Source organism: Stegodyphus dumicola, chromosome X2 (genome assembly GCF_044657685.1).
Source record: "Stegodyphus dumicola isolate Sdum_Otavi_A_Nest chromosome X2, ASM4465768v1".
Taxonomy (NCBI): Eukaryota; Metazoa; Arthropoda; class Arachnida; order Araneae; family Eresidae; genus Stegodyphus; species Stegodyphus dumicola.
Window position 1 is genome coordinate 51,253,223 of NC_140781.1, and position 239,986 is coordinate 51,493,208.

Sequence of the window (239,986 nt, forward strand, 5' to 3'; positions counted from 1 at the left end):
ATTTGCGTTGCCTTATTCAAATAACCTAACGTAAAATAAAAACTAAATTAAAAAAATGGTCGGTAATAAGTAAGGTTTTTAGGAAGTAATTGTAATCAAAGTACTTATTTGTAGTACTTAGTTTTATATTATTATTTATTACGTAATTGCCTTTGTTTGTCTGTGGTGGATAAGATCACTTAATACTTATAGTTCAATTTGGATTCAAATCCCCCCTCCTATGAGCGGGTTGGCTACGTGGGAGTGTTTGTGATTTTCTCCATTTGTAATATGAATAAGAAACAGTTTCTGTCGAAGTCCTTTGCGAAAGCATGGCTTTCTTCACGCAGATAGCCCTAGTATGCTTTGTCATTATTAATTAATAAAATAAATCCATATGTAATGTAAATATGAACTGATTTCTCTTCAGCATTTTCCACTAAGGCATCTTCTCTTAGGCAGTGTAGCGTGTTTTGCTTTTAATTAACCAACCGAACCAGATCAGAAACTTGTTTAGTTAATCAGAATCGAAAAATCAGTGCGCATGTTTTGCATAATTTTCACTCATAACACTTAATAAATGAACCAAATTTATTTAACGTATCAAATGATAAATCATTGCAATGAACCGAAAAGAATAGCGTCTTGAAATAAATTGGTTTTAAGTTTTCACGTATGCTATCTACGCGTAATTTAATATCGCAAGAAACGGAAGCCATATATAAAGTCCGGTAATCAAAAATTGTAACTAAACGCTTTATAGAAGAATTTACCTCGGTTCGAATCCCAGAGAATCAAATTTGGGTGCGTAGATATTTTCGTGTTTTCCTCCATATGTAACGCAAGTACGAGCTTGTTTCCTTTAGAAATTTCTCTACAGATGCATTTTTCTCTTTAGATAGATAGCCCTCATATTCTTTGTCGTATTGAACTAAAGAAACAAACACATTACCTATCAGCAAAAATGCAACATAATGAATATTTGGTTACATAATTATGCAAATGGCAAGGAATACGCAGCTGAACGATTCATGTAAATGACCTGTAATGCAAATTTTGTCACATAATAAGTTAGCCTGATAACAGAGAAGAAAATATCCGATAAGCCAACAGTTAGTACTATCTGTCGCCGTGAGAAACCCGCTTTTAAACCTGTTTTTCTTTTCTGGAGACACACATGTAGTTAAAGAAATGCCTGGCCAAAGATGCCGAAACACATTTTATGTTCGTCAAACATTTTCATAAAGGATTTTGTTTTAAGCTTGCGAACTGTTAATTAGTCTTTCCGTCGCATCGCACCTGAAACACATCTACACGAGTCCATTTTGTAAAAGAAGATTGTGTAAAAATGCATTAGAAAAGAAGGAATGAGAAGCGTGCCAGGGGTAAAAGAATACCTAGGTGGAATACCGAACGTCAGTACCTATGGAGAAACGTCTTTGAAGGCATGCGGGGCGATTACCCAATTCACGACATTCTACAGAATGTGCAGGAAGCTTTGAATGCTCCAAAATCAGAAAGAATAATTTTCAGGTGATTAGATACTTTCACTAATTTAAAGACGCTTTCACTAATGCCATCCTTTACAAAGACTCCCACTGAAGCAAGGGCCTCCAATGGAAACGGCTGCAGATTGCAATGGTATTGGGACAAATCCACTTGGCCGACTGAATGGCACAGGGTACAGGGTACAGCGATGAATATCGCTTTTGTTTGCTCAATGACAGTCGTCGGCTAAGGGTCTGAAGGAGGCATGGAGACAAGTCCAGTATTTCTGCCACTTTGAAAGCCACACTGCTCTACAACATGGCATCACAGTTTGATGCGCCATTACCATGAACAGCCAGTTAGTATTAGAGGCACACTGAAGGCACGACAATACACAGGTAACATGCTGTCTTCTGCTCTAGCAGCACAGAAGTTTATGGGATCCTTCATAAGATCGCGTCAAGGGTGTTCAAGGTGTTCAAGCCCCCTGTGGAAAAACCCCACAAATGATTTCTGTATCGCCGTTAGAGGGCGCTTCTCTTCTGAGAAAGAATGTTAGTTAGTTCAGTTTGCGACGTAGTAAGTATTGAACCATCAATGCAATGCAGGTTGCTTTGTAAATAAAATGATTATTTTTGTAGATTGCTGAAGTATTGGCTTCAATTAGAATTAAGTATGATCAGCTGTCTTAAGGAAGTCAGTATAACACGAATATAATGTTTTTTCTTATATTTTTGTCATAAGGCCGGGAAAAGGCCGAATACGCTGGTTGTGCTTCGAATAAAGAATACAGTAATAAGTGTTACTAACTTTGGAAGTATGTGCTGCTATCTTTGGATACTTTGTTCCAAGTAAGATAAATATGAAGATGATTCAAGGTAAGATTCAAGATAATATTCTCCTTTATGTTAAGAAATGAATCTTATACTGCAAATTACTTCCGTTTTGATTGAACTGATGATTGAACAAGTTGCAAATGACTTCTAACTCCTCTTCTTTACGTAATTAAAATCAGAAGAACAATTTAGTTAATGAAGATATCAAGTTAATTTGAAAGCATTGTTAAAAGTGATTTCGAAATGGAAATCGCAAAGGCTAAAAGAGCTACGCTTAGATCTCTTACAACAAGAGTAATTTCTAAAATCGAAGCTTGAATTTTAGAAACTGAAACAGAAGAAGAAGAGTTGTAAGAACTTTCAGAACAGATAAATTTGAAATTTAAACAGTTAAAAGAAATAGGTTCTTAAATTCAAAGTCAAATTACGGATGTTAAAGAAATAGAAAACGAAATTATTAAATGTGATGAGTATCATGAAAAATTGATTAATTGCTCATGTAAGTTGAAAGCTACTATCACTAAATGTAAACCAAGCACACAAAGAACACAACAACCTATTAGCTTGTTAAAATTAGAATAACAATTTGTTAAACTACCGTCGTTAACAATACGAAGAATCGATGAAGATCCTGCCGATTGGCAAAGATTCTGGGATCAGTTTGAATCCCTGTTGGACAAAAAACTGTTGGTCATTAATTCTCATTTAAATAAGCTGTTAAATCTAACGCCTGTTAGGAAATCGACAAACGTCTCTCTCCTTAGAGAATTGTTAAATACTTGTCAAACAGAAGTTCGCAATTTAGAAGCCTTAGGGGTAAATTCAGAAACTTACGGTTCTCTATTATGTCCCATATTGATTAAATTAATGCCGCAAGATATTGTTCTAGAGATCACTAAATATGAGGAATAGACGAAGATTTGAAGGTCTCGAAAATAATTAATATTCTAAAAATAGAAGTTGAAAGCAGAGAAAAAATTATTTTTGACACGCAACAAATATTCAAATGAACACGAAACGAAATTTCAAACACCATTAGGAAAAACTAGTGATCCGAGTGCAAAGCTTCAAAACCGAAACACTTTCGTGAAAGGAATTCATAAAAGTACACCATCAGCAATAGCATTCAATATGACGCAGTCTACATGTGTTTTCTGTTCTGCGCCACATGATTCATTTAAAGGCAAAATGTCACCACAAAATAAAATAGAAATTTTAAGGAATACCAAACGTTGTTTCAAATGTTTCAAAATGTATCACATCGGCAAAAAATGTCGTTCTAATAAACTTTCTTGTTTCAACTGCAAAAACGAAAGTCATCATAGTTCCATTTGTCTGGGTAATAACCGAAATAATAATACTGCAACAATGAATCAAACGAATAATATTGAGAACAAATGTAAAGAATTATTGAATTTAAATTGTAATGCTAAAGATACTCAAGAGTTAAATAATTCTAATTTTGAAACTGCCAGTTCAATTTCACAGTGTAATGCAAGTGTGACATGTTTAAAAAATGTTTATTTACAAACATGCGCAGTTATTGCAAATTCAGAATTTAATTCTAAAGTAACTAGGCTTCTACTCGATAATGGAAGTCAAAGAAGTTTCTGCACTGAACATTTAGCGAATGCGCTCAAGTTAAAACCTACTCGCTATGAATTACTTTCTGTTTATTCCTTCGGTATGAAATGCGCTTCAGAAAAGAAATATCCAATCGTCCAATTAGAAATCAAAGCTAGACATAATACGCAGTACTCAACTAAAATCGAAACTCTCGTTATTCCAAGCACTACTGGTGCCATAATTTCACCTCCGGATAAGCAAGTGTCAGACTTCATGACTAGGCATAAACTACCGCTCGCTGATTCATGCTGCGGAGATATGTATTTGGATGTTGAAATCCTAATAGGATCCGATATATTTTGGAAATTTATCTTAGATGAAAAAATCACAATTAATAAACATTTCGGTGCATTAAAAACTGTCTTTGGGTGGGTAATTCTAGGTTCGAAATTTGGTAAAGCGGAAGCTTGTTAACGTTATGAACAATGAGATAATGAATGACCTAAGAGTATTTTGGGAATTAGACTCAATTGGTATTTCAAAAGAAAACGTAGCCTTTCCTGTTAAAGATAAACAAATAATTGATCAATTTGAAAATTCTTTACACTTTGATAAGGGAAAATATCAAACGAAATTGCTTTAGAAATCTAACCCTGATGAATTAAATAATAATTTTCATATTGCAAAGAATCGTTTTGAGATTTTGAGAGAGAAATTGGATAGGGATGTCGAAATGCGTAAGGAATACACAAAAATAATACAAGATCAACTCGATGACGGAATTGTTGAAGTATATCAAAATAAAGATTTCGAATCAGGTTATTTTATGCCTCACAGAGCAGTAATAAGACCAGATAAAGAAATTTCTCGTGTTAGAATTGTTTTCGATGCGTCATGTAAAGGAAAAAATTCTAAAGTCTTAAATGATTTGTTACAGGTTGGACATAATTTAAATCCTAACGTATTAGATGTTATTCTTAAATTTCGGAACACGATATCAATTTTCCTGCTGATATAGAAAAGGCATTTCTAATGATAAGTATTGCCGAGGAAGATCGCAAATATTTAAAATTTCTTTGGTTTCAGAATGGCAACAGTGAATCGTTCAAAATTATGAACATGACACGTTTACCATTTGGTATTAGTACCAGTCCATTCATTCTAGCAGCCACAATAAAGCACCATATTAAAAATACATCACTAAAAATCCTGAAAGTTATGAAATGTTAAATTCATCTTTATATGTCGATGATTTGTATTATGGAACGAGTACAGTAGAAAAGGCCTACCAATTGTCATTTGATGCAGTTACGATTTTAAAGCACGCGAGTATGAATCTACGTAAATTTAATTCCAATTCTAAGGAGTCAAAAGACACGTGGTTAAAAAACGGATTATCAATGAATGATTCCTTTGCGCAAGCTAAAATTTTAGGTCTTGATTGGGATACAGAAAATGATACTATTAAACTAGATTTAAAATCTTTAGAATTATCTTCAACTAGCTGTGTATTATATACTAAAAGAACAGTATTACAAGTTACTGTTAAAATTTATGATCCAACTGGATTTATATCACAATTCGTAATCAGAATTAAAATCCTACTACAACAGCTATAGGTAAAGGGTCTTGAGTGGGGCGAACAGCTTCCAAATGATATTGAAACTGAATTTAAGAAATGACTTGCGGAAATAATCCATTTACAAGAAATATCGATAGATGGAAAATACTTTCGAGATTTTGATAAGCAAAATAGCGACATTTCACTACACATATTTTGCGATGCAAGTAATAACGTATATGGATGTGTAGCATTTTTCAGATATACAAATAAGTTTGGTGAAATCAAAACGAGTTTCATTTTATCAAGGACCAGAGTAGCTCCTCTTAAAAGCTTAACATTGCCCCGATTGGAGTTGATAGGAGCAGTGACGGCAGCTAGACCTTGCAAAATATCTAACTAAATTATTTAATCAGATTTGTAAACAGATATATTTATGGACAGATTCGCAAATCGTATTACACTGGATCAAAGGATTTTCTAGCAACTGGAAACCTTTTGTTTCTAATAGGGTTTCAGAAATTCAAGCCTTGACAAATCGCAATAACTGGAAACATTGTAGTGGTAAGAAGAATCCTGCTAATTTATTAACCAGAGGTTTTAGTGTAAATTCTCTGAAGACTTGTTCACTTTGGTGGTTTGGACCAGAATGGTTACAAAACCAACATATAAACTGGTCAGTTCAACCGACATCTGCCGTGGGTAATGATGAACAACTAGAACGCCGTAGTAAGATATCTGTTTATGACATTGTTGTGAAAAGAGATGATCAACTATTGGATATAACAAAATTCAGAAATGTGATGAAATATCTCGGAATTGTGGCATGGATTAAACATTTCGTTGCTAAGACAAGAAAACTGTCTGCTAATAGTGTAACATTAAGTGCTTCTGAAATTCAAGCCGCTGAAATATTTTGTGTTCGTAAAGCCCAGATGGATTTCTTCACACCTGAAATTAAGGCTCTTCAATCTAACAAGTCAATTGCTCCAAGCTTCTAATATATTCAGCTTGGCACGTTTCTTGATGAAAATAAAATTCTTCGAATTAAGGGAAGAGTAGAAGAAACCAATATACAGTTGACGAGAAGCATCCAGTTCTTCTTCCTAAAGATTCCAAATTTAATGAATTAATTGTAAAAAGTGAACATAATAACGTTCTGCATGCAGGAGTTGCAGCAACTTTAGCCAATTTACGACAGAAATTTTGGATTCCTAAAGCCCGCCAGCTGGTAAAGAAAGTCTTAGGAAACTGTTTAATTTGTCGGAAATACGCAGTAAAACCAGCGAAACAAATGACAGCTCAGTTACCTAAAGATCGAATTGTGGAAACTCCACCTTTATACACAGGCGTGGATTTCACAGGTCCAGTTTACATCAAGTCTGGAAACGACATTTGGAAATCATACATCGTATTGTTTACGTGCGCTGTTACCCGAGCCTTACATCTGGAGCTCATTTCCAATATGTCTGCAAATAAATTCATTTTGGCTCTCAGACGTTTCATTTCGAGAAAAGGAAACTGTCGCACCTTTTATTCAGATAACGCGAAAACTTTCAAATATGCTGTCAAAGATTTACAGTATTTTTACAGCATAATTAGAGGTGCAGACTTTCAAAATTTTCTAGCAAATGAAGACTTGACTTGGAAATTTTACGTCGAGCTTGCTCCATGGTGGGGAGCTTTTTATGAACGCCTTATGAAAACCGTAAAGGAACCGTAGAAAAAGATATTAGGCAGAGCTCAACTGAATTTTGAAGAATTTATGACTGTGTTAACAGAGTTCGAAAATATTGTGAACAGACGTCCTTTGATCTATGTTTACAACGATTTACATGAACCTGAACCGCTCTCGCCGGCTGATTTTCCATTGATCCGACATAAAGATGAATATCCATACAACTTTGCTGAGATCATGAATAGCTCTCCAACAAGAGAATGTCTAATAAAACGAAAAGAATATCAGACAACACTTATAAAACCGTTGTGGAAAAAATGGAAAATTCAGTATCTTTTTCATTTAATAAATGCTCACTTCTTCGGTACACCAGAAGCCAAGAAAAATCTTAAAATTGGTGATGTAGTTTTACTTGAAGGAACAGCTAAATCTAGGTTCCTCTGGGATTTAGGTCGAGTAATTCAAGTTTTTAAAGGAAGTGATGGTCTTGTACTATCATGTATGGTAAAAACTAAAAAAGGGGACTTTAAGAGACCTGTGCAATTGATATATCCCCTTGAACTATCTGACTGAAAATGAACTAATTTCGTAACTTTTAATTTTATTTTTTATCTTTCATGTTCACTGACATTAATTTTAGATAATTAGTTTAATTATTACTAATAATTTACTATTTGTAATTCGAATTAATATTTACTTATAGAGTAACATTAGTGATAATTTTTGCAAAAATTATCAGGTGGCGAGTGTGGAAAACCCCAGAAATGATTTCTGTATCGCCGTTGGAGGCCGCTGCTCTTCTGAGAAAGAATGGTAGTTCAGTTTGCGACGTAGTAAATATTGAACTATCGATGCAATGCAGGTTGCTTTGTAAATAAAATGATTGTTTTTGTAGATTGCTGAAGTATTGGCTTCAATTAGAATTAAGTATGATCAGCTTTCTTAAAGAAGTCAGTATAACACAAATATAATGTTTTTTTTTACGCCCGCAGCACCGCAAATATCAAAGTGCTAGCAAAAGTTCAACAGGAATTATGGAAGATACTCTTAAACGAATTCTGAAGGGAGTTTTTCCTGGCAATGATGTAGAAGGTATCCTGGATCCTCATTCAGCCTACAATCTTTCCACAAACACCATTAATGATGTACCCTTTACAGCACATGAAATACAAGTAGTACTAATAACCCTCTCGACCAATAAAACCCCAGATCCTGATTCTATAGGCTATGGAATGGTCAGAGCGCTGCACACAGCAAGACCGAGCTTCCTGCCCATCTACTACAACAAGCTGATGAGCCTCGAATACTTTCCTAGGGCTTTCAAAACGGGGCATGTCATTCTTTTTTCAAAGGAAGGGAAAGATCGTAACGATCCAGCGTCCTTTAGGCCAATATCTACCGACGTTGGGAAAACTCTATGAAAAATTAATCATTCAGTGACTTAAATATCATTTGGCAAGTACCAGTAGCCTTTCAGATAAGCAATTTGGTTTCAGAGAGCACTGCTCCACTACTCATGTGCTTGATCGGATTCGCAAAGCGATCACGGAAGCCCAAAACAATAAGCTCCAAGCAGCGGTGTTGATCCTGGACCTGCAGAGTGCGTTTGATTCCCTGTGGTGGCCGGCAATGCTGAAGGCACTCCATAAAGCAGCAATCCCAATAATATTCTACAAATTTTCAAGAGCTACTTGAGCGACCGCACTTTGATAGCCGCACACAACAGAGGAATCCTCTACAAAAAACAAGTACGAGGCTGTCCGCAGGTATCATGTGCAGGTCCAGATCTCTGGAACATCACTTTTAATTCAATTTTACAAGCTGCCTGGCGTCTACACACTGAGGTGATAGCCTTCGCCGACGATGCCACCTTCGTAGTTTGTGGTAAGTCTGGGAACATCCTTCAAAACAACTGCAACAAGACAATCTCCCTTTTCGCCAATCTCTATGCAGAGAAAAAACTAAAAATCTCAGAAGCAAAGTCGAAATATATTGTGTTCCATAAGCTGGGGCAAACTTTAGTTAGAAACCCGTGCATTGCAATGGCAGGCAGAACGATCAAGAGGGTAAATGAGTTGAAACTTCTCGGAATGGTTTTGGATGAAAACTTTCCTGGGTCCCACACCTCAAACAGCAACGACAAAAAGCCCATCACATAGCTAATGGCCTGCGGAAAATGCAGGGTGCAAACTGGGGTTTACGCCCTCATATTTTAAAGATATTATACCAAACAGTTGTGAAAAAAATATTAACATATGGGGCGGCAGTCTGGGCCGTTCCAATGACCACCAGGAAGGAGCGGATCCTCTACAGCGCGAAGAGGCCTTTTGCACTAGCAATAGCAAGAGCCTATCGCACAACTTCGACTGTGTCTGCCTTGGTGCTGGCAGGACTCACTCCACTTCAATTAAGGGCATCCAGGAAGCAGTTGTTTCAACAGTCTCACAGCTTAGGGCAAGCATCACACATCGAGATGTAGCCTATGGCCCTCTAAACTATGAAACCAAAAGCTCAACTGCTGTGAATTTTCCTCACATCTTATTCACTCTTTCATAGTGCTAAATCTTCCCTCTCAGACAGTATATTAGAGAACAATTATCTCTTTCTTCATAGCAGATGAAAGAAAATGTTCTTGAAAATTGGAAAAAATAGCTTGTAAGGTATTTCTCCCTCCTTCCTAGAGTGCCTTCGTGGTGTATTGGTTCTGCACGCTCAGCCGGTATTCCAGAGGTCCGTGGTTCGATTTCCGGCGAAGGCGTTTACTAATATTTCATCTCTCCGGCCTTCAAAAAAAAATCCTAATGACTCTACAGTGGCGCCCGAACTAAAAGGGTGTTGGATGATGATTCTCCACACCCAGGATTTGGCGATTGGGTCTCCTAAAAACCCCAGTCGCCCTTTAAAAGGGGGAGTATATAAATAAGGTATTTTTCCCACATTCTTGGCGAGCCTTCGAAATCCGCGGTTTGATTCCCGGCGAAGGCGTTGCTAATTTTTCATTACTCCTGCTTCCAAACATACCTAATGTCTCTACAAGCTTAAAAATGAATATAACTATATAGTTTTAAGGCATATGAAAAAGAAAGGTTAATAAATAAGACCGTTAAGAATCAACAGGCAAAAAAATCTAATTTTTCAGAAAACTATTTTTTCATTGTAGAAATGAAAGAAGTGATAGATGTTTTGATTTCGCAAATAAAAGAAATAAAGAAATAAGAAGATTTCGCAAATAAAAGAAATAACAAATAAAGAAGATATGCAAAGTAAACCAGATATTTACCGATCTTCGGTTTCTAATTTATGAAAAATTAATGTCTTTGGATTTAAGTAAAATTAAAGTAGCAGCTTATAACTTAGCACATAAATTCTAATTGATATCAATGTTGCAGAAATTTCATCAGAAATGTCTAAATTAAAATCAGACTATTCCAATAATTCGGAACACCAAAACAAGAACAAATTTATGTCCTTCAAAGAAAGAAAATTTACGTGTCTGATTTACTTCAACCGAATTCAAATATGGAAGTTGCATTAAGAATACTTTTAGCGTTGCCAGTAACTGTTGCTAGTATAGAACGGAACTTTATAGTAATGAAAAATTATCAAATATCTTTATCTGGCCAAGAAAACAACATTATTTCTATAGGACATGAGTCAAGTAATCAAGTAAATTTTGAAAAAAGTTACGGATTGTTTTAATCGTTAAAATGCAGAAAAATAATGCCTGAAACTTAATGTAATATTTTATATTAATTTTATTACTGTTTGTGCTGTTTCAGTACTTTTTATCTGAAAAGGTATTTTGAAAGTTTTTTTTTAATTTTAAAAACTATAAATCATTTTTCTGAACATATAAAGCTTGAATTAAAAATATTACAACAGCTGTGATTTAAAATAATTAATTGTGTGCAGTAAAAAATAAATTCATAAGACATGAATTCCCTCTAATAGGAGCACTCATGTTTCCAGATGATTGTGGTCATCTCTAGATGCGATTATTGTAGAAACGTATGTCTAATACCGATGATTATTTACGTGTTTAGACATACTGGTCACGTTCAGATTAGTTGTCTAAGGGAGGTGGTCGCCACAAAGGGGTTTGCTGTAGTTAATTTGACTGCGTATAGGGGCGCGCATTTACCTCTTTGCCTCAGGTGAGAAAATATTTAGACACGTTTATTTTCGTATATAAAAAAACGTATAAAAAATCGTAAATTGAAGTAAATAAGCAACAGATATCGCGCAATATTTTTTTCTTCATAGTTTGTTTATGCACTTTCGCTTTCGTTATATTTCCCGCTTCAAAAGCCAACTTTTCTTGAATGCGTCATTACGAAGTTCATACGTTAAAGTTCTTGCTGTGTAATTAGCGGCAGAGTCCTTGCGATATACAAGAAAGTAAAGATCACCTATTTAATATATTAAACTTTCTCTTTTCTTCTACTGATCTTTTCACTGATTTGGGCATTACCTGTTAAGGACTCCTAGAATGCAAAGCCAAGCTGGATAGGATCCAAGCTGCGTATTTTTAGATGACCCCAGTTGCTCTTGATTATTTTTCTTTCCCATCACGTCTGCTGTGTTGATTTGAAAGAGGCAAAGTTCCTTCTTACCTCCCCCCCACAATGCTACCGCGAGGAGAGCGTTGTCCGATCGAACTTTTGCGGTTGGACATAACGAAGTGAAGCCGGTTTGAGAAGAGCCTGAAGCCTGGAAGGAGGGGAAGGGAAACATGTATAAAAAGGCTCATGAAAAAGGATTCTGAGCGTTTTCCTCTTATCGCGTTTTAGACATGACACCTTTCATCGTTGCTCTTGTTTGCGCAATTACCTTCGTATCGCGGACAGCGGGGCAGAGTAAGTTCATTGAATTCTTCTCTTGTTATATGATAAATGTCTTAATTTAACTTCTAATTCAACTCATTCTTCTGCTTCTTGCTATGAATTATTTCTACACAAATAACCTGTTTTCTGGATCAATGAGGACTCTTTAAATAAAATTAATAGAATCTGAGAAAACAACGGAATTAACATATTAATTAAAAAGAGCTTTCAATACTTAATGGCTGCAAGTCTTGTCTTTTTCAGCTACAAACTTCTGTTCTTACTACTTCGTAAGTCAGTTTCATTTTCTTCGATTCCTATCAGTTTTCTTCTGGTGTCTGAAACTAAATCCTAGTCTGAAAAATTAGTTACTGTTGTCATCTATATAGTTATCAAAAGTGCGCATTGTTGATTACATACTAATATATGCTCTATTTTATATCTAGGTTGAAAACACTTATTTAGGTTGTACGTTGAAATTTAGAAAGTAAAAATTACTTAACATTACTTCTAATTAAGAATTTATTTATTTATCTTGTAAAATACTGTTAAAATCTATTAACTTAAAATCGGTTTATTTATTTATAAAATTTTATTAAATTAATTTAATTTTAAGTAAAGAAAACTAACTACATGTTTAATTTCTTCTCAGTGCTAATGCTTAGTTTATTATGATTTCGTAAGTTTACCCATCAAACATTACCATTTATACTTAATTATTTTATTTTTTCCTTTCCACGATTTGTTGTGTTTAAACTTAATTTATAATAACAGAGGTTTCTGTTCCAGTCTGTTTGTTTAATTTCAAATTTATACTGATTTTGGAAGGTCAGTATTAGGATGGAATTTTATAAAGAACAAAATTTTAAATTTGACAGAATAGATTACTCATTAGATCTAAAACGATTTAATGAAATGCGCGCTTTTTTTAACAGTTAATGTCTTCCTTTAATTAAACTGAAATATATATAACATATGTGTGTATGTGTGTATATGAAACATTTTAACAAAACTTTGGTGAACTTGTAGATTAATGAAGTAATACAAACAAAAGAATTTGTCTGAATACAATTAGTTTAAAAATTTAAAAAAATAAAATATCAAAAAAAAACTTGAAAGGTTTCAGATTTTAAATTACGTCCAAAGGGTCGTTTTTTAACGTTTTGTATGTTACATTTATTTGTTAAATATCATGTTCTTTGCACTTAAACCATAAAATTCAGTTCAACAGAAATGTCGCAAAATAATTTTGAAATATCATATCTTTAGAATGTCCGACACACAGTTCCGCGTGCTCGAGAAAAGGTGCCCTTTCCCCCTCGTAGTGTGATGCCATTGCTCGCTTTTAAATCGTTGAGTTTGTTAATCAAAAATTCTTTAAAGTTTTACAAAATAGGAAATCGATAATAAAACAAATTCCAAATTTCAAATTTGGGCTTCCAGATGCCCATATTCGCTGTAAGATTACGTCATTCAAAATTGGATGGCTCTAGGTACCGTTGTTGTATCACAATGCGAGAAACATACACACATTTATGCACATTCTTCATTATTTAATTTCTTCAAATATAATACAGGACGATAGTATTTGGTGGCAACGATTTGAAAAGTGATACGCCTTTTATAGAGTTCCGACGCAAAATCGCAAAACGAAAGCAATAGTCCTTCAGGGACAAAGCCTCTTTGGACTAACAAGGCACCTTATTATAATACTATTTTATTTAAAATTCTTCACGCATAGAATAAATCTTCTCTTTTTCTCACTGTTTTTTAAAACAATAATTTAACATTTTCTGTAAATATTTAATTGCCAAACAATTAAAGCTTTCCTGTGAAGATTTTTACTTGAAATGCTTGCAGAAATTCGACTAGGTAATTAAAAAGGCGTATTAAATATAAAAAAGTTGTTTAAAAGCATTTCATAAATTGCTCAACAATGTAAATCATAAAATTTTTATAACATGGGATTTATTTATCTTTATAGTTCAGGCCTATGATAATATATAAGATTAGGTATACTGGCAGACTGATTCTGGAAAAAACTTATATCTATTAGATTATCTTGCTGGATATCTATTAGACTCACTTATAAGTATCGTATTCAAAGCTATAAAATGATAAATGTTATTTTTTTTCTAGACTGTGGTGTAACTCGCTATGGTAATGCATCAGAAAGAATTGTCGGAGGCCGATTAGCATCTAGAGGCGAATTTCCATGGCAGGTAATTATATTTACAAGTTTATGCACAATAATTTGATTATTGTCAATTTTATAAATATTTATGCAAAGTGATATAATAAATAGAAATAAAATATCATTGAAAAATATGTAAGCACAATATTTTATAATAGCATTTTCAGTCAAAATAGGTATTTCATGAATGCAAAACAAACAGGAAAGCTTAAGATATTTTCTTTTCTAGCCTTGCAAAATAATGTAAGATTTTAAGGTATTTTTCTAATTTTATTCTCTTACTTAAAATTGATTTTTCACATTCACTCACTATTCACATATATTCATTTTTTGATTTTTTTTTCAATCATCCCTATAAAATGAATACTTTGGAAATAATACGATATTTGAATGAATTCAGAATAAAATTCAGATCTGAACTTATCGAAAGTAAGTCATGATGTGACTGTAAAATAAACACCTCTAAAACTGAAATAACAGGATGTGAAACAACGTACTACTTAGATAAATATTCATAAAAAATGATAAAATTAAGATAACAATGACAGTACTCCTGCTGTGAGGCAACTATTGAACTGTACAATTAATTTGCATCTGCTAAAGGTCAAAACTTAGGTGTTCTCCATAAAACAAACATTTTCTTTCTTCACTCAACTGCGGATTATAGTGATGGAAATCGGTTTCGTATGTCAGATTCTTAGATTTTCCCTAAAAACCTTCAAGTGGTTTGGCTTTACCTTCGTAATTTATAGCACAGAGGTTGTACAAATTTCTGGATGTCAAATTATTATAAAGTATGTTATTGTTACTCCTTAATACACATCAGATAATTTAGGTAATGGTTTTTCAGTGCAAGATGTTTCAACACAATAAGTAAGATGTTCTAATTATTTCACCTATGGTGCTTTTTTTGTATATGAAGGTATGTGAAGACAAAAGATTTATCAAAATTATGTAAATTTTACATACATTACTTTAGTTTCAAAGTAACTACACAAAGTTATACAAAACATTCTGGAGTCATATTTCAGGAATATTGAAGAATTTAATGTTTCTGTCTGGAACTCTATTGAAGATCATGTGAAATAATTACGTTGTAAGGTGTTTTCTCCCTCTTTTCTGCATGCCTTCGTGGTGTAACGGTTAGCACACTCGGCACGTATTCGAGAGATCCAGGCTCGATTCCCGACGAGGGCATTGCACATTTCTTCAGCTTCTTGATATTTAAAATAACCTAATGACTCTGCAAAGTTCTTGATTTTTTCCATATTTTTATTAAAATAATTTGTTTTTGAAACTGCAGTTTTTATAAAGGATTGTACATCTCTCGAAAATTCTCATTTTCTTCCCTTTATATCTGATTTTGACAAGGAAGAAAGGTAAATATTTATGCGCTAACAGAGAAAATGCTTTTATACAGATGCAAAAACTGGGTATAGAGAAATTGTAGAGTATTTCTCATCGTATCATGAAATCATGCACGAGGTAACTAACTAAGGCTCTAAAATCTAGCACGAGGAACAAAAGCAAAACAAAAAGTTGATCAGGAGGACAAAATTAGTTCTTTGGATAAAAAATAAATTGAAGGCATCACCAAAATTACAAATTAGATGTTTGTAACAAAGAAAATAACAACATTTATCACGATTAGAAAAGCGTATACAGCACTAGCACACACGCAGAGCAGAAAATTTACAGGGAAAAAATGTACACCCGTAAACAAATCATACGTTGTTAGACAACAGATATTGTAAGACATTATCTGTATAGCAAAATAAGGTTAAGAATTATTACCCCTCAGCATTAAATATACGTTACATTGTTGTCTGGTTAGAAGCTTTTCCAGAGAACCCAAGATAAAAAAAAATTGCATGGAAAGACATTTGGGTAGTTAGTGAGAGGTCATTTTTTAACGATGTGTGGTTTTGGATTCATTACCCTAGCTCTATAAGGATGCACGGGTCATACAGTCAGATTGCAGAGACTATGAAGTTTTTATAGTGTCTATTCAGATGTGAAATATTTGAAAACGTGAAAAATTTGAAACGTTTAAAAGCAGGAAATGTAAAAAAATCAAATATTTCCTTGTCAATAATAAAAATAGGGATTTTCCATTGCTTGCTGGATGTGCTATTCACCACACCGTAAAGGCGTACATGAGAGAAATACCTTAATTCTTTCTGCGATACTTCGCTGTTATTCTGTGGTTTTGCTGCTTCAGCGGATCGGAGATCATTATTCTTATCGAAGCGTGTCCGGCGAAAACATCGCGGAGAAAACAACGCAAGGAGAAAACGTCGCGGTACAAAACATCGTGGGAGAAAATAAAGCGGCTGAAAAACTTCGCAGTTTGAAAACATCGTCGAAACTATCGTGGTAAAAAATATAATGCCTACTAATCATCGTATGACGATAACATCGCAGGCATGCGTTTTTTAGGCTTTAATAATTGTAAAATGTAATAATTTAATAATTTTTTAATAATTGTAAAAACTCGCGTAATGATTTGTTACCGCAAGATTGAAATAAGGATAATTTTTACTTTCATAATTTTTTATTAGTTAATAAATATTTGCTAAAAATGTAAAACGGAAACTTAAGCATAGAAAATTACTGCAACTTATAGCATTTAATAGAATTTTAAATTGACATCATTAACCAACAAAAGTCATTAATAAATTCTTTTTTTTATAAAGTTTTACTGCTAATTTTTCATGAAAAGTATAACCTAAAAAAGAATCAAAAAAAGAACGATAAGTAACTGCATGACCTTATCTATAAAAAAATTGCTACGTTAATTATCACTACTATCACAGCTGTACCTAATGAAAACTTAACCACCAATATACATCTGTGAGTTAATTTTATCTGTGAAATGCTTCCTATTTAGATTTAACTGATCTAAAATAATCAGCATATAGAAATTTCATGAGGACATCTGCTTATCTATAGAGCATTTAAAAATACACTTTTAATTAAAATATTCTCTTTTCAGCTGTCTTTGGAACTCAACCACCCCCAGAAGGGCACCATTCCTCATTTTTGCGGTGGGGTGCTCATCGATAAACAGTGGATTTTAACTGCCGCGCATTGCGTTGTAAAGTAAGTAAATTAAAATACATGTATCAAAAAATAGTCCTTGTTATGCAAGGGTTAAGAAATTTTACATTTTTTTGAGGTCATTACTATAATTGTAATTATTTAGTTGAAGGATGTCAAAAAAGATATTAAGTGTTCTGACAGTTGAAATAAGAATTGTTTTGTAGTATTCCGAATTAAGATATCAAAATTCTTGTCTCCAAAACCATTATATAGTATTTTCCTTTACTAAAATAGTATCAAAAAGCGTATTGATCAACACCCAGTGTCATTACTGGCCTTTGGGTTCATTAACCTTACGTCAGAGACTTTGATTTTCAATTTTTCTACCTAAGGGCTCTAAGTATTTTTTAGTTTCATTCTCTGTTAAAAGATATGATATGTTAATTCATTTGTGGGAAGTTTTTGACTTAATTCATTGTTCAGAAATAGTTCTAAAATGCTATTTTTTATTTACTGAAGCTGTAACCTGAGTAGCACTAAATCTGTTAAAGCCTTCGTCAACATATCGTTGTGTTTTATGTTGCAAAAACACTGATATGACTGGCAGGCATCTCCCTGTCTCTTCGCCTTCTGCTTATTTCATATATACTTATTCTTATTATAAAAGCCTCTCCAGTTCTTAGGAAATTTTATTTTTATATTGGACGTAAGCCGCCTCGTACTTGAAAATGCATGTAATATTAAAGAAAAAAAAAACCCTATGTATTAAAGCACTAAAAATGCACAAAATTTAAGAATTTAGGGAATATCTAAAAATAGTGAGTGTTCTTGTTAATAACACCTCTAAGAAATTTTCTTTGAGCTAGTCGGTTGCATATAAGCATGTTCATACGTCTTGCAATTCGAAATACTGATTAAAATTAATTTAAATATAAATTGCAAATATTTTTATAAATATACAATAGTTAAAACAAATTACTGGAAAAGAAAAGTGTAGAGGCAAAATTAATATAATTTTAAGGAATGACTTTTGCTATCATGATTGTATATGATCTATTTTATTTACGTAATATATCAAATGTTTACTATTCCGGATGATTTGTGTACTAAATTTAAAACAGATGTTATTTTAGACCTTAATTTTTGCAACAAACTATATCCATTATTATTTCATTTTATTTGTTTTTAAGTGTTTTTATGAATATAGTTCATAAACATAGTTCAAAGATTATTTCACTTGGGTTCGAAAATGAATTTTTTGTGTGAGCGCAAATATTTTCCGTTTCTTAATTTTTGAAAATGTATAAAGCACGTATCACTGACATATAAACTATAAATTTTTAGTTATTTTAGAAAACACGCAAGTCAGCCAGTTTTTTATTTGGCATTGTGGTATTTCACAAGCAGTCGAACAATTTGATAGCGTAAACCTTCTGTTACGCAATCTTACAAAGCTCTTGATGGATTATCCATCTTAACATACACAGTAGTAACATACAGCACAACAGTTTTCCCCAATACGAAGTTCAAGGACGATCATTTAACCTTTCTCCCCTCTATAAACTTCAGTTTTACCTTCTCTTCCCTCTAACCTTCACCTCACAGCTTCTATTCAGATGCTGCTTTTTTTGCAAGAGCAGCAGGTTTCATCCTGTTACACTAACGACGTAGGTGAAGGTCAAATGTTGTATTCGAATGAAATAGTAAGGGGAGTTAGCTATTCAAATTTTTTGCGGGAACGGAAGAACAGGAAGTGAAATTACCTACGATGCGTAGAAGAGTAGCTGAGCGAATCTGAAAAACGCTTCTTGAGAGTTGTTCAGATAACTAATGATGGAGTTCGGTAATGAAAAGGGTCTTGCCATTGATTGTCACGACTAAGATCTTGTATGGAAACAGAAACACATTTAGAAATTATTCTGCGACTGTTGCTCGATTAACATTACGAAATTATATCATCCTCTTTACTTTTCTTTTTCACTTCCCTTTTGCTTACTTTGCTTCTTTACCTGTTCTTTGCAAGTATTCTTTTATCTTTTATAAAGGGCAAAAGACATTCTGTTTCAATTAGCTTGCCACTTATTTGATAAATATAATATATATTAGGAAAAGGATAAGTGGCGTAGCTAGACGGAGGCGGTCTGCTCGAGCCGTATTTTTTGCGTGAAACAATTTTTATAGGGGTTAGTTAACCATTTCATGCACGCTACCTTTTAAAGTTGGAATTTCGACAAAAGAAAGGTAGGCAGTCTAATCAGGCCTGGAAGAGTAGGCAGGTAAAATTTTGTGAAGATAGCACTTATCGTTTTAATTGTGTGGGTGTTCCCGAAGCAGACACAGTGAATGAACAGAGCTTCGAAAAGAGTGCTGAAACGAGCATTGCTGAAAAGCGCGTAAAAGAGTCAGAGATTTTGCCTACGATTAAAAAAACACTAGATTCTAAATACCGCAGCCATATTAAGCATTACCCAGGGTGTGCTACGGGAAGGCCTGCTACTCTACACACCGATAAAAAAGCTTCTCTTGGTTATATGATGATTACATGCGTATAAATTAAAAGAAAAAGTAACTTGGGTATATGATAGTTACATTATACGCCTATAAATCCTTTTTTATTCAATTTTTATGTACGTACAGAAGGAAATGTGTAGGTGTGCCCAGATCGGGCACACTGTGTCGCAAAGGGTTAAGTGAATCGTCGAGGCAGGTGAAGAATAATTAGATTCTAAATTGCCATGTGGAGTTAAATTGAGAAGGAAAAAAAGTGTTTTTACTCTAGATCAGGGTTTTTTAAACTGTGGGTCACGGCCCCTAGGGTCGCGGTACCTGCAGCAGGGGGTCGCCAAAACTTTTAGCAGTTTGGATATTTCTTTAACTTATTATAATAATTTTGCAATTATCAAATATTTTTACACTACATATCTGAAAATAGATAAAGATAAGACAATACAGACAAAGAAAAAACGACTCATTCTTTTTATAATATATACTTTCATTTCCCTTGCTTTACACGTGACATTGCTTCATTTCGTCTTTTACATATTTAAAATTTTCACATTGTTCTATGTCTTAAAATTAGAAATTAAAGTTAATGACCTAAAAATGCAATAGTATATTACAGTAACAAGTGAAAATATTGACAGTTTCGCTCACACGTGTGTCGGATTTGCGCAATACTTATGGGGGTCCCACAAAGTTTTTGTAAATATTATGATGTCCTGGGGTTGCGAAAAAAATCTCAGTGATAAAAAGTTTAAGAAATCCTGCTCTAGATAAAGTATTCAAAGAAAGCACCACGTTATTTCAACGGCTACACACTTTTGTTATATCTTTATTTCCGTCCAAACTTTTAAATGAAAATTACGAATATCAGCTAAATTAAAATTACGTGACTTTCATAAGGAAGAATTCGTCGCGAAGAAAGAAGTACTTCAGATTTTAATTTCTGTTACTTCTAGAGAAATCGAAGCAGGAAAGTGGAAGGGCAGTGCTTTTGAACTTTCGCAGTTTATTCTAAAATGAAATCTCCAGAACAAAATCTCAAATGTATTTCTAGTGTAAATTTTTCTCTCAACTGCTATAGATGTTGCCAGTCGTGAGAAGCATTTTCTAAATAAAAATCATTTTAAGTAGTTAAGAACTACAGGTGTATATTTTTCATTTAAGAAATCTTTCTGTACTCTCTAGATCAGCGATTCTCAACTAGTGGTACGCAAAAGAAAAATAGGTCGTACGCAAAGAAACAAAGTATTTTTAAATATTAAATTCAAAAGTTAAATACCCAACATCATGTTTAAGCTTTTTCTTTCTCTAACACTCGTAAATTTATGCTATCTGAGCTTTGTTCAAGGTCTATAGCCGCTCATAGACTGTAAAGACGTTACGATTTTTTGGATGCCGGAGAGATGAAACATTAGCAATCGCCTTCGCCGGGAATCGAACCATGGACCTCTGAAATACCGGCCCAGCGTGCAGAACCACTACACCACGAAGGCATGCTAAGAAAGCGAGATAAATACCTTATAAGACTTTAGCAAAATAATCCGTTTTTATTTTCACAAACATTTTTTAGTCAAAAACATAACAAAATTTATCATAAATGATGTTTCTAAAAAGAAGCCTAGAGAAGGATGTTGTATTTAATAGGTAATAAAAATTAGTTCTTATAAAAAGATAATAGTATATCATTAACTCAAGAGTTGATCCATTCATTAGCTTGTCTCTCAGGGTTGTCCTGATGTCTGCACTTTATATCGCCATCATTTCTGGGCTCATATTGCTCTGTTTTCAATTAGATTCATTTTTACGTCGATTTTCTGTCTCTAAAAGCAGGTATTTTGTCTTATTGTTTTGTATTTTTTACTTTTCTACGCGACTTGAGAAATTGTTATTTGTTTTTGAAGACTGTGCGTTTAAATATTTGTGAAAAAATAATAAAACAAACTTAGTTTTTCAAAATGGAAAAATGGCTAGGATTGACTAAGCGGAAAAGTGATGATTCACAGGTGATGGATACAGGACAATCTACTAGCACAACGATTACTGAAAAGAAAAAAAACAAAATGTTTATAGAAAATATAATGAAACTTATTTTATCATTTGGGTTTTACTTCGAATAAAGATGAAATGGATCCAATGTGTTGTTTGCGGTGAACTATTATCCAATTAAAGTCGTCGTTTCTTAAAAGATATCTTGAATCTAAGCATGCCGGTTTAAAGGATAAATCTGAAGAATATTTTAAGAGGAAATCAGCACAGCTGAAAAACGGTAAACAAGTAATGAAAGGTAAGCTTAGTTACCTAATGAGCCTAAAAATTACCAAGACTGGGCAGGCTCACACTATTGGAGAAAACCTTATATTACCAGCAGCTTAACATATCGTTTTAACATTATTCAGCGAAACGAAAACGTGGCCAATGAACTTGATAATATTCCGTTATCAAGTTCTTGATAATATGAACTCCGTTATCCGTTATCAAATGATCAAATGAACTTGATAATATGAACTCCGTTATCAAATGATACAGTAATTCGACGAATTCATGAAATGTCAAATTCCATAAAAGAGAATCTTATTCAAAAAATAAAACGCAGTGAGTATTTCCGCATTGCAATTAGATAAAAGTACTGACGTAACGACTACATTTAGAAAGTTTTCTAACAGAAAATAATTTTAAAATAAAAGAAGAATTAGCATCCGAAATTAAAAATAATTGTTTTTTCATTGATAAATAGTTTCAACATGTATTTTTCCGAGGATTATGAAAAAGAAAATTAGAAATCTATTTTATTCAAATAGATCTAAAATTTTATCTTGTGAAAAAAATGAGAAAAAAAAAAAAAAAAAAAAAAAAGAACAAGTGATAGCAATTTCATGTGATCGAACTCTTACTAAAGATTTCAGAAATAACACAATTGTTAACTTTTGGCTGAAGCGAAAAAAATAATTTAAAGGCATTTCAAATAAAGCTATTAAATTTTTATTGCCATTTTGCACAACCTATTTGTGTGATCAAGGTTTTTCGTCCATGTTATAATTGAAAAATAAATGCAGAACGAAATTAAAATTGGATCCTAATTTACGGTTAAAACTAAGTGAAATAAGACCAGACATAAAGAAACTGATCTGTCTTAAACAGGCAAAAATTTAGCACAAAATTTTAAAACTGATGTCTTATATTCAACTTAAATTTTCATAATTAAAATAGTAACCAATTTTTATTCTCATTTTTTGTGTGCGTACAAACAGCCAATAGGTTGTGCAAATAGCAAAATGTATATTTGTCTTAATATTTGTATTGAGAAATTGAAAAATAATCATTGTAAAGTGTAGTGGTGGTACTAAAGTTTTTGAATTTTTGTTTAGATGGTACGCGTTAGTTAAAAGGTTGAGAATATCTAGACTCTAGGTAACAGCAATTAGAGCAATCCAATAGAAGTCTACAGTGTCATCGACAGTTTTGCGAACAAAAAAAAAAAAAAAAAAAAAAAAAAAAAAATAATAACAACATAAATTTAAAAGTTGGAATTCAAGGATTTTCTTCAAAATTGAATGTAGAGTTTTAATTTATTTCCCCACATTAATTTATTTCGCGGATTAAGTTCACGAAGCAAAGAAGCCTAAAAATTGTTTTATTTGTTTATTTCCCCACATGTCGTTTTAACGTTTTTTTAAAAGTTAGTTATTTGTATATCAAGAAAAGCGGCAAATTCAGGGACTGTCATTAGGCGGCAAACTCAGGGATCATCTCGGGCGTCAAAAGTTTACTACGCCACTGAATTAGATACAGGGAAATTATGACCTCATAAAAGAAACACGGGGCTATGAAAATATATACCCGAGAAAGACCTTTAATAGTATTCAAATTCATAACAAGAAAATGCTACAGAATGTTGATTGCAACAAAAGAAAAGATACCTTTCTACCCCTCCTTTTTAAAAATTTGTTCCTTTTATTTTGTTTATTTTTTTAAATAAATTTTTATAGTAGAAAAGGCAAAGTTGTTTAATTTACTCTGAAAGAACTTTAACACGGATTCCTACTGCTGATTGAAAAAAATCGTAACTATAGGAAATTTAATTTCCGTGGGAGGTTCTTACCAATTTCCTCAATATCCTGAAGAATGCTCCTCTTGCCTTTTCCTCAGATTCAGCAGGCTTTAATGGATGATTATATTTTTTAAAGGGCTGAATATTTTTTGTACCTTTTACGCATGCAAGCTTAAACTGAAGGATCATGTAAAGGTGTTTTTCTGTATTTCCTACAGTACTTTCGTTTCATAGTGAAGACCGACGTTGTTTTAACTTTCATTTAATTACGGTAAAGCACTCGAGGACTATCTGCCTAAGAGGAGGATGCCTTCGTGGAAGACTTTCTATGGGAAACTGGCTGGTATAGACGTTACGCATGAGAAAAACCACAAAATCCTGGATAGATATCCTGGATGGATATCCAGCCAGCCCTTTCGTCGGGATTCGAACCCCGGACCAAACTACTGTTGTTTTAACTTATCGCGCTTTTCCGGTATTGTCGCTTTTTAAAGTTTAGGATGAAAGCACCATGGTAAAGATTTGAGCTGAAAACGTTTTGGGTTTTCTTTCACTGCACAACGCATTATCATTGGATCAATTCATTTCTGTGTGCGGCATTCATTTCTGTAATAACAAAGATCTTTCTCAGACACCTTGTATAATTCAAACATTAACTCTGGTATTTTGTAAAAAGCATTTTCCATGACAGACAGGAAAAAAGGCTTTAATTCATTTTAAATTTTTACTAAAACTGTATTTACGTATTAACAACTACATGATTTAAGTTATTTTTGATAGCAACATTAGATTCTCTCTCTCTTTTTTAAGCATTCAAATTTTTTGTCATATTCTTTATTCTTTCAATTTTTCATGAAAACTTCCTGTTGTTGGAAGAAAAAGTAATGCAATCAAACATAAAGAAAACATTTTATAAACAGTTATTATCACTTTCAAACAAAATTTTAACAACAAACTTCAAACAAATAAATGATTAGTAAAACAAATAAGCTTCAAACAAATTTTTGATAAAACTGTGTGTATGTATTTACAATTATATGATTGAAATTATTTTTGGTACCAGCATTAGATTTTGTCTCCTTTTCGAGCATTCAAATAGTTTTTGTTATACTGTATATTCATTCAGTTTTTCATGGAAAGTTCCTGTTGTTGGAAGACAAAGTAATGCAACCAAATGTAAAGAAAATATTTTATTAACAGTTATTATCACTTTCAAGAAGATTTATTTGTTGTAGATAAAAATCAGCAACGATCAGTGGAGTTTCGTTAATCCAATCATGACATCAATTAATGATGCATTTCATATTAAGCCTTATTTAAGTTGAAAGTAACCGTTCATATCATAATATTAGGTTATGGGCTTTCTAATTAGTTTACTAATTAGTATTAACTGTAATTTAAATTAAGAATGATTTATACAGAACTAATTATAATACCTTCATTTAATTAAAATAATTAGAAATATTACTGAGGGATAAAAATATGAGTTTTAAAACGAAGTATGATTAGATTATCATTTTAAAATTAAACTTAATTTTCCAACTACACTGAGATGCCCTTCTCTTTAAGCTAAAAAAAAGTTGTTTTAATTTCTTTGTTATAAGCTCTAAGAGCATAAAACTTCTGGTGTATTCAAGATTTTCTTAACATAAATCGTAGATTCTACTTTATGTATTTCTACTTTATTCTATATTACCCTTTTATGGCTATATTTAGTAACCATTTAGTTTTCATTTATAATAAACAATTTTATGAATAAATAAATTAAAATTCTTCAGACACTATATGTGAAATAAGCTTAAACGTTAATTCTTAAAAGATTGTTAAATGCATACAGATGAAAGTTGAATACAGGCGTCGTCCACTTTGCGATCAGCTCTTTCATTTATTCCCATAACTCTTTAATTTGCTGCATAATGCGCACTTTCAACCTGTTTTGTCATGTTTTTTGTACGTATTAGTTGGGTTTTCTCTTTATTCGGCAATATTGTGCACAAAAAAATTATTTTTCAGCGGTGACGCTCATTTGGAGTTATATATAGTGCTTTATTTGCATTTTGTGGTTCTCCCACCAATGGTCTTGTGGGTAAGATCGCTGATCACTGGTAATTCGACAAGGATTCGTATCATGGAAGCAGACTGGTTGCATGGGAGTTTTCGTGATTTTCTTCATAGATGAGGTAAAACGTAAGATGAATCTCCATGTGAACGAATCACCTTTTCTTAGAAAATCGTTCACTAAAGCATCTCTCCTGTTAGACAGATATCCTCGCATGCTTTGCCTCATTTAACGACAGATACGTTTTTGCTGTCATGGCCAAAATCTATTTGCAGGTTATAAAAAACTGGTTCACGTTTTGATGATTTTTAGTTTTCCACGGTGTTTAGCAAGGCCAGTAGATAAGCAAGTTTAGATCTCTTCCTAACGCTGACGTCGTTTTCTTACAGAAGTGGGAGGAAACGATGACACAGTGGGAGTAGTCGATTTTGTGCAGATAAGGAGCCAGTGAAGTCACAGAGCAAATCTTGTATAGTATTTTGGTGTTTAGTTCGTAACACTTCAAGTGACTGTCACTGAAATAAATACTTTAAACGACAACTCAAAAATATAACCTTTGTGAGAAAAACAATTTAACCCTTTGCGGCACAGTGTGTCCGGTCTGGACACAGAAAAATTGAGTGAAAAAGGATTTATAGGTTACTATAGGTTACTCTGAACCTTCTTTATTTATAGTAGATGGCAGTTCAAAACAAACCAGTCCATATATTTTGCCATGTTTAATTTTTTAAGACCCTCATTTTTCAAAGAAATCTTCCAGATTTTTTTAGGGTATAAAAGGAATTGTTTGAAAAGAAATTTCTATGGTATGTTTTTGGCTGTATGCTAATCTCCTTATTCTATATTAGTTTTAAATTTTTACCTTGAAATCTTGCCTAAAATCAAACGGCGAACCCTAGGTGTGCCTAGATCGGGCTCACCGATAATCTAGGACAACTGAGAGTCTGTATTCTTTATTTCTCCGCATCTCATCGGTCAGTTCATTGACAACAATGCTCGTTTCAGCAACCTTTTGAAGCTGTATTCAATGAGTGTGCCACTTTGGGCATACCCACAGAATTAAAACGATACGGGCTATCTTCACAAAATTTTACTTGTGTACTCCTCTAGGCCTAATTAGCTGCGTCCTTTTTTTTTTTTTTTTTTTTTTCTGATCAAAACTCCGACTTTAAAAGGTAGCGTGCCGGAAATGGTTAAAAGATTGGTAGAAGAAGAGTGAACTTTAAGTCATGCATAAGGCTAAAGTGATTACTGTGAAATCAGGATTCTTTTTTTTTTTTTTTTTTGTTTTCCTATCGATGAGACCAGGACTAACGTTATAGTTGGTAATCGTAGACTTTCATCCATCTTTAAGGTATTAAGACACAAAACTAGTACTGCTGTGTTTTTGCGGTTGTCCTTCTGCAGTTTATCTTTTCTTTCGCCATGATTATCAGTTGAATGTATAATAAATTAAATGTGAATCAATACAAATTGACGTTCTATGTGATCCAGAAAGCATAGTTTTCTTCCCTACGAACATCTCTTTTTGGTTTCTTAATACTAGCCAACACAATTATTAACAGTTTAATTGAAAACAAAATAGAATGGGTACAATTACTATTAGTGTTCGAAAGCCAAATGAAAAATTCATGGGCATTCTTTTTACTAATATTTCTAGAACGCTTTGATTGAAAAGTCTTATTCTTCAGAATTTTTTACGGTTATGAAAGGTATCCTATTCCACGCCCCTATTGCTGTTGATAAATCTAACCACTATCAGTTGAGTACTTTTCCGCTGTTTCTTTAGTGTCTACAGATTTGGCAACTTGAAGTTTTCACATGTTCAAATTCAAGAAGAGGCAAGTTTTCACATGCCTCTTCTTGAGTTATTCCATACGTAACATTACAACTAAATATTTTTTAGTGAAGCAATAAAGCATCTTTCTGACTTAAATATCAGTTATTATAAATAAGGAAGTAGAATACAAGGAATTTCTCTGGATTGAACTGCAATTAATTATTCATAAGGGGAAAAGTATAATATCAAAAACAGTTAAAAAAGCTAAACTTCAATATTTCGCAATAAAATATCTGTGTTTCTGAATTTAAATTTAAAAAAGGAAAACTGAATTGCACGAGAACAGATCAGTTCACATTAAATCTCTTTGTAAATACCAGATTCACTTTTTGTTTATATGAAATTATGCAACAGGCGAAATGAATACTTCTTTGTATTCAGAAAGTAAAATACGAGATGATCGAAATTTATTGTTTTACTAACACTATATTACATGCATAAGCCAGCTTGGTCGGTATTCTGAAAATTATTTATTTGGGACGGCAACTTGAAATCTATGTCAATATGGGAATCACTCTTAGTTAGTCATAATTAAAAACGAAAATACAAAAATTAAGTTCATTTGCAAGGTCTGTGTTAAAACTACTTTCTAGCTATTTCTGTTTAATAACTAAGCAACATTCATCACCGTGTGTTTAGTTACAGTTTTGACATTGCTTCATCAGATTAACTGAAACTTTAAATAAATCCATGAAAGTAAAAAAAAATAACTAAAATTTATCAGACCATGATTTTGGGCTTATAAGGTAATATATTAAGGAAATTACAATTTCATCTTAGTTACAAAATGAAGTGTCTAAAGCAAAGTAACGCTTAAAATCCTGAAGAGAAACACTTCTTTTGTACCTCTAAATTAAAACTTCTCGAATTTACGTAAATTCACTTACCCGTAAGGGTGTTTCTTAAACTCAGCCATAGCCTAATAACCCACTCTAGTGCATTTTTGTGGCGTGGCAGTAGAATTTAAGAGCTAGTTTATCTATAAGAGCAGCATACGGCATAATTTCGTGTTCTTCACCACTTTTTCTATGAAGTAATTAAATTTGCTTCAGTCTGGCATGAGCAAATAATATGAAAGGATGAAAAGGAGTGAGAAGGAAAAAGTCAAAGTTTTAACGAATTGAAAATACAATAAAATTTCTATGTACAAGGTGGAAAATGCAAAGAATTTCAAAAATATCTGAAAATTTTGAACACTTCCAAGGTGATATTGATACAATGTGTTTAGCTTTTAACTGAGATAAAAATTAAGATTTTTGCTAAGGCTGGTATTTTGTAAATTTAAGTCATTTTGTAAATTCACTTTTGAAATAATAAATGATTTTACAAATGCGCTCCCAATTTTGAACTTTCTCCGTTAGATATTTAGAGCATTAATTAAAGCCCTTTCTTTTCTGTTGTAATTAATAGTTTTGCTGTAGTGGTATTTGTATATGTTTTTGATTAGCCTTTTACAGCACATCAGTTCTAAATATCTTTTAATTTGCAACAGTCCCATGTTTGTATTGCCTCATCCTACATATTGGAAGGCTCGAGTTGGAGAACACAACCTGAAAGAATGGGAAGACAGTGAAAAAAAAATTGCCATAAGTCAAATTTTTTATTACCCTTGGTATCATGGTTATGACAATGACATTGCCTTGATGAAATTGGCCGAACCTGTACCGGAAAATTCTCACATAAAACCTATTTGTCTGCCAAAGGAAACTGACACTTTTCTTGGACAACAATTCAATTGCCTTGCGTCAGGTTGGGGCAAGGTCGACTTTTGTAAGTATTAATTAAATGAACTATTTTTATTACATGCATTAAATTTTGATTGCAGAATGTTGAAATAAGAAAATGTTTATTTGATATCTACTATATATTGTTTTATTTACTTTGGCATGCCCTTGTCGGTATACTGTAAGGTTTTTTTTTTTTTTTTTTTTAATTTTTTCATTCAGTCTTTTTGAAGGTTCTGTAGCTACGGTATGAATTAATACATATAATTATAACTACTAATAGTATGCAAATTATGTATTTAAAATGAATAAACCAATAGATTCACCCATTTGAAGTAATTAATTATCATTTCATCATTTGAAGTAATTTCAAATACAGCTTCAAATACAAGATGCTTTAAATAGAGCGAATCTATCGATTCCCTCCATTTCCAAAAAAATTTCTTTCGATGCTAAAGCACTTCCACCCTTGGCGAATCAGGTTAAAGTTGTCTTTTAGTAGAAATCTGCTTTCTATTGTGTAATAACATTCAATGCATCTGTTTTAATGTCATCGTTCCAATCGAAAACATCGTCACTTAGCGGACCTTTGAAATAAATGCGGGAAAAAAAGAAAGAAGACTAGGAATTTGTTGTATTTACGGGGTTCCACATGTTATGCTTCTCGAAGTTGGCAACATTACTATTACTTACTACTATTAAAGTTGGCAACATTACTATACAGTAAGATGATTACTCTGTATTTTCGAGCAGTGAGGTAATAGTACGTTAGATTAACAAGACGTTTTCTTTAACAACATTAAACTATTCAAAAGTACCTCAATATCATTTTACATCCTAGAGGAGAAGAAAGTAACCCGAATTTGGTCTTCTTTGGATGCCTTTAATAAAAAAAAAATGCTATGGATATATATATATGTACTATGCGTTTTGTAGTGAATTCTAAGTGCCATGAATAGGGTCTCATTAAAATGACCTGCAGCTCCAAGTATAATATTTTTCACCGACCGGTATTTTCAGCCCCAGAGTTTCGCTTTCCTTGTTTCTGAAAGGAAAAAAGAGATTATAAAAAGCTGCAAGATGATTTTGAGGTTTCCTAAAATACAGGATGAATCTTGTGGGCTTCTGTCGGTTATCAGGCTCTGCGGCAAATGACTTAACAGTTCCACGAAACGCCTTCCTGAATATGTTACAGATCATACGCGCGATCACCACGCCATTAAATGCAGATATTATTTGTATCATCCCATGTATATGAAAGTTTAAACAAAACTTAAACGTAGGAACATTTTAGAGTATGATAACTATATTCGGAAAATAGTTTTTTTTTTTTGAAAATTAAATTAAACTCTGGATTTTTAACAAACATTATTTGAATATGCATAAAAAATGTATAAAATAATTAGACAATATTATTGTATGGGTACAATTATAAATAAAATATCTCGAATAAAATAAAATAATACTTATTAATTTCTATTATTAAACCATAAATCTGAGTTAAAATAACAGGTCGAATGACAATTATTGGAGGTACTAAGGTAACAAAAATCAGCCTAATATTCATAAATTTGCAGCCTAATTTCGAAGATTTAAATATGGAACCTTCTTCATTTTACTCTTCTGCAGCTGAAGAAGCAGGTTCTGCATTTCAATCATCGGCACAAATCCTGCCAGTTTATGTATAATTCTTGTTGACTTAGCACATCCAATAATTATGCTTATCTATGTTTATCAGAGCGCGCAATATTTATGTCTTTGCAAAACTGTGTTGCGACTCCAAAGCGCTTGTCGGCTGAGATTTAATAAATTATGTATCAGAACCAATGTAATGAAATTCTAAGTACTTTGGGACTTAAGAGCAAAATTAGGAACATAAAATTAGAAATATCTAATATGAACATAAAATTAGAAATTAGCCGAAATTATTAACATTGGGAAAAAGTTTTATTTAAATGATCTTAACTTTATAATTATTTCCTTTCAGATATTAAATTATTCTAAGTACAGGCAAGCAAAATCCACTGAAGTTAAAGCGTAGCTCACTTTTAAGTACAACTTTTTTTGTATTGCATAACACCATTGTTTTGGTTTTTGTGCTTCGGTGCTCTAGCTTTTTGGCTCTCAAAAAAAAAAAAAAAAAAAAAAAAAAAAAAAAAAAAAAAGTAAAAAAAAAGTTTATTTGCTTGTCCCATGGCTAACATATTGGTAAAGATTAATATAAACAGTTTTAAAGTAATTATAAAAAATATAGTGGTTAGACTACAATACCACTAAAACTATATGTCTAGATTTATTTTTGATGATACTGTAGATAACAGTTCTTATCTTTCAGTCAAGAGTTCGAAATAGGAAACTGTGGGATGCTATTTTGTTCGATAGGATTCAGCTTTTGTACTGCATAAACTACGTTCTAAGTTGTCCCACATATTGGCATATGCGCCGCTGCTTGTTGGCGAATCTCAGATGGAAGAAAACTTCTGTATTTTCTGGCACATGTGTCGATGTCTTCACTTTTTCGTCCACGTTTTTCATGTTCACGCAGTGCTATCAATCCTCTCGCTACAGAAATTCGAAAATCTTTCAGTCGTCTTTCACCTTCACACCTTATACAGAAAAAAAGATGTATGAATCTGTAGTTGTCACCTCAACAAATTACCAAAATTGCCACCAACGTTGGAAAAATAGCTTAACAGACATTACACAAGTGATATTGATATTGTATTGCACAAAAAGCACGGTTATGCACTGCACAAATGGTATCACACCAAGAAAATGCCAATATTAATGCAACGCTGCATTTTGTACTGAAGCTTCCGCTACGCGCCAAAAGATGCCGTCTTGTGCAGGTGGTTGCGCAATAGGAAATTTACTGTTACTATTAGTAAAGCACAATCAGACTTCAGAAAAATTAAGTCTGCAGTTACAGAAAGCTCCAGTTTAGGCCCTATTCTCTACCTATTCTATGAGATTGACTTTCCTAAACCAGAAAATAAAACAAAATGAGCTGTTATGCCGATGATACTGCACTGGCAGTTAAACCAGCAAACGCAAATCATGCCATTAAAAAACTTCAAGAATTAAAGCCAAGCATTGAATATTGGTGCACGAAATGGAGAACTATCGATGCCCAGAAATCTAAGCTTTTAATAATTCGTAAAAAGCATATGAACACATTACTAAAGAAAAACTTGGTTCTCTTTGATGAAATCAAGCCAAAAATTTTGGTCTTTATTTCAAGGGAAAACTAAATAATTTGAATGATCATATTGAAAATATTAAGAATTACGTTTATATCTTGCTCACCTTTTAAGAGACCGTCCTAAGCTCAACCATCCGTCCTAAGCTCAACGTATGCACTCCTGCAATTGTATATATTGTATGTAGTTATATTTTGTCTCTACTTCAAACTCTTATTTCCATTTTGTGTATCCTTTAGTAATTGTTTTATGACTTTCATTTTGTACTCCTTTCAATTATAACCCTATTCCCTGTTCTCCTGTTTTCTAGCCTTCACTAATTTTTCTCTTTTGAGAATTTCAATTGAAGTAGTAATTACGTGAAGCGCCTTTATGGTACAACTTTAATTAAGCCGAACACTTCGCAAATTTTGTGATATTCGTGGCATCAGGTGAAAGAATGAATGAAGAAAACGACCTGTTTCGTTTATTCAAAATTCTGCAGAATTTTGAATAGGTTGTTTCAGTGTTAGACCACCGGGAGCGAAAGGGTTAAGGTTGGTGGGTAATCATAATTTTTTGCTCAAATAATAAATATTAGATATTAATACATTAAAAGAAGCACGCGCATTTTTCAGTATAGCTTCCAGCTAATCAGTCTGCTCCAATCTAATCATGAACATTATCAATTGCTTTTGATAGCTTTTTTGACTTTGACTACCACTTCTGGTAGTCAAAGTCAAAAAAGCTATGTAAAGATTTTTTTGACTTTGACTACCACTTCTGATAGATATACAAATAATTGCTTGAAATTGAGTATAGCAGCACAGTGATATATAAAACGGATCTCTTTGAGTTGAGGCTTGTTAAATAATAGACTGTTAGAGTGGCTTAAAAGCATTCATTCTTGAAAAATGTTCCTACTCGGATTAGGACCTTTCGTATTTTTCAAAGCTAAACATTCCCCCCCCCGCCCTTCCCAAATTTGAGTGTTGATTTGAATAAAACAATAAGGTGGACTTTATTAAAACTACAGAAAGATGGAATATCAACAAATGTGTCAAGGTATGAGACTAAGTATTGTTCTCCCTCCCTTGCAGTATTACTGATCATCTTTCTCAACGAAATATATTATCTCTTGTTTTTAAATGCATGGAAAATCTTTATCTTTACGATGAAATCTATGCTTGTGACAGGCGCCTTTTGGGTGCAAACTTCATGTTAGAAGTGGCATAACTTTGTATTGAAATTCATAAATAAATTGCATAAAGATAAAATATTTTCGAGAAGTTTTACGTTTTGAAAAGTTTTATGTAAAAGAAGTGAAACTATTTAGTTCAACAAATTGTGGTCTTCAAAGAAGAATTTTATCTTTGAAAAATAAAATCTTAATAAAGGAAGGCAGTTCAAAGTTAACTTACTATAAACAGTGAAGTAGATTTTACTGCAGATATTTTATCAGCAATTTGAGAATGCGTAGCTCGTTTGTTTTCTTTGACTAACACATTTTGGAAGCCTGTGACAGGTTTCAGTCTATTTATAATCCTTCTAGACATGATACTGTTCTAGAATTTAGTACTGTGTAAGAGAAAAAATTGGTAAAAATTTCACTAGTGAAGTTTATATCCATACCACTGCCAGTTTTGGAATTCATTAAAATACGAATTTCTGCGACTGAATAAGAGATCTGTGAAGGTATTCCTTATTTCTATACCCCTCCCCCACCAATAGGAAGCTAGAATTTCAGCAGTGACTGCCAAAAACCTAGTACAGATTCAAACTTGATGAAGAAAATCGGATTCGACTATCGAGATTTTGCCAAGATTTAATCAACTCTTTGATAATAAATATGCGTAGGTTTCATACTAATAACAGATGTTAGAAGCATGATATTTGTTAATGACCATTGCAGTATATTAGTAATTATTTTCCGATAAAATTAAAATTGAATTAAATATTATAAAAAGATTAATCTGTGCTGTATATCTGTTTCAATATAGAAACGTTATTTCAAAATGAGTAACACATAAACTTTTCTTAGGTGTTAATAAAATATTTTTACTTTCTATGGTAAATTTTACAAAATTTAGGATTATGTTAATTTTTTTTCCTGATTTACCAAACAACCTTTATTTGGGAAATAGAAGACTATAAATTTTAAAAGGCTTTAAAAGGCTAAAATTTTAAACGCCATATTTAAGAAAGAGTTGCTGTTAAACAGCAGCGATATTTTTGCATCATCTTTTCATTTTCTAAACTTGACTTTAAATCCAATGTTTTGAGACTAATCAGCTGGAAAACATAGTGATTTACATTCATGTCCATAAATTAAGGATAATGCAAAATCACCCAAAGGAAGAGTTAGAAGCAAAACAAATTTGACTTATTTGTAAAGCTTATTTATTAAACAAAAGGTAAAGAGCAAAAAAAGATGCTATATGTTTGATATTATTAAAAAACTTAGCGATTTTTTCTCCCTGGAGCAAATTACAAAAAAAAAACCCTATTTACAAAAAAACAATATTACATGGTTGGTATGATTGTTAATACATTGTATGTCTCCCAGACGATGCAATACAGTCCGTACAACGCCTAGGCATGCTGAGTATCAAATTACCGATCTGATCTTGGGGATATTACACCTCTCAAAAAGCAATGCTCTCCGAAGATCCGGTAGACATGTAGGAGGAGGTTGAAGGGCTGCAACTCGTCGGCCAAGCATGTCCCACACGTGTTCTACTGAATTCAAATTCGGTGAGAATGCTGGCCAGTCCATACGGGTGATATCCTCCAATTGAAGGCATTCACTTACGATGTTTGCACGGTGAGGACGGGCGTTGTCATCCGCAAACACAAATTGTGCTCCCATGGCACCCCGAAACAAACGTACATGTTTTTCCAGAATGACGTCCCGATAGATTTGGCTTGTCATGGTTCCAATTTGAGCATGCAGGTCAGTTTTGGAACCTAGAATAATTCCACCCCAAACGAGCACTCCTGCACCACCGTAACGGTGTCATTCAATGATGTTTTCTTGGTGGTAACGGGTCCCTGGAGCTCTCCATATGAAAGTCCGGCGAGAATCATACTGCAAGCTAAACCTGGACTCGTCGGTAAACATCACACAAGCCTAATGTTGCGGTGTCCACAATGCATGCTCTCTACTCCAGGCTAACCACAGGCGACAGTGAGTTGCAGTAAGTAGAACGCATCTGACAGGTCTACGAGCATATAGACCAATCTGCCCTAAGCGTCTGTACACGGTCTACCTTGAAATTGTCGTACCAGTGGTTGAAGAGAGCTGACGAGACAGGTCTGAGGCTGTGCTCCGCCTGTTTCTTTTGGCAGTAACTGCCAAATACCGGTCCTCATTCCGCGTTGTAACTCTGGGGCGACCTGTGCTGTAACGTCAACTCACGTTAGCATCATCTTGGAATCGTTGCCAAAATCTGGAGATGACACTCTGGGCAATTCCAAGTTCGTCTGATACTTACAGTTGGCTACGCCCACATTCCAGTCGGCCGATAATTCTACCACGTAAAAAATCATCCAAATGCGTCCTTTGGATCATAACTATTCGGTTATTACACTGAAATGCTTATAAAGCGCCTGCGAACAATTTTACTTCTTTGCCTGTATTCCTTACGTATCACTCTCTTACACTCTCTTCATTGTGACGTACCATCGGTGTCATCTGGTTACTTTCTGAAATTTGCATATGATTCTTGAAGATGTGTGTAGTGATTTTACAGGTGATATATTTATTTTAGAGTTCGATTTCCGCGTGACTCCGAATTATCCTTAATTTATGGATATGAGTGTATTATTAACCCAAAGGAGCGTTAGCTGAAATGGGCTATTTATTTCCTTTTGGCGTTTTGCATTGATTCACTGTAAAAGGCGAATCACTTTTGAATTTGTTGTAACCAAATATTATCGCCCTCTTTTATATTTAAAGAAATTAAATAAAGAATCTACATAAATGTATGTATGTTTCTCGCATTGTGATAAAACAACGGTACCTAGAGCCATCAAATTTTGAATAACCCATGTCTCCACCCATATATGGGCATCTGGAAGCCCAAATTTGGAATTTGGAATATGTTTTACTGTCTATTTCATATTTTGTGAAGCATTTATGTGTTTTTGATTAAGAAACTCAAAGATTTCAAAGCGAGCAATGCTAACACTGTACAGGAGAAAATGTTTTTAAATCTCCAGCGCGCGAGACTGTGTATCGGAAATTCTAAAGATATGTTCTTTTAAATATTTTGCGATATTGCTGTTGGATTACATTTTATATGGTTTAAGGGCGAAGAACATGATATTTAATAAATAAAGGTAACACACAAAACGTTAAAAAAATGTCCCTTTGGGTGTAATGTAAAATCTAAAAGCTTTCAGATTTTTAAAATTATTTGTTAAATAATGTTTTCATACAATTTTTTTAACATTTTTTAAATTAAATAACTGTTAAGTATATTTGTGTCCATACCCTTTAACGGAGAACGATTCGGAAAGAAGCACAAGGTGAAAATTACATTGTAAGATTTTTAATCTTAAATTAAGGCCTACGCAAAGAGTTGACAAGATACATCGGCACTTTATTGGAGCTTATACAGTGAAAAGCAATTCAGACAAGTTAGCTTATAAGATATTTCTCCCGCCTTCTTAGCATGCCTTCGTGGTGTAGTGGTCAGCACGCTCGACGCGTATTCGAGAGGTTGGACGAACCACGGAACTCGTCTTTTTTGGAAGCAAGATACATGAAAAATGAGCAATGTCCCTGCGAGGGCATTGCTCATTATTCATCTCTCTGGCTTCCAAAAAATTTCTAATGTCTCTACAGTGGCGCCCGAACTAAAAGGTAGTGAATGATGAATTTTCAACACCAGGATTTGCCGATTGGGTCCCCTTATCCCCAGCCACCCTTTAAAAGGTGAGAGTATAATGTATTTCTCCCGCCTTCTTAGCGTGCCTTTGTGGTGTGGTGGTCTGCACGCTCGGCGCTTATTTAGGGGTCAGTGGTTCGATTCTCGGCGAGGGCACTGCTCATTTTTCAAGTCCCCTGCTTCCAAAAAATCCTAATGTGTCTACAAATGCAAGTGCAGAGAATTAAACAATCGGAATTGCTCTTATAATCCATATTTATGAGCAGCTTGATGGACTGATATTTTTTGGTAAGCATAAAGTAAATGAATTTGAAGACCACCACAAAACCAGAAAGATTTAAAAAAGATTAACAAGAGAAAAGAAAGTCTGAAAGGTTTCGGATTTTAAATTACGTCCAAAAGGGCGGTTTTTTTTTAACATTTTCTGTGTTACCTTTATTTATTAAATATCATGTTCTTCACACTTAAACCATGAAATTTAGTTCAAGAGCAATATCGTAAAATAATTTTTAATTGAGCATATCTAGAATTTCCGATACACAGTCTCACGCGCTGGAGATAATTTTTTTTCCTGTACAACGTTGCCATTGCTCGCATTGAAATCTTTGAGTTTGTTAATCAAAAATTCGTTAAAGTTTTACAAAATATGAGATTGATAATAAAACAAATTCCAAATTTCAAATTTGGGCTTTCAGATGCCCATATTTGCTGTAAGATTACGTCATTCAAAATTCGATGGCTCTAGGTACCGTTGTTTTATCACAATGCGAGAAGCATACTTACATTTATGCAGATTCTTCATTATTTAATTTCTTCAAATGTAATAGAGGGCGATAATATTTGGTGGCAACAGTTTGAAAAGTGAAATGGACATTCAGAGTTATTCGACCCAAAATCGCAAAATGAAAACAATAGTCCGTCAGAGACAAGGCCCGTTTAGACTTTAAAAAAAAAAAAAAAAAAAAAAAAAAAAAAAAAAAACCTCATCGCCTGGTCTACAACATTTACTTTTAAAAAATACAATGATTTTATGAGGTTTGATACTAGTATGTATTAGACTAAACAGGTGTAAGCAAAAGTTTTATTTTTTTATTGTTTAAAGATTCGGAACTATTCTTCAACAATGCCTTTGAGCGATAAAAAAAATGTTATATTTATTTCATTTGTAAAAGCAATTATTTCTTTATGAAGATATTTAGCATTATATCATCATGATGGTGCATTGTATTCAGTGAAATGTATTCTTCTGCTTTATCATACTTTTAACTTTTTTTCTTTTCATTCCCCATAGCATCTAAAGCTTCCGACGATCTTCGTGCTGTTGGCCTTCAGATTTTTGACAATAGTAAATGCATTGAATACACCAACAAATTTAGAATTCCAATCCAACCTTGGCATTTGTGCGCCGGCACTCTTGAAGGAGGTAAAGGAACGTGTCAGGTAAGAAACAAATAAAGAAAATTGTAAATTTTATTCTTAGGGTTTTTTTTTTCTAATAACCTTTATTTAAATATTGTATCAAGTAACAAGACCCTGATCTCACGAGTGAAAATGACAAAAAACGCCATTAAGCTCATGAAACGAAAAGTAAGATTATCAGTAAATACTAATTCACTTTTTTAAATGCTGAAGTGACACCCTTCCCCCTTCTTCTGAGAAGAGAGTTTACAGGATTGTTTTGTTGACATTATTTGTCTGTCGTAAATAGTTAGATTAGGGCCTTCTGTTAGCAGGGTTCAAAGGGTCATAGTTAATTGAGAATACGGAGTGTATAATTAGTGCTTGCAATCAGACTTTTAAAATCAAGTTGTAGAGTCATTAGGATTTTTTGAGAAGCAGACAAGATGAAAAATATGCAATCGCCTTCGCCGGGAATCTAACCACGGACCTCAGAAATACCGGTCCAGTGTGCAAACCTCTACACCACGAAGGCTCGCCAAGAAGGAGAGAGAAATACTTTATAAAGTAATAAGCAGTAAATGTAGAAACTTACATACTACAAAATTTTATTTCTTTGAGAATTAGTTGTTAGTATTGTCTATTCCTCTCCGTCGTTCTTTGCACTTGGAAGAAATGGTAATATGCCTAGAGCTATGATATTTATTCCTATTGTGAGTTTATATACAGAAAACTGGTGATTTTCATTAACAAGGGGTAAGTAATTTAATAAAAATAAACAGTTCCAATAAGAAACCTTGTATGATAATTTTATACTTAAAATTTCCTTGTATTGTTTAATATATCAGTCCCGACCGCAGAAGAACTTAGTTTTGAGACCACTTCGTTACTTACGCCATCTTTATGAGTAAGTATGTGGATAATATGATGGTGAGCATGTAGCAAGTTGATAATTTGAGCTTATGTAAATATTTAGGTACAAATTTTCAGGTAGATATGGATAATGGAATATCTTATTGGGCATATAAAGGTGAGGCTTCACATTTTGAATATGAAATAGATAAGGCTAGATAGAATTTCTAAATAACTGCAAACATTTTCATGCAATTGCAACATTGCATGTATTTTGGTTTTAATGAGACCATGTACGATTACAACTTAATTTGGTAGAGTAACTTTTAATTTTAGATTAGCTTGAAGAAACTTATTTGTTGATAAGCAAAATTCGTAATATACTTTTAACATAATAAAAGCGGTAGGAGAAGGCATACTTGAAGTAATTAAGATGATGAAATTTTCTGCAGGTGGAACAGCTTACCTGTTTATGTTGAATACCATGGAAACTCTTCAAGATCTCAGATATCAGAAATCAGAATATTTTTTACTGCTGACATGCCGACCTTTGAAGACGGACAAAAGCTTAAAAAACACAGAAAAGCAAGGGGGGGGGTTCTTTAGAATTGTAATATGCGCTGTTATTTAAGATAAATTTCTGGTTAGCCATGTTGGACCTTTGGTCTGTTGCTAGTCAAAATTTTATATATTGCATATATATACAGTCGAACTTCTCTCATTAGCGGTCATTTACGGGACCAAAGTTGTAAACGTTACCTGGGAGTGTCCGCTAAAGGGGAGTGCAATGTCTGAAAACGAATTTGTTTTGCGCTTAAGATCCTTAAAATGTTTTTAATTAGAATTCATTAACATAAGTAGTATTACATATAATTAATTAAATATGAATGAATGAATTTGAAAATGTATAATTAAAATGGATTGGATTATTCAATTATGGCAAAGCATACGAGGGATATCTGCCTGAAGGGAAGAATGCCTTCGTGGAGGACTTTATAAGGGAAACGGGGTCGTATGCACGTTACACACGGGGAAAACCACGAAAACGCCCATGCAGCCAGCCCGTTCGCGGGATTCGAACCTCAGACCGAACTACCAGTGTTCAGCGCTAGTGGGCCGTATAATTAAAAGAAAACTGCGCAAATGAAATAAGAAATAACTTACTTTTTAACTTTAAAAAGGGAATTTAGTAAAACAGGTGCATGCAGTTATAGAAATCATTAAATATTAATTTGTATAAACAGCTTTTCATGCTTTTATTTTAAACTTTCTTTTTCTTTTTCTCTGCCATATTCTTTTTGAGATGAATTTTCAAATTCTTCATATTGACTCCAGAGTCCCCATGATTCAAGAAAGAAGTTTTAATTGCATCAATGTATTTCAGTGTATCTTTTATTAGCATGTTACTTAAGTTGCCAGTTTCTGTTTCTATGTTTTCATGTCTGTCTTCATCTGTGTTAATGAAATATCTTTTATTTTTTACCTTGATTTTTTATTTATCTCTTTATTTTTTATTCTTCTGGACATAAATGTTCATCAGTTACGTTGTACTCTGCAACATTAATTCCGCCATTAAAACTTCAAGTAAGGATGAAACCTTTACAAAGTAATTTGGTTAAATTCTGCCTTCTGTAAATAGTTTTGCACGCAGCTGAAGCTGGTGCCTTTAGCAGCTTTTAATATCAAGCGAGATATAGATTTCGCTAATTCCTGGTTATCCAGGCAGGATAAGTTTGATAAAGTTTTGCATGATTTTAAATTATTTTTCTATCAAAAGATTGGCCCATCTAAGCAGTGTTTGGTGGTCGAAAATTATTTCTAAGTTTTACTTTTAAACCTTTAAAATCTCTTGACAAGGTAAAGACTATCGTCTTAACCCAGTCATGATATTAAGTGATAGCAACGTTATTTATTAATTAAAGAGTAAACCTGTTTTGTACGTTTGATGTTCCTGAATTAAATAAACCATTTCGCCATGATTTCTAATACCATCCTGGTTGGTTTTGTTTTTTCATTGCATTTTAGTTTGCTAGAATTTATAAACTTAAAACATTTTAACTTCCTTGTCCTTCCATATGACAACGTGTGTTTTAAAAGCATCGATCATACTGTACACTCAACAACTTCAACGAGTCTTTTAAAGCCTCTAATTTATTTTACATTTTTTTAAAAGCATTATTTGGTTTGATGATAGTAAAAAAAGGGAGACTGGTTTCATTCTGTTTGTATTTTTATTCATTCTGTCACTAGCTTAGAAGACCCTGGATTGACTTACCACAAATTGATTTAAATGACCCGTTATGCTTTAATACTTAATTTTTCGAACTAGCAATTCGAAACTGAAGTCCGTATTTTTTTCATTATTCACCATTTTGTTGTAGCAAAAGTACATAAGTATAGAAACATTGCTAGCGAGTGTAGAAAAATCTGAAAAAGCCATTTGAATCATTATGCTATGCACCTTCATCAGTTTCGATATTTCTGCATTTTTCGTTGCTGTTGCAGATCCAGGTTCCTCCCTCCACCTTTTCATTTGCTTCCCCCCCCCAAATTCTCTGGTGTGTGCCTTTCCCACTAATTTTTTTTTTTTTTTTTTTTTTTTTTTTTTTTTATGAAACATCGATAACCTATTTTTTTCTCTTTTAACATTAAATTTTGCGTTTAGGTACCATGACAAACAATCAGCCACACTCTAAATCAGACTACCTAGACATTCGGTTATCCTCGGTTACTTAGGTTAAGAATTCAGTTAAAGCGAAAAAATGTATGTTTCGTGTTGATTGATGCTAGATTTTTATGTCTTATCGCGACTTCGGAAAAAAAGAAGTTTATTTTATTTGGTTTATTTAATTACGGCAAAGCACACTAGGGCTATCTGCCTAAGGGGGAGGGATGCCTTCGTGGAGGACTTTCTAAGGGAAACTGGCTCGTATACACGTTACACATGGGGAAAACCACGAAAACGCCCACGCAGCCAGTCCGTTCGCGGGATTCGAACCTCGGACCGAACTACCAGTGTTCAGCGACTTTACCGCTCGGCCGCTGGTGGAATTGTGAAAAATCGGTAGAAGAAAGCGAAAGCTTCGCGTCGGTGGGAGAATTTCTTTTCACATCTTTCCCCACTATTCATGAAACCTCAGATAATAGATGGGAATTCACTTCCGCCTACGACATTTGTTTTCAGATTCGTGTGTTTGAAGGTTTGAACCTTTACTGTCTCAAATTCTATGCTTAATTTTGAGAACAAAGAGCTTTTCTAAAAGAGACTCTTCTTTTATTCATTTGTCAAAAAAATAACCGATCACTAACAAAATTCTTCAGTCAACAAGTTTCCTTGCTTCGCTGTCAAGCGTGTCAATTATCGGAGTTGAAATACATTGATGTCCTATTTTAAGGATCCAGGGATTCAGGAAAGACCCTTTAAATGCGAAGCCTCCGTTAAACAAGAGTGGTCGCTAAAGAAGTTTCGACTGTATATAATTATTCTAAATTATGAAAACTAGTATGTGTACATAGCGTTAAAGGTAATGGATTTTGAACTCAAGTGCTGTCTTTTTTTAATCAGGGTGATTCTGGAGGACCACTCGCCTGTCAAACACAGGACAGAGGTTGGGTGTTAGCTGGCTTGACGAGCTTTGGCTCCGGGTGCGCCAAAAGAGGATTCCCAGATGTCTATACGAGAGTATCTCATTTTCTGGCGTGGATAAAGCAAATGAGAGGCTACTAAAATGAAGAAAGCGTCAATAGCCTTTTCTGCTGATGCTTCTATATTTGGTTTGCGGCCTGGTACTTGGCTTTCATGGAAACACAAACATAAATGCAGCTGGCTTCTGCATTCCGGACTATAAAACCATGGACTTACGCATCATCACTATTCTATTTATTTTGTATTTATTGACGATGATTATGCAGCTGAATAGCTTCGCGAAGCTATTAGAAGTGATATTTTATACTGTGAATGTTTTATCACCGTTTTGGTGCATTTTTGCGCGGATCGTTATAACCTGGAACGTTATAACCTGTTTTTTTACCAAATGTATCCCATAGATGAGCTTTTAATAAAATAATACTCAATTCAGTGTCATGTATCAGTATTTTACTCTTAACTGGCCATATATAAGAATACTTAACTTCATATATTTTCGTTACCTTGATTATTAAAGGTTTGGAAATTGAACCTTCCATTTCAAGTCAAAGAACTAAAACTTTATCATTTATTAATTTGTCATAGAAATTAATACAAAGAACTGATTTATCTCTCACTTTTCCGATGACCTGAGCAAAAATTATGTGCAGGGAACTCGATCAGCAGACAACATTCGATTAAAATAAGGCGCGGTAAAATGCTTCATGTAACCTGTTTTACCCTACTTCAGATATTTGTTTAGGTCAAATATCTGCATTCATTGAACTTTTACATTTTGACCTCCGTAATGCATATAACCTATTTCAAATACACCCAAAAGACTCATCAAATTATCTATCTCTGCCTTTTATAAATTACTTTTTCATTAAGTTATACCGGTGAACGTGTGCTTGTTTCTTTCAGAGCTTTATTTTAAAGAAGAGTATTTTTTTTTAGTCTGTATATGTGGTTTCGTTTTTAAACCTGGTCACGTAGAGTGTTTAGCCTTAACTAGATGATTATCCCCTTAGGTTAAATTGAGAGTTTTCTTCAGTTAGGAAATGGTGCCCTTGACATCATCCTGATAAACGAAATCTTGACATGAAATTTGTTGGAAAGGTTCGAGAGTACGTGTAGGAACTTAGATATTGGAGAGGTTAATGACCGGATGTCGTAACAAAAACAAACTTCCAACCTAACACTTCGAGTTGAAAACAGGTTTTTTTTTTCCTCTTTAGTTTTATTAATTCCGGAAATAGTGGAAGTGGTCTTTTAATCTGAACGGCTTGGGGCTTCAGTTGGAAGTTTTAAAAAGGTCACTGATTAAAGAGAGTAACATAAAAATAAAATTTTCTTTCTTCTTTTAAAGGAGCATCGTGTTCTTGAATTTGGTTCTTGAACTCATTGTATATTATATATACCATTCAATCAACATGGAACGGGTGGTGCTCGTAACGGTTTCGTAAACAAATCAAGGTTTTCATTTGTTAGCGTTTCTCACATGCCATCTAATGAAAGCATGTCAAAAACGGAGTGTTCGATTTTCAGAGCTGAGACTTGCGAGCACTGAAGGTTGAAATGTCATGAAGTGATGAAGTGGTGAAATGGAGTTCAATGTTGAGGTAGAAGAAATGGCATGAAAAGTAAAGCTCGAGGTCAACAATATAACCTGAAGCTGGTTTTTTAAATATTTTAATTCCCTTACTAATCTTGATCTTGTAAGTTTTCCGGTTTCTTAAATAAGTTTTGTCTAGAAAAGTCAAACACGGGGGAAAAATATATGTTTCACAATCATAAAATACAAAGCAACAGACCATTAAATTTACGGCTGTTGGAGGCAACGTGAGCTAACCAGCATTTGGGAGAACGTGTTAATAAATGAAAAGAGGGCATTTTTAGGCTTAAATTAATAATTTTTCTGATTAAAAAATTTCCTCACTCTTATTGTAGAGTAAATCATCTAATTAGAAGAAATTAGATTTCATTTAACCAAAAATTATGTCTTAACAAAAATACTGGACTTTTTCCCTTTTGCATTACTGGAGCTTATAGGTAAGTGTGATGCTAATTATCTGAATAATTTAACAAATTTGAAAATTTTCGTAACTTATTTCTATCTCTGTATTATCTGATAAATGAATTTTCATATGCCAGATTTCAAAGTGTTGTCTTAATATTTTAAGAAAACAAACAGCAGATATTTTCGTAAATGACTAGAGGTGTTATTTCTGTAACAGAATAATGCGTCGTTTCAGAAAAAAAATATGTGGCATCATTTTTGACGTAAACTATATATCAGGGGTGGCCAAAGTGCGGCTCGCGAGCCTGATATGGCACCCGCAGGCAATTTGTGCGGCTCGTGCATATAAAATATATGTATGAAATATGGTAAACTAAAACTATTCAGTGTCCAAAAAGAAGTAATTAAATAGTTTAGACTCTTTCTACAAAGTTATCAGAGATTTCGTTCTATTTAAAACCTCTTCCACTACTTCTATAATGATGTAAATATGAACTTGTGGCTTTTAGAAAGTCTAGATGCGGCTCTCGAACATTCCTGAATTCAACCGTGCGGCTCTTACTGACATGAAGTTTGGCCAACGCTGCTATATATCATATATGACCGATTTAATTGTTATTAAATACGTTAGAGAAAGTTAACTTATAAGACAATAAGGTCCCATAAATATATAGTAAAGAAATTTGAAGTTATGAATTAAATTTAGAACGATGGGCCAAAATAGCCTTATCGCGAAAGAGCCTTGAGGATTTTATTTTCGTTTTAGTTCGAAACGGAAATATTTTTTGACCATCATTTCCATATTAATCTTCGTTTTCCATCCCCTCATATAAATGTTTAGCAGAATGAGTATATGACCGTGACAATGATAGGGTTCACATTAGCATATTTTTGCATTTGATCATTGTTAAAGACCAATTTCTAGTAGCAGCTTCATTCCCTCTTCTTTTTTTTCTTTTGTTAACTTGTCGTACTATACTTTATTAGTTATGCTGAGAGTTCTATTAACAGGGTCTTAGAAAAAAATGCAATATACTGTAATACAAAGGGGCCAGAAAGCCATAGTTCATAGTGGCAAGTCTTTTAGAATGAAACATATCCATGAAAAATGGAAATAGCCGTTGGGTTTGCCGATTTAACATTGCAATAGAAGTATTCTCGTAAATACAGATGAGAAAGTCATGGACCAGAAAAGTCGTGTATGCACAAGAGGTGAAGCAAAAATTGAAGTGCAGAAGCATAAAGTTTGAGTTGTTTTAGAAAACGTCAGGAAGAATTAATAGTCATTTCGACGACATACGTGTAATACGTGCAAAAATAAAAATGATGGAAACGCGTAGAAGGAGGTCAAAGGCTTCTATACAAAAATGCAAAATAAAACTAAAACCAAAATATTTGTGCAATATTGTTTTTGTGTATAAGCATATCCCATAAGATAAACTGCGGTAAAAAAAGTCTTATGCCGTTGAAAGCACTGATTTGACATTATCTTATTTACAAACTATGTTGCAACTGAAGTGAGCGGATATTTCGCAATCGAGCTCATTTGGGAATAAAATTAGTGAATCCTTCCGTCTAAGGCTCAGCTGAGAATAATTAACTCTCTTTTGGAAACGGGCTGAATTTGCACTAAGATTAAATTTAGGCATATTTGCAAAATATAATTAATGATGCATGTTTTCGGTAAATTATTTTGCAGATGCCGAAAAACAAACTCTTGCAAATGAAATCAGTAGTGATCCTAATATTTATTTAAATGCAAATCATAAATATATTAATTAAATTAAGTTTTATTCATTGTGTGAACAAAAAAAAAAAAAAAGACTTTTTGAAATTTTGAAAATTATGCAGATAGCTTTCAGTTACTGAGGTATTTCTCCCGCCTTCGTAGCATGCCTTTGTGATGTAATAGTCAGCACTCCCGGCGCGTATTCGATAGATTCGAGTTCCGGCGAGGGCATTGCTCATTTCTTATCTCTTCTGCTTCGAAATAACCTAATGTCTCTACAAGTTTATCACGAAAGAAAGTTTGTTACGAAAGATATTATTGTTATGTTCTATGGACCATTTAACTACTGCGATAATGCTGCGGATATGAAGCTTTTCGAAGATGAGGAATAAGCAGGAGTTTAAAAAATATATTTATCAAAAAGTTCGCTCGCTTGTTTTGACTTTTAATTAATATCATATATTTTCTAGTTTTTGCGGCATAGTTTTTGCAAAAGCCTGGCCCTGTGAGCGTTCCAACGTGTATAAAAAAATTTAAGCGAAACAATTTAGACTGCGTTATTTCTTATCTTAGTGTGTAGTATAGTCATTGCCATCAAAGGGATACAAGAAATACAGAACAATTTTCAACTAGAATTGTGTAGTAAGTAAAGATGTGAATATTACGTATTTCGGAAGTTTTAATCGTGCCTTTTGTTCTGTTTATTGGCAAATGATTGAACTGTAATGCCTGTTGAAAAAGAAATCGTGGAAAGAAAAAAATAGATATGATATTAGAACAAAAGAACGGAAACTAAAGGCTTGCAACACCTATTAACGAAAATGGGAAGCTTACATTCCAAAATTAAAATGCTTGAGTCCTAGGATAAATGAGGATTAAAATTGAAACCATTAACTAAACTAAAAAGACTTTTACAGAAAGTCTGAAGAACGCTGGAAACTTTTCCCAGAATAATCAGAAAATATGATTCTATGACTAACATTTCTGTGCAACAGAGAATTTATGAGTCCCCCCCCGAGCTTTATGTTCTCTAATGCGAAATTTTAAAGTCCCCCTAATTTGATGACACGTAATAAAGTCACAGTTGCAAGAATCACTGTTTGGAATGGGTTTTGTCCTTTAATTTCCATCACAGATTTGTAAGATATTTTCTCTTTTCTTACCGCGTGCACGTAGAAGCACGCCTAGCTAGTTAATCCTGAGTTCGAATCCCGGCGAGGGCATAGCGCTTTTTTCATGTTTCCTGATTCGACGAACTCTGATGTCTCTATATTTTTTCTGATTAATTTTTGTTCAACTTGTATTTTAATCCATTATAGAGATTTGCAGAGCATTTTACGAAGATGTAACTAATCTTTATTAGGTAACATTTGTTAATTTAGCTGCTGATATTTAACAGCTAAATACTTGTATGTAATTTATCTTTAAACATACGAACGGCATATTTTTATAAATATATGAATGAAGTTCATCTGAGTGGTTTAATGCACGTTAACGTTTTTCACTTCGAAACTGAAATTTATTTTTTCCTGCTCGGATTTTCATCGATATCAAATTTTAAGAAAATTATGAAATCGAATGCGATTAGCAAAAAACATAAAATAAAAATAAAAATTTGAAATAGTGAATTAAGGGCTACATTAATGTATTTTACATCAGAATCATGGACAACTATTTTAATAATCCGAATTATGTACTATAAATTATATCTTATTTGTCAATTGAGTCCTTTTAAAGTAGCCTTTTCAGCTCAGAGAGACGTCTCGATTTTTCATATTTCAGGATTGGTAGATATGCTATATTAAGTTCATAATAAAGTTAAACATATACTTGAATTACTATTTATAATTATATTTTTATTTCTTAGATAAAGAATCTAAAGTCGCAACCAGTGGTAGGGAAGCCGGATCATCAATTAGAAAGGCCAGACCAAAAAATAAATAAATCTAATGATCAAGAGCAAAAGCTGAATCATCAAAGACAGCAGTCGAAATCTGAAGCAGAGAAGTCGAAAGCCCACCTAGAAGCATCGGACATTCAAGTAGAAGAGCTTGGTTACCAAGCAGAAAATTCGGATTTACGCGTAGAAGAAATATCCGATTCCCAGGGGCAGAAACTGGAATCTCAAATTAAAAAGTCGGATTTCCAAATAGAGAAGTCAGATTCTCAGGTAGAAATATCGAATCACCAAACGGAAGAGTGGACTGGAAAAACAATTTTTCAGCATTTTGGTTTCGATACGTATTTTCAGCACTTTAGTTTCAACACATTTTTTCAGCATTTTATTTTCATGTCTCTCACTCCAACAGATTTTCAAGTAGATAAACCGTACCTTCAATTTGAAAAGAGAATTGAAGGCAGAAATATAGAGCAATTTATTTTCATGTCCTTAATTCCAACACTTTTAAAAATTTATGGCTCTCTTGTTATCTTTTGTGGGATTATCTCTTATTTTCGTTATCTCACTGTGTCATCATGTGCGGCTATATATGTTACCATTTATGATATTGTCTTTGTGGTATCAACTATTGGATTTTACAAATTCGTCATTTATTTTGTCTCCATCTATCCATCTACAGCATTTCTTATTGTTCTTTTGAGTATTCTTTACTATCATCTTTGGTACACTGTACTGCCACCTTTAGTACTTCCTATCTGATATTCTTGAGGAACCGAGTCTTTGTAGAACATAAGGCAATCATATCGTATGCATAGTTTTTTAATCCTTCATGTCCCTTGTTTATATAACCCATTTCCTTTTGTACTATATGAATATTTAATTATTTCATAGAATTCACTTTTTGCAAGAGAAAAAGATTTATTAATTGTGTTCAGAACGTCTCTTCTTAGCTTTTATAACTTGTGACGATAATGTGGAGCTTATCTACTGAACTGTAGGAAGAACTGAGAGACTCCATATGTCTTCTACATATAGAAGTGTACAGAGGATGTCTTAAAAACTAGGAATTATACATTATTGAGATCTTAAATATTTGATATTGTATATTTCTGTATTAAAGCTTATGTACATTTATGTATGAAAACTAATTAAAAAGTAGAAAATAAAGGAATTTATAAAAAAAGCAACGATTTATTTTATTATTTTGTCTTTAAATTATTTATTGGAATTATGAAAATGAATGATAAAATTTGGTATATATCTTTACAACGCATGCATAAAATTTATGCAAGAGCAAAAGATAACCCAGTTACAAACGTTTAGCTATGAAAATTATAGCAAAATTTCAATAAGTTCTAAGCCTAATATACAATAATAACATTTTTTCCAACAATTAATTTTTCTTTCTTTTTCTACGCATTTACTTCAGCTTAGAACCAATTTTTCTATTCGTTAGAATAAAAAGGCTTTATGACACTGTTTAGAGAAATGTTCATCCTTCAAATCTTTGCCTTTGATTCTCAGTGCACATTTTTCATACTTTCATGGATACTAGCTGGTGTTATTTTTCCGCTGGTGAAAAATTCGATAATATTTAGTCATTTGTATCTCTAGAATATTCAGATTCAATAAAAACTATCACAGTGCATCGCAAAAATTAAGCATCGTGACAAGTGCTTTAAAAATGAAAGATGGCGCAATACCTACAGAACATTTAACTCTTCTGCAGTGTTGCACTTAGCCTTCGAAATTATTGTTCTTGTCGTGTCTATGATAACGGTCTGTTCAAATATTGCCATCGGCAAAGAGGACAGGCCTGGCAATCTGCAAAATGTTATCATCGTAGAGTTCGGTCTTTTAAACAATACCCCCAATTTTTAACAATTCAGCTAGGGATGGTTGGAAAATCAAAACGGTATGCAGTTTTCAATTCTGTGTCCGGGCAGTTATCACAGTTTATGTAGGCTTTGATACCCTCTCTGTCAATTTTCAGTCCTATGTGATGGCCAGTTCTAACCTTGACTACGGTTTTAGTTATAAGTCGATCTCCATTGGTGTTATGGAGCCGGTGCTTTATTGGAATTTAATGTTCCTTCAGTTTGTATTTGGCCATGGCATTTGCATCCGAGAGATTATTAAACACCTTTTTATAAATTATCCTAAATTTTTAAGGCCATGGAAAGTTTTAAGGACCATGAAATTTTTAAGGCCCATGAAAATTATCAAATCTTTGGGACCAGCTAACAGATATTTTTACAGCGTACTTAAACTGAAGTTAAACTTCAAATGTGACCATCAATAAATTCATTATTTAGAATGATTATATGTGTCTGTTCCATGAAAGTTCTTAAACATCCTTTATTTATTTTATGTGCAATTATTTGCATTATGATTATGTTTATATGCTGTATATTACAGAGAAAAATATAAGGGGGTAGATCAAAGAAACCATAAAAGGAGACGATGCGAAAAAAAGTTTGGAAATCCCTACTTCAGACTCTCACTCAATATTTTAACTCATTTTATTTGCATTTTATGGTGGAGTAGATGAACAGTGCAGGAGAAATTGAACATAAAAAATGATAAGTTAATTAAAATAAATCTTTCGTCTGTAACAAAAGAAAAATAATTTTTTTTGACTCAGCGAACTGTAAACAAATATTTCCTAACAAGGCAATTAAAAGTTTTTCAAATGCGTTTCTGTCGGTCTTTACGTCTGAGAAAGAATGTCAAAAAAATGGTGTGCTTACATGCGTGATGGGGTTTTATACTTTAGTTTCGGTGGAACTAACTGAACATTTTTTCTGAGGTATTTGAATCGCTAATTGAAATAAACCTTAGTCCTGACAGCCCATTCAAAAAGCGCTTTTCACCTCGTCAAATAGCATTAATCCAAATAAAAAATTATAATTATGTTCGTGCAAACACAAGAAATTTATTGAAATAATCTTTATTTTCATGAAGACTGCATCACATTAAACACGCTGAAGGAGACATGAATGGTATGGATCCATGTTTACTCAGTGAAAATTGAATTTTATTAGCTAGTTAAGATATTTGACGACATTTGACACCCACATTTTAAAAATTACAACAAATAAATCTGTTATTCGGGCTATTTAGCGGAATACTACTTAAATTGATAAAAATACATAATCAAAGTACAATTTTTGGTTTTTTTCTTACATTTTGGGTTAAAAATTTGTTACATTTCAGAATTACTAAATAGGTCCTCACAAAAAGATTTATCAATATTTTACTTTTATTTTTATCGTTTATACTTATTAAGAGGTTATATGGACTAATATCTAAGTGACAAAGTAAAATGTCCATTAAATATACCTGTCTCAGTACATGCACTAGCTATTTCTCGAGAAAATTTTCTCTCTTTATTTAAAAAAATGTGTCTGAAACTTTTAGATACGTACATAAATCTTAACCCTTAGTCCATTTAATTTACAATATTTTGTAGAATATTTGTGAAACGTTTCATAAAATTACTATAGTAATATTTTAAGTTAAAGCTTTTTCTTTAAGAGAAAAGTTTAAAAAAATCATGTTTTTCAAAAAATAGGTTTGATGAAATACACACACAGATAAACAGAAGGAAAAGAAAATCTTGCAAGAATGAAAATTGAATTCCAAAACTAATCTTGTTCCCAAGCACTTAATAGCAAATATAAAGGTTCAAAATCATCTTTACAAAATTATTCAGTTTATCATTTTAAAGTTATTTAAAGTAGTATGTGTACCATGTGGGGTTACAATCTTTTATCTAACATCTAAATGTGTAGGAACTTCGTGAACACTTAAGCGAATAATCGCTTTAGTTCATGAACAGAGACGAAAACTCAAGAAGGGTCAATTACCCTTTATTTCTCAAAATAAAAACTTAATAGATGGCTCCTTCTCATAGGGTACAGCAAGGCCTCCATTTGGGCTAGAACTCAAAGTAATAAGAAATGAAACTTAACTAAAGCTTAACGAAAAAGATATAAACGAAGCTATCAAGATTTCTAAGTAGTTAGCCCCTAAATATCAACTAAGCTGGCAAAAATATCAAGGGCTTGAAATACGACCGAGGGCTTAGAGACCGATAGCTTAGAGAGAGTGTAGCCAAAAAGGCGAACGCGCGCTAATCAGAAATTCTTGCTCTCTAATGAACTTCGACTTAAATACCGCTCTTACACATTTGCATTAAATGCGATTCTAAAAACACATTCTGGTAGGTAATTGTAAGCTGAAATTAGGAGGGACAAGAAAGTGGCTTTAACTAAAGCTAACTGTTAAAAACTTAGGATAAACCTTGCAACCATTAGGCATTACCTTCCGGGTTCTTAAACAGAAACTTTCTGTTCACGTCGTAGAGCAAGAACAGCCATAATTCTGCTTCTGACGACCGGAAAGAGAACAGAAATAGTTTTGGGAAGATTTAACGCATGAGCTTTAAAATATAGCAATAAAATGTTTTTGAAAAATTTCATCAAACTTGACGATTAGAACGTTGTTGGATACCTTATTGTCTTTCATCACTTTACTTATTTCAGTATTAATATGCCATCTATTTGCATTAATGTAGAAAATTTCCGAGTCCAAAAACTTTAATAATAATCAGAAAAGAATGAAAATGTGCTTAGTATAGTATATATTTTTCTTTTCTCGTTCATGAAGTTGCATCTGCAGTTAGGCAAAATCTGAATGCACTATATTTTAATTTAGTATTGTAAACATAATGCACAGAATTCTCTTGGAAATATCGTCAGCATTTAGACAATCTTTAACAAATGTGAAACCTAGTAAAAATCTAACAAGCGAAGCGAATGTTTCCTTAATGTTTTTATTGTTGCAGTCACTCTTTGAAATACTTTTCTGCATTATTTTGTTCCTTCAAAGAAAGAGTTAAAAGAAAGTGTTTGTGTCAAAACAACAGTTATAAAATTTCTTTCTATAAATGTTACTATAGAATTCTTGTGTTTCATTGAACATTACTGTTATTTAACTCATATTTTCATATTTTTCCTATCTAAGCAGTTTTCAGTAAAAAATGTCCAAAGGAAAGAAAATACATTGTAGGGATTTATATTTATTTTTATTAATAATTTAAATTTTAGTTCAGACTTCCCTATAAGCCTTCATTCCCTTAATTGTCAGTGCCAGAATAGTTAAATTTTGGTAGCACGCGTGAAAGAATGCAAATTCTACTTTGAGGAGAAAAGTTTAAATACCGAGTGTTTAGAAGGAGAGTTAGAAAATTGGGCTCTAGTTGCCGTCTCCGCCGTAGGTACGTTTGCTGATTGCTGGTTCAAATGGCTTAATTGCATTTATCTGCTGCCGCTGGTTTTAGAAGGGGGTTTAAGTTTAGGATTTCGCTGAGCCCTGTAGTCTAGTTATATCGTTTGTTAATATCTTCAAATTTTTAGTTTCTATTCTCTGACTTTCAGTTACCGCCCAAGTAGAGGCGAAGTTTGTTAGCGTCAAGCAGACGCATTGTAAATTTTAAAGAGTTAATAAAGGGTTTGAACCCTTCTTCTGTGTAGTTTCTTGCTACTCCTGTATCCAGATAGAAGTTAACCCCCTGGACACTACAACATATATATGCGTACATGAAAATAAAGTTTCTTTTATTGCTGTACGTCGACTCGGATGACCACTGTTAGTACTTTCGAACTAGATTTAGTAATTTTTTATGGATTTTCAGTGTTCTGGTACGTTTATTATCAGATCTAGTACTTTCTTCGAGTAATAACAATGTAAATAACACTAGGGTTTCAAACACATTATACTTCTAATTTTTATTTCAGCTTAAGAGCAGTTGAAAATTGTATTAAAGAAGGCAAATCGGTTTAACTACACTGCAAAATTCCTCAAGTAAGACATTTCAAAAGCATTGGTAAATGTAAATTTAAGTTATTGCTTTCCGCTTAATATCACTTTCATCTTCTAATTTCATGAATTCTAAGTTGAAAATATGTGTCCATTAGAGAGAATAAAGTTCTAAAATGAGTTTAGAGGAGTGTGAAGTTCGAGGAAAAGACATTAAGACACTTCAAGGCGAATATTGTCCATATATGCCGAGACCTTACCTCGTTTCCAAACAAATAAATTTCTGAGACGCTTAGCAATGCTTAATACTAAAATGATATGACTTGTTTTGAAGTATAGGGCCACCAGCATTTTATTTACTAGATTTTTACATAAGAAAATAACTATAAAAAAACTTGAGAGGGAAGGGCATACATCGAAGACTATGTGCACTGAAAAATAAGTGAAGAATTCATGAATTTTCAGAATGAAAGTTTTTAAATGAAATATGCTGGAACAAAAGTTTTCTAATTTAACAAATAATTCTTAATTTAACAAGTACTTTCTTAATTTAACAAAGCTGTACTGTGCTTATCTCAATTATCAACAGCAACTGAAAAATTATTTCCATCTCTAACAATGAATAAGGATAAAGTAAGAAACGAATTACAAAATCCCTTGAAAAACGACTCCTTATGACAAAGAAAAAATTTAAACATTCATTTGTAAGAAATTTTACGAATTCTTGAGACTATTTTTTGTCATTGGAAAAAGAAAAAAAAAAAAAAAAAAAAAAGAACCCTCCTTCACGAAAATCATATTTTTGCAAACCGCGTTTAATTCTACCAATTCCTTCAATTTTAAAAATATTTACAGACTTATGAGACACTTTCTAGATAACAAAACCTGTCAAAGTAATGATAAATAATTCTAATCTTTGTTTCGTAAGTAACAATATTTGTAATTAGTATATTAAATGAATCAAATATGTATATATTAACCGCATATTAAATAATTGAATTTTTTTAAAATGGCCGTGCGCTTTATTTAATATCCATTAACAGCCGGAAGTGGTGGTCATTACGGAAGCACCTAATAAGTAGGTCACCACTGTTGCCTCCTATGAAAGGACGGACAATTACAACAGCAGCTTCTCCGGGATTCGAATCCGGGCCTTTTGCTGTGGTAGTCAGGGTCACCTAACCACTATACCGGCTGGGCGGTAAATAGTTAAAATACCCAAAAGTAAACAGAAAAATTAAAGAATTAAAGTATAAGCTTCACAGCTAACTAGAATAAGGTGAGGTTTTGGCATTGATTTTTTCATATTTGTCATACGTATGTTAGTTTAACAGTTTTCGGTTGAGTTTACCTATTAAATCGGTAAGATAGTGATATCGTAAAATGGGTTAAAGAGAGCGAAAAAGAAATAGAAGGTTTAAGCACTTTTTTGCATTATGGATCTAGTACCTTTTTCTTGAATATTTTTGCTGGGTGGTCAATAACAGTTACTTTCGACATATTTACTAACTATACTTTTGGGAATGGTTTGCTTTTAATTATAAAAATCTTGCATAACCGAAGTAAAGTGTTTGACCACACAGATATGCCAAAATGTTGAAAATTTTTTTTTTCGAACAATGCGGTTGTTTATCTTCACTTTTGTTTGCCTACTTGTTGTTGTTGTGATTTAGATTAGTTGTATGTTGGTCTAGATTTTCTTCAACTTCATTTTCTTTACTGATAAAAGTTATTGATGATCCTGCTATTTCTTTCGCATAATCTGTTCATAATTTCATTTATTGTTCGTCTTCATTTTTTGTTTTTTTTTTCTTTCCTACTTTCTTTTTTGCTATAGACCGATATAAGAACTTCAAACTTTACTTCTTCATTTGTTGTAAAATCGTTAACCAATTCACCTTGCTCAAATTAAAAAAAAACACGTGAATGTAAAATTTAAAACTTATTGAAAAAGCAATCATATTTTGACCTAGGTGTTTGATAAAACTCTATCGATTTCGAGGGCGATCAGGCACAGGTAAGTCTTCTTCTGCTCAGGCAAAACTGTTTTTTGTTCCTGAGGAAGACTTACCTGTATCTGAGCCCTATCGAATTAAACAGAATTTTATTCAAAGCTTGCTCCAAAATAAGAGTTGCTTTTTTGCTTAATTTTAAATACATCTTGTTGTTTTAATTTTTAATCCTCTTTTTCTGCTTTCATTTTCTTTCTTGAAATCCTGACTTATGTTGATAGCTTATGTTCTAGAATTCTGATAAAGGAATAAAATAAATCATGGAATAAATGAAAAAGCGTGTACGTTATTCAGAACCGTGCCTAGATAATTTTTCACTTGAGGTAAAGAGGTAAATACGCTCCCTATATGCAACCAAGTTATCAATAACGAGTCCTTTCTGGTGACCATCCTCCTCAGATGAGCCCATGTGAAAGTGACCACTACTTCTTGGAAGGTAAATAAACATCGGCTGAACATCATCTTTATAAAGTTACCTTATAAAGTTTCTGAAGTAAGTTCTAAAGTGACATCTCTAGAAATGACCGCAGTCATATGGAAACATGGGCGATTATTTCAGAGTGGATCCATTGAATATGAATATATTTTATATTACACAAAGGTAATTATTTTAAATTATAGCTATTATAATAATTTTCATTTGCAGCTTTATATGCAAAATAAAATATTTTATCATTTTAAAAATAAAAAAAAATATTAGAAATACTGGTTTTGATAAACGACATCGAAATGATACAAATAGTATTATAATTAACATAAAATATTTTTCTTAACCCATTTATGCCTACTGTTCCATTTTTGAAACATCCCTCACATAAAAGTTATTTTTAGCCCACGGGTTTAAGGTCGCACACATGGTTTGATTTGTGATGTCAGCCAGTTTGTAAGGGCATATGGCTTTGCTTAGAACACAAGAGTTTGTCACTCCAGCATATATTTGGCTGCTGTGATGTTGTGAAATTTTGGTCTTCATTTTTGTCAAGGTTTTTGTAGAATCATCTACAAACAGATAACTATAACTCTGTTGCATTATACTTTAAAATTGTAAAAAAAAATGTGTTATTATTCAATTAGTTACTCTTTATTACTGCAAAAAGAAAATAGAAAAGCTATTAGTTTTGAATTAGTTATAGTCTTGAAATTTCCAGTGTTCCATTTTTGGAACACTAGGCAAAACCACTACCACAAGAACGCATATATTTTCTCTTCATATTTTTTTAGTTGAAATGATTTTCCAAGACACAAGATGTCCGAAATAGACTTACATGAGTTAACTGATCTTTTAGAGACGTGTGACAACATAGAAGCAAGTGCCATAATCATAGAACCACCTGAAAATGCTACAGCATCTGTTTCTGATGAGGACTCCGGTGAGGAAGATGGGGGAACAATAAATAATCTGCCTGGTTCTTTGCTGCACGCACCTGCTTATCTTGTTCGGGATGGTTCTTTTGATGCTGACTCTGACCCAGATGATCCTTCATATTTCCCTAAATTTGATTCTCCTGCAGATGGGGTTCCATCGACTTCTTCTACTTTGCAACAATCACTTCTAACAAAGAAGAAAAAGCTAGAAAAAGTTGTACGAAAATGGGAAAAAGCAGATCTAAATGTCCAACCCATATCGGGAAGAATTACTCAGTTACCAGTTACCAAAGTAAGAACTTCTTCAGAACATTTTGAACTTTTCCTAAATGACGATGTCATGGAACTCATTGTAACATACTCAAATTTATATGCTTCAACTAAGGGTGTAAACCTAAGCTTGACAAACTCTCAATTGAAATGTTTCCTGTTGCTTCGAACCCTATCAAGGTAAAAATCTGGCAAACAAATATGAGGAGTATGGTGTTGGTGCTTCTGTTGTCTTACGGTTTACGGATGCACTAATAGAGGAGCACCCTGGGCAATATCATTTTGTTTTTGATAATTTTTTCACAAGTATTGCCCTGCTTGATAAACTTGGTTCAATGGGTCATCAGGCAACAGGCACGGTTAGAAAAGGTCGTATTGATAAACCACCATTGCAATCGGATGTTGCCCTAAAGAAAATGGAAAGAGGCTCATTCGGTTATCGAGTTGATGGCAAAGGCAATATTGTCTGTAGATGGCATGACAACAGATGACATGACATGGATTTACATCATCTGGTGCTGGTGTAAATCCACTGTATCATCTTGTAAATCGTTATTCACAAGAACAAAAACAGAAAATCCAAGTTCAGCAGCCAAACGTGATAAAAGTATATAACCAATTTATGGGAGGTGTGAATAGAGCAGACAAAAACATTGACAAATATAGAGCATCAATTCGTGGAAAGAAATGGTATTCAAGTCCATTGTTGTTCTGTTTCGAAATGGCCTTACAAAATGCTTGGCAATTACACAAAACTTATGATGCAAAACCAATGGATCTTTTAGAATTCCGTCATCGTGTAGCATGCCATTATCTTGAGACTCATGGTCATCCTGCAGAACCTGGCAGGAAAGGAAAACATCTCAGAAGCGAAACATTGATTCACGCTATGATGGCATAAATCATAGGATCGTAAAGCAAGGAAAGCAAACTCGCTGTGCTCAATGTCATAATAACACCACTTTTCGATGTGGAAAATGTAATGTGGCTTTACATGTTAAGTGTTCTTCCAATTACTGAATAATGGGAATAACCACATTTTTAGAGGAAACCCACGATTTTATACATTGTAACATTATAGCAATGGTTTTGCCTAGTGCTCCATTTTTGGAACACCATATAACTTGTAAACTAATTAAAATAAAAAAATTTCTTCTCCAAATCATTGTTTATTATATTTTTTTACCTAACATATAGAAATTTCATGCAAAAATTCCAATTTTTTAACCTTCGGCATAAATGGGTTAACTTCAAGCCATTTTTCTCTGCATTTTTAAGAACAAAATTAGCAACATTTTTTTCTAAATCTACTTCATTACTTGATTTATGTCCCATAGAGAGAATAAATATGTTTGAAAAATAGTTATGGCCCAAATAATGTGATCTTTCATTAATAAAACGCCTCGTTTATTTTTCATTCATATATCGTTTATTTTTCATATTATATATATTTTCATCTCATATATTGATTTTTCTAATATTATTTTGGTCACCTGCAAGGTTAAAACATCTACCACTTATTTCTTATACAACTGTTTGACAGAAGGAAATGCAACGCACTGGAAGAGTGAGTAGAATGTGACGCAAATTGGCAGACCTGTAGAGAATGCATATGTAAATGACTTTAATTTAAAAAAGATTATGCAATACAGCCATGGGTTATATAGTGTTATCAGTAGGAAGCAGGACAATATCTTGCGGCGATACCTTCCTTCGATGTACAGATGAAATCAGCGTTTCGATAGTGTCCTGACTGATGGATGACTATGCGCGTTCAATCGTCGTTTACAGTTAATCCTTTGACACATGAAGATCAAAAAACAACGGCTACTCACGTCTCACATATGCTGGATCGGTGTGAGATCTGGAGATTTCTATGGCCAAGAAAGCATCTAGGTACCTTGCGTTGCCTGCTGATAATTGCGGTTGCAATGAGCCGTATAATACAGAAAAAGCATCATTTTGAAACCGCTGGATGTAGGGAAGCAACCGATTACAGGCATAAGTGAGGCAGCACATTCATAATTGGTCGTAAGGGTGTAAAGATCTGCTTCAGTTTTGATGGAGATTTCCCACAGAACGATCCGCAGGTCTTCCACTCCTCTTTCTCTACCACCAAACCACACGAGAGGATTTTTGGTTCGCGGTATATTTTGAGGAGTGCCCTCATACCCCACAGACAACTTCTCAGTGATTTGAGCCCAAGTCCAGCAATGCAGCAGACAGGAGCACTAATCGATCAGGGCAGCATAAACCAGCTAAAGCATATCATTCAAGTATCGTCGTGCAGTTATTGTTCCTCTGATGTGAACTGGCTTTCCTCAAAGATGGCATTCCAAACAACAATGACGCGTCGTCGAGTAGTATAGCGTTAAAAGTCACGGAAAAACTAGGAATGTCGCCACGTCACTGCCAGACTCTTACTTGGCGACTGTCATTGGGCAAACAGAAGCGAGACTCGTCACTGTACCCTACCTTGTGTCATTTATCGTCCAGGTGATTCTGCCTCGATACAATTGCAATTTGCAGTTGTTGGCGTATGTGGCTTTGCTTCTGTGGGATTGTTCGAAAAGGTGGTATGACGCTTTCGACCTCTTCGACTGATGGAAAATCAATCATCTGAAAACTGCTCTTGTTGATACTGGAGCATTTAAAGCTCCCTGTATATCCTGCAGCATACTGACATTCGAAATCTGCTTAACAGCTACCGCATACGTTTTTTCATGAGTGCTGACGTCCGCCCAAATGTACCCTGGCATGTTTCCTGTTCCCTTCTTCAATCCATCTTCTCCAAATCCTTTGCACAATATACTCAGGTAGATCAGCTGCGATGCCGCAGTTTTATATGCGATGTGGTGGAAGGGCCAACTAGTTATTCATAGGCATAAAACGAAACTAAATTCGGTATCGTATGCCAAGTATTTCTTCAACTACACAGGCCTTTTGAAACGAAAAACGGATTTCCCATGGCGATTGAGAGTACCAACTGTTGTCTTAATCTGATGTTATCATTTGATATTTTATATCAGTGGTGGTCAAAGTGTGGCTTGCGAGCCTGATACGGCTCTCGCAGGCAATTTGTGTGGCTCGTGCATATAAAATACATGTATGAAATATGGTAAACTAAAACTATTCAGTGTCCAAAAAGAAGTAATTAATTAGTTTAGACTCTTTTTACAAAGTTATCAGGGATTTCTTTCTATTTAAAACCTCCTCCACTACTTCTATAATGATGTTATGAACTTGTGGCTTTTAGAAAATCTAGATGCGGCTCACGAACGTTCCTGAATTCAAACTTGCGGCTCTTTCTGAAATGAAGTTTGGCCAACCCTATTTTATATATTCAGTGCAATATATATTCAATGTTAATATATAATACATATTTATTAAATGTTAAACAATAATAACAAAGTGAAAATAAAAAGAAAGGTATATTGACTTAATATGTCTCCTTAATTAGTTCTTGATTTGATTTGGTTAGTTGAAGGAAACGTACGTAAGAGCGATCTGCCTAAGCAAGGAAGCCTATAGTTAGAAGTTAAGAGTTTCTAAATGGAACTATTTCATATTTACGTTACATGTGAATTAATTTTATTTATTAGACTATGGCAAAGCACACTAGGGATCTGCCTGAGGGAACGGATGTTTTCGTGGAGGAATCTTTAAGCGAAACTGTTTCGTATTCGTATTACAAATGAAGAAACCACGAGAACTCCTATATAGCCAATCGGCTCGCAAGATTTCAATTTAAGTCGAACTGCTAGTATCCAGGGATATTGTTCAGTTGGCCGCTGGCAAATAAATAAGTACAATTACCTAATAAATAATAGTTGACGAAGAAGTTACAATTTTATTTCGTAACTTCTCTTATTTATTACTGGTTTTTTTAATTTAAGTTTTATTTTAATAAGAATTGTTAATAAACCAAAATATTTATTTTACGGTATAATTATGGTTTCAAAATAATATTTATTTAAAAGTGCCGTCATTACTTATACTCTCCGGTATCAGGAATACTTTTTTCGCTTTTCGCTATCACTGGTATTGGAAGAAATCAGTGTTGTTTCAGCCTTTCATATCTGTTTTCACAGAATTAGCAGGAATGGTTTGTTTTAATTCTTCCACAGCAAAATTTAGAATTTTTATTTCTTTGATATTAGACAATTTTTTTTTGTCGCACTAATTTTCTACTGTGGCTCTTTTTGAGCAAAAGAAAATCTAGAAAACAAGAATCACGCGTTATCTGATCTCTTTACTCTCCAGTCATCACAGAAAATAAAGATGAGACGATTATTCGCTTAAACATTTTTTAAATCTCCTGATGCAGTTCTAATGAGTTTAAATACAATAGATCTTGATGAAATAAACTCTAAGCGTCACGCCATTCCAAGTTCAATTTGTGAACTTTAGGAAGCAGGCTGAAGGAAAATTGTCCTAGTTTCAGCTTAGGCTTTCTTATAGTGAAAACTGAACGCAAAGCTAGAAATAAACAGAAGCACCGAAATGGTGCTTCTGTTTATTGGTGCTTCTGTTGGTAACTTTAATATTAGAAAACAAGGTATACAGTTCTGTAAAACAAGAGAACTTCTATGAATAAATTAAATTCCTTAATTCTGCTTTGAAAGTTTATTGAGTTATTTATAATATAAACTTTTCCTTGATCTTTTTAATTAACGAAAACCATGCAATAAAAATATGCATTATAGAAAACAGTTTTCAGGAATGCAAATAAAGAAATTTTACTTAGTATATTGAGACCATGCCATGTCATGTATACTGAGACGTGCTATCTTGACCAAGAAAATTACTAAAGTACAGAAAATCAGTCATTTGGCTACACAGCATTGACAATAAATGCAATATCGAGAATGTAATGCTTTTCTGTTACCGCAAATAGCATTAATAAAGTTGTTTTTGTTGCTTTATGCTAAGGGTGCTTCGTAATGCGTTTTAAAGTTGAATGGTGTAAATGAACAACTTGACTAAGTTGGTGCCCTTTCTAGTAATTCACTTGAGGCAACTGCCTTACTCTTATTCTGGTTTTACTGTTGGCAAACAAGCATGCATTATTTTTTAATAAATCAAACATTATCGAGAGAAAAAAAATTTAAAATTATATTTAATGAGTAATTTTACTTATATAATTGAAATTAAGGGTTTCATCTTACAATCGAAAAAATATAGTTAGTCATATCCTGGCAAATGTAATAAAAGTATACTTTTAAACCTCGTATTGTGGACTGTATTTAAAATTCTTTATGAGTCTATATAAGATTGAAATGGATTATTGAATAATGTTAAAATACATAAGGGATGTTTCTCCGGATAGTACTGCCGTCTGGGAAGATTTTCTAAAGGAATGTTAGCCATATGTATGCTACACGTGAAATAAACCCTCATGCAGCCATCCATTTCAATCACTTAGAAAATTGAAATATATCTTTTTTTTTTGTATGTTTTTGTTGATCTGTTGTCTTGAATTTATTGAAATCATACAAAGAAAAAATATGAATTATAGAATTCAACTTGCATTCAGGCAAAAAAGTAAAAAAATGTTAATTCATGCTATAGAGACATTAGGTATTTTTTTGGAAGATGAAAAATGAGCAACGTCTTCGTCGGGAATCGAACCACAGACCTCTGGAATACGCGCCCATCGTGCAGACCACCACACTACGAAGGCATGCCAAGAAGGCTGGAGAAGTACCTTATGTACTCGCCCTTTTAAAAGGCGACAGGGGGTTTAGGGAATCCAATCGCCAAATCCTGGGTGTAGAGAGCCATCATCCACCACCCTTTTAGTTCGGGCGCCACTGTACATAAAGGCTCAAATCGGAATAGTTTCAATTATAAAAGCCTGCGCGTTGCCTTCTGAAAGTGAAGGATTAGTCATGGAAGTCAATGGTTGAACGAAGGATGGATTTTAGTCTATGGACATGTGAGTTATTTTCTGTAGCATAATTTTCTTGTTTTATTGATTTTATTTTGTTCATTTGAATGCATTTTTATGAGATAATTACGTTTCATAAAGCAAGCAAAGGTACCATGTTTTCATCTTTAATTTTTTTCCGTTATCAGCCAAACGGAAAGAAAATTTTGAAAAGATGCGTACTCAGTTTTCGTCCAAATATATTGGACTTGCTACTTCAAGTTTTGGAAACTGTTTCCTCAGACATGCCAAAGTTTTTTTTTTTTTTTTTTTTTTTTTTTTTTTAGTGAACAGAATTTTGGCGTATTACATTTTGCATCTTACTGGGCGAAATTTGGATAAGCTATGATTTTCAGTACTGTTTACAAAACAGTACTGAAAACGGACGACATGCTAACGACGGACATAAAAGAAATTCACAGCTTTTAAACCAGCTTGTATTCGATTTAAAGCAGGATTTCTTAAACTGTGGGTCGCGACTTGAAGCAGGGGGTCGTCAAGCATTTTAGCAGTTTTGATATTTGACTTTATTTTTTAAATAATTTTACATTTGCCAAATATTTTTACGCTGTGTATCTGAAAATAGATAAAAATAAGGCAATAGAGACAAAGAAAAAAACGAAAACCTTTCGACGCATTCTTTTTATAATATAAACGCTCATTTTCCTTGCTTTGCAGGTGACGCTATCATTTCGTCTGTTATTTATTTAAAATTTTTACATTATTCTATGTCTTAAAATTAGAAATTAAAGTTAATGAATACTATTGCAGTTTTGGGTCCACTAGACCACCGGTGGAGCCACTCAACAAATAGACAGAAATAGATTACTCTAAACTTATTAAGAACATAGCAATGATCATATAAAGAAAGTAGAAGAAGATTGTAAAACAAGTAAGACGAGAATACATGATGTGCATTCAAAATTCTCTAAAAATCAAAGAAACAAAAATAAACAGTCAGTAAATAATAAGGAGTCCGATGACAAATTAAAAATTATTGAAGGTGACTCAGAAAAACCCTGCAAGCTACTCCGCGTAAAAAATTAGAATTATCTAATTATCTACAACTGAGAAGCAGAATAAAGATTTTGTTGACATAGGTAATAATAAAACATAAAGTGCTATTAGAGCTGAGGAAAATTTTGGAAATTCAGAGAATAAATAACATAAAAAGTGTAATTAAGAATTAGTTGTTTAGTGCTGGAAATAAAAATTGTCGACTATATATTCTAGAGAGAGAGTTAAGTACAAAGCAAAACATAAACTCATTGTTACTAAGACGATAAAACATGCTCACGTAAGCAAACTATGAAAAACAGTAATTGTAGAAAAGGCCATAAAAACTGTATATCCCATTCTATAGTTGAATTTTTGTTAATAGATGCAGTCACTCAGAAAGCATATCAAGAACGTTTGCAGAAGGAAGGATAAACAGAAAATTATCAATCAAAACGTTGAAGCGAAATTATGCGGTAAGATCTAGTTTTCTTAGCTATCATAAAATGTGATTATTCTACCTAAGTATGATCCTTGCAAATTTTCGCACAGGCGTGAAGATGAACACAACCAGAGAAGATTGTAAAATACCCTTTTATTGAAAACAAAATATTTAGTAGATGGCACTGACTTGTGTGCTTACAAAATACCGACCACTTGCGGTGAGAACTTAAAAGATAATGTAGCCCTAAATTTAAAGGTAAATAGTAGCGCGAGACTTACATAATTTAATTTGAGCTAACAGGTTGACTCAGAAACATACACAGATAGGATAATAACTTGGCGGCAAGAATGCGTAGCCAAATTAAGGTTAACAGCTGGTAGAATCTAATAACGTACGGTCGCAATAGCAAAACTCCATTCTCTCTATTCTTTTCACTCCAATAGTTTAAATACTCTCGTTCACCCTAACTCATTTACATCCTGGCGAGGAAATGCAAATAAAAGAATTTAGGAAAAGCTCGCAATATAAAATAACTATTAGTAAAAATAAATAGAACCCTATAATGCAATGTGTCCGATAACACTCAATACATGTAATTTTAATGAGAAATTTTGTGCAGATTACGGAGTTAGCATTGTCAAAATACAGGATTTTTTATACAGATTATAGATCTAGCAGCCTAAAACATCAGCTTTCCTAAATCATCCAAGCTTGATGATTTAGGAAATCATATATCAAGATAAACATGACTAATTACAATGAATTTTAAAGTAACTAAGCAACCTAGATCTTGTCCTATGCTTAAATGTTACTATAACTGTTATAAGAATATTTTAGTAATGGTTTTATAACTGTTTAAATGTAAACGGGTGAGTATTTTATCAGGGATTAGTTTCACGATGGATAAATATTTAGTATTAATGCACAAATACGCAAAATTTTAAATAAATCTTTACATGCGAGCAACTAATCAAATTTAAATGTAAAAATATATATGTTTTCCATACAGCAAGCTTGCATATAAATTTTGGATGTGAATATATGTGACAACTATTGCATTATTTCTCGTTATTAAACATTAATGGAAGATGATATGTTGATTATTTCAGAAACTGTTTGAAATGTAGGTTGACTGTATAGGATCACTCCAAATTAAATTTAGGGGAAAAAGGAAATGTGGCAACATAATCCAGGGGTCTCTAGTAAGTATCTAACAGGGAATCGAAAGATGTAACGATAGGAGGGAAAGGGATAATCAGCCTCTGCGCGGATAAGAGAGGATGTAGTTTCGATTTGGTAGCGTAAAGAATGAAAATTAAGCACGCATGGCCTGGCAGTATTGATGGCAAAAGTAATTTCTCCCATCACACGTAAATTAAATATTTGGAGTAGCAATTTATATTAGGATATTCAATGCATTCTGAATTTTTCCCAGAAGTGCTTATTCTTGTGGAAGTCCATTACGTCCATTACCACTGAGTCTGGTAAGTCATTTTTTTCAGTTTCCTAATCAAGTCAGAGCAAAAGAAAGACCACGATAGAGTTTTATGATTTATAAAATAGTTTGATATTGCAGTAATTTCCAGGCTGGGGAGTGTTATCTTACCGAATGGCGTTTTTCTCTAGTATATGTTAGTTCAGAAGATTTTATTTCTTGAAATGTAAAGTATTTCACTAACCGAATGAAGCGCAAATTTTGTGTAATACTTAACTACTTAGTCGATGGAAATTAGGAATCAAAATAGAGCAAAAACAAAATTGTAAATAAACTGCTATTTCTCCCATTTATTTTATGAAAAACGAAATTCAGCATAATTTTCAAAAATGTTTATTTACACTTTAAGTATACATACATATAAAAACACATGGGAATGCCAAATATAGTGACAACAATGACAGAAAAGCAATTATTAAATTTCATACAAAGTATAAATAATGAAAAAGGGAACAGCAGTTCCAGTAGAGAAAGTTAAGCATTTATGGGTGGCAGTATTGCCAATGTCCCCCAAATATGAGAAATTATTCGGCATTGATGTTCTTCTTAAAAATGAAATAAAAAACAATAAATCAGGTAAAGAAATTATCAAAGCTCAGAAAAAAAAATTCTGAGTTATGCAAAGTAAATGTGTGTAACTAAAGCTAGCATACTTATACTAAACATTAAACAGCGAAAGTAAAAATTCACAAATTGAAAAAATTAAGTTTATGTACATGCTAAATGCAAGAAGAATGTAAATATAAAACTAATTAAAGAAATGCGTAATTTAAGCAGTTTATACACTAGTTAAGCAATTCAAATCAGCAAATATACAAATATTTATAAAAACAAATGCGTAAATATACAAATGCAAAATCAATAAATTTACAGGTAAATTCAAACAATATAAGAAGTAAACGAACGAACACACGACTTATAAACTTTTTTTACGATTCTGTATCCAGGTACAACATATGATAGGTTTAAACGACACTTTCTTTCCGAAGATTTGAAGGTTCGCAGATAAAGATTGCAAGGATTGTGTTGCATCATTGTCTGGTATCTTCTCCACATTCTAAACGCTCATAAAAACTATTTTCTAAATTGTCATTCCCATACACATAATTGTTGCTTAAATTGTTCCATAGTCAAACATTGTTGAAAAATGTATATATTTGGAGTTCTTTCTTAATGAATGTCTGGATTATTATGAGTGATTATTATGAATGTGATTCCGGGATGATTATTTTGAAGATGTACCGAATTTTCAGAGTAATTATTTTGTAAATTTACCAGATTTCTGGAGTGATTGTTTTATAAATATATTTTGTAAAAACCTTTCTACTGAGAAGCCAAAACGTGTTTAAGAGGTTCTTAACATGAACTATGAACTCATTATTGTAATTCATATTTTGTAAATAATTCTATAAAAGAATTACACAAATGTGATCCCTATAATATACAACTTGCGTAAAAAGCAATTACGCAACTTTATATTGTGCAAATACAAAAACAATTATTTGGTAACAAAGTGAATAAATTACATAATTAATTACATGAAGGTACTAGATAATACAACTTCACAATATAACGTATACAGAATAAATAGACGAAATTTTCTGAATGGTTATAGTAATTATGCTAATTATTATAACTTACAAAACTGCAAAATTATGTAAATAACTGTACCTTTTTTTAAAGCAAAAACATAAATCCTATTATATTATTAGATTTTTGTAAAGGTATGACTAAGTTTATATTTTGAGGAAAAAGAAGATTCATTAAGTAAAATTAATGTTGTACCACAGCACTGAAAGTTCTGCATAATTATTATATTAAACTAATATGGTTCTTGCTTTAAGATAAATATAAAATCTTTCAATAATACAACTAATAATGCTAACCGATTTCTATTCAGGCCAAATCTGTTTATGCCATACAAATGCTTTAGTTGCGTTAAATGAAGTGATTAATGCATGTAGGAAGAATTAAGGGCATTCTTTACTAGTGCTTTAGTAGTGCAAGAATTAACATAGCATAAAAGTTACGAATTTGAAGATCGTGATCTCTATTCAGACAAGGAATCAGTTTAATATCGAGTGTTTCTTGCTCCTAAATTCGTCTTTTCTTTCTTCTAAAATAAAATATATCCATGTAAAACACTCTAGACATTTTTCTGTTACGTTTGCTAATGAGCACACAAAATGTTAATTAAAATGATTTCGAAAGAAATTAACTATAATACTTTCATTATTGAGTTGTTTTTATGAGACTGAACTGAAATCGCATCGAATGATTTTTAAGTGTTTGCTTTTTGAAAGTGATTAAAATGACAGTAATAAAAAAGTTATTGCATTGTCGAAAAATGTATATATTCGGAGTTCTTTCTTAATGACTGTCTGGATTATTATGGGTGATTATTATGAATGTGATTCCGGGATGATTATTTTGCAAAAAAAACCGAATTTCCAGAGCGATTATTTCGTAAATTTACCAGATTTCTGGAGTGATTGTTTTGTAAATATATTTGTGTTGATATGACTTTTATCAGAAATAAACGAATCAGAATGAGGAAGTATTTATGCATTATAATTTATGAAAGATGCGTTTTCCAACTAAACGCAAGTAAAAACAAAAATTATTATTATATTTATAGACAAAGAGATTGAATGAAAGCAGTACTACAAACGACATTGCTGAAAAATACATTTTTGGGGACTTTTTACAAATATGTCGCATACCGATAATGTATGCTGTAATAAGGATATTTACAAAATAAAAAAGTAAACTAAGCGTATGCAAGAGAAACAAAACAAATATGCAAATATAAAAGTTATTACAAATAAGTAAATTAAAATTTGGTTTGCAGCTCTAAGCTCATTTTTTTTATTCACCGGATTTCTCATAGCAACAGACATTTATGCCTTTTGTTGGACATGAGCCTGCCTGTTGCTGATTTGGAAGCTAGCTGCTTAAACCCGAGCCACCAGGTAGATAAACGATTAGTAATGAAACAAAGAAATTAAGTAAAGCAAACAGGTATATACGCTAAAGTAATAATACAAGTAAAAGAGTAAATATAACGTACTAATTACAAGAAGAGAGCAAGTTTACAAGCAAATTAAATAATAACTATAAAAATCAACCGTATAATTAAACTCTAAAAAACTTAATAATAATAATAATAACAATAACAATATATATAAAGCAACTAAATATATATGCACGCATGAATATTTTTTCATGCATAATTTTACTCTAAGCACACATTTATTTATTACAACAATATTCTCTTTCTTACATTTAAGGCAAAAAAATGGTATATTTGATTTGTTTTTAATTTCGGAATTTTATTTTATATGATATGATTGAAGGGAAAATTTATTTTTATTTATGAACATATATTCATAAATATATATATATTCACTAGGATTTGTGACAGCAACAAACATTCATGTCCTTCTTTAGTTATGAAAAAGGTTTGGTAAAAGATTTAATTAGCTGTTAAAAACCGAATTACTATGTGAATGAAATATAAATATTTAGTAATGAAATACAGAAATCAAGTACAGCAATAGGTGTGTAAAGGAAAGTAAAACAAACAAGGATAATATGCTAAGTAAAACAAACACACAAATTTATAAAAAAATCAGATAATAACTATGAACTATAATAGATAAATAAAGAAGCTAAACAATATATACATGCATATAATACATATCTTCACCGGTACTGGAATCGCAGTAAACATACATGTTTTTTTCAGATATGAACCTGGCCGTTGCTAAACGGGCAGTTAGGCAACTAACCCAGTAAACAAAAGATAGTAATAAAATATAAAATTTAAGCAAAGTAATATATACACTAAAGTGAAGAAAAGTAAAAAAGAAACCTAGCAAATAATAAATATATACCTAAATACCTAAATAATACCTAACTATATTGCATTAATATACAATGAGTAAAACAAATGAATGTATTAAGTAGGTAAACGTAGAAGTTTAAAGTTCGTAATTAATTATATATATAAGAAAAACACTTAGTAAGTGGAGAGGTTTATTAAGGTAATGTGAAGTTTCGCATATGCATGTATAGTTTGAAAAGTAATATTTAGTTATTGTAAGAATTGTTGGCTTTAATACTAGAGAATGTATGAAATGTAGGGGAAATCTTACGCTGGTGTCGGGAAACACTTATTATATAGTAGCATGACGTTTTCGGTCATATCTGGCTAGGTTTTTATGAAGCTTAATGATTCAAATAACCTGAAATATACTATGTAACTTCAAAAACAATTATCAAGGTATCACAGTTCCTATGAAACATGTTTGTGACATGGAAAACACTGTGGTATTATTTGCGCGTCTATTATGCTTTCGTGTTTTATAATGCATAAATAATGTAAATTTATGATTACATTTTGTATATATTGCTTAAAGCAATCAAATGTATCAAATTAATGCAAGCCTTGAAACTGTGTCCAAACATGCTAAAACGACTAATTTTGACGAAAGATGACGTTTTTGTTTCGTTAAATTTTTAACGGAGAGTATAATCTTTTTAATAAAAGAAACAAACATATTTTTGAAAGTAAGTTGACTGCAAGAAAAGTTTTATTTTGAAAAAAGGTTTCTAGAAACTGATTCCTCCTGGTACTTTATATATATATAATTACGTCGTACTAAAAGTACATACTGTTATTTCGTCTGTTACAAGAATTGCACTTTTTCATCGCTGTGGTACTAAAAGAATACTTCTCAAATTATGGTTCGCTGAATTATTTTTAAAATTCTATATAAAATGCCCTTTAAATTAAAGTACAAACACTAAATGGAAGTAATCAGTTTATTTTTGCCTTAACTTTGAAAAAAGGATTTTTTAATGTACCTTTCCAAAGTTAAAAAAAATTCTTAAATTTGTGTACTTTTTGTATCATCCGTGTAAATTCATAGTGATTTATTTCAAATGATGATAGTTTGGCTTCAATGTTTGTGAAAACTAATTCTAAAAATGTAAAAATGAGAGTTATGAAACTGATGGCATTGCAGAAATCTTCAGCTAATGGCCAAAAAACTGGTTTGAGCTTTTGTCGTATACGGTATAACACTGAAGTATAATACATAATTTGTTCTGTTAAATCCGTATAATACTAGACTCAGACAAGAATATCACATAGCATTTCTTAATTTTGGATAATAAAGACTTCAAAATTTTGCCTCTGCGAAAGTATTTGTGCTTGTGGTGCTAACTTAATTCATTTCAAAAGTAATAGATCCATCGAAACGGTTCAAATTCAGAAATTAAACTAATTGCGCAAAGAATGATTTGTGAGCATTAACTTAATAGAATGTTTTGAAGACACCAGACATGGATAAAATGGTGGCTAGGCGTTTTTGCATTGTGTACTGAGGTACTTGAATAACACAGTTATCTAGTAAAACTGATAACTAGCAGTAACTGGAGCTGATAACTAGCAATAACAAGAGAAACTAGCAAAACAAACTTTTATCTTTCGAAACGATCTTATTCGTTAGAACTTATTATTAATACCCCGCAGTATGCAATGAGATATAACTTAAGCATGCCAATGATTTGCCACGAAAGATTAATGTTAAAAAATTACATGCACATCACACGTAAAACTTTGCAATATAAATACAATAACAGACATACATCACCCATACAACATTGCCATATAAGTAATAATGAACGGACTTTCGAGAGTGAAATATTATATAATCTAATCCTTGCAATCAAAAGGTACTTACATCCAGAAAATGCGTTATTTTTATAACATACCGGTTAAGAGAATTGTATTGCCAGTGTTGATATCACAACCTTCACTAACAAATCCTTTAAAAGTATTTTAAGTGTACAAATTAACCTAAATAAGCTTTCGATACTTTTTTTAGGATTTCAATGATCTCTGTAAATTTTAAACGATTAAGTAAGCACTTTGATGTGCTTCATTTCGTTGAAATTATTTGTGTTGTAAGAGCAACTAAAGAATAAAACTGAGGTTTTATATACTTTACATATATCACTGGAAATTAGAGAAGATGAGAAATTGAAATGTACCTGTCCGTTTCTGAATAAAGAGCATTTGTTTCGATAATTACATTTATTACAATAATAAGCATTAACAAAATTTTACTCATGAAAGTCCTAAGTAGTGAGTTACATTGAGTGAATTCAAAACACTCTTCAGAACACGCAGATGCATACAGAATACGTCATCAGATCGTGTGAATTATGTGCGTGTAATGCGGCATTGTTAGAGCTTAGCAAGATACAATTGCTAATTTGCTATGAATCAAGAACATTAAATAGAAGGTCAATATGCGTGTATTTACTACTACATAAACATTGGTACATGTTTTACATCCATATAATTCAATATATATTTCTTAATCGATCCTTGAAATTAAACTGGTGCAGTTTTCTGACATCCTGCTTTCAACAGATTGCAGATCATTTGATTTTGGTAATCGTCGTCGAATTGTGTATTTGCACACTACGGATTTATTTGCGATATGAGTTGAACTGATATTAAAACTTATGAAATAAATTTTATACCTTCTAACCGTGAAAATTTACTTCACGTGTAAAGAAAGAAGATTAGGAGAGAATTTGGACTTTCATACTCTAGGAGTATCTACTGCTTGAAATTAAATGTGATCGCAGTGTAGAGACATTAGGTTAATTGGAAAAGCCGGAGAGATGAAAAATGAGCAACCGCCTTCTCTGGGAATCGAACCACGGACCTCTGGAATACAGGCCCAACGTATGATACCACTACGGCACGCTAGAAAGGCGGGAGAAATACCTTATATACTCCTTATATACCTTATATACGTTGGGTTTTATCCTAACGGTCGTATTTTATTATTTTATTTTTAGCTTCGTTATATGTGTTTTTGTTACTCGGGGCCCGTTAATAATTTTTGGTTTCCCGGTTTAATTTTAATGTTAATTCTAAATTTAATGTTAATTTTAATGTTGATGTTTTGAGTCTTGTATGTAGTGTTATATGGTGTTTTGTTTTTCTATGCTGCCTCTTTTCTTTTTGGGACATGGCCGGGCTGCTGGATGCCGTCGTTTGTGGTTTGGCTTGGCGCACCCCACTATTTCATAGAATCTCATCGATTAGGGGATGGGGCTGCGCCCTTGATCCACCGTATATACTCCGGTTGTTCGGTAACGTTCCTCATACGCCGTTGTGTGTTCTCTGGCGGCAATACCAAGTTTAATATTTGTACACAAACCAAGAACCTTATATACTCCCCCTTTTAAAGGGTGATTGGGGTTTTTAGGGGAACCAATCGCCAAATCCTAGGTGAGGAGAATCATCATACAACACCCTTCTAGTTCGGGCGCCACTGTAAAGTTTTTTTAGCTTTGAACAGAGATGTTGGAACTAGGTTTTATTGACAAATCATTATTTTTGTGACATCAAAGCTTAACTTCATATTCTTAAGAAATTTCAACAGAATATTTTCTGAAGAAGAGACTGTTTACCATAAAATATGATGCTAAAACGTAGCTTGAAGCCTCGCACTTTTAAAAATGAATTTGTTTAAAACTGACAGCTCAGAGTAATTTTCAGCAAGACATGCTACACGCATACAAGAGAAGGGTTCATAGGAAATACATAGGAAATACAGTCGGTAGTCAGAGATATAATTTTTTATGCTTTATACTAGAAAAAAGAATAGTTTTTTTATTCAGATTTGAATTATGAGCTTCGAAATTAATACGAAACATTTGAAACATATTAACTGTTATTAAATATCATCCAATTTTTGTGTTTATAACCTTTCATCCAATGGAGTGTATCAAATGATATGTTATTGAAAGTTGTGATTTAAAAATAGCATGTTGCTACTGAATCACAGTAGATGGATCAGCAGCAACATGTGATTTTCAACTGCCCGTGTAATAACATAAAGGACTTGATTGAAAAATATGGTAGAAATACCTAAGTAAACATCACAAACAAATAATACGATATCATAGTTTTAAATGCCGTTATCATGTAAAGTTCAGACTGAACTCGAAAGATAGAATATTACAAAAGCATAACTATACATATCTGACTCGTTGTATATAAAAACGTTTCAGATAGACATACACAAAAAGAAATTCACAGTATTAGCTTGAGCAATAATAAAGTTCAAATTAGTTGAACTGTAGCATTATCACAGTCCCAAATTGTTTGACATTACTTTGATGATGTTAATAATCAATGTTGTAAGACCAGCCTACTTCTGCTTATTAATAAAGAACTTCAGCAAAATAAAGACATAAGATAATCATTTCGTTAACTAAAGAACGTGTTTGATTTTAACTTAATATAATCCACGCCACATTATCCCTGTAGATTATCTAGCGATCAATGATGTATTTTGTTCTTAAACATGGCACGATATATTTTGAAAATAGTAGTATTGAATGCAAGCAACTCTTATTTCAGAATAAATTTGAAAGTAAAGAATCACAATAATTCCCCGATTAAGCAGAAAAATAACACCATTTCTTCACTAAAGTAATATTTTTCATTTCTTTAAAAAACAAAATTTTTATTCGTGTGCAAAAAAGAGAAAATAGTCTCAAGAAAATTTTATACTCACTGCTCTGTCATGTGGTGAAAAATGTAACCAAAATATTACTTCAGTCACATATAACGTATAAAAAGAAATTGCATACGCAATTTTCTCTTCTATTTCTTAGAAGAAAAGAATGTTAAGATACTTAAAATCTGAGAGATGTACCATACAAATCGGTTTCCCTTTAAATTATAAAAATTATTTTCTTCTCAAAAGAAAAGGAATTCTTGACATATGTTTTTCTTATACTCCGAAAATTATCCAAAAAGCCTTAAGACGTCGATTATCAAAAGCATAATTATTTAATAGAAAGATAAATTAATAATAATAAGTGTGGGAAGGAAAGCAAAATAGCACCATTTTAAAATTAAAACAGCCTTCTCAAACTCAAGATAGGCTACATAAAATTACAATGCTAAATATTTAAAGTTTACCTGATGACTCGCAAGCTAAATACAGAAAAGTATTATCAGAAGCTCACAAAACAATAATGTTTGTTATTGAAATCATACAGACAATTATTACAAGGTTTTAAAAAATTCTCTGAGTTAAAAGCTGTATTTCCGGTAAGTTTCATTCCTTTGAAAAAATATTTCGATCATAAAATTTGCTTATTCTGCCGTTTTTAGCTGGTGACCTTTTCAATCCAGTCCACGTATTCTGAAATTTTTGTGTACACACCAGGAAGCTTTGGCCTGGCGCAACCGACTCCCCAAGATACTAGTCCAACTAAGGTCGACCTGCCATTTTTCACTGCTGTCAAAGGACCGCCGGAATCCCCCTAAGAAGAAACAAAACACTTAACCAACCAAAAAATTGTGTTATACATTTATTAACTATTAACTATATGAAAGGAAGAAAGAAAAAGTCACAGAAATGATAAATGAAATATCGTATGTGATTGCCCTTTTAACAATTATATATAAATATAATTCTTGAACTTTTATTCGAATTCAGTTAATATTCAAGCAAAAATAAGCTCTTTTTCAGAAAATTATATCTTGTATTTGATACAACCCAGATCTTATTCACACGACTGAGCTATATTCTGAACCACACTATACCAACAGCATTTTAAAGCAAGAAACTGTGCATACTTTTTGACATGTTTCGTAAACAGTTTTTATAATTAATGTGAAATTATTAATAATTCAGTAATAATAGCCCATTAATTATCCTATAGAATTTTTTTACTTATAACTTTGTAGAGACATTAAGATTTTTTTGGAAGCAGGCAAGATGAAGAACAGTAACCGCCTTCGCCGGGAATCGAACCACGGACCTCTGGAATACCGGACCAGCGGTGGTGTGATGTACTTAATTATGGCAAAGAACACTAGGGCTATCTGCCTAAGGGAAGGGATGCCTTCGTGGAGGACTTTCTAAGGGGAACTGACTCGTATACACGTTACACATGGGGAAAACTACGAAAACGCCCATGCAGCCAGCCCGTTCGCGGGATTCGAGCCTCGGATCGAACTGCTCGGCCGCTAGTGGGCCCACCAACCCAGCGTGCAGAACCACTACATCACGAAGGCAGGCTAGGAAAGCGGGAGATATACCTTATATGATCCCTTTTCTATAGGGCGACTGGGGTTTTTAGGGAACCCAATCGCTAAATCCCGGGTGAGGAGAATCATGATCCATCACCCTTTTAGTTCGGGCGCCACTGTAGAGACATTAGGATTTTTTTGGAAGCAGGCAAGAAGAAAAATAGCAACCGTCTTCGCCGGGAATTGAACCACGGACCTCTGGAATACCGGCCCAGTGTGCAGAACCACTACACCACGAAGGCAGGCTAGGAAAACGGGAGATATACCTTATAACTTATTTCATATAAAGTTATAATAAAGTATGTTATACATGTTGGAATTAGCATTAATCAATTTACTATTTAAAAATTAAAGAAACAAAAATTTTATTCACTTAAAATTCTTCATTAAATTAATTCGTAAGTACAAAATTTTCATTTTTAGTCTAATTCTTACTACGGATAAATTTTGCCTTAAGTATAGGAAAACTTCTCTCATCCGAATTTTAACATTCATTGAGAAATTGCACAGATTTGATATGCATTCTCATTTCTTTTATTATTAATGAATACTGATAAATGGTACCATAAAAAGTGGGAATCAAGGATCAAACTCAGGTACTGTATACGAAGAGGCGCTGTAAAAACTATATTATCTGTAGCCATTCATCACTTCTAGTCGCTGTACAGATTCTGGCCTCGGTTATTTTTCCTTTAGCGAACCAGGAAATCTGTCACAAATTAATCAACTAAAGCTATCCGAACCCATTAATCAGCTCTGGATAATATTTGCTTAACCACAAAACTCGCGTAATTTATAATTTTAGGATATAATAAGAGCATTCAAAAAACTGTACCCCTTCTATAAAAAGGGCTCAGATACTTCTTGATGTAGCTTGAATCCCTGTATCTGTCCTAATTAGCGAAACCTCCATGTATGCTACAACTGCAGACGCATTAAATTATAACACTCTTCCGATTTTGTGTCTCCTTATGCAGAGGTCACAATCTCGAGGCCCGTGGGCCGTATGTGGACCCCGAAGCAATTTTATGCAGCCCACCAATGCATTTTAAATGTACTACATTTTAATTACGCATTGTTAATACGGTGCTTATAGTTTTAGGGACACAAAGCTATGAATTGAGTTTATGTGTGCGACTGCTATTGAAGGGGAAAAGGCAGAAGGTTGGGGCTTCGTATTTGTCACGCTTGTACGTCAAGCCATGTACTACAGAAATGCGAGAGAATTTCCCACGTTGATTAAGTCAGTAAATCTGACTTGTCAGCCAAAAGCTGGCTTGTGTTATTATTATCGTTGTTTATGTTTTAATATATACTCAGTAAGAGAAATATAAAATTTATTTAATTTATATTTTTGTTTTGTTAAAAATGCTTTTATATTTCGTTAAAAAATGTATTCTGGCCCTGCCACAGCTTTCAGATCAAGCATTCAGCTAGCATGCAGTTTAAGTTTGAGAAAAATGGCATAAAGTATTCAGTCAGATTGCACATATGGAAACTGACTTCTTTTTGTACGCCAGTTTTAGCTGTAATTTTGGAAATTTGTTTTTCTAAATGTACCACGATTGCTAAATGCACATTTATTAAAATGCCATGAGTTATTTTCTAGGTTGCAATCTACTTCAACAAAGATATTATAAAGCTAAAAAAAATCTTGCTTTTCCTAAAACAATACACATAACGCATTTTTTCTTTCAGAATTAAACACTGAAATTAATTTTTCTCATCCCTAAAAATACTTCTGACTTTTATTTCATTTTATGAATTTCATTTGTATACTTATACAGGAACTAAAACTGAACGAGCAATTTTGCTTCTGCTATTACCACACTGAAAATAAACAAAGAAATTATTTTTGACTTAAAAAAATAAATAATCTACTTCCATTAACTGAAATTAAACTAAGGCATTATTTGTTGTGCTTTATATTTGTTGTATACATTTATCTAAATTATACATGTAGTACAAATTCATCTAAATGCATGTGATAACTCTTTTTAAATATGTTTATATTCTTCTGGATTAGCTTTTGATATTATTTAAATAAACGAAATAACCAAGAAAAATGTTTATGTTGTGACTAATCTTCCTTGACATAATCAGAAGTCCATAAATTTTATTTTGACAGGAAGACTGGCTCTGTAATTGACAAGAGCCTCGAGCACTATATAAGTAAGAGTATGATTTTGCTCAGTTTTGCCCCAAATTTTGACAGAGAGACCCCCTAAGGACTGGTCCGAGTCTCCCACCCCACTTTCCCTGCCACCAAATGTAATAAGAGGGCTTTCTGCTCGCCATATATTTAGAGTGTCCCCCTGCCGCAAAGACACTATACATTTACAACAGGCATGCCTTCTTCGGGTTTCGAGCTCGGACCCTTCGGTACGGTAACCAGTATCCTCTTGGAGGGCACAAAGTAAATAAATCAACGGCGGGAATAATTTTACTTGGCCTAGAATGAAGTACAAGCTATCCAGATGTTCGAGTATAGAATACCTGAAGTTCGAATAATTGTTTTGCAATGCATGTGTAAAAATCTTAATGTAAATGTAATAAATAAAATTGATTTACCTGACAGGAGTCTTTGCCGCCTTCCTTGTAACCGGCACACACCATTGTTGAAAATATGGTTTCTTTCCTTCCTATGCTTTTATACCATTCTTGGCACTCATTATGATCAATGACTTCGAGCTCTACTTTTTGAAGAATTCCTGGTGAGTCTCGAACACCTAAGAAATCAGTACATTATTAAAATGCTGTATTTCTGGAACCATGCAAAATGAAAAAGTTAAATAAACACCGATAAACTTTTAAACGATAATAAACATTGAAATTCTAATAAGAATTGATAAATGAAAATTTATTGGGTGTAATACTGAATAGAAAGCTTGGGAGCAAACTATTCCGCAGTCTGTGAGAGGAACTCCAGTTGACGCTCGTCCTGATGCATCCTTGCATCAAGGCCGATTTAAGGGCCCCATAACACCAGAAATTGAGAGCTTCGTACATTTGTTGCAAGTCTGCATGATGCTGATCACTGATCACACTGCGACTTTGTGAGAGAAATGATGGTTTAGTTTATTTGATTATGACAAAGCACTCGAGGGTTATTTTGCTCAAGGGGAGGGATGCCTTCGTGGAGGAAATTGGCTCGTATACACGTTGAACATGAGGAAAACCACAAAAGCGCCCATGCAGTCACCCCCTTAGCCGAACTACCAGTATTCAGTGACTTCATCGCTCGTCCGCTGGCGAGCCCGTGAGATAAATCTTTCTATATGAAGAACATCATATCTATATCTATAATTGATCTATATTCGACAAGGTTAAGTTAAATATTTATTCATAATATGTACAGTTAATTAGTTAATTAATCAACATATGAAAAATTCTACAAATCAAAGGATATGGATTAATGCGCCATTCCCGTCTAGCATCTAACATCTAACTAACTTCTACTTCAGGTGAGGGCGCTGCTATCTCCGTATGACATCATATTTTTCTACAACTATTAATTCTTTATAAAATCTTTTGATAGAATATGTAAAATATTTTTAAATGTTTTTGAATAACATTTTTAAGCTTCTTAATTAACAAAAAATGAAATAAAATAATTATATTTGGATTTAATTAAAATTTACTAATAATTTACATTTGAATTTTAGAATTAAATAATTTAAATTTATTAATAAATTAATTGGTAAGTTTAAATTTATTAGTAAATTTGTAAAAAGAAATGAAATAAATTAATTACTTTCTTTTGGATATTGAGTACGGTTTTTAGTTTGCCATATTTTATTTATGTTAGTCTCCCGAACCACATTTTGAAAATTTGGAATAAATGGAATTGCACAACTTAAATATCAAAAACACATAGATAGCATAAATTAATATATCATAAAATGTATATACTAACATTCATTGTGTTCAATTATAAATATATATAATTGCGTAAGCAAGCGATCTAAAAGAGCATTGTGAGAATTTAGGCACGGAACTTACAATATCTGTATCATTGAAACTGTACATATAGGGAAAGAATATTCTAAAATTTCAATCAAAATTAAGAAATGCTAATTCGTAGCTTTTTGAACATTTTTTATGTTATGGTGCCTAGTTTTCACTTGGATACTTTAATGATAATTCAAATTCTTAACACGAAATCAATCAGTTCTCAAAATTCCCATTAAACTGGTATAACTTCGCCGTAAATGCATTGCAAAGAACACGAATTGAACTTGGAAAGAAGTGATGATCGCTTAGAGCTTATTTCACCGAGCACTGAAATCCATTGTAACTGCATCATGCGATTAAATATGTTTTTCGGAAGCTAAAATATATTTCATTATCAGTTTCTTGATTCTCCGATTGTTCCTCCGATTTCGATGTATCTATATTTAATTTCTATCAGAACTGCACACTTGGTTTTATTAATGGTTATTCCTTGAATAGCTACAATTATTGCTAGGCAGTTTAAGTGAATCGTTCTCATTTTTATTTCCTGGAAAGAGTGGGAATAAAAAGTAATAGTAAGGCAAGATTCTCCTTTTCTGAGCTTTCTATTGTTTACAATGCGCCAATAAAATTAATTGCCTAATATGAAAGATATAAAAATAAGGTTTAAAATTCTGAATTTTGTTAAGAAAGAATTAAAACAATCCCTTGCGGTGGTGGCCCTACGAATTATGCAGGCTACACATGGCGAAGACCACGAAAACGATCATGCAGCCATCCCGTTCCCCTAGATTCAAACCCACCTAAGAACTACCAGGGTTCAGCGATTTTACCGCTCGGCCGCTGGTGGGCCGGCTATGAGAAGGAGATTCCCAGAAATTAGACGGTTGCCATATAGCAGAGAAAATGCAATAGTTTCAAATTTTACAAACTGTGTTAATAAAGTTTGATTACAATAAACATGATGTTTTAAAATGACCTTACGTTTCAAAGCGGAAAGTAAACGAACATTATTTTTTATAATAATTTTAACTTTCCACAACTAATTTAACTCCATTTGTAGTTCTTCATCCAATAAAAATATTTTTTATAGTAGAAATCAAAGAAGTGATAGATATTTTGACATCCTAAATAAAATGAAGAAAAGGAAATGAAAATTAATAAATATGAATAGATATGAAAATAAACGATATATTTTCAATTCCTAACTTGTGAAAAATTATTTTTTGGATTTAAGTTGATTAAAAGAAATAGCTTCTAACTTAGCACTTAATAACGAGATGAAACGAATGCTGCAGACCATCAAAAATATCTAATTTAGGAAAATCCATGTTATTCCAATAATTCTAGACACTAAAAAACAAGAACAAGTTTAGGTCTTTTAAAGAAACCTGAAGCATATAATTTACTTCAAACGTATTCGAATAAAAAAGTTGCATTAAGAATATTTTTAATGTTGCTAGTAATTGTTGCTGGTGGAGAAAGGAACTACAGAAAACTGTTAATAGCAAAAAATTCTGAAAGATTCGGCTAAGAAAAGCTTTTAAACATGCTTATTCTTTCTAAAGGAAATGAATCAAGTAATCAAGTAGATTCTGAAAAATTATTAAAGAATTTGGTTCATTAAATGTAGAAAAAAGTGTTTGAAAATCAATGTAATACTTTAAGTTAATTATATTACTGCTTGTACATTTGAATACTGTTCATCAAAAAAGCGTTTTTATTGTTTTTTATTTTAAAAGATATAAACCTTTCTGTGAATATATAAAACTGTGATTAAAATCATTATAACAGCTATGATTTAAATTAGTTATCTTTGAGTAGTATAAAATATACTGATATTCCATGGAGTCCCTTTAACGTTTTTACTCATGGTTAAAGATGATAGTGCGGCCCATCAGCCGCCGGGCATTAAAGTCCCTGAGTAATGGTAGCCTGGTCCGGAGGTCAAATCCCGGCGAACGGGCTTGCTACAGGGGCATTTTCGTCGTTTTTCCCATTTATAACATACGTATTAGACAGTTTCCCTTAAAAAGTCCTCCACAAAGACATCTCTCCCCTTAGGTAAATAGCCCTCGAATGCTTTGCCATAACCAAATAAACTAGATTACTGGTTACTTTAAGAAAGCTGATGTTCAATATTGATGTTTATTTATGTTCTAAGAAATACTGCTCACTTTCAAAGAGACCGGCTAAGGGAGGTGTTCATCACAAAGGCTTCACTGTAGCTAGTTTGACTAAATATGACTTGTAAATACTATCTTACAGTAATCTTAAAGTTTAGGTCTGGATTATTACTAAGTTTTGAAATTCTAAAAATACAACCTATCCCTTAACCATTTTAAACAATTCTTTGTTTATCCATAATAAGTCAAGAAATCACTATATTATAATCAAATATATTGGTCTCACTAGGTCTTACACACACCTCCTGCTTTGGTGGTCTGTTTTATTGGCTCAAACCAGGTTATGATTATTGTGCTTCAGACATGTTATTACGAGTCCCGATTTAAAACTATTACAAGGGTTAAAATATAAAACTAAATCTTTGTATTTCACATAAAATTGAACAGAAATAATAATACAAACACTTAAAACTAGTAACTTTTTTTAGAAAACAGGTTCTAAAATTTTATGCGTTCAAGAACCCCTTTCGTATCGCAGGCATTTTGCTGAATTCTTAAGCATTAACTTGCTTGATAATTATTTTATATGGCATTAACTAACGAATCAAATTTGCTTTCTGGAATCACTCACAGACTCCTGGTTATTAACTCCTCCGGTTCCGTGGATTCCGGTCTACGAATTGCTGATTTAAAAGAAATAAAAAATATTCTTGAAAATTAATGTTAAACTATTCAGTGTAAATATTAGAAAAATACATGATTTTACCTCAGAAATAGTGCTTTTCTCGTTACGCCTACAAATGCTACATGAACAATGATTATTGATTTTCTCTTTCTACTGAAACTGAACATACTTGTTTATTGCTGCCCATAGATAAGACTCATATCCTGTTGTTCAGGCCGTTAACCTCCCGATACTTGCGTTTGACTACCATAGCACCTACCTCAAAAAAGGAACCACCCGCGAACAATGCTTTATTTCCCTGCATAAATCTACACGCTTCCTTTCCTCCACCTTACGTAAACCTTCGGTCAGTTATAATTTGTTCTTCTGTACTCTGCGACTTCCTTTAAGTTCTTAGTATACATGCAGAAGAAATGCAACCCAGAACATCTCAACATTTAACAAACCTCACTTTATTTCCGTTTTCGAAATTTCTATTGCAGATCAAAGTTACAAAGCATTTGGACTCAGAGACCGTAAGCTAGTCAACGTTATTTTAAAAGGTTCTGAGCATCTTTTCTTCGAAACGTGATTAAGTCCAATATAAATACTAGCTTCAGTTGAGAAACCGCTCATCTTCTCTAAGCAAAAATAATAAACATATTTTAGCATTTCTTATTCTATTATGTCATCATTATAGTTCAAAATTTGTTACTTACCATAGCGGGTTCGTCCCCAGCCTGTTACAGTTGCTTTCTGGCCTGAAAAATCTTCGCCATAGAGAGGCAGGCATACTGGAATGATGTGACGGCGAAACCGCACTGGTCTTTGCAGTTGTAACAGAGCTATATCATGTTGATAGTTCGAAGGGTTGTAGTCTGGATTAACGACTTTCCTTCGTACTGCTAATTCTTCATGAGCGTATTTTTCAGTGGTCTGCTTGATATCATGGTCCCCTAAACGAACTCTCAAACCCGAAGTTTGAGTCCTATTTAAAATACAAGACACTCATATGAACTGAATAATTATACACTAATATACTACTGAATGATTAATTAGGGTAAAATAAGTTTTCCAGTGAACTATAAATTTAAGATCTATATCTGTTAAAAAATTAAAATTTGACTTCAAAGAAAAGTAGCAATAGTTACTGAGATATGTATTTAGTTTACGCCAGGTTGAAAGTAAAAAAACGACTCAAAATGTATCATAACTTGAAACTAATTTTTATACACTGTTTTAGAAAGGGGATGGTAAACCTGGGTGGAATTATAGTAATATGTAAACTTATACACAAAATTTTGCAGTAAGTAGAGACTAGAAATTTTGCAGCAGAGATTAAAATGCAAACAACTGTAAGAAAGATGCCATCTTTCAGTTTAGATAGATGATCATATTTTTCCTTTTATGATTTTTATATTTCAAGAACGTATGCTGCTATTTAGTACATAACGGAAGTTATAGATGTATGGTTTAATAGTTTGAGATATTAAATGCATATTTTTTTATTGCGAGTGAAGTAGTATCTTACGTAATACGAAACAATATTCATTAGTTAATTCAAGACGCAGGTGTAAGATTCATTATTTTGAGAATCTCTTAGGAAAAATGTCAGTTTAAGAAGTGCTGGTATTCTTTCTTTAAGCTCGTATTAAAAGTCATTATTTATAACTTATTTGTAGTAACATTTAAAACCAAAATTTGAAATATATAACAGAACAGTTAATTTTATATAAATCATAAATTAAAGTCCTTTTTCATTATTAATTTATTACATATACATATATAAAAAATTTAAATTTAATTTTGAAAGAAATTGGAGAGTAAATATTATCCTTATTCGGACGAAAAGTTTTATAAGATTTAAACATGCACACAGAATTGCAAAAGAGATTGTTAAAACTAATTTTGTACGTATACTATTTAAGACGAAAAGCGTTTGAACAGGATAAGTAATGGGGAAAATAAATAAAAGATTTACCTTGAAACAGTGAAATTACTTATATTTAACTGCAAATATTGAAACAGTGAAATGACTTAAATTTCTTAAATTAAACAAAAGAGACCAGACAAGTATGTTTACATTAGACTCTCATTTGTAAATATCATCTGTCTTGAAATTGTCAGATCTGCCAGTTTTTATTCATAATGTGTGGCTTTTCGTATTATATAAAGAATGCTCACTTAAACCTTTTCTGTGACATCATATTTGTGTTTTAAAAGTGTAAATATGAGTAACGTTATCACTGCAGATCTGTTATATGTCTTCAAATGATCATCTTTCAATAACAGTTTAACTCGAAGTGATATTTAAAAGCAAATACACTATACACTTGCTTAATTTCTTTTTCTATGCCTGTCATACCTTACACCTATTGGATTCCAAACCTTTAAAAACGAATAAAAAAATCTCTGCACTTTATTGGAGGATTAATACTTTTGCCTCGCGTAAAGCAGGATTCATTATTAAACTCACAGATCACCACTTTAAAATATTTATTAAGCATACCTCAGCCAACTTTACCCTTAAACGAACGCCATTTTCATTTATCAAACACAATGAGAATCAATAAAAATCGGATGTTAACCATGGGGATCATATAAAAATTTAGACTATGTTTGAGAATGCCTTCCACTCATATAGTCTTGAGTACTTTCGTGAAATTCAGCATCTTTCACAAATTCTTTCATAAAATTCTGTAACAAAAACGTGTATCTGTAAATACAGATATGCAGGTTCACTATTTAAGGTAATAAAGCCAACTTTTTCAAAGCGGATATCCAAGATACTCGTATTCTTGTAAGGTACTGTCTGAAACTCTTAAACCTTTAACATGTAATAAAATTTTAAAGTGAAAACTTAATTAGTTCACATACATTCGAAAATTGCAATAAAAGGCCAACTGTTTGATTACACCGAGCAGTTTTTCCTTTTCAGCATTATGTTGATCAGAAATGAAAAAGAAGAGAGTGCTAAGAAATATAGGGACACCAAGATAGCAGGCAGCGGCAAGGTATTGCCTGCTGGTAATCAAGTTCTTGTGACTAGCTCAGTCAACTGTACTTACTCACTATTAGCAGATTTTTAAGCTTCACAGTTGATACTACACCTGCAAGCAGCTAATACTACACCTGTAGATGCAAGATACATGAAAAACTTGCCTCTACAGGCGCTAAGAGAAAGGGTGTGAGAAAGTTACCTCGCAACGCAGTGGGCAGCCGTCACAACCCATTGTCTGTTAATGAGGGCTCCTCCGCAGGAAATCTTCCTGTACAGGAAAGATTGTTTCACAATCGCGACCTGCAAAGAAAAAGAAAATTACTTAAAAGTACGTCTTTACATCTAAGAAAAATTAAATTACTCTTCTGGATCTTTACCTAAGGTTAAAATTTACCTTAAAATTTACCTTCATTAAGGTTAAAATTTAAGTTTTATGTACATCGTTTAACTTAAATTAACAGATTTAAGTTTTTACACAAAGACAAAATTTAGCATTTTTGACTTTTCAGGTTGATCTTTAAATTCATTAGTCAGTAATGTTAACAGAAAAAATGTCAATTTCTCTTAATGATCGGTATATATTTAAACCAGGATTTCCAGTTGGGTCGCTGTTGATCTCATAGGGGTCGATAAAATTTTAAAAGGAGTCACTGATGATCAAAGGGTCGATTGGGGGTCAATAAAGGAATATGCACCCCAAGTGATTATCGTCATCAAGATCCCATTGATTACAAAAAATATTAATATAATGATAACTAAGTGTTTATTGATATAAAGCTATATTTTAAGTATCTTACAATTTCGTTCTAAAATTCATTTGCTTGTATCGGCACTAAATTGAAAAGAACTCCATTATTTTGATAACTTCCTGCAATTGTAGTTATTGAAAAGAATCGTATTTGATCAGAAGATATATTGTTGTATATTTCCAAAATTTAAAAGAAGATTTTAATATTCACTTCTAAGACATTGAATATTTGAATGTGCCAGCTTGACACATAGAGTCACCAAACTGTGATACATGTAATTTTGATATTAAAATGCAAGAAAAATTCGACTGAACAAATGAATAATGTTCAAGCACCAATCTTATTTAAAACACATGAACAGACTAAGTTTTGGAACTTAAAAGTCATCCGAGATATATATCTCAAAGTAAAAGCTGTCCTTGATATCTTTGAGATATATATCCTTGATATAAGTCCTTGATATATTTGAGATATATATGTCTCAAAGTCATATATATCTCAAAGTAAAAGCTGTCCACCAAACCATCATTATTTGACTTTTTCCGTCTTCTTACCTAGAAGAAGCAGACTTTAGTGAAGTCAATAATCTTTTACAGAAAACAATAAACAGTCTGAATATTTATGAACTACGTGACTTAAGAGTTAAATTATAAAACTAAGAAAAAAACTTTATGCCAAATATTAAAACAATACATCAGTACATCATGCGCAGCCATCACATTAATTAAAATCGAGATTTTGTTCAATTAGAATCTGCGATTTTGCTTCCGAAAGCTTGTTTAGATTTTTTGAATAAAAAATCATAATAATACAAAAAATAATAATATATTAATCTAATAAATAATTTTCCCCAAACTTTTGTTCATATTTTTACTCTTTTATCTTGAAGTTATTTATATACGAATATTTGCATACAATATATGTTGTGTGTTATAGAAAAATGTAAGGGAAGAGATTGAAAGAAAAAATATTTTTTTTAAAAGAGAATGCAAGAAAAGGATTGGGAATCCCTGATTTTAACCACCAGCTGCCAAAATTTCCTTCCGTACAATCTACAGATTTTGTAGTTTCATTAACTCAGAGAGTGTAATTTTGGGATCGACAGCTAAGTAGACCGTCATGCCAAAATAAAAACATTCTTGAAATTGAATAGCATTTAATTAGACTGTAAAGATATTAGAATCCACAATAGCGTAGAGTTAAAATGTGTTTTTAAAAATATTATTAACCATTTTTAATACATAAAATGAAACTTTGAAATCTTTTGAAACTAAAAAAAAATATTTTCTTGTACAAACTGAATACTGCAACTCACTTAATATAAACACAAACCAGCTGCGTAACCTCAGTCGAGGTCTCGAAAGCAATGTCATACCGTAATCCTTATTTCCAACTGAAGAATAGTATTAAATCTTTCCGCATAGGGAGATAATTTAATGGAAATCTTGGGTCTGTGAATAAAGGCTCTGCCGTTCTTCATTGGGTTGCCGTTTTTACCATGTTTTGATATTGTTCGTATAAAAACACTACAGTACATTACAAAACAATAAAATACACAATAACAAGACACTGATACGCTATGCCATAAATCAATATTCACTAAGTCATTCACTCAGTTATATCATTCACCATCTTCGTGAATGATTGCTTGCCAGCGTTCAAGTAGGACTTCAGTGCCTCTCCATCAGAAATGGTGTAGTTTCGCGTTGAAGAAATTTGTTAGCCAATTGCTAAGAGAAACTTCATGATGAATTCTTGTCCTTGAATGTTGTTATACAGAGACCGGAAAAGATAGTTACCAGAAGGGGTGATAAATGTGTCGGAAGTTCAATTTTCTCTACTTGGCACTCCATACTGATAGCCAAAACGCGCTGTTAACAACATACAAACTCCTATTCGCAACAGTCAAACTCCAAACTAAGGAGAAACAACTGAATAACAAAACAACGAAGGCTTCACAATGCAATGTTTCCAGCCAAATGAAGAACGGCACGGTCTTATGCACCGACCCAGTATATAAAAGAAGAAAACCTAATCAGCTTAACTATGACTTCATTCTTTCTTTTCTTTCATTTATTTTTTATAAAGTCTTTGTAGAGTCATTAGGTTATTTTAAAACAGAAGACGTGAAAAATGAGCAATGCCTTCGCCGGGACTCGAACCTGGACCTTTCGAATACGCGCCGAGTGTGCTACCGTTACTCCACGAAGGCATGCAGAAAGGACAGAGAGAGAGAGAGAGAATACCTCATATACTCAGATTAATCCCTAATCCTCAGTCATCCTTTTAAAGGGTGACTGAGGATTAGGGGTATGGTTGATTATATTCCAAGTATATTGTAAAAGAACTTAAGTAATATGCATGTAAGGTACGAAGAAGTATCTATATGCTCCCTGGCCATAAACTGCCCTCTTGGCCTTTATTTTCGTAACCGTTTGTCGTAGATATATACTTCCAGTCACAAAAACGTTTAAATGATGCAAAAGTTTATGTTTTGGCATTTTAAATTTAAAGAAATTAATTTTATGAAAATTAAGTAGTCTAACTTTTTACACGTTCTTCCAGTCCCTATACTCCTATTTAGAAAAACTTTCTACTCGTTATAAATAGTAAAAGAACAAAATGTTTGCCTCCCGTGCGCCAAAAATTGATCGTACTGTTTGATATGAATCATATTCAGGCGCCGTATACAAATTGAAACGAGAAATGTTCGCATTTGTACGAATCTAAAAATAAAATATCGTTTAGAAAAAGGCTTCTGAGCTTAAGAGATTACTTAACGAACCCCAGAAAACACGAGCGGGCTTCAGTATTAGCACGTAGACAACTCATAATGTTATTTGCATTAATTAAAAATGAAACATATTTGTTCTTCGATGAATGGTGTACGATTACTAGATTGTGATCTCTTAAATAATAAAACTAGGATAATATAGATGTGTTTTTAGATTTTAAAAACTCTTGTGAAAATTCTTTCGATCAAATATAACCAAATTCTACTAAATGTAATAAAATTATAAATGAAGACTCTAGTAAATCAGAAAAGATAGTCACCGAATAGCACTTAAAGGGGAAAAAATCAATGTCGAATTATCCTAATTTATATATTAATCAACCCCATAAGGCAAGTAATAAATGACGACAAATATCCCAAATTTTGAAATTAAATACATTGGTGAAATTTTTGTAATACGAAAGTCGAACTTTCTGCGTTTTATTTTTATAATGAGTAAAAAGTGATTCTAAATATAAGTCCAAGGAAAGGAGGAATGTATAAAAAGTAAGATTTCACATTTTATACAAAATCAATTTCTTTTAATTTAAAAATCTTTGCATCATTTGAAATATCTCTGTAACTGGAAGTATATGTTTACGACCAATGATTTCGGAAATAAAGGCCGGGCGAGAATTTTTGTGGACGCAGTGTACACACACGCATATATACATATGTATGTATATACTCTATTTCTATATATATATTTGATAGATGATAGCAGGCGAGGGCACCAGTGCCAAAGAATTTGCCAGTGCTTCACCGTGGGGTCAACAAGTGCTGCCCTTCGACAACAACTTTCTGTAAGATAGCATAGATGTTTATTCAAGGCTCAGCACTTCTCCAGAGTTAATGTTTGAACAGATTTGTGAGAACGAATTCATAGTATACGTGAGGCTCTTGTTCTTATGGCGATGAGCGCTTGCGCGGAAAGTAGTTTATAAGGTATTTTGTAATTGGAAGCTAATGAGTTAATGTGCGTTTTTTGCGTGCAAAACACAAAAAAGTCCAAAAAACTGTTGATGCCACGGTATTTTCTTCAGATGAAGATAATAAATCGGCAAGATAAAAAATAGATACGATAAAATACTAATTTTAATTTTTAAAAGCCCCTTAATTCAGCTTTTTAATTTGGTTATTTCCCCTTTCTATCCTAAAAATAATAGCATTCTTTCAATAAATCTGTCTCAGCTGCGTTATTACAAATTAATCCTTGTCTTGTCATTCTTATATAATGCTCATGAGGCATTTACTTATAAAGCGAAAGAAGTCTTTTAGTCAGTAATAATATTAAAATATAAATATATAAAAAATACCAAAGTAATCATTGAGCGCCAGTTTAACTGCGCATGTCAAAAATATTTTGTCGAGTATAAAAAGTGTTTAACCGGCTAAATGAGTGCTGCTGTATCTTTATGCTCAAGCTCCTCATCAAATTTCACGTCACCACATCTAAAATGTCATTACATACGCGTATGTAAGAAAGAACCTGTATGGATTCAAACTTTTACATATATTTTAATTTTTTCACGTGCTGGATTGCTTATATTTGCTTGTTTTGTTTGGTTTTTCGCACTCGGTCTGCTATTTTTAAAATTTGTTTGTGTTTTTGACGCTATAATTTTGCAATTTTTTACAGTGCTTACTTCGGCCTGTAGGGGTTGGACTGATAAAGACGATAATTATTTTAATTGTTTTCTTGAGACTATTTTGAGTTGTAAACTTTAATTTGAATTTTTGTTAGTTCAGAAACAAGCCTATTTATTTACTTCTTTCGTTGCACCAACCCCCTGATGACGACGCAGCGACAGATGTAAATTTCTTATTTTATTATTTTGGTTAATCGCTTAGAAAAACATGATGATTGTTCATGTTTAATACTGTTATTTAATTTTATTCTTAGCAATATTGCTTCCTTTCTCAGATGATCACTTGAGGGAGGTGTTTATAGGAAAAAAAATAATAAAGGATGAAGCAGAATATACATAAGGGGTAAGTAGCACATATGGTAAGGGATATAATAAACAGTATATGGTTAAAAACGGATGAAGTGTTCTAGCTATGGTATGTGTCTGGCCAAATTAAGGAGGATGTTTCTGTGGCTGGTTTATACAAGAAACAACGGTGAAATGTCTTTAAAATGACCCATCCTCTAAAATAGTGCCTATTAATATTCTATGAAATATTAGTCACTTTCAGTGGTAGTCGTTTACGGAAATTGGTCACCATGGAGAATTTCTCTATGAAAGTAATTCTACGTTTCTAGTTTCATAATAGACGTGAATTAAATGTTTTGAATTTTGTTTTAAGAAAGTACTTTTTTAGATTAATATAAGAGCTTCAATTCAAGTAAAGTAAAACAGTACATTAAATGCGTCGTTATTTCTATCGTGTGCCTGCGCTATTTATGTTAAATTATCTAATAATATTTCGTAAAGTAGTTACTGCTCATTTTTTAAAGATGCTATTTAGCTCCTTTTTTTTTAATAAAACCATCGATTTGCTCTTTAATATCATTTTAATAAGTCCTAGTCATTTGAGGATTTTGCCTGTAACTAATTCGAAAGATCCGCAGAATTTTAGAAGAAGAATTTAATCCTGTTTTCGCATAAATTCTTAGTTCTAAAATACAATCATCCCCTTCTTCGCGACCACATATGATATATGCTAGTATATTTGAGAACATATACAAACGCTGATATTGAATATCACCTAAGACAACCCTTTTAAAGAAGATTAAATTTATTAGGAGGAGTTTATGATCGTTTGATCACTTGATAGAAGGTTCATTGCACTGTATTTCAAATGTAATTTAGCCATTCATAAAATGCAAGAAAATGTTAAGTATGTTATAATAAATGAAATGAAATCTCTCGTAGCTGCAACCTCCGTAAGATGATCTTCTCTGAAAGTGACTACTAATTCTGAGAATATAAATACATATCACTATTGAATATCAGCAATCTGATAAGAGCTTTCTGTTGAGACCAAAATCATTTGAACCAAACTTTCTAATAAAACCAAAATCATCTGGAACCATGTTTTACTAAGATCAAAATCATCTGGAACCAAAGATGTGGTCGATTTCAATGAGTCTATTGCATTTTAGATGGCATAAGCGTTTCGTATATTTTAATAACCCCAGCAGAGCTTGACTATCCGAGTTAATTGGGACCATGACCATCCAGATATAAAAAAATCCAGATAAGTAGGCTGCTTGATTCTCAAGTCAAATGGGCATTTATTATAACGTATGTGTGGGAATTTTATTTTTCCTTTAACTGTTTTTACTTAACAAAGTTTATAAAATAAAACATTTTTATTTCCGTAAAAACAGCCTTCTCGTTGTTAAACTAAGCAATAAACACATACATTCAAGAGTATATGTCAACGAAATTTATTTAACAGTTCTTTAAAAATGTGTAATGTACTGAACCATCGTTTTATTTTTAATCATATTTTTTTAAAATTTTATATCTCTGAAAGAATTTTGTAGATGAAAAACAACCTCACTTTTACTTGGCTGAGAAAGGAAAACAAGTCATAAAAATAAGCATCATTCAGAATATCTTGTATCCGGATAGCTGAAATCTTGCTGCGTTCTCATTACAGTTTCCGAAAAACGACTCATGGAATTTATTTTTCCTTTTCTATAGAATTTATTTTCCGTCTTTCCTTTCCTCTTTTATTGCTAACGTATTATCTTCGACTTCCGTTTTAGAAACTGCTGTTTCTCAAGCTTTATATCAAAAATATTTCTAATAAAAAATATTTTAAGAGCTGACATAGTTTTAATAAATTCCTATAAAATTTTAAAGGTATTCCTTTATAGAAATGCTTCTCTATAAAATTTTATAGAAATTTTATAAGGCTTTCACAAAACAGAATTCTATAAAAATGCTTCTTAGCAAACTCATATAAAAATTTTATAGAGCCTCTATAGAATGGCATTCTATAGAAATCTAAAAACTTTTCATACTGGAATCGAAGAAAATTTTCAGTATCTGATGTTCTATATAGCATATAATGTAGTAAAAATTAAACACTTTTTATTCATTAGCGCTGAATTATTAAAATTTATCTCGATCATAAACTTTTGTTAAGAGTTTAAATTTAGGTTGTTAATTATACAATTTTAATTCCTGAAATTAATCCTTTTAATTACTGTATATGTACCCCTGATAACAGAAACGATTTCTTAATTTTTGTTAAACTTAGTTATTGTTTAAAATGTATTTATTCTTTGACATAAAAAAATTTTAACATTTTTTATTACCCCCCCCCACCAAAAAAAACCCCTCTTATCTGTTCCTAGAATTTTTATTCTCTCAACTTTCATGTCATAGATCATTTCAAAATTTAGGTTAAAAGATTTTGTTCAAAAGTGGAAATTTAATTCATTTTTTTTCAATTCGAAAAGAAAATATTGTTGATTTTATAATACTTTTAAAATAATAAAGTTTCTATAGAATTTTTATAGAACATTACACAAAGAATAAGTGTAAATTTTATGGCCAAATTTACTATAAAAAGGATATGATATTTTCAATAGAATTTTATCAGTTGATTTTACACATATTATATAAGATTATATCAGTGGAATCTTTTAAACCTGAGGGCTATGATGCTGAAAGATTCTGAAGAAGTTTAACGCTGAATATGTTTGCAGAATTCCTTAAGATACTTTCGTAAGGGATGATTATTTGGGGACTGGCCGTGCAATTTTATATTAAGTGCTACCTAAATTTTCCCTATTTTAGGAATTTCAAAGCAGTGAATCAAAATGCAGTGAAACCTTGCATGTTGACCGCCTTCTTCATAAGACCACTTCTGAAGGTGACTAGAGTTTTTGAGAGCATAGCTGAGTATAATTGGCAACAGAATCGTTTTTGGTGTTGAACATCACCGATAATAATATTCCCCCAGATTATCACTTCTAGGGGAAAAAAAACCCACCAAATAATTTGGAAACAGTAAGGCAATCATTTAAGTGGAGTTTCATTATAGTTAATTAAACTTAAATGTAAATTTACGACGATAACATTTATTAATACAATCAGACACTCTCAGTTACTAAAAGCTATGGAATAGTTAGATTACATACCTGCCAAGGCTGATCACCAAAATTCGCATTTTCACCTCCCACTATTTTGCTGTCCCTCATGTGGCTTCTTCCACATTCTGAAAAGGAAAAGAGTAAAGTATTATTTCAGTATCCCGTATTACTAAAGAAAGCAATTAGTTTCCGGTCTTACATCTGAAAAAAAAAAAAAAAGATTTAATTGCTTCCTAGTGGGCGGTAACCCATTGGCGTATTTTTTAACCTCGCGAAGGAAATTGCCACGTAAACAAAAGAGTACTGGTGTTCATCAAGCCATGAAATTTTGTGCCAAAAATTTATAAAGGAATACAGTTTTAGCACAAAAGTTATACACCGAAAAATGTAGGAACCGCATGTTGAAAGCAGGTTTTGCTGCTATAATTTTACTGAAATGTGTTTGCAATGGCAATACGCGAACTTTCTCAGTCAGTGGTGTTAGAATCATTCTGGAAACGGCTTTCAAGTATATAAATGAATTAGTGTCATTGCTTTTACGGCGAAGAATGCTTGCTTGGGCTATCGTCCTCGAGTAGAGAAACGAAGAGTGGGAAAAAAGAAACATATAAAGGAACGTAGGCAAGAGGTGCCACGGTCACCCGGACACCTCTCTATATAAAATTTCTCTCTATATATAATTTAGTCAACAAAGAGCACAATTATGGTTGTATCATTAACAATAACCTACCAGTAATACACGCTATTAAAAAATTAAGCATGCACGAAATAAACTGCCACGACTTTGAAAACCTTTATACATTTTTTTTAATCTCTTAAAATAATTTTCGATAGTCTGCTACAAATTCCAAAATTATTTCCACAAGTTTACTCAATAGTTATTACTGAAAATTGGAAATCCTTCCTTCAATGCACATTATTCAATAACTTTATAAAGTTGCATAATAATATTTTTCTACCGGTCAGAGGAATTCTCATGGGCTCTAACAGTTCAACACAAATTTGTAATTTAGTTCTGTTTACACAAGACTTTAAATTTCAGCCCACAATTAAAACTATTTGCAAATACGTACGTTTACATAGATGTTATTAATACTTTCAATAATAATAAAGCAATAGAAAGGCTCAAAATCTATCCTAGCATTCTTAAACTCAATCTTACTAATACTAATCAACATGTTATAAACTATTTTGATTTGCAAATTATTAATCCTAACACCATAAAATTTTTGACAAAAGAAGAAATTTTAAATTCAATACTATTAAGTTAACCAATTGGAACTCCAGTATTTCCAAAAAGTAATAAAAATACTTTTATCAGTCAAATTAAAAGAATAAGGAATATTTGTACAGAAATTCAAGACATTAAAAGTGAAATCTCCTTACTAATTAGAACACGAAAGGATAACCATGTACCTACTCAATTTATTAATTTTATCTCAAAAAAGGCAAGCATTAATTTTAAATTTTAATCTTTCGGTAAAAGAGAAATGAGGGTTATATCCGAAACCTTTAACAAGGAAGATAAAGTTGGATGTCTTGTAGATGGAAGATTTGTACAAATGTAAAATAGTACGTGTAATATTCTTTTTCTGGCTTCTAAGCTTTTACTAACTTTGTGCCAATACCTTTTCTTAAGTCTCAATTACAGCTCGTTTTACTTGAAGATTTTTATCTTTTTCTCTGTTTCATGACTTTTAGCCAGAAATTTTTAAAATTAATTTACTTACTTATTCGATTTAATAGCTAGTCGCACTTTCTAGGCATCCCATAACTACCATTTTCACCAGCCTAATATTTGCTGTTCTCATAAATCTGGCAAACACCTGTCTTTGGATAAAAGGAAAATCCCCGTTCATTGTTGTTACTAGAACGATGTAAGTTTTTTGACTTTAAAATTCTTCTGCCCTAATTCAATTTTTAAATATGACAATTTTATTTTATTGAATATTTTGGTAATATAACGTGCACTCCTTTTGCTTGCATTTGCATTATAATGCTTTATTTATACATTTTTATACCTTTGATCGCATTATTAATTCGATACTTGAGTTTTGTTCAAACGATCTTTTTAGCATTTAAAAGGTTATTCATTTTATAAAATGTCCCAAATTATTTTTAACTTGATTTACATCGTGTAGGGAAATTCTTCATATCCATATGAGTTTGCAAAATTTGGAGAATTAAATATTTATGTTTAATATCACTTCTACTTTCAATTTGCATATGCATAGCAACGATGTAACATGATGTCTGAACGGTTGAAAGGAATGTGAAATAAGCTAATTCCCCGTGCAGAGTCAGTACTGTTTCGCCATTTTTCGAATGTTCATTTTTAGGTAATTTTCTTTATATGGATAAAATTATTATTAGCAATTTTTGCATGATAGTTTTATGCATATTCTACTTCTACACTATTCTACTACCATTGCCTGCAAAGCAATTTTTCTATCTGCCGCTTTTCCTTTTTCTATTTCAAGTACTTAAAGAAAAAAATTCTAAAACTTTTTTAACTTTAAATTTCTTTTCAAAAACTTTCAATTTTTCTTTTAAACATTACTTGAAAATTATGACTTTGTAAATTGGAATTTATGTAGACTTCAAATTTGTAATGCTTAGTTTTCTTTATTAGCTTTCTTAATTTTACTTTGAAATATAGTAATTATAATAAGATTTTTCCCATTTCATTCTTATAATTAGCATCCCTCCCCCTTAGGCAGATAGCCCTAGTGTGCTTTGCCATAATTAAATACACCACCATTCTTATGATTATGGTTAATTAAATCATTGCAGCCTAAGCTCATGATTCTTAATAGTTTTTCCTTACATTTGTTTATGTTGTTTTTATATATTTATATAGATGTAATAAACATATAAATCATATGGTAAAAATGGACCTTCAAAGCTAAAAGCTAAAAATTTCAAAGCTCAAGCTAAAAGCTTCAAAGCTTTTAGCCTAAAGACCTTCAAAGCTAAAAAACAACCTTAAAGTTTGACCTGCAAAGCTAATAAAAGGACCATCATCAAGGCTTAGCCAACACAGCTAAAATTATAAATTTAAATTTAATTATTAATATAGATTTCCCTTTGAAAATGAAAAATAAAAACTATTATAATTATGAAACTTATTAAAAGAATCTTCCAGGAAAATGAACTTAAGCTATAGAAATTATAAGACTTAAAAGTCAAGTACTTAAATTTTAAATATATAAAGGCAAAATAAAACAAAGTTAATTTCTGTTGATGCCATGGAAAAAGGTACCAATCATGGTATTAACCAGATTTCCAGCATATCTAGCAATGAGTCCCTGATCGCAGTTTCTTGTCCGAAGAAAAATAGGCCGTGCTCTTTCTCGCGGGACGCAGCATAGAAAACGTGCACGAAACTCACGTTGCACTGAAACCACAGATTTGAATACCTCAAAACGGAGCACATAAAAAGCCTTTTCTTGCTGCGGCGCCATCTTAGAAACGGACGCTGTGGCTGCGCAGTAAGTATGACAAGCAAACACAGGTAGCACATGAGAAACTTGGACAGCTGTAAATATTTACGATGCAGGTTTTACACGGGTAAGGTGCATCAATTCATTGTTCATTTTTAAAACCGCACCGTTCATTTATAAACACCCTGTATTTTTAAGCACCCCAAAGAATTTCTTCGACGCGATCCGAATTCAAGTAAAAAAAAAAAAAAAAAAAAAAAAAAAACAAGGAATACTGGGCAAAACATTGATAAGTACTATTTGAAAAACTACTTCCATTATAACATTAGAACTCAAAAAATACGTAAAATTAGTTTACTATAGACTACTGACAACAAATGTAAGTACAATTTGATTTTTGATCCTACATGATAATTACATTTTTAATGGTCTATTAATTAGTAGACCTTAATCATAAAACCCTCTGTTTCCTCCTCACTATCTTGAAAATTTAGTATTTGGAAATTTAATTTGATTAGTTACCTCTTAAAAGAATGTATAGAAGTGAATAAGTAATCACATTTGGCATAAGCTCTGATTAGTTATTTTTTTTTTTTTTTTTTTTTTTTTTTGTTGCGTTAAATCTTTCAGTTTAAATTATACTAATAAGAATAACGCAAATACAATACTTTGTTTTTCGATTAAGCAAACAATATAAATTTCAATTACTTTAGCAGCCCGAATTTTATTTTACAATCAAATTTTTAAAATGTTTATCTTTCTCTTCTTTACCTTCTGATCAATTTTTTAAAATTAGTGTAATTTTTTGAAACCTTGAAAATTATTCAAACATCTATCTTCAGGCCAACAGTTTTTAAGTTTTTTCCACAAACTTCAGATTCTTTGTTTTGCTTACACCTGATCTCTCAAAAGACTTGCTTACACCAATCTCTTAAAAGATCCTACAGAAAAGATTTATAAAGTTAATACTTTAGCTAGGTTTATGTGTGTTTCGTTTTAGCATTTTATACGGAACATTATTCTTGAATAAAGACAGATTTGAGTTCATAGTTTAATTGTACTAAAAGCAAGAAATTATTTGCTTGTATATTCTGCCGTAACATTTAGGTGCATAGTAAAAATAATTTTTCTTTTTTTGCATGGTTTCTTGTCTTAAAAGACAGACATAGAGTTCTTGAAATAAAAGAGAACTGGGAATGCCTTAATTCTTATATATATTATTATAATTGGTGCGCACTAATTAAGTTTAAGATGCTATCAGAAAGAAATTGTCAATGTAACTGAAAGCTCGGAAAAAAAATTCACAGAACATTTATACCTGAATTCGTATTAAATATCAGCATAATAACTTTCTACTAAAGTAGTCTTTCACAAATCATAGATAACTTCTGAACTACGTTAGCAAATAACAAATATAATGAAACACACCAACTTTAAAATAATTCAAATTTTCTCTTAGCGTGGCATTTATTTTAAAGAATTTTCCCTCACGTTTCGAAAGAATCTGACAAAGATCTCTCCTCTTTTTGTCATTTTATCTATTTTTTTTTCAAACTTCATATTAAACCTTTGTTCGCACATAAAATTTAGCCAAATACAGCTGCAATTTACGATTAATTTTGAACATATTATGCATACAGATGAGACTCGGATCTCTTTTCTTCAGTTTTTCCTTAGAAAGTCATCCACGAAAGCATCCCTCCTATTAGGCTAATAACCCTTGTGAGCTTTGCCATATCCAGTTAACCTAACCTAAGTCTCCTTCAGGCTGATCAATAGTTGAACAGGTAAAAGTCACGATACAATGGTAATTTGGCTCCAGTTCCCCTCTCGATGACTGAAATGTCTGGCTGAGTAAGTTTTTCCGGATTTCCTTCATGCGCATACATACATATATGTATACGCATGAAGAAGTGGGTTTGGTGGAACGGGAGAGGAGTAGGAGACCCTCGGACCCGTTCCTCCGTGGTGCTGTCCATCAAAATTGGGCGCGGAATTGAGCAAAATCGCACTGTCACCTTTAAGGTGCTCAAGGCTGTTGCCAACGATGGGCGTATCTTGAGCGCTGCTTGCCATGAGGAATTTCGTGGGGTTGGGCTGATGTTGCTGTCAGACAATTGAGCATAAGTAACAGGATATGTATATGTGTATATATATATATATATATTATGAAAACACTTAAAAAAGAGAGCACACATAAAACGGATTAGTTCTATATACGTATTTCAAACCTTTAAAACAGAAAATTTAAAAAACTTTTAATTAAATTTCATCAATTTGTTTTAGAATAAAAATTAAAAAGCAATATTGATTTTTTTTCAAGGTCTGAATTTGAGTCAGGTATTCAATAATTTAAAAAATTAGTCTATTATGAAGAAATTCCATTTCAGCAAATGCCTCCCCCTCGAAATTCAAAGCTGGCTACGCCCCTGATATGGACTATTACAAGCGATATAAGCAGATGGTATACGGTATTAAAATGACATTTGTTTAATTACATTAATGGCTGAAGTGTTAAAACACGTATAAAATAGATTTAAAAATATATTATATTTAAAGGGGTTTATTTTATTACACTACTAAGGAATGGAAGTATAATAACTCAGCACTTTAGGGAATTAGCCTCCATTTAAAAAAGCAAACGTTCTTTCCTATTACTTTGTTTTTTCTAAGATTAGCTACGACCATCATATTATGTGACAGTAACAGGAAATTAATCTATTACGACAAATAATTCGTGGAATTTCTGCCTCAAAAGGTTGACCGTTGTGGAGAATTAATAGGACTGGATTCAAGCTTATCTTTTTTTTGTGGGGAAAAGTTCATGAAAACTCAGTGAAGCTAGACTGATCAGCAATCGGGATTCGAACTCGTGAGAACTCACGGTAGTAACTGGTCTTCCGCGATCGACCGCTAATGATAACGCGGCCGGTAGAAGCGGGCCTGCAAAGCCTGCACCGCAAGCGAGCGCCGCCCAGAAAGAAGTGTCAATACACGCTTCTCTGACAGTAAACAACCACTTGAATATGCATTAATGATTTTGCGTTTCGAACGATTTCCGACAGAAACGTACGAAGGGTGTAAAAGACCCTTTCATTTAACTCAGATAAAAGTTTAACAGAAGGCACTACTCGTGCTTACGGAACAGACGTTATTTATAGCATAAATCAAAAATAAATTGACTTAACCAGGTGATATGTAATTTAGCCCAACGGCTAAACAGACAGAGAAACGCGGAAGTTGCCTCTGACCTAATATCGACTTGACAAGCCTAATTGCGAGAATAATGCAACGCCGCAGATAATTTGCTCTCAAGAGATTCAGTTAGCAAATGTAGCCGTCAGCAGAAGGAACACGATCTGATTCTACTCTCTAAATCCTTCCTTTCTCTTTCCTTTCTACCACATTTGAATACATGCGAACTAGAAATTTGAATTCTTGCAGGAAAATGGAAAGCGAGAAAAACAGCAAAGCAAATTAACATAAAATAACTGGTTAGTAACAACGAAATGAATCCTTATACGGAAAATAATTAAAGTAGAAAAATACGTAATGGTAGAAATTACATTTAATACAAATATGTAATATAAAATATCTTTAGAATCATATTAAACATTAAACCTTACCTATATGTAGGGCCAGAGACAACGGGTGCCAAAATTTAAGGACGGAAAAATTCTATAGGTCCTCGACGGTAGTAAACGTAGCGCCGACCCTACGTAATTTTCAACATTTCTTTTCGAAAACTTCTGTTATATACCTTTCTTTAGAATCACATAACTGATTCAATAGAACAGCTCTATGCAAAGATACAATGACATTAAATTCAACTGCTGTTTTTGATATTAAATGGACATCCTTAAAATCCTCAAATTGCTAAATAGTAAAATTGCACAACCGTCATTTTAGTTTCCTATACAATTTATCAGAAACTGACAAATAAGATCTGCAGAAGCCGCGCAACAGTTTGAAGGAAAAAAATCTACTGATATGTGCTTTCGTGATATTTGCAAAGATAAATTTAAAACTTAAAATCCTTCTGACATTCTGCAGTTAATTATACCTAGCGATTTATCTTTTCTAACTCGTTCGTTTCATTGAGAATTTTATTGACTTTGCCTGTTGGCGCTGCAAACAGTGAAAGATAATTTTCCAAACTAAAATTAATTGAGCGTTATTTAAGTACGAGTATATCACGAGAAAGATTTCTGAAACATATTAACAGCAGTTGAAAATTATGTGTGCTACACACTAGGCATAAAAGAAATAATTTCTACATTCATTCATACATAATGGAGAAAAATAAAAGTTCAGATGTAAAAAAAATAAATTATTACTTAATTCATTAAATTTTTATACATTAATATTTATTTTAAAATTATATATTTTTATTAAAATGTAATTCAATTATTTAAAAGGCTGTATTGTTGTTTTATTTCTTTCTCTAAATTCTTTCTATCATTGACAGAATCTGGAATTTAAAAAAACGCGGATATTCAAGGGCGCTCTTTTTGAATTCCCTAAAAAACGCCCAGCGCCGCCTCTGGGTACTTTAAGAAAATAGCAAAATTTATGTACACTTTTGATTTTAAAATCCCACAATCACATCTTTCATTCGAATCAAAATCTTCACAAGCCATTTTGTATAACTAATCATAAACTAAATATTATTTTCTTGCTGAATTAAATCAAGAAAGATTTACAGTTAATCCGCGTAAGAAAACAGAATTGGTAACAAGTTGTTTGTCTTTTAATATCTTCTAGCTGAATTGACAGGTCGCTGGACATTTATTCAGCAAGAAGATATTAATTGGCAAGCGACTGATTAGCAATGCTATTTTCGCTCCAAACTAATGCATTGTTACATAATGCAATTGCACATCTATGAGATATGCATTTTATTGCTAGTAAAATGTTACGATATCAAAATTTACTTCTTTGTTTGATGCCTATGGAAAAAATTTATAAAGAGAAATTAGTTATTCACTTAATTTTTTTCACTAATTTTTTATAACTTTAAGAATTACTAAAAATCCACCAAATATCAACTAAATTTTTGAGTATTTTTATTTGCATTATATTTTACCACCTAAAGTTCCATGTACTTTATTTACCGCGTAAAATTGCATATTTTCATAACTTCAAGACCATTTGGTATTGATCGTTTAGTCATATAAGACGATTTATTTTTAAGTAATTTAATTTTAGAAACAAGCAACAGTTGGGGCGCATATATATGCGCAAATTTCTCCGTCTACCACGGCGACTATAAGTGCAAAGGAGCATGCGCGGTCCGAATCGATATATTTAACAGATATGGCGATTGGCTGTTGTCTTTGGGGCAGTTCTCCTTTTATTATTTTAATATCAACATAAAATCGATAACAGTAGTATAAAAGACCACAGTTAACTATGCAAATTTCCCATTCCTCGGCAAATGAGTTAAAGTTCCTTCTTCTGCCTTCCTCGACGATTACTTTTCTGAGTTCTGAGTACCATCTGTTATTGAACCTATTTTAGAGAGTGCCGACTGGGATCGCACTCTCGGTGATCCAGGAGTAAGTAACTACGCTGGTTTTCTAAGTTTTTCTATCACTATATCTGCAATGATAGCTTTTGCATACGATCACAGCAGAGACAGCTGAAACACTCTCCGGTATGCTTGGGCTTTTTACTAATAAATTTGCTATTAACTTTGCAAGATGCATGTCTGCCACAAAGACTTTCTGAAACATTTTGAATTATTTTGAACACTGTGGCTGATGTAGATCGGATTATATATTAGGTTTTGTAGTGGAAAGGACAAGTTCTGTAAAAACACTATTCCGTTCCACTTTTCTCATAATATTAAAAATTACTATACTCCGAAACTTTTTCTATCATGGGTAACTATTAACCCTTTGCGGCACAGCGTGTCTGGTCTGGACACACCTAAAAATTTCCTTCTGTGCGCACAGAAAAATTGAACGAAAAAGGATTTATAGGTTACTCTGAACCTTCTTTATTTACAGTAGATGGCAGCTCAACACACACCAGTCCATATATTTTAGCCATGTTTAGTTTTGTAAGACCCTCATTTTTCAAAGAAATCTTCCAGATTTTTTTAGGGTATAAAAGGAATTGTTTGAAAAGAAATTTCTATGTTATGTTTTTGGCTGTATGATAATCTCCTTATTCTATATTAGTTTTAAATTTTTACCTTGAAATCTTGCCTAAAATCAAACGGCGAACCCTAGTTGTGCCCAGACCGGGTTCACCGATAATCTAGGACAACTGAGAGTCTGTATTCTTTATTTCTTCACATCTCAACCGTCAGTTCATTGACAACAATGTTTGTTTCAGCGCTCTTTTCGGAGCTCTATTCAATCAGTGTGCCACTCTGGGCACACCCACAAAATTAAAACGATAAGTGCTATCTTCACAAACTCTTTCTTGTGTTCTCCTCTAGGCCTAATTAGACTGCCTACCTTTTTTTTTTTTTTTTTTTTTTTTTTTTTATCAAAACTCCTACTTTAAAAGGTAGCGTGCCAGAAAGGGTTAATTCAGAAGCATTTTTGCCCCGTAATTTTTTGAACGGGTATAAAATATGTTCTTTCTGAAATATTCTTTCACGTACTGAAATGTAATAAGTATCATTCATAATCTAGCTTGATAAGTAACAAATTAACTAAAATCATTACATAATTAGAGAGTTTCTTTACGGTTTTGACGCATATAAAATATTAAGATGATTTGGCGAGTCGATGCAACGGCACCGATAGTGTCGCGGTGTCAAAGAATTGCATTCTCGGTGGCTAAAATCAACGGAAACAGTTGCTCTCAGAAAGTTGCGCTTACTCTGGCTCTATTCCACGGCTGGCATTTTCCAGTCCGTTTATAAACATGTCTTTTCAGCTGTAGGGTTTCACTCCTTGATTCTTGAATCCTACAGAGAGCGTAAGGAGAGTTATCGTCTTGTCTGGGGAAATAACAACTGAGTTGGGAGAAAATTTAAACAACCTCTTTACTTCAAATTTTAAACTGAACAGATGCACGGCTTGTGCTTACGGATTAAATCTCCTCAGCTCGAGGAATTTCAGGTAACAGAAATATGAACTTAAAATTCAAATTATTTGGATGCCAGAGATTTACAAAGCAAATGCCTAACAAGCATCAGCTCAGTTTTAATTAAATACGCGAACAAATTCAGCTAACAAAATGGCTTCCACCGTATAATTTTAGTCGCAAAGCTAGAAGAGGAATTAATACTGCGTTCAGCGTCACTGCCAAAGCTCTCTGTCTAACTTCCAGGAACTCTGTTTTTAAATGCACGTATCTCATTTACATCCTTGTGAGAGCTAACAAAAAGTAGAATTTATAGTATAGCTCAAAATCTTAAGATAATCGTTTAATTAATATAAAACTCTGCACAGTGGTTAAGTATCCACTTTTAAATAATATATTCCTCTTTAACTAATCATTATGGTAAGATACTACTACTATAGATCTGTAAGTTCTCCATCAAGGACAACGCAACCATTCAGTTCTAAAAGAGGAAAATCACTAAGACCCGTAGTTAAACTTTTCGTCTTGTAAAAATATAACAAAATACAGATAACAGAAATTTATTGAACGGAATAAAATAAGAATGTTTTACTTGACCTTTGCTTTGGAGATATATTACGACTTTGAAAATTCGGCTCTCACAGGTGTATTAACCCAAGAAGCCGATTTATCTGTAAGAAGATAAATAGCCATTTGTATGCAGAACGGAAAAAGTTGTTATTGCTTTCGTAGGTAGCAAATGTGACCACAGCTTTGAAAACAAGGATTTATCAGATTTAAGTGGGTTCAAACGAAATTCATTTGTCATGAAAACAAGTTGAATAACACTTCACATGCCTTGAGGAGGGGACATTTAAGAATTCACACAAAAGACACGTTCAAAATTCGATAAGCATATTTCTTTCCCAGAATTTAGATTCTGTGATTGCAGATATGTTAAAAACTGAATTTTTTTAAAGGGTTTTGATTTCTTTGATAATGAAAGTAGTATATGTACCTCTTACGGGCACGGGGTTTCACAAAGAAAGTACAAATTTCCAAAAATCGCCATGACAAAGAGGTTGCTAAAATGCCGCTAGGAGTTTATACCTGGATTTATGTAATTTTAATACACTGCCTTCATTTCTTGGACATATTTCAACTTGAACGTATATATACTTTCTTGCGGACATCACACAAAATTATTTTAGGCCGTATATATACAACCTTGCCGGTCAGAGTATTTTAAAATATGGATAAGACGCAAGCAAAAAAATTCGAAACATTGTTGTGGTTAATTAAATGCTTGCCACAGGAAATTGGAAAGCAAATTAAATATTTTCGTTCATTACTTATAACTTTGGAAAATAAACTATGGAGGCATAATCTGTCTTTAAGTAGCAGATACTCTCCCACAAGTGTTACAAATAACTGGCTCTTGAAGTTTGTTGAAAACGTTGAAGGTAATTAGAAAAATACTGACAGAAAGAATCAGAAATATTCTAAAGCCGTCAATGAGACATTGCATACGTGCTAAACCAAGCCTATTATAATTTTTATCTGCATTTTATTAATTAATTCTATTCAATTTTGAAGCTCGATGGCGCAAAGGCTAGCGCATCATGCAGCAGTGCCACAGGTCCGGGATTCGATTCCCGAGTTGGGCAAGGTCGACTTAGCCTTTCATCCCTTAATTTGCTTGAGTTTTAAAGAAAAACAAAACATTAACGTTTTAGTTCCATAAAAGTAGAGTTCTGTTATACTTGCACTTTTATGTAAGTGCAATATGTAAATGAGAATGAAACAAGTTATATTCGCATACTAAATTAAACTAAAAAAAAAAAAAAAAAAGAAACTGTATTACTTCCATATACTTTTAAACAGCACCCTTTATAATAAAATTGTAAAAGAGGACTACTGCGTCTTCAAGATATACTTGAATGTAAAATAAGATTTGAAAATTTTGGTTAAGTTTCAGTTCCTAGCTCTCCTTCAGTGTTCCTTATTTTCGTTGAGGTGCGTGATTTTTTTTCCCCCTGCTGCATTTAATGGAGTGAGACATTTTTCCTTTGAACGTTCGATTAGAATGTCATCTCTGTTGTAACAAAAGTTCGCAAATATGCTACCGTATGTCAGTTGTAGTAAAAATTGATAAATTTTTTAACCTTTAAAACGATGTACCCTGGCAAAAGACGAAGCTGTTGCGAATCCAGCTAAATACAGAGTGATCCATAAATTCCTGAAATTTAAGAAATTGTACTTCAGCGAAATCTTAGTATACAACAGAGCCATTGGCACATAAATGTATAAGATAGTAACGTGTTTTTAAACGAATTTTATCATGTAATGTTTTTTACTGAATTTATGTTCGCAGAAAGCTCTTCATACATAAAAACACAATATACCTCATAATAAAGGTTGATTATGGCAATCATCATCATTGGCAATTACCCGAAGACGAGTTAATATGTGTATGGGCAGCAGGAATAGCATTTCTATATAAATCACTAATGTACTCTGTGATACTGTCTCGTACCATCTTATTGTGTAGTAACCAGTAACGCTAAATGCTTAGCTTCATAAGTCAAAAGGTAGATGTTTTAAAATCTGGAGATCAAGATGGTCCTTTATATTTGAAAGCGACAATTTATTACTCAATCTTAGACAAACGTTAAGAGTAAGTGAGCATCAATATTGAAGGATTCTCCATTCTGGCAGAATGTCATAAAATCCAAAGCTTGCTCTTTTTCTCAGGATACGGTGCCGTGCCATATGATACTATTGCTGCCGTTAGACCTTGCCGGTCTTGTGATGCCATCTACATTTGTTAAGAACTCTTTTGCTGGGGGCAATTAAAGCAAATGTATTCACGTTATAAGGCTACCAGCATTATGATGAAGATTATTTGCTCCTTATTATAATACTTTCATCGAATAAAAAGGTCGTGTACTTAATACTAAATTGTCAAAAACTATTTTGTGTGCATATAAATTATCAGTTATGCATCCACAAAACAACGGAAAATAGGGAATGGCAAAATATAACAGATAGAATATCTAAAGAATATTTCTTTCAGCTATATATATGTATAGATAAGTAGATCAAAATGTCATTATCTACATATATTTCATAAAACCATATTTCAAAAATTTTTCGAATCCTTCAGCTTCTTTTCAACGCAATTATTTTTGGAAAGTTTTAAATTTTTGGACGAGGACAATTACACCGCTTCAGCGGAATCCTCATTTTAAGCTTCGAGTCACAACCTCAACGTATTTTACACATTTTCAACGCATGCTGGTGAGCAAGTACGTGTTTTTATTTGTGTTCGCTTTCTAATTCATTAGACGGTAAAATTTCTTTGAGGCTTAATTTATTTTGTTGTCAAATTCATAATGCCAGTACCACATTATTTACCTATTGCTTAACGATAGCATAATATCTGAAACTGTGCTGTATGAAGCTCAATCGGCTCGTACTGTATATTTATGGAAGGCACAACGACGAAGAATCGTGTGTCATGAGTTTAATTTTATGATGACACCATTCATTGGCTACATTTCTTTTAGGAAACGGATTATTGTCAACGATGAGAATCGGGTAATTGTCTCAGCTCGACTTTATATTACTTTTGTTGTTGAGAAGAGGAAGGGTGAGAGTTTCCTTTTCATTGCGGGATTCTTATCTCAGTTGATAACTGAGGCCCAACGAGGGAGCGCAGATCTAGAAAGGACGGAGGGTCGGAAGTAACGAGATTTGGAATGCAGTCCAACAGAAAAAAAAAAAACAGAAGAAAGTTCAAAACAATTAGATATTCGCGACGGGTGAATGGGAAGCGAGCTTGCTTGGGGCACGGAGAATGGAAAGAAAAATAAAACGCACAGGAAACGAGAAAGATTTTCCTTTCATAATCTGGTGGGTGACGAAAGAGTTGTTTTTCTGGAAAGCGATTTTTTTATTTCCGAGACTATAAAACAAAACGTTAGCAAACGAAATGAAACGTTATCAACCTTTCTAAAAGTGAAATATAGTAATTTTCGAATATAAAATGAAGCAAGAACGCAATTTTTTAATGTGTCAAAAATGTTACAATTTATCAGAAAGCATAAATGTTTCATAACATTTTATATTATATGAACGATATACAGATATAATATACAGATTTAATTTATTTTTAGCCCAAAGGGCAATTTACCCAGAAGGGCTATTAATTTCGTTTTGGCATTTTTCGATAATTCACTATAAACTGTGAATCACTTTTAAATGGTTGCCACCAAATATTAGAGCCCTGTATTATATTTAAAGCAATTAAATAATGAAGAATCTGCATAAATGTATGTATGTTTCTCGCATTGTGATAAAACAACGATACCTAGAGCCATCAAATTTTGAATAACGTAATCCTCCACCCGAATATGGGCATTTGAAAACCCAAATTTGGAATTTGAAATTTTGTTTTATTATCTATTTCATATTTTGTAAAGCATTTATGAGTTTTTGATTAAGAAATTCAACGATTTCAAAGCGAGCAATGGCAACACTGTACGGGGGAAAAATTATCTCCAGCACGCGAGATTGTATTGGAAATTCTAAAGATATGCTCTTTTAAATATTTTGTGATATTGCTGTTGAATTGAATTTTATGGTTCAAATGCGAAGAACATGATATTTAATAAATAAAGGTAACACACAAATCGTTAAAAAAATGCCCTTTTGGGCGTAATATAAAATCTGAAAGCTTTCAATTTATCTTAATATTTTTTGTATTATTAAGTTTTACAGAATTTTATATCGTTATCCCACACGTAAATAAATCTTAACTATATAATAAACACTTAATATGCCATATTTTATAGTTATATCAAAGTTCATGAACAGAGCTCTGATGCATTACTTATCATTATATTCATAAAATAATCACTTTAAAAGGTCACTTTAAATGGTAATTGTCATTTCAAATGGTAATAAACTAAAAGCAAGCTAGTGAGTAAGCTAAAAGCAAGGACAGCATTTCAGCATATAAAGACCATTCAAAACTAATAACAGAAAAATGATGGACATGTTTTTATATGCTGAAACTACATTCAAAAATGTAAAGAAAATTTATAACTATTATTAATATTCAAGGTCACATTTCCTACATAGTCTTTTCCAAGCGAGATTCAATCTTTTGGGTTAACATGCCCTTATCCATCAGCTAATAGATTGTCTATATATTTCGCGGCAAATAAACACACCCTCTTCAGGTCATTTCTCTCCAACGGACATCCAGGACGTTAATTTAAAAGGAGGTAGGTAATTGGCCCCTAAAATTGTATTTCTTTAGTTAGCGATAACATGAACTTATTTCCGTGAAAAACGTTATTTATTTTCATATTTATAAAGTTAAATATCATTTCAATATTTTCATACTTCTAAAGAGACTGAAGTATAAATCTTAAGTTTTCATTTCCTTTATTATGAACTAAATAGGTTCTTTATCTCTTTTTCCTCTTTTATTAGCATTTAATTTCCTACTCACGCTAAACTACCGTGAAACCATTTTATTTTTAAATTCTTAAAATGCATTGTTAATTATTTTGTGAAATTAAGCATGAAGAACGATATTTTTACAGCTCGCACTCTGACGTTTTAAAAATATCAAGAAGATAGAGGAATATGATGTTATAATGATAAATAAATGTTACTAAAGAACTTCAATGTTTCACATTCGATGCATTTTGTATGTTTTACATTCAAAGGGATTATTTTGGTATTAGAACCATTTAAAAATCATATAAATCATAAAAATATCCTTTTGAAACATGAAATCTTTTTTAAATCCATAAGTATTTATTTGTTAATTCAGGTATTAAAAAAGAATACGAACTTACCAGTTCCATAAACGAAGAAATGTTTGATAATAATTTGAAAAATAATAAAATAAAAATAGTTCTTGTACATTACCGTATGTATACTGCAAGGACCAAAGATTGACTTTCGCTCCTACACACATTTACCAACTTAATAATAATAAGAGGAATAATATGTTACTTAAATTTGATCGTGACTATTATTGCCAAGTTTATAACTGAATGTCGATCTTAGATTCGTTTAATCACATATCATGCTGTTTTCGACAGTTATGGGTGCATTAGAAATTTAACACGTATGTTCAGATTGTTGAATTTTACTCGGTAATATGCCACTCATATAATAAAATATAATTTATTGCTAAGTAAAAACGTGATAATTCCATGGTGTTACAGTAAAGCAGAAATCTAAATTTCATGTTTCATTAAATTAGAAATAAGGTGCCTCGGTTACAGTTAAATAACGATTCTTTATTAAACCAGCACATAATTTAATAACGATAAAAATACCTTTTTTAATCATGCTTACATTTAGGATAAGACTCATATAAGTCTTCAACACTATGACACCATTATGAATCTGTTAAAGGTTTTTCTTCTGGCGTCTTTCACTTTAAAAGATTTTTCATATCTTCCTTTGCAAAGTTTGTAGAAAGCCTCGTTAAAATTGCTGAACTTTGAATTAAGGAGCTATTTTGATTCAATGTTACTGATTATACATGAAATCAATTTTATATATATATACAGAGAGAGGAAAAAAGGAATGATTATTAAGGAAAACAATCAGCTTACTTGGCTAACTTTTTTGGCTAGCTTATTTGGCTAAATCTGTGAATTTTAATTGGATGAATTTTTTGTCCAGTTTAGTTTACATCACTAGAGTTACCTCTATTATAATTTAGAATATATATGTATTGATATATAAACTAATGCATTTTGCTTTTAATTTGTACATTTTCAGCACATGTTAATTTCGAAATTTAACATCTATCAACTAAAAATTAACTTGCCAGGCTCGTTGACTAAGTTGACCAGGGATGGCACGACGTTTCTAGGAACACAACAACTCCACAGTAGTCCACCATTGCACAAATCTACAGGACGCTGACCTTGAAAAATACACCCCAAACCAATGTTACAAGAATACCTAGTACCTTCGAAATGGCAGCTGGATGGCAAGGCTGAAAAAAATTAAATTAATTAAAGAAGCGAACAAGAAACTAATTTGCAATATTAACTTAATATAAAAAAGACGAAAATAATTATGGGTGTAAAATGAAAATTTTCTGACAACTAAATAAAATTCAGTTGTTGGATGACTCTTTAAAATGTGATTAAAGCTTTAAAATAATAAAAATCTTATTCTTTTAAGTTGGTAATAACTTAAAAACGTTTTCCCTCTTTTTTATTAATTAGGTTTTTTGAAGAAAGTTGTTGAAGTGATCGTCGTAAGGGGCCTCAAAACACTGGTTTGCCCAGCGACCTACAATGCTGTTAAAATGGGACTGACTACAAGACACATAAAGAGATTTCCAGTTTATTAAGAACCTCTCACCTCCTAGTCATTACAATCAAGCAGAATGTCACAAGCTAAAAGCAGTTTTTAAATAAATTCTTATAAATAAAGTAGAATATTGTTTTTACTTACCACAAAGCATATTGATGAAGTTCAGTTATTCTTCGTATCTTGCTGATGCCCAAAATAATAAAAAATAGAAATAGCTCGGTTACTTACCTTAAAAACACGCCTTAAAAATCGTAACTTTCTGAATTTGCAATAATGAGTTTAGTTGCCTTCAGTTATCACGCGGGTGAACGTAATAATTGCTTTCACTTACCATTTGAATAGCTGAATACACAAAGAGCCACGTTAAACTTTTGAGCGTTATGCCAGCTAAAAAAAGGTATGCTGATGCGGGAAATGCACGTTTGACTAATGGCAAAACAAACGGTTGTAATAGTTTGATAAAAATTAAATGTAACTTAATGCTTCTTATAACAGGATGAGTGTATTTTATTCATGACTTGATTTATAGCCTCTAATAAATAATATCCGTGGGATATAAGCATCTACAAGATGTTGTAAAAACAAATTGGGAGATTAAATACCTTATAAAACTTTGGTTGTAGTATTATGCTTCTAGTTCAAGAAAGGAATCAGAAAAAGTTGATTTAGACCAAAATAATCTTGATAACGCGACATCTTTTAGCACAAAATCACTGAAATTAAAATATATAAACGGGCGCTCCATGAAGAAAGACTCAAGTAATAAGTCATTCGTTATCGCGTGAAACATTTTTAAATAAAGGGAATCCAGTCTGTGATATGAATAACCTCTTCACTGAAAAAAACATGTTAAAACCGTATGTGAACTACTTTCACCCACAAAAAAGGACGCCGATTCAGGGGTCCTGTGACATTAAATTTTTACGGGCATAAACATTCTGGTGTCATAGAAGAATTAATACTTATTGATTAATAAAACTGCCTGACTGTAAAACTGTAATTTAGAAAGCTGTTTTTCGGTCACAGCTCAGAAACAAAAATATTTATTAATAATTTTCAAAGTTCCCCTCGGTACACCCCGCCTGAAGTTATCTCATCGTGTTGTTCTATAGGGATTTAATACATATCTGCACAAAAATAAACGCAAGGTATAAACCTACTCATGATGATTCACTAACTTTCAATTATTATCCCTAATGATTTTAAATCTTACGCTGCAAATATGTTAATCTAGAAGCTGAGAAGTTAAAAAGTGCTGATTTATATTTATAAAATTTCTGACACAATTACTTCCACATTCTATAATTTGTGATGCAGATCAATTAGATCATTTTGAGTATAACAGATTAGGGTGTGACTGCTACTATGAGTGAAGACTAAAATGATATTAACATATTTTAGGAGTGCAGAACTGCCTGAAGCTCTGTAATACAAATAATCTCTGACACAGACATACAGGGATTATTTACAGTCATAAAGTGATTATTCTGAGAGTTTTTAACCAGGTAAGTGACAAATATTTACTTTGAATTTGTGCATTGATTATAACTGGTTGAAAATATAAAATGAATTCTTTCTAAAAATGTTTATTAAAAATTTTGTAAAACATTTTTATAATTAAAAAAAAATTGTTTGTGAATTGAAACAATTTATGAATTTCATCGATAGTGATGATGCTTCCTCGATTTGTCGGGCTTCTTTTTTAAAGTAATGCTTTTAACCTGAAGGTAGAATAAGATAACACTGAGTTGAATAAAATTTCTTGTTTTCAGCAAAGACACATCTTAGACACCCAGACAGAACAAGGTATAAGCCAAACTTTCATAGTGAATATAAATCATAAAAGAAGATGTTTTACAATACATCTCACTTAATTTTTGAAAGAATAATGAAATTTCATAAAACATGAAAAGCGAATGTAATATTTTCTGTTCCTAAAGACAACTGATAAAGAAATACCTTAGAATGTTTTGAATGAAGCCAAATTCATAGTGTATGCTATACTCAAATGCACAATCCGCACAGTACAAAAGGTGAAAGTAAACAAATTTAATCGTTATTTAAATTTCTAAAGTTTAAAATCCCACGAGTCCCTGAAAAGTTACTGTTTATTTTGTCATTAGAAAATTATTTTAATGTTTTATATAACGTGCGTTTCCCATGCCATACCTTGTTGAAAATGAGAAATCATCTTTTAAATTTTAAATTAAATTCAGCTAAATTTCATAATGAGTGAAATTCGAAATTTATTATGTAAATTACTACTATTACTATTGAAAAAAATTGTCAATATTATCTCCGATATAACTGTTACGTTTAATACAATCACAAAATGTAACTTAACTATTCCTATAATTGGACGACGGTATTTGACTTATGACTTGATTTAAAGCATCTAACATAAAATTCATAAATATCTATTTGTAATTTTTTAATTCCGTGAAAATAAACAAGATATTTGCGGAAAAACTGTGAAAGATTAAATATCTTACTAACAATTAGTTGCAGTCCTGTGCTTGCAGTTCAAGAAATGAATTACATAAGGTAGACTTTGGACCCGAATAATATTGGTAACCTAACACATTTTAGCAAAATAATCTCTGAAATTAAAATTTTTAAATGGACCATTTATGAAAAAAGACCCAAGTAATAACTCATTCGTTATCGCGCTAAAGACTTTTAAAGAGAAGGGGGAACAGTCTGTCGTATGGCAAAACTTTCGCTGAAAAACAATTGCCAAAACCATACATAAACTACTTCACCTGAAGAAAAGGACGTCAGTTCAGAACCCCTATGGCATTAAACTCCTATAAACAGAATTTATCCACTATAAGGATGCTAATGTCACAAAAGAAGTATAACTCGTTGATTAGTAACAGAGATTGCCTGTAAAAGCGGAATTGAGTTATATTTCAATGATTACTCTGGAAGCAAAAACCAAAAAAATTTTTAGTAATAATTTAAAACCCGTCTGAAATTAACTCCGTCTGAAATTATCTCATTGTGTAGCGCTACAGGGTTTTGCTATACACTTGCACAAAAATAAACGCAAGACGTAAACTTACGCGAAATGTTTCACTAACTCTCCATTATTAACCTTAATGGTTCGAAATCTTACACTGCATAAATCTTATTTTAGAAATGCAAGGTTAAAAATTCATGAATTTTGTATGTTATCCTTCTGGTAGAATTAATCCTACAATCAGTAACTTTTTATTCAGACTCATTAGGTCTTTTTGAGTATATGACATTTGTATAATACTGCTGCTATGATTTTAGAGTAAAATAATTTAACATATTTCAGAATATCGAACAGCCTTATTGACGAGACTTACAGATTATTCTGTGTTTTTCTAACAAAGTAAGTGATCTTCATGTTGAATTTGTACATAGATTAAAATTATGCCGAAAATGTAAAATGTACTTAAAGTATTTTCTTTTTCATTTAATTTAGAAACTTGATATTCAGAAATGTAATTCGAAAGAAATAGTAAATATTAGCTTCAATCCTCTTTTCCCCGAAAAAACAAAATTCTATATTTAACAGCCATATTATTATTTTTCATAAAAACTGAAATTCCCCTAAAAACATTTTCCACCAATTAATTTCATGCAGTAAGAAATTTAATGAAATATTGCGTAACAGTGTATGGATAATGGTGCTGATCACTATTTTCACGACTTTACAATTTTGAATTAAATTTCAGACTGATGATACTGACGAATGTTTGATTAAAAAAAGGACAAGATGATAAGTTTCAGTAGGTTAGGATGGGAGTCCAGACATTGACCAAGAGTATAAAAGCGTGTTACATCGGTACTTCAAACGTAACTTACACAACGACTGATTGAAATGGACGCCCTGGTTCGGAGTTGTTTGCTGTATGATTTTAAATTGGGCCTGTCAACAGTAGAATCAAACTTATAATGCGTGGAATACAAAACTTATTGAAAAAAATTGCAAATAATTACTAATTGTCCCAAAATTGAGCATTTTAAATTTAGATGAGAAATTTTTTCTTCTAGTTTGTTTTATTAATCATTTGATCATGAAGAAATTCCTGAGTTTCTCATACCTCGTAGTTGATAATGTTTTCGATGTTGATTTAGTAAAAAAAAAAAAAAAAAAAAAAAAAAAAAACTCTTTGAAAGATTACTGTTTATAATTTATACCAGGGAAAATAATTCTCATGTTTCTTAGCACTGAAGAACCATTCATATCTATTTTTATGAAATCTTAACTTTACAATTTTATACTTGGTTTTAGAAACGGAATTCCAAAAAAATAAGCTGAATTTAACGCTGAATTTATTTCAAAATTAAAGGCTGATGCCTTCTTCATTTATAATAGAAATATAAACTTAAGCGACGCATAAAATGTATTGGATAATAATGATTCGTAAGCCATAGCATTCTACTAATATGCGTTGGTTAGACTTATGGGGAAAAAAGAAATTACATCTGATATAAACTGTTATATCTGGCATAATCTAAAGATGTAAACTAATAATTTTTGTATCTAGAGAAGTGGATTTTATTTATGACTTGATTTAAAGCATATAACATACAAATCATAAATACCTGTTTGTAGTTCTGTAGAAATATACGTATCTACCAGGTATTTGGGGGAAAAACTAAACGATTAAATATCTCACGAACAACTGGTATAGCCCTATGCTTCTAGTTTAAGAAATGAATAAAATAAGGTAGACTTTAGACGCAAATAATTTCTATTAAATGACACCTTTTAGCAAAATAATTTCTGAAACTTAAATTTTTAAACGGGCAACTTATGAAAAAGATCTAAGTAATAAGTAATTTGTTATCGCGTTAAAGATTTTTAAATATAGCGAGGGCCAGCATGTGGTATGCAAAAGTTTGCTTAAAAAAAAAAAAAAAAAAAAAAAAACTGTTAAAACCATATGCGAACTACTTTCATCCCAGGAAGAGAACATCAAGTCAGGCACCCGATGATATTAAATTTCTATAAATAAAATGTACCAATAGTGCATCTGCTATAAAGAAGCTGGTGTCACAGAAGAACTATAACTCATTGACTAATAAAACTGATTGCCTGCGAAAGCAAAATTTAGAGAGTTATATTTCAATTAATGCTCTGAAAACCCTTTCCCACCCCCTAAAAAGTATTTAGAAAAAATTTTAGAAATTTCCCTCGGAAAAATCCGTCTGGAGTTATCTCATCGTGTAGAGCTATCGGATTTCTTAAACAACTATAGTAAAATAAACGCAAAGCCTAAACCTAGTCGAGATATTTCAATAAGTCTCCGTTATTAGCTTCACGAATTTTAAATTTTGCAGTGCAAATACGTTAATTTAGAAACTGCAAGGATAAAAAGTCCTGAATTTTGCATGTAATCTTTTCGGTAAAATTAATTTTGCGTTCAGTAACTTCTGATGCAGATCAGTTAGGTCTCTTTGAGTATACGAAATTTGTGTAACAATGCTGCTTTTATTAAGACTAGAATAATTTTAACGTATTTCAGGAGTGCAGAATATTCTGTAGCTCAGGGACAGCTGTTATACAACGATTATTCTGAGCCTTTCTAATAAGGAGAGTTATAAATCTTTGGATTGAATTAGTACATTGATTATAATTGGCCGAAAATAAAAATGTACTTAACAGAAATAAATTATTCCCGTTTTTCATTTGATTCACAAATTTAATACACAGAAATGTAATTCGCAGAAAATGGCGAATATTAGCATAAATTCCCACTCTCCCTTAAAAAAAAAGTAACAGTATATGGGTAATGGTGCTGATCACTACTTTCACGACATTACAGTTTTTAATTAAATTTCAGACCGATGATGCTAACAGATGTTAGATTAAAAAAGAACATTACGTTGATTAATTATGTAAATGGTTGCTGCATTTTAAAATTAAATCCCACTAAAATACTTGACATGTACATTTAAAGACCAAAAAATTTAAAGGAAGGAATAATCGGAGACTGGCGTAGTACTCTGAATAAAACTTTATCAATTTCGAAGATAAAATACGCAAGAGAAAGGAGGCAATTTTCCCCCCTTATTGTTGATAAAAAGATTGACCTATTTCAAATATCCCCCAAACCAGCTGATTCTGAATTGTAAATCTAAGCGAATCTAAGGTTGCTTTTTTTTTTGCTTTGAAACAGCAAATTAAACTGAAGTCTGGATTGCAGTATTTGAAATATATTGCTTGATGCTTTTCTGAACTTCAAAACTGCAAAAGAAGTGTTTTGCAGCCTTTGTAGTGAACAGTTAATTAGAAAACTTTGCAGCTGTTTTTAATACTGTATATGCATTAAACCATGAGTCAATTTTAGATTTATTGTAGGAGTACAATTTCTAATTGAAATTTCAATTTCCATTTAAAACATTATGTGTTTATATAACTACTAATATCAAGTAAGAATACGCAAACGTATTCAGTTATTGCTGACAGAAATAAAAATATTTTGTTTAGCCTTTCTATTTATGAATTGCATCAGAAATGATGACATTTCCTCACTTTGTTGAGATTATGTTTTAAAAGTACTGCTCTTAAAAATGAAGATTGAATAAAATAACACTGAATTAATCTTTAAAGAAATTATTGTTTAGTTCTAGTTTCGTCAGCAGATGGCGCCAGTAGTTTATCTCCTGGCCAGGCTTTCTTATCATATCTTATTTAATCATTATATCTTATCTCGTTCATTTGCGCTTTTGCAGCTGAGAATGATGGTTCGGTAAAACCATCGAAACTAGTCCTGTGAAAATTTGAAAATATAACGCTGATTGTTGTTGTTTGACTTCTAAATTAAAAATAACTCTGAGTTGAATAAAACTTCTTGTTTTGAAATATAGCCCCCATTAGACACTTCGTGGCAGGAGGTATAAAAAAAAATTTCAAAGCGCATAATAAATCATATATATATATATATATATATAGCATATAAATCATAGCGCAATATGTGTAAAGCATATAAAAGTGAATATAAATCATCTTATTTAGTTTTTGGAAGAGAAATATAATGTTCTAAAAACATGGGAAACTTAATGTAATATTTACCGTTTCTAAAAGCTAATGAATTAATGAACAAGTGCCATAGAATGTTTTCAATGACAAACCTGGCGTTATTCGTTATATTCATCTGTATAATTCCTTACGGTACAATATGTGAAAATGAGTAAATTTAATGTTTCATTAAAATTTCATCGTTTGAAACTACACGAATCATTTAAAAATCATTGTTTATTATGTCATTTGAAAGTTTTGCTAATAATTTATGTAACGCGCGTTCAAAGAATACAAGATACAAGATATCAGTGCATCAAAATACAAGATATCAGTGCATGCGTTGCCATGCAAAGAAAGAAAATTTAACATTTAATCTTCCATTAAATGAGTTATATTTATAATGCATGAAATGCGAAACTTATTATCTATAATGATCACTAGAAAAATTGTAAATAATTACAATTGTCACAAAATTGAGTATTTTAAATTTAGCTGAAAATTTTTGTTTTTTTCTGTTTGTCACGTTAATCATTTGATGAGGAGAAAATTCATAATGTTTCTTATCTCGTAGCTGAAAATGTTTTCTGCATTGATCTGACAAAAAAGAATGAGTTTTTTAAATAGTTTTGTTTATAATTTACTAGCTGTACCCGCCCGGCGTTGCCCGTGCATTTAGAAAATGCAGATAAGTGAATAGCGCAGGAATAGTAGTGTAGGACATGTAGACTGTCTCTCTCTCTTCCCCCCCCACAAGCTACAAAAAAGAAATGAATTGTAATTAATCGATTTAATGTATCGTCAAAACAGCAAACTAACGCTAGAATAAAGAAATCAATTGTTACAATCGAACGTTATTTGAAAACAAATAATAATATCAGTGAGTCAAAAAAACCGTGATTAATTAATTATAAATAATAAGCTACAAAAAAGAAATGAATTGTAATTAATCGATTTAATGTATCGTCAAAACAGCAAACTAACGCTAGAATAAAGAAATCAATTGTTACAATCGAACGTTATTTGAAAACAAATAATAATATCAGTGAGTCAAAAAAACCGTGATTAATTAATTATAAATAATTTTTTTAAAATTTTTCTAATTCAAAAATCGAAAATCGGGCTTCGAGGTCTGGTGGCCAGCCCCTTTGTGCTTCCGTATAAAAAATTCCAGGTCCCTGCGTGCGATAGATTTGGCTGGAGAGCTCGGTCAGACAGACAGACAGACAGACACATTACACTTGCTTTTATTATTATAGATGTATGGTCAAAACAGCAAACTAACGCTAGAATAAAGAAATCAATTGTTACAATCGAACGTTATTTGAAAACAAATAATAATATCAGTGAGTCAAAAAAACCGTGATTAATTAATTATAAATAATTTTTTTTAAATTTTTCTAATTCAAAAATCGAAAATCAGGCTTCGAGGTCTGGTGGCCAGCCCCTTTGTGCTTCCGTATAAAAAATTCCAGGTCCCTGCGTGCGATAGATTTGGCTGGAGAGCTCGGTCAGACAGACAGACAGACAGACAGACACATTACACTTGCTTTTATTATTATAGATATCAGCAAAGTAATTCTCACATTTCTCAAAATTGCAGGTGCATTCATATCTATTTTATAAAATCTTAACCACACAGTTTTATACCTTGTTTTTTGGATATTAAATTATTCAGAAATAAGCTATATTTAACACTGAACTTATTTAAAATCATCTTGTAGTTAGATTAACGTTTTGTAGTATTTAACTGATATATTACCTAACGAGGAATTATGTTTCAGGCTCGTCACTAGATGGCACCATAAAACCATAGGTTTTTCTCATGTAATCTTTATAATTGTAACATTATAAATTTCTAAAATTCGAAAACATAATAAATTTCAATGGGTGAAGAAATTGTTAACTGCATGTTTTTATCACTGATTATTTATAAAATTGCTCATGTGTTTTTACATACTGGCTTTATCTCAGTCTATATCTCTTATCATATATTTAAAGACTAATGTTATTACTAGATGGCAGCACTAACATTTAATCCATAAAAGTTCAAAAATATTTTAAATCTTAGTAACTAGATGGAGCCACCTATTGCTTAGGAAATTGTTAACTTTTACTGACCTGTTCCTTCCTGCTCCACCATGTGACAAAAAGTCATTCATAAACTTCCCTATGTTTTTTCCTCTTTTTTTTTTTTTTTTTTTCAAATGATGCATTCCAAATAATAAATGAAACTGAAGTATGATATACTACTATAAAATTATGCTGCAAGTAGATTAATGCAAAAGCGCTTCACTATGTTTAATTAAATAATTATTATATTTTTACTGATATATTAATTGCTATTATTAATAAATGTAAATAAGAAGAATATTGTTATTGATTTCCAGGCAATTTGCAGAATATATACATTTTAACTTTTTAGACTCTTTGGTTGCGGGATTTCAAAACAGGCGGGTACCTGTTTTTACCGCTAGCTTTTTGCTACAGTTCTTGTCTAGTACTCTGAGGTGGAGCAATTTCCCTCCGTAGTCCGTGCGTTACCATTTTGGGTAGAATTCCTTACTAGTTGAGAAGACTACTGTTTTCACGTAAGTCTATATACAACCTTCGTTTAAATTTAAACAGAATTTTGGAGACAAATTAAACTTTATGTTTTTTAAACGTTATAATTTTAGTTACTCATCTGTTATCAGGACCGTATTAAGAAATGTGTACATATGTGCATACATATGCATGGTGTGTATACATACACAAGTTTCTGAACCCGGTCTTGATAACAGAAGAGTACAAAATTTTATTTTTGAGAAATGTGGTAATTTTTGACTGTGAGAAGAAAATTCTGAGAGACTTTAAAAATGTGCAGTTTTCGTTTCCTTTTTTTTTTTTTTTTTTTTTAACTTTCTACTTACGTATCATTTTGGTGTTAAATTTTAAGCATTTTTATAAGAATAGAAATTTCAGATAAGGGAAGAAGCGCAAAAAGATTTAACATGAACAACTAGAATTACATAGAGACTAATTGTATTGGAACCTCTGGGAACGATAATTTAGTACACAGCCAAAATTACAGGAACATAATTGAATATAACAAGAAATCTTAAAAGGACTATCTTTATAGTTTTTGCAATGTGAAGAAATTGGTAGGGGTATTGCAACATCTACTGTAATATTACTTTATTCTATGATGTTTAAACGGCGTAAATTTGTAAAAAAACTGAAAAGTATTTTGTTGTTTGACTTCTGAATAAGTATTTGGAAGTTAATTGTTAGCAAACCGCAGTGGATAATAAAGATTATTTCCAACAGATGGCGCCACTGCCGAAGAACTCGTGCGTTGCCGACCATAGGTGTCTGCGTCAGGAGAGGGAAGACTGTTCACCAACTTCTTTCCACTGGCTTGCTTACCAAAGCTATGGTTCGACAAGCGTTGTGCATTTTTTTAGATCTTGTAATTTTCTAGAAAGTGGCTTTCATAACGTACCATCACTTCATAAGCTGTTTCTTATATATATGGTGCTCGTTGCTATCATATACAGTAAAGTTCGTGTCTGATATAAAACTAGAAGTATAGGCTAGACCAGTGGTTCTCAAATTAGGGGGAATTTCATAGTTCCAGGGGGGGGGGAAATGCGGTCAACCTTTTGTTTACCTCTCAAGGTATTTAGTTTTATTTTATAAATGCCAAAAACTACTTTTATACAAGTTCTGGTATTTATTAGTATTTTTTATACATTTTCTTGTTTAATTTATACAATACATTAAAAAGTAATCTAAATTTAAATAAATGCATTTATAACAATTTTTTGAGTTTTGGAGCAGGGGCGGGAATGATTGTATGGCAGTGGTGAAAGGAGTGAAGAGAGCAAAAAAAGATGAGAACCAATGGTCTAGATAGAGCAATGCCGATGAATTTTAAAACTGAATTTTTGTAACAGTCACTTTAGAAACAGAAAATGAAATGAGCGTCATGAAACTATTTCCGTCGAATATAAACTATTAAACTGTTCCAAATCAATAAGACGATTTAAGAAACTGTAGAAGTTTAGGTTATAATTTATCTTTTAAGTAAATCTATATTTCAGTTAATAACCATTTCTCATCCACATTATTCATTTGGCAAGTTTTTGCGTTAAACATGTTGATAACGAAATCAGTTTGCGTAAGAAGCGTAAAAAGTAGTCTTCAAATTAAAAAAATTCTTTGGAATCAAAGACTTGTCAAACAAAATCGTAAGGGGATGATAAATAAAATTTAGAAGACTATTTTGAATATTTTGATACTTATAATGGCTTATCTGGCTGACACATTGTATTAAGATATCATTTTAATTTTGTTGTTATAGACTTTCGAAATAATCATTAATATCAGTTATAGATTGGTATCACAAAAGCTATTTTTCTCGTGTAGCTAAAATTCATAAATTTAGGCTCAAAGTTCTTTGGCATAATTTTAAAACAGATCTTTATCAATAATTTTGGTTTTTAAGAATAAAAGTGTGCACAAAGAAGATAAATTCCTTATTACAACATTACTTTGATTCTTGATACTTTTTTTACATATGAATTTTTTCATGAGTTAAAAAAAAACTTCAATGGTAGTGCTGAATGACTTAATTTGAAAGAAATTTTCAGAAACAAATCTTAATATTTCTTTTAAAATATTTTAAATTTCATCTCTTATATTAATAATGGTAAAGTTTATTAAATTCCTTTTTAATGTTAAATTTATTTATATTACTTTTATAAAAAAGATGTTGACTAACGGTTGATTGCGACTGAAGTTAGTCATACGAGATAAAATTAAACATCCAGTTTTGATTAGTATACTGTAAAACGTGTAGAGGCTTGTTGTAACAAGTCATAGTTATGTGAAGTTTATACGTATCATTTGAGAAAGGTGCTAGCAAGCTTTGTTTGCTTAAATACCGTTAAGTAACTTGTTTAAAAACCTCTAATTTACAAACTGCAAATATTGTTTTTATGAGCTTTGACCCTAATTCGTCAGTTTATGATGTTTTTGAACGAATTCCCTTCAATGAACTTTCGATTTCACCATCATGTATCATTTTTTGATTGCAATGATTCATGCATCATTTTTGCGATCCATTTGAGTTTCTAAAATCAGTAGTCTATTGTATTAGTTTCTGGACACGCACTTCTAACTGAAAAGTTCTTTAAGCTGTGATAGGCTTGGCTTTTTGGTTTGTTTGATTATTACAAATATTTGAGAGATAGCTGCTAAGGGAAGGGATACCTTCGCGGAGGACTTTCTAAGAGAAATTGGCCTTAAACGATGATAAGTTTTATGAAACCATTTTAGTGCTGGAGAAAAGGGAATTTTTGTCAGCATAAAATCTAACCTTTGATACGGACCCAGTAGAGCAAAAATTTGATTTAGTAAAAGATTTCATTATGCTATAATATCAATATCTAATATAACATATCTTTAAGTGAAAATTTGCGGAGATATTTGAAAATGAATTTAATTAACTTTACTCCTTTTTTTGTGCGTATTAGAAATAAAAATTCACAAATTTTCAAACAAATTCAGGAAGCAAATTTCAAAAAAAAGGAAGGAAGCGAAGGAACCAAATTATTTAATGGATTGTTTGTACATAAACAGCACTCATTATTACATTTGTAACTGGCATCTCAAAATATTTATTACTATTATTTTCCCGAATTTCGCACGATAAGAAATACTGTGTTTGAAATTTGATTAGCATGAAACATTTTATTAATTGAAATTTTTTCCAAAGTGGAACATTTAAAAATTTATATTTTATATTTACAAGACCTACCACATCAATGCTGAAACTATTTCCTTAAAATTCTTTGTCTTATCCTTAGAAACCTTGAGTCTTGGAATACATATGTACGCTCAATATTTAAAGATATAAAGTCTGCAACGACATCTTTTCGAACACCATGTATAAGATTTTGCTACCCAGTAATAGAGTATTCATTTGTATTCATATTTAATCTTTGTCTAGAACTCAATTTTGATGTGAATAAATCAGATCTTATGGCAGCAGCTAACACTAAGGAACTATGTACAACTGAATATTTTCATTAGTTAAAGGCGGACTTAAAGAAAATGTTTTGGTCAATCTAGAGAGGTATTGGAGGATATATGCATGGAGTTATATAATTTATTAACGTTTAAGAAGTTTCACAAGAGAACGAAAATATTTTTCTTAATTTATCTATTGATATTTTTTTTTTATTTCCGAAAGAAGCGATATGCATTGTTTTGCGTCTCTTGGAAACCTAGAAATATTGTTACCGTATTGCATTATTTCGGAAAAGTTTTCCACTTTGAGAATTGTTAATTTAAAATGGGAGAAAAACCGTATTTTAATGCCCTTAATAACTCAGTTATTAACAGAACCAAAGGAGCTAGAATATAACTGCTTTCGAATAGATAATTTATAAAGATATAGATATAAACTATCTATATCTTGACTATCATCGCGTCAAGGAAGGTTTCCTAGAAGCGTAAAAGATAAAGAAAGATCATGTTTTGTAAGTGTATAGCAATCCTGCGTAGAAACTCGTAGTTTTTTTTGTCACTGAGTTAAGTCTCCTTACAACCTCAATCCAGATATATCCTTTTACATCCTCTTTGGGCCCATCAGCATCTAAGTGAATAAAAAAACCTGAACGCCTGTAATTTGCCTTCGTTCAATTCTGGGCACTTGAATGATTTGAGGATTCTTGGAAATAAGACGTTCCTTCAAGATGGCATCTCCATAAAGAAAAAGACATCGAGCTCTTTACCTTTATAAATTATCTATTTCTTGCTCTCGCAAATTTTGCAGTTCTAGTAACAGAAGAATAAAAGAAATTATTACCAAATCAACATTTCCAACAATTATATATTAATTGCAATAACATTCAGCAGAGTTATCGGGGCTTTACTGCGAAGACCACTGGCTAAATTCTCAGTTGTCTGCTTCTGCATTTCCTTCAGGTTCTTGATCTTTACCCTCCAGTATGACTTCTATTATTTATATTGACTTCCACTCAAGATAAAATAAGAACTAATCTAGAATTTAGTACTTGCCGAGTGGAATATGCACTGAAGTTTGCACGAATTGTGTAAAACAACCAGTTTCGCAACTTCTCCGTGTACAAGTACTACACGAATAAAATGAAACCATAACGATTATTTTTTTAATGTTAATGGTCATTGAGGTCTTAAACTATGGAATTAGAGAATGCATTTGACTTCGATGTACTACCACTAGTTTTTAAATCAGTTAAACATTTGTTTTCATTTAATTTCATTAGCAAAATGTTTGGTTAAGAGTTATATAACACGCACTGGAAAACTCTAAAAATATTTCCACTTACATTGGAGATATTGAGCCACATTCATTACTTGGTAGAGAAAATTCTGATCGAAAAATTTCTGCGGATTGTTCGAAGAAGCCGGCAGGTCCAGATTCTTCGGCGGTATTTTATGAATAACTCGGCCTGGGTCATTTTTCCGGTGTCCATATCGAACGGAAGGTCTGAATGAAAACGGTGTATAGGCTTCTGTGGTGCTGGCTGTCTGCATAAACACTAACAGCACAAGCACCGATCGCTCCAGCATCCTAAGAAAAGAAAATATAAGAAAATTTTAAAATTCAGGAAAATACTATATTTTATGAAACCAGTGTTTGATTAAAGCATTATCGGCAAGTGAAATTAAATTAAACTTTTTTAAGTTTAACATTTAACTTTTTAAGTTTAACCTTTAACTTTTTAAATTTAACCCTGAGATTAAGTTTAAACATCGTTAAATTCGTTCGTAGGTTTAATTCATTTAAATTATGAGAGTGAAGCTAATTATTTTATCACTTAAGTCTACAGCGGTTGAAAAATAGTGAAATTTTGCATCGAAACTCATTACTAAGTTTGGATTTAAATATTTTTTCTGCAATTAGAAGTCTCTTCGTCTCGCAAGTTATTCTAAATTCGTATAAATGATAGGGTTTTAGTTGAAAATAAATGTTTTAATTAATATGTTTGCTTATTTGTGTACACATTTAGTGAATGAGAGCTAAGCCAATATTTTAAATGATAATAATTTTCCCAAAGTATAGAAAGCTAACCAGTTAATAGCAGTTCTAAAACAGGTCACAATACAATTTAAGATGATAGCTATGTTTTTCTGAAATTAGTCCAAGACATTTATTGCAGTTTTATAAACGGATGCAGTAAAACATAAATCAAGTTAAAAGATATGTAATATGTTTATTTATTAAGATATGAACAAATATGTAAATGGAAAATGTTTTATATTCGAAAGTAGATAAGCTTTGGACTAAAACCATTAACTCAACATATCATCGAAATGCAGTTTAACTGAGACGTTCTCTGCAATGCTTTCATAAACACTGTTGCAGCAGCTACATTAGACTGGAAGTTCGGGCCTACCATGCAAAATCCAATTAAATTAACATTTATTGCTGATTACAAGCTTTAATTAAACCAATATTTCTCGAAATGGAGTGAGTATAAAAATTTGCTTACCAAGAGCTGTTTCAAACATTTTCCCTCGGAATAACTATACTAATAATAATTTTAATAAACGCTATTGAAAACTGCACAAATTTAAGAGAGATGCTCTTGAAAAAGGAAACTGTTGAGACTTCATTACGTCAAATGAACTAGCCCATGAAATTCAAGAAAACTGAAAGAACATTAAAGTAAATCGTTTAATACGGAAAATTGGCGAAAAGCTTTTTTACGTTGAAAGTGAGTTAAGAACATGCGTATAACAAAACAGCTATTTTATTATAGCTACTACAAGTGAGAAGAGAATGGCTTATAGAAGTTCTGGAATTTTGCCGAAACGATTATTTTTCAATTTCTGCAATAGAATGTAGGGTAAGGTTCCGCAAGTCGTACCACCGCTTAAGTCGCATCTTTTAAATACTATTAGGCATAATATCACAATATTTGTGTAGAAGACAGAGAAGAGAATATGATTCGGTACCTAAAATTCTAAAGGGTGCATGACTTATGTGCTGGAGTCGACAAGAAAATTAAAAAAAAATACTTTAATGATCATTATTGCAATTAATTGTATAACTAAATTAGTTGAGAAATAGACATTTTTTTATACAAGTAATTGTTCAACTTTAAACGTAGTACGATTTAAGCTATATGCGGTATGACTTCATATTAGTTGTCTAAGTCATATTAAGTTCGTGTTTATAAATTTGATTAATTTGTAACAGAGTAGGTTGTATGGAATTTTATTGTAGTAAATAGCATCAGCGATAACACAAGATATTATTACCTCACATAATTTATATATTTTCATAGATTTTACGACTTATAGTTATTTTTTTATAGGGAACACGACTTACGTAACCTTACCCTATTGCATCTGCTACTCCGAAATTTGCCAAAATAACGACTTTGAGTTGTTCTGAACTTGAAATTCCTTCTCTTAATATTCGTCATAGAATAAAATGTAATTCATGCTTGGTTAAAAATCAAGAAATGAAACTTTATAACATGAACAAAATTGTTGAATTATCGGTTATCGGTTATATCAGGTTCTTTTTTAAGGGGAGCATGAGTGTATTCTAGATTCCGGATACACAGAACTACCCTTTATCAAAAGAAAGAAGATAAGAGGAAGGACAAATTTTACACAAAAGAACTCACAGAAGACTCCTCTTCAGGAAACCTAGTACAAAGCCAACTAAAAGCATAAGCGACATTAAGTAGCCGCCTCGAGCGCTGATTTTCAGAGGTCGCTAGCAAATTTTTTCTCACAAGTGCTAACTGAATTAGAGTGCATTTCGTTTTGAAGTATTAATATGTTTAATTTATACTGATCGTTCTAGGCCAGAACTTCTTAAACTTCTTTCTTTCACAACTTTTCATCTTCGAGATATTTTGTGACTCCAAATACTTAACATGGAATAAAGACATAAAAATAAATATTTACGATAAATAATTTATTTCTTTGGTAAGCAATATACATATGAAAAGAAGCAGTTTTAGGATTTTTTCCCAGCATGCAAAAATTAATGAAAGAAAATTACGTTATATTGGTGCAGATGTGTGTGTTTTTTGATGCATAACAAATTAAATGTTGGCACAATATTTGACACTACTGGACATAAAATATCTTTAATGTTTTTCAGCATTGAATGACATTTGAATTAAGTCAACGTAAAAGCTGAAAAAGTCGTTTCACTTAAGTATGTTGTGCTGAATGGCAAAATCTGAATATCAGAAACTGTGGAAATTTCAGTTCTAGCTTCAATCCAGCATTCGGGCAAGGATTTTTGCGAAAACTCAAGTTTTTATCCACTCGATAGCTCATTAAATCAGGTGACTGATCTCATTAATGTCAATTAATGTAAGTTTTTTAAAAGTCTCCTAAAAAACTTATTTAATTTAGATGCATGCATGAAGTTAAAGAAATTACTTTAACTTCATGCATGCATCTAAATTAAATTTTTGTGAACCCCAACATTTCATATTGTGGCCGCGACACACAAATAAAAAAACACTGGTCTAGGCCGCCGAAAGTATTGGTGCTGGACCTAACCTACTAAGAAGGAGGTGTAGAGGAACAGAAACAATCTAAAAAGTAAAAAAATTGAAAGCAGGCAGAAATTCCCCGAATGGATAAATCCCAGAAGGAATGGAAAAAAAAAAAAAAAAAAAAACGCAACTAAGGAAAGACCGAGATCAAGCATATAAATAAATAAATAAATAAGCCTATTAAATGGCAACATTGTTTAAATAAACTTTTTACATCAGAAAAAAGGAGAAAAGCAGCACAATCCCAAGGAATTTAAAAATATTGAAAAGATGTTATTTTAGATTTTAAAAAGATATATTAGAAACATTATTTTAGTGATTTTGTTGAATCCTTCGTATTTCTGCCCCAAAAAATTCACTTTACCCCAGACAACTTCTGTGTGACTAAAATGATAATTTTAACTTTTAATACGCATACTTAAAGGTTTGATAGCCCGTAAACTTGAATAGCCAAGTTTGTTTTCAGTATTACGCGAGTTTTCATTTGACAATTTCTTGAAACCTCTTTGTTTTGAGTTTCTTATTGAGCATGAGCTCAAATCCAGAGATAGTGGAGACACAGATATTTTAAAATAAAATAGTTCCAGTTAGTTTACTCTATATATTGTGCAGATTAGTATTTAAGAACAAAACAAGATGATTTTCATAACGGAGAATACCAAATGGACTGAAAGTAATAAAAAAAGAGATTTAATTTGATAACTAATGATTTTTAACTGAAAATGATTTTATTATCATTAGAAACGCGATTATGATGAGAACTGAATGAAGTTTTTATACGTAATTTTCCCAAATTGCAAACATCAGAAATGCTAATGTAGTATTATTTATTCATTTACTAAAATAAATGTACATTAATTAAATGTATAATTAATAATTACCGTAATTTTGCAGGCAAGAAGCATTACATTTCTTAATTGCATTGAATATTTTGAGTTAACTCCGAGGGGAAAAAAGCAGTCTTAATGAACTCTATGCTACTACAAAGTGAAAAAAAAAAAAAAAAAGAAAACCTTGCCGTTACAAATAGCGAAACTTATATCGACTATTTTGAAGCATTTAATTTCTAAGTAGCATTAAAGTAAAATGATAATTGATGTGAAATTACTATAAAATTCGTTAATATAATTAAATATTTATGAGTTACAGCGAAGCTTCTGAAAAAGAATGTTTTTTAAAACTAAAAATAAATAAATAAATGAAAAATATCCCCTTTCAACCAAAAAATGCTTGGATTTTGACCTTGGATTCGTCAAGACAAAATATATAGGACTCTATCAGGACTTAATGGTCGGGAAAAAATGCATACCATCATTAAGAAGAGTAATTATTTTACCTCTCATTGCAATTCCTTTTCAAATAGCACTTGAACGAACCCAGACTTTTCAAAAAAGCGGACATCGCAACAACCCAGTTTTCTTCTCCGACTGCGATGGCCAAGAAACAGAAAGTGTTCAGAGGCAAGAGACCTCAAATATTGAAGGGAAATCTACAGAAACGCGGAAATAAAGGCTAAGCATAACCGGGTTTTCAGTCGTAATCCCTCAAATAACAGCATGCTCAATAATTGTCAGCGGAAGTAAAATGTCATAAGCTGGTATAGACATTCATTACATGAATAATTATTACCCGCAACACGTTTGAAAAGTTATCAGTGATACATTTAATTGCTTCTTAACTCCCAGATTGCTAAACAGGAAATTATCGAATACATTTTAATTTTTCAATGGATTGTTTCTTTTCAACTTTCTGGCAACTTCCTATATAAAGTTAAAATGTGCAAACACAAAACTAAAACAATAAAAGTGTCTAAGTATGCGAATAAAAATAAAAATGCGTAACAAAATGAAAAGAATTTTAATTGTAAATCACAAGACCAAATAGTTAAGAGGGAATTGTAAATTTTAAAATAAATACCAATATCACTCAAAACTATAAACCAATTTTTCTTTTTTGCGTTTTTTATAACCGTCAAACTGCTTGTGGGTGAGAGAAGCTCACATTTATAATTATTTCTTCTTAGCTTAAAAAAAATAAAATTTAAAAAATTAAGAAATCTTTATTAAACTGCTTTATATTACAGCAGCTTTATACCCGTTTTAAAGTCAAATTTGTTTGACTTTCTTCTTTTTTTATTTTCTAATGTATGCGTAATATATATATATATATACGGGTAATAAAGGACTTTGCGAATAAAAAAAAAGAACTTTTTGAGTTATCTTTTTTAAAAGATAACTTTAAGGGAAAAAAGCAGTCTTAATGAACTCTATGCTACTACAAAGTGAATATTCACTTTGTAGTAGCATAGAGTTCATTAAGATTGATGGCGTAGAATGTAGAATATTGAATCCGTAATGAAAAGGAAGAAATCTGATTGCATAGAATGCTAATCAATAATGAATAGGAACAGACAGCTGAGGCAGATTAAATCTTCATTTCATTTTCAGTAAACATGTTGCGGCCACAAATAACTTGGCATAGTATTTAAAAACTATTTAAAAATTTTTACATTTTTCATAGATTTACAATAAGAAGAGAGCAGTAGACAGCAGTCCAGCTAGGCCGAAGAGTAGCAAACGAGTGCCTTATTTTCAGGATAAAATCTTACTTCAGAGTAAGTTAGTTTTGGTTCTCAATGCATTTTGATTGGATAATTAATACTGGTGTAAAATTATTATTGGCTGTTTGGGTTTTAGTTCCATTTATATCATCAGAATTATGTACGAATCATATGACATGGGTTAGTCTCGAAATGACGCAGTGCAAAAAGGAAGATTACTATTTTTAGGATACAAAATGGAAGTTAATTTCCGCTGCTAATTTAAATTATAATTTATCTTCTATGTATTCTTTATTTTTCATACATATATTTAGCATATACATAATTTTGCTCCCTATAGCATTTCGTTGAGACATTTTCCATTTGTTTTAATCTTTTTTTTTTTTTTTTAATTTTGATTTCTTTTTCAAGTTTCTGAGTACATGAACTACTCTACTCTACTGTACTTTATATAAATCCTCTTATCTCTTATGACAATAGAAAAGTCAAGAATATTTTTTCTGTTTTGTTTATATTCTTTTTATTACTGAATTCGTATTTTGATTGCCTTTTTATTATCTTTAGCATATTGCTTGACTTCGACCTTATCATGTGCTTCCTCTTGTTTGGTAGCTCTTTTTGGAGCTCTCCCTGATGAAATCATTGATAGCATTTATGCTTAATAGACTTCAGATTCAGCATAACCTTAGGCAGTGTGCCGAATTTTGTTTTTATGATCTAAACTTTGATTCTAATTTGCTCAGAATTTTTTCCTTGATTCTTAGCACATGTGAAAATAAATGCTCAGAGAGAGGTTTAGCTTAATACACAGTTTCTAAATGTCTTTGGTTTTTATTTTTATTTTGGTATTGATAATTGTAAATTAAATATAGGTATAAATGTTTAGCATTTAAAAAACTTTAACGATAGTTACAATAAAATAAGAGCTTTTTTTTAAAAAATGTATGGTACATTTTAAAATTTCTCTGCACAAGCAGTAAGCCAGAAATGAGCTGCATTCACATTCTATTGAAGGTACTTCATCTTCTTTTTCGTTAAACAGGTTTAAAAGTATAAGCATTAATTCTAAATTCAAGTAATCACTTTGAAGAACATATTTATTTCCTTCACACTGACATCAAATTCTTCACTGAAGGTTAACAGGCGTTAAGTATTATGAAATAGGATATGAGGTCACACTTTCACAAAATAATAAATCAGTTTAAATCCCTATACTCACGAGTACTGGATTATGGGGCTTTGTTTGATTACAATTATGAATAAGGTCAGCCCTTGAAGCATTTGGAAAGGAATGCACCAGAGACCCATATCAAGGCAACGCATCTTCAAAAAATGAGGCTAGGATAACTAAAAAGGAAAACATTGTCCAGTTTCTGGTCGTTTTTCTTACTCATAGCTCTACTGAGAGACTACAAACGTTTCGAACTAAGTTTGAGTTGTATTTACGGAATATGAAACGCTGTGTTACAGTGGTAATTTATTTATAAATAAGTTTCGTCAAAATAAATTACTGATCGCGAAGCTTTTTTCGTTGAGTCTGATTTTCTCAATTACCAGAGCTGAGTATTAGAGAAAATTAGTTTAGTCGGTATTATATTAATAACATTCACATTCAAATATAATTGTGTTTCCTGCGAAACGTGCCTCTTCAGAATAAACAAGTATCCAATTGAAATTCTTCACCTCTTAATGGTAAATAAATGATTTCAGAGTCATTAGTAGTAGTTATTTTTTAACCGCAGAAAACGTGAAATGCCTTCGCCGGGACTCGAACCCTGGACCTCTCGAATACGCATCGAATGTGCTTCCAATTATACCACGAAGGCATATGGAAAGAAGGGAGAAAATACCTTATAAACAATCCAAAGGAGCTTTTCATTCAAGTAGTCCTTCTATGATCTTTTAATTCAGAATAATAAAAACACATCGATCCTGCATTAATTTAACAGTTGTGGAATCAGTTTAAAGAGTAAGCTAAAAATTTAAAATAAATAAATATTAACAGATGATGGACTTTCTAATAGTAAACTTCCGAGAAATTCCCTTTACCTCTTTTTAAATTCTTCGCACATGTAACAAAATTGAGGAACTTTGTAAATTATTTCGCGTAGTGAAAATAAAATAAATTAATGCCACATTTATACGAAGAAAAAATTCAAGAGTAACTTTGACGTACATTTCCTGGCATTTCTTCTCATTTATACTAAAATGAAATAGAAGATGCTACTGTTTGAAGGATTTACTCCTGGCAAGCAAAATTTGGTCGAAATGTGAAGAGTATAAAAAAATGAGCCGGAAGGGAGTCCAGCGACATATGTGTATAATGTATATACAACAATGCGATTCAAAGTTATTTTTCAAGCACAATGGCTTTCTTCCAGCTAAGTTTCGCATTTGTAACGTTTAAGAGACAGCCTCAAGTGAGGAAGGAAGAATCATTGATATGCATAAGACAAAGTGACATACATCGCATCTCTAGATTTTTTCGCAAAGGTTACCTGTTTGCCCTAATAGTTCAAAGAGTGATTTACCAATGGAAATATGAGCATATTATAGCTGGGAGGTAAACTCCAGGAGCTTAAGAAAGACAGCAACAAGGGAACTCAAAAATGTTTGCTTAAACGGACATTTCAGAGAAATAGCTGACTCCCCGAGTAATCGAAATCTTTATGGGAAGCATATTGCCGTCACAAGAAATATTCAACGATTACCTAAATCATGATTATGATAATGTGTACTTGCAAAGAAACTCAACTAAGAGCAGATGAACAGAGAAGCAGAATAAATATTTTTAGGCTTAACCGGAAGAGCAATCGTCTGCAAATGGAGCTACTCGAATTCGACGAGTGGAGGAAGATATTAAGTGAAAAATAAATATCACTAAAGAAACATAAATCGTTAATTCTGAAATTAACAAAATTTATGAGCGGAGCAAACCATTAAAATAAAAACGTATATTTCATTATAGTAAGGTATTTGATCGTGTAAGAAGTATGTAAAATGCATAATAATTGTTTTTGGACAGTAATGCAATTCATACTGTTATATAGTTTGTGAATAATTCATTCAAGCACAACCCCCCCCCATTTCGTCTAAAAATAATTGTGTCAGAGTCATCCAGATTGCTGAAATTGTGTTTAACAAACTGCATTTACACAAAAAATTTCACTAAAATGGCATTATGATTTGGGGTTGTCTTTGCTTTTGTTCTTAATTAGAAGGATATAAAAATATGAAAGCCACTGCCCAATACTGCACATATTCATAACTCTATTATCTAACATAACCCTGCAATAGTCAGGAAGAGGCTTCGATTAATTGCGAAGAATACAGATTATGTAAAATTTACTGAAGCAGAATTAAGCTAATATTCATTATATTTTTCTCCCTTAGATTCAAGAGAGTCTTGCTTGGATAGATCTCCTAGACTTTTCTAGTTTCTGGTAGCATCGTACTTAAAGAACATAGCTTGCTGTGCATTGTACTTGAAGGATAGAGCTTGCTGGCCATCGTATTTGAAGGATATAACTTGGGGACATAGACACACTTGCTGTGCATTTATTACTAAACTATGAGCTAATAGCTAAAGTAAGTCTTTACACCTGATATTCTCTATTCTTTTTCTGATTTTATTGATTACAACCTTCCTTAACCAATTATCTTCATTAAGTAAGTCTTTATATCTGGTATTCACTCTTCTGTTTCTAATCTTATTGATTAAAATCTTTCTCAAATGTGTGATTATCTTTATCGTGCTTTCACTCAAAGCCTATTGAAGCAAATCACCACCACTAAACTTGCTCTAAATATTTAGCGATTACTAATAAATCAGCAAGTAATCCTTCAAATGACATTTTTTATGGAAGAAGATTTATAGTCATGTAATGCAGTGTTTTTGGTTTCAGCGCTCAGGTATTCTATTGAAAATATTGGTTTAATATTGATCTAATTTCGCAGATATTAGTTTGAGAAGATATTTAAGCAATTTCATTGAGCCACAGGTTCATTTTTTAGAAATTTGTTCATCTTTGAAATAAAAAGGAAATAGCGGTAGCCATTGCGAGACTTTTTCTCATGTCAAGGCACAGCAACTGGGGGATTAATGACCTTTAGAATGATCTTCAGAATTCACACGCTGATGAGATGTTGTGGAATTTGGCTGTGAGAAAGAATTTCCTTTTTAAAAACTGTAATATATAAGATAAAATATATTTTCAATCCCATTCAATTACTTAATACGATTTATTTATTTCCATTCTGAATATTAGTAAATTAAAATAACAATAAATAAACAAATAAGTTTAGACTTACTGAGAAAATGTCACGATTGTTTACGAAGAACAATATCGTCATGCATCTGAATTATTTGGAGGAAAACAAAATGTAGTTGCAAAGATCATATTAACTTTTGAGTATTTTAGGATAAGGTAATGCAGCAAAGTATTAGTTATCCGACATAAACTGGGCGGAATGGTGGTCGGATAGAAAAAATGTCGAATGAAAATGAATTACCAAAAGTTATTAAAGTAGACCCATTGAATAAAAAGCAAAATTTTATTTCAAAACTGGCACATTGCGTGCCAGATAGAAGTATCACATTCTGAATTAAGTCCATGATTTTGCATTTTTATGCCTGTAACTGAAAATTATTTTATTAGCAAATAATAATTTTAAATTTAATAAAAAATCATTAGAATTTTACTAGTGTATCGTATACATAGAGCTGTGCAATAGAAAGTACACAGTCATATGCAAGGGAAACGAAATATGCTCCAATGGACATTAAAGTAAATGATTACATCAAATGGAAGAGAAACATGTCAGAGTAAAATTTAAAATTAGGTTATCTTAGTTTGATGTAAATTTTGAATGAAACTTCAAGAGCGATCAAGGACAGTTCCCTCCACAGACACAAGTCAAAATTGATAGTTCTATTCAAAATCCTAGTCAAACAAAATTTGCTGTTTTGTCTAATTTTTAAGTGATTATAGGTACTTTGTAAATTTCACGAAGCTGTCTTGCGAAAACACCGCTTACTGCATGGTCAGGGATGGCTAAGCTTGTAATTCTGAGAACTGTGATTCACTTGGAAGCAATGCCAATGATATATCCTGAATGAAACAAGTCAGCATTGTAATAGCAGTACTATTTATTTCTTCTACTATTTCTCGGTTACGACTCTTCCTCATCCTAACACTACTATTAATTCCTAGTGTAAGAATTAAGTGTCGATTGTATGCCGGATTCGGGGAATGTATGCAAGCATCGGGATTCTTATGCATTTTGTACATATGCCTTAAATTCAGGATATATGTTTGGAATTCACTTTGTTCATTTATTATATGAGTTAGTTTATATTAAACGATAATTTTTATATTTATTTCGTAAAGAAAGTACATGGTGTCCCTGCACCGCTGCTAATCAAAAAAAAAAAAAAAAAAAAAAAAAAAAAAAAAGAGGATTTGAAATCCGCCACTGGCCCTACAGTGATTTTCAGCAGAAATCTAATCTTATATTTTAATGTCATAAGTATGCGGTGCAAAATCGATATATCAAAATAAAGAGCTGTTTAATCCTGAAAAGCCATCGATATTCAAACCCGATAAGATTTTTTGATAAGATATAAAAAAAATCATTTTTCCGCTAATTTTGATATGACTTTTGTTCAAAATTTCTCGAGATCAGTTTATTAGACGCTGTCTCCCCACCTCTGGGTGTAGTTTTACCTTAGGCTAACATAGCCTAGTGTTATACCGCTTGACACTGGTTTGTGGCGGCAGAGTGACTTAGTTCTTTTAGCTTGAAGCGGGTCAAGTTAAATTGCATAAAGCAGACTTACCAAGGAGATTACTTCCTTGTTTCGGCAGATGATAACGGTGCCCGCCAAACAAGTTTGCGTGGAAACTATTCCAAATGTCTTTTATTGAGGCATTCTTTAGAACATGAAGCATATGAGAAGTGGCCAAACAAAACATAAATGCCAGTCATAGACTTGCATATTATTGTTACGTGAGAATAGAATATCATTTCTGACATTGTGACCTTTAAATCAATCTTTTTTCATTCCAAGTTCATAGAATACGCGTACCCAAATTCACACATGCCTTCTGCTTTCTTTATTTGCCCTTCCATACTCTTTACAAAAATTTCTAAATGCAGCCTCATAATAATTACAATATCTGGCTAAAGAGAATAATTTGATCTCTTTTAGTTACTATTTCGGCAGTATAATTATTGCCAGAATCTTAAATAAAAGAGGTTATTTCTCAAGAGTATAAACGTTAGCTGGAAATTCTGGATAAAATAAAGATTATTCATTTTTCAAGAGCATTTAACATCATGGTTGGGTCATATTCTTGAACTAGTAAAGAAATCTTACCCGAACGTTCTGAAAAATTCGCTATCTGATGAATAATTTTTGGCAGACCACAAAAATAAGTTTTTTTGACCCCCCCAAAAAAAAGACCTATTTTTGTTCTAGAATATTTCAATTTTTAATTATAATATTTGATGGAATTTGCATTACATTGCTGTTAACCAGAATGGATTAACAGCAAATTTTATCCAGAATGGATTTCTTCAATGGCTCGAAGTCGGTTATTGATGTTAATGGATTTAAAAAACTAGGTAATTATTGAAACGTTTTAGTGTATACTTAATATAGAGTCTCCGATATTGGCAGTATCATTTTGAGGGATTATAATAAAAATTTTATAATTTTATAATTATTTGAGCAATTTGTCGATTTCCTTGCAAATTAGAAGAAATAATTCAAAATTTCAGCTCAACAGATTTTAAAACTGTTGTTTAACTCCCATTCTGTGAATTAAAGCTTCACCATCAACTCCTACGAAGGCGTCCCTCCTCTTTGGCAGATAGATAACCCTAGTGTGCTTTGCCATAATCAAACAAAAAACCAAACCATTAGCTCCTGTTTCAGGGCATAGTTTCTGTAATAGTAAGTAAAGGGCTAAAGCCGTTTTTCACATCAGGAATGGTGATTAAGAATAATAATGTAAGGTGATATTTAAGATAATAATAATAAATAAATAAAGTTAGCAAAACGATTTAAAAAACAAAATTTAAATTAAGACGCATAAAAGAAAGTAAGTACGTTGAGAGAAAATATTATACCGGGTGCAGAGGAAATACAAATATTTTCTTAGTATTATTTCATACTATATTTTAATGTAACTGCTCGTACACTTTCTGAGTTAAACACACTTTTTGACGACTGTTAAATAATAAATTTAAGATCAGTTTATGTATAACGTTGAAATTAGCCAATAAAATTTGCAGACTGAATTTTAAGAGTTAAAAGTTTGTTAATTATCTAATTGTTTTCTGTTTCCTGAATAGACTTCCGTTTGTTTATAGTTTGAACATTTTATTTGATCCAACATCTCATCTCAAATAAGATTCTCCTGATAATGATTTCTTAAATAATGTATTATTATTGTCTGGAGATACTTACTTACGAAACATCATCAAACCTACAGTTCACGATTGGCAAGCATTTGTGCATATTTTTATGAATTTATGGCATCTTTGTCTGAAATCATTTAAGTAAATCCTTTCAGATAATGAAACTCTCTTCTTTGAAGGAAAAAGGGAAATAGGGGAAATTAAAATTTCGGTTCTGAGTTTGAGGTTCTGAATTTAATTATTCGGTTCTGAGTTTAATTGCAATGATGTTCATTAATTTAAATGTTTGATTTAGAACTATTATAACTTGTTATCTATTTTGAGTTCTCGGACCGAATTTAAAATTAGAAATAAAACGTTTTCAGTTAATTTTTCCTGAGCTATGGATTTTATCATTCAAATGTTTGGATGCAATTGTACAAACCATCTTAAGGGTATTCATCTAAAGTGCAGAGACACTTAGTTGCTCACGTATGTGCTATAAAAAATTAAGACAGTAAAACGTGTTTTTCTCAGCACCGCTAGACTTCTGCATTCTGAAGTTCTCTTTGATAGCTCTTAAGGCAGTAAAACAAGTTTCTAGAATTAAATGTGGGCAACCACTAATAACTCATAGGAAACATCAGCAAGGTGGCTATTCACGTAAACACTTTAACATATAACTTCATCGAAGATGACGCTTAAAATCTCATCAAAATACTGTCAAAATAAAAATCTAAACATGTAATAAAAAACAATGCTGAGTTTCGATATCTAAAATGAGTTCTAACCAGAATAAAGATAAAAATCTTTATTCGTGTGTTTTAGATGTACAAGAAAAATGCTTAAAAAATGAAGCAAATGTTTTTTAATCTGGTCATCATTTGAGATCTGATTTACTGCCTATAATAAAATGACAAATTATGAGATATTAAGCGTCTGAACTTCTGAGCATAGATTTAAATTTAGAGGTTATATAAAATAATAAAAGCACTATGTATGTATATACAGCAAACGGAGAAAGAATTCCAGACCATCAAAGAATGCTGTAAAAATCAGGAAAACAAAAGGCTAAGTACTTAGAAAGAAAAAATATGCATTCAACACAGAAATTGCTAAAAAAAGGGGATTTGGGTCTGTAACAAATATAGTAGACAGCTTTAGAAATCAATTAATGAAAGTACGCCACAAATAAGTCCTAAATACTGCGTTACTTTAGCAAAGAATTCCTGTGAACATTACTGTAAACATCAATTATTTAAATTGCATGCTCATAATGCTTATTATGAAAGAGAATGAAGCCACTTTTTAATATACAAAAATTAAAAGAATATTAGAGTTTTGTAAAAAATGGATTAATGGAAGCTAGAGTATCTATTTTTGGAGAGTTATATTAGGTGCTTTTTAATCGGGTAAGGGCTACTTTTATGTATACTTTTTTCCTATATAAAAGCTCTCGTCTAGATGTGGTATTGGAACTTCGTAATCAGCCGGGAATAAAATTCTGAGTGTTCTATTGATTCCTGATAGACATCATGGATTGTGCTTAGCATTACCCAAAATACTTACAAAAATGTCCAAACTTAAAACCATCGTCTCGATCCATCGTAACAAGTTTCTGCTAATCACTGAATTAGGTTGATTGTAATATACAAATGTAGAAGCATTAAGTTTTTTTAATGTAGCCGACATGAAAAATCGGATATGACCGCACCGGGCGTAGATGATTTTTATGAATCGTAGGATTTTTCGAATGCTTGCCGCACGTGATACCAGTTACATCTCGAGATCAGGCAATGGGGACTGGAAAAGACGATAATTCCTTACAGCTTTACTGTTTAACAAAATATTTCATGGAACTAAATTAGTACAATTTACGAATTTGAAAAAATTAAAGATTAGGCAAGATGTAAATAATTTTGATATTTAAAATTTGTAAAGATCATTTTGAAATTGGAAGAAAAAGAAATCGTAAATGGGAAAATGTTTCTGTCTGAGAATATAACCATAATTACGAATGGGAACAAATATGAGACATGTATAAGATTATTTTTATTTATAGTAAAGCTGTAGGATTCTTCACTGTGTAATTCTAAGTTACCGTTGAAAGTGAAGACGCTTAAGAACTGATAAGCGAATAATCGTTTGAGTTCATGTGACAGGAAACAACAAGATAGAAGGGTAAAATAACCCTTTATTATTCAAATAAGATTTAACAGAATTCTGTCTTGGAGTTGTACAATAAAGCCGACACTTCGGCTTAAACTTAAGAGACTAAGAATCAAACTAAACTAATCTTAACTAAAGAGATATACCCGAAGTATCAAAATTATAACAGAGTTGGCCCCTTAACGCTAATTGACTGCGAAGCTATCAAGGGCCTAAAGTACGCCAAAGCGTAATAATAGCTTACGAGAGAGTAGCCTAAAAAGGCGGACGCGTGCATCCAGAATATCTGGTATCTCTCTCACTAAGACAGTAGAACTTCGCGGTTAAATACCACTCTTCCTCCTTAGCATTCAGATGTTATTCTATAACAACGTTCTGGCCGGAAATGGTAAGTTGAAATTAAGAAGCGATAGGAAAGGAAGTTTAACTCAAAATTTAACTGTTAATAAAATCAACATAATCCTTACATAGCAATAAATTCACTGTTTTTGCTTTTAAACTTTCCGCTAAAAATAAATCTGATGGATAATAACAAATGTTAAACTAACTGTATTACCATTTTAAGCAGATAAGTTATATAATAAAATGTTAACAAGACAACAATTAATCTAAAGCAATAACAGCTAACGCAGAAGATGCCTGACTGAATCATAAAAATGCAAATTTATGACAGCTTGCAATAACAACAAGCTTTAAATGTAATTCATTCAGCAAGAAGAAGCAGAGCAAGAGATAAGTTCATTCAAAAATGAATACGTAACGAAGCAAAAAATGATTACTTAAACATGCATACAGTACCAACTAATAACAGACACGATACATGCAAGGCAAACATTATCTACTCATAAGCAATCTTACTAATCACTATCACTAAAGGCCAGAGAATGATAATTATGCAGGAACAGTATAGCGTGAAAAAGGATAATGTATGACTATTCATTATTCTAAACGTATCTTGATAATTTAATGATAGTATTCCGTGAAAGTGTGACCAGCAGATGACTTCTTGGACCGTGTCTATCTATAAAACACTTATTTATATCTTGCTGAAAATTTACTTTCATACTTCAGTGAATCATAGGCCTATTCGCTTCATCTAAAGATTGTTAACTCTTTCAGTAACAGTTTCATAACATGTAATGTTCCAAGAAAGAGAAAGTAAGTGTTTTTCATAAGATTTTAGATATAATTTATTTTTTCTATATGCAGCTTTTTAAACAGTTAAAATATTTTCGTTATGAATCTTTCGTTAAATAACATAAGATTGTAAATTCTTTTTTCTTCAGAAACAAACTATTTTTCAAGCACTTTTAGAATAATTTAAATTTTTTGAGATTTTTCGTTCTGAATTAATGCCTACTATTGTTGGCAGTAATTTAGAACTACTGTTGAATTTTTACTATATTAAAATTTATTTGCATAACTCTAAAAATATTGCAGACATTCATTTGTGAGGAATTTACTAAAAAGTAGTTCTTTTCATAATTTTTAAAAATTTTGAACAAGCTAAAAACAACCTGAAGTGAAACCATAATACAAGTGGGAAGAGAAAAGCTTTTAGTTCTGAAAGCCTTGAGAAAAAGTGCCTTGTCGTTTTATGTGAAGCCGCTGAAGTGGCGCTAGTGCCCGTACAAATTTATCCCTTAATATTGAATTTGATTTTAAAAACTGAAATGTTAAACGGGTAGAACTTGAAAAGGATGTTTGTTAACAATTTCTTTATTCATTAAAAATAAAATTTACAGGAAAGAAAAGCATTCCAGAAAATTCCAGTTTCAACCCTTTCTAAGACAAAGAGAGACCGTACATTCTAATGTGGTTTTTTACTAAGATTTTAATTGTGATGAAGAAGGTCAAATGATTAGTTCTAAAATGAAAATGAATTCAGCTACTTTAATTTCATAGTTGTTTATTAATCACGAAAAGGCTTAATTCCCCCCTTATAAATTAGATATATTAGTGATTCATTAGAATATGTTTTTAAAAATATTTTTACAGGGGGGGGGATTGAAAACAACAGTTCATAAATCCATAGCATTGAAAATTCAGCGCAATTACAGCATAAGTTGTGGTAGTACAACAGTATAGTGTGAACTTGTGTAGTAGGATTTTCTAAAAATAAATTTAGGTTATATTTTAGTCTTAGGCAAAGATAAAGCAAAACTAGAGTTGTTTCATTTACTTGCAAAATTTAAAATGAAACCTTTCAAATGTTATTAAATAGCATTGTAAAAGTTAAAAAACAACTTTAAAAAGCATGGCTTAGAAAGCATAGAGATGATCACATAAAGCAAAAAAACGAAAAAACGGTAAACGTAATGTATTGATTAAGTGAATTGCTAATAAGCATATAAGGTGTTTTTTACTTTCTATCCGCATGCTTTCGTGGTGTAACGGGATGCACGCTCTACCTGTATTCGAGAGGTCCGGAGTTCGAATTCCAGCGAGAGCACTGCACATTTTCCCCATCCCAGTATCCATAAAACCTAATGACTTTACAGCAGCGCCTAAACTGGTGGTGGACGACAATTCGTTACCACGAGGATTTTGTGACTGGGTCCCCTCATCCCCAATCGCCCTTTAAAAGGTAGTATATCTCACTCCTTTCCGCAGGCCCTCGTGATGTAACTAGAAGCACGTTCGGTGCGTATTCGGAAAGTCCAGAGTTCAAATCCCAATGAGAGCAATGCACATTTTTCATGTTGCAGTATCGATATAACCTAATGACTCTACTGTGGTGTCTGAACTAAAATGGTGGTGGACGATAATTCGTCACCACTAGGATTTGACGACTAGGTCTCCTCATCCCCAGCTGCCCTTTAAAAGGGAGAGTATATAAGGTGTTTTCGTCCTCCTTTCCGCATGCCTTCGTGGTGTAACTGGAAGCACGTTTGACGTGTATTCGGGAAGTCCAAAGTTCGAATCCCGGGGAGGGCATTGCAAATTTTTCACGTTCCAGCATCGATATAACCTAATGACTTTACAAGCATAATGCGTCCATATAAAGTAAAACTATCATTCAGACACGAGGGGAAAATATAGGGTCTTAGAAATTGCAATCGGGATAGGCTCCAAAATCGTAAATTATTTTTAAACACAATTAGCATTGTTTTAAAACGGAAGTCCTCAAAAAGTTCAGGAAAAGTAAAACCGTTACTTCATAAATTCCCCACTGATTCAGATAACATGAAATTTTTTTTTTCTTAAAGGGAAACTTGAATTTAATATAATAGTGAAAGCATAAAGGGATAAAAAAACATGAAAGACTATAGACCCAAAACTAGGTAATTATTAGCAATATTAGACAATATGAGCCTATGACGAATGCAACTCTAAAGTATTAAGATTGGAAACTTCTGTTGTAGGACGGCTAACCGTTAGATTTCGATAAAGATAATTTTTTCTCTTTATTGCAGTTTATACATATTCAGTTAGTTAATTTGAAATCTTTCTTCCGATTACGTCTCAGTATTTCCATCTCCATGAGTTAAACACCAGATTAAAGCAGATATAATTTCTTTTCTCTTAATTCCATTTTATTTGTGATAGGATAGTTAATTAATCCCTTAATTTTTCAAGTTAAACTTCGTGTATTTCGTCTTGAATAAAAGTAATCCAGAGAGTTTTCAGTAATTCTTATCATACGTAATCTTTTTCTGCCTCTACAATTCTCCTTCTTCCTTTGAAATGCATAATTTCTGTAATTTACAGCAGCGATATGTTTCTATGAGATATTAACACTTTAAATTACATTAATGGTCATTCGAACGCGTATGAGAGTTCATTCCATTTCGTAGTTTTGCATTTTAACAAATGAATTAATAATATATGGGTTAAAAATTGAAAAATAGCTATTATATTTTTTAACAGTTATTAATTTTTGGACAGCACAGTAAACTTAGCTGCTAAAATAACTGCAAGCAAGCCAAAGAATAAAATATTTCCTTTAAGAATTCATTTTCAGAAAATCGTGTCAATTTTTTAACAAACCTGCTCTAAGCCTGAGGGAGGGGATTTCGAGATTACATTAAGAAGATGGCAAACTTTAAATTAAAGAAAAATGAACTGTAAATAATGAGATACTCAAATGACTTACAATGCGAAATTTTTTACACATCCTCCTTCGAGTAGTAAAATGAGGTAGCACACTGCCCGGAATTTCAAGGCGAGAAATAAAGAAGGTTTCATTAGGTCAGCAGGATTTTCTGATTCGCTCTGCTAGACTGGTAAATACCCTATCAGACTTTGCAAACAAAAGAAATGTTATGGCTTTAATATTGCTTTTAATTTGCATAGTAAACACAATGAAAGAAAACTGCTATTAAAGATGCGATCATTAATTGAAATAAAAAGACAATTAATAGCTTTTGTTTGTGTTTTAGATTTGTTTAGTTGCTGTCGAAGAGCTTAAATTATCTATCGTCGCACGGCTTGACAGGGTTTCTCGTGATGCAGTCATAACTATGGGAAATGGATGGGCAACTTAATGCCTTCCAGCTGTGCTCTGGCCCCAAACCGCTAACGTAAATTCATTGGAGTGGAAAGACTAGCAATTGATGTGAATGGTCAATCAGCGTCTACTTAAGGAAGATGAGTACCAAGGGAAAGAAATGCATTCTTTTTTCTCGTTCTTCTCGTCAGTCTAGGGTATTTATTGAGTATGTTTACGTCAGCAGTTAGGAGCTATAGGGTTATACTTAATCTGACAATGTTATTTAGTCCTGTAACCCTAACACACGCGAAGTGAGTTATCGCTAGGTCTGAAACCGAATGACAAAGTCTTAGGAAGGTTGTAAGTAAAAACAACCTTTTTATTTAAACAGAACATAAAAGCACAGCTTTGCTCTACAGTAGACACACCTAGTGAAAATACAAACCAAAATCAAAACAGTCAATAAATTTGAACGTAGCGCAGTATTTTAAGACTACTCAATTAATTACGAAGCTAGCTCAATAAATTTATCTGCGCGTCAAATTAAAGCATCGGCGGCGAGATAAACGAACTTTCTTGCCAGTTCTAGCAACTGGTTAGAAGTGAACGATAGAAGAAAAGGTAGCCAGAATATTCCACCTGGTAAGAAATTCAATGCAAATGCAATTTGTGAAGAAAATTCAGAGTTTTTAAGTGACAATCATTAACAAAAATAATGGTTTAAGTTTCAAGGCAGGAGAAACTTCAATAATGCGTTTTTATTTTAAATTTCAACATCCCAAAATGATTATTTTTAGGGTTTTCCTCAGTTTTCTTTTTCAAATAATTATTATTTTGCTAATTATGTTAGCCATAGATCAACGGCATTAGCACAAAAATATACCTATTTTGCATTTACAATTTTTTATATTTATTCTATTTCGAGTACGAATAAAATTTATAAACATTTAAAGAATTTTTTAAACGTATGCTTAGATATAACGCATGTTCTTATTTATGGACTGAGATATCTGCTTTATAATTCAGATATAGTTTAATGCAAGAATGAAATATACATTTATAAACTTTTTAGTTACCTACAACTGTTTTAAATGCATATAAAAATACAATGCTAATTATCTGGCTAGTAGAATAGTTTGAATTAAAAATTCAATAAAAGTTTTTGTTGTATCAGTATATCTTCTGCTTTGTTTGAAGATGTTTACATCTTAGGATGGTCTCCAGTCTATCGATGTAGGTTGGGTTATTGTTAAAAAGGTTTTAATTAATGCTTTCTATTGTGAACGCAAGCCGCGCGAGAGGAAAACTGACTGTGAAAGAAAGACAACCGATAGAAATCAAGCGAAAACACAAGGCGGCAATTATACTGGCAATGACATGAAAGTGGGTCTAGGCCGAAACAAATCTCTTGCGGAGGAGTTCATAATATGACTATTATGGAACTGCTTTTACACATAACACGCTTCCTTTCGAAAATACTTGCATCTGCTTTTAAACATTACTGTTACTCAACAGCAAATGTTGTCCATTCCTTTGTTTATAGTAAAAGAAAAAAAAAAACTAATGAAATATAAATTTATGACATAACACATGTACGGCTGAAAATGAATTTTTTAAAGACATTTTTTGATCGTGACCTCTGAGCGGATAGATCAATATTTCCCTTTACTACCAAAGACTTTAATCGAAGGAAATCAAAACTTATTTCTAAAGTTCTAGTTTAGTTTATAAACATATCAAAAGAAACAAAATGCAAATTTTTCGGAGTGCTACCTTAAAATTTAAATTGCATTACAAAAAGGCTAAATGAATATTAGAAAGACTAATACATCTTCAATAAACAGATTAAGTATCCTATGCAAGGAATAATATCTTCCGAAATGAAAAAAAATTCTGATAGCTTCTAACATATGAGAATCAAAACAAACGCTACATAGTGAGAGAAGCGTTATTATGTTTAATATTATATATTCTGGAATAACATTAGGAAAAGCACGCATGTGTATCTCTGCCTGTAAGTCTGATCGAAATAAATTATTATGGTAACTAAACTACCCCCTACCGCACAAGTCTCGATAGTATAATAACAGTCTACAAAAGTATATAGATTAAATAGTAGAATTTGCTAAAATTAATTTCATTGAATGAAAAACGAGTATTTTTGTATTTAATGTAAATTTGTGACAGAAACATAGCAACGAGCACTAAACCTGTCAACTAATTTCATTTTTAAGCTTGTGTTTTCTTTGAAATATTTTCTACCTTTTCTTTTTTCTCAAAGCCCTTTTTTAGAGTTGATGTATTTCAACCTGAAACATGAGTTATATGTGTCTAGGGTTTTGGGGGCATATATTAATCAATACTAGTTATAAATAGAGTAAAAAATATGAAATTAAAACCAAAGGGAAATTGTTTCTAATATACAGCAATAAAAATTTGCAGCAAAAACTACATTCTTCGCTCTGAGCATGGGAGATGCTAAAAAGCGACAACTTCTTACATTTTTAATATTTCCCTCATCCATGTGTACAAGGCTATGAAGAATCCTGGGAGGCCCAAATTACTAAACTGGAAGACTGCCACAAAACTTGTTACAGAGTTCCCTACACACTTTGCTTTTTTTTTTTTTTCGATGTAGCAGATATCACTGTTGCTAATTATATTTTATGTCTTAATATTGTCTTAATATTGCACACTTTATATAAAATTTTCATGGAATAACTGTTAATTCAACACCTTTTCGTTCAAAGTTATTTAAACAAATTTCATCTGTTTGTTAGTTTTGTTTTCATAATTTTAGTTTAGTATGTGTTGTATAAAATATAAATTAATATACTTAAAAACCAGGACCTCCTTGAAAGAATATGAGCGGGGAGAAAACGGGCCAAAAGAAATTTTACTGATTTTACTACAAAACTTAGTTAAGTTATAGAAGTATGACCAAACTATTGCAACTAAACTGTTTATAATTTCGGAAAGGCATTACAGGAATAAAATATCGAATTAAAAAAATTCAGTTACATTCATAAGAAGAAACCACTTCTTTTGATGGATCATTTTATGATATTTATGCCCTGATCATCTTAAAAATTAATTTTGAAATTTCTTTAAAAAGTTATGTTATAGCTCATTATAAATCATAGTTCAATAATCTTTAATTCGAAATGAGAAAGTGTACTGTTATACTTTATTTCTCAGAAATCAAATAATCATAAATTCAAATAAATATGCTTCAAAGTAAGGTGAATCTTCTAAGAGGAAAGTAAGGTGAATCTTCTAAGAGGAAAAAAACTCACTTAAAAAAGTTAACTTGACAAAGTTAAACTTTCCTGTCCTTTCTGTAACAGTTTATTTTAACTTCATATTCTATTAGTTTGTAAAGGACTTATGTTAATTAACCAGGTAGTTTATGTTACGAATCTATACTGTCACTCTCTCTTTCCGTTTTCCTGCCAGAATGCAAATTAGCTCGCGTCTATTTAAGTGAGAGTTTGAGATCATTTTAGTCAGAGCATGTTCTGCCTGCTGAAGGCCACGTTACTAGTCGTTATTCTACGATAAGCACTAATGTCTACGGCGTTGTTTTATTCTTGCACATAGTGCTGTCACGACGGTGTAGGTTCAGAGCCAACTTGGGCCAAATGCTCTGCATAGCCTTTGGTTACGTTTGGTTTTGGTTATGCTCTGCGTAGTCTTTGGTAAATATTTAATTTAAAATACTTTCATCTGTTTTTAAACATAACTGTTATGCAATAACAAAAGTTTTAATTTAAAATTCTATTTTTGAGTTCATGCCGTAAATATTGGTTGATTTGTAAGCACCGGGAATGCCTTCTGTTCAACTTATTGAGACTTTCACACACTTAGCATGCCTCTTTTGTACCTTCCAAGGCTTAGCGATAGGTCGCTGAGAGTTTCAGTTCAGAGTCTTGAGTTAGTATATGTTACTAAAACAGGGCCGTTCCCACTGGGGTTCATCTGAGATAACGAACACAACTGACTTGGCCGCCCCATCTCCAAAACCAGTTTTTTCTCATAGGGCAGCAATTTGAAAGATCCGAACTGCAGGCACAGCGGAGAAGGCCCGTTCCCACTGGGGTTTATCTGAGCTAACGAACACAACTAACGTAGTCGACCCATCCCCAAAACCAGTTTTTCCCCATAGAGCAGCAAGTTGAAAAATCTGAAGTGCAGGCACAGCGGAGCTAGTCGACGCAGGGAACTGACTCCGTTAGCTCAGATAAACCCCAGTGGGAACTGCGCTTTTAAGGCCCGTTCCCACTGGGGTTTATCTGAGCTAACGAACACAACTAACGTAGTCGACCCATCCCCAAAACCAGTTTTTCCCCATAGAGCAGAAAGTTGAAAAATCTGAACTGCAGGCACAGCGGAGCTAGTCGACACAGGGAACTGACTCCGTTAGCTCAGATAAACCCCAGTGGGAACGGCGCTTTAGTCGACACATGGAACTGACTGCGTTAGCTCAGATAAACCCCAATATGAACGGTACAACCTTACGAGCTTATGTAATATTTCCTTTCATATTAATCCGTTTTGCTTCAGCAGAGATCTTAAGGCCCGTTCCCACTGGGGTTTATCTGAGCTAACGGAATCAGTTCTATGTGTCGACTAGCTCCGCTGTGCCTGCAGTTCAGATTTTTCAACTTGCCACCCTATGGGAAAAAACTGGTTTTGGAGATGGGTCGGCTGCGTCAATTGTGTTCGTTAGCTCAGATAAACCCCAGTGGGAACGCAGCTTTAAGCGCCGTTCCCACTGGGGTTTATCTCAGCTAACGGAGTCAGTTCCCTGCGTCGACTAGCTCCGCTGTGCCTCCACTTCAGATTTTTCAACTATCTCTTTTAGTATACCGTACAATAAATTGTTCAACAACATTAAAAGGAAGTGTGCATAGTATTAAAACTAAGAATTGTTTCTATATACACCTCTCTACTTCGCTTTACATATAATCGCGGTGACGAGCTGTACAAGTTAACGGGACGTATTTTGTAACTGAAACTCGATATCGCTAATCAGCGAGAATGCGAGACAAAGGTTCAGTGCCCGATTCTTAAAAAAAAAAGTAGTATTATAAGTAAAATATCAAGTTTATTATTTTATTCCTACTTCTAATTTTATATTTTTGCAATTTATAATTGAAAAAATTTGATAAAAGTTGACATGTTTTAAATCTTATGGTAAGATTTGGTGAGCCTTCTTAAAAGTGAAAGCACCTCCTCTTCCCCTTGACGAAATCAGGCCCTTATTTGCCCAAAGTATCACCCCACAGTATTATTTTGATGGAGCGCAATGTGAAAGATGGTATTCTAGTGTGGGTTGTCTCGTAGTCTTCTTTCCCTGTTAATAACCACTCAAAAAGACCTCTTTATCAGCATTGTGGTTACTAGGGATTACTTGCGTCTAATCAGAAGTGACCGCATCACATCCAAGTCACAGTCGATGTAAACAAATTACAGTAAAATATTTGAGGGCTCAATAAAATTTTCTCCAAAGAAGTCTTTTTGAGCAAAATTGGTTGATGCTTGCTTTATTGATAAGATACCCGTATATTCTAAAACAAATTTAAAGTTTTATTGCAAATACTGATAATTTAGAAATGCTTTTCTGTAATGAGGAACGTAACAAGCATTCGTAACACAAAAAGGCAATTTTAAGGGTCATAACAGCAACAGAAATTTTCCCGTGACGTTCAATTCTACGTAGCCTGTTAATGTCTAAAGTGCTTTTAACCTGTAAGGCAGTTATTATAATGCAAAGAAAGTTATTTTTGCAATTGAAAATATATTTCAGTCACATAGATATTTGAAAAGCTATTTATTGTGATTTGTAAGTAAATAAAAAAATATATTAAAGATTAATTTTATTAGGCAAGGTGAAAGTGGATTATCCAGCCTTCTGCGCAAGAAAATGACATCTTATTAAAACAGATATATCGAATGTAAGTAGCGATATGCAAATCAGGAGGCATATAACGAACCACCTCATGTTGAAATTATTTAATAACAGTTTCTTTACTCTGAAATCATCTATGACCGGGCTAAATATTCATTGATGCGGAGCATCTTCTAAGGTTGCACGATTATAAAAAGCAGACAACTTTTTCCCAAAGTCAAAGCAGTTCTTAGTCAAAGAAGAAAAAAGTGTTCAAGACAGTATTTACATCGCAATGTCGAGCTTGTTATTTTCCATTTCTTCATGACGCCCGAAGCATTATGATACTTTATTTTCTAAGGTTCAAATCATTACATATGGGGCATATTGGGCTTTAATATTCATTGAATAAGATAACAAAGTATGTTTTTTTTTCTGCTACGCTTATATAATACATGTTTTAACTTCTATTGTTAAATAAACTGCTAAATAAGCGATAGGATTGGATAATTTGAGACATGGAATTGATCATTCGGATATAAGTTATAAAGATGAAGCGGGTGGGAAGCAATAGCAAGCTGCACGATAAGTCTTGAAGGATGTGATTCTAGGTAAAAGGTTTACGAGAAATTTTCTAGTTTTTTAATTTCGAGTTTTCTAAGTTTACGAGAAATTGGTTCGGTTTTTATTACAAATGAGAAAAATCACCGAAAGAAATCAACCCTTCCACCGATGTACAGTGGTGGTTTTCTCTTTCTGTACAATGGTATTGTTCTCTCATATCCTACGAGCTGTAAACAGCGCAGCGTGCGTTGAAATACAGCGTAAAAGACCCAAATAAATGCTGCAACCAAGTTTGTTTCTCAGAAAGGTATAATTTATATTTATACCGTATAAAGCAATAAGCAAGCTACCGTAAATTAAATGAACGCGCATATGGTTTGTATTTGCAACTCATGAAAACTTAACAGTAAAGCAACCATCTAATCACACGCTAGAAAACAGCTGTAATTAATCAATCAACTATTGTTGATCGAAGTTGTCAGCATCCATTGTCGTACGCAGATTCTGTTATTAATTTAGTTTGAAAATAAGAAAAAAAAAATTCATTAACTTTCCTTGTTTGTAGAGACTGCAAACCTAACTCGTGTTGATGTCTCAGTTGAAAAAAAGTATCTTCTTCTGAATGGCAACGCAATTAAATTTTCGACATTTTACAATTTGATTCACGCATCACATAAAGCATTGAAAAGGAAAACCAAATATTCAAAAGCTATTTCATAAGTTTGAAATAACAGTTAATTATTTGATCTGAGACCTCTTTCTATTTCTTATTTGTGGTTGTAAAACTAACTGATGAGCCAGAGTGCTTAACTCTGCACTTTTCTTATATGCCCATATTGGAATGAACCCGAACCGAAACTAACTGTGGTTGGTATCCCCCCCCCCCCGAAAAAAAAAAAGGTTTTTCCCTCACTAGTGGAAACCCTGGCGCCATTTAGTGAGAAAAAGAAACAGTTTAAAATGAACACCTAACAACAGCCTCCAATTTCTGCAGCGCTACTTTAGCGAACAATTTTAATAAAACACTAACAATTCAACTGTTAGAACATGTAGAAATACATTAATATACCGTTAATTTGTCATGTAACAATAATTCTTTTATGTAATGTTTGTGTTGTAGTTAAATTTATTTAGTTAAATTTATTTAGTTAAAAGTTTATTTTCAAATTTAAATTCTGTCAGTTACTTACAATTTTTAGCCAGCTGGGAAAACAACGCTACAGTTCTAAATTAATGTGAAGCAATAAAAGCAAAACGCAATAGTGAAATTTGTATATTGACATAATCAACGGAAATTTAATGTAAAAGTAAAAAGAACAGAAAATGTTCTTCATCGTGCTAGCTCGGATTGAAACCGAACTATTTTTTTTTATTATAAGATTTTTATTTTTTCAATTGTAAGATTTATTAAAAACGTAACAGTAAAATAAATAAAAAATAAAGAAGAAAGTAAATGAGTAATAAAAAGCAAATAAGAAAGAAGTGAAGTGAGTAAGTAGCGAGTAACTAATAGTAAATTTCACTGGACAAAAAAGCATGGAAAGCTATATAGCACTCAAATTCCAAAACAATTTTTATAGGGAACACTTATAACTGGCCTTTCAATCAGATATAATTATTCCCTGAAAAAGAATAATTTTCCAATTTTTTCCCCTTTAGAAGTCAATTAATCATCTTTCTTAAACAAATTTATTCAAATACAGCAGTACTAATAAAAATCTAGTTTTATATTCTGCGGTTTAGGAAATGTATCTTTCACTGTTTTTGTTCTCGTGCCACAAACATAATAAGTTATATCGAAAGAAAAATATAGATTACTTTAAATCTATAAAAGAAAAAATATTAAAACAATGACACCCCTTAAAACTTAACATATATTGATACTCTTTGGCACATTCAAAGACGTAAAAAAAAAAACTCAATAATTCACATGTAGGTAGAAAAATTGATAAAATCAACGGTTTTATAAAACAAGAAACTGCTTCTGTGCTTTTATATTTTTTATAAAATTTAAAAACATAAATGTTATCTTGCAGTGAGTAATAATACGTAAGCCTTTTTATTAAAGTGCTAAAAACAATTTGAGTTACTGATTTGTTTACCAAGTCACGGATTTTTGTGACTAAAACCAAATGACATTTGCGTCACTGCTAGTTTATATTTAACTAGGCATGCAGTGTGGATGCGTGCAATGATTGTTTTTGCTGTTAACATTTTTTTAAGGATTTTTTTTATCTTTAAACTATGCTAAACAAACTGAAACTAACAGAAGTCTTGTTCTGAAAAGCATTTACATATTTTTTTTATGGTTTAAAAACTCAATGACCTTTAACTAAAAATGGGGAAACAAAAAACAATACAGATGCGGCAAATTTGTACCATTAATGTTTATAAAACTTTTGCACTAACATTTGGAAATGGCCTAGTAAATTTCACCGCAGACTCGCAACAAATGGCTCATGTTACAATGACTTTTCGGCAAAGTTGTGAAACCTACTTCTCCAAAGATGACTGAGGAAAATGTCAATATTACGCGTTTCGGTACAAGTGGAAAATGCTATTGAGTCAGCATAACTAACCGATTTTTACGTCTCTCGAAATAAGAGGATCCGGTTCATAGTCTTGTAGTCGGAAAAACCTTTCCTCAATATCCTGAAACACCTCCCCCCCCAAATAACATATTCTACAAATGATGAGTTAATATATGTAAAATTCAATGTATAACTAGTAAGGTTGTTATTTAAATTAACCAATTATTTATAATTTCAGACATTTTTCAGACTTCTACTTTCCGTTTCTTCACCAGAATGTAAAGAGTTAGATCGTATTTAAGCTGAAATGTTTGGACTGTAAGACGCCTGGCCTGCGCGTCCATACTACGTTTAGTTCCCGCCTGCTTTGATAGTTGTAATTTTCTGCTTTACGTTATTGGCTGCTGACGTATTGAGTTTGACTCTCTGGTTAGAATTACTAAGCCAGCTTAGTAATTCTTACTAAATTAGTACTTAATTCTTACTTAATTAGTACTTAAATTGTGTACTTCTTTGACTACCATGATCCTGTTAGCACAAGAAAGAGCGTTTATGTTCAAAGTTTTGTTTATAAAAAAAAACGTTTATTAAAATCTTATCATGACTTCTAGTTAGTTCAGATCAAGCGATAATTCGCTTCTGGGGTTATTATTTCCAGATCAACTAAAGCCCCATAAACTAATGTGCTGTAATTTAGATGCATTATTATGGGTTATGACTGCTAACTATTGTATATTATTATAACAATTCATTAACAGAGATAGGATGTGGTACACTTGCGCATTTGTTAGATTAATTGTACCTGTTTTTCAGTAGATTTGCATAGCTATTACTTCCGACATATGAAGCTAATTTTTTAAAAGACGATTAAATTGGTTTGGTTTGGTTTATGCGATTACGGAAAAGCCTCGGAGGTAAGGGGAGGGATGGCTTCGTAAAGGCCTTTCTGGCTCGTATACACGTTACACATGGGCAAAGCCACGAAGACGCCCATGCAGCCAGCCCGTTCGCGGAATTCGAACCTCGGACCTAACTACCAGTGTTCAGCGACTTTACCGCTCGACCGCTGGTGGGCCCTCAAAATGAACGAATAACCAATAATTTCTTGTTAGCAAACTAACTCAGAACGTTGAAAGTTGTTGCTGTTCTGAATAATCTCGCTTGTCTGATAGTAGTTCAAGCCTACAAAATTCATCGTGACAAGGAGAGAAGATTGCGCCTGTCGTTGGCCTTGGGAACCATACAGGTGACAGCACGACTTCACTCAACTCCCCCCCCCCAGTTTTGAAAACAGTACCCCGGGGGGACGAGTATGAGGGTCTCCCACCCATCTTTCCCTACCACCAACCTCTAATTGAGGACTTTCATTTCGCCGCATATTTTCAGTGTCCCCATGCTGCACAGACACTAACACATCTACAAACATCCCTGCCTTCTCCGGGATTCAAAACCCGGCCCTTCAGTACGGCCGTCAGAGTCACTAGCCACTATCCCCGTTGGGCGACGAGCTGAAAGCAATAATTTCTAGTAATGCAAAGTATACTAAAGTATTACGGCGTTTGTAGATTTTTTTAATATTACCTCTATGATTATTACGCTTTTATGAGGGTAATTAACTTTTACTGATTTCATAAGGCTAGTCACTTATTCAATGCCATCTCACCAGAATAAAATGCAAAGATTACATACTGCTTATCTTCAATCTCATATCTTCTTAGTGCAGAAGAAATATCTCCAAACGTTAGTGTTATTTTACTACAAACACCCTTCCGTATAATATTTAAGAACACGGTTCGCTCTAACATAGGATGAATTATTAAATTTAATTAAAAATTCTGAGCAGTTTCCTTATACATAGTTGAAATGACTTAGGTATGTCAGCTTAAAAAAATAAATTCTTTGTGAATTAAATTGCAACCTTGAATTATAGCTGAGGAAGATAAAAAAAATCCGTTCAAAGAAGTTCAGAAATTTCTTCAGTGTATTATTGAGGTGCAACGGTCATCATACTAAGTCGTTTCCAATGAGTATTCCATATTCAATTTCAGACAAGGGCACTGTTTGTTTTTAAACATTTCTGTCGCTCTTAAACTGCACTCTTTTCTACACCTGTCCTTCAAATATAGCTAAGAATAAACAGTGACCTTGCCGGAGGGAGAATGTGAAAAACATAAGTCAATTTCGCTCAGTATTGCATTGTAAACGTTTATATAATGGAATCTCTGAAAACCTCCAGAAGTAGAGAGTGTTTTGTATTAACTAATAATATTATTCATGTCACTCATGTATGATATCGTGTAGAAGTGATAAATGGGATTTGTCACATTTTTCCTTGTTATGGAGCTGCATAACAGAAAAAATTCGTTACATAATTCTTTGCATTTGATAATTTGAAGATTACTCCAATTATTTGCCTTAAAAAAGAGCGCAGTACATGCAACAATAGTAAAATGTAAAATCAATTTTGCATTTTTGCTAATATTAGAAAAGGAGCGTAGTACAAGCACAGATAAAATACAAATTAATTTCGCATTTTTTACTTATATTAAAAACGAAGCGTACTGCATGCACAAATAGTAAAATATCAAATCAATTTCGTAGTTTACTAATATTAATAAGGCATAATAATCGTGACATTTAGACAAGTGATAATGATATTAATAAATTGTAGATTTTATTGCTCAGATTTAGGTAATACCTAAAGACAAAAATGTAATGCTGTCATTATTTCCTCATCACTACTTCCTGTCAATTCTAGACTTTGCCTGGCTGTGCTTTGAATGCAATAAAGATTTAAATAAAGCAAAATACGTAAGAAGTGATAATTTACGTTTTTTGTGTGTGTGCTGATTATTAAATTTTTAAGCAGTTTGTTCCCCATAACATAAAGAATCAGGACGCAAAATTGTACAATATTTTCCTTTTACATTCCAACCGATAAATAAATCATTTTAAGCTCAGCAAGAGAAATAGTGTTCTTCGAATCTTAACAAATGAAGCAACAGTAAAATGCCTGCAGCGACGCTGCTCATTCGTAGCAAAACAACATTATCTAAAGATCGTGAACCAGAATGTATAAGGAATTAGGCTACTAATGATGGGTCGTTCTCATAACGGCTAGGTTCAACTGGAAATCTCTAATTGCTCTAAGATTTCTTGGTATGACAGTTGGCTTCATTTATGGACTTCCTTCTGGACTTATTTAGTTAAAATTTTCATCAAGGAATAAGGTTTATACAAATAGTTCGATTTCAAAGTTTAAATCTGCATTTAAAAGCAGCTTCTAAATTTTTGGTTGCAGATTCCTGCAGGATACCGTAAAGTTTCTCATTCAGCTATAAACATTTGGATGACATTCCGAACAGCACATCTAAGCAAAAGATGTTTCTGCAACGTGGCAAAGACGTGGCAACAAAAACAAAATATAGAAACAAATCAATACGACTGCAGATAATATCAATAGAGTTAAACTTAGAGTGTTTGTGTAAAAAAAGTGCAACACACACCTGTCATTAATTATAATGTAAGGGCAGGTGAAACCTGGAACACAATTAATGCTATTACTGAGTAAATGACATTAATTTTGTGTTAAATCTTTTAACAGTATTTTTCTTTAATTGTTTTTACATAAAGCGCTTGCAGCGTATTCATCTACTTTAAATATTATTTTTAAAGTTTTGGATGGGTTCCCCGAAAACCCCTTAGATTTTTAAGGGTTTTTAAGTCGACAAGTTTTGAAGACCACTGCTGCACAGTGAATATATCTAACTGTATCATTACAGAAGAACTATATAGTCAACCTTTACAGCGTTTACGCACTGGTATTCAGTCGGTGCAACGCATTCACTCTGTCGAACTGATGCGCCTGCATGATTGAAATTAGGTGAGTGTACATGTGTGAATTTATGTATGATATTTGTATTTATTTATACATGTAAAAATCATGTGAAATCATACGATAACAATTAAAATTGTACAAACAGTACATAAGAAAATTAAAGAATATCAAAACTGATGTTTGATGAAAAAATATTTGTGGTTCTTTCCTTCCCGCCCCCTCCCCCCAAACGCTGATGAAAAATGTCTTTCATTAACGCTCTTGTGCTGCTATCTATCGTATTCAAGTGCTTTAAAACGCGATATACGGCCTAAACCAATCTTTAAGCCTAATTAAATAAAAAGTTAAAAGAAGTTGAAATTGTTTTAGGAAGCATGTTTGCCGAATAACAGCTTATAATACAAACAGGTACAAGTTTTACTATAAAACTCTCTGCACTTACATTTAAATGATTAAATTTACTTTTAGGCGCACAAATTCACGATAACTACTACTGCATACAAAAAGTACATTACAAAGATGAGTAAAATATTGCAATAAATAATATGTAATAGATCCGTTATAAAACGATAACACGAGTGTTGCAAGAAATTCAAATTTATAATAATAGCTTTAAAAATTTAGAGTTACGTAGAATCTAGGAATTAATCTTATTTGTATACATATCGTAATAAATTAGACTTTATTTACGGTTGATTACTATGCAGCAGAAATCAATAGATTTAATAAATTATTTTTATGCTTCAAGAACAAAGTACGAACCGAAATTAATAGTCAGAAATATAAAAATCTTTGTTATACAAGCCCAAACCCAGGTTCAACATATTATTGCATACATTACTATTTAATGAATAAGTTCATAACATTACCGAAATGAATATTTTCAAATCATACATTGTTTTTTTAAGTATGTATCACAAAACACAAAATACTCTGACAATTAACGGACAGATAATTGAATTTAATTGAATCAAAGAAGTCAATGCCAACGCTGATTGATAGAATACATTCCATACGTATGATTTTTGTATCATATATCTGCATCCTAAGAACCTTGGGGCTTATATCTTACAAAAAGAACATCTTTTTATTTAAAAACAAACAGCTATAAATGAAAAAAAGTAAATGGTACTTAATTAATTTTGCGAGAAAACAACTTACAAACAAAAATATCGTTATTCTTTAAATTCCGTTCCATACGTGACAGGATGCAAGTGCAACAACGGACTTGTTCTGATGACCGAAAAACACCCAAAAATTTCCTTGTACTAGCCATAACATTTTTTCATAAACTGTAGGAGATTCTTCTGTGGGAAAATTCAAAGCTTCACGGAAGGTTAGCTACAAAATGCATTCTCAGTAACACAATTTCCATGCTTCAGCTGGTATGAATTCTGTTTCTGAAAGGTGGGTGTAAATATATTTCTCGCCCCCTCCCCTCCCTCAAAAACAATAAGGGCCCAAAATCGATATTTTTCCCAGACGAAAAAAAGGAAAAACATAATTTGAATATGTAATAACATTTTAACATGTTCCGTACATGTGTTTTACTTCAACTATGAATCATTCTGAGAAGATTAGTAGGGCGAAGAAAGCCAAAGAAAAACTTCTCTTCATCTTGAATAGCTGAAAAAAAAAAACCTTTAAAGTGAAAATATTCTCTTTTAAATACAGCAGAATTTTTCGCCTTTAAAAAGGAATGCCAAACGGTGGGAAAGCTGAGAATTTCTGATGAAGTCTTTAATTCAAAGAGAAAAGAAGCAACACAATAATTATAATAACTTCAATTAACAAGTTCATCATCTTCTTCAGTAAATGCACAACCATCGGTATCATTGGATGCAGTTAAGCAATCAAATGGCCTCTGATGATACCCGGCAGTCATCAATTAATTTTTTTTTAAATGCATGGCATTATCGACGTTTATAATATCTTCTAACGGGCATTTTAAATTTTTATCTCAAAAATAAAAAGGATTCCTATCAGCTGCCCTTATGCTCAAGAATTAAAGCCGCCCGGTTTCTCGGAGACGTAATATTTATGATAGAACTAAATTCTAGATAACAGAAACTTATAGTGTTCATATTTATAACTTTCCAAGTATTCTGAGAATAATTAATGTCGAAGAGGGATACGGTGCTGGCACAAACAATGTTTGCTACCAGTAGTTTTGAGCACTAAGTAATTTTTCTCCTTAGTTATGTTTTTCTTAGCCTTTGAGTAATGATTTAAACTAGGAAAATTTTGTTTGAATTTATCTACATCTCTTTTTTGTACCAGATTAGTATTAGAATTTAAAATTATTAAACAACCCATAAGAACCTTTAGACTACCATTAATGTTGGGATGATAATGGGGTTAATGTCACCTGAATATGGTTTCACTGTTAATACACTGTTAATAAAAGCATTAAAATGATTCAAATTTCACATGAAATCGTACGGCTCGCTTATATTTTGCATTTGTACCAGCATAAAATGATTGATTTTGTATAATTATGCATTATTTTGCAGTTTTCAGTAAATTCCTTTTACTGTGGTTTTGCTAAAATGGTTTTCTTTCAGATTCGATATGATTATCTATTCCTTTTATGACAGTTGTATTATCAGTTGAGCTCTGTGACACTTTTAATTTAAACAATGTAAGAAAAATCTGAAATTTCTGCAGCTGTTTATTTTACTAAGCAAAACTCATTATAATAGTCTACTATGTTTTTTTTTTTTTTTCGAAAAAACAAATATCGTACCAAAAACAATTGTCATGCTTAAATTTAAGCGTATTATCATATTTCTCGTGATATGTAATTCTTTTAGTGCTACAAGTTTAATGATAAAATAAATATAGTTTCCAATCTGTCACCTGAAGTGTTATTTTTGCCATTATTTTGTCGCAGTTTGGAAATAAGTGTTTGATTTAATGGGAAAAAGTTCAATTGGAAATAATTTAAGTTTCCGTTATTGCGGTTTAATACGCTATTACTTAATGAATTTGTTCACAGTTTCCAGTCATAAGTATATTAAGAATATTAATAAACATGTGAGAAAGTATATTTTGGTGCTCTGAAGCTTTCAACCATAGGCAAATTTTGTCTTTAAGAATATTGAATTGAAGATTCAGTAGTTGGATTGGTCGGCATATCCACCCGGCAAACTGAAGACTTGATAGTTTTTAATATCATTAAAGACAAAAATTCGCTAAAGGCTGAAAGCTAACTTTTAATTAATAATCACATTTATTTTTAAACATTTATCGAAAAGAATCCCAGAAAAATAATATTATGCAGAAGACGTAACTGAAGATCAAGCATAATGGAAAAACGAGAGAATAAATGCAACCAAGCCTAAAATATGTAAAAGTTATGTTAAAAATTCAGTGCATATTTCATAAACAAGTATTGAAATCTGAAAAGTAGTTTTCAAGAACAGTTTTTCGTTGGTGAACTATGATTCTTCGCCGAGGAGATTTGCCCGAATAAACATCACATTCTCCGCTAGTCGGCCTTTAGGGAGGAATAAGGAATTAAAGACATTCTTCCCACGTGGTCTTGGCGAAGACTTGCATTCATATCTTGGAGATGATGCAATTAACTTTTCAAGATTTTCTTCTTCAAAACCCCTCATTATTTCTAAACTTATGTGTTGAATGCCGGATGTTCTCATCATCGATACAAACGTTTAATATGCAAGTTAATTCATTTCCAAGATGTAGCAAAAACCTTTTGCCTTTATCATTTTTAATTCATAAAAAATTGCTTTAGTTACATAAGTTACATTGAACTAAATATGCTTTAGTTACATTATTGCTTTAGCTAATTTGCTCAAGGTAACTAAGGCGATTATGTAAGGAATGCTCTAGAAATCTATCTTAGTTATGTAAAACAAAATAAGGAGAAGCTGGAATAAATATATAATGATCAGTAGTAAGAGATGACAATATATTTACAAAGTAAAAAGCACAACTTCGAAGCAAAGATATGATTCTGCATTATAAATCTGACTGCTTTAACCAAGAACAGAAATTAAAATAAATAACGGTAAAGAAAGTTTAAGTGTTTTTATGGAAACATTTTGACTAAAAAAAAAAGCATTCGTGTAAAGTATATGCGTAGTATGTAATAGATTAACAAAAGAATAAATCACGGTCGAATTTATTTGCGATAATAATTCATGTAAGAATGTCATAAAATTATTTTAATATTTCGATGTAGGTGTAGATCATTCGGAAAAGCGTATATAAAAGATTTAATATATTCTTAGTTTTTATTTTATATTGGAAAAAGTTTAATATCAAAATGCATACATTTTATTTAGCATTAATAAAAAACTATTTTAATTTCAAATGGATCTAATTAATAAGAGGATAAAAATAATAACTATAGAATGAATAATCATCCATATTTTACATTTGAAGGACATGTTTATTGTATCATTTCTTAAGATTATAGGTCGAAGCTGATAGGAAATGGATTTATCTGAATAAAAGTATAATTTAAATCTTAAATTAAAAATATAGTTAAGAAAAATACTTACGGATCGCTTCTTGATAGCTCTCAGCTGCAAATAAAGGAATATGCATAGACTTGAATCATGTCACTATTTTGAAAACCTTTTTGCTAAGCAACACATTATGTATACAACCAAATTAACACCATCACACCTAACCTGATACGAGATGTGTTGATATTTAAAACAAATCCTTTCCTTTAATTTAATCAGATAAAGAGGGTAGATATCCTTGGGCAAATAGTAAAGAGAAAAAGTGTCAGTGAAGTTCCGCTGCAGAAGAAGTCACAAAGTCACACTGTTTAAACTGAGACCTTCGCTACAATTCATAGAATGCTGGTATATCCTCAACCTTCAAGTGTAGAGCTAGAGATGAGATTGCGCAAACCCATGAAATGAAAGGAAAGTCTAAGAAACCGCTCGACAATAACTAGTTACCCATGACTGAAGATTGAAATTTCGTTAGGGTCTGAGCGGGAAAGGATCTAAGAACCTAAAAAGTAGGTTAGGAGGCAAAGAGAGAAAAGTCATTCTAGTTTTCTGCATTATTCCGTTGACTCACTTTTCACCACGCCTACATGGGACATATCCAAAAATAAATGCGCTTTTCCTTTTTCCTCGATAAAATTGACCTCCTTCTGACGGAAACATTTTCGCTCTTCCAAAAGGTCCGTGAACTTATCGGACTCAAACCGTCACTATTATTTTTTAAACGAGATTTGAAGATTTTTTATAAGCTTCGCGTTCACTGCGAACCTGTTTGAGGCACCTTATAGTCCGATTAGCGTGTAATTCTGTGGTCCCTAAGGCATGTTCCACTTATAAAAGAGTCCGTTCTACTTTTGATTAAAAAGTTTTCCTACCTCACTGTTTGTGTAAGACGCACTTTTAACCAGATTTCTCTGTCGATAACGCCAGTCATCTGAGACAAATTATGTATCTATTGCGAGTAACATCCTGAAACTGAACGTTTAAAAAATCGTTGAAAACTGATGTACACTTTTGTTTTCAGCAGGTAAGTAGACTTAAGAAACTGAAAAGACTCACTAAAAATGAAAGCATATAGCTAATCTCTTGAAGAAGAATTTCATCACAAGTAATGTGGTATAATTTCTACGAATTTTGATGAAGGAGTGTAGAAGTTTGCTTCATTTGAATTTATCTTGATTTCTTAAGTTGCAAATATATTTAAAGCAAAAGCTACCCTTTTAAGCTATATTTGTAGTAATTACATCGAAGTGGCTAAAAACTTTATATCTAAGTTTGAGGGGGAAGGAATAAAAAGTTAATGAAGGTAAAAAGATGCCCTCAATTACGAGTTAAATGAGACTAAGCATATTCAAAGAGCAATAAATTAGCTTTTTTATGGTTCAATATTGTTTTCGTTCAGGCTTGACCTTTTTGTCTTCAAAGATCATAAATGTATCCGAATTTCATATGACAATTAAAACCAGGAAAAACACTGATAATTTTGAAGAGATCTCTGCAGTTATTTGGCCTTTACGTAGTTTGAATCTTAAAAAGAACCAGACTTCTTTTTTTATACTGAAGAATATATAACCAGAGTTGGTAAAGCTTAAAAAAAGCGTTTATAATTTCATTTACCTTTTTAAAAAATTATTCATTCTCATTGCATTGAATTAAAAAAGTTACGTAAAAGAAGGAAATATTGCATATTTTGCATAGAAAAGCTTACATTAACCAAAGAGTAGAAATTGTTGAAAGAAATGTAAGTTACGTCCACCTGTGTCAGCTGGCAGATTTATTGTTGTTAGTTTATTTTAGTTAGAATGTTCATGTTATAAAGCTGTCAAAACTTTGTGCCACGTAATTCTTATATACTTTACCAAGATTGAAAATCTAATCAAAAACATAATAACTGTAAAGTAGATATGTTTTCGCTGTTCCTTGAAGTTAATACAAAATGTTTAAAAGGCAAATAAAATAACATAAACTTTTTCTACCCCCCCCCAATTGCGGGCTCTAGTCCTTTATACGCGTTGGCCACTACTGAGACTGGAAGCAGTGGTTACTTTAATTATGGAGGCACCTAACAAGTACGCCACCGTTGCTTCATATGAAGGGACAGACAAATTACATCCATGCTTTCTTCAATATACGACCCCGGGCCCTTCTGTACGGCAGTCAGTGTGATTAACCACTTTCTCGTCTGAAAGGCAAATAATATAAACTAAGCAGAAGGAAATTTAAAAATGGTATATGAGAGGCGTTTCTATTTAATTCCCCTTCACTAAACCGTATACGTTTTAATGTTAATACTCAGTTACGTTATCCTTACTGTATCAACTTTTAGTTCAAAATTCTTGTAAACCAAGGGCAATTTAACAGCACACGTAACTATCTATTCTACACGTAACTTACTGCAGTTTAAAATCTTTGAAAAGTAAGTTTTCTTCTTCCCTTAATTTCGTGATTTAAATTGTTATCACATTTAACTATTGCTATGGAATATATGGCAACTTTCAACAAATCATGAATAGATACTGTACTACCTGAAGAAAACGAGGCCTTCGATTGATAGTAAGGCTTAAATGAATGGGTGAATTTTAATTTGCATATGTTTGTCATTGAAATATAAAAAGATCTTAATTTTATAAAAACTTATTTTAAAGAGGTGTAATACCAAGAAAAAATAATACAAAAATCAGTGTGACACTTATATTTCATGTTTCAATCAGTGTTACGGCCTACCACAGGCATAGCGGTAAAATCACTGAGCACTGGTAGTTGGTTCCGAGGTTCGAGTCCCGCAAACGGGTTGGTGCATGTGCGTTTTCGTGGTCTTCCCCGTGTGTAATGTGTATATAAGCCAGTTTTCCTTAGATAGTCTTCCATGAAGGCATGCCTTCCCTTAGGCAGATAGCTCTCGAAGCTTTGCCGTAATCACGTAAACCAAAACCAATCAACTAGTTTCAAACATCTGACATCTCATACTAAGATCAGTGTCACTTCTATTTTCAGTCTCAAGTATTCAGTTAATGCCTTTCAGCTCAAAGGAGCTAATGTGCTGCTACTCCGTTTGCTTCATTCGAAAAGGCTCATTTCAAACATTTCCACGATTTACCGTGTTAAATACAAAGCGCTATTGAAGTTAGATGCTTGCGTTGAAAACACAATTATTTTTCTGTTGCGGCTGCACCAGCAGGCAAAATTCAGAGGCGGCCAAATTTTCAGATTCAGAGAAGAATTAAGAGGGATCGTGAAATTTTTAGAATTCAGAGGATGAAGTGGGCAGTAGAGTTTGGGAGCGGCAAAAATTTTAAAACTTAGAGAGGCAATGGACAGCAGAATTTAGGGCTCGCAGAGATTGCAACATGCTGCAAAATGCCTAGCGCTAACCTTTACTGTATTCTCATGATGAAATAAGTTGCAGAAAACATTTAACGAAGAGAAAATAATATATAATACCATCTGTTAGCGAGAGGAATCATCTGCCTGATGGAACGCCATCAATGTTGTCTTACATGATATAAAATTTTGTAGGCACTAAAATTATTCCTTACAGTAGAGCAGAAATAGAAAGGTTATGACAAAAGTTAATTACTATTTACAGATACAAAGACTCATGTCCTTTGAAAACAAACTAGTGATACTTTGAAAACAAATTAGTGCAAGTGCAGTACAGTAACTTAGCTTGTACGTTGTTAACTATTTTCATATTCCCTGTACATACTCTCTTGGTGCAAGCGATTAGCACGTCCAGTTAACAGCTGGAAAATTCATCATTCAAATATTACTTTACAGTGACTTCCGAACTAAAATATGATGGCCTGTAATTCTTCACTGCTTGGTTTAGCCGAATGTCTCTCTTACCTTTTTCCAGTCACCTTTTAAATGGAGGAAAACAAAAATGAATTTTCATACTCCCTGTACGTACTATCGAAATGTAAGTCCAGCTAGAGAAACGTAGATCCATTGTCTGCATCTCGGAGTAGGTACTCTTGTTTTTCTCATGTTTCTTAGCTTCGAAAAGCTTCATATATTCTCTAATACTAAAGAAAAACTCCACAAATTTGCTTTTTAAAGCACTGAAACAAGAATTTCGGAGCCACTCCAGCATAAATGAAGGGACTTGGTACAGGACTTGTGTTATTTATTATTATATTCACTACCACACTAGTATGATGAAAAACAACCAAGGACTACGACAAATTAGATTTTATTGCAGGATTAGGATTATTGTATCGATGCACTCTGAACTTGAGTAGGGCCATATGGAATAGTGCAGAATAGAACTGTAGAATAAAGGCAATTAAAATTTATTTTAGACTTCAGCCTGAAGTATATAACAAAAGTTAGGATAAATTGACTTCTGCTGCTGGCGGGAATAACATTAAAACATAAATTCAAATTATATATAATTCACAAATTAATTTCTGCAGTAGCACTTGGCACAGTAAATTTTCAGAGCTATTACTTTCAACTCAACAGCTAAGAGTAACTCATAAACTAAGAAGAAGTACCACTCGCGCCGGGTACAACATGGGTATATCATTTTAAGGTTCGCTGGTGCTGCCATTCCTCATTTTCTTAATTTAGATTCCTACCCAATTATAAACTGCTCTCATTTACATATTCTGGAAGAGCAGACCAAATCCTACAGTTTCAACTGCTCTACCGAGAGTATATAGGACACATTTTAGCATAAGCAAAAAAAGTGTTAATTAAAAAAATATTTCAGGCATAACAAGTAAATCAAAAAAGTAATTAGAAAACAGTAATGAGTTGCTTTGAATTCTATCCCAGAATATCTATTTGAAGTTGTTTTAAAGTTTGTAGAGTCATTAGGTTAATTTGCAGCACGAGAGGTGAAAGTGTGCAATGTTCTCGCCGGGATCGAACCTATACCTCTCGAATACGCCCCGAGTTTATTACCGTTACACTACGAAGGCATGCTGGAAACAGGGAGAAAATACCTTATAAACTGCCCCTTTCATAGGGCAACTGGGGATTAGGGGACCCAGTCACCAAATCCTGTAGGTGATGAATTATCTTCCATTACCTTTTAGTTCGGGCACTACTGTAGAGCCATTACGTTATTTTGAAGCATTTATTTTGAAAAATGTGCAATGCCCTTAAGGGGACTTGAACCTGTATCTCTCCAATACGCCCCGAGTGTGCTACCGTTACACCATGAGGGCAAACTGGAAGGAGGGAGAAAATATCTTATGAGTTCATCGTGAAAATCATTCAAAAAAAGGGTTACAGATACCTTTCCCTTTCCTTAAAGTGTATTTGAGCATAATACACTGACTGTGAATCTAACGCATATATGTATTGCTCATGTTAAAAAGTTTCTAATTTCAAATACTGAAATTTCTAATATCATATCTCACTATTCCATCTCAAATGAAACTTTTTATCTTCTCAAGGCAGAAGCCATAATTATACGCTATAGAGGATTTTGTTATGTTAAACATGCCGAAAAATGCTTAAATTCTGCAGAAATATTGATCATTGCACAAGTATTCGAGATGCTTTTTATATTTATATTTTATGTATTAAGAAAATTTTTAGAAACTACTTATTTACGTCAAAAGAGAGTGCATATGTTATATCATAATTGAGCTTTAAACTATAAAGGCTGAAAGACACATTTAAAATGCAGCACGCAAGCTTTTATTCAAACAACTAAGCTTTACAACTGTCCGATTGAAATATCTTGTACTTGAATCTTAAGCGATAATAAAAAGCAATGGTTAACATGTTTCAGAAGCTATTAAGCATTCAATGCAATTCTTATTTAACTTCGTTTACCATTGAATAAGCGGCGTTTTACATTGTAATGTTATGGAACAATGGGCATTTAGCGCATTTAAACATAAATGGAATGATAATAATCTGGCAGAGATTACTTAATATGATCACTACCAGCGCGGACGACCATTAATCTAGAAATTCTGTAATAAAATAGGTTATTACGGTCTTGATATAATCTTCGGGAATTAAGGTCTTCAACTTGGAAGAGCTATTCGTAATCGCGTCATCTTTAAGCTTAATCACCAATTAATGATTGATAAAAGCGTTTAATAACAAAGGGGTGTTTTACACATAAATGTACTTAATACAAGACTGAACCAATGCAAAACAAACGCTAAAAAATTACACGCATTTTGTTTCCACATCCATTATTACTCTTTATAATTTTCTGCTTGTATCTCTTATAATAAATTACAGTATTTTCTCGAGTATTTTTTCTAATATCTCGAGTATTTTTTCTAGGTTCAAAAAATTAAAAAAATATTCGCCTAATTTCCCAGTTTCTCTTTTGCACACAGTTCTTTCCACTGAGGGCTATTTTACTGGTAAATTTCCTTCCCTTCATTATTTTTATTTTTACTCAGTGTATTCAATTTTTATTTGCATTTTTATATTAGCATTTCATCCATTTTATTTTCCTTTGCATTTATTATTTTAAACTTAATTTATGCAGATTCTTAGAGCTACTCGGACATGGTAGGTGCTTTCACACTTAAAAAACTTTCTAAACATGTGATTTCATCTTACTTCTATTATTTACATTCCAGTCACTGTAGCCTTCTACTGCTGATGTGTTCGATCTTTCGAAATCCGGGTCTTTTATTCGCCCCTTTCTCCCTTGTTCCTCCAATGTTCCTTTTGGGAACTGCGCCCAAGGGTCATTCATGAAGCAGCCATTGGGGCTTTATAAGGTACCTGAGCCGGACACGTCGGGCCTAGTTCAATTATTGTCAGATATCCGTTACACACTGGCCCAATATTCGTGAGATATTGTAATGTTTATATTACTGTGTATTCATACTGGAATGTAGGTTTTTTTTAGAGGAATAATATTGTGATAATTACCAGTAGTGCCTACATTTTATTTATGATCTTATTGTAACTGCGTGTTAAATTACTCGCATAATTTTTCTCTCTCGCTTTTCGAAAAAAAATTAATTAAAAAAGGGGAGAATGCACAAAGAAATACTTACCAAAATACAAAAAAAATGATTAATGGAGGTTCAAATAAAACCTTCAACGCTTCTCATATATTAATTTTTCGTAATTTAATTCACATTTATGTAGTGTGCATAGTTCTGATTTTTAACGTTTCGAGTTTCTGCACATTGAAAGTAACGCCTTATAAATAATGAAGTCTTTTTCTATCAACGAAGACTAAATGCATTTCCCATCGTAGAAAGTTAAAGCAAATAGCTCTTGCCAGAGGAAGCAAGGATTATATGCATCAGCAATATGCAGTCAGGGAAGATATTCTACGAGAAACTGTTTAATATTTACTTTTATCTGGTAAGACTGTTACCTACGTTGTGTTGTATTTTTGAACAAAATTAAACTTGATATTATGGGGAAAATAATTCATTTAATTTGCATCATATTAACTACCATATATCTATAACTTAATCACTTATATACACTTAATAGATAGCTTGTCAGATTACTTAATTTGCATCATATTAGCTACTTTGTATCTATAACTTATACCACTTAGAATTAATAGATAGTTTGTCAAATTCGAAAGAAACACAAAACAAAACAAAACCCAAAAACTTATTGTTTCAAAAGAAGAATTCTTTCAGTACATTATTGGTATGATTTAAATGTTTTTCCAACTGAAAACCAGTTTGTAGAAATGATGATGATGACGAGAGTGAAGCTGGTGCAACATCTGGAAAGACGAACTCGAACTAATTTCTATCTGATCGTAAACTGCTGAGTGCTGCGTGATCTGAATTTCCACGCTGAAAGACATGAAATATAGTGAGCAAAAAAAGGCTTCCGTGCGAGAGCCAAAGTTTTGAATATATTAGCGTAAATTCTAAGCTTTGCTTCATACCTGCAGTAACTACTCTGAGATAGTTAAGAGTCTTTAAAACGAATTTATTATAAATTTCTGTTTTTACAAAACGCGACAAGTGTTTTAACTGGAATATTTAGGAGATATGGCGATGTGTCTTGTAAAAAACGTTTCCGTGCACATTTGTAAATTAATCCTGATGTATTCTAAAACTGACCGCAATAAAGTTTTGAAACTGAATCGTACCCAAGCGTCACGAAGACATGATAGCAATAATTGTTTAATTTTAGCTTGCATCTGATCGTCTTAAAATAGAGTCCCTAAAGCTATTCGTGAGTTGGTAATTCAGTTGTAAAATTATAGATTATTTCTGTAAAAGAATCTGGTAATAAATCGAAGTATACAGAAAAATTTATTATTGAAGATACTATTAGCCCCCAAACATTTGAGGATAGGGATCAATCCAGAAGACCTTCGAAACTAAACACCTTGCTTAAAAGAAATATCAGGTGTAAGGTTAAAGGTCACTAATAAGTGCACCTCAAGTCGCAGATGATTTAAAGACTGAATACAGCATTGAAGTGAAACCTAAAACTGTGAGCAATGTCGTTAAGAAAGTAGATTACAATGAATGTGAGGCCCGTGAGAATCCTTTACAACTCACTGTAACCGAGAAAAACGCCTTGCGTTTGCGAAGAAGCATGCAAGTAATCTTATATCTGTCTTTTTACTTTATAAGAAAGCAGGCATGGGTACTTTATCTGTCCGGAAATCGGTCCTTTTTAATGATGAATAAAAATTTAATATCAGTGGGTCAGATAATCGATTTATGCTTAGGAGAAAACCAAACTGACCGCTACATTGCATGTAACATGGAAGACTGTAATTAATTAAGCAGTGCCTTTAATTTCTTAATTTTGAATGTGATATGAAGTTTCAGAATGAAAATTCGTAGTCTTTGTTTAATAAATTATGAATTATGAGGTAAAATAATTATCCCACGTTTGTAAAATTTTAGAATATAATTACATTCTTAACATGATAATGCTAACATAGTTACACGCAACAGTGTTAGTTAAATATTAATAAACTGTAAAATTTAGCTTAAAAGCATTTTATTTCAAAGCTGTGTACAGGAGTAACTGCAAAAATATCTTCCATTTTTTAGTGAAGAATTTATATAAAGTTGTGGAGAATCTTAGGCAGATTTGTTTTTTTACTTCGGAGTAAGAAATGTGAAAAATGTGCAATAGATTCGAATTTCGGATCTTCCGATAGCTAGTCGAGCATGTTTTCCAATTATACCACGAAGGTATGCGATAAGGAGGGAGAAAATACCTTACATATTTCTCCACTTAAACGTCCACTGGGAAGGTCTATTTATCCCTGGGACCTAGTCGCCAAATCCTGGTAGGGACGAATTATCGTTCACTACCTTGTGTACAGACCATTATTTATTTATTTATTTTAATTTTGACAAAAAGACTTACAAAATGTGCAATGTTCTCGTTGGAATTCGAATCCCAGACCTTCCGGATGCTAGCCGGACAAGCTTTTCAGTTGCACGACGAAGGCACGTGATAAGAAGGTAGAGAATACTTTACAAATTAAGAGATCTGATGATAGAAATATTTTGATCTTTTTATTGTGCTTTGTTCATTTCGAAATTTTATTTAAATTAAGTATCAACACAAAACTGTAACTGCCAGTTTAGAAGGCTATTCCACGCGAATTATCAATTAAATTAATGCATCCGTGTGAATTATCAATTTAGTATGATTTAACTAACACTGTTGCATGTAACTATGCTAGCATTATCGTGCTAAATAAGAATGTAATAATATTCTGCAATCTTACAAACGTGGGATAATTATTTTACCTCATAATTCATAATTTATTAAACAAAGACTAAGAATTTCCATTCTAAGACTTCATATGACTTTTAAAATTAAAGGCACTTCTTAATTAATTATAGTCCTTAATTAATATCTCTTATTATTGTCAGAATTTTTACATAACATATTTTCCATTATCTGCGCTTTGCGACAGGAAGAGGTTTAATAATCGACATAAAATTTCATGGGATACAATATTACATTCATATTCATAAATGACTCGGAGAAATATTGTTTCATTAAATATTTTTACAGTGTATGTCAAGCGATTCAACGTTTTATGGAAATTAATTTTTCCCTGCACTTTTGAAGTAATATCAACATAACTTATAAGAGGAAATTGAAATTTTATAAGATGTATTGTATTTTTAAATAGGTTTTCTTAAACATAGTGAGAAATATTTCAGATCCATGAGGATCACAATTTATTCCGATGCTCGATGCACTATTCAAACGGAGATTATCAGTGTTCTACGGCATTTTAAATAAATGTTTACAAACAAGGCCAAAAACGTTTACCACTGTTAGTAATACTTGAATAATCCATAAACTACGTTTCATAACGGTTGCCATGAATTAAGCATTTCAGTTTCCTAATTAGACAACTGAAAAGATTTAAAGATAATGTATCAAAGTTACATTCAATTTTGGTAAACATTTCAATGTTACAACGTAACAGTTTTAGTTAAATTTTAATGGCAATAATGGCATCATTGTTAACACCAGGATATGTTGAATCATTAATTTTTATGTGTAAAATACCTGTTGATATCAATAGAATAATGTACACAGCAACTGAGGACTCTTGATATTATGCTATCTTAATCGCATTTTTAATATAATATTTTATCCCTTCTTCCAGCGTACCTTCGAGGTGTAACGGTAGTACACTCAGCGCGTATTCGAAAGATCCAGGTTCGAGTCCCGCGAGGGCATTGGTCATTTTTCATGTTTTCTGCTTCAAAATAACCTAATGACTCTACAATATATATAAAAGTATTTTGCACTTGTATTTTTGGCAGCATTACAGAATTTAATATTTTTACAGAAAAAACGTGTACCAGATTATTGTGCGTTTTAGTGTTACGCTTTTGCTGATGATATGCTGGACAACATTACTTTATGAATTATAAATTGATAACAGTAAGATAGAAAACTGGGTACAGTGATTCTTTTGCATATCTTGCCAGAAATGTAATAGCTACCAAGTACCTAGATTCTGAATTCTTTTTCAGCACCTTCTGATTAATAAATATTTTGTAGTTTTCTAATGTATTATTATATTCTTGAGGCAGTTATCTTGTTAGAACATTTCCTTACACTTTTTTTACATATTATAGACAATTGCTATAATTCCGAAATCTTATACTGTTAATGTAGTTGTGAAGTATAACAGATTTACACAGACTTTTCTGTTATATCAGAAAACTTTCTTCATAATAATGGAAAGTTTTTATCGTAATTGAGGAATTTTTAGTAGGCATTTAATGTATTCAAATATTATTTGTGTCCTTGATTTTCATTGTAGCTCTTTTGTGAGGTGGCACTGAAATAAAAAATGCTTTGGGTGTTCCTTTTCCCCACATATACACTTATCTGAGTTACCCAGATTTCGCGCGAAGTAATATGTGGGGAACGGACTATGGCCGAATAAAAAGATGTTAATAAAGAAGTTGTGCGAGATTGGATCATAGGTGGGGGGGGGTTAAAAAAGCAGTTGAAAAGCCTTCTACATACTACTGCATTTACCCCATTCAACTTGCCTTTCCTTTAATGCAACTTTTATCAACATATATTTCGAAGATATGCATCGTTTACAGGCATGCATAGCAGCCACTTGGGGGCGTTCGTCAACAGTTATTGATCTGAACATTCAATGAGCAATTGCTAGCAACTGATGGGTCCTATGGCCTTGAATGTTTAATAATTACATTACCTGTGTGAGCTTTACACATATTTAATTTCATTAAAAACATTACCTTTATTCGAGTTTTTTTTTTTTCTTCCAAAAGAATGTATTTTCTTTTTGTTGTTTTACAGGGCCAGCTCCAGACCGCCGATAAGCAGCCGGTAAGCAGAGTGTGCTAGCTAATTTGTTCACTCAAGTGATAACTAAATAAAGGTATGTTTTGCTTTGAGTTTTGCAATAACTAAACGATGCTTTTACTATGTTCATGTAAAAGAATAAGGATGTAATTTTAAGATATATAGCCGCCGTGGAGAATTTTAGTTTAAATGTTCACTTTATTTTAGATCTAGGAATCATAAATATATATTTTATTAAAAACTATAGTTTCAAGTTATCAACTTTGAGAAGAAACAGTCTAAGTTGAATGCAAGAAGATACAGCATAACTCTAAGCAAAGAATTTTGATCAGACAATAAGGCAAAAGGAAAGAACATCTGAAAGCTTTTCGAAAGAAGAAAAGGAAGTTGTGTTTCAGTTCACAATTGTTTTATTGCTGCTAGTCGTGATCGTGAGAAAACAAAGACCGAAACGTTTTTAGAATACATGAAATGAATTCATAAACATACTCATATAGTGTAATGTTATAAAATCAAGCAACAACACTAGTCATGATCAGCATTGAGTAGCAGTTAGAGGTACATGCCGTACTAGTAGCTATAATTCAAACATAAATACAACTGACTAAGGAAACTAAGGAAACGAAATATAATGGATAGATCGTATTACATGAGCTATGTAAAGAATGGATGGAACGGTGACGATAACTTAAGACATTAAAAAATTGGTTTCACGATGAGTTTCTAGCATCAGAACCGTCGTATATTTTATAGAGAGTTATATATTTTTGAGTTTTTTTATTTTAACCAGGACAAAGGTTAAATATCTTTGACCTACCTGGCTGCTGGTTAGGGTCAAGATTCCTTGACTTTTCTACACGGTTTCAACTTAATTTGGAGAATAATAATAATCTCCCCCAAAAGTATTAATTTGCATCTATCATTTACGAAACATTAGTCGGTTTGTACTAATGACACACAAATATTAATTTATACGTAACATTTTCGACCAGCAGTTAATGCAACAAATTTTTAACTGCTTGGGAAATTTGGCCAGGACGCATTAAGACTGCCAGACCCCTTAACCACGGAATTTTTACTGAAGCCTCTAATGCTCACGTTCCTTGTTTCCGTTAAAGTTCAAACAGGGTCATGAGAACGTATGTAAAATGATTTCGGGGAACCTCTAAAACTTAAAGCCTTGGGCACGGGCCTTACGGGACTAGACGGCAGTGAGGCTCTGAAATAAGTATAATATTTTAAGCTGCTCATTAGCAACGGCTATTTCAGAAAGTATCGACAGTATAGTTAAATTTCATAATCATCTAGCAAGTCTCTTGTAGTATGCCTAGAGTGTTGAAAGAACTTGATCCGCTAGCTCAACGAGAGCGTTTCGCAAAGTAAAGCAGATTGACCTTCATTCAAACTTCGACCTAATGAATATTTCATTTGATTCGTACTTTGAACGCAAGATGTCGCTTTGTCAGCGATCAACGACTCCGGTGGGTGTAAAGAAGGATACCGCGGGAATTCCGCATTTGTTTGCAAATATAAATTGCGCATTCTTAAATTTAGCACATTTTTTTTCTATTGATAGATAACGGTTTCATCTATAAGGAAATTTCTCTCCAATTTTGTGGCTGCAGGAATACGATTGCTGCATCTCGTATCATTTTATCAGCATTAAGAGTGGCAGCAAACTTTTCTTCTTTTTTCTATCTTTGCCTGAAATACTTAATTCAGTATTTGGCTAGTAAATAAACTTAGGCGGTTATGCGTGAACGTCTAAATAAAATGTTATAAATAGAAACATTAGCAGTTAAAACGTATCATTTACGTATTAAATATCTACAGGAGTTTTAACAAACACTCCCCAGTTAAATCATTTGCAGTAACAGCAAAAGTCATTTCACCTTTCGAACAGCGTGAATCTATACTGCATGATTTCAGTTGCAAGCAGACATCGTTTCCTTTTCACAAACTGAAATGTTTTACTGGAGATTTGCAAAAGTTTCTAAGACTGTCAGTGGAGGTCTAGAGGGAACAAAAATAATTTTTGTATATCACCTACGTATAGAATGATGTCTTACCCTCTACATGTACAAAAATCTATTATAAAAGCTCCATCACTGATGACTGTACATACAAATTGATCTTGCAAAAGATGTAAAATTCAGTTTCGATAAGTACGTAACTATACTGTGAAACATATTCTTCATATATTATTAATAATATTTTCGCCCACCAGCGGCCGAGCGGTTAAGTCGCTAAACACTAGTAATTCCGACCTGGGTTCGGTTCCAGGCAAATGGGCTGGTTGCTTGAGCGTTTTCGTGGTTACCCCTGTGTGTAACGTGTATATTAGCCAGTTCCCCTTAGAAAGTCCTCCACGAAGGTATCCCTCCCCTTAGGCAAATAGTATGCTTTGCCGTAAACAAATAAACCAAGCCAATACTAATAATGTTTCCTGTTTGTTTTCTTACAGGGCTAACTCCACGCATAAGCATCGTTTATTGCTAGACGGAGGGCTCTAATTAAGTTGCTCGCCCAAGTGACAACTAAACAAAGATATGTTTTGCTTTGAATTATTTAATAAGTTTAATTTATAGGAGGTGGGGATTATATTGGTTGCATAGGGTGTAGTAAAAGTTTCAACCGGGTCTGATATCTTGTATTCTTGAATGCTTTATCTAATACGTATAGCATAAAAATATGTGTTAAACGACTGTTTGCATTCAAGGTAAAATTTCTAATCAACAGTATATTGTTAATATTGTTAAGCTAACCGACTTCCGCTTAACCGAAATGATGCAGTCAAATAATATGGAATAATTGAAAACTAGACATTTTCCATTTTATTTTAAATTACACTTTTCACTCTGTCATAATTTAGAGATGTCTATTTCATAATGCAAACGAATTGCTATATTGCACAAAGTATTGTGAAATCTCAGTCCGATAGCTGATTTGCAAATATTTGCGGCTCTTCTTTAAAACAGTCTGCTGAAAGGAAATGCGCTCTGAGAAGCGAAAACACTGAAGCTATATTTTGAATAACAAATTGAAGAGTCTGAGAACTTTCCTATTTCCCACGTTTCGTGCAATATAAATTAAATATCTTATGTCTAATGAAAGGGTTGCATTTGCCTAGCCGCTTGGATGATAAATATCTTAGTAGCATAACGTAACGTAGCATGATGGCTTCCCAGAAATGAAAAGATTAAGCAAGGGATGTTTCTAACGTCTACAATGCAAATGAAATTTTGCAATCTGGTGCAATCTGATTATCCATGCAGTAAGGAAATTTATTACTCTGGCTTTCAGTGATATTGTCAGTATTACAAAAAAGGATTTCTGCGAGTAAAAACATGCTAGCATGGCCGGCTCCAACTTTTACGGCTCACTAGGTCATCAATATAGTTCACGCCCTTATATTTGCTTGTGTCTAAATGTGTAGGTGCCCGTTTCTATAAATGCTCATGCTTTTAAATTAAAATACTAATAATTTTTACCGCGCATTTTTCCAACTCCGCTTGTGGAAAATTAGTTTAAATAGTTAAATTATTATAAAAGCAAGTATTTACAATTCTTTTACTAATTGTACGTTATTTTCCGGTATTTATGTGTTAACGGAGAAGGCCTGGCTAACTTCGGTGATAATTTAATAAAAATAGCTTTTTATTTTATTTATTTCGGGTGGAAAATGTTTGACAGTCGCTTCAAAGATAAGCTTTGAAAAATATTTTACTGTGCTATTGCTTTCTGCCGTTGCATGAACTCCGCTAATTACGACCTCAAGTGGTGTCTAGCTGTTGCAACATCGGTATGCGCTCTTGGATTGACTCGAATGAAATTTCATTTCGCGTAAACTAGGAACATTATCAGATACTCGGTAATGTATACTCTTGCAAGAAATTAACATCAACACCTTCATTATTTGGTAGATCCTATAAGGCCCATAATCGAACTATAAATTTAAAAAGAAAAATAAATTCTTTATTAAAACCCCTACCGAGCGGTAAAGTCGCTGAACACTGGTAGTTCGGTCCGGGGTTCAAATCTCGGCGAACTGCTGCATGAGCGCTTTCGTGGTTTTCCTCATATGTAACGCATTTAAGAGCCAGCTTTCCTTAGAAAGTCCTTCACAAAAGCATTTCTTCCCTTAGGCAAATATCTCTCATGTGCTTTACCATAATCACATAAACCAAACGAAACCGTTCTTAAAAATAAGACTTATAGACTTTCTTTAAAACTTGCGACATCATACGTTTGCAATAGCAATTAATTTATGTTACGATGCCAAAGTTGGAAACTATTCACTCCTTTTTAGCGTTTTCTCCGTTTAACACGTAATTAGTAATACGTCCTTAGTTCCTTTGTGTACGAAATTTTGACGTTTATTCTGTTATGTTATTTTGGATCATTACATTAGCCGTTTCCATTTTTTATGAAAAGTAACTTCATAAAGTGTTAGCCAAAAAAGATTTTTTCAAAATGGGTCTGCCGCGAATGGTTCGGTTAACACACGTTAAGTGTTGGGAAAGACAAAATATACAGGCGGATTTGGGTCAGGGGGTTCGGCGCCTCATCAAACCTGCTTCTCTAAACGGTGAGCTGTTTCTGTTCATTCTATCAAACTCATTTGAAGGAAAAGTAGTAATAATAACTGTAAATCAGGTTAGAAACTAATTTATTTCAGAAAACTCAGGGTGTTCTGCATCAGAGTTTTAACAGTCTTCAAGATAACTAACAGAAATGCTATTTTTAAATTTTAATCAAAAATACGTTTTTTTTTTTTTTTTTTTTTTTTTTACGGTTTTACTCAATACGCAATCTTAAACTTAGGTCTGTATGTTTCTGTATCAACAGAGTTATGTCAAGGGTCAGGAATACCAATATTCAACATTTTTATTTATATTAAAGTTTACATCTACTGATTAGAAAACAGAAGATTAAAATGCAGCTGTGCATACTTTCTTCAACAATTTTTTTTAAATATCATAAAATCGTGCTTTTTCCCAGTTCGTTTAGGCTTTTGAATCTTATTATTTTCTCTTTTTTATTATACATATTAAGGCTAAAATATCTCTTTCTTTTCAATGGAATGATAATAATTTTATTTCATATTATTCATATTATTCTTCTTGTTTTCAATGTTTTTCATGAATACGAATGTCAAGGAAGGGCAACAGATAATTCTAATGATCCAATTATACGGGGAAGAAATGAAGAAATGTAGCGCGCTGCTCATTATGCGGATCAGAACTGCTTTAAAATTAAAGTGTAAGAATTGAGATCTGATTTTATCAGAATAATGCTAATAGTTTACCCACAAGCTGACATAGTCTACTACAATATCAATTTGGTGAATCGAAAAAAAAATAATAATATCCCTCGTGAATTTATTACAACCACTTATTTCTTGCATTGAAGGAGGGATTTTGGTGGTTACACATTCAGAACTTTTGGCGAAGAGCGGAACGAGATTTTAGAGGGAAAAGAAGTTTTGGAGACAAGTCCTAAGAATCTGAGAGCAGTTAGTTATACACGTTAATTAATTTTGAATTTTAAATGAAGAATTACATTTTAAAAAACAATAAATTCTTACATCGATAGAACTAGAGACAACATTAGAGATTACCTATTCACTGTATAATTATTTATTTTATGTGAGTAGTGAAGTGATGTGATGTGATCCAAGAAGTCAAACTCTTGATTTAATCCATTTTAATACACACGCCTTGCTATTGCTATTTTACCCTTTCATAAGTGAAGTTGTGCTATGAAACTGACCTCAAAAAAGTTTTAATATGCGTAGCATTGTTATGAACATACATATATACAACTGAACAGAAATTTTATTCCTCTTAACACAATTAGTTATTTTCTGCGTTATTTGAATGTAGTTTTTTCTAACAAGAGCATTAACTGGAGCATTAATTTTTAATTTTCTTATTTAGCATTATCTAATATACTTCCTGAATTCTGATTGAAATACGACCTAATGTACCCATTGTAATATTTTACTTACAGCTTAAAGATCATCACAGTTTGGAAACGTATTTTATAAAAGTCATGATTAAGTTATAATTTTGAGAGTGATGGAGATAACAAACTCTGTAAATTGCTTAGTATATTGAAGAAATGGCTTTAATTTTGTACATACTGAATCTAAAGGGTACTGAAATGCTTCAACGAATGGGAGGAGGGAGTTAGAATATATAATAGCAGCTTTCGAATAGAAAATTAAGAAAATAAGAAATTTTCTTTCCTCTCACTGCATGTCTTCGTGGAGTAACTGGGAGCATGTGAAGTCCGTTGCTTGAATCCTGATGTGGGCATCTGTAATCTTGCATGTTTTTGCACCGAAATAAAATCTAATGTTTTTACAACCCAAGATCTCCAAAACAAACATAATTCATATAGAAAACTACTGAAATTAAGGAATTACATTCAGAATGGGACAGCACTCGCGAAGAGGCGTTGAGTTTATTAGAGATCAACAAAGTGATTATGATATTTAAGTGGTTTCAGATAATAATTCAATTTCGCAGCTACGTCTGCTAATAGTCAAGTGGCAAAGCCGCGAAATACTAAACTTCTCGATGACTTGACAATTTGCTATAAATGGGTTTTATTCAGCAAGGGTAACAATTTACCTTGGAATGGCTCTCCAGAAAAATGCTTTTTTCTATTAAACAGATAGCTTTCGTGTGTGTAGATGTATTTAATTATTCCTCTTCATTATCATCTTTACATGTGTTTTTTTCTATTCTTATAACATAGTAACAGTGAAATTAGCGTCAAAATTATTTACATACGAATTGACTGAGTTAATTAAACATCTCACCACGATTATGTTTTTTTTTTCAATACATATTTTTTATCGCGTAGTTTTCTTTAATTCCAAGACAAATTTTAAGAATTTTGAATAGTTTACAATCCTCTGAATTAATGACATTAAGTTATTCTTAAAAGTAATGCGGTTTAAAAGTATTCTATGCAATGTTTCTGAACATTAAAATTTATTACGAGTTAACATATTTAAAGCTAATTTATGTTTGTGTTATTCCACTCACTGCGTCTGCCTAATCTGAATTCGTAGCTCATTTCCGCTGCATGAAATTATATTAATGCCGATTAGTCCATCTTTGCCTAACAAGCTTTCCAAAGTCCACGGATAGAATTTTAACGATGCTGTAATTGCCTGTACATTGCTTCAGCATTTGCAACGTGCATTGGAAGAAATTAAATAAGGATGCCTAAAATTGCTGCACCGAATTATTATTTTCTTGCTCCATTTTCTTGCTAAAATTTACCGTTGAACGAGATATATGGCTTGAGGTTTTTTCCTCTTGTATTCATATTTAATTTGTTTCGGAATTATATAGTGGGTTTCATTAACTGTTATTTCTGAGTTATTGCTGGATGGATTAAGTGATTAATTTTCGGTCGAGAATGGAATGTAAAGAGATAAGACATGATTTCTTTTCTGAATTGTTTTACTCCTTGCAATGAAACGGTAAAAACAATTCTTTCATAACAAACAAAAATACTTAAAATTTTGAATTTTGTAGTGGAAGAATTAAGGCAAACCATTTCGTTTCATTATTAAAGAAATGATACTGATACAACACATTTTTAAAAGTTTAGGTAACAAATATAAAAATGCATTTATAAATAATCTGTTCCTTCTTAAACAAATTTTGAGAACTACAGTTTCATAAAGACTGAAACTTAAAAGAAAAGTTTAAAAAAAGGGTGGGGAGGGGGGAATTTGAATAAAAGTAAAATAACTAAGTAACAACGAAAATTAGTCCAAAAATGGTCAAATTTTGTTAGTCGCGACTTATTTAGATAAAAAATAGTCCTAAGTACTTATTCATGAAATGTAAAGCTCTGAAGTTCCGAAGTTAACTGATGAGTCAGAGTAGAGATAAAAATAAAGTAAGAAATTATGTTACATCTTACTAATTAAAAAAACTAAAGTTGTATGTCATAAGGATATGCGTTCATGAGTTTATGAGTTCAATAATATCGTGTAAAATATTATCTGGCAGTCAATTAAACGGTCTTATTTAAATTAGATTCCATACAAAGTAAATAAATCAGATTTTTGCAAATTAAGTGAAAACAGAACAAAGTTTTCTAGTTGAAATACAAGCGATAAATATTTTATCTCACAACTAGTGAAAATACGACAAATTAAACGAGCTGTCTTTCAATTTTCTTTTTCAAAACTATGGAAAATTAAAAGGCCATTGGATTTAGCAATTTAAAAGAATTCAGCACCTGGTTTAGTGTATATCCAAAATGCCAGTATTTAGTGTATATCCAAAGTATCCAAAATGCTGAAAAAATGCCATCAGAAACACCTAGCTTTAAAATCCACGCTACTTCAATAATTCTGGACGTTAAAGTAACTACAAGTTTAGATATTCCAAAAGTAAGTCATGAATACATATATTTCAATAAGAATGTTCTTAACTCTACTCTGGCTGATGGAAAGAGAAGCTTCAGCAAACTTAAATTCATAAACAATTTACGTGCGATTTTCACTTGGTACAGAAAAACTTCCAAACACGGTCGTTCTGTTTATAGAACATAAATTAAATAAGCAAGCAGGTTTTGAAAAAAATCATTATGATTTTGCTTCGTTAAGAGGGAAAAATATATAAATGCTATTAGTGTAAAACTTTTTATATTAATTATGTTATTGTTATAGTATTTCAGTGTTATTTGCTGTTTATCCGAAAAGTGTATGATTTTTATTTAGAATCTGTAAATTTTTATGCATATATCATTATTTCTGAACATATAAAATGCCTTCAAATTATTATACGATTTATGGATAATATCATGATTTAAAATAATTGTCTTTAGAACATGTTGAAGATTGCATACTACACTCTATCGATTGTTGAAATTCTCTTAAATGTTCCCAGAACCTAAGCATTGTAATATTGCCGCTTCACTTAACAGAAACCTGCCAACGGATAAACTAAACAGTTGTTCTAGTAATCGAATCTTTCTAGACATTAAACAAAATTTTATTCTGATATTTAGTAACCGTAATTAATTCTGTTATTAACTGCAAGTATATAGGTATTTCTGAAAGGGCTGTTTTACATTTACATTTATTATGTAAAACAACAGTGTTTTATAAAAAGTCGGCAAAAGTTATTCATTTCTATTATTTTACAATACAGAGTGACTGTTAAGTTTTTTTTAAATTATCGATACTATAATTAGTCAGTGATGGCTTCTCTTCTAACCATGTTAAAATTCCCATTTCATGAAATCTGAGTTAACATTGATATTTCTAAGAAAATTAGTCTCTTTTTGCAAATATTGGTTTTTATTTGTATTACTTACAGCTAATATTTTTCAATTCATTCTTAAAGATTCTAATCGTAAAGAAATGTAAATCTTACTTGTTATAAAACATACTTTATTCTCTTTCCGAAATTAAACTTGTTCAATTTGTTCCCTGAAATGAGCATTAGGCTAAATCAGCGAAGCATAAAAACTAGAAAAGAGTGTTAGTCCGACAAATCCTACATTCTTTGTTATTTGAAAGCAGCATCTGAGAAGTTCTTGGATTCCACAAAACTCTTCTAAATAAAAATGAAAAAAGAGTTTTCATGCTTTTATTGACAATCATTTTGAAAGGACTAGAAACAAATGTCCGTTAAACAAAACTTCTTTTTGCTCTTAATGTTATATATCTTTGTTTTTAAATAACGATGTTAAACGATCTTTAGAAGTCCCATCTTAACGCTTTTGCAGTCCTTAGCAGAGTCATTAAGACTGAAGCCCAAGTGCTTAATCTTTTGTTTTGATGTTACATTCATCTTTACTATGTTTTAAATGACTTCCGCAAACTGTTAGTATAATTTTATTATTTCAAGTTTTGATAATGATGAAGAGAGGTTCACCTTCAATATCTCTTAAAAAGCATATAGGGCTTAATACTTTAAATCAGGATTCTTAAACTTTTTTCAGTCGCAACCCCGTTTTATCACTGAGATGTTTTCGCTACCTCCATAGGACTCAATAATATTTAGGAAAATTTTGTGGGATCCCATAAGTATTGCGCAAATCCGACACACTCGTGAGTGAAACCGTCAATTTTTTCACTTGTACTGTAATATATTATTGCAGTTTTAGGTCATTAAATTTAATTTCTAATTTTAAGACATAGTACAATGTGAAAATTTTAAATAAGTAACAGACGAAATGACAGCGTCACGTGCAAAGCAAGGAAAATGAACGTTTATATTATAAAAAGAATGCGTCGAAACGTTTTCGTTTTTTTCTTTCTCTCGATTGCCTTATTTTTATCTATTTTCAGAAAAATATGTGGCAAATGTAAAATTATTATAGTAAGTTAAAGAAATATCAAAACTTAATTTTTGACGACCTCCTGCTTCAGGTCGCGACCCACAGTTTAAGAAACCCTGTTTTAAATCGAACACAAGCTGGTTTAAAAGCTGTGAATTTCTTTTATGTCCGTTAGCACTGTGTTTTGTAAACACTACTGAAAATCACAGCTTATCCAAATTTCGCTCAGTACGATGCAAAATGTAATACGCCAAAATTCTGTTCACTAAGAAAAAAAAAACGTTGGCATGTCTGATGAAACAGTTTCCAAGTAGCAAGTCCAATATATTTGGACGAAAACTGAGTACGCATCTTTTCAAAATTTTCTTTCCGTTTTGGCTGATAACGGAAAAAATTAAAGAGGAAAACATGATACCTTTGCTTGCTTTATGAAACGTAATTATCTCATACGAAATGCATTCAAATGAACAAAATAAAATCAATAAAACAAGAAAATTATGCTACAGAAAATAACTCACGTGTCCATAGACTAGGAAATCCATCCTTCGTTCAACCATTGACCTCCATGACTAATCCTTCACTTTCGGAAGGCAACGCGCAGGCTTTTATAATTGAAACTATCCCGATTTGAGCCCTTACGTGTTTTACTGCTAAGAGCTTCTCTGAAGCCTAACTGCTGCAGTCAGCATCTGTTCGACCGACTGAACTAGCGATACTCAAGACACTCCATGACATTACGAGAATGTAGGTTATGGTTGTCTGTCCCTCAGGCAAGTCGCCCCCTCGTATCTGTTTGCTGCTCACTATCTCCTTTTTGAAACCTCTCCACACTTTTTTTTTTCAAGTGTTACGGTGGGCTTCTTTTCTATGTTGGTGTGCGCGCTTCACGGACTGCTGATTCTTTCGTGTATGTCGCGATACGAAAAGGTAAATCAGACTGATCACATTGTGTCATTTTACGTAACGTTTTATGAATGAAAAGTTACTCTTGTATAATAGTTTACAAAACTACGCAATCGGATAACCAACCATAAAGCAAATAATTTTTTTATTGCCTTGCCTTTCAAATGTATTTCGTCTTAACTCGCTGTGAACTAAATAAAATCGTAATATAATATTTATGATATATTTCAGTAATTATAAAAGATATATTATTTATGATATATTATTATTAATTATTTCAGTAATTATCCCCTTGAAAGAAAGCCTTGAGATCGCTTTATATGCTTGACGTTATTTTTCATTTGCTGTCTAGTGTTTTCTTGAATTGAATAATTATAATAAGGGTGAATTTTAAAAAGCAGTTTATATTTATTTAAAAACTACTTGCAAGCATTTCTTATCAAATATTAAGCTTTCCATTTATGTGCTGAAAAGTTAATTTATACAATTTTAAATAAAAGTAGCGAAAAATTATAGGTGATCAAACAAGATGAGAAGGGAACTGCATTTACATATACTCGAAAATTTCAGTTAAGTGATAATTTGCTGGAATGTAGAAAATATAATCAATGATTTAAATTAAATGACTTATTTACGCTAAAATATTTAAATCAATATATTTATTCTATGATTTATTCTCTAAAATACAGATTTTGAAGCCTGAGTTAAAAGGTAAATTTTGCAAATTAATAAAATGAAAAATGTAGCTGAGGTGTTTAAACAAAGCGCAGCGAAAAGTTTTACATGGTTAAATATGAAAAAGGATTTCAGATGAGAAGCAAACTGAGTTCACAAATACTCGAAAATTTCACTTAAGTGATCATTTGCTATGATGTTAAAAATATAATAACAATGCTTTAAAACAACTGACTTATTTATGCTTAAAATATTTAAATTAATTTACTTATTCTATGAATTTATTCTCCAAAATTTAGAGTTTAAAGCCTCAGTTATAGATAAATTCTGCAATCTCAGAAAATGAAAAATATAGCTGGTTTACTTACCTGGCGTCTGAGTAAAGTAGATTAAAATGCAATAAAGTAGATTAAAGGCAGTAAAGGAGATTAAAAAGAGAGTAAAGTGCATTAAAAGAAGAAACTAGATCTTGTTTGGCTTTTGAAATATGTTACTGAAAAGAAACCGAAAGCTTTTACATATATGACTGTGTTTAAAAGGAGTCATATTCAGAGAAATTGACGCTTTCATTAAACTCCAGATATCTTTTGGTGCTAAGTGCGTAAAACATGCTTTGATAAATGGTTTTCATTTGCAGCCTGCAGTTACTTTTTCGCCCTGTTGAGCGGGTGATAGGGGAGTAATTTGCCAGAGTGTTGGATCCAAGTTCGAATCCTCAGAGAAGGCATGGATGTTTGTAAGTGTATCATGTCTCTAGGGCATACGGGATCTTAAAATACCAGCCAGCCGAAAGTTATCATGAAAAGTTGGTGAAGGGAAGAAAGTTGGTAATAGACCCTCGGATCCATTACCTAAGTTGTAATCCATCGAAACTGTGACGGAACTGGGTTTAGGCAAAAGCAGACAAAACCTTCTTCCTCTTGGTCGTGATAAATTCATGGATTTGATCTAGATTATGTTCCTAATAGGAGGTTAAGTCTAAAAAATAACAGCGCAGGTTTTTTTAATTGATTTTGGTAAAGCGCATGATGGTTAGTAGCAGCATATGAAGAGAGATAATTTCGTGGAGGATTTTATAAAGTAAACTTGCCCGCATTTATGCTACACGGGTGAACACCATGAAAACGCCTATGCTAAACACTCTATTTGTCAAGACTTTGGAACTCGGATTCTGTCCATTTGAATTATCAGTCTTCAGTAGTCACTAGGCCAGTCGGCCAGTCGGGGGAGGGGACAAGATTTCAGATTCAAAATTATAGGTGATTAAATATAAAACAAGCTGAGTAGGAAGCTGCATTTACAAATACTCGAAAATTTCAGTTAAGTGATAATTTGCTGTAATGTAGAAAATACAATCAATGATTTAAATTAAATGACTTATTTACGTTAAAAATATCACATGGAAATGTTTCAAATGTAATATTAATCAGGTTTCTTTGTTCTTACAAAGTCTGAGCCGGTAAACTATTATTATTCATTCGTTAGCTACTAGGCCTAACCAGTGGCCAAGTGTTTAATACTGCTGCATACTGATAGTTCGACCCCCCAAAACAGGGTTCGCTGCATGGTTGGTTTTCGTGGTTTTTTCTGTGTGTAATGTGAATATGACCCAGGTTTCCTTATAAAGTCCTTAACGAAAACATCGCTCTTTTAAGGCAGATAGCCCTCGTGGGCTTTGCTTTTTTCAGATAATCTAATCTAATCTAACTATTAGCTGCTATAATTAACTGCTAAACTGTAAACGTAATTATTTTTATAATTAAACTGTAACTGTAAACGTAACCTGCTATAAATTTGTAAACTTTAGCTGCTATAAATCTTCACATAATAAATTGCAATTTTTGCTTTTTATAAGAATAACTGGAAACTTCGTTTAGTCCATGAATGCAATTGTATTAGTCATTTTTATAAAAATTACGGCCTATAACTACTATGAACAGATCTTTTCCTCAACTGAAAGTAAAAAAGGAGCTAAGGAGCGAGGAATAACTGAAAATAAACAGTGCCATTATCCGTAATTGAATACGAGACCTGTAAATAACAACTCAACATACACATCGTCGATGGTATGAACATTCTAATTACTTTCATTTCTTATCATCTAAATGGAGTTAAAGGGAGGCTAGGCGATCGTTCTACATCTAAATAACGATTTACCGTTCGCCATTTTACTGGAACACTCTATATTGAGAAGAAAAGAGTATGAGCGCGAGATAATTTGAAAAATTCATTGTGCTGTTGTCGAATATAGGATTTCCAAATAACCGAACCAGTTACACCTCAAAGAATTTTCTTGATTATGGGAGGAATGTTTCATAAGCAGCCTAAATTGTCCCATAAAAATGTTCCAGTTGAATAAGAAATTTTGTAAATATTTCGAGGATGTTAATTATGTCCTAAATTTATATTTGAAATTCAGACCACACTTTAAATCAAAATGGTACAATTAAAGAGGCAAATTAAAAGTTTAGTTAGATTTTATTCTTTCTGAATTACAAAAAAATTATCATATGCAAAAGTTGTTATAAGAAACTAACAAAAAATTATAACTTGGAAGAAATAAGTGCAAAACTACATATAAAGTGCATTGCATATCAGAAATATATACCACATCCGAACTTTTTACAATTTATATTTATTAATTCTAAATTATAAACAAAACTTAACAAGATCAAACCCTTACCCAAAGTGTTTAACTCAAAATAAACAAGTGTACATCAATGTAAACATATTTATCAGAAAAATATACCTCAGACCATTCCTAACTTAGAATTTCACTAACTCTGAATTATACAGACATTCGCTAAACTTCACACATGTAGTAACAAAAATACAAAGTATTTATGAAATGATACATAGAGTTTACCTTTGAGGCTTTTTTACTGACCATAAAGTGCATTGCATATCAGAAATATATACCACACCCAATTTTTACAATTGATATTTATTAATTCTAAATTATAAACAAAACTTAACAAGATCAAACCCTTACCAAAAGTTTTTAACTCAAAATAAACAAGTGTATATCAATGTAAACATATTTATCAGAAACACATTATACCTCAGACCATTTATAACTCAGAATTTCACTAACTCTGAATTATACAGACGTTCGCTAAACTTCACACATGTATTAACAAAAATACAAAGTATTTATGAAATGATGCATAGTTTCCCTTTGAGGCTTATTTACTGACCATAAAGCTTTTGGACCTACATTATATATAAAAATATACACAGTACAAGGTAAACAATTAGTATGCTGAATACACAGCAAGAGTAAACAAAAGCGTGTTGCAGAATTTACTGCCTCTACATTGTTACATTTATATAATATTCATATACATTCTACGCTGTTAATACATTTATTTATTTACATATCTGAATATCACGCTTAATGCTTTATTAGAGCGAACAAAAGTGCTCAGCTCGGCATGAGTAAGTACAAATTTTTATAACTGTATACATGTTTTTACCAACGGATGAAATCTATGTGTTAAGTATTTAACTGGATTTTAATCAGTTAACAAAGTTTACTAAAATCTAATTACATTAAAATTTATCAAAATCTAAGGAAAGATTTGCTGGAAAGACCTCGGCATTGGCTAGGGTCTGAATCCAGGTAGTAGTTGTCGATTGATAAATGCTCTAACAACTGAGCTTTGTGTATTTTCTTAATTATTGAGACATTTCTTGTCGTATTTTTAATTCATGATTATTTGACCATGATTATTTAATCTGTAATTTGGCTGTGATGTGCCCATCATTCTTCCCTTTTACTTTTAATTGAATGTGTCTCAGACAAGTATAATGTAGGTGGAGGGCACACTAGTTCTGTAGCGTTCTACTTCAAGTACTACTTCTAGATCTTCCCTGGAAAGAAACCGTGATCTTCGTATCCATGAAACATTATGTAAGGGTTCCAAATAATTTGTACTTAATTCACAAGTCTTGGCGTTTATTAGTGTTTGACAGCGATGTGACAGGCTGTTCGGTAATATTCGTCAAATACAGTTTTGTGTTTTCCGCTGTGGCGGCAATTTCAAACCAAATATTTGAACTCACATACATAAGCGATGTGACCGTGTGCTCTCGTTTCAAAAGATTAAACCTCTCCCAGAAACCAACGATACGATTAATATTATCAAAAACTAAAAACGTTTTTGATGGATGAGTAACTACGAATTTAGAAATTAATGAATGTTTAATGAAATAATAATTATTAACAAAGTATCATACCACGATTAATTAATAAACCATATGCTAACCCAATACTATATACATATTAGCCCATTTTTTCTCTCAAGAGCGAAGATGAACTTCCAGCTCTGGTTATATATGGGCAAATTTGCCTATGTCTCTCCTATCTACACTCTACTAAAAGTGCAGAGAAATACCGTATATACCACAACCAATTATTACACCACAACCAGTTAATTGTTATATGTTAACCCAATACTATATACATATTAGCTAAATGTTTTATGACGAATTTGCCTATATCTTTTGTAGGCTACACGCCACTGAATATGTAAAAAATATGCTATATATACCACAATCAGTTAGTAAAAATATATATGTTAACCCAATACTATATACACGATAGCCCAATTTCTCATTTCAAGAGCGAAGATGAACTTCCAGCTCGTGTCAGATACGGACAAATTTTCTTATGTTTCTGGGACGCTACATTCTAGTGAAAGTGTAGACAAACGCTATATATACATAAATATACCACGACCAATTATTGTAAAATTCCAATTAGCAGACTCCAAATATACAGAATTTCAATTATCCGAATAGCTTGTTTTTTTTTTCTCTGTTAAGTAAAGTTAAGCTTATTATTATTCATGTGTTTCTAATACTTTTATTAATTTAAATAACATTAAAAGGCGACACTGTAAAAAACCTCCCTTTAAAGAAGCTATTAAGTTAATTTAGAAGAATACAATATGTAGATTTATCCATAATACTTCGCCAATATATAATTTATAGATATTAAGGAAAATATAATTGTGCATTGTGTAGAGCCATTCTATTTGTTTTTACTTCACCAGATATTTCTTAGCCTTTCCAAGTACTGATTTTCTGAAACGTATAATACGTTGTTAATTTTTTTCTTTTTATTATTATCCGTCGACAAATAAGAATAATGATGTTCTAGTTTGATTGCAGTTTAATAGAAAAAGATTATAAGTTTCGTCTTACGCAAATAAAAATAATATCTATTGTTTTTAAAGATAAAGTTTTGTTTGTTTTTATGCAGTTTTACGAAACTAAAACAGAATTAACAGTAAAATTCAAATTAATGAAGTAAAATACGTTAAAAAATTAATTAATTTCATTCTCATTCGAATAAATAGACATTTGACCTACAGAAAAACAACCCTGTTATCCGAATTGGTAGGATTTCAGTTAAAAAAAAATCTGCATATTTGGAGTTTTATTGCACTAATTCTAAGATTAAGGAAACCCTGTATCATACATGAGCCAGAGACTGAGCGGAGTCGAAAAAATTTCAATGTATTTACAAATAAAAGAAAATAATCAATAGTGAAAAAAAGTACACTTAAACACATGAGCTAATAAAATAATGCAGCTCGAAAAATAATAAGTACATATTTACATACCAATATATCACATTGAGCTTATCGTCGAAGTTTTTTATGCTAATAGTTTGTTAAAAAAACTCATTAACAAACAATATTTTATTAAAACTACATACAAAATCAACAATCTTTTCTTGTTCTGTGATGACGACTCATAAAACTTATTAATCGTTTCCATTCAATTATAAGAAGTGACAGGAATTGGGGGGAGGGAATAATTTATTCCGAAATTGGATGAAGATCTTTTTTTATTTATTGAGTGTTTTCAGTAGGTAGGAAAGTAAATACTAGTCAACAGATTAAATTCATTCTTTTAAAATTTTTTTTAAATTTTAAATTTATTTTATTTAATAATTTTTAAATTTTTAAAAAAATTTCATTTTCTATCTATTTTTTATAATTTATTTAATTTTTTCCTTTTTATATACTCATTTATTTTTATTGCTTAATTTTTTATGTTCGCTGATTTAACTTTAATTTGATTTTTTGTCTATTAATTTTGGTGTTGGTGTGGTGTGGTGTATTTAATTATGGCAAAGCTCACTAGGGCTATCTGCCTAAGGGGAGGGATGCCTTCGTGGAGGACTTTCTAAGGGAAACTGGCTCGTATGCACGTTACACATGGGGAAACCACGAAAACACCCATGCAGCCAGCCCGTTCGCGGGATTCGAACCTCGGACCGAACTACCAGTGTTCAGCGACTTTACCGCTCGGCCGCTGGTGGGCCTATTAATTTTGATTAATTATTATTTTCTGAACTGATGATAGGAATTTCTGTTTCTGTGCTATTGCAAAGAATGCAGCATATGTAGAAAGAAACTGAATGCATTATTCTCAAACGCAAAAAGCGTTTTGTTCCATCCCTTCCGACATTTCAAGGGAAGACGCAAAAATTTACTAGATAATTTCACGTAGGTCTTCTTAGGGTAATCTGGTTCATATTTACAATATGAACAATATATAGGCATATGATAATATATAGGAAAATAATTCTTGGGAAACCTCGAACAGTTCATGTTTCTCAGGAAACACAGCTGAGTTGAACCTTTCCCTCAATTTCCCCAATTCTTTAATACTGGCCACTGTTTGGCCAGGAGTCGGAAACAGAACAGTGAAGTAACAAAAGCTCTTTAAACAGATAAAATATGAAAACATAACAATTTTTACAGCATGATTGCCTTCGTCAGAAAGTTCTGCTGTCACGAAATTATCACATTAGATTTCCGAAGTCACCGGGTGAATTCATCCTTCTTTGGGACCATGAAAAATGTTGACTGAGCTGAAGAAGAATATTTCCTTCTGAGGAAGCTTTGTTGCAACTGTGGATATAAAAATATTTACTATCAGCAATGAAGAATCTCATTTGCTACAGTAATAAAAAATTGTATTATTTATCAGATTTGATCTCTTTGCTTATTTGTTAATTACCCCCCTCAAACATTTTAACTAAAAGTAGTGAAGCATTTTAAAACGATTACGAAAGATAAAACTTATTTTAAGTAAATATGCAGGATGAAGTGCTTGTCTTTGAATGATAATCTACAAATGAGTTAACATACTAAACAGCTTCGCTAAACGATCTCTTGCATTTGCATTTGTATTTGGTTCTACACGTAAATATCAATTCTTTGCACTCTGGTAGCTCTACTATCTATATATACTATAAAGAAGAATGTGTATTTGTTCGCGATTAACTCAGTCACTACTATAGCTATCATCACCAAACTTTCTAGAATTCTTTTCTGGGTCCTGGAAAAGGTCGATGTCCGACATCGACCTTTTTTTCACTTTTTTTTCCAAAAAAAGTAGCTAAAATCAGAGATATTAATTAAAAATTCTGAAAACGCTAATTTTCGCCCTGATTTTTTCCGAGTGGCAATTGTCCCGCCCGCTGGAGATAAAAACTTGCTTTATTTCGACTTGTTTTATTTATAATATTTGTTCACTGCTCGCTGTCAAATCGTAGAGTTTGTTAATAAAATATTTCAAAGTTTTACAATGAAATGAAAATAGCATTGCCAAACAGTAAATATACCTGATTCCGAAAATTCGTGGGATACCATTTCGACTGTTCCCATCTTTGTACGACTTAATAAATAATCAGCCAAGATATTAATTAAAAACTCTGAAAACGCTAATTTTCGCACTCATTTTTCCGAGTGGCAACAGTCTCGCACATTGGTTATAAAAATGCTTTATTTCGAGAAGTGCTGCTACTGCTCGCTGTCAAATCGCAGAGTTTGTTAATCAAAAATTTGTAAGTTTTTCAAAATCTATATACGTCTGTTTGCTTGTTCGCGTTATTCATTTCTGATCAATTATGATAAATTTTTTGCCATATTTAATAGACTAAAATTGAATATAGGTGAAATATTGGATGGAAATTGAGCTTTCACGACCATTTGATTAGAAAGACGAAAATCATTAAAAACTGCGTGCCATTGTTGCTGATATAATGAGAGAGAATTAGTTTATTTTTCTTTTGAAATTTTTTGTGGGTTCCATATGCCATCAGACTGAAAAATATATGACTATGAATCGTATTTTTTTGCATCGTTATCAGAAAAGGATTACAGCGGTAACGTTCTCTCTGTTGTTAGGTACATTATTCTCAAACTAACTAGCATCGCGTACTTCCGCTAGTTTACTATAGATATGAGAAAGATTCAGAATAATACCATTAATTCCTATTAGGTAATATGCGAAACCAGCTTACAGGAAACGAACTGGAGAAAAACTACCAATGCAGTGGCTTTAGTTCCTCGGCTATTGGTTAGCACCCATAGTGAATACTTACTTGGCATGGGAGATGCACTAATTAAGAAGGCTATTCTACTGTTCTGTTGGATAGCCCTTTGCCAGGAAATTCTTGTATGGATAGCTAATGGATTATTATATATAAGTACCTCTCAGTTGATGGATAGCTGGCAGTTTCTTCTATGAGATTCATTCTTATGTGGGTAACTTGATAACTGCTACTTCCGCAAAGAATAGTTGGTTAGAGCGCGTAATTTATGTTTATGATACTAAATGATCTAGTATATTATGGAAAATAACACGTTTCACACAAGTGTTATAAATCATGAGACGGAAATATATTGGGGTTATACCTCGAAAGAATCTTTGAATACAAAGGGTTAACAAGGTTACTTTATTAAACAAGCTGCATTAGCAGGTTTAAATGCATTTTAAAATATTGTGCGCCTTACACTTATCCTAGTAGAATTTCTAAAAGTCATAAAACTGGTATTTCATATCTAACATACATTTCACTAAGAAATATTTATTCATAATTATGCATTTTAAAGATAAATATCTTTTGTTGTTTCCCTGAAAGAAGAATGGTAATATTTCCCTTTCCCCCTTTAAATGCAAGGAATTTAATCCAAGTCTTTTTTTATGGTGAAATTAAAGAAAATGATTGTTAACCATTATAAATACATCAGGAAATTAATTACAGTATTTCTTAAATGGATAGCTATACATATAACAAAATTTAATAATTAAGCACTGTTAACTGTGGCTAGAATGAGAAAAACACGCACACAGATTAATTAACTATTTCATTACTGCCAGAAGAGCCTGATTATTTAAGTATTTCGAATAATAAACGCATGGAATTATGGACACCTTTCTTATACTTTGCTCTTTTCAACTGAGATACATAAATTAAACCACTTTTTTAAATCATCCAGCATTACATTTTCATGATGAATAGGCATTTAGCAGAATTCTAACCTGAAAACTTTAAAAGGAAGCAGACCCAGGGAAAAAAATCATGCACCTCAAGTTTATAAAATAGTTCTTATAATGGGGTTTCCTGACAGAGATGCTAATTCAACTCAGTGGTTGGCTGCCCATTATCAGTGTAAAGATAAGTTCAAAAAAGGACGTTATTGAAATCAAATCTCCTGGCTAAAGAACGCTGTTTTCACGGGCTGGATAGAAACATTTAATGTTTTTAATACTAAAATGAAAAGGAAAGTAAAAAAAAAGTACTGGTTATTGAAACATAACTTTTCAATCTTTTAATTATCACGTCATTTAAAATTAAGAATCACTATTGCATAATGACTATGCAATAGTGCCTAAGATCTGCATATAAACCAACTAAATAATTGAGTTGTAATTTAAGAAGTAATGAGATGACGTATTTAAGAAGTTCAAGCTGCTTTAAAAAGGAAAGTAATTTGCCAAAAAGCTAAAAATCAAGTAAGCATATTTTATTGGATGAGCATTTTAATAGAAAGAGAGTGTTTTCTGTATTTCTATAGAAGGGTTTCTAAATTCTCTAAATAAACTACAGTAATTAGATCGTAATTTGAGAATTGTAAATTAAAATAACTGGAGCGTAATTTAGAAAATATAAGTTAAAATAAGAGGGTAGTAATTTAAGAAATAAAACGGTAGTTGATTTATTTATGTTGTTCAAATTGGTAAAAGAAATAATTAGATTTAGAGCTAGAATTCATTCTGTGAACAATGTTCAGTTACTAAAATAATTTATAAAGTAATGTATTTTTAGTTTTAAAAAAAATACACGAATATTTTCACTCTCAGCATTTCAGAAATTATGAATAAATTTATTTCCTAAGAATTTTCTGCTAAATTATTCGTTATTTATTTGCGTGATTAATTTGTTATTTTATTAAAATAATGATATTAATGAATCAAACTATACATCACACTTCTATTTCAAAATGTTTCTTTAATAGACTCCAAGGAATTTTTTGAATTGAATTGAATTGGACTCCAATTGAATTGGAATCAATAATCACTGTCATCGATAGTCATCCTCTCTAAGCGACTGTCCTTAGAGGAGACCAAAACTAAACCGTTGAGTGATCGTTTTAGAGAAGGCTCACTAGTTTTATTTTCACGTCGAAATATCTTTTCTTAAGAGCTTATAGCTATTAAATTTGATTATGAAACGAGTTTCTTTCTTACTTATAAAATGCATGTGTAATAGTCATCCAAACTCATATAGTAATAATGAATTGTTTAATTTCTTCCTAGTCTTGCCTTTGGAACGATTTTGACAAAATTTTATCTTCAAGATTAGTTTTGTAATTTTCCTCAAAATTTCGATTATGGTCGATTAAATTGCGCATTTTTCTTCCGCAGGAAAAAAATGAGAGATGCCCAATGATACCACATTTTAAGCAAATTGACTTAACCTCTGACACATTTAAAAATGACGTAATTTAGAAATTGCATATTTTAGTGACATTCCCAAACGTAAGAACCTTTTGCAGTATATCATTACTAAAAAGGTATTACAAACTTTTCACAGGTATTCTTCCTATTTTTTCGTAACGCAAAAGCTTCCTGATTTGAAACAATTTATGACAGATGCTCTGTTTAGAGCTATATAAAAGAAATCCCTGCTTCAGCTCGGAAAAAATATTACCTGCTTTCGATTAAAAAAAACACGCTTCATAAAAAGCTGAAAAATTTGAATAGCGGAAAATCGTCAAAGAGGATTTTATAGTGGACCACACCCACCTGTTTCCGCTATGCAACTAATTATTAATCACGCAGAAGTACAGTGGCTTGAAATACTTAATGAAAATTGCTCTGTTGTACACAACGTTAAAAAAATTATCATGAAGTTTGCATTACCTATTCCATATAAATGTATATATTCTTTATTAAAAACACAAAATAATTCAGACTTCTTAGGCGAATTTTTGCAGAACGACAAAAATGAAGAATTGTGATACACACGTGGAAATATTAGGAGTATTCGGAATGATTACTTCAGGTTTCACTAAAGATTTAAGACAGTTCAAGGTACTACAATGAAAAATTAGTACTAAAAAGTTGAATGAAGAATTACTACAAGACAACATCTCTTTTAGATAACAATTAAAGTTATTAATTATTTAAATTATTTACATTTATCGTATAAAAATACGATGGAATCTTGATTATTCATCTTATACTCGATTATTCTGGTAGTCCGATGAGCTAGGATATCGGAAAATACGAAATTATCGGTCACTGAAATAAATTCGTTAACTAAAACGACAATTAATTACAAAAGTGTAGAATAAAAGACAGATATGATGACTGCATACTGATTACTTTGGTCTGTCGTTCTTTGTATATTACAGCATTATGCGTGAAATTTCACTTGATACTTTTTTAACGCATTGCAGAAAATAAACCATACAATACACTAAAATACTTCACTTTATTTTGCTCCACCACTTTTGTGGCAAAAAGTATTCTCGTTTGATTGCTTAACTGCTAAGCTGAAGGGGAAAAATGCTGTTGAACTAACGCAACGTAGCTAAGAATAATTAGGTAAAAACTGTGCGAGTAAAAATTGACAAATAGTAGAAACTCTGGCTTTAGCTGCGAGACGTCAGGATTTTTGTTCAAAAAAGTTTTGCTTGGTAGGAATAGGGTTAATTGAAATTCAGTATTATTTCAATTAAAATAAAAATTTCTAGCATGAATTAGATTTATATGGTGTAACCAGGTAATCGAAAGTTCGGGTAATCAGACTGTACTGTCTTAGAGTGAACAGCTAACCAATCAAACAACGTGTCCTCGTGTTTCCACTTGACATCGGAGAAAAAGTCTTACTAAAGAAAATATCTTAAATTTAGAATTTTAGACATAATATTACTTTTAAAGATGATAAATTAGAATTATATAAACAAGAAATTGGTTGTTTTACTTTAAAATTTCGACCTTTACTTGTAAAATGCATTTTAAGGCAAAAAATACATACAATAATACATATGTGTACCTGTATGCAATTATTAGTAACAGTGTTTTTTCCATTTTCAGTGCCCAGAGAGAGATTTTTAACATTTTGTTAATGCCTCTATTGGAAGCAAATTCAATCTCATTACCCAATCAATCAGTCAGTTACCCAAAGAGGTCAATCTTTTCGAAAGACGAAAATGAGAATTTTGTTTTCAATCGCATTATCCAAAGAGGTATCCTAACATTATTTCATGTTTATTTCTTAAATTAACTTTCTAATTCTTTCATATCAATCAGTGCATAATTTGAAAAACAATAAAAGAAAAGTAAAATGTATTCGAAATAAATTTGCTTGTAAAAGTAAAATAGCAGATAAGTAAACATGAAATATGACATGGTATCAAATAAAATGCATCTGCATTAATAAATTAAGAGAAAACTGAGTCAAAACTAGCAATGTAATTTCTTTTTAGTTAGATTCCTAAAGAAGACATAAAAATGAATTATTTTTAGCACGTAAAATTTTAGAAATTACTTTGTCAAAAAAAGATTTAAATTTAAATTTTAAACTGAGCTAAGCAGATCACATTTTATAACTTTTAATACACAAAATATTTTAAATACCACTAAAAACTTACCCAACGTCAACGTAAAAAACTTCATCGTTTGGTCCATAATATTTGACTCTTGTAAACAAGCATATTTCATCAGTTTTCGAATACCTATATAAATTTTTTTAATAATTCTGTAATAGTCTATTAAATGGAAATATAAAGTTATTTCAAGTAAATTAAAATATTTAAAGACACTAGAATTAGGAATTAAGAATGAAGCTAATTTTTCACACAAGCACAAGAGCAATTTTAGATTATATTAGCATTTAAATATAATAGAATTTTCTGTTGAAATTAGATTTCTCGTCAGAGTTAGTACACTGTGTAAGAAAGGCTTTCCGTTGAAGTTTTCAGAACACTATTAACATAGTTTGCAGTTTATTTTAGAGCTAGGACGAATCTTAAGTTTCTTGAATCCGATTCCTTAAAGTTTCTTGAATTTTTTCAATTTGAATTAAGATTTTTGAATCTTAAGGTTGTTTTTCTCAGCATACTTTACAAAAAAAAATCAGTTACTCTTCAAATATTAATAGAAAATGAATCACACAATCGCGTCGTACAGTTACATATATACTATGGCTTGGATTGGTTTATTTAATTATGGCAAAGCACCCGTGGGCTATCTGCATAAGAGGAAGGATGTTTCGTGAAAGACTTTCTAAAGAAAATCGAATAATATACACGTTACACATAGGGGGAAAGACCATGAAAGCACTTATGTAGCTAGCCCATTTGCCGGGATTCCAGCCCCGGACCGAACTACCAGTGTTCAGTGTTCAGCTGGTGGCCACATATAATACGATATAAGCTGCTAATTGTAGTAGAATATCTATGTCAATAACTATCAAACTCATTCGAGAATTTTAGAAAACGCAGCGCAACGATTATTTAGAAATTATGTTTAATTTCTGTAGACGGCATACCGAAACTGTGTGGCATTCAAGGCCGCCATGGAAAGATACCAGGATTCAGCTACAACCTAAAATTGAAGTATTCGCGTTATATTTTGACGAATGTTTCTATTGCATCTCAGTGTGGCCTATGGGCCCTTCAAATCTTAATGAACGTCATGAATCTTAATGAGCCTTAATGAAATCTTAATGCATGTCAATAAATTAATCTTTGCAAAACTTTGATGAACCCATCAGCGGTCAAACGATAAGAACGCTGAACTGTGAAATTCCAGCGAATGGGCTGGCTGTATGGGACAGTTTTCGAAATGTGTAACGTAAATTTGAGCCATTTCCTTTAAAAAGTCCTCCACGAAGACATTTCATGATACTTAGGAGTTGAGAATATGAATGTCTCTCCCTGGTTCACTTTATAATCTCATAGTTTCATTTCTCATTTTGCATGATCGAAATGCAAGGATTTCAATCTAAATTTCAACAAAAGGAATATCTTTGAAATATTCCTTAAATCTTAGTTCGGAGAGTATATATTGTGTGAGAGAGAAATCCTGTTATTATATTAGGCCGCGTTCGGATTCAAAAGCAACCTCTAATAAGCGTTTTATTGTACTGACCGTTGAATGATAGGGCTGTGCTGTGTGAACATCTTTAATTTCTTGTACTATTCAAACCAATCTAAAAATGTTTTTTAGTAAACGAAACGCATTTCATTTGGTAAGCTGATAAAAACCTTTGAACAAAATTAAGAATATTATCAATTTTTATAGTTTGATTAAAAAACGTGATGATTTTTTATTGAATAATGCTCATTTCAAAATTCTAAGAAAAAATTTAAAATCTTTGTTTGAGAGAGGTATTTAATTTTTCAGCTAAACTAAACAGAATTTTAGTTTCGGTATTTTTAAGAGATACATGTCTTTTAATATAAAATCTGAAGGGTAAGATTATAAACTTACCTCATATTTAAAGAATACAGGTGTAAAATCTGGCTCATACGTTCCTCCTCGTAAAAAGCTCTCCTGTCCTTCAGATTGCAAGTATTCTAAATAAATCCCATATAAAAATGCTACAGTATTTTTAAAAGTATTCTTCATTCATAAATACATAAATACATCTCACTATTAAATACAGGAGAGACATGAAAGTAGCTTTAACTTACTTATCCTAAGTTAATGGTAACACTTAACACTCTATCAGTAATTCTAAAGGTATGCTGTTTTTAAATATTTTGTGACTTTGCTGTAGAATTTTATGTGGTGTAAGGACGAAGAAAGCAATGTTTAATAATAAAGTTAGAAAAGCAAAAAGAGTTGTCTTAACAGGAAAGAGTCCAAGAGCATTAAGTCCAAGAGTATTAAGTTATAGCAACCTACAGGTAAACTACAAGGTTGACAAACTGTAAAAAAATGAATTCTTTCAGATACAGATTTTATTTATATTTCGGATTTTTCTTTCCTTTTTGAAAATTTCTATTTATTTTTGGAGCAACTACATGCAGGTAGGTCACCAGGCTGGGAACTGCTTTACGAAACTTGAACTGAACTTGAAAATGGCCTTTCAGTAACTTGTTCAATACGTTAAGAGAAAATTCGAAACTAACACTGAATTTTTTTTATAGTTTGGTTCAAAAAGAAAGTATATCAGTAAATCGTTCCATAGCATTATTCATTCTAAGGTAAATTTTTTTTTAATTGCTTGGAAAGGAGATTTAAATTTTAATTTTAAACTGAAACAAAATCATGCGTTTTATTATTTTTAACACATATGGGCTTGTTAAAGTAAAATATGAAAGTGAAACTAAAAGCTTACCTAAAACAATTTGAAACACCGGTTTTTCTCTCATGTCGAGCAAGTTTCCTTTTGCGAATTACCTATACATTCAAGAATGTTGTAAAATTTTTGAAGTATGTAACTTAATATATAAAAATTAGCAGCGTCATGAAAACTAAGTTTAGAAAGAAATTTAAGTTCATTGTAATTTAAGTTTCGTCAGTCTCATATGATATATAAATATTTTTATGGAAACATGAAATATTTTTTTAAAAAAGTTACAAGTTTCAAAGGAATTTTCTGAAACTAATGGCTATTGTTTTATAAAGAAATAATACCTACCAGCAATTTGGATGCGTGTAAAATTTTAAAAAATCATCATCAACTTACTGGAAATAATGATTTTTAATTGAAAACGGTTACTGTCTTTAAAATCTTAAGATCATATTCAAAAATATGAAGTAAAAAATGTGTTATAAATGTGAACGTTTAGAATGCTATTTAAAATAAGTGTCAGAAAGCATATTTAATAGGTTTATTCAGAATTATTTCCCCCAAAATGTCTCAGCAATATTCCATTTAAATACAGAAAAATAAGCATATTTAAGTTATAGCAACCTACAGTTATTTAACAGGATTAATTTATAAAAACATAAGCAGCTTCAGAGTAACTTAAAATTCCTTAGCAAAGTAATTCTAAAATTTAAAAAATTCATTTATGTTGAAGCTGCTATTAGTACAAACGCATTGTTAATATAAATAAGTATTAATTAAGAGTATTCTTAATATTTATAAATTTAAGAATAAAGTATTTCAAATAATTAGCTGTTCCAAATATTTTTTTAAAACAGAACCTGATAAAATTTATAATGACTATTATTTTTAGACTGCTATTTAAATGTATGTCATTTAAATATGCCACTTGTAAACGTCACCTAAAATAGATATAACAAGAGTACTAAGGAACAATAATATTAAGTTAAAAAAAAAAACCTAAAATTATGTGACTTCAAACAGAATTCTAAGAACCACTGGAGGTCTTTAAAAAGACTAAATAACGGTGCTAATTATTACACGGTTCTAAAGAGTGTTCCACAAAACGTTTTAAGGAGAAATTTAGTTTTAGCATTTGAAATATTAACCTTAAAAAGAAATCAATACTGAGCTTTAAAAGAGTAAAGCACGTAATATTTTAATAAAGTCTAAAAATAACAACCCGAGAAAAGTTGCAGCGAAAACGTTTACTTCACCAAATCGTAATTACGAAATTGCTTTAATTAAGCCTAAAATTCACATTGTGATGTCCAAAAATTTTATTTCACTTTTACTCCTACTGACATAAAGCGGTCTGAAGACATAAAGCAAATGTAAAGGTTAAGTACTTACTATGGGGTCATACCGAAGATTCCAGTTCTGTGGCTTTTGCCACCGGCAACCACCAGTTTCTACCATCGGCTAAGAAGTCGAACCCATAGTTGACTAGATCGCACACTGCAGCTTGGACCTCATTCATGTCGATCCCAAGTCAGGCCCAGAAGGAAAGTCAGAAGGTCCCAAGTCAGTCAAGAAAGTCCCAAGTCAGGCCTCCCAGAAGGAGGCCTGACTTGGGATCAAGATAGGACAAAATGACACTCTAACTCCATATATAAAGCAAAAGCGTGTTGGGGGGGAGAAGAGCTGGTTCACTTGACCTACTTTCCAGGAAATTAATTCAGCCTGTAATATTTCGCAAAATCTTTTGAGGGGGAAATTTCGCGCCCCGAGATATGATCATGAGATAAGGATTGTCCAATGTTTCGAGAGCTTCAGCTTGCTTAGCTCGCTTTCCAGCTATTTTCTCCTTTTTGATAGGCTGCTTTTACTAGTGAAGTCATCCCACTGCATTAAAAAAAATCTATGTCGTCATCTTGGAGTAGCTTCGAAGTCATCGAAAAGGCAAGTGAACGTAAATAAAAAGAAGGCTATAAGATGTCCTCTGTTCTTCACTAATCTGTAAACTTACTATTATCAAATATTTTCCAAGAAAAATTATAAAGCTTTTCATTTTTTTGCCAACATAAAGCTAGCACTGTGAAAATAATCAAGATAGAACGTGGAGTAGGATGTCTGCGTGCGACTTCGTTTAAGGTATATAACTTTAATAATTAAGAGATCATTTATAACAAAGAAAAAGTATTAATGGATAATAATTTATATCGCTATCGCTGTAATATATTAACTGCAAATTATTTGCATAAATTTTTAAAACCAAAACATCAAAATGTTATTAAAATGTCTTCTCTTTCTTGAACTTAAAAGACTTGAAAAAATTAGAATTTATACTATCTTATGTGATTACTCCTACGTAAAATTATAAATTTATGCTTTTAAAAGCACTAAATATCTTGATTACTTATGAAATATTTTATGAGTAAAAAATGTGATGGTTAAGAAAAATTTATAAATTCCTATGCAAAAGCAATTTATATTAGAGCAAAAGCAAATTTATATTACAACCATAAAATTTTAACATTTTAAAATGCTACTGAAAACCATCTTTCGAACTAGGTCATTGATTTGTAAGAACTGCAACGTCCCGAATAAAAGATGGTATCCCCCTATGAAATGGCCTTTTGAAAACAATATCTGTCTTATATGGGTAGCTTAATTGATATATGTAATTTATCATCTATTTCTTACTATTAAAGAAAACGTTTTTACCCAGTTTTATCCCCAAGTATGGTATTTGTAGAGTCATTAGGTTATTTTGAAGCAGGAGACATGTAAAATATGGAGTGCCCTCGCTGGGATTCGAATCTCTCGCATATGCGCGAGTGTGCTACCGTTACACCACGAAGGCATGCTGGAAGGAGAGAGAAAATTACTAAAATGTTTTTTGCAGAGTAACTTCGGCATACATATGGGGGCCATCGTACAAGTCAGTGGTCTCAAACCGGCAGCACACAGGTCAAATGGAACGAAGCAACACTATGTGGCCCTCCAAGGCATTTTAATTATGTATTTAATTCAGATATGATGTTGCAATATGCTCTCAGCCGCATTAGAGACTGCAGTACCATTGCTAAAAGCATTGCTGACAGCCTGGAGTGACTTATTTCCTTGGACACCGTGCCGTCAGTAGCCCGCTCTGTACACATATTAATTTACTTAATGTCTTTTTATTTTGCTTTTGTTTTGCCTTGTTTTATTTTTAATTATATTTAATTTTATAATTAATCCAGAACTCTTTTGACGTATCTTACAATTTGTAATGCATTTGTTCATCTTTACATCTGTACCTGATTATATAGCATATCCTTAATATAACTATATGCCTAACATGTACCATAACTGTATAACTGTCTGCCTAACATGTACCATAATAAGTGTTCCCCTTAATCTCATTAGTTACCACCATGCACCTTCTTTCCATGTTCTGGTCCTTATTTCAATGTTCCTCGTTTCGTGTGGTCAATTACAGTAGGACACAGTACTAAGCTCTTTATTTATATTTATTTATGTATTTATTTTTTAATTCCATTGATGGGATCCAACAGGCTGAAAAGCACCCAGCCCAGTGGGCCAGCTGTTCCATCGATGGCGAAAATTTGAAGTCCGAGTTTATATCGTTTTCATTACCATTAAAAATGAACATGACTAGGGTACCAGAAAATTTGTAAATAGAGCTAATTAATTCCCAGTGTGACATAAATCTTATTAAAATATTTGAAGATACGGATTTTATTAACTTTTATTCGTACTTGTCGAAAACGAAATATACTCCATTATGAATTTTTGTTTTAAGAATAATCGCTTTGTTTAGAAATGCATTAATACCAAACAGCTTTTATTCACAGTTAAAATTTAATATGGAAAAACCCGATTGACGAATGACCGTCTACAATCCGCAATGAAGGTAATTTCTAGTAATTTTCTTCAACAAACTTTAATAGATTCGAAAAGCCATCAAGTGTCAAGCTATAGTAAGAAATAAAGAAGTTTATCATTATTTAGATACGAACATATGTTTATTTATTTGTTCTTCGAAGACAAATTTAATAAATAAGAGAAAAAAAAAGGTTATTATTATTTACTCTCAAGTTTTGCTCAGCATGGAAAGTTTTTTTCTGAAAACATAGCAAGTTTTTATAGTTTATTTTTAATTTAATATCATTGTTTATGTTTGATTTGATAAATATTTAGTAAGCCAAATTAAAAAATTATTTAAAGTATTTTTGATTTTATTGATAAAAAATTTTTATTTTGTTAAAAACACGTTCTCTGGCCTGCCAGTTGTTTTCAGACCGTGCATTCGGCTCGCAAGCAATTTGAGCCTGAGACTGTTATAAGCAACTCGTTTCTTTTCTTTTGTAAATCATCTGAAAAAATGTAGGGTCATCTTTTATGTGAGAGCTCTTACATTGCGGCCAATATAGTAATTTTCAAGCAATGAACTGTCTAATATAATGATCAAAGCAAAGGCGATATATAACACTTTATTGTTGTTCCGTCAGAAAGAAAAAAAGTGCCGTCTTAGACCGTTGAGATTATAAATTAGCTATTATATTTACTGAAAGGAACATATTAGTGAGCAGTCAGCTTAAACTGCGAAACGCTTTCCAATAAACTTTGAAACTTTATTCTTACACATATTTTAAATAATTTGCATTTGTGAACTTAAGATAAATAAAAATATAAATACGAATGTTCGTCTAATTAGCCCAAAGGGCGTTAGCCCATAAGAGCTATTAATTTCGTTTTGGCATTTTGCGTCGAAAACTTTAAATGTCCGTTTCACTTTTCAGTTTGTTGCCACCAAATATTATCGCCCTGTGTTATATTTAAATAAATTAAGTAATGAAGAGTCTGTATAAATGTATGTATGGTGCTCGCATTGTGGTACCTTGAGCCATCCAGTTTTGAATAACGTAATCCTCCACCGAATATGGGAATCTGGAAGCCCTAATTTGGAATTTGTTTTATTATCGATTTCATATTTTCTAACAGTTTAACGAATTTTTGATTAACAGACTCAACGATTTCAAAGCGAGCAATGGCAACACTGTACGAAAAAAAAATTATCTCCAGCGCGAGACTGTGTATCAGAAATTCTAAAGATATGCTCATTTTAAAATTATTTTGCGATATTGCTGTTGAATTGAATTTTATGGTTAAAGTGCGAAGAACATGATATTTAATAAATAAAGGTAACACACAAAGCCGCCCACACAGTATAGTGGTTAAGGGAGCCTGACTGCGATACCGAAGGGCCTGGGTTCGAATCCCGGAGAAGGCACGGTTGTAACTGTCCATCCCTGCATAGGAGACAATGGTGGCCCACCTAGTTGGTGCCTTCATATTAAAGAGGCCACCACGTCTCGCCTTAGTATAGATTAACGGACTCTGTTACAACTGTAACTGTTCATAATCTGCCATTGGAAAAAAAAGGTAACACGCAAAACGTTAAAAAAAGTCCATTTGGGTGCAATGTAAAATCTGAAAGCTCTCAATTTTTTTAAATCTGTTATATGTATTTTAAAAATTTTTTGCAGATGATGTAAAAAATTACCCACTGATTATGCAAAAAGGAAAGGAAAGAAGTCTTGTATGCATTTTTAACGAAATATTTACTCTAAAAAACGGGAGGTAAGCTTATATAAACGAACAAAAGAATGAAAAAGTTAAGCATTAATCGGCTAAAATATGAGCAATGAAGTGTTAAATATGTTGTAATTAAATGTTATACTTGGGCTTTGTAGAACAGGATTAGGATGCATTTAAAACAGATGCTTTTGAAGCAGATACTTTCAAATATTAGCATTTTTAATTGGAAGTACAATTTTCAAATATTTTACGCTTGAAATGAAAATACTGCGTTACCTCACTCGTACTGAACTGAAATATGAGTGAAGTAACGCAGTATTCAGTGCAATATGAGTAACGCAGTATTCAGTGCAATATGAGTAACGCAGTATTCAACGAAGTAACACAGTATTGATGGAACTCGCGCAGTCTAGTAGAATATATAAGAAATGAACTCAAGGCATAATAAAATACTCTTCTCACCCTTTATTGTTTTACATATTTCTGTTAAATATCATTATTTTTCTACAGTACAGCTACTGATAACTGATAGCCAAATTAATAACTTATTTTATAATTAGTATATACAATGTAATATTCTAAGCTACATAATTTTATTTCTATTGCATATTCAGTATGTCTGTAACTAAATCGTTAGTATATCCAATTATGAATAACATGAAATAAACATCAGTGGGACTCGTTAGTGGGGCCCAGCAGGGTACTGAGTTTACAGATACGACTGGCGAACTTGTGGGAATTTGGACTTTTCACTTTGGTTCAATGTCTAAAAATAACTTGCAATAATGATAATGAGAGAAGCATCAAATTGCTTAGTTGCCTCACACTTTTCAGCTACGTGTACTCCTGTGAATGCAAATCTAGTTAGCATTCATTAAAATATTTTCATAATGCCCTATAATTTGCGATGTCTATTCCCAGCAAGTTTGACCATTCTGCAATAAATGTGCTAGCCTTTTAAGGTTTGCATAGCATTGTAAGTTAGCATGATGTGTGCTTGGTAAAATGACTAAAATATTATTTATTAGGTTTATTAAATGCATAAACACCAAATCTATTAACTTTGATACCGTTTAATAGGGAAAACGAAATAAAAAACTCAATTCTGAAATATAATAATTTTGATGAAAAAAGATAAGCTGCCACAGCAGAGTACGTTTATAATCCAAAAACAGTTCTCGGCGTTTTTAATGTTTACCAGTTTTGACTATTAAAAATTATATTATTATTTTGTTATAAATTTTTAAGAAATGTTTTGGGTATTATCATAAACAAAAAGTGCTATAATAGTAATATTTCTTAATTTGTAATAACAGTAATATAATCTTTAATGCAATTTGATATTTTTTTTCTTCGATGGTGCCAAAGTTTGCATGAAGCTAAATATCAGATCCTAGACCGTATTGTTTTTCCGTAAAATTTAAATCAATCAAGCGTATAATCCTTTCCTTTCAAAATTTAGCATTTGACTCCTTTTATTTATAATATATTTTAGTGGCCGAAATTATATACATAACAATTACAGTAGTAAGGTTTTTCTCCGTCTTTACCGCGTGCCTTCATGGTGTAATAGAGAAATACGTGCAACTGGCAGTTGGAAGGTGCAGAGTTCGAATCCCGCCGAGAGCACTGCACATTTTTCACATCTCTTGCTCCGAAATAAAGTGCCTAATCGTCTGTACACAGTTTTCTGGTCTAATCTGAAGTGTTCTTTGCCAAAGTTTTGTATTAGAAAGCACAAGCATCTGAAAGAGCAATTTTAACAAACCGCATTTAACCTGCCATGGGTTCAAATCAGCAGAGCAACAACCCTGTTTTGGGCCCATATTTTAGTCAAGATTCTATTTATTTCGAGGGCAAACAGGTACAAGTCCCTCTTCATCAGTAGCAAAGAAACCTGCAACGAAGAGAAAGCCACAGTTGTATTTATATCCAAAAGGAGTGAAGGTAACGAGAACGTAGCGCTATCTAGTGGCAGAAATATCAGCGAAAACTGAAAAATTAAATTAATATAATTTTTAAAACGTTAGGAAGAACTGGATTGGAATTGGAGCTAAACAAGATAAATCTTCGTGACTGTGAAAATCTTTAAGAATCGAATTCACTAATACAAAAAAAAAAAAAAAAAAAAAAAAAAAAAAAAAAAAAAAATCATTTTTGCAGTCCCAAGGTTAAACTTGTGATTAATTTTCCAACAATGATTAACTATCAAAGACTTATTAATTTCGCCTTTTCTTACTCAAACTTCTTTTTCTTTGATGCGAAAAGCTCTTTTAGTTTAGTCGATATATTTTAAACCACACTGATAACCTAGGTTATAATTCCCCAAGAATTAAAGTCGGAAATGAAATCTTTTAAGGATCGAACCATGGATTTTATTGACAGGCGAGATTGAACTTCCGTGCAGTTTTGTACTGTGCAATCCGTGCAATTTTGTAACTGATAAAAGGATGAAATGGAAGCAGGAAAGGTTATTAATTTTATTTTTGACAGCGAAATGTCGGCAGAATAAAGTATTTGAAAATAGTTTATGTACATTTTGTTCAAAGCGATGGCTTCCGAAACACTGTCAGGCAAAGTTAGACGCAAATTTTTAAAGTATGTTTGATCCATCCCGAGCCATTTTTTTATAATTATCATTCTTAGCTCTTCTGATTAAAAAAACATGAACAGTTTTATATACTACTCTTGATAGGTATCCCCTTACATTTCTAAAAATAAAGCATCTGAATGAAATGTTCTTAGATAATAAATTTCATGAGATGGCCAAATATTTATTATATCCAGTATAAGCGGTTTAATTATTAGATCGATATATCATCTAGGATGAACAAATCTTGTATCCGATGATTTTCTAGTGATATGTGATCTAGTTCATTCACTAGTTCCTGAATGATATATCATCTAAGATGACCGATCTTAGATATAGTGATAGTGATGGGAAATCAAATGTTTCGATCAGGAGGGCGCAAGGGTGAGGAGAGCAAAGTACATGTCTGAAGTGATAAACGGAAAGAAGAGCTTGGCTATCTAAAATAAGATCGAAATTAATTAAAGAAATAATTAAGATAAAACATGAAATTTAATTTGAATTAATGATTAATTTACGTTATTATCTGTTTTCATAAATAGTTTATAGAGCAGTAATGAGGTTTTTCTTATGTATATATATTTTATTGCATAATGATTCTTAGTTTAGACTGGAATTAAGAGGAATTTTATGTTGCAAACATTTCTAGCTAAATTAACAAAGCATACAGCTACAGGTACAGGTTGAGCAATGCCGACAACCTGTGCATTTTCGTAATATTTCCGTAGATACATTAGATAACTAATAAGTATAACTATGCTAACTATTAAGTTTCTGCTCCAGTTTTGAGTAAGAACCAACCGAGGGTGGGTCCGAGGGTCTTGTCTTCCACCGCTGTTCCCCTACCACCACACTTTTGAGAAGAATTTTGGCTCACCGTGTATTTTGAATGTCCCCTTGCTGCACAGACACACTCCACCTGTCGAAGGCAGAGTAGGCAATTGAACAATATTGTAAGAAATTTCTACAATTTTGTTAAGTTTGCAATTTGAAGGCGCTAAATAGTTATTTTATAAAAGATCTACGTTAGTAAAACCTTATTGCGAGTATCAACGTATATCCGTTTCGTAGCATTTTATCATTTGCAGAAGTTACAAATACCTTTCTGAGCAAGGTTTTCATTTAAACGTTTCGTTAAAATCGTTGCATAAATATACACACGCCCAGATAAATATACATTCATACATTTCTGTATCCGGTCCCGATAACAGAACTGTACCGTACACGGTATAAGCTAAAGTGACTTAGGTTGAGGCTTTATATTGGATGAGACTGACCATTTAGGGTTTTAAGCTGAATGTAATGTAATAAAAGTTTGAGTTTTTGGTGGGGGACTGGCTATTTCTTAGTTTAATGATTTGATAAAAAAACGGCAATTGAATATAAAATTATAATTTTAATTTAGATTCTGGTTTGATTTGAGGAGACTTCAGATTTTCAACCCATTTTTATAACACATTCGGTTTATAATAAGGAAAAGCCTTTATTTTATATAATTTAATTAAGAGTATGCAAAATCAGTTTTCTTATTGATGTTTTTTGTTCTGCCTTGATAATATGTCTGTAATAGTTGGATTGAAGTCCTGTTTGGTGAAAGTTACTTATAAAGGGCAAGGGTACTTGCATATTATTGCAACAACCTTAGTAGAAGTCGCCAAATTTTCCGAAGTCGTTAGACTCTGGCAGCCATGCACATAACACTTCTTTAGGTAACCATGTCCGATATAAGTTGCAATCTGAAAATTCGCCGTATCACCTTTATTCTGTAAAAATTGGCAAAGTTCGCCAAGGTGGTTGCGCTAATATGTTAGTACCAGGGCGAGTTGGTGACTTTTTTCAAAAAGAACTCCAAACTGTCAATATTTATTGTAACTTGGCAAACATTATCAACATATCAAAAGGAAACTATTAAGAATGTAATTGTAAATGCGAATTAGAAATGTTTAATAAGGATCATATGATGCATTAACATTACACATACTGTATTATATGATACATTACTGTTCTGCCCATGTTCACAGTAATTTCTTTTTGCTTAAAAAAAGATGGAAATTATATAAATTCAGCACTGTGCTCTCTAAACATTATATATATTTTATCTTATGATACATAATTGAAAACAGAAGAGAAACACACGAAGTGAAGCATAAAATTAGTAACGCAACAACCTTGAGTTTGGCGTGGATTTATTCAAGATCTCTAATCTGAGATCTATAATAATAAAAGCAAGTGTAATGTGTCTGTCTGACCGAGCTCTCCAGCCAAATCTATCGCACGCAGGGACCTGGAATTTTTTATACGGAAGCACAAAGGGGCTGGCCACCAGACCTCGAAGCCCGATTTTCGATTTTTGAATTAGAAAAATTTTAAAAAAATTATTTATAATTAATTAATCACGGTTTTTTTGACTCACTGATATTATTATTTGTTTTCAAATAACGTTCGATTGTAACAATTGATTTCTTTATTCTAGCGTTAGTTTGCTGTTTTGACGATACATTAAATCGATTAATTACAATTCATTTCTTTTTTGTAGCTTGTGGGGGGGGGAAGAGAGAGAGACAGTCTACATGTCCTACACTACTATTCCTGCGCTATTCACTTATCTGCATTTTCTAAATGCACGGGCAACGCCGGGCGGGTACACCTAGTCTTGAATAAATCTACGTCAGGCTCAGGGTTATTGTGTTACTAATTTTATGATACATTATGGTTTTTTTCCTCGATGTACACATCAGTAATTTCGCTTAAAAAGGATTCTTCTTTTTGCTTAAAAAAATATATATATATAAATTCAGGGCTGCGCTTTTTTAACATTATATATATTTTATCTTATGGTGCATAATTGAAAACAGAAGAGAAAGACACGAAGTGAAACATAAAATTAGTAATGCTACAACCTTGAGTTTGGCGTGGATTTATTCAAGATCTCTAATCTGAGATCTTGAATAAATCTACGTCAGGCTCAGGATTGTTGTGTTACTAATTTTATGATATATTATGGTTTTTTCCTCGATGTACACATCAGTAATTTCCCTTAAAAAGGATTCTTCTTTTTGCTTAAAAAAAAGAGAATTATATAAATTCAGGGCTGTGCTTTTTAAACATTATATATATATATTATCTTATGATGCATAATTGAAAACAGAAGAGAAAGACAAAGTGATGCATAAAATTAGTAATGCAACAACCTTGAGTTTGGCGTGGATTTATTCAAGAACTATAATCTGAGATCTTGAATAAATCTACGCCAGGCTCAGGGTTGTTGTGTTACTAATTTTATGATACATTATGGTTTTTTCTTCAATGTCCACATGAGTATTTTCACTTAAAACTTTAACTTAAAGCTTCTTAAAACATCAGAGGCATCTTAAGTGATTTTTTGTTGTTGTGTGTGATACAGTTAACGTTTTTGCAATTTTTCGCACAGTTATATGACAATTCGATTCAGTTACGACTTTAATTTTGTCATCATCAACTTCGGGAAGTCGTCCAGAATGTTGATTATCTTCAAGTGAAAAATCTCTGGAGAGAACCAGACCAATTCCAACACGTGTTCACATGTGTTTTTAAACCAATTCCAACACACGTGTTCTTGTTAAGCAATCAACATCATAAACTTCACATATCTCTTTGTGAGCCTCAGCCGCTTTCTTGCCTTTATAAAAATAAAAGTAAAATATGTCAAAAATAATGTTAATTTTTGCAGCCCAGGTTAAAATTGACTGTAAGCTAAAAATTGTAATAAAAATTGTAAAAAAAAAACATTTACAGAATTAGCAGAAGAATAACAAAATGAGCAAAGCGTTTTGTAAAAACTGAAATTACTATCTTGCAAACCCCGTATAACTCTGTCGCAAAAATTTATTTGGCAAATAAATTTTATTCAGTGTAGATAGGAAATGGTAATTGTTTCGCTTGTGTATTGGGAGCTTTTTGATACATATGCAATAAGTGAAATGGAGCGATTTCAGGCAATGCTTTTATTTTAGGGAATGGGCTAATTGGTTGTTAGGCTTCTTTTTAAAAAAATAGGAATGTTTTATTTTTCTTTACATATTTTCATTAAAATTATTTATGAATACATTTAGAATGAAATAAGTTTTAAAATTTTCATTGTAAACTTTTTCAAATTTTAAGAAAATAATATGCATTTTCAACTGTTAAAATTTTTGCGGTGGTACTTTCATAATTGGCACTTTCAGTTCTTAATGCTTTTCTTGGGTGAAAATGTAACAGTGGCGGTCTTCAATAAGCGATTTTCTTAATCTGCCGCATATTCCGGCAATCGTCAATAGACCTTTTACAGTTTTAAAGCGGTTGTCGTGAAGCATTTGGTCGTCAATGAGCGATTTTAAACAACAATAATTTATTATTCATATTCATACATACCAAATTGACTCAAAAATAAGTTAATTATAACATTATAAATAACTAAGTACATAAGACTATAAAGACCCTGAAAAATTGTAAATTTTGTTTTCCTTTCCGATTTTTAAATTCCTAAATTTTTTAATTTAATTAATAATAATTTTAATTAAAACAATTAATTAATGAAAAATACTGTTTATTCTTCTTTTGAATACTCTAAACGCTTAAAATCTACCCATTATCAAATTATTCCATGCATCCTGACAATTTTCATATATATGTTTGACAAAATTTTCAATTTTGTGTTACCTTACTTTTCTGATATAAAGACAGGACTGCTCAAGTATGCAATTAATAATTTTTACCACACTAAACTGTAAAATTACTTTTTATAAGTCTTCTACTTGGAACTGCTAAGTTATTTATTTACTACTGTAAAAAGCCTCCAAAAAGCGAGCATCTGGAATCTCCTTGCTGTAAATTTCCCAACTCAAGTATAAATTTTGTTCCAGTAATTTGTATCCTTTATGAAATTTCAGATTACTTCTCTGGGTAAATATTTTATTGCATGTTTAGCATGAAAGGAAAGAGATAAAGCATGTTTAGATGTATAGACAGGTTAAAGAAAAATCTCATATCCCAGCACAGCTGCAAATTAGATAAAAAGGAATGCTTGTGTAAAATTATTTAACTTTATTCCCTAAACCAGAGCTTAAAGTTTTATTGAATTTAAAGGAATGTTTTAATACTGAAGTACAGGACCTGCCAAATTTGAAGATATATTTTTCGAAAAATATAACTTAAATTACTCGGAAGTAACCAAATAATAATTGTAAAAGTCGGCTACACAAAGTAAAAAAAAAGCAGAAAATGTATTGGACTTTTCAGATTATCATATTTGATTGATTTTTCCTTGAAATTTTTAAATAAAAAGTGCTGTTATATTCCTTTAACTACTTCAGAAAAATGCACAAAGTAACTAGAAAAATGCTATAATTTTTTAATCATTCTATTTTCACGCATGGTATTTCCTTACCAAGATGAGCTATTTTAAGTAATAAAGGAAATTAAAAATATGATATTTCTCATTTTGGGAATTAAAAAGCATTCTAAGCTCAAACATTCATAGCGCGATCCAACCAGTTTCGATTAATAACTACGCTAAGTTACTATAATACAATTAAGAAATACGTTATTTTAAAACAAGATTTATTAAAATTGTATGGAATTGTATTGTATTAGAGCATTAAAATCGCATTTTAAATCTGTATTTAAAATCGGGTGCTCATTCTGCGGATTTGTTGCATCATACGTGGAAATATTCTTGTACTCTAGGTATCACAAATATCTCATATGCGTTTATTTATCTGTTTTTGATTTTACTTTCAACTTGAGAAGCAATAATCCAAAACTAAATTTTAAAAAAAGCAGATGCAATGCAGTTGCTGCTTTCCGTCTGTCTACAGGACATGATTGCCTTGCCGCCTACCTGCACCGCATAGGCTTTCAATCGATCCTATTTGCACATTTTGTGATTCTGGAGAAGAAATGGACAGGGACCGCCTGCTCCGATGTGGGGCTTTTCGTGGTTTTACATGTCGAATAACTGGGAGCAGTGTCGTGCGATACTAATATTCATGATTTTAGTGATCTACAATTTTTGTTTTTAAGACAGTGCCCCCTTCCCACTGAGTTCTATGGTGATAACGAATTGAACTAAGAACTTGTAGCTTGCGCGCCATATATTGCAGCTTGCGCGCCAAACAAAGGAAAAAAATTCATCTTCCTTATTATAATTTTGCTAAGAACTAAGGAATAGAAATGACTTAAAAATCAAAGTAACTGCATTTTTCTAAATAACAACACGAATAAATTTAGCAATGAAAGAACAAACAAGACTTAAGTAATCAAAATCTGAAATAAGTCCATCACCCAGAACGGAAAACTCACTGAAAAGCCTTCCTCAATTAAAGTGCTCACAATTAAGGAAAAAAAAACTGAAAGGTTTCAGATTTTAAATTACGTTCAAAGACCAAAGGGGAGTTTTTTTTAACGTTTTGTGTGTTACCTTTATTTATTAAATATCGTGTTTTGCGTACTCAAACTATAAAATTCAGTTCAACAGCAATATCGCAAATTAATTTTTAAATGAGTATATCTTTAGAATTTCCGAAACAGAATCTCGCGCGCTGGAGATAAAAATGTTTTTTGTTTCGTACAGTGTTGTCAGTGCTGGCTTTGAAATTGTTTAGTTTTTTAATCAAAAATTCGTTGAAGTGTTACAAAATCTAAACTCGATAATAAAACAAATTTCAAATTCAAATTAGGGCTTCCACGTGCCCATATTCTATGGAAGATTACGTTATTTGAATTTTGATGTCTCTAGGTATCGTTGTTTTATCACAATGCGAGAAGCATACATACATTTATGCAGATTCTTCATTATTTAATTTCTTTAAATATAAGACAGATGATAAAATATGGTGGCAACGATTTGAAAAGTGATACAGACTTTTAAAGTTTTCAGAGCAAAATGCAAAGAAAATTAATAGTCCTTCAGGACAAATTGCTCCTTTGGACTAAAAAAAAACAACCACTGGATTAAAAGAATTAACTGCCAACTCAAAAAATTTAGTACAAAAGCGCTAACAATCTAAATGTGAGGAATATTTAACAATATAATTTTAAAATAGAAATCTAAATTAAATTAGACTTAATTACAAAAAGAATCGATATTTAAACAACTGAAAATGAGCAATATACTTTTAAAATTTTCGTTAAAGTTAAGACACGTAATTAAAACGACTAAGGATCGAAGTAACTCTGACGTCAAAAAATATCACGTGATCTCTGACGTCATTTGCGACTTTTTGCGAATTTTTTAGTCTACTTTTGCTATTTGCTACTTTCGTTGAAAAATTTCTGGCAACACTGACTGGGAGGCAAGAATGCTGTTTAGGCAACGACTTGTGTCTTTTTTTTCTTAGTTCTGTTGTTTGTAACCTTTGTTTATAAGACTTTAGTTCTTTGTAACTTCTTGCTTAACTAAAGTAAATAAAGCAAAATTTTGAAAAACAAGATAAATTTATCAGATTTGATATATCTATAAAAAACGGAAAGACCTTTATTGTTTATTGTATCCAGCTTTTCCAACTAAGTAAACAAATATGTTATCTCCTCAAATAAACAATTTTAACCTACTGTTCTCCTTTAAGAATAATTATTATTCTAGTATGTAACGATACATGATACATGTTATAAACCCGCAGCTCATCATGTCCAAAGAAAGCGAATAGAGAGTTTGTAAAAATGACTGTAAATATATTAGTAGGGATGCAAAATTCTGATTGATACTTAATTTTTCTGAAATACTCAAACTACCTCTCCGGTGGTCAAATTTAAGCCCTTTTAAATATATTTGGAAAGAAATTTAAACTAAAATTCGGAAACAAACCATTTCTTTAAAACAGAAACTGAATTTAGTTACCAGATTTAAGTCCTACTCAATGTATTTGGCAAAAATTCTAAATTAAAATTTGAAAGCAAACCATTTCATTAAAATAGAAACTAAATTTAGTAATACAAGATTGTAGAGACATTAGGTACTTTTTGGAAGCAGGCAAGATGAAAAATATGCAACGCCTTCGCCGGGAATCGAACCGCGGACCTCTCAATTACGTGCTGAGCGTGCAGACCACTACACCACGAAAGCTTGCTAAGAAGGCGGGAGAAATACCTTATAAAATGAATTGAGAAAAAATGAAAATAATGAAACCTGTAGGAAGTTTAAATAATAATCCGTGTGATAATGTGATCCGTGTGTGTTTAAATAATAATCCATGTCGGAATAATGATCCGTGTCAGGAAGTTTAAATTATGTTTTTAAAAGCTAGTAACACTATAACGCGATTTTAAAAAATTTTCAGAAATATTTGTATTTATTTATATTTATTTATTATTATTTTATATTTATTTAGTAAGACAAAAGTGTTCAGTCTCTTAAATGACAGGACTTTTTTTCACTCAGAAGATAAAAATTTTTTAATTAAATATTTAATTTTTGGAAAAATGTATTTAGTGTAAAAAAGGAAATAAAAGGAAATTCAAAGAAAACCGTATTTTATAAATTCATTTTAATATATTTATAATTTTTGACATTATTTTTGGAAGTTAAGAGTGTCTGATCGCTTTGTGAAACACCTCATGTGCATAATAACATTGGCATGTTTCTGGCTTTCAATTAAACGTGTATGTGTTAAATATACTAAAACCTTATATCGGATTTTCGATTAATTAATTATACCGAAACGTTTACACAGGATTATACCTATGCAGTTAGATTTTATACCCATGCATTCTGGAATCGAACCCAGCTCAGAATTACCAGTGTTCAGCGATTTTACTGCTAGGCTGGTTTCAGAGAGCGAAGGCAAAACCCTCTTTTCGAGTATCAGTTGATTAATTAATATATTAAATATTGAAATCCTTTTTCTGAGGGAAGGAGTGTATTTATGGAGGGCTTTGTAAGGAAACTTGCTTATATTTAAGTTTCACACGTGAAAAGTCATGAAAGATCAATGGGTTCAGCTCTTTTAAACGTCGACCTGAACCAAGATGATTTACAAGCTTTTCGAGACTTTAACTATTCGGCTGCGGCTATGTAATCAAGGAAATCATTGGTTTTGACCATTAATGCTTTTGTAAAGCCTGGATCGATTATCATAGTTTTATCGTTGAATTCTTCAAATCATTTTTATCTTTTCTGAATGTAATATTTCTTAATTTAAATTATCAAGCATTAAAAATATTAGAATCTTACACACTCAAAATGGTATATTATTTTTTCAGCATGCAATTTAATAACATTAAGTGTTTCCCTTGATCAAAGTGGCACCGGCTAAATACAACACTTTTTTTAATTTTCTTTCGATAATTCGCTATTAAAAAATGTATAAAATGTTTATGGACAAATTTTGTATGTTATAAGGCTTGATTAATTGCTAATTATTCACGATGAAGATTATAATTTACTTCTAATTGCATGCAGCAAATAACATTTTATCCTTAAAAATAAAAACTGGGATTTCGAGTAGCTTCTAATGACACAATAAGTTTTGAACTTATAGCAATTACATGCCTATGTGTTCATTTAAGTGGGAAAATATCGAAATGCCAGAAGTATATTTATATTAAAATGTGCTTACATTTTTTAAACTCAAAAGTATTAATTATAGAGAACCTAAATAAACTGAATTAAAAAGTGTTAATTCTAGAAAATCCAAATTAACTGAAAAATTCGGTAACGTTAACTGCTAACTCTTTCGATCCGTCTGAGTGATCTCAAATTTTACATTCCGAATATATAAACAAACATTCGTTATCTCGTTACACTCAGGATAAAACATACTTAGTATCAAATGCCGACGAATCATCTTGCAGTAAATAATACAAGGCGATTTAACCACTGTATTTTAATTATGGATATATTTAATTCTGCTACAGTTTTGAAAGAAAAAAAACTTTAAAGAACCAAAATATTCGGATTACAATTTGCAAATTTAATATTTAATAACGTGGAAAAAATTCACATGAACAAAATCTTTCAATAAGTTTAGATTTTTAGTTTTCTGTTCATTCCTCTTGAATTCTGTTCTAAGGTTTATACAAACTAAATGCTGAGATTCAAAAATTGTTGTTCTTTACGTAAGCTTTTTCCAAGTATATAACGAACTAAATTCTTCCTTTAAAATTATTCGCGTACCACCATACAAGAAATCCGTCATGCAAGAAATACTTGTATTTGTCCTTTTGATTATTCGTATTATCTTCCACTCGGTTTGGAAAAGATATTTAAGTTCCTTCACCGATGCTGGACGGTTGTTGTACCCCTTAATTCGACTATTCAACTCATCCCAGAAATTGTTGATAATACTCAAGTCCGGTCTCTGAGCAGTCCAGTCTATTCGGTTAAACCCATTTTCATCGTACCAATCCATGGTGGACCTCGCAACATGACAGTTGGCTTTGTCATCTTGAAAGTGTTATTTGTCCAACCCGCAAAACTGCGACAAAGTAGAAAGAACACTATCTTCCAATGTTGTAGACACTATAATTGATGAGATTACCATTAATTTGGACCAAGGGTCCCAGTCCATACAAGGAGAAACTGCCCCTGACCATAATTCCCCCTCTGCCGAACTTTGCTTTGGGCACAATGCTTTATGGCAGGCGTTTTCCAGGCAGACGTCAGGGCCCTACCCTGTCATCCGAATGGCAGAGGGTGAACCTTGATTCATCGCTCCAGAGAACCCCTTTTCCAGTGATCTACGGTCTACTATCCACGTGCTTTGGATCACATTCAAAGACACATGGGCGGTAGCACGACCATGAAAGCCAAGCAGAGGTGCTTCCTAACGGATGGTATGCATCGAAACAACGCTTCTTGATGCCTGTTGAAACTACTGGAGTATTTGGGCCATCGGCTGGGAGCGTGTCTTTCGAATTTCTCCGAACAGCACCCGTTAGTCTCTATCTCCCAGTTTCGTGGGTCTGCCGATTCGGAAATCACAGCTTACCTTCCACTTCGAAATCACATAGGTCACTGTGGATTTTGTGCAATTCAGCTCGCTAGATATGCCCCTTAAAAGACGGGCCATTTCTGTGATACCCGACTATTACACCTTTCTCAAAGTCAGATAACTCTGCACTTCGTGGTATCTTGCAAGCGAATATTTCCATTGTTGTTTCCAACACGATATTTAACAGTGAAGGGCGTGACGTGCATCAGGATGCAGACATCGGCATTTGCATGGGTGTCAAAATACTTATAGGTAGGTGTAATTACACATAGGAAAATGTTCATGCAGACATTTTCATTGGGATTCATACTGAGATCGACCTACCAATTTTCTGTGATCTTATCCACTCAATTACTGTTTGGCTATCATAAATTTTAAATTGTATATGTAGAGAACCCAAATTATGAAACAACTTTATTAGAATTTTTTACCTTTATTATGCCTTTTCCTGTATGGGAATTTCGGAATTTCAAATAACAAATATTATTAAATATTCACAATTTTTGCGGGCTGATATATATCAGATCCGCAGATATCGTAATTTGCATGGGTGTCCAAATACTTATTGGTAGATAGTGTATGTCTCAATTTGTTTCGTCCTATAAATAGTGCATATTTATGTAGAGTTTGTATAAGAATTTAACTAATTGTTTAAAAAAAATAACTCCCCCTTCCCCAAAAAGAAAATCATACAGAAAAGCTGATAATTACTTCAAAACGTTATAGTGGCTATATCAGGGATTCCCAAACGAATCGATAATTACTTCAAAACGTTATAGTGGCTATATCAGGGGTTCCCAAAGGGATCGATAATTGGGCTTTCGAAGAAATTCTAAAGGAGGTCAATGATGATCAAAGGGTCAACTGAGGGTCAATAATCGAATCTGAAATGTAATTTATCGGCATAATCAGGGTCCTATTCATTGCAAAAGATTATTAATAAAATTGATAACTGATTGTTTATTCGTATAAAAATGTATCAAATGGTACGAAAAAATACATAAAATAAATATAAGGGGAAAAATACACTAAAATTACTTAATATATTTTTAAATCAATAATATTTTTATTAAATAAACAATTTTTTAAGCAATAAGTTGAATATAAAAATTTAAAACGCAAGAATAGAAGAGAATGCAATCAAAAACATAAGTAAAACGCAAAACTAGAATGGGAAACCAAAGACAGGTTGAATATTTTTCGAATGAGGGGAGTTAAAAATTAAATTGAGCAATTTTACGATAAATACTAAAACACCGCATCAATATATCAAGTGCAGACATCCCATTGATTAAAATCGAACTTTTGTGCAATTAGAATCTGTGATTTTGTTCCTGAAAGCTTGCTTGTATTTGCAAAATTAAAAATAATACAAAAATAATTTAACATAAATCTAATAAACCATTTTTTTTAAACTTTCGTTCATATTCTTTAATCTAATCGTTATCTTAAGTTATTTATATGCAATCATTTAGATTATGATAATATTGTATATTGTATATTATGTAGAGAAACATGTAAGGGGGTCGATGAAGTAAGCCTTTAATATGGACAGATTCGATACAAGAAAAAAACTGGGAATCCCTGAGCTGGATTATAGTGGCTAGTGACACCTATCTAAATTAGGAACTTCTAAATATATAAGGAAAAACCCTCCAAACTTGCCCGAAATATTATGGTTTCATTTAAGGAGGCGTGAAGGAGGCTCCAAGTCAGACTATTGTAACTAAAAAACTAAGATTACTCCCACATCGTTTAAGTCTATTCAGTTAGTTCTCACTCTTAAGTGGAAAGTATCAGAAGATGGTTGCCAACTTCCGTAATTTGTTAGATAATAGAAAGTACTTCATCAAGAGCCTGGAGCTTTAAATTATGTGTTGCTATAAGAACTTACTACCAGTAATCTCTTATTATTTTTTCACATGATTTAAAGTACCCTCTATTAAACATTGAAGAGACTGTTAATTTGTTTTTAATTTGAATAAAATTCATTGAATTCATTAAGTAATGCCATGCTTAGGATTTATGAATGTTTGAACAGTAATTTCCTATTAACAATATATTGAACTAATATTCACCCAAGATTTTGACTTTAACAGTAAAATGACTGATGTGAAATATCCTTCAAAGTGAAAGGTTTCATGCTCTTTTCTATCCATTTTCTAGTATTTCACTCCTATAATTCCTTCTAATGTAAGTAAATGTACAGTTCCTACATAACGTAGAAAGGACTAGCTGTTTTATTTTAATTAAGGCAAAGCACACATGAGCTACATGAAAAATAGGGGGGTTAAGCTCGTAGAGGACATTTTACGGATTTAAGGAAATTTGAGTCGGATTTACAAGTGAAAAACTACGGAAATATCCACGCAGCCAGCTCGTCCTCGAAGATTTTAACCCGAGTCAAATTACTACTGTTTAGCGGTCATAATAAAGTCAGATCAGTTTTGAAATAAGAACCAATTAAAGTATATAGTCATCTAAGTCCTTTACTGCGACGTTTGTAAAAACGTACTTGGGGAAAAGAGGAGGAATGGGGGCAGAGAGAGAATATTTGTGATCTGTGTTATGCAAAATTAAAATCACCACAAAATCGTATCCTCGTGAGTTATGAACACTGAATTTCCTTTCTGGATCTTTTTATAGTAAAAAAGGGAATCTGGAAAATATTCGAAGAGATAACATCGAAACCAATCATTCCGGAGTCGTCATAATTTAATACGAGGTAGTTTTAACTGTTGAGTGCGGTAAGTAGATATGTCAACTTATATAAAACCAAATCAGCATTTCGTGATTTGAGTTTTTAAAGAGTGGTTTTCGTCTCATTTTCTTCTCCTTCTTTCCTTTGTCTCACCCCCCGAAAGAAAATCCTTGGCCTCTAGACCTGTTTCGAGATTAGTATACAGCATGCGCTTATTGCATTCATATGATTGCATTCATTGCATTCATGCTTATTGCATTCATGCCATCAGTCTCATTAACGTTCAAGGGCACTGGTTAAAAGACACCGCCTTAACGGTTCGGTATGCTTCTTTAATCCTAACAATTGATGTAAATGATTATCTTACTTCTCTGTATGCTTTTTCAATTTCCCAAAATGGTTCTCAGACATTTTTATTTTTTCTTATTTTAATTTAAATAAAATGATACTTTAACTATGGGAAAAATAACGTAGATGTTTGGTGTGATGTTTGGAAATTTTTTGAAAGTATAAAACTGAGTTCTTAAGTAGAAAATACTTTTTAATCTACTCAGTATCTGTGACTTACAATAATAAATCTAATTCTGAGATCCTGAAGTTTCATTAGATCTCATTAAACGTAATTCTAAAACTAAAATTGAAATGAAGTTAAAATTAGTCATAAGCAAAAGAATACAATTGTAAATAAATCAATGTAATCAAGAATTGCGAATAATTTTTTGTTGTTTCTAAAAATTATTCGTTGAATATACAGTTTATTTTCCGACTTTTTACTGTAAAGTACTACGCTCTTGCTGTTCCGAAAAAAAATTATTCAAATTTTATTGTCTTTGAAGAGATGTTTTAAGATATGTAGTACTTCGTTTTAATTTTTAATTCTTTTAATTTATATGTTTCTCTTATATTTAAATGCATTGTCCTTTCTTTGAATTTTACAAGGAGGTATTAAAATCTCTCTGTCCCGAAAAGATCATAAAAACTCTATTCATAAATGTATATTAATTTTTATATAAAAAAGTTAATATCCTTATTCCAATAGTTCTTTTTATTTAAATATACAATGTTCAAAATTGTTACAACCAGGATTTCAAATTAAATAATAATTTTAGTAAATAAATAATTATCAAATGTAATAAAATTACTATTTTTTTGTGAGGTGATAAACTAGAATATCCTAAACAATGGGGTGAGAATGTTCAGAACACAAGACGGCAATGTTCAGAACGGATATTTCTGTTAAAATATGATACTCGAAATTTTAGCGATTACTATACTTCCTTCATGCTCTTCATGCAAGGAAGTAAAAAAACCTACGAGTCATACATTTGAAAACTTGCTTTTTGACGCACAGTTCTAGTATTACCTTGCGATTTGCTAAATGAATGTAAGAGTAATATGACGGCTGAGCAAATCGAAAAACAGTTAAGTGTGGTAAATCATATCACACTGGCATAATTTTGCGAAACAATGCATGTTCTTTGACTATATCATTCCTAGACTACTAGTTTTTCATGTTATCTTCAGTTTTCATAGAATGCAGGTAAGTGGCATAAACTGCCTTATAAATCTAATAAAAATGTTCATTGACGTTCTTAATATAATTGTAGTTTTCCTTACCTGTATTTTATCGGGTTAGTCACTGGCATTATCGTTTCACGTAGTCCTACGTAAATTACTTAAACTTTCATTAAATGTTTTAATAAAATTGTAGTTATCCTTTATTTTATCTGGTTAGTTATTGAAATTATCGTTTCGCATAGTATTAAAGAGAAATAAACAGCTCTTTATTAGAATTATTCTGTAAAAGTAGCAGTAATGTTATTGCTTTATAAAATAATCACACATGTCATAGTATAAAAAAGTGCTTCAAGAAAATTTTCGCAAGCCAAGTGGAGCTAATAGCAAACAACTAGGAAACACCGCCCTAATTTAAAGCAAATGTATAATAATCATACAATAGAATGAAATTGAATATCGCAATTTATAATTTCCTTTTAAAGCGGTATGAATTCGCGGGAGTTAATAGAATTCTTCTTGCTCTTGTACACTACCTAATTGATGCCAAGGGATAGTTATTTCATCGATGAAAGAAATGGGGCACTTTTAATAACACAAAACGAAATACTGTCAATGCGGCGAACATCTGAGAATAAAGAAACGCATAACTTTGAATAAGGAGTGGACTTGAATGGAAGTGGAACAAGACTTCTGCCTTAAATGAATCTTCAACAGTTTCATTCGTATTGTAATGAAATGGAATTCGTTATCAATTTAATGCGATCTTCTACACTTGGTTGGTTTCATTTTAAGTAATAAAGCTAAGTGGTGGTGGCACTAATAGCATTTTAATTTTCAACTGAAGTTGCACACAGGTGTGGTTTATAATAGAGAAAAGGAAATGGGGCCAGCAAGATTAGATTTAAATAAGAAATTTTTTCTTTTTAAGTTTTTTTTTATTATTCGTGATGTTTTAACAATTTATACTTTAGTTGGAAGAGGAGTACAGTTATAATCGTTATAGTTACTTACTTTAAGCTTTTCCGGCCTCTCGTTCTTTCATTTTAAAAGAACAGGATGTTCAAAGGATGTAGCCCATTGGGCATAACTTGATAGTAAAATTATAGATCGAATTTCCAGTGTATGTGAATTTTGAGTCGATGATACATAAAATTAGCACTTTCATTCTCCTTAACATTCGCAAAGCAATAAGTGTATTTTATTACTTACTTATTTTGGTAATTATTTTTATTCTTTCAGTCATTTGGGACAAAAGCCTTCAGCTTTATCTCTGAGTTCAACAAATCTGGTTCTTCAGTCTGCCTCGGATAATTGTCGCTACTGTATCTGCCTAAATTAGTAATTATTTCAAATGAATACAACATATTAAATATTATTAACAAAAATATTAAGAATTAACACCAATACCTGAAACTTAATAAGTATAGTTAAAGTTCGCTGCTCCATGCGATATATATTCTAGTTGGAAGAGGAATGCAGTTATAAGGTACTTCTCCCGCCTTCTTAGCAAGCCTTCGTGGTGTAGTGGTTTTGCACTCCACGCCGTGTCGTTATCCAGAGATCAGCGTTTCGATTCTCGGCGAAGGTTTTGTTAATTTTTCATCTTTCTGCTTGAAAAAAATTACTAATCTCTCTACAGTGGCGCCCGAACTAAAAGGATGTTGGATGAAGATTTTCCACACCCAGGATTTAGCGATTGGGTCCCCTAAAAATACATGTCGTCCTTTGAAAAGAGGAGTATATAAGGTATTTCTTCCACCTTCCTAACGTGCTCTCGTGGTGTAGTGTTCAGCATACTGAGCCGGCATTTCAGAGGTCCGTGGTTCGATTCCCGGCGAAACCGTTTGCTATTTTCCATCTTTCCTGTTTCCAAAAAGTACCTAATTTATGTACAGTGGCGCTCGAACTAAAAAGGTTGTGGATGCCGAATCTCCACATCCATGATTTGGCGATAGAATCCCCTAAAAACCCCTGTCGCCCTTTAAAAGGGGGAGTATGTAAGGTATTTCTCCCACCTTCCAAACGTGCCTTCGTGGTGTAGTGGTCAGCACACTGAGAATATTTCCAGAGTTCTGTGGTTCGATTCCCGGCGAAGGTGATTGCTAATTTTTCATCTTGCCTGCTTCGAGAAAAATACTAATGTATCTACACAGTTAAGATCTTAATAGTTACTTTAAGCTTTTCCGGGATCTGGTTCTTTCATTTTAAAAGAAGAGGATGTTTAAAGGATGTAGCCCATTGGGCATCAATTGATAGTAAAATTATAGATGGAATTTTCAGTGCATGTGAATTTTGAGTCGTTGATACATAAAATTAGCACTTTCATTCTGTTTAACATTCGCAAAGCAATAAGTGTATTTTATTACTTACTTATTCTGGTAATTATTTTTAATCTTTCAGTCATTTGGGACAAAAGCCTTCAGCTTTATCTCTGAGTTCAACAAATCTGGTTCTTGAGTCTGCCTCGGATAATTGTCGCTACTGTATCTGCCTAAATTAGTAGGTATTTCAAATGAATACAACATATTAAATATTATTAACAAAAATATTTAATAAAAATTAACACCAATACCTGAAACTTAAAGTCCGCTGCTCCATGCGATATATATTCTAGATGGAAGAGGAATAGAGTTATAAGGTACTTCTTCGGCCTTCTTAGCAAGCCTTCGTGGTGTAGTGGTTCTGCACGCGACGCCATGTCGGTATCCAGATATCCGCGGTTCGATTCTCGGCGAAAGCTTTGTTAATTTTCATCTTCCTGCTTTCAAAAAATAACTAATGTCTCTACAGGGTGCCCGAACTAAAAGGGTGTTGAATGAGGATTTTCCACACCCAGGATTTCGCGATTGGGTCCCCTAAAAACCCCTGTCGCCCTTTGAAAAGTGGAGTATATAAGGTATTTCTTCCACCTTCCTAACGTGCTCTCGTAGTCTAGTGTTCAGCACACTCAGCCGGCATTTCAGAGGTCTTTGGTTCGATTCCCGGCGAAACCGTTTGCTATTTTTCCTCTTTCCTGTTTCCAAAATGTACCTAATGTCTCTACAGTGGCGCCCGAACTAAAATGGTTGTGAATGACGAATCTCCACACCCAGGATTTGGCGATAGAATCCTCTAAAAACCCCTGTCGCCCTTTAAACGGGGAAGTATGTAAAGTATTACTCCCACCTTTTAAACGTGCCTTCGTGATGTAGTGTCAGCACACTGAGCCTATTTCCAGAGTTCCGTGGTTCGATTCCCGGCGAAGGCGATTGCTAATTTTTCCTCTTGCCTGCTTCAAGAAAAATCCTAATGTATCTACACAGTTAAGATATTAATAGTTACTTTAAGCTTTTCCGGCCTCTGGTTCTTTCATTTTAAAAGAACAGGATGTTTAAAGGATGTAGCCCATTGGGCATCAATTGATAGTAAAATTATAGATGGAATTTTCAGTGCATGTGAATTTTGAGTCGTTGATACATAAAATTAGCACTTTCATTCTGTTTAACATTCGCAAAGCAATAAGTGTATTTTATTACTTACTTATTCTGGTAATTATTTTTAATCTTTCAGTCATTTGGGACAAAAGCCTTCAGCTTTATCTCTGAGTTCAACAAATGTGGTTCGTCAGTCTGCCTCGGATAATTGTCGCTACTGTATCTGCCTAAATTAGTAAGTATTTCGAATGATTACAACATATTAAATATTATTAACAAAAATATTTATTAAGCATTAATACTAATACCGGAAACTTAATAAGTATAGTTTAAAGCTGCTCCATGCGATATCAGCTTAGGTACAAATTAGAAGTAATTCCGATATTAACTGCTGACAACCACATTTGCTACACCGTAATGATGGTATGCAGCAAACGTCAAATTTACAAGAAAGGTATTACATGCTGAAGTTTGCAAATGATTAGCATTTCAGTGTATGAGCACAAAGCACGTGTGACTAACATATTGTGTATAAACGGGAAGACAGCACAGTGGATTTCTCATCTGGAAATCGCCTTTGAACATTGATATTTGTTGTTGTAAGCGGCCTGTTAGGTTGGTATCACACATTCCTTTGTTTCGGACGAACAACTGCTTCAAACAATTTTTCAACCTGTTTTATCATTGAAAGAAAGAAGCACGATTTTTTTTTCCTTTCTTGCGAAACAAAATGTAAGTTGTTTATTTTTAACAACCAACCAGATATCAGCATCATATCTCTCATCGCCAACCATCATATGTGATGGAGAACTAATTTCCATTTTGCATGGGAAAGCCAAAGTAATCCGTGGTGACTGGCTGTTTTATATCATATTAGAAAATAGAAAAGTTGTCCTAAACAGTTGTTCTTCCGAAAAATTTTTCAGTGTGATATGACGTTTACGCCTCGTGTAAGAAGGAGAAACTTCTATCAGCACATGTCAGACGTCGACCATGGCAGACTCGTTGTCTATATGTCTGCGGTTTAGCGTTCCACGACACTGCTGCTTGTGTTGGACGCGTTCTTGTGACTATCCGGCGAATACGGAATCCGTAGGTACAGGAGGCCCATACTCAACGCCAAGCAGGGTTTCAGCGTCCACGAACACTAACCACGAACTTTCGAAAGGACACACATATTGTCGTCTCGGTCTTCCAGCTTCGTACAGCCTTCCGTTACGTACCCCGAGTCAGAGACTTGCCTGTGTTAAGGACTAAATGTTTGCGCACAGTCAGTGCGTCAGTGTCTATAGCACTATGGACGGTCAACACGGCAATCGTTGTTGTGGCTCCCCTTGACTCTGCAGCAAAGAAACGCGCGCCTACACCGGTGCGGCGAACGATGACACATGACACAGATGTGGCACCACGTTGTCATTTCAAACGAATCCCGGTTCTGCGTACATCATCATGGTAGATGTATCCATGTGTGAATACACCGAAGAAAACGAACGTTATCTATTTGATACTTGGTTGCTTTCATGCTGAGTAATAAGTGTTGGTGGCACTAATAGCATTTTAATTTTCAACTGACGTTGCACAGAGGTGTGGTTTATAATAGACAAAAGGAAATAGGACCAGAAAGATTAGATTTAAATAAGAAATTTTTTATTTTTAAGTTTTTATGTTTATTATTGGTGATGTTTTAGTAATTTACATTGTAGTTGGAAGAGGAATACAGTACAGTTATAAGGTATTTCTCCCGCCTTCTTAGGAAGCCTTCGTGGTGTAGTGGTTCTGCACGCCACGCCGTGCCGGTATCCAGAGGTCCGCGGTTCGATTCTCGGAGAAGGCCTTTATTAATTTTTCATCTCTCTGATTCCAAAAAATAACTAATGTTTCTACAGTGGCGCTCGAACTAAAAGGGTGTTGGATGAGGATTTTCCACACCTAGGATTTGGCGATTGGGACCCCTAAAAACCCCTGTCGCCCTTTGAAAAAGGAAGTATATAAGGTATTTCTTCCACCTTCCTAACGTGCTCTCTTGGTGTAGTGTTCAGCACACTGAGCCGGCATTTCAGAGGTCCGTGGTTCGATTCCCGGGGAAACCGTTTGCTATTTTTCCTCTTTCCTGTTTCCAAAAAGTACCTAATGTCTCTACAGTGGCGCCCGAACTTAAAAGGTTGTGGATGCCGAATCTCCACACCCAGGATTTGGCGATAGAATCCCCTAAAAACCCCTGTCGCCCTTTAAAAGGGGGAGTATGTAAGGTATTTCTCCCACCTTCCAAACGTGCCTTCGTGGTGTAGTGGTCAGCACACTGAGAATATTTCCAGAGTTCCGTGGTTCGATTGCCGGCGAAGGCGATTGCTAATTTTTCATCTTGCCTGCTTCGAGAAAAATACTAATGTATCTACACAGTTAAGATCTTAATAGTTACTTTAAGCTTTTCCGGCCTCTGGTTCTTTCATTTTAAAAGAAGAGGATGTTTAAAGGATGTAGCCCATTGGGCATCAATTGATAGTAAAATTACAGATCGAATTTTCAGTGCATGTGAAATTTGAGTCGTTGATACATAAAATTAGCACTTTCATTCTGTTTAACATTCGCAAAGCAATAAGTGTATTTTATTACTTACTTATTCTGGTAATTATTTTTAATCTTTCAGTCATTTGGGACAAAAGCCTTCAGCTTTATCTCTGAGTTCAACAAATCTGGTTCGTCAGTCTGCCTCGGATAATTGTCGCTACTCTATCTGCTTAAATTAGTAAGTATTTCAAATGAATACAACATATTAAATATTATTAACAAAAATATTTATTAAGAAATAACACCAATACCTGAAACTTAATAAGTATAGTTTAAAGTCCGCTGCTCCATGCGATATATATTCTATTTGGAAGAGGAATACAGTTACAAGGTACTTCTCCCGCCTTCTTAGCAAGCCTTCGTGGTGTAGTGGTTCTGCACGCCACGCCGTGTCGGTATCCAGATATCCGCGCTTCGATTCTCGGAGAAGGCTTTGTTAATTTTTCATCTCTCTGATTCCAAAAAATAACTAGTGTTTATAGATAGGCGCCCGAACTAAAAGGGTGTTGGATGAGGATTTTCCACACCTAGGATTTGGCGATTGGGACCCCTAAAAACCCCTGTCGCCCTTTGAAAAGGGAAGTATATAAGGAATTCTTCCACGTTCCTGACGTGCTCTCGTGGTGTACTGTTCAGCACACTGAGCCGGAAGTTCAGAGGTCCGTTTTTCGATTCCCGGCGAAACCGTTTGCTATTTTTCCTCTTTCCTGTTTCCAAAAAGTACCTAATGTCTCTACAGTGGCGCCGGAACTAAAAAGGTTGTGGATGACGAATCTCCACACCCAGGATTTGGCGATAGATTCCCCTAAAAACCCCAGTCGCCCTTTAAAAGGAGAAGTATGTAAGGTATTTCTCCCACCTTCCAAACGTGCCTTCGTGGTGAAGTGTCAGCACACTGAGCCTATTTCCAGAGTTCCGTGGTTCGATTCCCGGCGAAGGCGATTGCTAATTTTTCATCTTGCGTGCTTCAATAAAAATCCTAATGTATCTACACAGTTAAGATCTTAATAGTTACTTTAAGCTTTTCCGGCCTGTGGTTCTTTCATTTTAAAAGAACATGATGTTTAAAGGATGTAGCCCATTGGGCATAACTTGATAGTAAAATTATAGATCGAATTTTCAGTTCATGTGAATTTTGAGTCGTTGATACATAAAATTAGCACTTTCATTCTGCTTAACATTCGAAAAGCAATAAGTGTATTTTATTACTTACTTATTTTGGTAATTATTTTTGTTCTTTCAGTCATTTGGGACAAAAGCCTTCAGCTTTATCTCTGAGTTCAACAAATCTGGTTCTTGAGTCTGCCTCGGATAATTATCGCTACTGTATCTGCCTAAATTAGTAAGTATTTCAAATGAATATAACATATTAAATATTATTAACAAAACATTTATTAAGCATTAACACCAATACCTGAAACTTAATAAGTATAGTTTAAAGTCAGCTGCTCCATGCGATATCAGCTTAGGTACAATTTAGAAGTAGGTCTGATATTCACTGCTGACCACTAAAATTGCTACATCATAAAGATCGTATGCAGCAAACGTTAAATTTACATGAAAGGTATTACATGCTGAAATATGCAAATGATTGGCATTTCAGTGTATGCGCCCAAAGCACGTGTGAGTAACATATTGTGTATAAACGGGAAATCGTTTATAAACGGAAAGACTGCACAGTGGGTTTCTCATCTGGAATCGCATTTGAACATTGATATTTGCTGTTGTTGTAAGCAGCCTGTCAGGTGGGTATCACACATTCCTTTGTTTCCGAGGTACAAGTGCTTCAAACAATTTTTCAACCTGTTCTACCATGGAAAGAAAGAAGCACGGTATTTTCCTCTTCCTTGCGAAAAAAAAAAAAAAAAGTAAATTGTTTATTATCAACAACCAACCAGATATCAGCATCAAATCTCTCATCGCCAACCATCATATGGGATGAAGAACTAATTTCCATTTTGCATGGGAAAACCAAAGTAATCCGTGGTGACTAGCTGTTTTATATCATATTATAAAATAGAAAAATTGTCCTAAAGAGTTGTTCTTTCAAAATATATTTTAGTGTGATATGACGTTTACTCCTGGTGTAAAAAGGAGAAACTCCTAAATGCATATGTCGTATGTCGACCATGGCAGACTCGAGGTCTATCTGACTGCGGTTTATCATTCCACGACACTGCTGCTTGTGTTGGCCGGGATCCTGTTACTATCAGGCGAATACGGAGTCCGTAGGTCAAGGAGACCCATACTGAATGCCAAGCAGGATCTCAACGGCCTCGAGCACTAAAGCTTGCGAAGGACAGACATATTGCCGTCTCTGTCTTCCAGGGTCGTACAGCCTTCCCTTACGTGCCCTGAGTCAGAAAGATGCTTGTGTGAAGGACTAAAAGTTTGCGCTCGGTCAGAACCAGAAATTGATTAACCAGTAACCGGTAACCAGAAATTGATTAGTACAATTTTAGGAAACATTTTGCAATGCCATCCATTTAAAATTACGCACGCTCAGGAGTTGCTTCCTACTCACCTTCCAATATAACAAACTTTTGCCCTATAATTCCTTGCTCGGATGAAAGTGGAAAATGCACGACCATGGAAGATTTCGTGGACAAATGAAGCCCATTTCCATTTCCAGGGCTGTGGCAGTACTCAAATTGCAGAATGTGGGCTACGGATAATTCATTCCTGTTGCACTAATTGTCTCTTCATTCTGAAAAGGTTACTGTGTGGTGTGAGTTTACGGTAGTGTTTATCGTTTGTCCATTCTTTTTCGAGGAGATACCTCGTGCAGGTCCTGTTACGTGTACCGTCTATGACCAATAATATGAATTGCTACTGCTCAACCAGATTATTCTAGTAATTCAAAAGAGTGCATTTGTGAGTAGCACAATTTTTATGCAGGATTGGCGCTCGTCGGCACATTGCAAGACGCGTGAATCAGCTGCTGAGCGTCTATTTCGGAAGTGACTATTAGCCGTCATTTTCGAACAGTCTGACTGCCACGATCACCTAACCTTAATCCATATGATTTCTGGCTTTGGGGTTACTTTAAAGTGTCTTTTTGCAGTGGTGTGATTACGAAGCTCAATTGAAGACAATCATTACGCACCATATTCACAACATCAGCACTAATAGACTCCGATCTGTTGTCGAATTTGCTGTTTTGAGACTTCAACTCGATGCAGAAAATTTTTAATTATATAGATCCTCGAGAGTATTTCCTCGCTCCATTCTGTATGCTTTCCTGGTATAATTGTAAGCATACTAGATGCGTATTCGAGAGGTCCAGGATTTGAGTATCGCTGAGGGCATGTGCATTTTTCACGTCTCCTATTTACAAAAAAAAAAAAAAAAAAAAAAAAAAAATTAATGACTCTAATGTCGCTGATACATTTTGGCCGTTGCATATTGATCAACAAGCTCTCAAGGGTTCTTATTTCCTCGCTAGATGTATAGCTAATTGGGAGTACCTTTTACCTTAAGAAACTAAAATCTTCATCCTAACCACACTGCTCTTCTTTTGTTTCGGCTAAATTTGTTAATTAAATAAAATGGATCGAGCAACTTAAATTTAAAGGGTTAATAAAAGCCACAATCAAACAGCATAAGATTAATAGGTTAATAAAAACATTGAATGGAAGCCTTTAACAGTCAGTATATTTGTTTTACTAGAAATCGATTTTTGTAATGCCCGCCAATGGCTGGCACTAGCCATTATAGGCGTTGACTATTACTAAGGTCAGAAGTGGTGGTCATGTTATTATGAAGGCATTTTATAGATGCCTACCGTTACTTCCTATGAAAGAATAGACAACTCATGACCATGCCTTCTCCGAGATTAGAACCCGAGCCCTTCGGTACGATGGTCAGAGTCACTAACCACTTTCCTGTCTGGGGGGGGGCTAATCTGAAGTAGGTTAGAAAATTTGATATTCGTGACGTAGCCGCCCAGATGGTATAGGGCTTAGGGGAGCCTGACTACGATACCGAAGGGCTCGAGTTCGAATCCCGGAGAAGGCATGGCTGTAAAATTGTCTGTCCCTTCATAGGATGGTAACGGTGGGCGCCTATTAGGTGCCTCCCCATTAAAATGGCCACCACTTCTGGCCTCATGGTGGCCAATGCTGTAATAAGCGAGTGCCCGCCATTGGGAAAAAAATATTCGTGACGTTGATAATTCGTGACGAAAATAATCTCGGAATTTCGCTCCCAGAGGAACTAACTACACTAATAATCCGTTATCGTTCTGAACCAATGTTGTGCTAAGTCTAAAAATAATCTAGTTATCTCAATGACTGATCACTGTTATTACATGACAAATTGCGTTTTATATTAATTTTTCTCTATGTGCAAGTTGCGATGAAATGAGATATAAAGACGTAGTACTTCTGATGGCAAATTCATGCAAATAGCATTGTGTTCTCAAATTACATAATCATTATATCGATTGAGGATGATTATGGCCGTTAAAAAGAGAACTCAGTTGAGTGGAAGGGTTATGTTTACCAATAAAATGATTAAAGTTTAATAAAATTGAAATACAGTTTTTAAGGGGACCTATCTTCAGTCTCTAACACATGTCCTCACAGAAAGTGGAGGTTGTTGCCGACAAAGCTGGCTAACGCCCAAGTGAAAAGTAAATAGTTCAGTGGTTTTCTTACCTAAAACATAACTCCATATGAACAAACTAATCGAGATCGTAGCCTGTATAAATAGTCGAACAATCTGGATATAAATTTAACATAAATCAACGTGCTTGAAAAATGAGAAATGAGTTAATGGGGAAGAGGTTATTTTTACAAATAAAAAATTTAGAAATTCGATACAAGTAAAACTAATAATATACTCATGTAACACTTATATTAGGCAAAAGATAGATCTTAGTGTGACGTAAATTTCGTGAGCGATCTAACACGAGTCCTTCTTCTTCAGGAGCAAAAGTATTTTTGCAAAATTTTGCAATTTTAATTCTGCTGAAGAAATTTGCAATTTTTTTCCTGTGTCTGATTGTTCTCGAAATTGACAGAATTTTATTCAAAATCTCTATCAGACTAAGGTTAATTTTGGAGTTCAACTGTGTTCACAAATTGCTAGTTTGACATACATTTTTTGTTTAAAAATATTTTATTTTGCCTAATGCACAGCGAGTTAAAAAAAGGAGGGGGAGGGACCATTGTCCTAGTCGGCAACATGGACGAAATACAGCTTGTGTTTTTCATATCTCGAAAGTGCGACTTAGGTTGTATATTAGATTTATATATAGCACTGTTCTAGCATTTTTATTTTGACCAAAAATCGAACAATTTCTGAAATGATCCGCTGATTTTTTTTAATGCTTTTATTTTTTTTTATTTTGTTATTTTTATTTATTTATTTATTTATTTATTTATTTATGCTATGCGCCCGGTTTTCTAAAAAAAACAGAAGTTTTTTTTTAATTAGCCCTCAAATTTTAATTCCGCAGTTTTAATTGAATTTGCTATATATTTATCAGTATCTTTTTTTTAATTACGCTTCCTTCATTTCTTCTTTCATAATTCGAAAATTAGGCTCAAATAAAATTCGCCCATTTTTTCTTACTTTTATTTAAATTTGCATTTTTAAATTAATTTATATTTTCAAAAAATTATTTATTATTTTTTGAATTATAACATATAATTCATTGAATTACAACCGATAAAATTTTTAACATCATCTTAAAGTAGATATATTTCTAGGCATATCTGTAAAAATTTATATATTTTTAATCAAAAAATCCGAAATATATACCTGAATTTATATATCGTCAAGTTTTGAAATTTGGCATGTTTGTTATAAGTGATAATAACGCCAAATATGGTTTTTGGTTTGGTTTTATTAGATTACAGTAAAGCACTCGAGTGCTATCTGCCTTAAGGGAGGGATGCCTTCGTGGAGGACTGTCTAAGGGGAACTGGCTCGTATACCCGTTACAGATGGGGAAAACGACGAAAACACCCATGCAGCCAACCCTTTCGTGGAGTTCGAACCTCGGACCGAACTACCAGTGTTCAGTGACGTTACCGCTCGGCCGCTGGTGGGCCCAAATATGGTTTATGCACTTTGTTAAAGAAGTGAAGTGAAGGAAATCATGATGACGCAGCCAGTTCGTTCGTCTGGGTTTGAACTCTTAATGAACTATCAGTATTCAGTGGTCTTTCAACGGTCGGCCGTTGCTGGCGCCCGCTTAAATAAGGAGCCAGGTTATTAGTTTCTAATTTACTATTAGATTTGCAAGTATAGTGATCTTTATTTCTAAATGACATACATAATACAGAAAGAAAAACGCGTCGACTCTGTAGGTGATAAGCGATAAGCGACGGAGGACGTGGGCACTGTCCCTTTACCATTTGGGTTAATAAGTACAGCACCA

General features: G+C 32.3%; 3 protein-coding genes across 7 annotated transcripts; 1 reads left to right on the forward strand and 2 right to left on the reverse strand.

Moving 5' to 3' along the window:
• The first annotated feature begins 11,707 nt into the window (after positions 1–11,707).
• LOC118193261 (trypsin-like) lies at positions 11,708–50,123 on the forward strand. 3 transcript variants are annotated; one of them, XM_035364313.2, is made up of 6 exons: positions 11,708–11,964; positions 14,071–14,153; positions 17,121–17,227; positions 29,109–29,386; positions 38,703–38,851; positions 48,903–50,123. In XM_035364313.2, exons 1-6 carry the CDS (start codon positions 11,901–11,903, stop codon positions 49,692–49,694), a joined length of 1,473 nt encoding a protein of 490 aa, XP_035220204.1. In that variant the 5' UTR covers positions 11,708–11,900; the 3' UTR covers positions 49,695–50,123. The 3 variants fall into 3 exon arrangements, with proteins under 3 accessions (XP_035220204.1, XP_035220206.1, XP_035220205.1); XM_035364315.2 differs by lacking the exon at positions 48,903–50,123 and adding an exon at positions 43,227–43,740 and having other exon boundaries at positions 11,720–11,964; XM_035364314.2 differs by lacking the exon at positions 11,708–11,964 and adding an exon at positions 12,155–12,221.
• A 17,464-nt stretch (positions 50,124–67,587) lies between these two features.
• Positions 67,588–187,787, reverse strand: LOC118193259 (trypsin-1-like). 3 transcript variants are annotated; one of them, XM_035364311.2, is made up of 8 exons: positions 187,592–187,787; positions 127,918–128,162; positions 113,063–113,233; positions 95,783–95,859; positions 87,356–87,456; positions 84,875–85,143; positions 79,983–80,140; positions 67,588–76,639 (listed from the first exon to the last, which is right to left on the reverse strand). In XM_035364311.2, exons 1-8 carry the CDS (start codon positions 187,597–187,599, stop codon positions 76,484–76,486), a joined length of 1,185 nt encoding a protein of 394 aa, XP_035220202.1. In that variant the 5' UTR covers positions 187,600–187,787; the 3' UTR covers positions 67,588–76,483. The 3 variants fall into 3 exon arrangements, with proteins under 3 accessions (XP_035220202.1, XP_035220203.1, XP_035220201.1); XM_035364312.2 differs by lacking the exon at positions 187,592–187,787 and adding an exon at positions 165,039–165,566; XM_035364310.2 differs by lacking the exon at positions 187,592–187,787 and adding an exon at positions 132,458–132,566.
• Positions 187,788–191,110: 3,323 nt separating this feature from the next.
• LOC118193258 (uncharacterized) lies at positions 191,111–205,895 on the reverse strand. Its single transcript, XM_035364309.2, has 4 exons — positions 205,663–205,895; positions 203,463–203,548; positions 201,620–201,703; positions 191,111–195,580 (listed from the first exon to the last, which is right to left on the reverse strand). The coding sequence occupies exons 1-4, from the start codon at positions 205,726–205,728 to the stop codon at positions 195,472–195,474; spliced, it is 345 nt and encodes a 114-aa protein (XP_035220200.1). The 5' UTR covers positions 205,729–205,895; the 3' UTR covers positions 191,111–195,471.
• Between the last annotated feature and the right edge of the window lie 34,091 nt (positions 205,896–239,986).

What these genes read in the sequence shown, in the direction of transcription:
- LOC118193261 (XM_035364313.2), top strand. Translation starts at nt 11,901, where the DNA reads ATGACACCTTTCATCGTTGCTCTTGTTTGCGCAATTACCTTCGTATCG. An exon ending in GCCGCGCATTGCGTTGTAAA is followed by an intron (nt 17,228 to 29,108) that starts GTAAGTAAATTA and finishes AATTTGCAACAG; the next exon opens with TCCCATGTTTGTATTGCCTC. An exon ending in TTGGGGCAAGGTCGACTTTT is followed by an intron (nt 29,387 to 38,702) that starts GTAAGTATTAAT and finishes CATTCCCCATAG; the next exon opens with CATCTAAAGCTTCCGACGAT.
- LOC118193259 (XM_035364310.2), bottom strand. Translation starts at nt 132,522, where the DNA reads ATGTCCGCTTTTTTGAAAAGTCTGGGTTCGTTCAAGTGCTATTTGAAA. An exon ending in CAACTTAGTCAACGAGCCTG is followed by an intron (nt 95,860 to 113,062) that starts GCAAGTTAATTT and finishes TTTCCTTTTCAG; the next exon opens with AATGTGGAAGAAGCCACATG. An exon ending in CTGGGGACGAACCCGCTATG is followed by an intron (nt 80,141 to 84,874) that starts GTAAGTAACAAA and finishes CTGATTTCTTAG; the next exon opens with GTGTTCGAGACTCACCAGGA.
- LOC118193258 (XM_035364309.2), bottom strand. Translation starts at nt 205,728, where the DNA reads ATGGTAGAAACTGGTGGTTGCCGGTGGCAAAAGCCACAGAACTGGAAT. An exon ending in CTGTATTCTTTAAATATGAG is followed by an intron (nt 201,704 to 203,462) that starts GTAAGTTTATAA and finishes AAATTTATATAG; the next exon opens with GTATTCGAAAACTGATGAAA. An exon ending in GTTTTTTACGTTGACGTTGG is followed by an intron (nt 195,581 to 201,619) that starts GTAAGTTTTTAG and finishes TTATATCCACAG; the next exon opens with TTGCAACAAAGCTTCCTCAG.